The 288,358-nt window shown below is 37.9% G+C and overlaps 2 protein-coding genes and 1 long non-coding RNA gene across 15 annotated transcripts; 2 read left to right on the plus strand and 1 right to left on the minus strand.

Moving 5' to 3' along the window:
* Positions 1–38,266: 38,266 nt before the first annotated feature.
* On the plus strand, positions 38,267–107,527 carry ZNF236 (zinc finger protein 236). Of its 8 annotated transcripts, XM_027451878.3 has the most exons (34): positions 38,325–38,420; positions 39,212–39,361; positions 48,845–48,987; positions 50,251–50,415; positions 54,908–55,086; positions 58,331–58,455; positions 60,362–60,534; positions 62,590–62,736; positions 64,615–64,686; positions 67,676–67,879; positions 69,125–69,353; positions 70,677–70,949; positions 72,920–73,123; positions 75,884–76,028; positions 77,820–78,080; positions 78,317–78,567; positions 79,273–79,374; positions 84,250–84,401; positions 85,587–85,693; positions 85,793–85,944; positions 86,061–86,273; positions 86,752–87,031; positions 87,491–87,594; positions 89,490–89,855; positions 91,070–91,215; positions 92,319–92,550; positions 93,063–93,242; positions 94,454–94,606; positions 95,473–95,663; positions 97,554–97,685; positions 98,982–99,179; positions 100,910–101,039; positions 105,265–105,441; positions 105,776–107,527. In XM_027451878.3, the coding sequence occupies exons 3-34, from the start codon at positions 48,961–48,963 to the stop codon at positions 105,901–105,903; spliced, it is 5,598 nt and encodes a 1,865-aa protein (XP_027307679.3). In that variant the 5' UTR covers positions 38,325–38,420; positions 39,212–39,361; positions 48,845–48,960; the 3' UTR covers positions 105,904–107,527. The 8 variants fall into 8 exon arrangements, 7 of the variants coding, with proteins under 7 accessions (XP_027307676.3, XP_071890939.1, XP_071890940.1 ...); XM_027451875.3 differs by lacking the exon at positions 39,212–39,361 and having other exon boundaries at positions 38,267–38,420; XM_072034838.1 differs by lacking the exon at positions 39,212–39,361 and having other exon boundaries at positions 38,267–38,420; positions 91,100–91,215.
* Positions 107,528–109,472: 1,945 nt separating this feature from the next.
* MBP (myelin basic protein) lies at positions 109,473–220,673 on the minus strand. 6 transcript variants are annotated; one of them, XM_027451879.3, is made up of 9 exons: positions 220,429–220,673; positions 195,587–195,661; positions 167,703–167,793; positions 128,799–129,229; positions 116,178–116,282; positions 115,673–115,708; positions 115,038–115,070; positions 113,929–114,054; positions 109,473–111,289 (listed from the first exon to the last, which is right to left on the minus strand). In XM_027451879.3, exons 2-9 carry the CDS (start codon positions 195,635–195,637, stop codon positions 111,233–111,235), a joined length of 930 nt encoding a protein of 309 aa, XP_027307680.1. In that variant the 5' UTR covers positions 195,638–195,661; positions 220,429–220,673; the 3' UTR covers positions 109,473–111,232. The 6 variants fall into 6 exon arrangements, with proteins under 6 accessions (XP_027307680.1, XP_027307681.1, XP_071890945.1 ...); XM_027451880.3 differs by lacking the exon at positions 220,429–220,673 and adding an exon at positions 219,911–220,263; XM_072034844.1 differs by lacking the exon at positions 220,429–220,673 and adding an exon at positions 220,038–220,251.
* Positions 183,644–187,932, plus strand: LOC140001895 (uncharacterized). Its single transcript, XR_011807623.1, has 3 exons — positions 183,644–184,041; positions 184,969–185,064; positions 187,289–187,932. It is a non-coding gene; the product is annotated as an uncharacterized lncRNA (long non-coding RNA).
* Positions 220,674–288,358: the final 67,685 nt, after the last annotated feature.

Raw genomic sequence — 288,358 nt, forward strand, 5'->3', positions numbered from 1 at the left:
TTTAATAAGGCTTGTACCTGCAATATTTAACAGATTGTCTTCACAACAGTCAGTCAGAGGCAGCATGGCAGCTACTGTATAAAATTTAAAGGCAGGCCTAATCTGCAGAGAACATAAATGGGTCAGAGTGCTGGAGATTTTTTGTGGGAGATTTTGGCTTGGGTGGGTGAGTTCATGATTTCTAAAAGAACATTAAATCAAACAAAAAGACTAGATAGTCAGAATATCAGATGATACTTATTTCTCTGAAAAGTATGCCACAGTCATTCAGATATATGCTGGCCATCTTAAATGTGGCTTTTCAGACAACTTTTTCTCAGGGATATTGTTAACGCATCAAAAAGGCCTGAAAGGAGAATATAAAATAAGCATTTTACATCAAGCAGCCATATTTTTTCTTGTGGTATGGAAGGTTTCAAGATAAATAACAAAAAGTGGGTGGAAAAGCAGAACCCTACAGTTTTATTAAGCATGAATGACATTAAGAGTTGGCGTAAACTACAGGGTGAGTCAGTGCTGCTAACTGCAACGCATTATGTCCATCCTGTAGTCACATGATAGAAAAGGAATGCTGCTCACAGCACACACAAAAATGACTTGTCTTGGCAGCGTTAGAAAACGCACAGCCCCAAGACATTACTGTGTAATAATTTCCCTAGCAAAGGAACAAAAAGTATGACTGAAGCCTTTCCTGACCTTAGAAGTTGAGTCAGTTGGTTAAAGTTGACCTACTTTGCACTTCCATTTTCAACTTTTTAAACTAATAGCTTTTTGCTCTGAGACATTGTTTTTTGATATTTTTTTTTTAATGATTACTTATTTTTGATCTGAGGAAGAACAGTAGATGAAGGATAAAGTTTTCAAGCACAGAGATAAGTGGAGAAAATTTTGTCTTTGTAGATTACATGCTTTCTAATATCATATTTGCAAGTAAATTTGTCCTAAAGCTGGCAGGCAACACATTTTCTTTATTACCTGTCATATACATGTATATCGGTGAATCATAATATCTATGAGTGAATCCTAAGTAAAGAAGAAAAGAGAATTACCATAATGGTTTGTGCCATTGTAGACTGCTTCACTCATGTGCCAACTAGGCATTATACAAAACTCAAAATACAATTTTTTATTATTTCAACTATAGATTTTATATCTCTTGCAAAGAGATAGGAATGTTATTCCTTACTCTTTACAGAAGATGAGAATTAGGGTACACTGTACAGTACAGAGTTACCCAAGGTTTTTTCTAATCAGCCAACACTGCTGCAGGAAGTCAGTGCAGCTACAACAATAGGGATTTCCACAGAGCTATAAAACTCCCTCTTGGATTAGAGACAGAACACAGAGTTGCATTCCTCATGCTTGTGGGTGGAACCTTTACAGTTATTCAAGGGAATTTCTACACAAGACTACCATTTGGCCTTTGGAAATATGAAGACTTATGCTTCGGGTGTGAGACTCTCTCACCATCTTCTTGCCTCCCACTCTGGGACTTTGTCTATCGTATACAGCCAGCCAGTGACCTTCTAACCAGCTGCATCTGGAGCTGAAGGACATTGTGGTGGTGTGTTGCATAGTGACCAAGGAGCAAGTTTCCTAGCAATTTTGGCGTAGCAAGAAAAACTTACAAAGGGCATGTCATTCAGTCATAGTTTTATGGCAGCAAATTTCTCTTATTAAGAAAGAAAACAGAAGAAGAAAAAGAGGAAGAAGAAGAAGAAGAAGAAGAAGAAGAAGAAGAAGAAGAAGAAGAAGAAGAAGAAGAAGAAGAGAAAAAATGAAAAAGAAAAAGAAAGAGAAAAAGAAAAAGAAAAAAAGAAAAAGAAAAAGAAAAAGAAAAAGAAAAAGAAAAAGAAAAAGAAAAAGGAAAAGGAAAAGAAAAATAAAAAAAAAGGAAAAGAAAAAGAAAAAGAAAGAAAAAGAAAAAGAAAAAGAAAAAGAAAAAGAACAAGAACAAGAAAAAGAACAAGAACAAGAAAAAGAAAAAAAGAAAAAGAAAAAGAAAAAGAAAAAGAAAAAGAAAAAGAAAAAGAAAAAGAAAAAGAAAAAGAAAAAGAAAAAGAAAAAGAAAAAGAAAAAGAAAAAGAAAAAGAAAAAGAAAAAGAAAAAAATAACATTTTTTTTTTCCTCCAGTAAACTTAGTAAACTGTGACTGAGTACTTTCCTTTCCAACCTTCCTCCCTGGTTTCTGGTCATCAGAGGACACAGGAAATTTAGACATATTTAAGAGTGTAATACATCCCACTGTACAGTGGTGACTTAATTTTCCCAAACACAGGGGCAGAGCCAGGTCTAAAATACAACTCCTACCTACCACTGTAAACGTTGGAAAAACACTGCTTGTCTTAGTGAAAGCATATTATTATATATTATGGATATGATGCTGGCATTTGAGCTTGAAAATCATGCAGACTGCCAAAATAGAGGAAGGGCTGTCATCTAGCACAGGCATAGAAACACTAAAAATGAGCAACAATAGTCTCCTTCTTATGGTAATCTGAGTTACCTTGAGCAACGCTGGAAGACACTATATAAATATTTCTGTTTGCAATATACTTCATACAGGTTAGCAGTCTGAGGAGGATTTGGAGCCTGGCCATCAGCTGAGAAACTCTTTGCCAGAAGTGGAGCAAAAGCAACATTAAGGCTCTTAACCAGCCAAGTGACGGTTTCTCGGCATTCTTACCATGCACCTCGCAATTGCTGGCAGGGAGACAACCATCTTACTGGGTGCTATTAACAGCTCAAGGTAGTGCAGTTACAAGCACCTAACTGTATGAGGAGTTTAATCAGTTACTAGCTTGCTCCAGATCTGCGCTTGTGCAAAGAGCAAATCCGTATCTATTCATAAGGAGCTGCAGGAGGCACAGACAAGGTAGGTCTATACTTCAGGCCCAGAAGACACATCTATTTTGCCATAACTATAGATTATACTACTACTTTGGATACTTATGCCAGCTACTGACACCTTCTGACTGCACCACATATTATATATCCTATTGTTTTCAGTGGGACTATTTAATAACACTAAATCCACATACAATTTTGCCAGCTGTAAATTCAGAAATCAAAGGCTGTAAGTCAGTTTACACCAGCTGAATAACTTTTCCAAAATCTTTGCTTTTCTCTGAAGTTATAAAACAATGAATGCTTTTGCTTAATTCATCTGGAGAGAGAGACATTTCCTTAAGAATCAACAGAAGGATCTTTAGAATAGCATAGAAAGTTATCCTTGGGGGTTGCTTTAGAGAAACTTTCTTTCTATCAGTTCACTTTGCAAGGATGGAGAAAATGGTAAAGAGGAGGTATCAGGGAAAGGTGGGGGTATAATGCTTCTCTCCCCAAAATATGATTTTTGGTTGGTTTCTATATTTAGGATGGATACCAAATAGAACTTCCACCAGATAACACCAATTCAGCATTCCCCATGCTAGAAGAGACTGATTATTTTTTTCTGTTTCTACTCTAAAAAGAATTAATATCCTTCAAAAAGTAGGCTTGTTTTATAACTAAATTAGTTTAGATTACATAGATTAAAATTGTGTATTCTTGCTTCTGACATTATCACTATTTCCAGTAGTTTAGAAGACCTAAATATTCTTGCAATTTTGCAGTGGTTTTAGATTTCTAAACAAGTAGTACTAACAGTGTTCCACCTGTGCAGGCTGAATATATTTTGTATTCCAAGTACACTCCACTGGCTCATGACTCCAGCGATGTTCACCAAATGAATAAGCCTTCATATGCTCCAGAGTCTTCTCTAATCTTATGTACACTGTATCTCATCAATGGAATGATAAAAATAGAAAATAACAGAATACAATTTTAGTGTCTACAAAATAACATAAATAACAATTTGATTACATGAAATAAACTGCTATCATTTCTCTTCTGGCTTCTTAGGCACAGTTCTGTATATTGCATGGACTGTTACTTTAGACATAATTTGCTTATACATCTGTATAGATATAGTCAAGTGTGGTAACATTCAGAATAAATTCTTTGAATCAGTGGGACAAATTCTGCTCCTGCTTAGTTTGATGTTAATTCAACATTTATTTCAGTATTGCAGAAGTCAGAGTTGGCCTGATGATTTTTTTGTCATTCCAATAATTAGTATAGACTAGTATATTAATCTAGATGCTAAATTAATTACTCTAGTAATTAAAATCTTTATAGAAACAATTTCACTCAAAGCCTGACATTAAGTAATATATCTTTTTTTTTTTTTTTTTTAAAGTAATCTGTAAGTTACAACATTTTTGAACTCAGCAATTTTTGAACCTGTTATTCAGACAAAAATTTTTTTTTTTTTTTTTTACAAGCAAACTAGCTTTGTAAGGAAATGAGTATTATGTGATTATGAGATTATGATGTATATCGTTTACTAATAACCTTTGATCCTCTTTTGCCAATTTCAACCAAATTCATCAGCATATAGGTAAGAGAAAAATCTCTGTGGATTGATATTCCACAGCTTCTCTGGGTGACCCACACCCGTGTTTGACCATCAAACCTGTGGAAATAATTTTTCTGGATATCTGATCAAAATTTTTCATGTCACAGTTCATGTCTGCAGTCTTTTGTCCTATCACTGTGCACCTCCCAGAAAACTTTGACACCATTTTTGCCATGCTCTCCCATTAGTTTGTCTAGGATCCAATGGGATCCTAACTCCATCTTCTCGTCTTATGATTGAACCAGCCTTTCCTTGTATGTATGTGCTCCAGCCCCCAAATTATCGTGGTGGCCCACCACTGGGATCCATTATTGGGAATGCTGCTAAAAATCTCGATCCTTTTTAAGCATTAAAAAATCTACAGTAGAAATGCAAGAGGTCCATTCCCAGCCATGGAAAAAGCTTAGAGTCCATGAAGATGCAGTTACAGAACTCTTCACAAATCAGGCTTTATTAATTTAATTCCTCCCAGAATTATTTTATTATTATTATTACTATTATTATTATTATTATTAATATTATTATTATTATTATTATTGTTGTTGTTGTTGTTGTTGTTGTTGTTGTTGTTGTTGTTATTATTATTTAAAGGGTTTTGAAGTTTAGCATCAGAATTCTCCTACTGGTCCTTGAGCAATAACAGCAGGACTTAATAATTTAAAATAAGATGTATTACAAAATATTGGGCAGAAGAGTATTCCCTAGTATCCTGGAAGTGCTAATACATAGTAACTTAATGAGGACAGAGAGGTGCCAGGTATCCATATGGTCCTTATCACTTTTCACAAAGCAGTGTGAAGGGAGGAGCAGGTCCCACCGATTCATTATGTATTCTCCTCATGCAGACAGGCAAGAGCAGGCAAATAGAAATTAAGGCTGGAGAGAGTTTTGCCAGAATGCCAGCCAGTGTATCTTTGTTTATTTTGCATAGAGGTATTTACGTTTTTTATTTATTTTTTCCTGAACTGCATGGGAGTTGGAAGGGGTTTTCCAGGAGGAGCACAACAATATGTTTCTTCTTGCCCTGTGCTGTACATAAGTTGTGTGGTCTTCCCAGGTAGCATGTCCAAGCCTATGCTGTAGTAACATTCTAACTCTGCATAGCTTGAGACCATATTTCCTATTCTTCTTTCAGCTTTGTGTTGAAGGTACAGGGCCTGGAAGCTGGGGAAGAGGCATTTACTAGTCTGTTTCCCAATCTGGAAAACCGAGACCAGCATACTTTCCACACAACTGAGATGTCCATTTTGTAACCCTAAGCACATGCTTGCTTGCTCTAACAATAAACAAGGTCTAGAAACTTCACAGATCATTCACACTTTGTTTAAACACTTTTTTTCTTTTTCTTTTTCTTTTTCTTTTTCTTTTTCTTTTTCTTTTTCTTTTTCTTTTTCTTTTTCTTTTTCTTTTTCTTTTTCTTTTTCTTTTTCTTTTTCTTTTTCTTTTTCTTTTTCTTTTTCTTTTTCTTTTTCTTTCTTTCTCTTTCTCTTTTTCTTTTTTCTAATTGAAATATATATATGCGTAAAATGAAATAAAAAGAAAAAATAGAAAAGAAACAGAAAGAGTCTTAATGTAATATTAGGAATACAAAATGAAGTGCAAAACTCAGTTCTACATTGTAAAACTCAAAAAAGCATTCTTTTACTCTGAGAAAATTAATTCAATCCCTTTAGCTCTATTCAGTTGTCTACAACTCTTTTACACGCCAAATGTAAATCTTAACATATTATTGTATAGTAATCTTAAAATAGATATTTGATGTGGATGATTTAATGTGGTTGGAAAAAAAAAGACTTCTAGGATGTTCTAACCAGTAAATGAGTGACCTTACATGTCCTATTTTACACTACCACTAATTTTTCTCATGCAAGATTCACATTTGCAACTATGCTGTATAGAAAGCGACAACTAATACTTTGTTTTAGGTTTTCAGCAACAAGTACTTTCTTTATCACCAAAGGACATTTCACAGAGTCACTTCAGAGAATGCAAATTAAATCACAGAGTAAATGTCTTTCATCTTACTTCATGTCAGAGGAAAAGTGCAGTCTTTCTAGCAAATATTCTATTTTGGCATCATTTGAAAAGAAAGCTTTAATTAATAGTACGTTCAGTTTTCTGATGTTGAGTACTATTCAGAAATGTAGGCATCTGCAGCCAGCTAGAGGCCATTAAACAAGCTTTTGCGCTCTGTTGACAGGGTTTTGCTGCAGTACAAAAAAGCTCCAACAAAAGTCTCTCCAGCAGCTACAGAAAAGTGAAGGAGTAAAAGAAGACTAGGAAAGCATATTAATACATCAGGTAATACGTACAATATAGAAAATGAAATTGTGAATCTGTGTATAGATATACTTAAAGGTTTATGTGAAGTGGGAACTGTGATTCATTTCTGGTTTGCTGACTGAACAACAAGTTTGCTCCAAAATAAATGTTACAGAGCTGCTAGATGGGCAATGAAAAGGCAGAAGACAAAAGTAAAAAATATGTGCTATCTTTTAAGTCAAATGAAATTGCTGATGTGCAATTGTGTTGTTCTGAAAACATAGTATCTGAAGAAAAATGCATATACATATACACTACAGTCACTTCAGTTTCTACTGTCATGCTGGACTAGAAGTATCAAAATGGGAATATTAAATATGCCATGAACCTGATCTGAGTCCCATAGTATCTAAATGTGAAGTGACCCATTTAATCCATCAGATGAGTGAGAGTATTCTCAGCATCTGCCGCAGGCACTTGTACAATTGCATAATCCTCAGGAACAGGAGCTAGAAGGGAAGGGGGAAATCTATATGCTATGCATTTGAGGATGCGATTTTTAGTTGTGTGTTTTTTTTTTTTTTTTTTTAATTATTATTATTTTATTTTTAAAGACAGTCCTGTAAATGTATTCCTATTTATTTAACCTTGGTACCCCAGGTGTTAAACTTGTGTTAAACCAGTGGTAAACTCCCATGCAGGTTTGACTGATCCTGGTGTTTATGCGTTTGCACCGTGCAGTGCTGGCATGCAGTTGCTAGGACTTTTTCGCGGAGACTCAGTAGCAGCCAGGGATGCATTCACAGGATAGCTGATTCCGTTGCTATGCCTGCCAACTAGTGGACAGATGAGCAGTGAGTCCCTTAATTAGCAGAATTCATGTTAAGAGTGCAATTTCTACATCTTTTTTTCTGCATATGATTCAGGTTGATACAGTATTGGCAGAAATTTGCTTTTCTTTATTATTTTCTACCTTGAAATTGCTCCCTGTTCCCATCTCCTTGCCTTCTGTTGAGCCTGATAGAAGCCGCAAGTGCTTATTTATTTAAGAAAACAGATCATTTATTTAAATGTTTGTGGGCAGATATTTGAATCTAACTTGGAATAGTTATATATATTTTAATGTTTTAATTTTAAAATTATATTGCATGAAATCCAAGCACTGTGCAAGATCTAAGATTAGAAGTATATCCAAGAGCTTCTGATCCTCATAGCAACTGTAAAAAAAAAATATTCTAAAGTGGATAATAGGTAATATTAGACAGGATGATAGTGTGTCTTGAGATGTGCTACAGTATTTCTCTTTGACATCCATTCTTTACAAAATAGTTTTTGGAAAGTGTTAAGGCAGGACCAGCTCTCTAGCAATAAAGGACAGAAAGGAGACTTAAATTAGTTTCCTTCTTCTCAGGTCTGATCACATCCTTTCACATAGATGAAGTAAAGGAAAAAAAAAAAAAAAAGTAAAGCTGAGTATTTGTTGCTATGATGATTAATGTAAGAGCAGGGAATTCTGAAGAAGACAACTTAAGTTTATCAAACGTACCACATGAGACAAGAAGCCATTGTCAATACCAGTCATTTCTAGAGCTAATGGTAATGAGAACCATTTGGAGATACTAATTGAACTGATTCAACCAATACACATAAGCCTGGTCTCGAAGAGCAGTTCAAAGACACTAAGCTTACTAACACTATGTGCTACTCTTTCAAGTGGAGCAAAGTGGCGCTCATCTGACTCCCCATGGTTCTGATAGTTCAAAGTAGTGGAAAAGAGCAGAAGGCTCTCTTGGCCTTTTTTTCTCTCCACAGATAAAGTCATTGCTGGCTTCTAGCATGTAGCACACACCTGCGGCATTCCAAAGAATGGTTAAAGAAAAAAATATCCTAGGAAGTACATGAGGTACAGAGCAAATCCACCATGGCCAACAGCGATGAAATTCTGATATATCGCCACACCTGTTTGGAATAGTTGAAGGATGTGAAAGAGGTGTTTAGGACAGTTTTATGAGCATGTTTGACTGTGTGAAAACTGAGGAAGTGGCCAGAGAAGTATGAATGAGGTGACTTATTTGGAATGTAGGATGAGAAGTGGTCAGATAGACAGGAACTGGCTACACTGGAGCTACCTGACAAACACCAGATGATGGCTTCTTGAGGACATTATTCCCTCTCATGGTAAATACCTACTGCCTAATTACCTAACACCTAAATTGAAAGATCAGTGTGTGGGATGATACAAATATGATCACAGACCATAATGCTTTGCTGGGCATATTTCATTACCTATTGTGTGAGTACCATACTATGTTAGAAGTCTCTAGTCTCTAGAAATACTCATTTCAGGTTCTCCATTAAAGTGATTTGGAAAATGACTGAACCTGAGCGATGTAAAAAAATCAATTATTGAGAGTTAGCAAACTATATAACTAGAGTTAGCTGTCTATGTAAGATGCTTTGTGATTAATTTTGTGATTGCCACAAAATTACTTGAGTTAGCACAGGACTATCCTTTTTTGTTTTTATCATACCTACTAATTTTCATTTTCCTTCCTATCTACAAAAGATTTCCACCTAAGCATATTGGACAATATCATTGCACTTCAGTTGCACAATAACTGGAGTTCATGAAGTAATATTTATTTTCCTGGATCCATTCTAGGCAGCATACTATTCAAATATGTGATGAATGCCCATGGCCAAGGAAAGTGTCAGAAATCTCTTCCTGTGATCATATATTAATTTTTTTTGGACAGCTAACCTCCTGAAGCCCTTAACTGAAGTCAATAAGAATTTTCCTTAAAAAAAAAATTAAAAAAAATCTAGCCCAAAGCATTTTTTTTTAAACACAGAAAGTTTCCAAAAATCCAGCAAGCAGCCCAGTCTTTATTCAGCAAACTGTTTAGTAACATCACAAGAGAACATAAAAGCCATGCAAAGAACAACTAAATGTATATATAAGAAAACTGACTTATCATAAAAGCAGTTATCTGCCACGTGAATTAAAGAAAGCTAAGCATGCTGTTCCAGATAACACAGACAACACAGTACTTTCTCATTAAATATTCTTTCAGTAGATCTGCTAGTGGGTGCAGGTGTAGACTGCTTCCTCCAGGAATTTCAAATATTTGCAAAAGCTTGAGAGATAAACAAGAAGAATTCAGGGAAGAGCATGACTGTGGGAACACATATAGCTGCAGGGATCCACTACTGATGTGCATTTAGAACAGCTCAAAATTGTTTCTGTAGCAGCAAAAACAAAACAAACAAAAACAAAAACTAAAAACAAACAAACAAACAAATAAAAAAACCCACACCACAAATCAAGAGTGCCTTTATATGTTTTCCTTAAACAAATGCGGAGTGCACTTGAATGGTCTTATCACCATGTGCAGAGGACCAACAGGCCTATGTCCGCACTGAGATGGAGATGCGCTCCCTAAACATGTTCCTTTTTCTTTCAGATTTTTGGAATTTCATTTTGATATAATGAGATTTATGCCAATGTAAATTACACATGCAAATCTTCCATATGTCAAGACACGAAGATTTACCACTTAAATTTTGTACTTGATATTTCTTTCTCCTGACTAAAGTAATTTTATCAACACAATACAGGCAGCAAGGCAACACTTCATAAGCCAGATGTTTATTGACCTGCGTGACCCTCCAAGTGTTTTCCTCCTGATTATTTGTGGTATGAACATAACAGATAACATCTGAAGTAATGTGGGAAAATAGGCCTATAAACCCAGTCACTTTTGATTTTTGTTTTGGATCATTTTGATTTCATTGGATTTTATTTCCTGAAGGTAAGAACCTTAGGTGAAAAAGAGACCAAAAAAATCCCGCAATTGATCTGGCTTTCAGATAGTTCCTGAGTTTCACTGTTGAGTGCTATAAGAGGGCATTCCAAGTAGGGTGAAATGAAAAAAGGTCAGTAATTTGATTCTACAAGCAAACTTACATAGCAAAATAGATGTTGTGTATTGTATAATTATGTTTTTATTGCACTATTAAGTGCAATGCATTGGCATAGCTATTAAAATATTAGGTGAAAATAATTATTCTGAACTAAAAATGCTGGTATGTTAATTGGTGTGAAGTATCTGATGTTAAAGGTATTACAGAATAGGTATGCAGAAGGTTAAAGATGTGTAAACACGCTGGATAACCTTTTGGAGAGTATCAAGCCAAACAGTAATTAGCTATGACCAGAAAATTATATTTTTCTTCCTGGATGGCATCTGAAACCTTGAAGCTCCCTTAAGTTGTGCAACCTCATCAGAAAGCACAACAAATGCAGAGAGGAAACACAGAAAAGATATGGATAGTCAGGCCTATTTAAAGAAAGATACTCATCCACAGCTGCTTTTTCTAAATAAGCAGCACACAACCCATAGCTAGGAGCTTCTCAGTTGTGAATAAAGTGGTTATTGTAGAAATAACTGCAGCAACCCCTCCTCTTCCTCTATCCCTAGATATTTTAATGACTCTTAACTGGAAACTATTGGCTGTACTGCTGATTTAGTGAAACGATTTGTGAGTGCCCTTCATTCTGTTCAGTGCAAAGTCACCTGGATGCCATTAACTACCACCACCAAGAATTTAGGGCAACCGAACTGGTTTTATCCTGAAATGTTCAAGTGATTGATTCAAATGTCTCAGCTGAGGTTGAAGTAATCACGAACAGAAAGGTGACAGAAAGACACAAAACATTTCTGATCATGGTAGGTATTTCTGAATTTGGCATGACATCAGGATCATCTTTCTCTCAAGACCAGAGAAAGAGGCTGTGGAAAATTTAATGTTATTTGAGTGATGGTTGGTTGCAGAACAGAGGTGTCGGATGAAATTACGTTCTGCTCTTTGTTGCTACTTTTATTTAAAGAAAAGAAACATCTATATGATATTTCAATGCACAATTTACATGAGTTAAATTACAGTTTTGTCACTTATTTCTGTTTCATATGAAAAAAAATCAACGGAAAATCTCTGAATTTTGCTACCACTTAGGAAAAGGAGAATGCTCTATCCAGCTCACAGAATCAGAATGAAACTGCCCTCAAACACTATTATTTTTTATAAATAGTGAACTGAGGATTAGATTTGTCTATTTAGTTTGCCCCATATCTCATGGGCATCTTGTAAATCTATGATGAACAAACTGTCCCAAATGCTATGTTCCCTGGGCCAGAGAAGATGCCAGTAATTAATTTTAAATTTTGTATGAAATATACCCCAAGATTAACAAAAGAAGTTTCCAAGATAGCATTTACTAAATGTAATACTTGACCTTTCTTTGGATGTCACATAGTATGGTTGAAATCCTGCTCTTCACTATAGACAGTACTAATAATTGTGGCTCCATTATTAGCTTAGATCCCTCATCCAGAATGTGAGATTGACTTCATTGCCATGTGGTTCAAATAGCAGGTGAGAGTCATTATTGTGAAAGTGGACATTTAAATACATTACTCAAAATGAAGCAGTGAAAACACTGATGGAGGAAGACATGCATTCAAGCATGTCTTGAATGAGGTGTGATGCTTAGGAGAACTACACAAGAGTCAGATGATCTTATCAGGGAAAGTTTGTCTAATTATATGAAGTGAGACTGAGTAAGATGAAGGAACCAAAGGCACTGTCACCCTAGCCTGTACATACCAAGAAGCTTTGGGCTTAAGGTATTAATCTATATGGCTTCAAGTTCCTTCAGACAAAGGAGGAAACTAAGTCTCAATGTCCCTATATGTGGGGTGCCCTGACCCACTAAGAATGTGGATAAAAGAGAATCATACCATCCTCTAGTAGCTTTGTGACTCAGGCTCCCTGGAGGAAAAAAATCCCCAATGAGTCTATTAGCCAAAGTCAGTCAGAGCTTCCTAACAATTGCACTGCTTTTTGTAAACTTATTTATTGCCTGAAAAAGCACATCTCTAGGTATTGTCTAATGATCAGTTTTCACATAGGAAAACTGCACTGTTGTGCCCTTTATCCTATTCTCTTCCATATGGGTCTGGATAGATCGGTCTTAAAATCATGTAAACTTAACTTCACTTTTAACAGTTGTTTCCTATTGCACCTTCAAATGCCTTAGAAATGCCACCAATATTTCAGTTTTTGAAGCCTAAATTGGATATAAGGAAACTGTATTAAAAAGGCAACCATATATCTTACTTAATTTCCACAGATCAGAGTTACTAATGTTTCTTAAATGAAGCATTAGAGAACTTTGCCTGAGGGATGTTATTTATAGACTTCTATAGCCAATAAAGCTATGATTGAGAAAGCTTTAAGTGTATAAAAAAAAGTGGTAGTTGGAAGTAGTCTTATTTTATTGTTAACATGTTTGAAATTAGATTATAGATAACATGCAGAGGAGTATAAACTAAAAGCACTTACATTGCCGCTGTGTATGTGTAACAAAGCATGACTTGGCTACAGCATATCCCAGTAATGCAACAGCATTACTGCAATGGCAACATGGGTGTAAGAGGTGTCTGAAAATGCCAGATGGACTCCAGAAAACTGGTCTTAAAAAAGGATTAAAGTATCATATGGGGGAGGAGAAGTGTCTATTGGATAATAGCAAACATTACATTGTTAGTGCTGCTTGGGTTTGGACAAAGCATTAACCAACTAAAATGTCATAACTTTACCTGCCAAATTCCAAATGTAAGATGTAGCATGTGGGTAAGAGATGCACAATAATTGTTTTCATTTAGAAAATGTAAAATACAATTCTTCAAGTAGGGAAAGCAATCTTTCCTAAAACTTCTTTCATGTTTCAGTTTGATGTTAATTGTTTTGAATAACAAAAGGGAAAGGAATCAAAATTCAGCCCATAACATTTATTGAAGTGTATGTAAGTAACAAAGATGCCATATAGGAAGGTTTTGACCAGGTGCTAACAAAGCTACAATGAAAGAAATTGAAAAGAAAGAACAGAAAGAAAAAACAACATATTTTGATATCCTTCAAAATTTCATTACAACATTATTGGATTAAGATGTCCATATGACACGTATATTACCTATTTGAATGAAAAAAAAAAAAAAAAAAAGAAACAAACAAACAAAAACTCAATCACACAAAAAAACTTATTTATGTTCTACTTGGTTATATGGTTTGGAGGACCGAATTTAATTGTAAGAAAAATGTAAAATATTATTGAGTGGTGATATGCAAAATATATAAACATGTAATTAGGTATTCATTTGCTAGAATGGTGGCTATAAATTTAATATTTGTGGATTTCCATCTCTGTGTGTGTTGTTACTACAAGCTTCCTGAAAAGAGGAAATAAAATTTTTCCGTCTCACAAATAATCTACCAAGACATTTGTCTTCATGTAATTTAGGAAGACTCCGCTCAGCTCTGATACAATTCCAGTCTCTTCAAGTCTCTTCAAAAGAGTTATGTCTGTCATATGAAGTCTGACTATGATATAGTCTTCTTGCATTTTCCTTTTTGTCCTATATTGCTTCCTCCATTACAGCAATGTGTATTGTTGCTTAATTTTATCCTCCAGATAGTTTTCCTCATCTGTTTAGGAAAAAAAAATAAAAATCTTTAACAAGAGTAGTAACAAAATCATGAGTTGTTTTTATTGTTTTTCTTTTATCAATGAGTCTTTATTTGAAGAGATGCAAAAAAAGCAATGTTTTAGGGGGCCTAGCTGCTTTAGCTCTAACTCTTTCTAGAGTATCTACAGTGTCCTTTAATGGGACGTTCCTAATGCAGATGAAAGAAAGTGGCTTGCCTCAGGCCACTTCTGATTTACCTTTATTTTACTCCATTTGATCAGTTTCAGATTTTGTGCATGTACATTTATGGCTTACTAGATTGCATTCAAAATTTATGGTCATTGTTTTAGTCCATTGCCTCTATTCAATCCATATTTACTCACTATCTTCATCATCAAGACTGTCTCATGCACTTGAGGTTCACAGGTTGCTTGAAGAAGACCCTTATGTGTTTCATTATACAACTTAAATATATTATTCAAACCCTTTCTCTCCTGGACAATATAAAAACTTCCCATGATTTCTGTAAGCAAGCACACCTAACCTGCCAACAGTGGAAATCTCATGCTCTCTCCCCACTGGTGTCTAAAAACAGTAGTGGTTTTGACTCCCTAAGCTCCTCTGCACATACAAAAAGAAAAAGACAGCTCCATTCCTTAGAACACAGGGCAGTCTGTAGAGTCCCACTCTTCTGGCTGCATCAAAAAAACGTTAGCAGAAAGCCCGTTGTGGTGGCTGACTGCCTGGTGGCGACAAGAGGTATACAATGCAAGTTCTTGTGAAATTTGCCTTGAGTACTTTCTCAATGCTTGGCTCTCAACTTGCTCAAAATACTTCATGTGGTTATGCTAGAATCATTACTCCTTAACTCAATAGTAAAATGAACAGATTTATAACATTTTTTTTTTCCTTTGCATTCACCAAATATGCTTTCTGTTTTAAATAATATTCTCTATTTTCTCACAATTTTGGAGGTAATATTTAGCCCTCCACAATTAGCAGGAAGTATATTTTGAAGGATATATTTAGATCTATATAGCAAGATTCTAAGACCTCTCTGGACAACCTCTTTCAGGGTTCAATCACCCTCACAGTTAAAAAAGGTTTTCATCTGTTATCTGTTCAAGTGTAATCTTCCATATTTCGTTTTGTCCTATTGCCTATTGTCCTTTCACTGGGCATCACTGAGAAGAGCATGGCTACATAGTTTTTACTTGCACACATCAGGTATTTATATACATTGATCTTCCTCCAGTTCTTCTCTTCTCCAGGCTGAACAATCTCAGTTCTCTCAGCCTCTCCTCCTATGTCAGATGCTCCATGTTATTATGTCCTTATGTCCATGTCTCTCTTGTACTGGGGAGCCCAGGACTGGACACAGCACTCCAGATTATGTCTTCTCACCAAGTAGAAGGGAAGCATCACCCCCCTCGACCTTCTCCTGTATTCCAGGATGTTGTTGGCCACCTTTGTTGCAAGAGCACATTGCTGTCTTGTGGTCAACTACTTGTCAACCAGTACCCTCAGTCCTCTTCTCTGCAGATCTGCTTTCCAGAAGCCTCCAGCTTAGCCTCCAACATACCAGTTATCTTTCCACAGAAGCAGGACGTTGCATTTCCCTTTGTGGAACTTCATGAGGTTCCTGTTGGCCCAGTTGTCCATCTTGTCAAGGTCCCTTTGGTGTATCAGCCACTCCTCTCAGTTTTCTGTCATCTGTCAACTTGCTCAACACGCACTATGTCTAGTCATGCAGGTCATCAGTGAAGGGGGTAAACAGTACTGAAGTATTTGAACCCTGAGGTACACCATTAAGATGGACTTTGTGCCACAGATCACAAACCTTTTAAGCACGGCAGTTCAGACAGTTTTCAATCCAACTTGCTATTCCATTTATCTAGCCCATACTTCATCAGCTTGTCTTTTGAGGAGATTATGAGAGACTGCCAAAAGCCTTCCTGCAATCAAGATAAACCATGTTTGCTGCTCCCCTCATTCACCAAGCTATCTCATCGTTGAAGGCTATCAGGTCAGGTAAGTAAGACTTGTGTAAAGTCTGTTGGGTAGTCCTTTTCCTATCCTACCAACTGTGGATCCTTCTATATAAATCATTTTATGTTTGCAGCATGTTTTCTCCTGCTGAGGTATCCTTTCATTTTTTTGCTTGGTTCACAGTTTATTTTTTATTCTCTCTTGGTTCTTTCCATTAATTATTTTGTAGAAACATGAACTATAGCGAAAGACAGAAGTTTACTATTCAGTATCATGAACTTCACCACTAAGTGATCAGTCATTCTTCCTGAATAAATGGAAGTCTAGCTGTGATTTTTGTTTTAAGCCAAATTTCATTTTCTAGAAACAAGCAACGTGATGTAAAGGAAGAAATAAAACCAAGATACTGACACTGGTTCCTGTGCCATAAAGTAATGTTAGAATTAATTTTTTACCAAGAGTTTCAGTTATGGCAATACTAATTTGACAATACAATAGGATTTGGGGGGAGAAAGTGTGTCAACTTTCTGTTTAACTGGGAACTTATATATGAGTGGTACTTTGATAAGATATAAAGTAATCATTTGTTTGGCACAATAGCGTCACTATGGTATCTTCTGTCTGAAAGTTTTTATTACAAATATTTATATTCAGCAGCATGAAATTTCATTTCAAAAGGTTTCAGAACCTGGACTTACTTTGATGATGACTAATTTTGTGTATCATGCTTTCAGGGAGCTGATAAAAATAAAAAAAAAAAAAAAAAAAAAAAGTGCTGGACAAAAATGAATGCACCTAAATAGAGATACATGCATGCTAGCATTGGCAGACACAACCTCTACAGAAATTATGCCCAGTCAGAGTACATATAGGTCAGTTTTGCTGCAATCTTAGTCATAAACTAAATCATTACAAACACACATAAATCTTCCCACAGTTAAAATCTCAAGAGGTCATCATTTTATATTTGGCTCTTCCAGTGGCCTCAAGAAATTAATATACAGTCTGTTCAGTGCAGACATGTAAAGTTTAGCAAAATATCAGTTTGAAGTCTTAAGGCTCTGACATACAAAGATGTTACCATGGGGCAATAAATTTCCATGTGTTTGCTCCTGTGAGGTAATCGTCCATATGCACATTTCTTCTCTTCTGCAAATGCAATATAATTATGGGTAGTTTTCCTCTCAATTAAGGAAGGATAGGCTAGTTCACTTTTACTCAAGGTAAACGCACACTGAGAAGTAGTTAACATGGTAATTAATATCTCCCAATAATTTGTTCATATGTCACCACCTATATATCCACTAGAGTTCAAATGCAAAGGTGCTATTAGGGTTACCTAATCTAGTGTCCTTCAGAGCACTAGCTCACAAGTTTCACTCACTAATTTCTAGAAAGATCTCAACAACCTTTTGATCTAGATTACATATCTAGAAATGCATCCCACCACAAAGCATGAACTGCCATAATCAGGCAGACCAAAAGTCCACCTAGCCCTATGACGGAAGGCTAAAATGGATGCTTAGAGACAGCATCAAAAACATATCAAGTATAGAGCAGTGTTTTCTAGGAACATCCACTTTACTTCCAAAAAGCTGCTGTTTTGTTATATCCTGTGTCAGTCTTCTTTTGGTCTACTGTATTTAAAATCACAATGGATCTATCCTTCTTAAATTTGTCCTGTCCTTTGTATTTTACTCCTCCATCCTCCTGGCCAAATATTCTATAATTGTAACAACTGATAAAGCAAACTCAGCAGCTGTAGAGCCGGCATGTTTACTGTGTAACACAGTAAGTTAGTTAGATAGCATCAATATAAGTGTGAAAAGAATGGGTGCCCTATCCTCATTCTGCTCCAACACTTGAAGGCTAACAGCTACTCCAACGTAAATATGAGAACAATAAACAACTGGTCACACATAAATTTCATTTCTTTTTTTTTTTTTTTTTTTAATGCAGAATTTTAGTACTCTGCTTGCTGATAATAGATGCTTTCTCTAGTTTATAGACATGCAAAATTAAAAGGGCATAGAAACTACCTTTTCAACAGACTAACTGGAAGGAGCAAGCAAGGGCCCCTTTGGGGGGTGGTAACTAAGTAACTAACTAAATGGGTTGCAATTCAAGAAGATGAGAGAGATGGAGAAGGTCTCAGGGGTGTTGGGAGACTGATTACCCATGTGTGTATGTGAGAAGAGCAGAAACCCAGGATAAGTAAAAGATGTCAAGGGCATACCTATGTAAGCAAGCCATGCGGGGTTATTTGGGAGAAAAATTTCTGGAGAGCTAGGCAGACTTTGATTTCTGAACAAAGAAGCTGTCTCATCATGCTTGTTTCTACTATTTCCTAGAAAGCAAGATATTGTTTGCATAATTTTAAATTCCTAGGATTGCCACTATTGGACTATTCCCCCTTTTTTCTTCCGAATGCAGAGAAGGCTCTAAACCACTCCTAACCACAGACAATGAATTTGCTCTTTACAAGCACAACTGAAAAATTTACTTTCTAAGCTTTTACAGAACTACCATCACAATAATATTTGCATATTTTACAGCACAATAAAAGAGAACTTTTGTCATGAGGTTCCAATGTGTGATGTGACACGAGATTTATATGGAGAAGTTAGACCCTGAAGGTTCACTGTTTGAGTTTTATTAAAAAGTGAGCCATGAGTCAGTGTTTCCAAGGCACTGTTAAAAAATCAATAACACAGCTACACACATAAAGTGAGAAAAGATCATGAAAATTTCACTACATATTAACAGTTTAAACTGTGATATAACTTCTTGTTTTAGTATGTTAATCCTATGCCTTTCTAAAAAGTATTGTGCTAACTATTTCCGTGAAGAGCTGGCTCCAGTCTGGATACCTTTGGGCAGTTCACCCCAAATGGTTTACTTTGTCTGAAACATGATGGATAATCTGATTAGTTTTTCTTCCTAACACAATTTGCTTTGTAAAGTGACAGCTACTCTGTGTCTGAGATAGACATGGAAAAGTACTCACTCTCTCTTACAGAGGGAACAAGGACACCTGTAAACCCTTATGGCCTGCCCCTAATCCTGGGCTCCCACACAGTGGTTCCCAGCATAATTTAGACAAGCTTCAAGTCCTGGTTAAGTTATGACTATCTCCTGAGGATGCTCTACAGATGGCTGAATTACCTGAAGTCTTCACCGTGCTGAGTGTTGCACCATTCTTCACAAAGCATCCTGAAAGGGTGGCCTGTGCAGGGGTAGCGATGATTACACTCACCTGAGACTGTGGTTGGATTTAGGATGCCCACATCATTTTGTCAGCTCTTTGAACAACCTCTGATATTGTATTGTGTGTAGATGACAAGGTTTTGGTAGTGGGTGGGCTGCAAGGTTGGCCTCTGTGAGAGGAGACTCATGCTGGACACAGTTGGTCAGTTCTACCACAGGACACAGCTTAGGCTATTAAGTGAGCAGGTGGCCCATGTGAACCAGTCAGAGGAGTTTGTGGTGCCTCTGTGAGAACGTATTTAAGAAACGGCAATAAATGCCAAAAGGGAGAAACACTAAGGCTAGAGAAGTAGGAGGGGCTCCATGGTGGAACTCTAGAAGGACTGTGGCCTATGGATCGCCCATGGGAAAGCAGGTACTCCCCAAGGGTCTGCAGCCCTACAGGCAACCCACACCAAAACAGATGAAACAAATAAGAGTGAAGGAGGAGTGGAAGAAAAGAGTGAGAAAGGAGGAATGGCAGAAAGAAACTGTTATGCCCTGACTCCAGCCCCCTTCATTGCCAACAGGACCAAGCATAACCAGCTGTGATAAAAAGGGGAGTGGAGACTGGCAAGCAGGGAGGAAAGGTGTCTGGAGGGAAGCTGAGCCTGGGAAAGGGAGAAGAAAGGTGTTTTCCCTGTCTTTAAATGCTTGCCTTCCTTGTTTCCTAATACCCAAATCAGTAACTAGATGCTTTAAATTAAGTTAAATTCCCCAAGCTGAGTCTGTTTTGCCCACAACAGTACTGGTGAATGATCATTTTTTTTCTTCAACCCACGAGTTTTCTCCACACTCCAAATGGTTTGTGTATGCGTGTGTAATCAAACACTTGGGTGGGACCTTGGCTGGCAGCAAGGACCAACCCACCACAGTCACTCACCCCAAATCTTGTCTTGGTATTCTATACTGGCAACTGCCCATTTCACAAGGCTTGGAAATACAGGTATTTTGTATCGCAGTTTCTACTATTGAAGCTCAGTTTTTTGAGCTGCAAGAAGACAATGTGCTAATTACTTCAGGACTAAAACTAAACAGAATTTATTGTTTTGCTCTTGTTGTTTAAAGATGAAAAACAACCAGTGTCAAGGAAGAAGGGTTATATTTATATAACAACAAAAAATGATATGGAAGTGCCAAAAAGATTTAATTTCAAGTGCCTTTAATGTTACAGTAAATACAGACTTCAACTACCTGAAAAGCACAGTATCTTTTTTAAAGATGTCTTTTTTTTTCCTTATTTTTTTTCTCCACCCTTTACTTACTTGCTTGAGATGCAGTTCCAAAATAATATTCCTCCAGTATTCAGAATCCTGATTTTAAATCACCAGCTTAAATTTAATTATGGCCAATCCATAGATGTCTGTTATTCTGCCAGCATTGTCCCTTAGCTAAACAGCTTTTTTCTCCCCCTCACGGTTACCCTTTCTTACACATTTATGTCTTAGTGGCTAGTAAGGTTGTTAAAACAACAGTACTAGGATAGAATCCTTCAGGGTCTGCATTCCTGATCAATATTAGTTATTATTTTCTTTAATGGCTACGGCACAAGCAGCATGAAAAGTGTTGATGTCACGTATTTGGAAAGCATCAACAATGCAAAGTAGGACTGGAATATCACTTAGACGTATGATTTTATGGAGCGGAAAAATTCTCATTTAATGAATTGTAAGAGCTTAAGATGCAGGATGCTTAAAGACTTTTGCCCTGAGTTGGGTGCTTGTGGTTGGAAATAAGTTTTTGCACATATTGATCGCACATGGACCAACAGGCAAAAGGAAACCAGAATGTATGAGGAAAGGTACTGCAGAGGAGCTGACTGTCTCTTCCATCCCACAACAGCACTCACAAGGATTTTGCTGGAATTGTGGCTGAGCAGTATTTGAGACTAATGCTTCAAATCTGAAGGGAGTACAGTGGAGGCTTAGGAGATCAGAGAGTGAAGAACACATTTTCTGAGACATTTATTTGTTTAACCTCAATCTGTGTCTTATTTTATAATTCCCCATGCAGTTACCATATTAAATACTTCAAATCCACTGAAAATAAAATGGAAGGATATTGAATGAAGACTTTCTTATTTAATTTGATTTTTCTTCTACCCACTACAGTGTCTTTATTTTCCTAATTTTCTTCTTCCTCTGTGCTTTTGCCAAGTGTGGAAATTAACATGAATCTCCATGTCAGTCTTCCCCTGCTGTGCAAGCAATTTCTAAATATCAGGTTGAACCGCATAAGCAAACCTATCATGTGCTGCATATAGCTGTAGCCAGGCTGCTCTCGTGATATGAAATAGTTCATGTACAGCTATGCTACTTTTTACCCATCACTGTAAATATGACAACAATTTAAAGCTCTTATTTTAAGACTCTTCTAAGTTGTGCCAGAAAAACAGTACCCTACAGTTGAGTCCATTTTCAGTGAAATTCCTCTTCTCATAAAACTTATTCAATGACTGTGACTGAGCACTCATAACCAAAAGTCTCCTCCAAATCCCAGCCTTTAGAATCTGTTAGATTTTGTTGCTTTCACACACCATGGACTTTTCTCTCAAAGGACAGGAAAAGACTTCCCTGTGTCCTTGTGGTGATGAAAGTTAACCACATCCTGTGCTGTATTAGGAAAAGTGTAGCAGCAAGTCAAATGAAGTGATTTTTCTCATTTATTTTTTACTTGTGAGACTACATCTGGTGTCCTGTCTTCAGTTTTGGGCTGCCCTGTAAAAGAAGGATATGAACATACCAGAGTGAGCCCAGTGGAAGCCCACCAGGATGACTATGAGGCTGGAGCACATCACGTATGAGGAGGTGATGAAGCCATGTTTGTTCAATCTGGATAAGGGAAGTCTAATAGGGGTTCTAACTGTTTTCTTCTGCTGTCTGTAGAGTGATTATAAGAAGATGGGGACAGTGAAAAAGTAGGATACAGTGGTCCTAAGTTGCAACAACAGAAATTTTGATCAAATCTTAGGAAAAAAATGCTTTCACTGAAAGAGTGATCAAATATTAAAGGAGGTTGCACATGCAAGATCTGGAATATCCATCTTTGAAGCTATTCAGAACTTAACTGGACAAGGCCTGAGCACATCTGATCTGCCTTCAAATTTGGCCCTGCTTTGAGTGGACTATGGACCACATGACCTATGGAAGTCCCTTCCAATCTAAATTAATCTGAGTTTCCAATTTTACCTTGCCACTGTAATCTGTTGGAAATCTATAAAAACATAAAGCCAACTGGGCTTCATTAAGAGATGAATGGCTAGCAGAAAAAGGCAAGTTGTTATTCCCATTTGGTTGGTGCTAGTGTGGCCATGCCTGGAATATGGTGTCCTCCTTCACCCACTCCATTCCCTGGCTGTTAAGAAACCAGAGTCCAGCAGAGGGATACAGAGATGGAAAGAAGCCAAGGCCATAGCCCCTCACATATGTGGGAAGAACTCTGTTTAGTTTGGTGAAGAAGAAAATATGGTGTGATCTAATAGTGGCCTAGAACTGTTTGAAGGAGAAATTCTTTGAAACTTCTTGAAGGGGAAATTAACTGTTTTTTTTTAGGTCATCCAACTCATTCAAGCATCTATTCTCTATGTCATCTCATTTATTAGGTGTCTATAAATTTCAAGTTGCCTGCACAGCCTCCTCTCTCCCTTCCTTTGCCCTGTATTTTCTTATTACTCTTTCACCAATCCTCCAGCTGCAGCACTAATCCTCAGATCTTTTCTTCTGTCTGGCAACACTTCATCAGTAGGTAATTTCCATCAGGTACCTATTCAAGATTAGAAAATATTCTACCGCTTCTGCATCGAGTGCTTTTCATGCCCGTTCCATTTTTAGTCAGTTTTTAATGCATTAAAGACACTGTATTTCTCTGTCCCCTGCCTGTTTTTAATAGATTGTGGAGGTTTTTTTTTGGATGTGTCATATTGAGTCAACAACAATCTATGCGGACATGAAAATATATAGTAACTTATGAGGACTATCAAGTTTGTGAAGGATGATTTTAACTGACCTTTTAAAGACACGTGGTGTTTAAATTAGTTCTCTGAGTAAAAGATCAATTTAGATCAAATTTCCCTACATTTAAAGAGAAAATTGTACTTCCTTCATCTCACCCTATAAAAACATTTTTTTAATGCTCTTTATTTCTTTGCTTTTATAGTCACTGTACTTTCCCAGCATTGGCTACTTCCATTGTTAAATCTCAGCAGTTAACTGTCCATCAGCTCTGATTAAAAGCAGAACGTTTAAGCTGCCTCAGCTGCACGCTGTCTGTTTTACTTAGCTCCCCTGGAGAAGACCGTAAACTACAAACTGCAGCAAACCACAGATCCCACAGACTTGAACCAAGCCAACTACCACCAAACACTGAACAAACACTGTGTCTGATTTAAAATTAGATGGGAAACTGAGAGAAGTTTTGGTATTAGTTGAGGTTCTCTAAACTGAGGAGATTTAATGTGATCAGGTACCTAGAACTGATATAGCTGGTTTGAGATGTGACACAAATTTCTCATGCTGCTAACTTGTTGCTGTGTCATGATTTTCTTGGGATTTGTTGATTTTTTTATTTTTATTTTTTTAAATCCCAGTTCCCACAGTCATAAGACTACCAGAAAATGCTGAACTTCACAGGATTTACACACCAAGGACGTTCACTGTGTTCATTTGCTGGTGGTGTACTGTAAACAAACCTATATACTTTGAATCACTCCCAGTCTTAAAGATCTGTTTATTGAACTACTTTGCTCATGAAAACTGGCAATCATAACATTTGATTTATGCATAATGGGTTTATCACAATAACATAAAATAAAATACATGGGGTTCATGCATCACATTTTTCCAACCCATATTTATGGACTTTCAGTTTTGGAATAGGTGGTTCCGTGATTCAGATCTACATAAAACATCTGAAAATAGAGTCTTCTAACCATCATTCCTAGTTTTATTTGCTATATAATTTTATGTCTCTGTGTCTCTTTTCACTGCCTTTATACTAATAGCCTTGCAATATTTTGGAATACCACTAGGATAGGGTGTCACAACACAGAGACTGTTATTCTTAGAAAAAGGAAAGATTCGAATGAGTCAGTGATGCTGAAGCAGAGTAAAGGAGTGGAAGGTAGAGTTTTAGAAGCATTTTTTCAGTTGATGATAGGATATAGCATAGCTGAAGAATAATGCTTTAAATTAGTGCTTTCATATCTAGCTTCACTATTATAAAAGCATTTTATTTGGATATTTAAATGCTTGCATTAATTCATATTTACCTGACCCCCTTTTGTTTGTTAGGAGTTGCAACACTACACAATGACACCACCTGATCTAATGCTCCATATCCGTCCCAACACCTGGATACCAAAAAGCCTGTTAAGAATATGCAGCAATAAAAGCTGCCGTTTTCTTCCTACTGTGACTTCATGTTGCCTTAGCACAATTTTGTGTGCTAATTTTCTGTAAGTTTTAGTCTTTGAAATATGCAGACATAATTCAATCACAAAAAGATAAGACAATATCCTGCAATGTAACTGACCACAGGCTCCTCAGAGTGATCCTCTTAGGGCTTTGCTCTTTTATCATCACAGTTTGAAAAAAAAAAAAATTATATAAAAATACAAAGTGTCTCCTGAAGGGCAATAAGGATGTGACAGAAACTTTTGTCTGACGTTTTGTGGACTCAAGGGATTTAAATTAGTTCTGTTAATAAAAAATAATTCAAAGATAAAGATATTTAAATGAAACTTGGAGAAAAGGGAAAAAACAGGTTTTAGCTGAATTTCTTTATGCTTTATTTATGCTGAGTTGATTTTCTTTTCAAAAAGAAAGTAATACTTGATGGTAAAAAACAAACAAAACAAACAAAAAAAACCAACAAAAAACAAACAAACAAACAAAAAAAACATTTTCATTGGCAGAGTAAAGACAAGATTTGCAATCAAAGGCCTATTAAAACCAGGAAAATAAGTGAACTTGAAGGCAAAAACTGATCAATTATTTTTTGTGTGTTAGATGCTTACAAATAGATTTTTAAATTTATGGGGGGTTATCTGTTCCTTTTTAGCTGATTTAACATAGGATGCAACAAATAAAGACACTGAGGTAATAGGAATTATGAGATTTAAAACTGTGAACATTATCAAATTAAAATATATAACTAAATCACCATCCATTTTTATCTGCGTGTATTAATGACAGCTACTGATAATATGCTATCCAGTGCCACAAATTAAGGGCTTCTAAAGATAGCTGGAAGGTGATACAGCTTTAATGCTAAGTATGGTAACAGACAACAATAGGTGCTGTAGAGGTAAGATTCTGAACAGAAGAGTGCTGCAGTTTAAGAATGGCACCAAGCACCCAGCATTTAGTCATCTGCTTCCAAGTTGGCCCTAAAGGTCACTAAATTCATTCTAAAACCTGTAGACATCTTCAAGATATTTTATGAGCCTGTATGACTCGTTAACATGATGGCTGCACTAGAAAATACTAGAAAATGCACAAGAAAAATAATACAAGACCACAAATCCAGGACTGAACCATAATATGTATCTTTAAGGAGCTAAAAGCTTCCCTAAAACAAGCATCTGAGACATATTAAATGGCTTCTCCTCAAAAGTAACCCGTATTTATCATTTTTGCACTGTTGAGACTAGTTAGTGGGATATGCCAGTCAACCTAGGGCTGTACCTCTGTTGGTGAATCCCAGCACATGTGAGAGCATTCCCAGACTCTGGAATTTGACTGCTGCTGGCCTGTACCAACTAGCAGTCTCCCAAGCAATTCCCAGGCACAGCTTGGGCGTTAGAGCATCCCACAACCCATTACTGATTTGCATCCAGCCGCCCTGCTCTGGAGGCTGAGCGTGTTTGTTTACTGCTCTGCTGGTGAGTCAGCCCATGCCAGTTGGCTCCTGGGCCTGGGAATGTCCTTGGGAACTGTTTAATTTGCTAGAAGAAACGTACACATATCCCTTCCCTGCTCATGCTCCAGGAGGGTAAACACTAAATCTATAAAGTTTCATTCATCTTGAATCACTCTTGATAGTCAAATCCATAAGTAAGGATGGGTCTTTTTCTATGTATATATTTTTTTAACAAGCTGCCTCCCCCTGTTACTTTAATCCCACTGCAACACAGGTGGCACAGCATTAAGCCAAAATCAGAAACAGTTTAAGGTGTAGCCTGCTTTGATTCTGTATCTTGATTAATCCCATGCAGAATGTCTGGAGTTATGTTTCAAGGCAACATACATCAATACACATTATTCTTAGTAATCAGAAATGACTGCCCGCCACCTCAAACACTGTCCTGGAAGTCATGAGACCAAAGTTTTAAATCTTCCAACACAATGCATGTGCAGAGATGAAGCTGCAATAAGGTGACCCAAAGCAGACCACCCAGCAGCTGAATGTGCAGGCAGCCCTAAAGGGATGTAGGTTTTTTGTGCATCTGCAGCCGAAGAGACAAAATGGAGAGGCTGGTGCCTCCCATCTCCAGGCTGAATGCTGTAGCCATTAGGCTGTCCTACAGAAGGTACAGTATTACCAAAGGTTACTTGTGCCCACCTCACATCCCTGAGGAAATCCAGCTTCTTACCTCACAGTCTTTCTATAGATATGTAAGTCCCAATCAGAATGAGTTTTCAGACAAACCTATGTGTTGCCAGTGCCTGTTGGATAATGTTAAGTGGCTCCACTTCACGTGATTTTGGTAGGATTATCCTAAATCTGTCTAGCCCCTGTATTCTGTGTTTTGGATTCTTGAGACCCTATCTCACAAAATTTAGCTGCTCCATGATGAAATTATGGACACCGAATTGCTATGATAGCTCTGGCTTTCAGATCTCTGCTGGATCTACATGGCTACGCTACTTGGGGCCAGAGGGGAGCACCCTGTGGACCGTACTGCCTGCACATTGACTCTGATTTTGATTCTTGCCTGGAAGGAGCAAGGTGCCTCTCCAAAGAGGAAACCTGAGGCAGACAGCAGGACTGGCTTGCACCTGTGCTCCTGCTCCTCCAGGCCATACAGACACAGCTCGAGCCATTTGGCTCTTTGAATTCAAACACAGATTTCAAAGACAGTAAAATTAATGCCGTAATTCCCCGTGCGCAACAGGGGTGTAGCAGAACTTTTCCACCTTACAGGGACTGGGAAGATGACACGTTCACATTTTGGAGGCACTCAGACAACACACCACGGGAGCCACACCAAACACGCAGCTAAAAAGTTGAAACACACTTGGTGGTGCAGATGGGGCAGAAAGACAGAGGCAGTTACGGATCATGGGCTCTCAGGACAGACATACATGCCCTAAATCCCGAAAGCTTTATGTACACCAGCTGAGCATGTAGCACAGGGCAAGGTGCTTGCAGCGCTGCAGCAGAGGAGCGGAGCGGAGCAGGAGCCAGAGAAACAGGCTGGGTGCCAGCTGAGTCCCCCAGCGCCAGGGGAATTCTCAGCTGGGAAAACCTGGCTGCCTTCCAGCCTTGTTCCTCCGCAGATATATATATATATCTGCATGTATGTATAGCAGAACATTTAAGGGAATAATTATCTTCCATATGTCTTCTAGTTTGACTAAGATTTTTATTTCATATCTGGGCTAGGACAGAATAAACCTGCAGCTGCCTGATCTGTGATTACCCTCAGCTTTCACATAAACCAGACTTTTAAGCCATCACACGGACAAAAACCTCTATGTCTGTCTTCTCAGAAAAAATGCAACCTAAATATTCCAACAGCTTAATGGCTGGAGTACCTGTACCTCAGAAGAAATACAGACAGGGGCTCCAAAATCTGCAATAACAGAAAATATCGTCTTGCACCTAGCATAGAAGCAGGTGGCTGAAGGTATCCACTTCTAAAAGCAGAAGAGGGAATAGCTAAGTGGATTTCAAGATAAAATTAAATGTTCATTTCTTCCTCTCTGGAAAACAAAACAAAACAAAGCCAACCCATTTTACTAGTTACCAGGTGTTTCTAATTTAATTCATTTCATTAACTTCTTATAACTTGTTCAGCCAGCTCTGCAGACAATTGATTTTTATTACTACATGCTTCGGTGACTTTCTACATTAGATTTTTCCATTTACTACACGGTTCTACAAATCTCTTCAAATTAATATTCTGTTTTGTTTCTGTCTTTTCAGAGTTTTGATTGTCTTTTCAATCAAGCTTATCACTTATTTAGCACATTCTTCTATAAGGTAAATATAATATACATTACATAACATCAAATATTTACATACAGTGTTGCTGCTTCCAGAGGGTTGATTTCAAAGTTCTCATTATTGTGCTGCTGCTAGTGAAAATTGCTGACAAGCAGAAAAATATCATGACTATGATACTGTAACTATTTGATAGATACCAGACATGTGAAACAACAGTATCTGGAAAGTATTTTCTAATAATACAGCAGCTTCTAACGTTCACATTAACTCAGGATATTATGTGAGGGCACTGAAAGTTGTTAATCACATTGTTTACACCCTTAATTATAGAGGCAGAGTTCGCACTGACACCTGCTGTTAAGACTGCCTAACTTTTCTCATTTTAAGACCATTTTCAGGCCCATTGCTAATTTAACTCTGGGGGCTGACCTTTTCTGAGTGTCATCTTGAGATTTAATTCAAAGAAAAAAAACAAAAAACAAAAAACAAAAACCAACGAGAATCAGTGTTTCAGATAAACTGTTTTTGTGATTTTCAAGAATGATGTAGGAGGATGACAGCTCGCTTACTTTTTATGGGCTCTCTTTCAATTACTTCATTAAAAAGAAAACCACTTATCTTCATCCCTTGAAACAAGAACTCCAGAGCTGGCAGAATTACACTTGTTGAAGTTCCTGAGAAAGGCATCCACAGCTGGCCAAGCTATGAGCACCAGAAAAATCAGGCAATACTCACTGACATAAGTGGAAGGGTATTACAATTTTGTAGCTATCATCTGTGAAGATTCCACTCTGACAAATTGTCAGGAATGAAAAAAGAAAGCTGTGGAAGGCAAACATGGACTAAGTGGGATGATGTGGACACGTGATAGCAGAAGGGGTGGATGAAACTGAAGAAGAAAAGACAAGCTTGGTAATGCATGCAATGCCAGTGAGCACTGAAAAAAAAAAAAACACAACACCACAAATATATACAAGAAAAAACAAACAAACAAACAAACAACAAAAACAGGAGATACTGGTGAGGCAGATAAGGTACAAAGGCCTTTTAAAAGCTGAAGTATATAAACCATGCCTCCAAAGCCTTGGAACTTCTAAAATAGTGAAGAGGTAAACTGCTGTAATTTTCCATCTCTTTCTGTTCATGTGTCCACAAAAATGATAACTCATTTTTGTGAAAATGATATTATAATGAATGATATGGTATGATAATGATAATGAAATTATATAATAATGAATGATGATTTTTTGTTTATCTGGTAATAAAATAATGATGAAATTCTGTGCAAGTGACCAAGAGCCCAAGAAGATAGATAACTCTCATGAAATATCAGCATGCAGTTTTTCTAACTTTTCCAGAGAAAAGTCAGCATCATGTTTCTGTGCAGCTGACCGCATAACAAGAAACTTCGTCCACATATATGCTATTACAAAATCATTTGTTCCTCTCACAAAAGTCATATTGCCTGATTCACGTTACATAGGGATACATTAAAGCTCTAAACTCTAAAACTACTTTTGTAATAGTTTGTTGTTTTAAATTACTGACATCCCTAAAAAACGTTATTGTGGAGTGCTCATCTGCTAAGATATATACATGATTTTTTTTTTTTTTTTAATTATAATGATTTTACGCTTCATTCTCTTCTCATCGCTTCTCAGACAATTTGCAATCAGGAAGCGTGGATTTTAACCCTGAGTTTGCCACTGTTTTTCTGTGTGGCTTTTGAAAATTCACTAAACCCATCTGCCTCTGCCGTCTGCAGTGTCTATAAAATAGATGTGAGCTTATCTGATTTACTAGCAACTTATAGAGCTTTCCACATATACATTGGCAACTACATTTTTGGTCCAGATCAGCAGCTGCTGGATGCAGCAAAGACTGCAATTAGCATCAGTAAAGGGCAATCCTCACTATCTGTCTTTGATGTAACACAGCTTGGCATTAGCGCTTTCCTGCTCCTGTACTGACAACTCACACAGCCCCAAAGTTTTATGGTCATCTGCCACCTAACTAACACTTCATTAAGTAGAACACCTGCAGTGATTTTAACCACATCCCAAGGTAATTTACCCACTAATGATCTGCACCAGAGCAGCAGTTATAATCTGATTGGAAGTGGCCTTGTTGCCTCAGTCCTACTGTTTTTTAAGAATAGATGAAGGATAGAAAATAGATGAATAATTGATTTATTTTCCTTATTTAAATAAGCAAGTGTATTTAAAAAAAAAAAAGTTTGCTATGATGCTGATTGATGTATTTTTGGGGTGGTATATTCTTCAAATACTGATACATATTATATTTTCAGGGAATAATTTATTCAAATAGCTGTCGTCCTAACGTTAATAAGAACTCTGTTACAGGTTTTGTTTAGTTTAAGGTGCCAGAAAAGGATCCAAAAGCTTAATGTGAAGTTGGACTCAGAAACAATAAAAAGATATGTGATTATAATGTGCATTTCAACAAAATAGTTAAAACAAAAGTGGGGGAAAGTGTATGACAGTAGAAATACTTCAGATGTAAACAAGAACATAAAAATAACAGCATTTGATTTATATATATATATAAAGTCCAGTGTTAGTTGCTTGGTTGTGGCCATAAGTCTAGCAATGCCTCTGGGTGCAGAACTGCTGGCAGCATTCACCTAGTCTTTGGATGCCCTCATGGAGCAATGGGTCCTGTTAAGAATCAGAATCATTAATGTTGGAAAAGACCTCCAAGATCACCTGGTCCAACCACCAATATTACCCACTAAACCACGTCCTTAAGCACCACATCCAAATACCATCCAGGTATTCTGCTGAGCATCTTAGTATCTCGTTTCCTTTTTTTTTTTTTTTTTTTTTTTTTTTTACCTTTTGACTCTTCCTTTGACTCTATTATTTGTAAATAATAATTTAGTTTTATAATAAATAATAATTTAGTTTTTTCCTGGATCATTTTTCTGTAGCTTGCCTCTTGCCATTGAAATCATCTCATTTGTCTAAATAGTTGAAACTTACCTAAGTCATGTCTCATATGGAAGTTATTCTATAAGTCTGGTATAGAATCGTTGTTGCTGCCCTTCCTGAACTTTATTTGAGATGGTAGGGAAGGACAAGACCAGAGTCATACAGCACATGACAGATATGGTGAAACCAGATTTACATGAAGGCAGAGTGACATTCTCTCTTTTGTTCTTCACTCTTCTCCAAATGACTCCTAACCTCTGATTTACTCTTTCAATCACTATTGAGCATCAAGTGATATTTCTGTGTGACTATCTATCATAACTCTCAACTCCCACTCCAGTCAGCTCAGAGCTCATGTAAGTGAAATTAGGATTTCTTCCCCTTATGTACATCACCGCACAATTATCTACACTGAATTACACCTGTCATTTTACTGCTCAGTCACTATGTTTTACTACCCTGAATAACTTAATATCATCAAGCTTGATTACCTCATTGCTAACATGCTTTTCAGTCATTTATGAGCATGTTTTAACAGTAAAGGTCCTAATATAGATCTTATGGAACCTCAACGGTCATTGCCTTCTGTTGTGAAAACTGACCATTTATTCCTGTCTCCCACCATTTAACCATACAAGAGTCTTCCCCTTCATGATGTGGCCCTAAGTTTTCTTACAAGCCTCCAGTAAGACCCTTCCCATATTTTTTTGAAAAACCAAGTAAGCTGTGTCAACCACACAGTTCTCAGCATAACTGTGATATGACTTCATTTCACAAAAGCCAACATGGCTTTTCTCAAAAAGCTATCAAGATACTTAGCAATTCTATTTTTATATTTCCTGCCAATCTGCACAGTTTAGATGCCACGCTTAAAAGCTTTGTAGCTCCCCAGGTCTTTTTTCAAAACTTTTTTTTTTTGATGAAATCAAACTCACTGTCTCACAAAGACAATGTTGTTTAGAAACTGGGCATTCTTGGTGACAAAATGGCTACAGGACTGCATTAGAACAGCCATGGCTTGGTCATTATTTTTAAAAACTACTGCATATTCCAGGAGCATCTTGATAGCAAGAGAAGAGCAGGGAAGTTCATGTTTTTGGAGGCTTTCTAGGATTTTACATTCTCCCAAAAACTTGTGAAAGGGGATTTTTAATAAAGTGAAGAACCAACAGACCAGTATGTCTCTGAATTACACAACATGGCTGAATTCTGTAATTATCAGATTAAAGTCCCAATAAATTAGAAATATGAATGAAGCTGCAGGATATTGAATGAAAATATGCAGCAATTCATGCAAACATTATGAAGAGAGATAGACAAGTGCAGAATGGACAGCAGCACTATAACAGAGCAGTCTCGGAGACAGATCAACATGTAACAGGAAAAACACAGAAACAGAAAAAAAAACACATGCCCAAGAACTAATCACCAACAATAAAAACATCAAAAAGCAACACAGTGCAGAGAAGACAAGCAAAATAAGAGACCATGTAAAATAGTTCGTGGTATATTATGAAGAAAAATAAGTTGATGCAGGGGCCTTCTATCTGGTATCATACATTTGTGGCAGAAGAAATTATCATGCCAAAACTTCTAGGTAAGGAAAAAGAAAAAAAAGGAGAGGAAAGAGAAGAGCAGAATGAAGGAGAGAAGAACAAAAGGCAACATAAAATAGAAAACATAAACCTCAGCCTATCATAAAATATCAAGACAAGGCTGCATACAAACAGGAAATTAAATGCCAAATATGTAGTAAGGCATCAATGAACTTAGTACATTATGAAGACTCTGGTATTGTTACTTGTTACATAGAAAGCAAAATTACAACCACAAAAAGATTTGAATTACACAAGACATAAATATAAACCCACAAAGATTATGAAATTAAAATAAATAAACAAATAGATCCACACACAAAGAAAACAAACAGACAAACAACAAAACAACAACAACAACAAAAACAGAGAGAAAACATAGAGTCTGGAATTTTGGGTGGTACAGACAATACAGAAACTAATGTCACCACAAGAAATCACAAAGCTAATTACACTAAATATCTGACAAATGATTTTAAACAGATTCAAAAGCAAAACAGATCAACCCCCCTGCTATCTAAAGCAGATAATACAGTCTGGCATTCTCACAGCAGAGCTGCTGAAAGATTAGGAGGTTGCATTTGAAGAACTGGAACATCTTCCAGGCACTTTACACCCACAAACAGAAAAAAAGCAGCTCAGTCAGTGGAGTACCTGCACCACAAGATATGTATTACATAAATAGTAGACAAATGGAAGCAACAAATGCAACAGAAACAGTACAGCTACTCACAGAGCCTCCAACTGATCAATGTCCTAGTAACAAATGAACATTTAGGAAAGATGCTCAAGTAAATTGTGAAATCCTCGTTCAGTTTCTAAGGTGGAATGAGCCTTAAAAACTCAGTGTAGGACCCAATATTGATAACACTTTTGTAGGGATTTATAGCTGTCAATTAGAACTCCAACATTGATAAGGAACCTAATTTTTAATGTTTAGACAAGCGGTTTGAGTTAGTGCCCAGCTGACAACACGTGAAAGTCACATAAACATGACATATCTAAGTTCAGCTGTGTATATTAAAAAGAAGCTGCTAGACTCAGTGTACTTACTGTATTAGTGGCCTCAGTCTCAAAATACATTAAAATTTCACATGAAATACACCTCTACTGTCTCAGTACTAGAGTATAACACATCTCAGTATTTTAAAGTATTTTCTCTTAGACTACTGAACTGCACATGCAACTTTAGGGCTGACAATGAGAATTTCGTGGATGTTATTCACGTGGCTAACAGTATTTCAATTTACTTTTTTTTTTTTTTTTTTTGTAATGAGTGTAAACATTAAATTTTACAGAGTATTAATTTGTTATCAAAATATTATTTTCCACTGGGATAGCGCTTTTAGAAGCAAGCTAGCAGGGCTGTAAACCCAAGTCCTTTATCCAAACAACAACAAACCAAGGCACCCTTTCTTTCATGAATGAACAAAGCATCTCAGCAAAGCTGAAAACATTAATGTTTCTTTGGAAATCAATATATTAACACTGGAAAACTGTTTCTTTAGTGAAACTCTTTACACAAAACGTATACTGCAGTTCTTGCAGTGTATAATTTCAACAATTATATACATGCCAAGTATACACCAGGTCTATTCTAGTTCATGTTATTATATTAATATGAGAGAAGGCTGCTGCTTTTATTGGCATTTCTACATTCCTGCAGGTTTTAGTTCAGGTTATGCCCTATAAGCCTAGAATTGCTCTTCCTGGTGCAGCTGTTTTTTATTTTGATTACAGGTATAAGTAAGTCCTAACTGCATTTGTTGCTTTGTGTCCACACTAGGCAAATGTGCTGGTATAGCTATCAAAACACTCCTCTATGGAGGTCTGGATGTGCTGGGTATGTACAATATCGTGATTGCCTTCATTTCTGTCACCTTCATCTGTGTACAGAAATACTTTGGTTTATTAGTGATTCTATCTCTGAAATCATGCTATTAATCTTGTAATATTTTTTTCTTATTTTTTTCCTCTTTTTTTTTTTTTTTTTATGTTTTCTTGTTCCCTGAAATCAAACCATGATTCAAAACCATACTCATTAGAAATACATTTCTAATTCACAATCATTGAGACATTCACGGGTAAGACATGAGAATTCAAAATGTTGAAAGCAAATAAAAGGAACTCCAAAGCTGGTTTTTTTTTTTTTTTTTAAATAAATACCCTGATTTTCAACAAATTGTGGAAGGATTTGCAATCCTGGAGTCCTGGAGTACTACATACCTACTACTAAAAGCACTGTGCTGCTCCAGCTTGGAAAATATGGACAGAGATTTGTTATGTAACTCAGTTCCTTAAAAGGAACAAAAATCTTCATTGAAAATATTCTAACATTTATTTATTTATTTATGGAACACATAAAAAGTGTACATTTAATTGAAAATTTCCTGGAGACAGTTATGGTCTCATCCCAAGTTAAAATTCATGCTGGAGTGAAAACTTATCAATGGTGAGTACTGTAGTTTAATACAGAGAGGAATTTTCTGTGATCTTAAAAAAAAATTGCTTGAAACATAATCTGACAAATAGGAGTAATGCATTCAAATGGACCAAACCCAAACTTGGGCAGCATGCAAATTTTAGTCCAAACAGTACAAGTGTGGCAAAGCTATAAGCAACTGGAGATAGTGTCTCACAACTGTAAGGATCTGACTACTGTAACAGTAAACAGCACCCTACTTTGTAAGTAGGATTACTGAGATGGCTTGCCAGATTTCATGAGTTTGCCTTAAAATTTAGTAGTACTTTTACTAGGAAAATCTAGAATTCAACTTGTTCTGTGGCCCTGTGTCAACCTCACTCTGTAGCTATATTCTTCATCTGTAGACAAAAAGCAAGCATGAGTTTTAATTTTGCATATTATAAGGGCTGACACTATAGCTGTTTCTCTTCCCATAAATCAATGATACCAGATAAAACTCACAATGGAAAGAGTTAAAGGCCAGCCATCTGACTAGCACTCTCCCTGTATTACATTACAGATTCCCCCTGGGGAACAGACCCATGTTTCCTTTGCATGGAAAGCTGAGCATGACTAATGGTCTGCTAGGCTCTCACCTGAGAAAGCACAGGGTTGTAATACCGTGGCACACCCAAAACCTGAAAAGTTCACTGCATAGCACCTCTGGAATAATGCAAGAGACACTGAAGAGAAACTGTAGTAGGTTATTTTATTATTCACAAACTGTATCAAATTTTAAATATGTTGAAATATCACAATTTCTGCAAATACAGACAACAGATTTACTCAAAGAGAAGAGCAACAGCTTTAGCTATGCATTAAGTGTCTTTCTTCCAGGAATTGCAAAGTTCAAGTGAAAAATATGTCTATCATATAGACAAAGAAGGGTAGTCACAGAGATTAAACAGCTTCAGTAATCTGAAAGTGGTTGTAAAGTTAAAGACAATGCTTATGGTATGGTATTGCTTTTTGCAATGGTATGATTTACCGTTGTATTTCCTTGTAAACTAGGAGTTCCTTTCATGTGCTATTCAACACTTATTCCATTCTCTTCATTCAAAAGTGGAGATCTGAAGCAAAATCTGATGTCTTTTCAACTTTTATACAGAGCTAGTTTTGTAGAGAATGAGAGTGATGCAGCAGTGTTAGAACACTAATACACACTGACAAAATATTACATAAATTTGGAACAGACACACAGACTTTTGCAGCACAGGATTAACATGATTGTATGTTCTACTGCTGAACACTGAAGGAAATGCTGGAACTGTAATACTGAAAAGCCAAAATAGGAACTAAAGCTGCTTTTTGTGTTAGACTTGGAAAAACTAAATACTCCTTATTTTCTTGTATACATCAGTTCAAAACTGAAACAGAACTCAAGATTCAAAGTTCTTAATCCTAACGTGGAGACCTCACCAGAAATACAGATAATCCTGTGGCAGAAACTGAACAGAATAAGGACTGGTAGTTAGAATAATGAGCCTGTGCAATGACTTAAGATACAGATGCAGTTGGGTCTCTTTGTTTCAGAGTCCTGTCCCTAGGGTCCAACTGAAATCTTGTGAGCAGATGTCACTTTATCCCACGGAATTGAAGGTTGTAGTTTGCTGCCGAAAAGACAAGCGTAACAACTTCCAGCACAGAACTAGCCTGTAGCCACCAGAGGCCACTGCTGTTCTTCGTCTTTTCTCTCCGTGGAGCTGTGCTCTTAGCAAGCAGCCAGCTCACAGGAGCCCCGGGCAAGGGTCACAGCAGTTTCACTCCTCCTTTCCCATATTTATGCACCAATGCTGCGTTTCTGTAGAGAAAATTAAACACGGTACATTTTTTAACTGGCAGATAGAAGAAGAAATTATCTAAATATGCTTGCCCGACCTTAGCCTTCAGGAAGAAATGAGACCTTGCATTCCAAAAACCTGATTCCATTCCTTTATGTGATTAAATTTGGTAGCTGAGGGCAAGGTTTTAGGTGTAATTTAATTAGATATATACATGAAAAGCATTTAACTCGGCACCCATGAAGAAAACAGCTCCTGACGTTTCCAAACAGAAGATGATAAATGAGTTAAGGTGTTATCAATATTAAGTGATGAGAAAGCCATTACATAGTGTTTAGCTGGTATAGTTTACAGGGATCCATGCCTAGCCTGCACTATAGTTTTGATCAGGGATCTGCAGCACGCATTTAATGCTATTTCTGAAGAAAGTGACATAATAGAAGTAGGTAATGAAGATAGGGCCATCAAATTTGAGCGATTAAGTAGCTCTGTGTAATACTAAACGCGTTTTAAGAGAGGCTACTGGAAGGCTATAGTTTGAAATGAAGTGCCCATATGGGGTCGGGGGAGGGAAAGAGAGATAGAGAGGCAAACAACGAGAATTGCGGATCTCAATAGATGAACAACTAAACATGGCTCAGGGGAAAAGTGACTTTTGGGTCGACTTTTGCGGAAAAGAGGAGTATTAAAATAAATAGGAATTTCAGCACTGCGCATGCGCTGCTTCCCCTCAGCCCCTCACTCCCCCCCCCAATACACACAGAGAGGGAGCACTCAGCGCGCATGCGCCGCGCTCCCCGCCCCGCCCCGCCCCGCCCTCCCTCCGCCAACGGCCGCGTCGCGCGCGTGCGTGCGTGTGTGCGTGCGCGCCGGGGGGGGAGGGGGCGGGAGGAGGAGGAGGAGGAGGGGGCAGCCATGCCGAGGGGGCGGCCTCCGGGGCCCGGCGGGGAGAGCGGCAAGGCCGGCAGCGAGGCAGGTAAACGGCGCGGCCGGGGCCTCGGAGGGGGAAGAGAAGGAAGGAAAGAAGGAAAGGGAAGCTCCGCGGGGTGCGAATATAGTCCCCGGATATGGGGGGAGGGAGCAGGGAGCAGGGCCCGGCTCTGAGCGGCGGCGCCGGGCACGGAGCGGGGAGGGACCGGGGGCTGAGGGGGGGGAAGGACCGGGGAAGGAAGGGCCCGGGGAAGGGCTGAGGGAAGGGAAGGGAAGGAGAGAGGGCCCGGCCGGCCGCCTCGTCTACCCATTCCCTCCCCCCCCCATCGCCCCCCGAGTTACCTCAGGGAACGAGGCGGCTGAAACTTCCAACGCTTTCCTTCCTATTTATTTATTTATTTACTTATTTATTTATTTTTATTATTATTGTCCCACCCAGGGTTTTAAAAATGCTGTTTTGTGGGTGGGTAGGGACAGAGCGCCTGCCCGCTCGCAGGGAGCTCCCGGTTCGTCCCGCACCGCCTCTTTTTTTTTTTTGTTCTTGTGCCTCGTTTTCTTCTTATTTATTTATTTTATTTATTTATTTATTCATTTTTTGTCGCTGTGAGGATCTGAAAAAATAACTCCCCGGGCGGGATTGCCTGTGGTGGGTTGGGGGCTTTTGACAGCGGTCTCCTGACGCTTTGGTGTAGTTCTTTTGTGTAGTTCGGCCCTGCTGGTGTTACTGGGGATCCATTAGCAGCACCCGAACGAGGCCCATAAGCTGCGAAAGTGGACGTAGGCACAAAACCCCCTTCAGTGATTTTCTGCACAACCATGTAGGCCTGTTTTTTTCAGATAAGAAGAGGAGAGATTTCATAAAACATAAATACCCTGGTTATTTCAGTCACAAAAAGCCGGCTAATTAATACTTGCAGCATACACTTTAAATGTCTGGCTTTCTGAGCACTCGCAGATGAGCTCTGGCTCTCGAAGAGGAATGTGTAGGTGAGCCTTCTGTCTGGAGTACTTTTTGTAGAATTAAAATGTGCTGGCAAACAAAAATAAAATGTTACACTGTTACATGACTGATGTTTTTTTTTTTTTTTGAAATGTTTTCTCCTGTATGGAACACCAAAAAGGCCACAGAGTCCTGTCAGAAGATACTATTTTTGTTTCTTGGAGCAGCTGATGTCAGTTTTTTAACGCCAAATATAAAAGACCCAAAGAGCTTTGGCTTCTACAAGTTTTGGAAGTTGAGATTTCTTTACGTTCATTTTGACTACATCATCTATGTAATTCTGTAGTAATTCTTGCAAGGTTATACACGTATGGTGTGCTTGTAAGCCCTGTACTGATGGCATGGGGCTATGAATGGGAAAAGACTGAGACAAGCTGTCCAAGAAGAAGAACCTGGTGGCTGTATCCATTCCGCTTGTAGTCAGACTTTGATCTTAGATACTTCCTATATAGAAATTGTACGGCTGAAAGAGATCATTGTGAGCTGGTATCTAATTCAATCATATCTTGTAGTTTTAATGTTTTTAAAAAAATCAAAATAAACTTTATAATTTATTAATGAAATTGCTTTATGGGGTAGTTTGTTGATAGCAGTTTAGAATTACAGGGCCTAGGGCTGCTGCAGGGATTCAGACTCTTTTGCAGCCTGCAGTTGTGAGGACTCTGCCCTGCACAGGCAAATGTTGTGGGTGCTGGAACCTCTGGCCCTAGAGATCTCAGAAGTCTGGAACAACAGCAAAATTATTGTGGTCAAGCATCGTGGTGTTTTTTTTTTGTTTTTTTTTTCTACATTACTTTGTGGCTGAATAAAAGTCACGAATGAAGAAGCTGTAGCGCAACAAGACAGCTTGGATCTAGTGAAGCTGTGCTCCCAGGATATTTGGCTCTTTGTCCCATTCAGGTACATGCAGACAGACCTAGGAAAAGGGTTGTGAATCCTATGGGCTTTGAGTTCAGGGGGAGGAATTCAGCTGGAAAATAGCTGTTTGCAAAAAGAGGTAGCATATCTTTTGCTTAGGAGACTGTACATGTCTAGGCTTTGTTCCCTGTCAGTCTGCTCCCCTCCACAAATTCTTATAGCCCTGGTATGCTCGTCTCTTTCACGGAGGAGTGTTGCTCTCAGTGGTTAGACAATCTGTGTATTTATGGCTCCTTTTGTAAGGAAATAAAGGTGAATCAGTAATGCTTTGTTGTGCGGCTTCCTCAGACTTCTTTGACTACCATGTGTCAAACACAAGGCATGTTCTTTGTCCCATGAAAACTAAAAATGTTAGGTACAAACCTGATCTCTAGGCAGAATTAGTCAAAATATTATCTTGACCTCAGTGGTCGCTATTCTAAAAAAAAATTTTTTTTTTTTGAATTGGTAATTGTTTCCCAAAAGTATTTTTGATTATTGTTCTTAGTTTTTATTTTTAACTTGATTAAACTTTTCAAATTGACCTCTCCTTTGAGGTGAGTGGACATAAAATATGAGTCTCGGGAAGCTTCATGAGCTAGTCTGCTGTGATTTGGGATTTTGCTACACCTTGATTCCTACTCTGGCTGCTTAGTAGTGGTTGTGTGGCAAATCCTAATACAGAGGTTGAAGATCCTAATACAGAGGCAGGGCGTTGGCTCTTGTCCTGAAAATTTCAGGATGAGGCCTTGACTCTATATGAAGCAAGAATAATACATTAGAAACAATGCTTCTCCACAGAAATATTTTTGAAGAAAGAAGAGGACAAGCAGCGCTTCACATGTAATGGGTGTTAGCACGCTAGTAACACCTTCACATAGGTTCTGGTGACAGCCGCTAACCTGAAAAGAAAGTTATGAAACAGTTACTTGTGTGTGCCTTCAGAGTTTCCAGTGTGGCTGCAGCGTAACTCCCCTTACAGGGTTTGGACTGTCAGATTTGTAGGTTGTGAATTTTCAGCAAGGTGCAATATTTTTCAGGATGTACTCAAACAACTTCTAAGCCTGAAGTGCATGTATGTCCTGTACTTAAATACAACAGGGATTTAAACTGGTTATTTTGTGCCTTCACATGGCATAAATGTTAACAAAATTCACAGATGAAGGGTGGTAAAGTTACAAAAAGTTACAAAGTTAAGGACTATAAGGAAAACAGTGTAGCTTTAAGCCTGCTATGCAGAGCTGGCTGTATTTTGTTTACTCCCTGTCAGTTCTCTAGCTTGAGGTAGGATGTGAATATATTGAGCTAGGGGAAAGGTGGTCTTCTGGCTTTACTTTCCAATGTTGTGTGACTGAAGTGAAATGCAACCTTAACATGCTGGTTAATATCAATCCAGAGAAGACTTACGTTGATTACTTTAGTAGTTGTGCATTAGGGTTTAGTAGTTGTGCGTTAGGGTTTTATATGTTGACCTCTGACAAGTACAAGTAAGACTAGGTGAGTGATGTTGTGCAGGCAGGAATGAGGGGTTTGTGGTATTGCCTCTGTGTTGCGGGCTAAATCGTTTAAGTATGATAGATGAAGGTAATTCCTTGTTAAAACATATAGGAGGGCCACCTGCTCAAATGTTTGCCGTAGAAAAAGGGAATCTTCAGGCGTTAATAGTGATAATTTTGTTCTGTCGTCATGGTGTTATACAGCAACAGCCAGATCTAAGTTTATGCACGAGGGCTACGTTGGGTTCCTGCTGGAAGAAGAGAGCTTTAGATTACATTGGTGTTCTTTAATTCCACAGTCGTTCCTCACTAGGCTTAAAATAAATCGGTGCCTTTTCCCCAGTAATCTAAGCAGTTAAATAACCAGTGTTTAAGTTCTGGCTGTGTGATAACTTCAGTCCTTGTTTTATCCTTCTCAAACCTTTCTGCCAATTCCAAGCCCTTGATATTTTGTTCCCTATTGCGGTCATACTCATACCTTCATACCTCATTCATTCCTAAGCATTGTTTCCAAATACTTTTAGGTTTTTATTTGAGACCTCTCAGGTCTCTTTCTTCTTGAGTTTTCTTCTGTAAGTGGATTGTGTTCCTTCTCAGTGATGGGGAGGATCACCTAGCAAATTATTTAATTCATTCTTAAATTTTTATTAATGATATTGTACCTAGACATAGGTGAGGGTCAAGGTCCAAATAATACAGAAGCGAACATCTGAAAAGCGGTAGCTTGGTGCTAAATGTGCAACTGTCAAAAAGTATAATTCCTGTTTCAGAATATTAAGCAATAAATGTAGCAATATTGTGCCTGAATGTCTTGTGAAGCTATTAGGTTTGGTTAAGGAAATGCCAGCTTTCAGTTATCTTTAGATTACGGTGATGAGGGTGGTGGGTTATTTCGTGGGTTCACCCTAGCCAACAAAAACTCACTCACCTAACTCACTTCACTGCAGAATAGAATTGGAAGAACAAAAGTGTGAGAAAAAAAATTATGGCTTGAGATACGGTTAGCTTAATAAATCAAGGAAAAAAAATAGGAGGAAGAAAAAAAGCTGTGCAAAGGCAATCATTCATTGTACCTCATGAACAGACTGATGCTCAGCTACCTTGGAGGGACCGCCCGGAGTTTTTTCTGTTGCTGAGTGTGAAGCCGGATGGCAAGGAATATCCCTTTGGTTAATTCCTGGCAAGGAACATCCCATCCCTTTGGTTAAATCCCAGCAGCTGTCCCCTCTCCTCTTGCCCACCCCAGCCTGCTCACTGTTAGGGCAGGGTGAGAAGCGAGCAGCCCTCACACTGTACAAGCAGCAGCCAGCACTAATGGAAGCACAGACATGTTATCAGCACTGGTTTGTCACCAGTCTAAAATAAAACCCGGCACCGTCCAGGCTGCTATGAAGAAAATTAACTCCAGCCCAGCCAGACCTGGTCCAATCTATTTTGCTTCTAAGCAGAGAGGATGGAGCCCGTCAGACTTCTCCGCTGCCTGCTGGGCGTCAGTGTGGCCGTGCAACTTCAGGATTCACCTGCGCTCCAGAAAGGAGCACGTCTGGACATCCATCTCACAGAGTGCTTCTGGAAGCTCAGTGTCTGTGCTGGTGCTACTTGAAATTCAAAATTGAGAATTGACCAAAAAATAATAAAAACTACATTTTTTTAAATATATATATTTATTGTATGTATTAGTATATATTAGCAAATTTTATCTCTATATTTTGGTCTGATATGTGGGCTGGGAGTTGAGCCTTCCCCTTGCTCCTCCCATGAGAAGTTATGAGGAGTGACTGTACTGTTTTTTTTTTTTTTGTTTTGTTTTTGTTTTTTTTTTTTATAAAAGTGCTGAGTTAGGTTTAAAGAAATCTGATTCTTTTATGGTTACAGAACTAAGTGTTTAATGATTCATACATCGTTATTCATCATCAAGATTTCTAGCGTAATACGAGGAGACAACAATTTTGCCATCCCCATTCTGTTCCCTTGTTCTACCACTTCTTAACATTCAAAATTAGCATACAGATTTCGATAGCCTTGGGTCCTTGCATCCCTAGGCTTGTCAGCTGCCGTGTAGATTCAGTGGCAGGTTTTCCTAGGTGAATTCGCTGAGTGTGAGAGTTATCTTGGATTGTCCTCTCGGTCTGATGCCAGCAGGCTGCTTGAGATCTACCGGGGCTGTGGCGTGCTTGCAGCTGAGTGCACCCATCTGCGCCTTGCACGGAGAATTGCTTACTGCCATGGGGCATGGGGCTGCTTACATTAGGAAGAAATATATGGGAGCTCTATCTCTCTCTTCCCCCTTCCACACTGAGATGTTACCAGGCATTTGGAGCAGAGAGCACCTGCTTGCTGCTGACTCAGCCTCCAAGGTAGATTTTTCAGAAGGCAGCAGCACAGAGATCCAGTGGAGTTGACCCAAAAAACTTAATGGCTGGTATGCTGTGAGGGATTGGGACACTGCAAACAAACTTGAAGGCTGTAAAAGTAAGAATCTTTAAAACAAAAGTGGTGTTATCTTTGATAGTTTTTAACCTTTGCACTACAAACAAACTGCAAGAATACAGACAAGATCTTTGTTAGTGCATAAGGAACTACCTTATGCTTCTTTAGTTTAATTGTATCAATATATGACTGTCTCTCAAGCTGTGATGTAATGAGGTTGGTTTAGGTTGCAACTGGACGAGCATTCAAATTGCAACAGAACAAAGCCAGTACCTTTTGCACTGTTTCCATGCAGTTAATATTAATAAATGGCAGTGGTTTATACTTTGCAGCTGCTCAGTAAGGATTATCATTTGTTGTGGTGTGCAGACATGAAAGAATCACTTGTCTTACAGGGCACTGGTTGGTCTGACGTTCACTTTTTGTTTATGTTTACATCAAGAAAGCTTCTCTCTTGAGTGCATATTTTCATGTGATTTTGTTGGAGGTATATGGTTAATAAGTTGATGTCTAATCTAAATAAAACATCAAACTTTTATTTTTGTTATTGATTTGAATAGCATTCTGTTATCTTTGTTAACAGGCAGTAGACTTGTGTTTCCATCTGGACTGGGTATATCTAAGAACAGACAGATTGCTTAATCTGTGTACCCAATATTTACATTTTTCTTAGAGTTTAGCTCTTCTCAGAGCTTAGGCGCCACATGGGGTATTTATGATAGAGTTGCTAATTGTGACCATTGTGAAGCTTTATCATGTGTGTCAGTATTTGTATTCTCTTTGGTAAGCAGGGAATGCCATGAGAGTTTTTAAAATGAGCAAATTGATCAGTGCATTTGAAAGGATAGAAACCATGTCCCATTGCTGACTTCTTTAATTGACTTCATCTCCATGTTTTTGGGTCTTCAAAATATTGGTCTTTAAGATGGGTTCAGTATTTTTCAGTCTTTGGCCTGTTTCATGGCCCAAGCTCATACATTTAAAAGCATTGCTCCTCTAAATTAAGGAATGGTAATAACACAACAGGGTTTTATTGCTGATTTCCCCAAAATATGGTAATGTAGGTTATTACTTTGACTTGCTGCGTGAATGAGGTATCGGTGTAAATAGTGTCCCCATCTGCTTATTAATTCTTTCAACAAAAAGTTCTGTCAAGCTGTTACTTCATTTTTATATCTGAATGAAGACGGGCCCAAGCTATACTTTGAGTCTTTGATGCCTGTCTGAAAAGTTACAATATATCTCACTTGCTTGTTGCTTTTTTTATTGACAATGCCTTTTCTGTTCTGCTGTCTTCCCCATTCTAAACACATGATGGTTTTGTCCTTGCTGTTATCTAGTTCCTTGATTTCTGCAGGGATATTATTTTGAATACTTCCCTTATTTCATTCTTAGAAGAATGAAATAAAAAAACCCCTTCCTGCATCTTTAATAAAAATGAGCTACGCAGCTCTCAGCAATACCCCAGGTTTGGCTGGCAATAGAGACTAGACTGTACTTTAGTGAGACTATAAGTGAAAAAAAATTATCGTAATTTTGTCTTTCCCTTAAGCTAGTTCAGACGCAGTCATAGGGAAGAATTGAATTTGTTGTAATTTTAATCTGCGTTAGATCTCAATCCTGCCCTTCGAGTAAAAGTGAAACAATTGCTCTTTCAAAGTTCTTTTGAGTCTTTTAATTGGACTGTTTTTCTGTTCATAACTAAGAGCAGTTTCCAGCTGATCTATAGTTGAGCCTTTCAAGATTTCTGGATCTAACCTAAATTGATTTGCTGTGCCTTATCTTTCTGGCTTTCAGATGCATTTCTGGAGTAAGAGTCATCTGCCAAGCAGCCTTCTTCAGGCTGGACCAGGCAGTCCAGAGCCCAATCCTTACTCCTCAGCCTTCTTTCTTTTGCTCTTTGGGATACCAGCTATGAAAGATGTGATCAAAAGAATGCAACATTTGGCTTTGCAAAGTGTTACAGAGGTTTGCTTTGGGAGAGGAATGCTTAAGACCTTACAGACATTATCACTGTATTTTGAAAATGGGAGATGTGTGCTTTCTTCCTGGAGTCTGAGGACAGGAGGGCAGAAAAGCTTTCAGGCAGCTTGGGCCTTGACCAGCATGAGCTGGTCTTGAGAAACTTCTGACGCTTCGCTATGGGGTGTGATGTGCTCAGCTGCTGAATTGCCACAGTTTAGGCTCTTTACCTATTCTGTGCTATGAAATATTTTAAGATTGTGTTTGTTACTCCTTTCAGTGGTGATCATTTCTTTCTTTTTAAACAAAAGCTGGAACACTTTCTTCCCATATATCAGTACATCAGACAGTATGACTTCGTACACTTTATCACTCAAATTCTGTTGCAAGATACTAATTTTTCACTAACATATAATTCCACTGAAGTCCTTTTTGGATTCCAGAAGAAAATGCATTGCCAGTAGTTTAATCAGTGTTGTGCTTTTGAAGATATAATACATATTTTAATAAAAGTGGAGTAACATTTAATAAATGTTACTGATGTGGAAAAATAACTAACAGGTAATCTTATTCAGAGAGTAGTGAGCACGTTGCTTTCTCTATGTTTCAAATTGTAGGCAAGTTAGCACCTTTGATTATTTTAGTACTAGTTCAGTTGCTTAAGCATTGTTTTTGTACGTTGTCTGGTCTCTTTGATCTCAGGAGTGAATGTTTAAAGATAATAATCTCCTTGGTTCTTGGAGAAAGTTTAAAGCCTTTTTAAAAGTCATGGATTGGATCACTTTCAGTTGTCAATTTAAAGTGAGAGGTCAAGCCTTCAGAAGGTTGAACAATCACTCCCTTTTTCAGGGAAGAGGAAAGCTCCTTGCATTAAGTTTCTGCATGGTTCTAGTATTGGAGTAAATTTTTGTTTTTCTTTTCTTTTTTTTTTTTTTAATCATGTCAGTATTTACAGAAACTCATTTTGTGCCCTTTGTTCTATTTGGGTGTATTTATCACAAAAACGCTCAAGTGACAGTGTCTTGTAATTAACGGTGTGCCTACCAGCTTTTGGCTGTGGCCATTTCAGAGGTGGGAAGGATACCTGCTATTAATAGTGTCTAAATATGCTGTGAATTTACTGCAGAGTTTTTTAAATGATGTAGGTTTAAATGGACATGTGTTTAACATTTATGATACTGAAATTGTCTCTATAACAGAATGATGCATAACTAAACTTCGCAGAGCAAAAGTTAATGGGGTGACTCGGGTAGCCCAGGAATGGGAAGTGTGAGTTTCCAGGATACTGTTTTCAGTTGTGATTTCTCGCCTGTGCTAAAACATTTTCTAGAGCTTCCTTAACTACAATCTTCTTAAGGTTGTGTTTGAGAATTATAGTAGGAAGAAAAGGTGGTCAGGGCGTAAGGTACCACTTTGTTTTGTTTTTTTTTCCCTTTCCCTTGTAACTGAGGCATTGAATGATAGAGGACTTTGAAGTAGGTATAGTACTGAGCAGATATACTCTGTTGCTGAATCTTTAATTTATTCAGAGGAAATATAAACAAGATACTGTAAGCTCCTAGTTTTGTTTCTGCTTTCTGTGGTTAATTCTTACAAACGCAGATGGAAGTGCTGGTGTTTGTAAAGGGCAACATAACTTATTGGATATCTAGATAATAAAATCAACTTCTTTTTGCTTCCTGTTGCATTCTGTTGTTGATGCACTTGGAGCTGTGGCAGTGTTTGAAGTAGAATTCTGTGGTTTTTTGTTTTTTTTTTTCCTATTTAGTTTCCTCACTCTGCAGCATGAGTCAACAGACTTTTTTTTGTTTCATTAATACAGCTTTGAAGGCTCTTACGTATTTTAACCCTTCCTGCCAGTTTCCTTCATTAAAGTTTTCCTTTATTAATTTCTTAGTCATACAGTATGGTCCCAAGTGTAAAATCTGTTTGTCTTGGAACCTATGATTTTTCAATTTCCCTTTTCTATTACATATTTAAGATAAAGGGAAAATAGTAACAAGACTGACTTCAGTAATCTGAGAGAATATTTAAGCTTTCAACTTGTATATCAAAAGTTATATGACTGTGGGCATTCAGAACAAGAAACCTATATAGGGTTAGACTGGGTCTATAAAAAATCATTTTCTCCATTGAATGTATGTGTACGCAGTTTGACTTGCAGTTTATTGCATCTCTCTCAGCTATTTGAAACATTGGTGTTGGTTTTACAACTGTAAAGATAAAGGTTTCACATTGCCAGAAGTAGGAGAAATAAAAGATTACTAAATCTGTGTTAAAGGACAGAAATCCTGAGTAGTTAGAGGTGCTGACTATGTTGTATTAAGTACCTGTTTTTTTTAAAAAAAAAACAAAAAACAAAAAACAAAAAACCACAAACAGCTACCAACAACAACAAAAAAACAAACAGTTAATATTATTAAAAGTAACCTTGGTCAGTATCTTATGTATTCCTTGCTGTCTTTGGCAGCATTTCATGTTGTTGCAAAATCGAAGGGTCTTTATGAAGCAGGGAAAGCAATAATTTGTAATCTTCCAGATCCAGCGCAGTTAGAATCTTATAGGGGTCAAAAACTTATGGGAACTAGAATAGTTTCTGGTTCAAAGAACTCTTGTTTTTACAATAAATTACAAGTGAACGAAGTACAGAATGTCATACAAAATATCTTGATGCTTGTTTTGTAGATGGTGTGCTGACCCCGACAATAGAAAACAGTAATTTTCCCTACCAAGTACCCAACTTCCACAAGTGTGAGATCTGTTTGCTGTCTTTTCCAAAAGAGACCCAGTTCCAGCGCCATATGAGGGATCATGAGCAAAATGACAAGGTATGAGTTTTAGTAGATTTGAATTTAGAAAACACCAGTGTATATTGATACTTCCATATTCTGACAAGTAAAGCTAATAAAAAAAATGATTTTTTGTAGTTACATACCTCATAATTACTACTTGTGAACTTTGGAATTTTATGAAGTTTTTCTTGGACATTTCCATACCTTTCCTTTGAGACAATACCTTACTTTGATACCATTTAGTTAAGTTATTGATTGAAGTTCAGTAATTTTTATTTTTAGCTGTTTGATTTGATTTATAGAATAATGTAAATAATAATATAATAAAAATAATGTAAAAAATAATGTATGGCTTTCTCTTAACTGAATTTGCAAACTGTTTCTAGATGTTAGCAATAAAAGGAGAATGATGATTGTATTGATTACCTAGACCCAGTTAGTCTTGAGTAACTGTCTTGAATAAAGTCAAGTTACCTAGTTTAGTAATCAAATCGAATCAAATTCAGGAAAGAGAAGAATGCAGATGTGTTTTAAGACTACTGACTTTTTTGAATGGATCTTCTGCCCCAGGTTTCATATGTACTTTGGAGCATTTTATTTATTTTGTTTCTTGCTTTGTTTCACAAAGCTTAAACTATTTCATGTGATTCAAAAAGTTACAATACTAAGGTAGCTGTAGTTGTAGACAGAATGGATAATGTTGAGGAAATGTTTAACTTTCATATGTTAATTCATCTGTCCAAAGGGCTATTTACACAAATTTCAGTGTTCTAAAGTTGATACATAAAAAATTGAAGTTAATATTGTTAAAACCATTTTATTCCATGCTTGTGTAAGAGTTTTTATATCTAAAAGTGAAGGTGTTCTTTAAAAATGAGAAATGGTGTGCAAATACCAACTGAAGAGCAGGTCAGTCCTAGCATAAGTCTTTGCTTTGCTGGTTGAATTATTGAGTTTGCAGAGAATTCAGTGTCTCAGTTAAAGCAGGGAAACACGTCTCTTGCTTATTCTTTTTCTTGAGAACTTCACTCTTCTCAGAGAGTCTGTATTTTGACTCCTTGCTCCTCTTCTTTCTTTCCCTAAACTCTCTTTAAATATAGTAGTAGCATTTCCAGTAGGGAGAACTGGAGGAAAATATTTAAAATGGATGTTATTAGGGAACATTATTATGTGTGGGGACTTGAATTACTACCTTTTTTTATTTTAATTTGTATAGTTACGCGTCATCTATATTGTGTATATATAAGGTTTTGGGAAGATTGAATTTTGTCTTTATTTTCATGTGTTTTAAACAAACAGCCTCATCGATGCGATCAGTGTCCGATGTCATTTAATGTTGAATTCAACTTGACACTTCATAAATGCACTCACAATGGTGAAGATCCTACGTGTCCTGTGTGCAACAAGAAATTCTCCAGAGTAGCAAGTCTGAAAGCTCATATAATGCTACATGAGAAGGAAGAGGTAATTCATTAAACCTCATGATTTAAGTTTTAAAAAGACAAATATGTTATGCTGGTTGTACTTAATCCCTCAGCAATATGTTTTAGATTGGAAGATTGAAAAAATGGTCTCATTTAGAAGAAGCACAAAATTTCAATTGGGGAAATTATTTTAATAACAGTAGCAGAAATTATTGTATCGGATATAAACATGTTGCAATCCTGTCTTCTTTAACAGAGAGAATCTGTGTGTGTACTATAATTGTCATACCTAGTCAATGATCGTTAGTTGATGAATGCGCTATAAATAATACTAACCCTACTAAATATTTGGCTCTTTTAGTTATTTACAAATACTTTTATTTTGAAACAACTGGTGTGATTTTATGTACGTTGATAAGCTCATATGTAACAGTCTGTGATAATTTTTTAATGGCTGATGTAATTTTAGATAATTCCTGCTCTTAGTGTACTTCTGTGTGTATCATAGAATCATTCTGGTTAGAAAAGACCTTTAAGATCATCTAGCCCCACCTTGAACCTGGCACTGCCAAGTCCATGCTTAAACCGGAGCTACTATGTAGCTCTGCACCTACGTGTTTTTTGAAGACCTTCTGGGATGATGACTCAACTACTTCCCTGGGCAGCCTTTTCCAATACTTCACAACCCTTTCAGTGAAGGAATTTTTCCTAATACCCAACCTAAACCTCCCGTGGTATAACTTGAGGCCATTTGCTCTTGTTTTACCACTTGGTGCTTGGGAGAAGAGACCAATTCCCACCTAGCTATAGCCTCATTTTAAGGTAATTAAAATAATAAATAATAGTAATATATAAAATAAATAACAGTAACTTCTTTACTGAAAGGGTTGTGAGGCATTGGAACAGGCTGCCCAGGGAGGTGGTGGAGTCACCATCCCTGGAAGTCTTCAAAAGACGTTTAGATGTAGAGCTTAGGGATATGGTTTAGTGGGGACTGTTAGTGTTAGGTTAGAGGTTGGACTCGATGATCTTGAGGTCTCTTCCAACCTAGAGATTCTGTGATTCTGTGATTCTAATTGTAGTGTGTGATAAGGTCTCCCCTGAGCCTCCTTTTCTCCAGGCTAAACAACCCCAGCTGCCTCAGCTGCTCTTCATAAGACGTGTTTTCTAGACCTTTCACCAGCTTCGTTGCCCTTCTCTGTACATGCTTCAGCACCTTGATGTCCTTCTTCTAGTGAGGGGCCCAAAACTGAACACAGTATTTGAGGTGCAGCTTCACCAGAGCCAAGTACGGAGGGATGATCTCTTCCATTGTGTTGATGGCCATGCTATCCCTGAAACAAGCCAGGATGTTCTTGGCCACCTGAGCACACTGCTGGCTCATATTCAGCTGGCTATTCACCAATATTCCCAGTTCCCTTTCTGCTGGGCAGCTTTCCAGCCACTCTTCTCTCAACCTGTAGCATTGCACAGGGTTGTTGCTCCCCAAGTGCAGGACACAGCACTTAGCCTTGTTGAGCTAGTATATTTTAATTACTGCTGAGACTTTCACAATCTATTTTTTGCATCGTGAAGCTGTTTATGCTATTACTATCTGTAGGAAATGGTTCTCTATTCAATATTGTTATCAGTTCCTATTTTGTCATGTACACAACAGAGTTAAAATGAGAAGACTTCAGTACAATTTTGTTAGGTGTTAATCTATCTGTAGTACTAAACAGTTTAATGGGAGTTTATTGAAGCAAATTTTTGGATTGCTAAAAGCATTAGAATAAGGAAATTGAGCATCAAGGAAGATGCCTAAGAGTGATTTTTAGTATTAATTTCTACACTTCAGCTACTCTGATCTTGATACTAGGCGCAGATGTTGGGGGAGTAGATTGTGCGATGCCTCACAATTAACAAAAAAATAAACCGCAGCTTAAAAATTAAACTTAGAAAAATATCAGCAACTTTCAATTGTGAATTAATATACTCTTGTAATTCATTATGATTCTGTGATAAAGCAGATGACCATTGCAATTAATTCAGAGAATTGCAGGAATGACTTTCCCAGTGATAACATTCAAGGCCTGATCATTGAAGAGCTGGAATTTGTACTTGAAACATAGGGTATTGAGCACGGTACTGGCTGTCATTCAGTAGTTCTTCAGGATGTGGAGTATAAGAAGTTAAATTAGCAGTGGAGTACATTCTACCTCTTGTTTGCTGTCACTTTCTTGCCCTTGCTGTTAGATGGGTTGAAAGTCTGAAAACAGCAGATATGTACTCACTTAAGGAAACATACATAGCGGTGGAGGAGGCTATTGTACACAGCTGAGGTTGGGGTAACTTCAGTCTTGTTTTGTGCTCCATCAGCCAGCTTTATCTACAGGTGAGTGCGGAAGTAATAAGAAATTGGTGTGATTAGCTTCTTAAACTGTCAAATTAGGTTTGTGAAAGCATATCTGTGTTGAAATGCAGATTTTCGTGATTGATTGCTCCTGTGAGATGTTCAAGATGTTCTCTGGGCTATTGAAATCTAGTTTGCAAAAGACTAGCTTTTATCCTATTCTTTAGTGACTTATGGATTCTCTTGTGATAAACTGGTGTAACAGGAAGCAAAACAAAAACACATACACACAAAAAAAAAAACCTCCATGTTTGAAATTCTTCACTTTCAGGTAGCTTTCTTCTTATTAAGTCATAAAGAAAATGCCTAGTGAAATATGTCCAGCTTTGTAGAATATTCTTGTGTTGTCTCATTCTTCTGAATAACGGTGGCACCTGGTGTTATTTTTTGATTTGGTGAGGAAAAACTTAATTGAAACTTAAAATGTTGATTTATTACTTTAAAACTGCAAATATGTCTTCTTTGGGACAAGACGTCTCTAGGAAAACCTTAATGTATTGAGAAAATTGAAACTAATGCTTGCTAAAAATGTACGTTGTTGGATGTGATAAGATAAAGATGGGTAATATAGGCTGAATCAGATGAATAGAGTTGGATAAAATTGTTGTTGAATTTTGGAAGTTTAAGTCTTATGTAGCAGTATATGAACTGCCTTCTTTCTGTGAGTGTCAGAAGGTGGGTTTAAGCACAGTGAAGTTAATATCGTGCAATTACTTGTTCTGTGTGTGGTGATAGTTTGTTTTTTTTTTTTTGTTTGTTTGCTTGAGTGGCAAAAAAATAAAATTGGTACTATCTATTCCAGGGAGAGGCTATTTGGTTTAATGCATTGCTGAGTTTTTTTTTCTTCTGCCTTACTTTGTCCTTGCTTTACTGTTGCTTTACTACTTCTGCCTAATTGTCCTTGCAAACTTTACTATACTGAACAGAAATACATAGACTTTTTGTACCAAATACTTTTTATTAGATGATTCTTTTGTTTGTGCAAATTGCTTAATAAGGTATGTGCTACTTAATAATATAGATAAACATATGTGTCTGAAAAATGCTGAGGAATGATTGATGAACTGTTTGGGGGGCCATCAGCTTGGTATAGTATGCTTTAGAAGTTTCTCTCTGTGTAATTTTTCTCCACTTGTACCAAAGGATCATCATAAAATGAATTTGTTATATAAACTTTCTTTTGAAGAATATTTTTATTCAGACTTGAAAGTAGGTCCTGGAAAATAAAGTAATATTTATTGGACCACACTGTAACTTCATTCCAGTAATCATGATCTCTAGGTTAAACTAAACAAGTCATCTTTGAAGTACTATTTAATTTCATTAAAGGACTTATCTTTGTCTGGCAATTAAACATTGGCAATATTACAGATTTTTTCAATTTTTTTTTTTTAGACTTGGGAAACAATTTTGTTGTCAGAGCATTTTAAAATAGCACTGCATATCCTTGTTCCTCTTCTAGTTTGCATTACAACAATACTTGACTTCGAATCTTCCTCCAAATTTTAGAGAAACTGCATTAAACATTGCAAGTATGATTTCCATTCTAAGTGGCTAACTAGAAAGTGGCATGGTTAAAATTAATGGATTGAAGTGATACCTGTCAAAAACATTGTGTCACTACTTATTTCTGTCTTGTCTGGGTAGATAGCTTGAGTTAAGTTAGTATTGAGTGTGGTTTAATGTTATTGTTAAATGGTACTCTGTATCATTTTAACTGGTTAAAGTGTAAAAAAACTGAATCTGCATTTAAGATATTTTTGGTTAGGAAGTGGTATTTTTTACAAACCTTTATGTAGAGCATAAATGTATTCTGTGTGTATCTTCAAATAGCCAACCAAGGAAATAGGCAGTGGAGATGACCATACCGCACTGCTTGTTGCTGCTGTCTTATGAACTATTTCAGTATTTACTTTGTGAAGTTTCTTAAAAGATAAATCTTACCATAAGTATGCAACGATTAGCGCTCGTGATTTATATTGTGAGGCTTAAACTTTTTTTTGCTTGTTTACTTTTATTGCTGCTTGCTTCCAGCTGCCAGTGTCCTCAGAAGTATACATGCATCTACTTGAGCAAGCTTGTGTATGCATACAGCTGTTTGTGAATCTTTTTAAAAATCAGTCTCTATTATCTCTTTCAGAATCTTATCTGTTCGGAGTGTGGAGATGAATTTACTTTACAGAGCCAGCTGTCCATACACATGGAAGAACATCGTCAGGAATTGGCAGGCAGTCGGGTCCACAGCTGCAAGTCTTGCAAAAAGGAATTTGAAACTTCCTCACAGCTAAAGGAACATATGAAAACTCACTATAAAATAAGGTGACAGTCATGGGTTTGTAACAAAATGGGCAGATGTTACTTTTATCTGGGGAAGGCAGGAATAGCATTTCCAGTCATTGAAGTACCATGATCTGTAGAAGGTCGCTTCCTTTCTTTTGTGTGCTGTTCTGAAATGGCACTTGTTTTTAAATCCTTGCTAAACTAGGCGATTCCTTTTTGAGGCCATTTTCTTGCTGGTTTTGTATTTTAGGAATCCATACTAAACACAGCTTCATCTGTCAGCTACTTGTAAACACAGGTTAACTTTTTTCTGACACAGTGCTTTTTGAAGTTCATTTTTATGATTTCAAAGCCTAATAGCAATACATTGAAACAAATGTATGTTAATTTTATATAGCAGTTAATGTAATTGCAAAAATCTTAATGCTTGTCTTTTGCAAAGAAGAAAGTTTTTCCTTGCAGTTTAATCATATTTTGCTAGCCCCCATCACAAACTGCCATGAGTTGTAAATCTGAAAAAGCACAAAATGAGGAGAAAAAAAGAGGCCTGATAAATGCTGTTCTTAATTTTGGTCAATATTTGTTCTGTAATTTCTTTCAGCTCTCTATTTTAACTTCACTTTAAAGAAGGTTAAGATAATTTTATGTTAGAGGAAAGCAGCACTTCCATTGGTTTAGTGTATACGTTAACAAAGCCTAAGGTTTTGACAAGAAACTTAACGGACAGGAAAAAATACATTTTTAAAAATGATAAATATGAGGTATTTCCAATTGTTTTTATTAGCATCTGTCTTAGGTTGGGCAATCTTACTATTTCTGTTCCAGAAAGTTTAAAAAGGAATTATAGTTTCCATTTGCAAACTGAAAATTGAGGCTTTGGAGTATAAAGTTAGATAAGCATATAATACTAGCCAAAAGGTGAGTTCTCGTTGTGGATGTCTCCTGTGTAAGTTAAGATGAATAAATAAAGAATAGATGAGTGAATATAATATAACTGTGATTTTTGAGCATTAGGCATGTTACATTTTGATGTAAATGAGATATAAGTATAGTTTTAATTTGCATTTGTTAAAAATGTTGAAGATAGGAAGTATTTTTTTAAGGAGAAAAAAATTGATACAACTAATCTTGGCAGGGAGGTTAGTGACAAAACAGGAAAAACAATTTTGTGGTATTTCTTCTGCAGATTGTTTCTTTTATGAGTAACTTCTCTCATTTTGCAGGAAAGTAGAGCTCAGTGATCATTTGTTAATTCACGTTTAGGAAAATAAAGTTTACTTTTGGATTCAGAGCTTCCTTATATGAAATTAACCTTATTTATCAATTTAGGTGTAGTGATGCATTGCATTTATATCCAAGAAACTATTGTTTGTAACAGTTACTTACTGTCTTTCTTTCTGCTCTTCCAATGCAACCCATGTATGTGAGCCAGGTTAATGAATTGCATGAGTGCTATTTCGTCACAAAGCTAACACAGCTCAGACCTTCTCTGTTTCAGTAGAAATGATTTTGAAGAGAAAAGCATGGAAATTCTGAATTTTGATATGACACAGTCCTGTCATATTGTTCAGGTGAATTATGAAAAGTTAGCATTTCATCTAACTTGACAGTATACAGTATAGTATTTAACGTTCAAGGACCTACATAGGTTGTTTACATAGGTAGTTAAAATTCTTATTTTTTTTATTCTTGCTTTTAATTATAAAATAAGCTTGCAATTTGTAGGACCTAAGGAAAAAAGACTTTTCTTTTTCTTTTTTTTTTTTTTTTTTTTTTTTGGAACGTAGCTGCTACTTTCCCAAAAGGTATCTGTTCTATGTCTGAAACATTTGAATAGAAACTGTTATGAAGTTATAATTTTAATCTTCTGCTAAAAAGAAAATGGTCAATGTAACTGTAAATGCTGAAATATTTCAGAAGATGACCTGATCTTGAAGGACTGATCCTGCAGTTGTTTCCAAATTAGTTATCATTTCTTTATTAAAATGTCACAGCCATGCTATGCAGATGTTATTACCCATCAGAGAGCATATTGGAACAGTCAGGCACATCTAACCTGAAATGGAAGGAAGAAGAGACTAAAAATCTGTGCTAGTATCTGTGCTGTTTTTCAGTCTTCAGCATGTTACTCTGGATAATTCAGTAACTTTAGCAGACACAATTGACATGTATTAGTAACAGTATCACCCAAACTCTGCTTTCTCTGGAAGAGTATAAGAAGTACAAAAACACACAAAATTTGTTTCAAGTAACTGGAAGAAAAAATGTGCTGTCCTTTAAATAGATGATGTAGACTCTGACTTTGTTTTGGAGTAGAAAGATGCATCATTTGAATAGAAATTTAAAGATTTCATCTTATGCACAGACTGTTACTTCCCTGCTATTTGTCATGTTGTTGTTACTAGTTTATACTTCAAGGTATATTTTTGTACATCTGATCCATGTTAGCTAATCCTTATTTCTCATTTTCTTTAGAAAAAGAGTAAGTATTAAAATCTGTAATTTCAGCTTGCCTTGAGCAGTATTGGCAAGCTGAATTACTATATAGGCATAAATAGGTACTAATGAAAACGTGAAGTGGTCTGGATATCATAGTGCACTACATTCCATTTTCTGCTTCTTTAACTGAGTTGTAATGCTCTGTAAGGTATCCCAGGTTTTTGTTTTTTCTTTTTTTCCTGGATAAAATTAGTTGTTGTTTTTCCACAATTATGCTGTTGGTTTTCAGCCATCATTCAAACTAGTTAGCTTGATTTGTAGAGAAATCATTTATAAAGCTTTTTCCCATATATTACTGTGGCTCTGTGGAGATTGATACGTATTTGGGATATTAAATTCTTAACCTGTTCTTGTTAGACATAAGAAACTGTGTTTGTGTTTATGAGATTCTTATATGTAGTTGAGAACAAAGATTTTGCTGTGTTCAACGAACAGAAATTGTGGTGTTGAAAGTACCCACCAAAAAAGTACTTTTGAAGTTTCTCTGTAGTTCTAGCAGAATTTACAATGAAATTGTCTCTGGAGAACCTACAAGATGTAGCTATTTTACTACAGAAATAACTATAAAATTTCTATAAAATTTCTATAAAATTCTAGGTGGATCTAAAAGTCTCCAACTGTTTCCATTGTTCTTTAACTTTTAAAGAACTTTTTTAAACTTATACAGCTGATAGTATATATGTTCATAAAATTAAAGGTGTATGTTAAAAATGATGTAAAATAAATTCCTTCAAAATAATGCTTAATATTAGGATTAAAAAGAACTGTTTTCTTTAACTGACAGGGTATCAAATACCAGATCTTATAACAGAAACATTGACAGAAGTGGATTTACCTATTCCTGTCCTCACTGTGGAAAGACCTTCCAAAAACCAAGCCAGTTAACTCGACATGTTAGAATACACACAGGTAAGACTACGAAAGCAACTATTTTACTAAATTCTATTACCCCTTGAAATGTTAAATAATTTTCTCCCCGTTGGGATGTGAAACATTATTATGATGTTACCTGATGGTTTAAAACACCCTTTATGTAATTGCTCTGATTAGGAAAATTTATATGCTTAAGATTTTTTAAAAACTTTTCATAACAATATACATTTGGAAACTTTTAAATACTTTGTAGGCCTCGTTTGTTACAGAATGACACTTAATTCTTACAGTTTCAGAGGGCCATAAAATTTGGATCTCTGGATCAGGGCTTGTCTGTTACTCTAAATAAGGTTTTGCATATTCTATAATGTATTTCTACTGGTTTTGTGATTTAACGTGAGAATAAATAGTAAATTAATGGCATTGCATTCGTTTTTATATTGATTTATTTAAAGTTAAACCCATATTTTCTCTGACTTACTGTAACGGCCACATTCAGGATGTTCAAAGTGAATTTAGTAGGAGATAAGACTGTACTTTTGGTGTTTAAAGGAGAGTAGGAGACTAATCAATTTTGCAGAATAAATAGCAGGTGGTTTGGGCTAAATTAGTTTAAAAAAATGGATATTTGTTTCATCCTTAAACAATAGAAATAACTGAAAAAACTGGTGTATGGAATTAATACAAAAGTTTAGGAGGAAGTGTACAGAGAACTGTAAGAATAGTTAAGTTTTAACCAGCTATACGTAATATAGGGTGAGATTGGATTTAAATAAAATACTGAAGCACACAAGTGATGTGCAATTCATATGTATCCATCCTATGAATAAATTGCTGCTTGTTTAGTTTTTAGCTAATTAAAGTAGTAAATTATCTAATTGCCCAGTGTTCTTTGTATTAGCATTGTGCTCAGACAATAGCGGTATCATGAGTCATTGTGTGTAGGAATGACAGTTTGCAAAGAGAAATAAAAATACCTTTAGAATTCCATTGTGTAACCTTTTCACAGGAACATTCAAGTTTTATAGATTTTAGTTATGATGCAGTGACACAAGAGGTCACCCTTGCACCTGCTTTAAAAGTTGCCTCAAAATAATATCCAAAAAAAGTCATTAAAAATAGTTTTCTTATTAAGGAGTCTAGTCTCTTTGATACATTATTTTAGCTATTTGGATCAGAATTAAGCAAAATTATAGTTGGTTGAGGACACGTGTGAAGTTTCGATAAGTTCAAGAACATCTGCAGTTCTCTTGAAGAATAAAAAGACATTTGTCTATTGGGGAAGCCAGAGACAAAAAATACTGTCTCAATCTACACATCATGGTATGTCGTTTCAAATAGTTAGGAAATAGTCATTTAAGATAAGAATTCTATTATTACTTTAAATCCACAGCCACTCTGTCTGGCTTACGATTGCTTGAAGCAATCTGTAATATATGGGAGAATTTAGGATATGTACATCTTTAATTTTGGAAAGAATATGTCTGTGGTGCATATACAGTACTATGCTACCATCATAGTTGCATTACTTCTTTCTTTTCACCTCTTTTTTTCCCTCCTCGGGTGCTTTTGCATAGTAACTTTTTAGATCCACAGGTTGAGTGAAGCTGTTCTGGTAATATATAGGTTATATACAGGTTTATATACTGGTAATATACAGGTTTCATTAAATTTACATACTGCAATAATCACCTAGGTCATAGCTCTGTGAAAGTTTCAAGTCTTTGTCTAGATGCTATGTTTAGCATTTGAAGTAAGCAGTCATTGTCAAAATACCTGATAATTTGTGTTTTTGTTCTCATTTTTTGTTCTCATCTGTGTGTGTATATCTATCTACATGCAATAATTTATTTTAGTGATAGCAGTTTCCCATATCTGAAAGGAAAATTCTAACATTTATCTAAAGCCTCTTAACCTACAGCTGCCTTTTTTCCCCCTTTAGGTGAAAGACCTTTTAAATGTAGTGAATGTGGAAAAGCCTTTAACCAGAAGGGGGCATTGCAGACCCATATGATCAAGCACACTGGTGAAAAACCTCATGCTTGTGCCTTTTGTCCTGCTGCCTTTTCTCAGAAGGGCAATCTTCAGTCACACATACAGAGAGTTCATTCAGAGGTAAATGCAATTATTCATAAAGTGGTTGGTGCTAATATAGTGCTTATTGGTGTTTAACCTTTCGTTCTCAGTATTTAAAATGTACTGTTTGCTATTTCTATGCGCACTGGTGCTTTCTTCAGCCAATATAGATTTTCTGCTGTAGTATAGATTCCAGTTGGTTGTTTTTTTTTTACCAGCAAATTCAGCTTGCTTAAAATAGCTTCATCTGAATAAATGGATGCTTAGGATAATTAGCAAGGCCTTCGTTTACCATTGTCTTTTCGGTGCATTGAAAGATTAAAACGTTGTGTTTCCTTTAATAGCTAAAAATGCTACTTACCTCAGTATTGAGAGAATGGGGTCTAAAATCAGGTGAAAGTAAGCCAAAACCAGCAAAGTAGAAAAGGAGAAATTTCAAGCCCAAACACCATCTCCGATATAAAGCACAGTTGATAATTGTCTTTGAAGAATGCATCTTGCAGCCTTTATCAGAAGCTTTGCAGTTACAGCCAGAAAAGAAAAATAATGAAATAAGACTTAAAAAAAAAAAAAAAAAATGGACCTCTTTATGGCATATTTTTAATGCTGATTTTTTTTTTGTGACAGACAATTTTAAAGATACCTAAGGTACTGATATACATGTAATATAGTCTGAGCAGCACTGGCTATGCAACTTTGTGCAGTAATTACTGCATTGATTCAGTGAGTTGTGGTTTGAAATACCCACAGAAAAAGATCTAGTTCTGATTTTGGAGGTATATTGTGGTGGTAAAGGTAGCTTTTTTTTCTTTTTGCTGCATGCAGGCTGCCCTCTCCACTCTTTATCTCCATTAGGAGAAAGAATTATGTTCTCGTTTTCAATTTTTGTTACAATGGCAGATTTTATTTTATTTTTTTTAAACTAAGGAACCTTCTAGTATGATAGTTCCTTATTTTTTGGATACAGTCCTTCACTGAATGTTTTGTATTACTCATGGTTATATTAAATCATGTTTACACTTCATATGGATTCATGTGACTCGTCTTCCTTATTATTCACAACTTTCTATACATGCAATATAAAATACATATGATATACCTATATCTATATAAAGAAAAACGCATCAGCATTAATTTTATAATTTGCTTTGGGGTTGCTAAGTTTTGGGGTATCAAGCCAAATATATTTTTCATGTTTTTTGTCCTGTCATAAATGCTACCTCCTGGTCACATCTCAAGCAGTGTTGCATGATCCTGAGCACTTATTTTAGTTATGACTTTGGATCTTTTTTTTCTTGTTGTCAATATTTCCTTCAAGATTGTGTGCAGAACTCTAATTCTGATGCAGTCAAAAAAATTGTTACAGGTGGTGATAAAACAGGATGATTCCTACTTGGTTTATCACCATTTGATCTTATCTGTATTTTATTAGTTGATAACTGGCAACAACACATTTCAGAAAGAGGTAAAGCTTAATGTCAGAAAATAGAATTCAATATTCTATTCAACTTTTAACTTCCCTGTCTTTCACCATTCTTTTTTCATGCAGTACTTAATAGCCTTTGGTCCAATCTCCCACCTTTGTTTTACTCAGACCTAAAAAAGGGATTTTATTTGTTTTTGAAAAATTTATCAAAGGCACTTTTGCAAAAGTAAACAAAAGAGAACCAAAATGTTAAAATAAACTATCTGCATTCTTTCCCTTCATTTTTTTTATCCAACTTCAGCATGTATTCAGTATGTTGTTACTTTTGCAGGCACATCTTACTTTATCAAGATGCATTTTGGTTTTGTTTCTGAGTGTGTAATGGTAGAAAATAGTAAGGAAAGAGAAATCTGAAGCCTGATTAGCCAGATGACGTTTGTCTCACTCTCTGGTGCTTTCCAGCGTTGAGAAGTGGAGATGAGTCATGCACATAGATTACAGTTGACTTGATAGCAGACTGATTCCATAACAAGGTATCAGTAACTTGGAGAAATAAATAATTTTAACTCTCATAATCCCATTGTACATTTGTTATGCAAATAAATAATGTAAAAGATAATTAGGCAGGTTTAGGGAAAATGTACTTAAACACTTTTGTTTTCCTGAAGGTCAAGAATGGCCCTACGTACAACTGTACAGAATGTAGCTGTGTCTTCAAAAGCTTGGGTAGTTTGAATACACATATCAGCAAGATGCACATGGGTGGTCAACAGAATTCTGCGAGCTCTTCAGCAGATGTATCTCACGTTACAGCGGTAAGCTTCACTCGGTATATTATGAAAATTCCCTTAAGATTTTAGTTGGGTCTATATTTTAATTCCAGTAATTATTCATGTAGCTTTGGTTCTGACCTATTGTAGGTTTTTTGTCCTTTTTTTTTTTTAGATTTGTCCTTTTGGAATTGATTTGCATATCGGCACAATGTAGATCGGCCAAGTAAATGCAAAAAAGGATTTACAGTTTGAGGGTTTAGATGAAAATATGATGTAGAATAACATCAACTAATTAAAACATAACTGTGGTAGTTACAAATTGCGTGGGGAAGTTTTCTTTCTATGTAATGAAACTAATTTGGAAGTTTTATTGGAACAATGAAACCTAAGTTACTCCAAGTACCTAAGAACATTAATTTCATAAATTAATTGTTGGTGTAATTCCTAATCTATGCAGAGGAGATTCTTCTTTTGGGTGTTTCTTATAACTTGCTTTCAGTGTTAACTTCTTACTTGACAAGATCGTAAAGGAAAAAGGTTTATTAGCAACGCTGAATGTGTTTTTTTTTCATTACTGAAATAAAAGAAAATGCAAAGATTCAAAAAGTGCTTTTGCTTTCATTTGACTATTTTGTTAAACCAATGCATATTTTTACTACATCATATTTTCTTCTTTGAAGAAAGCTTCTACCTTTTAGCCTTTCTTCTTCTATTTCTTACCATTTCCAACTATAATGCTCTGAAATTCAGTGTATGACAAGTAGTACCAGATTTTGAAGAGGAGGGTAAAAATTTAAAGTCTCAGCTTCATTATGCAGCTGTATCTTGTTGACTACAAGTGTCTAGTAGTGTTGTGTGGAGTACCCATTTTTCTTTAGATTCCATAAAGCTGTTTTTATATTGCAGATTGTTTCCAGGTTAATTCAGGGGAGGAAGAATTAATGTGTCCTATTTACTTGCAAGTACATATAATCTATACCTCCTTTTGTAGATCTTCACATTCACGAGTTTTATCTTAAAAGCAGAATGGAGTAGGTATTCCTTCATAGCCACCTAATGTTTGCTTTCCCTGGTCGGCTGTGTTTTTCTTGCTTTGTTTGGCTTGATTATTTTGCATTTGAATTGCACATTGATATTACAGAAGTGTATTGCCATTATTTTTGTCTCATGCATCCATCTCTGTTTGCATGAAGGCAATGGAAAATAATCTCTGTACAATGATATAAGCAAAACAGAAGAAAAGTAATTTTAAAAACAGATGCCAATAAGCTTAATAAGGAAGAACAAGGATGACTGACGTCTTAATTGTCTGTTAAAAGTATTATCATTTCTATATTTAATTTTTCATCTGAAATTGCAGATATGTAATGGTTGATTGCATATTTATTGCTGTAGAAAGATGGTATGTTCTTAGATTAGCACTACCATTCTTACATTAGAATTGACTTCCTTATCCTGATCACAACATGTGGATCTTCTTTAATAACAGGTTTCCTGTATAATACTTTTCCTGTTCTAAAGTTCTCTTTGTCATCCCTTGCTATGGATGTTGGGATGAGCAATGATTATGTCCTAAATACATGCATTCCTAAACTTGATGTCAGCTGTATTGCTGCACTACCAAAGAAAGCATTATTTGCTGATACACTGGTACATCTTGTAAACTTGCTTACTCTAGGGCTGTTATGTATTTGCAGCATCAGTGCTTTATAGCTCAGGTATGTTGGTTTCTAAAATTTATGTTTAATACATATAAACTATGGAGCAACACAGGTGATTCTGTGTACATTCGTATCTCTCCCATAGTCTTTTTTTCTCTCTCTAGTCTCAATACTGTGGGAAAATGAACTGTGGTACTTAAGATTTTTTTTTTTTACTTCTTGTACCAAAGCTTAAAATACTGCTTTTATTTCTTTGTAGGACTCTGTCACCCAGCCTTTAACAACGTCTCCTGCTAATCTTTTACAACCTGTTGATAATAAATGGAAGAATGTAAGTATAGAACATTTTTTTTTTTTTGGTCAAGAATAAAAAGGGGAGGAACTTTACAGAATTTGGTAAACTTTCTGTTGGAAAAAGATGCAGTTATCCACTGTGATAAGTACATCAGTTAATACATGAAGGCAGACTTATTGGTGATCGCAGGTGGGTATTATGGAGAGAAAAGACTTTGAATAGGGTACATTATTTTCAAAAGCTTTTCAACAAAGCAAGCTCCAAAGAGGAGCTGATGACCTTTTTGTCAAATTTTGAGCGCCTATTTTCTTAGACTGAATCTGAAGGTTGAAATTAGGCTCCTGTGTCAGCATGTCCCCTTGTGCAGTTCCTTCTACTTGATGCAGAGTGCTGGTTCCTGCCCGCTGGTAGGTGTTAGCTGAGAGCGATGGGTCTCCATTCCCACCTTCTTTGAAGAAGTGTCTGATAGTCTTCCCTAGCAAGTGAGAGAACAGTCTCCAATTCCATCCTTAGCCTCAGGGTCTTCAAAGTAACGTCTTCTCAAATGAAGATGCCTTCTCAAATGAAGCAGCCTTGGTAGCTGCTGGGTGCCCAGGCCATTTGTGTGCAACTTCGCAAAATCAGCTTTACTGTGTATGTGGGGAATCTAGGAAGTCAAGCAAAGGCAAGCCTGACTTTGTAGTCTAGCAAAGAAAAAACTTGAATTCTTTCCCCTTGCTAAGGTACCTTCTATTTTTAAACTAACAACTAAAGTTGTTAGTTATAAACTAACAACTAACAACTAACAACTGTTACAATATATATATTGTAACATGTATGGGAATTTTGAGGAAAAGGAGCATATGGCACTACCCCAAAACTAAAACTTCAGTACAAAGAAGAATCAGCAGCAATTTTGTTACACGCCTTCAAAGTCTCATTCTTTATTGTAAGATGTGCAACCTGGGCGCATCTGGGCAATTTGGCCCAGAAAAATGGGCCAAATTCAAAGGACAGGCATCTGCAAGTCTTTTATAACCTTTTCAATCCCTATTATTATGGATATTTGATATGTTAGCAAAAAGTGAAGTTTTCCTTGCCTGCAAAGATCAGTTTGGTCTTTTTATTTTGAGAAGATCACAGTTTTCAGATCACTATTCGTTATCTGTATTGAAAGATACAAAATCACCCATCAAAATTCTTGAACTATATGATGTGTTTTGTTATCAAAGAGATTCAAGGAGCTGCATCTATTTTGCTCATCAGATAAAATATTTAATGATGACTTGATCTTCTGTTTTGCAGAAAAGGAAAAAATCTATAATCTCTGCATTAAAAAGAGAAGGAAAAAAGACTTGTGGGTTGAAACTAGATACATTCACACTTTGAAATTATGTAGGGAGTTTTAGTGTGAATAATTTACTGTTGGAGCAACTCAATGAAGTTTGTTAGCAAGAGAAAGTTACCATAATAAATTACTTGATTTAAAAAAAGACTAATTTCTGTACAATTACTTCACTTGAGTGAGTAATTGACTCAGAAGTGCAGTCTGTGTTAGTTACACAGCCAGATCAGAAAGCCCGTCATCACAAGGTTCACTATTTGATTCCACACACTCCATATGTGTTCACTATTCACTATCCTACAAATGTGGAATTAGAGTAATGATATAATACTTCATTTTCTGTGCTATTTTTAAAATTAGATATTTAATTATTCTAAGAAACCTAGAAAGAGGTCACATACTGAAATGCTTATAGTTTTTTTGTTAAATTAGAATCTGAGAAGTTTTTCCATCTGTCCCACTGATGAGGTGAAAAAAGATGAACTAATGATAAAAATGACAAAATAGCAAGTGCCATTCTGTTGCTTGTATGCGAGAAAAATGAGAGAAGGGTTTGTTTTATATTGTCTCATGCAAAGATGTTAAGAATACTTCATGAAATTCTCAGAACTCAATTGGAAATTGGAATCAAGCTGATTTTTCTTCATACATTTCTTTGGAACTATTTTCAAATATGGTGACAGTGTCACTTTAACTGTCTTGTGCAATGTGTCAATATAAAGAAAATCTTGGGGAGCTTTCAGATTGAAAGAAATATTACATGCATGAAGGCTAAGATTGTTCTTTGTCAAAAATGATCTAAAGAATGTAGTGTTTTGTATATGCGTTTTTGCCTGGAAGTGATTACTTTTGGGGAAGGGAAATATTAAAAGCAAATATCCAGTGTGTTCCAAGAAACAGAATTACAGGGCCAGCCACTACGTATGAATACATATTTATTTTTTGCAGTAAAATGATTAAAAGCATTTGTTTCAATAATGGTATATTTCTGCAGTGTGTTTCAAGAAAGAAAAGTTCATAAACAAAAGAGAACTGAATGCCTTTGTGATTCTAAAAAGAAATATTGAGTTTTTTAATCTTTGTTTGTTACTAAGGTGTCATAAGGATGCAATTATCAAATCAGAACTGAAAAATTATTTTTAGTCTAAAGATTTTTTTGGGTATTTGAACACAGCTCTGTATATCTAAACTTACAGAGTATACGTAGTTTCTTTTAAAGCTCAGAGATTTAGAAGTTTGAAAGTTGGAGGCAAACAAGTTCGATTGTTCTGAAGGGTTTCAGTGTAATAACACTTTAATACAAAAATCTCAGCTAGTAGAAGTTTTCTTTTCTAAAGGACTTGTTTTTAGTTAAACTTGAATTATAAAAAGACAACCATATCAGTGTCATGTATCTGTTTTGTACTTTTCATGTGGCCTCTCAATGTGGAATTCAGTAACTGATCCCTGTGTTTTGTAAACTGGTTGAAGGTTCAGTAGTTGCTACAAACTTAATTCAAGCTTTAAGCTTACAGTTATGCATCTTGGGAAGAGCTCCAAAAAAAGGGAGTGAGAAGACTTTAAGTGGCAGTTCTGTGTGAAGTAGTCTGATAAAAGTCCTTGTAGTGGACAGTTAAGAGACATTTCAGATAAGGGAGGTTAAGAGAGAAGTTCATATATACATTTTATCTTCCTTTACAAATATACTGCTGTATATTTCAGGCCACACATTTCCGGTCTCCACTTCTTCAGCAGACAGAAAACCAGGTGTCTTCAGCTACTGCTAATCAGGGACAACAGGCTGTAACCGATGTCATCCAGCAGCTCCTTGAGTTATCAGAACCAGGTCCTGTAGAAAATAACCAGCCTCAACAACCTGGCCAGCAGCTCAGCATTGCTGTGGGGATCAATAGAGATATTTTGCAGGTAAGAGCTGTGTGTGATAACATCTTTACATTTCAATGGTTTTTCTAGCTGCTTTTATTTTAGTGAAATTTTGTTTCAGTATTTTCAATGACAGTATTCCTCCTCTATTTTGAAATGATTTATCAGTCAAGAGAGAATTGTAAAGATCTAATGAAAAGGAATGGAATGTACCAGGATTATGTATATATAAAAATAATATTATATTATATTACATAATGTGCCAGGCTTTATATAATATTATAAAAGGAAGGTTACAAAGATTGATTACATGGCCTAGAGAAAAGCTGTGAGTGTACACACCTATTCATGGGTATTTTACCCTTTGGCCTTTTTTTGTCTGTTGCCTAGAAGCAGCTTTTGAAACATCCTTAAGTTATGATTCTTAAACTGTGACCATATTTAAGAGGGATAATATTTTTATCTGATTAAAAAAATGAGAATGTCTCTGGGCCTTTATCCTGTTCAAATTAACACGGGGTATTTGAATTTTTTCTGATCTATGTGAATTCCTTTCTGTGTTTCGTTTTGTCTAATCCATTATTCTGTCCTTGGTCTTGGCAATAGGAAACGTTGTGTAGTATGGAAGAGTTCTGTGCAGGTACACCATGTTACCTGTGCTGAGTTCCCTAATGTCTGGAAGGTTGTGTGTAGTTGCAGCAAATTACAATACGAAATATATAGTCTTGATAGCTATTAATAAAAACAAGGTTTGAAGTATGAGCATGTAGTACCCTAAACATACAGTGCAAAAAAAAAAAAAGTTTTCTTTCTAGTGATCAAATATCTGCAGTTTTACTGTGGTCTTTGATCCAGAATCTTCTCATACATGATAGTATCCATGAAAGTGCTTCCATTTCGGTCCCTTCAGGTGTACATGAAATGGGTGCATTGCTTATGCCTCAGTCTGAGGGTTATCAATGATATGTTAACAGAGGCTTTTGAGCTTTTCCAAGGCCTTCTTTGATGTAGCATTCTTTCTTTTTCATGATATCTTCTATGGCCTCTCCTGAAGCTTGTGGGCTTCAAATTGACCATTTATGGGAAACTATTCTCTTATGTAGTGTAGGTGTAAGACATAATTGTGTATTTCTGGGAAATGTTAGATTCTATAGAGACAACTGGCACTTTTCTGAAAGGTAAGCCCTTTAATTATATTTATGTTACATCTTCTAAATGGCAGTCTGAGGAAAGTTGGTGCAGCTGGGAATGCTTCTTTCCTAGTCTAAAAGTTTTATTCTCTTCTAGCAAGCTTTAGAGAACAGTGGGTTGTCTTCAATTCCTGTCTCTGCGCATTCTACTGACTGCAGCCAAGCGAAGACTCCTGGGACCCAGGATCAGAGCCCAGATGTCCAGACTCTCTCAAATCATCAGACTGACTCTAATAATGCAGAACAAGATAAGGAGCAAGAGAGTACAGATAAACTGGATAAAAAAGAAAAAAAGGTTATTAAGAAAAAATCGCCATTTTTACCTGGTAATGTTGCCACTGTTTGCTACTTCTTGTGCTGTAGAGACTACAGTATTCTGGGGGGTGTTAATGACTTTGTAAAGGAATTTCCCAAAACCTTGCAGATCAGTTACAGGCTTAATTGACTTTTACATAAAATACAATATTTGTATAAGCTATGATCAATGTAACTTATAATTTTTGTACTAAAAACCTTACTGAGTAGCAATAACTGAAGTTATACGCTATTCTGGACATTATTCTATACACTATTCAATGTTCTGGATTCAGATCAGTGGAGTTTTTGGAAAAGGACAGAAAATAGAAGTCTTCCCTGTTTCTCCCATCATTCTTCTTTGAGGAAGATTGGGATTTCATGGTGTGTCCCAGAGCAGAGGGTTCTTGCAAGCTCTCCTTTTCCTCTTTTGGAAATGAGGCCTCACAGGGACACAAGTACGATGTTGTTTCCTCATACAGATCATTACTGATGTTGCATGTTTAAGTCCTGAAACTAGTGATTGAGCTGTAAATTTATGTTCACAACTGTACAGGCTCTACTGGGCTGATGTGAAATTCTGGAGTATCTGTGGAACAGCTCTGCCTTTATATTGTTGGTCCAAATGCAGCCCATATTATTTGTAAACACACGTGTCATTTTCCTTTCAGTTGTTCACTTATGTTGCAGCTGTACCTGTATCATTAATTGAACTAGAAACAGAGATAAATGAAGAACAGCGTACTTTGAGGCCAAAAGGGTCCTTAGATGAGAACAGTTAGGGATTCATAGCTTTCCTGAATATGGATAAGAGAGTGCCATATAAAGTATCCTCTCCAGTGAGGTACTTAAGTCTTTAGTACTTAACGTAATTTGTAGGTGTGGTTATGGTTGAGGAGTTTTATTTACTGTTAAACAACTGTTTGTGTTAGATGTGGTATTTATTACAAGTTAACTGGTATATTATACTGCATTATACCTACTATTATACTACATTATTACCTACTATACTGCATTATACCTACTATTTGAAGTGGCATTCAAGCTGCATTGTTTCTTGTTACTCTGTGAAATCAGACACTTGTTAGCTTCGTTTTGTCTCTCCTTTCTTCCTTTTCAGTAGCATAAAAATATTTGAATTTCAACAGGTTTTTGTTTGTCATTCCAGCCCGTCACTACTTTTGTGAACTAGAATGCATCTAATTGAGAAGTTAATTGTCTACAGTGTGTGTTGTAGTGGCATCTACAAAATGTGTTCTTTTTGATTACTTAGTATAATGGTGTTAGTATAGTGGAACTTAGAAAACAAAACTGTTAAAATACTTCAAACAAATTGTTTTTGTTTCTTATTTCAGGTTCTATACGTGAAGAAAATGGAATAAGGTGGCATGTTTGTCCATACTGCTCTAAAGAATTTAAAAAGCCAAGTGATCTAGTGCGCCACATTCGCATTCATACCCATGAGAAGCCGTTTAAGTGTCCCCAGTGCTTCCGCGCATTTGCCGTTAAGAGTACTCTCACAGCACACATAAAAACACATACTGGCATTAAAGCTTTCAAGTGCCAATTTTGTATGAAATGCTTTTCCACCTCAGGGAGTTTAAAAGTTCACATTCGTCTACATACAGGTAAGGTCTCAAAACTGCTGGTGTGTTTTTGATAATGTGAGTGAGGCTTCAAACACACATAATGTGAAGTGCTTAATTATAGAGGTGTCTATCATGCTGTTTATATCTACCATAGAATAAATCACTTTCAGTGTATTAAATGATGAACTTAAAATTTGTCATAGCTCTCTAGTGTTTCATGGCTTTGAAACTTTGGGCTTATAGAAAAGCTGTGGGCATTTAGTTTTCTGATAGTGATTCAGCTGTTTTTCCCATTTAATATCAATTTATGAACGTATTTGATTGTTTTCTAGAGAATCATACACTTACACTTTGAATTCTAATTTTACTTATTCACAGTTACCTTATATACTCTGTATCTTTTATTTTCCCTTCTTCATGCTCTTCAATAATTTCATTGTATCTCTCAGGATTATTTGTTTACTTCCGATTTTATCTTGTGCAGTAAGGTGTTGCATGGTGTTTTCACCAGCTTACCTGTTTTAAATATCTTGTGTTGCATACCCTAAAACCCTTCTCATTTGGTCTTTATTGTTTACATAATACATGATAGCTTCAAAACCTGTGGCTCAGCTTCTATCTTCTGCATAGATTAAAATGAATTTTCCACTCTTGATGGACTATATTGTCATTTTCCACTTTTTCATACTTTGTACTGGTAAATAAGCTTTCAGTCAGATACTCATAAACATGAAACTCTTTCACTTCTGTTTATATATTTTAATTCTGCAAGATACAGTTTCTTATTGACTTCTGTAAAAATGTTTGTAGCGAAGTTCTTTTCCTGTATTATTTATGGGCTATGTGCATTTGATGTTCAGTGTTCCATGGTCTAACACCTTTAGTCCATTGAAATGTCAGCATTGTATTCATCTGCAGAAATCTGACCTATTCAAAGTTGGCTTAAAAACTAGGTAATTCCATGTTCATGGAACTCCAGCATATAACTGCTATCAGAGATGGACATTTGCTTCTTTTGCTGCCTGTCAGGTTCGGGCTTGCAGGGTTAAGTTAAATCTAGCCCTCTGTGCCATCTCTGATGTAGACCTGGTGAAGAGGAGAAGCTACAGTAATGCTTCTTAGCAGCGTACAACTAGTTTTCACTACACTTTTGGGGCTGAGGGTTTTATGAAGCAGGCCACACCTTTATGTTAAGCAGCACAGTCAATTTTTGTCTCTGGAACTTAAGTAATAGGTTTTGAATTTGTGTGAACTTCCTGCCATATAGACAATTATGAATTCAAATGTTGAACTATATGTTAAGTAACTTCTACTGTGTTCAATATTCTGCCCACTAGTTTCATCTGGTGTTTCTTAGTTACTGTATTGTGAAGAGCAGCAGTTCATTCTTAATTCTTTCACATATTTTCCACTGGTTTTCCACCTAGTCATGTTTTCTAGCCCTGTAAGTATGAGATTTTCCTTTGAACAAAAGCTGAATGTTCATCAGCTTTGCCTGTCGTTGTGACAGTTACTAAGTTCTGTATGCGTTCCAAGTCTCCAGAACTAAATATTACTGTTCAAAATATTACTGGATTTTTCAGTGAAAAAGTCGTCCTTTAATAATTCTCACTGGCACACTTATTTGGCTGTCATCAAACACTGTTGACATTTCAGAGACAGAGTCAGAATTTCTTGAAACTGTTACAATGTTCATCTTTTTCATACTATTAGGTATCATTTGTCTGAATGTTCACTGGTTCTTTTTTTTCCTCATATTTCTCTGACCTGGTATCTGTAATTTTTTGATAGCTTCTGGCACCTTTTGAAAATTGCTGTCTTTTTCCTGTTATAACCAGTTAGTAATTTGGCAATTTTATATTTACTGTTGGTTGGATTTTATTGATCTTCTCGGAGAACACTTGGACAGAAAACAAAACAGAAAATGCAGAAAAGAACCTGTATACAAAAACAACGTTTCTGGGGAAGTAGAGATAAAATCAGAAACTATTTTTTTAAATCTTTTGCAGGTGTTAGGCCTTTCGCTTGTCCTCACTGTGACAAAAAATTTAGAACATCAGGCCACCGGAAAACTCATATAGCTTCACATTTTAAACACACGGAACTAAGAAAGCTGCGACATCAACGTAAGCCTGCAAAAGTTCGAGTAGGAAAAACAAGTGTCCCTGTACCAGACATCCCTTTGCAAGAGCCCATACTCATCACTGATTTAGGTAAAGAGTGAGTAAATCTGTGGTTGCCTGTAAATATGAAATTAGGATTTCACTGGAAAACAAAGGTGACAGTTTAATCAAGCAAACACAATTAGACCTTAGTCAGAAAGATGTACTTCTGAGATTAGTCATCAGATAAACTAATAAACTATGGAAAAGCACTTTATTTCATAGTTTGCTTGAAACTCTTTTGTGCTTTCTGAATTAATAAGAAGTCTTTTATTTATGGATGAGTTGTATAAGTCTTAGGAATAAGTGTATGCATTTTTTACCTTACATTATTTGGACTTTAGTTTAACTACTGTTAAACATTTGATATAGAAAAGATGGCATACAGTCTTAGATTTTTCTTGAGTTGATTATGTTTATTCTAATTACATACGTTAAATAAGCCAGTGTTGCATGATTTTAGTGCATTTGGTATAATTGTGACCTCAGCTAAATTAGTGATAATATTTCAATAAAGGCCAGATTCGTTTTTGAACATACTATAGATAATTCATATAGTTATTTTAATTCTGTTGTAAAACAATTATTACATCATGTAAAACCACTTTTTGGAACAAGGTAAGTTGTCTCACAGCTCAGTCAAGATATGTTGTCCATTAGAGGTCAATGTAGTGGGCAAGTTATTTGCTCTCCATTGTTGTTTAATTCAACAGTCTGCTAACCCCTGCCTTGTCTATTGTATAGTCAGCATTATATAGTAGAAAATTGGTAATATATTTATCCTAAAATCTTTAAAAATCCACTTGTTTTCATTGCTTCCAAGAATTATTGTATGCAAGAGTAATTGTTTATTTGGTGTCTGATATAAGACATATTTTCAAAGAGTGGCAGCAAAGCTTAATCTGACAGCTTCAGATAATCAGATTCTACAACCTCTCTTTCTTGAGTGAACCCAGGAACAGGTACAGTCATTTTAATTGATTTTAAAGAAAAAACACTACAATGAAATTGCAATCTCTGCAGTGAAATTGCAATAGGCAGGGAGATGGACGTAGTATTAACAAAATTAATATAGTAATATTAAAAAACAACAACAACAAAAACAAACAAACAAAAACAAACAAACAAACAAAAAACACTAGAAAAGCGCAGAGCAGGCTGAGGGGAGGCCTCATGGCGGCCTGCAGCTCCCTCACGAGGGGAGCGGAGGGGCAGGCGCTGAGCTCTGCTCTCTGGGGACAGCGACAGGACCCAAGGGAACGGCATGGAGCTGGGACAGGGGAGGGTCAGGCTGGGGGTTAGGGAAAGGGTCTGCACCCAGAGGGTGGGCGGGCACTGGGACGGGCTCCCCAGGGACGTGGTCATGGCACTGAGCCTGCTGGAGTTCAAGAAGTTGGACAACATGGTGTGACTTTTAGGTAGTCCTGTGTTGCCGAGAGTTGGACTCAGGGATCTCATGGGTCCCATCCAACTCAGGATATAGTATGATTCTCATTACTGTTGCAAAAGAATGTCAGAATAATTTTTCTGGGAGAAGATAATCTTCCTAGACTGAGTTAGTTGGGGAATGTAAAGGAAATTTTGGTTCACTTATACACATATAGAAATATATATATAACATACATATACGTACACTTATTCTAGTCACAGCCCGATAAACCCAATCTCTTTCCGATGTATCTGAAACCTCTCATCAAGAGGTTGCATCTTGCTGCAACCTCTCATCAAAAAGTAGAAAGTTTTTCTTTCTTTATCTTCTACGCTTTTCAAATACATTTGGAAGTCAGCAGAAAACCATTGGACTTTCCTTTCTGAATATGAAATACAGGGTTAGACTAAGCAGTTTGAAGAAGGAAAAGGAAAAATAGCACGAGGAGCTTTTTTGGTGATTTAGTATCATAAAGGTATCTTTTTCTGCTATATTGAAACTGTCATTCATCAGTCTTTCACACTAGTGTTGTGATGAGTACTTTTCCATTCAGATTTATCAATGACTGAGGGTGTTCACTTGAGATCTCTGCTACTGTTCCCATTCTGTTACACTGTTTGGAATGATGGCCTTAGGTTGATTGCTTCTGACAGATACTCTTCCATTAGCAGTTGGATGTTTAGTAGCAGAAACTCTTACGTGATTTTCCAGAACTACCCTTAACTGGCTTCAGGGTACAGTGTGTAAAGAGCCTTTATTTAAATAAGCCAACTCTGATTCTGTTTTCCCCCAATAAATATTTGGAGTTACCCAGAAAATTAGCAAGCATGCTGATTAGGCAGAGCAGATCAAATACAATATTTTAAAGTAGATTTTATATCATTTAAAGGTGCTATACATTATGCAAACTAATTTTCATACAAGATAAGTGTTAAATATGTCATGTTTTAACATATATGTACGTACACAAAATGTTATGTGGATAAGATGGAAGTAGGAAGAACAATACATCTGATTGGCAGTGAATTTGTAACAGTTGACTTTCTTTAAAATTGATTTTTATTTTGGATGTATGTAAGGCTTAATAAAATGAGGTTGACCTATGGATTAAAAAAATCAACTATGTATGTATGCATACATAGTATGCATGATACAGTGTGTATAATGTGAAGTAGATGAATATTTAATCTCAAGTAGGTGCTGAAAATGTGTTAATTTTCTTACATTCTTTCATACCAAAAGCTTAGTCGTAAGTTGTTGGGTTTTTTTTTTTTTTTTTTTTTTTTTTTTTTTTTTTTTTTTCCCAAATACTAGCTTTCCAGATTACTGCAACTTTGGAGTATCTTTATCAATCATTTTTTCCTTTGTGTTTTTATATGCAGGTCTTATCCAGCCAATCCCAAGGAATAGCCAGTTCTTCCAAAATTATTTTAACAACAATTTTGTGAATGATGCAGAAAGACCCTATAAGTGTTTTTATTGCTATCGAGCCTATAAAAAATCTTGTCATCTTAAACAACATATCAGGTAAAATAAATATGAAGGAGAAAGGAAATATACACAATAACAAATCTTATGGAAAAATATGAAGTGAACATATTGGTCACCGAAAAGGCTTCTTTTCAGTGTTTTAATTGTCTTTAAGTAGTGAACCAATGATAACTGGTTTTTCTGGTAATGTTGAAGGAGATTTTGGACTAATCTGTGCCTGTGCACAGTTCTAGCAGTATGCACGGTTGTGTTTACTGTGCAGTTCATTAGCAGTAGAATTCTTTTTTTTTTTTTTTTTTCAGAAATGGTATATAGAAAATTGCAAGCATTGCATGTAAGTTCTTTAATAATTTTGTAAATGCATACTCCAAATCATCTGCTTTGTATGTAGCTGCTGTTATTTGAGAAGGAAGTCAGCAAATTTAGGCTTACAATGTAATCAAGTAAACATTCTTGGGATCTCTTGGTTCCTTGAAGTTCTGTTCAAGTTCCAGAGTGTGGGTATTTGTTAAAACCCTAAAGCCATGGAGTTATAGAAAAAAATGAGGTGTGAGGGGCGCCAGTGGAGGTAACTAGTATAACCTTCTTTTTGGAAGAAGAGCTAGTTTCAAAGTTAAATCAGGTTGCTCCAAGACTTGACAATGTTTTGTGGGCCAAATAATTGAAAGAGAAGACATGGGGGGGGAAGGGGGTCATGATTACTATGACCTAAGTAAGGATTCCCTGCAAGCAGGTGGTGATCTGCTTACACCTGCAATGTGAGCTTTACATGGCTTTCATACTTTCTCTAATTCAAATTTAGATATGTAGATCTATCTATCATACTCTTCTTTACTGTGGCATCTGGTGTGGTGGTCATAAACTTCTAAGAGTACTATAATCATAAAGCATCCCTAACTTCATTCAGTTCCAGCTGGTTATTTTATTAAATCCTGGTTCTTTTATCTTCCATTTGCTAGCATTCACACTTCTTCTCCTAGCTCTCACTGCTCTGAAAATACAGTTGTAACCTTAAAAATTTTCATTTCACTCTGCTCCATTTCCTAACTTGTCATTCAGTCTGTATTACATCTTAGTGGAGTCCTAAAGGGAAACTCCTAACATCTCTGGAAGGAAGGATTTGTTGAGCAGGATTTAGCGTTAGTATAGGTGAGAGTGTTTCCCCACTTCTGAATACTGTTTTCACATAGCACTCTGAAGTATTAGTTATACTGTGCTTTGTTCAGGGAGTATTCGGGATGGACATAGTTCTGTTCTCAAAAGTTAACTTCTAGAAAATTGGCTGCAGATTTTAGTTACTTAAAATTTAGTTGTTAGTGAATCATAAAAGATGTATTAGAGACATAAAGAAGGCTCTTTTTTTTTTTTTTTTTTTTTTTGCTGAAATTCAGTCAAAGGTATCCAAGCTTTTCATTAAGAGATTGCCAGAATAACAGTTAATATGTGCAGGACAATATATTTTCCTCTGAATTTCTGGGGACATTGTTTTAGCTAGAATAAGCAAACTGCATGTGAATGATACTATCTTAGTCTGAAGAGCATATTCAGTTCAACCTGAATAGCTTAATTCAGGCAAAGTCTGACCAGAAAAGGTGGCTGGAATGCAGAACATGGTGAGAACTGTGAAGACAATATCACTTCTGGCCCTGCCAATGATGACATGCAGGACATGTATAATTTATTGAAGCTATAATATCTACATTTTGTTAACTTAGGCCTTTTCCATCCATCCAGTTGCTTTCATTTTCTTTATTTTACTCTTTTGAAAATTTGTTATCTTACTACCTTTTGGAATCAAACGTAAGTCTTCTCCTTTCTCTTAAAAAGGTCACATACGGGTGAAAAGCCATTTAAGTGCTCTCAGTGTGGAAGAGGTTTTGTGTCAGCGGGAGTTCTGAAAGCACATATTAGAACACACACTGGATTGAAAGCTTTTAAGTGTCTTATATGCAACGGGGCCTTCACTACTGGTGGTAGCCTCAGGCGACATATGGGAATCCATAATGACCTTCGACCATATATGTGTCCATATTGTCAAAAAACATTCAAAACATCACTAAACTGTAAAAAACACATGAAGACTCATAGGTATGTTTACAACTTCTATACAAATCCTTCAACGTATTTCGGTAGTCCTTTCTTAAAGATACTTCAAAAGGCAGCTTTGTTCGGTAATAAATGCTAATAATTGAATAAGGGTATTTGTTCCTGGGTAGCAAATACCTAGCTTGCTCTGTAGCTGTAGTAAATTTTGCTGTACAATAAAAATAATCTGACAGTGTCTGTCTAAAGCCACAAAAAGACCTTCTTACCTTTGTTTGCAGGTACGAACTTGCACAGCAACTTCAGCAGCATCAGCAGTCTGCTTCAATAGATGACTCTACAGTAGATCAGCAGAGCATTCATGTTTCTACACAGATGCAAGTGGAAATTGAAAGCGATGAGCTTCAGCAGTCAGAAGCTGTTGCAACAGATCAGCAGGCTATTTTAGAGTTAGACCAGCAGCCAGTAGTAGGCACGGAAGAAACAGCACTAGAACAACAATTAGCTGACCAGCCTTTAGAGCAAGATGAGGGTGAGTATTTGAAACATGATGAGGTTTATAATGAGGTCTGTTTCTTCCAAAAATCAAATGATTTTGGTTTCAAGACAGTGCAAGTAAAAAACGAGAAAAGTACATGGAGTCAAAAGCTCACCACTTAGCATATTATAAAATTTTATTCATTAGTTTTTAGGCATACTTTTAAAAATGTAAAACTATGTATCTTTACACGTTTATTTGTATCACAAACGAAACTGTAAAATATATTGAAAATAACGTGGCCAAAAACTTTTTCATCTCTATTTTTAATAAAAAGCACTGCTGTATAGTCTGCTTAGGAAGTAATACCTGTGATTTGAGGTTGGAAAATAACAAGAGGTTTGGTCAATTTATTCTGTTAGTGATGATAGATTACAGTATTTTACTTTTTTTTTTTTGCTTTTTTTTCCATAGTAAGTACAAGAGCCTACAATAAGCAAAGATTTAAATACCTATTCAGCTAATAATTTTTTGTTTATTTTTTAATATAGGAAAAAATCAAATGACTAAAATGTAAATTTTTAGGAATAACTGAATTATCCAATTAGCTTAGGGATATGGTTTAGTGGGGACTGTTAGTGTTAGGTCAGAGGTTGGACTCGATGATCTTGAGGTCTCTTCCAACCTAGAAATTCTGTGATTCTGTGATTAATTCCATCTTTTCTTGATGCATATATTTTTTCATCTCCACCATTTCAGATAGATTTGTGACATCCCAGCATACTTTACAAGAAAACATCGCTCAATTTGAGCAACAAGCTATAACACAGCAGTCATTTGATCAACAGGGCTTATCACAAGGTTAGTAATAAATAAAGCTTTTATAAAGGTTTTGAAGGTAATCTTTATAAATTCGGTTTTACAGCGTAGCTATCAAAAACATTTTAAAATTGAGCATCTACAATCAACGTAACTGCAAGGCAAATAATTTACAAAAGCATTTTCTTAAGTTACAATTTTGAAACTATATTTGATAGAATATGTAGAATACTTGAATGTAATTAGATTTTGCTTTTATGAGCTGATGATTAACCATTACAGTATGGGGCTTGCAGCCAGGCATTTTATATTCTTTCCTTACTCGTGTCGGTGAATGATGTGATAGTAGGCTGTGCACATAACTTGCCCATCTAACTACCTGCTGCTAATTTGAGATGATCAGAAACATGGTCTACGATTTGATTGAGTAGCTGTTGAGGTTTGTGATATATTATCATGTAAAAATCATTGTTTCATTTAATGACAGCGATTTTCTTTATATTTTATAAATCTGCATATGTAACAAATTAAAAGTTCATAAACACCTGGAAGCTTTTTTTTTTTTTAATTCTACCTTTAAAATACTCAAGTGTAAGAGATGCTTTTGTAGCCTGCAGAGAATGAAGAAGTTAGTTTTCCTTTGCTTTTCACTGGTGTCTTTCTTGAGTTGTTGCTTGATACGATGTTACTAGTTCTTGTTTGGTTGGGTTTGGGTGTACATTGATTTTTTTTGTTTGTTTTGGTTGGTCTCTTCCTCCTTGTTCCTGAGTCTAGCAGAGAACTTTAGTTGGTGATCAGCAATTGGTATTCCATCTGATTAAACTTCTATATTCTTAATTTCATTCCCTGATTAATTGTAGAGTGCTTTTTGTAAAAATGCTATCAACTGTTAAATTGCATGACAGTGTGAAGAAGTAGTGTAATTTCTTGCCAATTTTAATTTTCTAGGCTGTTCTGCTTTGTATGTCACTGGGAAAAGAAATTAGTCTCCACCTTTATTAAGTAAAACTGAACCAGGTCCTATAGTAACCCTGTAGATTACTTTCATTAGTTACCTCTTAAAGTTTTCCAAGTGAACAAAAAGAGACTGCAGAATAAAAACACAACCTTTTCGCCATCAGTGTTGTTTTCAGTGTGATAATGTTTTTTGTTTGGATTTTTATAGCTCGTTTGAACTTAAAAATCCAATATGAAGACCTTGTTTTGTTACTTTTTATTTAGACTTCAGTTTATAGTATGTTATTTTCTCTATTAAGTGAATGTTAAAAAACGAGAGCTTTTTTCAGGAGAGGGGAAAAAAGGACACTTCTAGATCCTACAAAACAATTCTTTGACCAGAAATCTAGGCTGATCATCAGTACATTATGAAACTGGTACAGGAGAATCAAAACATTTGTGGTTTTATTAAAGGCTCTTTTGTATAAGATGTCTCCTATTCTACTTGGAATCTCATCCACAGATTCCCTACTCTTTGAAGTTTCCTTGAAGATCCTGGAGCCCTACAAAATTTTTGAATTTCAGGTAGGTAAGCAGTTGCGCGGATGCATGCGTTAAATTGGTCGACCCTCTCCCTATGTCTGCATCTGTGCTTCATGCTCCTAATTTCTTTTTCCTATCAGCTAGGCAGAGCATTCAAGCTCAAGACATTGTGTCTTTTTTTTCCTTGATATTTGCAGGCTGTATTCTTAAAATATTTTGGGTCATTGTTTATTAACAGAACATCAAAGTTTTTAGAAAACCTTCAGTAATTTTTTTTTGAGAAAGGAAATCTTTGCATTTCATCCAAATGAGGCTGATTCTATGTCTGCACAGACCTGTTAGAACTTTTTTTTTCCTTTCAGGTTTGTTTGTAATACTTTTCAGTAGTATAAGTATTACTTACTAGTACAAACAGAAATTCTGGTTTGTTCAGATTTTCTTCTTGATATGTTCAGACTTGGTAAGAAGTGTGTATCTTTTGAGGGCACTTCTGCGTCATAATCTGGTATTCATTTTAGCTAGTTTTGAAGATCGTAAAAGCACTTCAATGTCCTTTGTAATTTTACGTATTAAGGCATCTTCATTTGAAGACTCCTTAGTGAGGTCAGAACAACTAAATGGATCCTTTATCAGAACGTGTCCTTAGGTTGTTGAACATCATCTGTCACCAAACGTGTTTTTGTATAGATTGTCACCCTTTCTTCCTGTAAAATATCCCTATAAGCATGGTTGAATGTTAATAATTCAATTAGTGGAGATGGGGAAAGTGTTTTTGAAATACTACAAGAATTCCAAATACTATTACTCTGTTGCCTATGTGAATATACCCTTGCCACCGGACTGCTGTTTTGCTTTCTTAAGAATTTGATTTGCAATCCTAAGACTTGAAATTCCTATTCTTTCAGTTACTATTTACACATTGATTGTAACGAATATGGTTCAGGTGGTTCCAAAAGTTGCCTAGGAAACAAACCTCCGGAACATTTGATTGCTAGTCATGGATCTCTGCAGTGATAAACATGTGCATGTAGATGCATTTGTAATTTAGAGTTTGAATGACCTGTCAGTTTGGAAAAGAAAGACATGAAGTTGTTATTACAAACTAAGATACTGTATTTTCTATGAGCTATTACATGGTAGGTTTCTTATTCTCATGTCAAGCCATGTGTCTTCAGTAGTAAACTGATTTCCAGCATATTCTATTTTGTTCAGTAATTTTTATCAATGTAGAAGAGAATAGGTTGGGTGATGTTATAAAGCCTAGAGAAAATGAACAATGCAAATGAATACTTGTACTGAACATAAAGCTGATCCAAGTTTAGAAAATTTTGTAGTTAAGAGACTCCCTTTTATAATGAAGACCTCTAAGTCATTTTCTGTTCTTTGCTTGGCAAAAGAAAGTTAAGCAGAAGTTTCTGGGAAATGATAGTGATGGAAAGCAAGAACTGAAATTCAAGGCTATGAATTTTGTCTGTTATTTAGACATAGCCTATCTCATTTACTTATTTTTGTGGGTAATGTTCTGTGAAAATATTATGGTAGTGGCAAATGTCTTTAATGTACTAAGAGTTGTCAGATCTTTCTAAAATATTGAGTGGAAATTGACCTTTGACCTAGGTGTTGAGCAACACAGTGATACATCACTTACATTCTTTTTATAGCTTATTGCTATATTTATTCTAGAACTACTTTCAGAAGTAGTATTTCTTTCTTCATTTTGTCCTAAAATACATCTAAATTCAGAACTTTTCTTCCTGAGCGCTCTGTTCCAGAATTCTTTCTGTGAAACTTTTCAGCATGTCTATAATTGCTTTTATTAAAACATTAAAATGAACCAGGTAATGATATAGTAGCTTCTTTTTTTGCTTTTTTCCCCTCTTGTTTCTCTAATAAATGTTTTTAACATTTGATAGTTATGTCCATTTTTGTATGTAGGGTGTGGAAGTGGCATCACTTTAGTTTCTTGGTTTCTTGAAGCTTATTTTTGTGCGTGTTCTCATCATATATAATGGGAATACCATTTTTCCATAACAGAGCTTTTAAAATATATTTCAAAACAGCAATTAGTATCCCTTTAAAGACCATAAAGCTTCGAGTGGCTGTTTTTCAGGCTACCTTTTTTTTGTCATTTAATTAAGAGTAATTCAGGTGCAAGGTTCAGCTTGTTGAATCCTTTTTTCTGGTAATCTTGGTAGTTCTAGGAGAAAATCTAAGACAAGTTGTGGCTTTAGGTTTTATGCTGAATTACTACCTGACTAATAATGTTCTCGAGTTGTTTACGTTTGTGACTTTTCATTCTATGATGTAAGTGGTAGCACATAACTAGGATTTTCTTTCTATATTGATAATACTATTCTTATGCTGTGAAAATATCTTTTGGGAAAATTTCTGCTTATACTTAACTCATCCCAGTGTTCGATAAATGTAATTCAAAACATTCTCTAAGCATTGCTTTTTTGGCCTCTGATGCTGTGATCATCTGATATGAGTTTTTGTTTCTACCCTGTTTTCATAATCTTCACCCTTTTTGTCCACTGAAGGCAAACTGCACAGAAATAGTAAAATTGCTGCCCTTATTAATTACTCATACTTGTGGTTTCATTTCTTCCAATGTAGCACTGATTTTATTTAATATTAGAAGTATTAGGGTTTGGAAGGGTTGATAAAAGGGCATCTCTAATAGCATAAAGAAAATTGGAATCTGAGCTGTATTTTCCTGGCTTTGAGTCAGTGATACTATCAGTTTGTTCATTCATTTAGAAAAGGAATTGGTTAAAATCTGATATTTTAGAAGAACAAAACTGAATAAAAATTTCATGTCTTCATACTGGAAACGTGAATTAAAAATGTGTTTATTTTTACTTTGCAGTTTGCCTTTGAGAGGCCATACTTTACTATGATCTAAAGAGTGGGAATATGTGGAGGAGATCCAAAGTAGGAGAAAATGGGGTTACTTTATCAGAAACTGGAGTTCTCCTATTGGGTCATCTCCTCCACTCACCCGCCATCCTCCCCACTGAGCTTTGCATCCTTGTGATCGGCTTCCAGTGTAGTTAAGGGAGCGTGGTACCAACATGGATAAAGGGAGATGGGTCAACCTGTTTGACACATGCATGCTTACATACAAGAAATTCAAAATTTCAATGGCTCTAAGGTAATTGTGGCACCTTGAAGAAACTTCAAACAGTGTTTTTCTGTGGAGGAGATTGTCCAATAGAATTCCAGCTAATGGTAAGTAACCCAATTATGCATATTATGTAGATCCCAGAAACATGTATTTTGCCACTCAGCAGTGAAGAGTATAAAATGAGCATTACCATATAGTAATACTACTTAATCTCTTTTGAAGGTAGTCTTTAAAAAAAAAACACAAAACAATGGTGTTATTGAGTCCCATTTAGTGTGTTTTCTGGTTTTGTGACTTTTACTTTCTGATAGGTTTTACAGTGAATGACAGCTACAATCAACAGACTCAGTTTCCAGCTGTACAGCAGCTGCAGGATTCAAGCACACTTGAATCTCAGGCTCTTTCAACGAGTTACCATCCACCAGCCCTTCTTCAAGTTCCAAATACAGATGCTATTAACGTAGTAAGTACTGGTAGATGGCAGAATCCATTTTTTTATGTTCAGTGATGATTTTCTTGAGTTCTTTAATAACTGATTTTGTAAACTGACAAATGGGGAAAGTTTCATGTTTTCTTTTCTAGATTGCATTTTTTCTTTGAGCAGCTAGGGAAAAAAAGGGAGGGGGTGGTATGTAAGTGACATGGCTATTTGTTTCATAAAAAGGTTTGTACGATTTGGTGCTCTAGGCATTTAAAAGATATAATACTATGAAGTAAAATTGCAAGCCTGAAGCTAAGGAACCTGTATGAGTCTTCTCATGTGACTTAATGTTATAAAATGATCTTGTATTATTGCACTATATTCTTTCCTAATTCTTAAAATCTTACAGATGTGATCAAGAAATAAAAAGAACATTATAAATATGTAGTTATCATTCATGGAGCTTGTATATTGCAGTGTAGAGTGTTCTTTCATAGCTCTCATCTGGTTAAATTCATTTAAGTTTAGTTACTTATAAAAAAAGAAAAAAACACCACAGTTTAAATAGTACTTTTTATTATGCTAACTGTATCTACTGTGATGACCATCTATAGTAATAGGGAGTGTCTTCACCATTCTGATACTGAGCTGCAGGAATTACAGCCCTTTAATACTATTCTGCAAAGGCAAATGCTAGTAAGGGAGCTAGGTTTTAGGGTGTGGAAATGTTGGAGTCAATTCAGCCTTTGGAGTTCTTCTTTAAACATTACAACATGCTATCGTTCTGGAGGATTTGTCTGTAGCTATTGCTTAGAGGAAAAACCTGTTCAGAAAGTAGTCAAGAACTATCAGCACCACTGTATTTTGCTACTTGGTTTGTGGCTCATGCTGTTTAAAATGGCTGCTTTAGTGCTAAATTTAACCCTTCAAACATCAGAAAATCTAGGAGACTTGAGACTTCTTTTCTAGATTGGTAGGGAGGTGTGAGTACACCTCATCTCTTTATTCTGGTTTAGTAGGTGCAAGCTTAGCTACTTTCCTTCTCACTTGGAAAGAGTGAGGTATTATTGTATTACACTCAATTTCTTGGCATTTGTGAAAGGGTAGATTTCTGGCATTGCTTTGATTATTTGTATTGACTGCAAATACTATATTTTTCCTTACCTACTTGTGTGGCTTTGTTTCAATATTGTGTTGCTGAAATTTACTTGAGGCTTTGATTTCTAGACTACTCGGTTGATACAAGATCAGTCATCACAAGAAGAACTTGAATTGCATTCCCAGCGGCCTCATTTTCTTGAGGACAGTGAAGATCAAAGCAGGCGTTCATATAGGTTTGTTATATTTAACTTTTAGGATGAGTCAAAGATTTTCCTGAATTTCTTATTGCTACTAACTACACACAACTAATGAAAATAATTTTCTTTTAATAGATGTGAATATTGCAACAAGGGTTTTAAGAAATCCAGCCACTTGAAACAACATGTACGATCACATACTGGTGAGAAGCCTTATAAATGCCAACTATGTGGCCGTGGCTTTGTTTCATCAGGAGTTCTTAAGTCACATGAAAAGACTCATACAGGTAACAGAGTACAACCAGCTCTGCATTTCCTTAACTCAGAAGGTTTACAGTACCCAAACTTGTATACATAAACTTAGAAGAACTGCATGCTACTTACTTGTTTCTGTTATTTTAAGGAGTTAAAGCATTCAGCTGTAGCATATGCAATACGTCCTTCACAACTAATGGCAGCCTTACAAGGCACATGGCAACTCACATGAGCATGAAGCCTTACAAGTGCCCATTCTGTGATGAAAGTTTTCGAACAACTGTTCACTGCAAAAAACATATGAAAAAACATCAGGCAGTCTCCTCAGCTGTAGCTGCAGCTACAGAAACAGGAGGGGGAGGTAATTTCATTTTTTACTCTTACCGTACCTACTACGTAACAAGTACAAATGTTTCAGTGGATTGCATGAATGCTGTAACAGTAATGCTATAAATTAGCCTTCAAGCATGGGTAATGTCCTGAGCCACTGAAAGTACTTTTTTGTCTAAATTGTTTAAAGACATCAGTTTGCCAGGAGCCCGTCCAGTGCAGTCAGAGTATTGTGTTCCATAGCTATTTTAATGTGCCATTAAAAGGGATTTTTTTTCTTGAATAACTCATACCTGTATTTAATTGTTGTAAAAATAAGAGTTACAAATCTATCTTGATTTAAAAGAAATATAAACATCTAATTAGTTCTCCAAAAGAGATTTAAGTCCAAGCTCAGGCCACAGACTTTAAGTCCACCTAGTGGCCATGTGTTTCTTGGCCACCCTTTATTTTCATAATTTCAGCTGACAGATTAGGCTAAACAGGTATGTTTATATATTTTTTGATAGTTACGTGTGTTGAAGATGACGAAGAAAACTCTGAGAGAACTTCAAGAAAGTCTCGTCCTGGAGTAATAACTTTCACGGAAGAAGAAACAGCAGAACTAGCAAAGATCAGGCCTCGAGAAAGTGCCACCGTCTCAGAAAAAGTTCTTGTTCAGTCTGCTGCAGAGAAAGACAGAATTAGTGAGATCAAAGATAAACAGGCAGAACTGGAAGCAGAGCCTAAATATGCTAACTGTTGCAGTTACTGCCCAAAAAGCTTTAAAAAGCCCAGTGACTTAGTCAGGTAAGAAATGGAAAACTTCTGTATCTTAGATCTCTAAGTTCTTCACCAGACACTTAGTCACAAAAAAGTTATATGAAACCGTTACTGCTAAGCTAAGGCTTGACTCTTATTTATGTACATTTGTCTTCTTTTTTTTTCCAGAATGGTTAAAAGATATGTACCAAAATGCTGGTTTAGTCAAATACAGAATATGCGAACTTTTTGTATTACTTGTTTCTTGCACTATTAAAACGATTGTTGGATTTTAGATTATTTTTCTTGCAATAGAACTTGAATTTTAAAACATAAAAATCAATTTGAAAAAAAAAACAAACATGCTTAAATCATCTTCTTTGGTAGTTCTGCTTAATGTTACATTAAGTATTTGCTAAAATCTAAAATGAGTAAGATATAAAATATTCCTAGAAACTGGTATAAAAGGTAGAGATTCATGTAATACATGTATTCTGGAATTATTAGGCATGTTCGTATCCATACTGGAGAGAAGCCGTATAAGTGTGAAGAATGTGGGAAGAGTTTCACTGTAAAATCCACTCTAGATTGTCATGTTAAAACACACACAGGTCAGTAAGATTTTGAATGTCTTTGTTGAGAATCTTGTAACTATCTTAACAGGTTCGTTTAGCTTGAAGATTTTGCAAGGAATGGTGTATTTCACTATGACATGGGGAACGGCAATGCTAGGTGACACTTTCTGTGCTTACAGCATCATCAAATGAGTCGTTATTTTGAATAAACCATATTATTACTATGTCCTATACTAGTAGGCTTATAAGGTAGAATCATGGAATCATTAAGGTTGGAAAAGACCTCCAAGATTATTGGGTTCAACCATCCATCTACCACCAATGTCACCCACTATACCATGTCCCTAAGCACCACGTCCAACCTTTCTTTGAACACCCCCAGGGATGGTGATGCCACCACCTCCTTGGGAAAACCATTCCATCCAATGCCTGACCACTCTTTCTGAGAAGAAATGTCTCCTAATCTCTAACCTAAACCTCCCCTAGTGCAACTTGAGGCCATTCCCTCTAGTCCTATCACTAGTTATCTGTGAGAAGAGGCTGGTGCCCAACTCCCCACAACTTCCTTTCAGGTAGTTGTAGTGAACCATAAGGTCTCCCCTGAGCTTTCTCTTCTCCAGGCTAAACACCCCAGTTCCCTCAGCCACTTCTCACAGGACTTGTGTTCCAGGCCCTGCACCAGCTTCGTAGCCCTTCTCTGGATATGTTCCAGGGCCTTGATGTCCTTCTTGTACTGAGTGGCCCAAAGCTGAACACAGTACTCGAGGTGCAGCGTCACCAGAGCAGAGTACAGTCATAGTTTTAGCTCATGGAAGAAGTATATATGTACCTGCAATTTTTTTTAACCATTAGCACTGGATATATTTTCTTGGTTTATTGTATTATGACTTTTATTTAATATTGCTCTTCTCTTTAGATGGACTTCTGAAATATATCCACATTTCTAGTCATTTCCTTCTGTTGTTAGGCCTTGTGTTTAAAACCAGTTTAAAGTCCTTTAATATGTAATAAGCTTTTTTCCCCTGAGTGTCTGGTATAGTGTCTTTAAAAAAAAAAGTTGTGCTATCTGCAAAAACTTACTGTTTGAGGTGATTTTAATTTTTTTTTAAACAAACACTACTGTTACGCTTCCTTTCAGATATGTTATTCTCTTGGATTTTATTGGCCTTTGTACTGCAGTTACTATACAGAGAGACTCTGTTGTAATACACAGAAGCAGCTCTTGTATGTTGTTGAAAGTTCTGAGATTTGGTTCTCTGGCTAAGTATTTACTTCTTGCATCTCATCCTGACGTAGTGTATACTGTTATAGTGGAATAACTGAAGTCACACAATATTGTACTTCTGCCTTCACTGCTTTTTAATTCCCTGTATGTATATCAGTTCTTGTTAATGTTTTACCTGAGTAGCTAGCAATATTGCATCATCTTGTAGATGCAGTAATCATCTCGCAGATGCCATAAAGTACACTTAATTTGACTTTATTTGGAAACAGTGCTAATTCAGCATTTGTCATTCCTGTATGACCTTTCATCCCAATTTGTAATTACTATTTTGTTGAACAAAAAAGGACGTCGATGTGTTAGGGTTCTGTAATCTAAATCAGTAAACTGAAGTAGGTTGAATTGTTATGTCAGGAAGTGAGAGATAATGATGAAGACGAGACATGAGGTGACCTATCAGGGTTCTGAATGATTTTTTTCACAGTGTATTAGAAATAAACTGAGTCTCAGAAATTAGGAAAAAATTAAGATTAATTAAAATCCTTTCTTCATTTGAAAAGCAGCCAAAACTATAAAGAGTGTGGCTAATTGTTTCAAATTTATTATGTTCAATTTAGTTTAGAATCCATGTTTTCTTAATTCATTGGTACAGGGCTATTGATTTTTAGAGTTTTTATCACTTACCTTTCTCTTTTTAAAATTTTTCTAGGTCAGAAGCTCTTCAGTTGTCATGTGTGCAGTAATTCTTTTTCTACAAAAGGAAGTCTGAAAGTCCACATGCGTCTGCATACAGGAGCAAAGCCGTTCAAATGTCCTCACTGTGATTTACGGTTTCGTACTTCTGGGCGCAGAAAAACCCACATACAGTGTCATTATAAACCAGAGACCAAGAAGGTTAGGAAGCCTGTTGCCCGTACTTCAACTGAGGGACTACAGCCAGTCAGTCTTCTTAATTCATCATCAACAGACCCCAATGTTTTCATCATGAATAACTCTGTTTTGACAAGTCAGTTTGATCAAAATTTACTTCAACAAGGACTTGTGGGCCAGGCTATTCTGCCTGCTTCCGTGTCAGGTAAAAATGGGTTACTTTTTGTTAGTGGTATTTAAATGAAATACTGAATTTGGCTTTCTGCTAGGGTTCAGAAACTTATACCAAACGCTACTTCAAAGCAGGTAGCATTTAACTTCCTTCACAGTGATGACATAAATAGCTATTTACATGTATTTTAGAATGAAGGGGAAAATGTATGCTGGTCATAGTTCACTTAGATCTCTTAATTTCTGCTGTGGTGTTGCACTGTAGAAAGGAAGAAAACAAAGATAAGTAGCAGGAGTACTTGTGTTCTTTTCGGTAATATTCTTGCCTTTTCTTAAAAAGAAGAGAAGCGAAACAGTTTTGCAGTGATGTCTTGGTCTTGTACTTAACTATAGTCATCAGCTACCCTAAGCTGTTGTCTGAAACCAACAAATAAAGTTCAGAATATACTGGTATTTTTTTTTCTTTGACAAGCTTGGTTTGTGGAAAAATTGGAGATTTAAAAGCTATCTGTTTGCTTGGAGTTCTTGAGTGAACAGAATAAGGAGTCGTAGGAAGAGGCAGGAAACTTTTAAAATCAAGATTACTGATTTGCATTTTGCCCAGAAGAGGTATTCCTTGGATGCTTTGTGAAGCAAATTTATTTATTGTATTAAGGGATTTTGGATAGGCAAAAATAAATGTTCTTGAGACATGAACCAAAGGAGGCTGGTTGATCATACTTAATAGTAAAGGTGTTTGGAAAAGGTATGTCAAACAAGGTGACTTCTTCACCTTTTCTGAGCATTCGTAGCAACAGTCTGTTCGACTTTTAATACTAGTTTTCTAAGTTGTTAAGATTTTGTTTTTCAAATGCTAACGTACCTTTATTTCCACCCACATATGTGTGTAGGTTTACCTTTGCTTCCTTCTTGAATAATGTTTCTGTTCTATGCATAAATGTGGCAATGACTCAGGTGGACATACCTTGTGTGTTGCTCGTATTTAGGGGTGGCATACTCTCCAATGAAATTTATACCAAATTTCTCCAGGTTCCAAAGCTACTTTGGTTTTGGAAGATGCCAACTTGTGTTTAAGTAATAGCTATCCCTAAATTATATGGAATTTATAATTAGCAACTGCAAGTTCTGTTTCCTTGCATATATACATGTGTATATGTGTAGCTTTTGTAGTGATTTTATTTATAAAAATAAGCTGGTGGTCAGTAATGATAAAGAAAAACATTATAATATGACTGTTTTCTTTGGTAGCTGGAGGTGACTTAACTGTGTCCTTGACAGATGGTAGCTTGGCCACTCTTGAAGGAATACAATTACAACTTGCTGCTAATCTAGTTGGACAAAATGTTCAAATATCTGGAATAGATGCCACCAGTATTAACAACATAACATTACAGGTAGGTTGCTTTTAGTCTCTTGTCTCTAATTTCGTAGAGTCAGTTTGAGGACTGAAGGAAGTTTAATGAATATACTTCTGGAAGAGTTCCCTTGAGCGAGGTGTTTGGCAGTTCTGTGCTATATCAATTGTACAGTGTTAAAAAGACTTCAACAATAGCTACATTGTGGGTTTTTTATGTTTTTTCTCCTCCAGTCTTTTTGTTTTTACCGCTCTGGGATTTTGTCAGATTGCTTTAAATGTTGCTTTTTCTTTTAATTGCATTTTGTCTTTTTCACTTTAAAAGCATTTTAGGCTAAATCTTCCCACCCAGCAGTCCCCACCCCTGAAAACAACTCAAATGATTACAGAAAATAGTTTTTTTCCTTACCATGATACCTGTATTACTTAGCATGTTTTTAAATACTTTGGTTTCAGAATTTAAATTCCCTTTGAGCTTGTAAAATGAACAATACAAATACTTCATATAAAAAAGTGAGATGGTTACATTTAAATCTTAAAATGATGTTAACAGTTTTAATGAACTAGTTTAGGTTTGATCAGTTTCACAGAATCATTCTGAGGTTGGAGAAGACCTATGCAGGTCAAAAGGGCCAACCCCAAGCTAAGGGAAAAGTCATTTGCAGAGTTGCATTGACTTGCTTGGAGCTTTTTCAGACTCATAGGAGCTGAAAAAGTAGGTAATTTCTGATATCAGTCTTATCTTCTGCTCCATGCCTTTTGGCGTTGAAAGTCCTGAAAAGAGTGTTAAGAGTAAATGCAACACTAAGTCAGTACAGAATGCCAGTATAATGGGTATCCAGAGTCCAGCATGCTTGTATGCAACTCTAATAATGATTTCCCGAACTTTTTGATGAAGGATGAATGTATAGCTGAAGCTAAATAGACTGTTTACATGTGGACTTTGGAGGCTTTCTATATATAAAGAGAGAGAGAGAGAGAGACATTTAAAAAACAAACAAACAAAAAGCACAATGAAAACTAAAATGTTCAATTATGAAGTTCATATATATACTCTATATGCACCTTCTTGAATTCTAGGTTTGCTATGAATATTCACGTAACCATTATTTGTTAACTTCAGATTGAGAACTTGCTTTTCAGATTGATCCAAGTATTCTACAGCAGAGTAATTTACTTGCTCAGCAGCTAACTGGAGATCCCAATATGGCTTCGCAGAATCCCACCCTCCAGACAACAGAAAACACAGTGCCTGCTAATGTGGTTATTCAGCCCATATCAGGCCTGTCTTTACAGCCTACAGTAACGTCTTCAGCTAATATGACAATAGGATCTCTATCTGAGCAAGAGTCTGTGCTGACAACCAACGCTAGTGGTAAGCAGTGTCATAAGTCTTATGCTTTGAATTTCTTAGTTTGTCATGCACTGAGATTTTTTAAATACCTTGTTTAAAAAGATAGCCATATACTTCTTGTAGCAGCATATTGAGAAAATTCTACAATTTTATCATTTTTAATACTTTTTTTCATAAGGTAAGCTATATAATGAAAATAGAAAAACACTTATAGTCTTTAGAAACGTATAAAAACTTTGAAAATCTTAACCTTTAGAGGAGTAAATTTGATAGTGGAAACGACTTCTTTAGAGTACATGTTCTAAAATTTTATGTTGGCTACATCTTTTATAGTGAGAATTTAGAAACATAAACATAAGATATAAATCTATATAAGATATATGTGTGTATATAATTTATATTAAGATATATATATAATAAAGGTTTATATTATGTATAAATATATTTAGAAAATGTAGTAATTGATTTAAAAATTGTATCATAAAGATAGGATCTTCATAGATTTTTTTTGATGTTGTTGTTCTATCTATTAGGTACACAGGACATCTCTCAAGTCATGACTTCACAGGGTATGGTATCATCTTCAAATGGACAACATGAGATAACATTGACCATAAATAATTCCAGTTTGAGCCAAGTTCTGGCTCATGCTACGGGTTCTACTACTACAAACTCATCAGGAAGTCCTCAAGAAATCACTCTTACAATATCTGGTTGGTATTTTTAATGATTTCTTAACGGTACCAGGTCTCCATTTCATAGGCTAGCTATACAGTATTTGAGGATATTTTCCACTGTCCACGGCATTCCTGTGGTGTGTTTTTATATACATCAGCTTTTAAAGATGCTCCCCAAATCTACCTTTAAAAACAATGTATGCTTGCTTTGAGGACGTGTTAAATTGATTCCTTATTTTCTTCATAGTCTTGATTCAACAGATACTTCTCAGGGAGAAAGCCTGTATTAGCAGTTCCTTTCTATGCCTCATGTGGTGTAGTATAACTCCTGGGTAATACTGGGATTGGAACAGGCAGCTCAGGGCAGGTCAACACCTGGAGGATTGAGTTTATATGATCTACATTTACTTAAAATACAACCATCTTCTAATACGTGCCCTGACCATTCTTTGAGTTGTACTATTCAGTCTTTATAATGTGTAGTTAATACGCTGTCTTTCTTTGAACACGTTTGGACCAACTTTCTTTACTGCCTCTAAGAGATCGATCCTATTATATAGCATAAATAGCTGTCTACTTCCCCCCAAGACACTGTGTTTTGTATCATTACTTTTCTTTAATAGAGTTCAGTATAATATTTAGTGCTTCTCTCTTTTCTTCAATTCTTTTTTTCTTTTCTGTAAAGCATTTTATGTTTTCAAAGTGTTATGGCAATAATGTCCACGTTAGTGTCATGGTTCCTCACCTCTGCTTTTTGCTTGTCAATGGATGTTCACACATCTAAGGAACATGGAGTTCAGCTGTGCAACAGCTGACAGAATCTGCCTTCAGTTTCTGTATTTTGGGTGCCTGTTGAAGGTTCCACAAAATTAACGCTGATTTTTTTCGAAAGAGAGCATGTTCAATGCAATTCATTATCTGCATGGTAGATATAAAAAATATCTTAGCCTTTAGTTTGCTAGGCTGTATAGGTTCATGAAGTTGGTGATTTGAATCTAGGAAAGATCAATTTGTCTAAATAAGCAAAAGTATTTCTCTGTTAGTATCTAGATGTATGGTCATGTGCGTACATAACCACATCTGTATTAAAAATGTTGAACCTCCACATAATGAATTTTGTCCTTTGGTTTTGTCTTCTACTTCTTTTATGATATGATCAGTTTTTTATTGTTGAAAGTGCATTAGTACAATAATGTTGAGATATTTCCAGTTATTAACAGATATTAACAGGGCTAATTTCTGTTTAGGACAAAATCTTATTCAACATAATTCTGGAAGCAGTGATATGAATAGTAGCTTAAGGCTGACAGCACCAACCATCAACAGCCAGAGTACAGGGGCTACATTAACTATAAGCAATGACCAGCTTCTTTCTCAGGGCACTTCGCTAAATGCTCCAGGTATGCATAAAATGATTTTCTAAGAAAAAATGTAATGCCATGTTAAAAAAAACAACAACAACTAAACGATAGACCAGATAACTGAATCTGAAATAGTATGATCTTGCACATTACAATTGAAGAACTACAAGCCTTGGGTGTGTTTTCTCACTAGCCTTACTTCGTTGTGCCAATTTAAATTACCCACTGCACAGAGTAAGAAAGAAATACAGATAAGTCCTACCCCCAGAATATTCTGTAAAATTTGGAGGTTAAGGCTAGTTACCTATTACCTATTCTTAGGTAATGAAAAACAGGCAGTTGGATTGTACCTTCTATCTCATCTTTTTTTTTTTGAGACTTAACTGAAAGCTGTGGCCTCTAGTCACGTGTTGGAGAATCTATTTTTATACAGGTGTCTTAGAACAGTTTGATTATAATGAACTAGCCTATGTAGCTGTTATAGTTTATCAGCCATGTTATGAAAATAGGGTGGGATTGCTGTGTTGTGGAGTTTGAAATTTTGGTTTTACTACCTTGAGTCCAAGTAGTCTTTGAGGATTCTGAAAGTGGTCAGACTACAGAAATGTGTAACCTGAAATTTCTTCAGGTGTTCTTTTGGCAATGAATATGCCTTATTACAAAGTTATGGCCTCACAGTGTGATATACATCAAGGTACATTAAGAACTAGATTTTTTCTAATTTTATCATTTGACTGACTATTTTTGACATGTGATTAGTTTAACTGATTTTGTTCTCTTGCTTTTGAGACATAAAGGCATAGTAAAGGAGAAATAGAAATGGTTAAGTTCAATTAAAATAATAAATCTGCAGTTAGAACTTACGTAACGTTTTTTTTTTTTTAACTATTCTACATATATTCCAGAGCTTAGTACAACAGGTGGAACAAACCTTCCTTCAACAACACCCATGTCTCAGCCTACAGTTTCTACACAGAACTTGGTAATGTCTTCATCAGGAGTTGGAGGAGATGGTAGTGTCACTTTAACTCTTGCTGACACTCAGGGAATGTTGTCAGGTGGTCTTGATGCAGTTACACTTAATATCACTTCACAGGTAAGAAACGTTTTTTCTGAAGTGACAGATAAACTAATATTACTGTCTTAAAGGGCAGGAATTTGGGATTTTGCTTACAAAATAATTTCGTATGAGATAGGTTTTTTTTGTGATAAACTGTATATACATGGCTACTGTAATTCTTTGGAGAGCAAAACCTGACCAAACCATTTAAAAATACGATAAACTTAATTTCTTCTAATTGTAGCTTTTTTTTTTTCATTTTAAATGAAAAGGGAGATTAGTAATGAATATTTCCTGTGGGTGCTCTGTGATTAGTTCTTGCTTAATCACGGAACTGGTAGATAGTACTTTCTCGAGGATTGGAATGAGTGCTACACTAAAAATGTTTAAGAAATGTTAGTAGCAAATCTGCAAATTCAGTACATACAGAATAAATAATGAAAAAACAATAAGCTTGCTTTAAAATATGTTTTTTCCTTCTGGTTAAATTTAGGCTGTACCTTTATTCTTTATTGTCATGTGAAAGTCATACACTGTTGTAATAATTTATGAATTATTCTGCTAGGCAAAGTAGCAAAGGCTATTTTTTCTCTCCTCAGTCTTCAAAAGATAGCTTCCAATTTTGATTACATAGTCCTGTGTGGAAGAGGATTAAAAAATAATTTAATCTGAGACAGAATAGTTGACCTGTGATAATAGGACACGTTATGAAGACCTTTATGTAGCCTTTTCTTTAGGTCCTAACTCCTGGAGACCTAAATAAGATAATTCTTTTACCTTGAGAAATCTAGCTTGAGAATGTTTTCACTTCAGTTGTATTGGGTCTGGCTGGAATGTTAACTTTCCCAGTTTATTTTGGTTATACAACATATTGTTTAGTAAACAATATAATTTAGTATTCCCAAACTTTTTATTGTTTAATCTGGTAAATTTTTATCTTCCTCCTTGTGGGTATATGAGTTGAAGAGTAATTGTGTTAGTTCTTTTCACGGCAAGTAATAGGAAAGTGATTAAATCTATCCCTCTTTAACAGAGATAGTGGTAAGAAATGATGCAAGAATTGTGCGATATGGCTATCATCTCCCAGATAGCTTTAGCATTAATTTTGTTTTTATTATAATGTAAGATTTTTGTGGTGTCATTGAAAGCTAAAGATGGGGAAAGATTGGGTAAAGGCTTCTTAAATGTTTCTAGTAACGCATTTGTCATTTTTGACATTAGAATAACAAAGCAACATGTAGCTTCATTTCAGACTTTGTAATCATTTAAACAATGTAAAGTTAAGTGTTGATGATTATCAATAAGCCACTGTTAAGTTAAATTAATAAGATGTTAAGCCAAATAATGGAAAACCATATTGGCTACTATGCAAACAGTGTATGTAGCGCGAATCACGATAAATGGACAGGTAGTACATTGTACATTTCCTGGGGAGATGGAAAAGTCTTTAATAGTAAGAAATAGAAGTAGTGCTGTGATGTTAGTAATTGTGACTCTCAATTGGTAATTTTGTATCTTGATTTCATGTATTTTGGAAGTAGATTTCTTTAACAGATTTTAAAAAGGGAAATATTGTGGGAGACCATGCAGAAAAGCAGAAGGTAGGGTTAAGGAAAGTATGATCTGGGAAGACACAGATAAGGGAAGGATGAAACATGCAGCACTTGATGCAAGACTTGGAAAAACTGAACTGAATCTCTGCTTTTACAGACTTCCAGTCGTTGTTACCCTTAAGTTGGTAGGTTTAAGATGAAAGGGGAAGAGGAGAGAAAACAGTAGCATTTGCTCAAATAGGATAGTGAAAAAGGTCTTTTTCTAGAGAGAAAAAAAATAGTTTTAGGTATAAAAATAACACACTTGACCGCAATTAACAGTTTCAATATAATTAATTTTACTTTCTTTCCCTTCTCCTCCCCTCTTTGACAGGGTCAGCAGTTCCCTGCTATACTCACAGATTCCAGTCTCGCTAGCCAAAGTGGGTCAGGCTCACAGCAAGTCATACTAGTGAGCCATACACCCCATTCAGCAGCTGCCAACTCTGAAGAAATAACATATCAGGTAGATGCAATATATTTCTTTGTCTCTTGTGGGTAAAGGATGTTATTAATAAAAAGTATTAGAATGATTCTTCTGTATACTGAAGCAGGAAGACTGATGTCATTCCCATTGGGAAGAAGTTCATTTTAACTGCCTAGTCATCTGGATTGTGCTTAAATTTTGAGTTAATAACACTCATATTGAAAAAAGCCAACAAAGACTCGGCTCTGCTGGAGCCAGCAGCCCACTGAGGTACATGCCCAGGAGTGTAGTGGGGTCACCGCAGCAGTGCTGGTTTAGTTGGCCCAGCCTCTGCCCCAGCACCTCTGAGGAGCTTTTGCAGTTGTATCAGCAGCAAAAGAAAAATGATTTAGTCTGCTACAGGGGGGTCAGAGGACACGTGAAAAAAACATGTGTAAATGTCCCATAGACAGAGTGTCTCTTTTGCTTTGTTTTTATTGCTAAGATTTGTTTTCTGCAATCCCAAATCATCTGCGAAGTGAGACAGTGACTGAGTAGCAGTATTGTGTAGCAGTGCTGTAGCAGTCAAAATAGAACAGTAATGTAAACTACTTTTCTGACTTTCTGGTGACTGTTGACTGACTTCCAACATTTTGGCCTTTTCCTGAGAGGTTCCAACCAGTTGGAAATGTGCATACATATATAATTAAATGTGTGTGCATATGTTATTTATCATTTTGTTCAGTATGTATCATATTGCATCATTACTAATTTTGTTACTATTCCTGCTTTCTACTATGGAAAACATTCTACTGTGCTCTCTTTCTCAACTTCAGTTTATCCTAAATAAGTAATTTAGAATAATATTTCCTTTATCTTTTGTTTATTTTCATTTATTTCCTTTTATAAGATTTAGTACTTAAGGTTCTTTATTATCCACAAAATTGAGCAAGTTTTTTGTTACCTTATTTGAAGAAAGTGAAATTTTTGCAAATGCCAGCATTGATTAAAAACACCCACATCCTCTCAAGTTTTAATTACGATTACAGTACTTCTGAAATTTTGTGTTGGTAGTTCAGAGCTACTTCATTGAAAAAAAAAAAGTCCTTGATAAATAAACTAACCAGAGAAAACACTATCCTCTGTAAAAATCAGACATGCTTTGTGTTTTTTTATTGGTTTTGTCTGAAATGTTTTTTGCTTCGATTTTTTTTTTTTTTGGTCAGAAAAGAATCATCTGATTCCTTGGTGTTCATAGCCGCTTGCAAGTACTTCAAAAATGGATCACGTTGAAAAATAAACAGCTGTTGTGGGTGCGCCTATGTAATTATTTGACTGTTTTACAAACTGTTTTAGGTGACAGAGGTTTCTCCTAATGTGACTAAAAGCAATCAAGCAGAAAAAGAAAGTCGTGTGCACCAGTGTTTTGAGTGTAGTCAAACCTTCTCTTCAGCCACCATGTTGATGCACCACAGTAAAGAAGTTCATGGCAAGGAACGAATACACGTTTGCCATGTCTGCAATAAAGCCTTTAAGCGGGCAACGCATCTCAAGGTATTTGGTAATAACAGTGGATCAGTCTGTTAACTCATTCTTTCGGTGTGGACTTCGTGTCATGCTAATGAAAACTACCTGTTACCCCTTTCCTTTCTGTTCATAGTCTGTGAGATATGATTCTGAGAAGGGAGAGTCTAAATGATACTGCTTGCACAGATAGATAACTTCCCTGGACCACAGAGAGTATTTTAATGCATATATTAACCTTAGGAAAAAAAAAGTGAATGACTGTCATGCAAATAGCGGTGGCAGAAAAAGATTTCATTTACTTTACTTGCATTATATATGTCAGCACTGCTTGTCCTGATTTCCAGAGAGGCTTTTGTAATCATACAAACATTTTACTTTGTATACTATCCTTTGATTTTTAGGTGCTCTCTTTTTGGAGCACAAGTGACATCTGCGGAGGAGGCATTGGTTTTAAGTTATCCTTATGTTGTTGCTGTTTAGTGATATTTTTTATGTTTTCGTTAGATTATGAACAACCTGATACTTCTGAATATTTTCAGAAATTTTAGTTGTATTTTAATTATGATTATAGAATGTTCCTGTTAAGAGTATGAGGCTGTAGTAAACAAGTGGTCTCTCCAGGCCAATATCCTATCTCTGAGAGATACTAAAATGCAGTGGATTGAAGAAGTGTATTAAGAACAGAACAAACATTTAACTTCCCCAGAATTTTTCCAGCTTCCCAGGAGTTATAACAGGAAATTTCCAGATCCAGAAGCCATGCCTTGATATTTAGTAGCTCTTCAGAGAGCTTTTCAGGAGATTTCCTCTCATTTTTGTATCATATTTCAAGGAGATATACTCTGGTTGTGAACTTCACCCCCTTGGAGAGTGTGTTACAAGATTTTTGGTCCTTGGGGAAACTCTCAGAATGCTGTCAAACTCAGCTACTTATGTTTGAGGAGTTTTCCAGCAAAAAGTTTTTGGAATACAATATAGATAATTGTTTTCCTTAAGTAATGATGAAAAACAAAACAAAACAAAAAGATACCAATCTCTTGTTTTCTTAGAAGTAAACCTTTTATACGCTTAACATTAGGGAGTTAATACCACTGAAGTTAGAAATGTTATTACTGCTTCTTATTAAAACGTGTCATACTTTCATTCTGCTCTCTTACCTGTAAAGACCTTAGTGTTTTTTAATTAATTCAACAGTTTGTTGTTAAGTGGTTCAATGCGCATGTTGATAGTGCAGCTCTGTGTGTTGTGACTGTCGTCGTCGTCTTCTTTCGCTCTTTGAGAATGGTACTTATTCAGGTGCTGAGTATAAATGTCTATGCATCAGGCAAATGAGGGGGAGATGGATGAGAGGGGGGAAAAATCAAATACTAACTTAGTACGTATAATTGCCCTAAATCCATGTTTGTAAGCAAACAAAATATTCAAAGAGCACTTTGAATGAATAACTTTGTCATTTTGCTTTGCATAACTAGTGAGGGTACTAATGTATTTAAAAAAAAAAAAAGGTTCATACAGTTCTTGACAGAGGTTTTCAGGAATGTAAAGCAACTGATGCCTCAGTCTTACAAAGAAATGATATACAAATGCAGTGTTTCTTCTAAAGGGAAAAAAAAAAACCTGCAGACTTCCATCGTCCTCCTCCTTGTCTGTTGCTGACTAAGATCCTCTGCTTTTGTCTTCAAAATGTGAATATATTTCTGTGTTAGATACTGAAGGGTTTTTAAATGGTTCTAAAACATGTTTTTTCTCTGTCTTAGGAACACATGCAAACCCATCAGGCTGGACCTTCACTGAGTTCCCAGAAACCTAGGGTGTTTAAGTGTGATACATGTGAAAAAGCTTTCGCTAAACCAAGTCAGCTGGAGAGACACAGTCGCATTCACACAGGTAACATTGGAAACTTTAAAAATGGGGAAGTTATCTGTATTGCTTCTAAGCTGGAGGGGAGTAACTGTAAGCTATAGCTTAAGACAACACCCAAAAAATGATTAGTCTTTTTGTTCAGTGAGTCAGCCAGAGTTTTCTCTTTCCCCGCTGTCATTGTCTGGCAGTTAGCTTTTGGCCGCTCTTCATGGATTTAAAGCAAAATTCCTAATCTCTTCAAGCTATTGTGTTAGCCTTGTCATTTTTCCTTGGTTGGTATCATTTGCCTGTCTTGTGAAGGATAATCTGAGAGTCACCTTTTGACTGGATCTTCACTTTGCACTCTCAGATTCAGTCTCAGATTCAGCACTTTTCAGTATTACATCTCTGCTGTATAGGCTTGCCTGTGTATCCAGCTGTCTTGTGCATGCTCTCATTACGTGCATCTCAAAATATTAGAACTTTATTTTCTTTGACTTTGATAAATACAGTCTTATTCAAACCCATTTGAAATGCTTTGGCTTTTTTGCAGAACTCTTTTCTGGATGTCATTGTACTGTGTTGAATTATTGTTTTTATGCCTTCATTCTCATCCGTTGTAGCAGCAACCACAAGCTATCTGTCTTCCCATTCAAGTGACGTTGAGCTGTTCTCAATCTCTGTCTCTGTTCTCTGTCTCCCCCTATGCCTTTCTCTCTCTTCTGTCCTCCCTCTTCCCGGCCCCTTATTGAGCTGTTTATTCCCATCTCTGGTCAGCATGTGATCTCTGTATTTCTCACCCTGTTTAAAATTTCCCTCCACATACCTGCATGCATTCTACCATACGTACCAAATGTTGAGAGGGGATGTTCCTCAACTGTTCATTCAGTTTTATCTTCAAAACATTTTTAAATCTTTTGCCAGTATATCATGAGGTTTACACATAAATGAATGCCTGGTACTTGCTTTACCATGGAAAAAAAAAGGATTAGAGAAAAAATGATTCAAGAACTCAAAATGTTTGTGGATGAGTTAGATCAGGCCTATATAATGTACACCTTTCTGTGCGTTGTTTAATTTGTTCTGGAAGAATGAATTTGCCTTGTTTCAGTGGACTAATTCAGCACATACTTTGTATACTGTCAAAGGTGAAAACAGGAACAGTAATTACAAACACCACCTCATTTACACATCAGTGTTTGATGAGCTTTGGGTTATTAGGATTTGCCAGGCAACCGAGAGCCAGAGGGGCTGCAGATTCTGGATCTGTCTTGTTTCACATTTTGTTCTCCTACTGTTGAGATCTCTCTTGCAGGAACGATAGGACAGTGGATAAAGAGGATTCATGAACTTAAGATTAATTTATGGTTTGAGTCTTTTCACTAAGGAAATCCTTAAATTTGGGAGTCCTGAAAACAGGTTTACAGATACTGCAGTAGGAGGCATGGATAGATAGGGGTAGTGGGCATTTGCAGCAGTTTGTCAGCTAGCAGCATTTATCACTGCTCAGTTGTAGCTAGTTGTGTTTATTCCCACAATACATAGGTGTGTGTTAGCCTGTTTTATAAAAGCTGTTACACCTGGTTGAAGGTGGCTTCTCATCTGGTTGTGAGAGGAGGCTCTGATTTGATCTGTTACAGCTGTTATGTTTTAGAGGTCTCTGGTGATCCTGTGAGTTCTGATTTAACAGACTGTCTGTGCATGCTTCTCTTTCCTCTGCCCCCTGCCCCAAGAGAATTTCAGCTGTGGATGAGTGGTGACTCTTCTTTGTGAGAGGAAAAACTGAAGAAAGGGAGCAGAGCTTCGTTGTTACAGTGGTAGAAAGGAACATTCTGGTTATACTGGAGAAGGGAGAGCCAAGATTTAAAATCAAAGGAGATTAACCATCTTTAGAATTCCACAATAATTTGCTTTCCATATAACTTAAATATAGCTTAAATAATATAGCTTATTATATATAGCTTAAATAATTCAGATTTTAGAAAAAGGGAGTGTTGTGTTCTAGGAGTCCCCCAAATAGCTTGAAATCAGAGAAGAAGCCAGTATCCCTCCTCCCTGCTTTGGCTCATGCTGTCCATTGTAATAGACACAGAGCCCTTCAGGAAGGCTGTGGAGAGACCACAGTCCCTTTATGCATCTGTTTCTCATAAATCTGCACAATCGTAGGAAAAAAAAAATCTTCCTATTTTGGAATCACTTGTGATATACTCAGTAAGTCATCAAATATTTTGAGATTTCTTGGACTTGAGTGTTCATAAGCTGGGAATGCCCACAAGCTGCAACAATCCTTGCAGAATTCATTTTTATATTATTGTTGTTTGAAGTTGTAGATTGCCTTGCAGTTGTAACATAACATTCTCTTCTGAAAGAATGACTACTCTTTTAAAAATCCCTTAAGAAAAATGAGTTAAAATGTGCTGCAAGTAAGTCTTTAGATAGGTGTTTTTACATACACAGCCTTTCCTATCAAAGTTTAGGAAAGCCAATCAGTTTAGACTTAAAGATGATTCTTGTCTGTGAGAAACTGATACCTTTCTTCATTAAACACTTTTAATGATTTATAATGGGCAATACCTACTGAATCTGTGTGGCCTAAAGAAAATCACATTGTCTCTATGAGTAAAATCATAGATTCATCTAGGTTGGAAAAGACCTTCAAGATTACCAGGTCCAACCATCAGTCATGCCCCTTAGTGCCATGTCCACATGTCTCTTATGCCTGCAGGGATGGGGACTGCACCATTTCCATAGGCAGCCTCTTCCATAAAGAAATTCTTCCTAATATCTGATCTAAACCTTCCCTGGTGCAACTTGAGAGTGTTCCCTCACATCCTTTAAGTATCTTGTACATTCAAGTCTTCTCAATGAAGGACAGTTTGTAGAAATGTTGTGGTAATTAGAGGAAAGCAGATGCTTGCACTTCTATCAGAAAAAGTCATGTGGTAATCCCTTACACAGCACCAAAAAGGTTGTTTGTTTTAGTAGAATATAGACCTTGGAGTCAAAAGTATCTGAAGAAACAGATTTTCTACTTCAAACTAGTGAAATTGTTGTTAATAAAAATGCAAAGAACACCTCTGTGCTGCAGTTTTCATTTCTATGTCAGTCCGGTTTCTGATCTATAGTTTTAAGCCACATACAAAACAAATACACAGGCTGCATGCTACACACCCAGAAAACCTGTCAGCATTTTTTCTGAAAAAGCAGATCTTTCAGTGGAGGAAGGTACTTGGGTTTTAAAGTAATTGATACATGTTGTTTCAATTATTGGGTATAAAAGTGGGTAGAGCTTTAGCCATAATTTTGCCACTACATTGAAGATTTGTAATGCTCTGAAATTTAATTTCTTGAGAGTTTTCCTTGAAGTGATCCTTTGCATGTGGTTATTTTCAGCAGTGTTGTTGGAAATGCCATGTAGTGATTACATTCTTGAATAGATTTATCAGAGCAGTCTTCCAAAAAAATCCTTCTGGACCACATGTGAAAGTCTCTGTCCACATGTGAAAGTCTCTGTAGTTGGCAGGTTAGCAGAAACAATATTTTGCAAGTCTGCCCATTTTTTCCCTCAAAATTCAAAACAGAAATACATAAAAAGCTTTGTTTTCAATATATAGGGATGTATTCTTACTCTTTTTTTCTTATTCTACTTGGTATTCTATTTGGTAGATCAATTAGTTTGTTGTATGTCGTTTCTCTTCAGCTTGCCCCCCACCGAAATCTGTCTTCCCTCTGCCTATCTTAAAGGGTATTGTTTGTGTCACTGTAACATACACTGGTGTAAGCATGAAGCCCTCCTGGGAGAGGGCCATCCTAATAGAAATATACTTGTTATATTCATATACTTCTATTAGGGTCCTTTTACTCCCCCCAAGAACCCTGAAATGACAGAATTATTCCGAGAGACCAAAATTTGCTCTCCTAGTTCTTGCTGTTGTGATCCTGCTATTTGCCTTGTTTCCTTCTCTCAGGATCCTGAATTCCACTATCTGATGATCGCTGCACCCAAAGATGTTCCTGACTTTCACATTCCCAACTAATTCTCCTTTGTTCGTGATTACGAAGCCCAGCTAAACACCTCCCCTTGCTAGCTTCTCAGTCATCTGTCTCAAGAAGTTACTGTTAATGCACTCTAGAAATTTCCTAGATTCCTAGATACTCAAGGGAAAAAAAACATTTGTCTATGTAATTTCTAGGTCACCTTAATGATACTGAATTCTGAAAAGCGTGCATGGTAAAATAAGAATTTAGTAAACACATCTTTCTCTTCTAGGGGAACGGCCATTTCAGTGTGCACTATGTGAAAAGGCTTTTAACCAGAAGAGCGCTCTTCAAGTTCATATGAAAAAGCACACAGGAGAGAGGCCTTACAAATGTGATTACTGTGCGATGGGATTTACGCAGAAAAGCAATATGAAACTCCATATGAAACGGGCTCATGGTTACACTGGTATGTAGCATAATGATAGCAATGGTGAGTGCAGAAAGCCCTGTGGTTCACTAGGAAAGGACAAAATGCTTGCCCTAAGTTACTGAGGGATTTAGGCAACAATAACACCAGTGCTGGTGAGTTAGTATTTGAACACAACCCAAACAGCAGGTTGAAACAGATGGGTTAGCACTTCTGGTTCCTGCTTTTTATGTGGAGCTCTACATTGCAGAAGTAGGAAGTTCAAAAACTCTAATAGGAAAACAATTATATTTTGTGATTTTTTAAGAAAGATATTTTAATTTTTCTTAACTACACATCCAATCATACTTATTTTATTTATTTTTTTTGGAAGGTCCTGTACAAGAACCTGCTAGCAATCAAGAACAAGAAGGGGAAGATATTAGTCGTGCTCTGAATTTAGAAGAAGTGGTACAAGAATCTTCAAATGAATGGCAAAGTATAGGCAGTGTTTTTCGATGACAACTTAAAATCTGAAAGCTAAAAATGTTTTTGGGACTTGAATTTCTCTATAAACAAGTTTTCAGAGAAGAAAAAGTTGGATTTTACAGTTGAGGCTTCAAGCATTGGAAATATTAACAATAGAATAATATATTATAGGTTTTTTAATTATTTACAAAAATTACCTAAAAGAATCATTGTCTTTTTTTAAGCTTGTTGAAGAATATTGGTAAAACATCACTTAATCTGTGCAAGTTGTCTGTGAATCAATGAACTCAGGTAATACTGTATACAGTTTCATCTTCTAATTCACAGCCAGTATATCTATTTGAAAAATAAACTGGAACTTCATACCAGAGTAGAATGATTCCCATTTTTAAAGGAGATGAAGAATAACTTAACTTCATGGGGAAGCTATGAAGCTGTTAGCTTCATTTTTTTTTCCTCTTGTTTAAAGAAATAATTGAGTTTGGAAACAATGTTACAAAGTAGATGCATGCAGTATAAATTAGATCTTTGTTTTTTACAAGGCACGGGAAAATGCTATATTTCTGTTTTAACCATTTTGAGAATTCGAAAAAAAAAAATAAATTGCCATAAATTTATGGCTTTTCTTGAGTTACGCTCTTCAGAGGGCACATGTTCATTTCCATTCCAACCACAGGGGCAGTTCAGTTTGTTGTTAGATTTTACATTAAAATGCCTGAGATTTTAAACTCAGCAATAATTATTTAAAGAAAATTCAAACTAGAAGAGGTTACAAAGAAATCCTCTTTTATGTTTGCTGTATTGGATTAGCAGGTACATATCCCAGTATCTGTGGAAAGCACAGCCTTACACTAAATTTGGGAATTAAACATGCAGTTCTCTGTTAGCGATAGTCAAAGTGAGTTGCACATTAGGTCACCTGTATTATACAAAATTCCCCAGTGCTGTAAATGGTTATTTTAAATCTGTAAATTCCTCATTGTTTTCTTTGTGAATTTGGGAACTTGTTACTTTCATATGCTGTTGTTGAAGTCATTGTTTCAGCAAAACTACCTAAGTAATACTTTGACAGGTGCCACTTCTTAAGTATATTCATAGCAAAGAAACACTGGAGTAAAAACATAGTCATCTTTTAGACATTCCAAAGACAGAAGCTTTTTTCTTATTTTTACCTTGTTCTTTTGAGTTTTATTTATATGTTACATATATATAGATATATATATATGTGTGCTTGTATATATATATATTTAAAGTTATATGAGCCTCTGTGTGGCTGATCAGTATATTTTGTAAATACTAATCCCATTTGCAGGAAGTTCATCTTTTCATTTTGCTGCAAGTACTTCTAGATCAGTGGTGGATTCATTGTACTATAATACAGAGCTGGATTTTAATTTACTTTCTGAAAGATAATTGCTCTCAAATCCAGAAAGCCCTTTTTTGTAAATATTGTCTATACTTTGTCTATGATACAAACTAGTTATTTCGGATTGCTGAATCAAGAAATCACTGTTGTTTTTGATAGGGCATCTCAAATCTTTTGTTAACTCTTTGGCATATGTATATAAGTAATATAGTTGGTGACATGAAAATAACACTTTTGTTATGTGGAATATTTAATTCAAAAACATGTTAAATAATATTACTTTTTTCCAAATTCTGCTTTGTGTGTTTTTTTCAGCATTTTACTCGGGTTTCTAGGAAACTGAAAACTGTTTAATAGAAGTGTGCCCCTCTCATATTTAAAGAAGTCTTCTAGCAGTGTCTTTCCTTCCAGACAGTGTTAGTGTTTCAGCTGTTTAAGGACATTTTACAGTTGTTGTCTGAAGGCATATTCACCCCTTCACACGGCCCCCTATTTACCTATATAATAAGATAGATTTTGAAGTTACACAGCCCAGAAAAAGTTCAAATGGGCTGTGTGATACATGCCATGTATAAAACACTTCTGCTCTTTCAGAGAATAGTGTATATGCACAGCAAGGTTTGCTGGACTTGATTTGTTGCATATGTGATAATGGTGTCCAGAGGTGGCCGAATATACTTCGACAGAAAATTATTTGCATGTGGTTATGTCCAGATGTAATTCCATCCTTCATACTGGCAGGAGGATTCTTAAACGTATGAAAGCATTGCCTACTCTGCCTCTGGTTGCTTTGCAGCAAGTCAGAAGTGGCAGTGGTTGGAAACAAGAGATGAGATTGGGCTAAAAACAGATCTCATGAGTAAAAGGATGCAGTTTTAAAATGATCACTTCTCAAAGTGTTTTCTCAACAAGAGGCAATGAGTGTGTATTGCAAGTCTTGGAAGTGACAAATCAATAGCATGAGTTATGTAGTCACCTGACACTTTTCCTGAATTTGGTTTGCTTCTCCTTTAGCTCTTGCAGTCCTGACAGTTACAGTAAATAGGCTTCCTAAAAACATTTCTGTACCACGGTATTTTGTGTGCTTGCCCCACCACCACCCCACCTCCTTGCCGGTGAACTTCAGGAATCCACTCTCGAATATCCTGATAGAGAGGTTTTCATAGCACACATTACTTGGTGAGATTGAACTGGAAGCTTTCAGAGCAATGTATCTGATGTTCAGTACAAATACAGGCGCTGGAACAAATATGTTAATAATGCTCTTGAAAATCCAAAGCAGATGCATTTTGTTCAGGAACTGGAAAGAACCCTGAACCCTTATTCAGGGACCTTGCTGAAGAGTCAGACTGTGTAGTGGGTAAGGCAAAACAGGGCTTAGGAATTCCTCTGTTCTTTCTGGTTTGTTGCAGTAGTAGGTTTCTGCTTGCCTCAGGCCTTTTCGCATGTGTCTGCTGAAGAATTGCTTTTGGTTTATGTTTTTATGTCCGTTCCCTCAGCACAAGAAATGACAAACTCCTAGTGTTGGTTGTCCATTATTATCAGAAAAATCTTTTTTTCATTAGTCGCATAGCCATATAAATTGCTGTTTTGTCAGCAAAGCTACTATTAAGTAATTACAAAGAAAGATTTCACTCTAAGTTTTAGTCTCACAAGAATTGTGTTGGTAAAATATTGTTCTAAATTACTGTGCCTTTTCTATATGAAGTAAACAAAAAAAAGACACTTCTAGACTCTGAAAAAAAAAGTTACTGAGGAGGAGGAGAGTGGTGACAGAAAGGAAGAAGCTTTAGCTAAGATCTGTAGTTGCACAGTGCAGTATTCCGAAAGATTTCTCTCACATTTTTTACCTTAAATATTCTTTACCATTTTTGAAGAATTCTTGAAAAATTAAATTGAGTTTTTGCATGCTCTGTTCAATAAAGGCGCTTTGTGTTGTACTTGTCTATGAAGGGCAGGATTTTATTGCCTATACATAGGCATTTTATGCCTTGCAATATCCCCCTGGCCTTTAGCTACCACTGCAGAGACGCTGATCTCCTATAAATCCTGTGTCATATTTGTCAGCTGTGTGGGCCACGTTAAGTCACCGGCAATGTCACTAGAAGCCTGTGAACAGGCAAGGGAGTCCTGCCCAAAATGTCATTTTCCAGTCTCTTAATTCTTAATAAACTTCAGGGAAAATAATACTGTTGTGTACACAACGGATGTTATAAAAGACAAGAATTGGTCCAAGTTTCATTACAAGTTGATTACTTTATTTCGATACTGAATATTTTTAAAAGCTTTGTTCCTATAAGAACAATATGTGTTCAAATTAAATCAACTATTACGTTGCGGAGTATACATCTGAACGAAGCTACAATAGAAAAATACACATAGCAAACAATGCAGGTAACAGAAGATGTAACGCGTGTGTACTCAATAGTTTTGGTGGTTTTGTTTTCTTTAATCTCTATGTATTTTCTATCCTCTCATTTTCCACTGCTTTATATTAATATATGCTGAATAGAAACCTAAAATAGATCTAGATGTGAAATGGAATTAACATACACGTTTATAGGTGACTTTTACTGGGCACTTACTATAGATGCAGTTTCAACCTGGGAAGCATTAACTGTAGTCTATAACACATTGGCTAAAACTAAAATAGAAAAGAAGAATTAATTAAGACACTTAGACGATAGCTTGAAGGAATGGTAAGTTTAAGTAATAAAACAGTGCAATTCAGAAGAGCCTTGTATTTCTCTATGTGGCTGGAAATACCATTGCCACACATTCATTTTAGTTACTTGTGAACAATTAATACCTAAATCTAACTCGGCTATAATTTATTTCTATCAGGCAACTACAGTACAACAGTTAAACGTTCACAGTAGTTTTACTATGAGTTGGCTTTGGTGCACTGCCCTGAACAGGCATCCAGGTGTTATTCAGGCAAAAGCTGAGCCAACCAAACCCAACACTGCTGCAATACCAAGACCTAGGTTTGAAATTCTATCATAAGATGTGCAGGACTATCTGAGATACCAGTACTGAAGGGCTCTCTTTCAGAAATTAGACTTATTTATGTATACGTTTATTTACTTACTTATTTTACTGCAAAGTTAATGCTGCTGCAGCAGAGTTCGCGTGGAGCAACAGTGACGTCCAGTGGTCGGTCACATGTGCAATCTTAGATGTTTCGTTGCTGGGAATATCCCTTGTTTCTTAACATTAGTCTAACTCAAATTTGAAATCCTCTTTCTCTCCCTCATCTGCTCTTAATTCTAATGGTTTGGATGCGACGAGCAATTTTTGGTATGGAAAGCATTTCCTTATTACAGCTGCTCTGCATCGTATTGATTCTACAACATCTGCCCCCTCCCACATTTCACATACCTTGAACTCCCAATGTTTGGTAAACCTTTCCATGACTGCCTAATCCTGTTATGAAAATAAATTATTCTGTGAGTGAGAGAAGGAAGATTAAAACAAAACAAAAACCAAACAAAAATCCCAAATTAAAAAAACGTATTTGGATAAACAGTCCTTACAACTTCTGCACAAGGTGGATTTTTTTTTTTCTTTACAGCAGTGTCTCAGAAATTCGTTAACAGCAGTGCTCAGTATTCAAGATGTTAGCTCTTTATTTGCAATTCTGATGTTCAATAAAATGAAACCAGAAGACTCGAGCTCAAATTAAGGGCACGGGAGAAATAATGAAGTCCAGCGTACAGTTAGGGCATCCTGAAGAAGAATGAGTAAAGTCAAGAGATCTTGTTACTTTACATAAAAATAGGGAAAACTTCTAGTAAAGCTACTCTGTGTGTTCCTTTCATTCAACTGTTGGTCAGGGATTGCCAATAGAAGTTTGTGTAACCTACTGCATGCAGAACCTAATTGGCATTAAGTAATGGATGGCATCTAACTAGGTAATTCTCGCAGTTGTTATTAATTTTAAGGCCGTTACATTATGAAGCAGAGTATGTGATCCTTGAGTGGCATCTTAGAGCCTCAGCGCCTCGCAACTGGTGAACCAGACCGCGATCCAGGTCGGGAGCCAGAGCCTCCCTGTGGAAGGAAGAGCAAAGTGAAATTAAAAGGTACTGGATATTTAGGGCTGTGCAAAAAGCAATCATTCCCTAATGCAATAAAATTATAAATATCTAGTGATAATTATAATGGCTTTGCAGTGACCTCTAGTATATTTTTAAATCTTATTTGAATTTTCACTTGAAAGAAATGATTGCTTTTCATATATTTTCACATAGGGTTAATTTCTTCTCATTAAATTTCTTATACAGGGCTAGGCAGTCTCTCATGAATCATTTGTAAATGAGTGTTCTTATTCAGACCTTGCTTATGAAAGCAATTTATTTATTTGGACATCTTAAAATGTTTCATTTTCATCCCCTCTTGTCACTCCAAGGAGAGGGAGACTACTGCCTCTTTATGGCTAGCCCCTAATCTGTATATATTAAAAACAAACAAACAAACAAACAAACAAACAAAACCACCACAAATCCAGACCTTGCATACAAGTTGAAATGTAATCAATTTATTGGTGTAAGTGCTTATGTAAGTTTTTAAATGTATGCAGTTTTATCAACATCCGTCTTCTAGGGAAGACTACGATACAAGTATAGGAAAAAAAATAAAAAGAGATGAAGGGCTGAAACCTGACCTATTCTTACAAATAAGAAAGCATCAAAATAGGAAAAAAGATTTGCCCAGGGAAGCTGTGGATGCCCCATCCCTGGAGGTGCTCAAGGCCAGGCTGAATGGGGCTTTGGGCAACCTGGTCTGGAGGGAGGTGTCCCTGCCCATGGCAGGGGAATGGAACTGGGTGGGCTTTGAGGTCCCTTCCAGCCCCCAAACCATTCTGTGATTCTGTGGTAATTCTCAGTCTTTGAGTACATTTGTGACAATTCATAAATTTTAAAGCCCTACAGCAGTTTTATGGCAAAGGTGATCGAAGCTAGAAGGTTTGGCATTTCTTTCTTTAAGTCGTTTATTTCAATATAAGATAAAGCTGACTGGGTATCTTTTCCCATCATACTGCAACAGAAGAATTTGTACTACCTCCTTGAAATTTTCCAGCTCTCACTTGAGGCTGCTTGTGTTTGAAAGGCAGCTTTACAGTGAGACATGCCTTAAGCCATGTAAGAGAGAAAAATGTATATTTTGCTACAGGTGAAGGTTTTGTCATGCATTCTGTTGGAGAGTTTGAGATGATCAGCTCTGCTAATGGTACCTCAGACCTTTTGTCTTCAAGTTAAGATTACTGTTGATCATGTTCATCATGTGAGAATAGTGTATAACGATTTGTTACCAGCGAGTGCTTTACTACCTCTCTGAGGCAAAACACAGTCATGGTTAAAGCAGTGTGTATGATGTGCTTGTCATGTGTCTTTTACCTAACACAGAATGTAAAAAAAATTCTGGGCTATGTTCTGCTGCGATGCAGGCTTGTATCCGGTAGAGACTTATGTAGTAAGAATATTTCTTTTGGAGATTTACAGAGGTAAAAATAAGACTGAACTGTTTGTGTTTGTTTGTTTGTTTGTTTGTTTTAAAGTAAGCAATTGGTTGGTATCTCTCTGTTTTGGGAACTGGGAATGTTAGCTACAAAAATACCTAAATGAGTTCACTGTGGCTTCCAACATCTAGAAATAATGAAATTTATTTCATGAAATTGTAATCTTAATAATCTATGTATTTTATTTTGTACTTCTTTTCCCTGTGTTTTTACAGTTACATATTACATACTGCTGGCATCTACATCTGCGATGGTAAGTTCCGAAGCTGAATTGGATGTTTTGTGACAATATTTCTTTTTGCATATGTTAAGCATCCGAATTAATAAGTTGATTTGAGGCCTCTAACTGTTGTTTTAATGATACATCTAGGATTAGGCTTTTCCCCATTTATCTTCCTTGCATATATATATATATATATATATGTATGTATGTATGTATGTATATGTCTATTTATTTATTTTTCTAACTTAAACTGCAATTCAATTGCTATTTCTATTGGTAGCTTGATCAGCACCTGTAAATCCTCATGCCTGACATTTTTCCTGCTCTGTTTTAATTTATTAGCACCAGAGGGTGCTGTGTGGTGTCTCAAAGTAATGAATTAGCCAGATTAAAGATGATCTTGATGAAGTGTTTATTTTTAATATGACAGTTTTCTAATTTGCATATGTGGTTTTATAAGTCCCTCTGCCAACATTGTAGGAGCTCTCACACCTGGGGTGGGAACAAGCAGGAACAGCCCAAGTTGTTCTGTACCAAGTATTTGTGAAACTATGCCCTAGACTTCATTCTACAGAGTATCAGTGGGCTTTTGTTTTCACTACTCTACATAAAGCCTGCTGCTGCTGAGAAATTGTCACTTTAATTACCTTCTGAGCTTCAGATCAGTTGTGAGTTCCTTAATAACAGATCCTGGTGCAGCTCTTTGTGTAGCTTTGTGGACTTACCTTCTTTCCTGGTGGTAACTGGGAGTGTGTTTCTACCTTTGTTTCCTATCCTATATTTACTAGGCCATGAGATAACCTTCTGTTTTACCCATGAATACCTAGCTCCTTCAGAAGCTTTAAGGAAATGTGGCAGTTTCAAATATGTCAGGTTCTGGAGAGGACTGGCTTCTCTTTTTCCTGGACTCAATTTTTCATACTTATAGTAAATTCAATTGTACTTTACCAGTTTAAAGATTTTGGAAAGAGTGCCCTGGCCCTCATGATAGGATCCCTTGTGTCCCTTGTGAGCAGATTTATGCTCATAGAATTTTCCGCTTCCTCCGTATCCTGGCTTGTGTCCTTCACCACCCTGCAACGAAAGATTTTTGTATGTATTGCAAATTAACATATAGAAATTGACATATATTCACATTGTAATCTTTCTTTGCCATCGCTGAAATGCAATACTTGAACGAGAACCATAAAGGTGTTGGAATAAAATAACCTTTTAAGTAGCAAGCCAGGATGAAGGAAAATATTAGGAGATTATCAGAATATGCTTAAATCTGAGGGAAGCACCAATCTGTAAAAGAAGAATTAATGATCAACAATGGATGCTCAGGATGTTAACCTGCATGGCAAAACTTAAAAAGTTTGCAGTTTTACAAGATCTGGGATGGCTAACGCATCAAGTAAACTGGTGGTCTACTGATGGTGAAAGAAATGGTTGACAGCATGAAGGCTTTAATGTGTTTCGTCTTAAAATGTACACGTTCCTCTCCTAACAAAACCAAACCTGTGGTAGAGAAGTAGAATTGAATTAGCTGTGATGACTGTAGGAAGAACTTGTCTAATAGCTGTTTAGTCAGGTCTCTCCTTACTGAAAAGGGATGTGAGGAAAGGTAAGACGAAATACTTGAATTAGTGACAGTGTTAGTTTTGCAGGGTTTGCTGTGTAAGAACAGCTGGAACTGTGGGGCAGCTTCCCGTCTTGTCCCAGCCCCACCCTTGTATTTTTGTCATTCCCATGTAAAGAGAAATGCAGCAGATGAGTTGTCCGGGAATCTTTAAAGGAGGAGAGCTTTGCCATGCAGTGGGTTTTGCTCCCGTTGTGCTAAAGCAAAAGAAGTTACCGCTGCAAGGCTGTGAAGTTGTTGGGTAAGAGCAAGCGGCGTGATTACCGTCTTAAAGTGCTGTGGGAGGAGGGAGGAAAGTGGGGCAGGAAAAGCAAAATAGCAAAATTGAGACAAAACAAAATTATCACGTTGCTGCAGCAGCTTGAGGCAGTGGAGCAAGATATGCTTTGGCCTGGTAAATAAAATGGCTTTTACTGCAAGCGCGTTCATCACCTACCCAGCTAAATCTGGTGAGGGATAATCCTCTTCCCTGTACATGTAAGAAACAGAAACAATGGCATGTTGATCACTGTGGAATATAACATCTGCATGTGTGATGCACAGATGGTGATGGAAATGCAGTAAAGATAACGAAATACTGGCTGGATAACAAAGCATCGGTTGAAATCAACAGTCTATGTACTGTCATTACATAAAAATGAAAAAGGCAAAATTCTCAATCAAAACTAGAGGAGCTTCCATCACAAGCCATGGTTTGTCAGGGCTGGCTACTTCAGGAGCCATTGGAGCTTAGTACATATAGGGACAGCTCCTGGGGGGGGAGGCTTGTCTGAAAGCATTACCCACTGTTGGGCATCTTGTATGTTACTCAGTGCAATCCCAACAGAATTGGGCTGCAAAGATCCCCGTGTGGGACTGCACTTGGCTCAGTGCCATGCAGGAAATCAGCCAGTACATGAGGAAGAGAACCATGGCTTTTCAATCTTAGTCCCTTGCTTGAGATATTCCCTTAGATAGCTCCTGATTTTAATTTAATATGGATAGAGAAAATGAATGAGGCCAACAGCTGAATTGGCATAAACGAGCCTACAAAAAATCTCGGGCATTGCACGAGGCCCTGCAAACACTCACCTTTGCTTGCATTGGAGGAGGGGTGCGGGGTGAGACCTAAAAACCAATACAAAACAGAATTATAAAACCACGGCAACAATAAATGTAGGTAACCATCAAGCCTTTTGCCTATTATCTGAGATACTAGACCATAGTGTTAATTCTTGTTTAATTTTGTTGTACACTTTATTGCCATAGCTGTTTTTAAACAAAAGGCATGCCTAAAGACACCCCATGCCAAACACACCAGCACAAACCTTGTGAATGGTGAAGTTGTATAATTGCAATCGCTGTTGTTGAAATTTGGCTGTGCTGACCGAGGGCTCACCCACTTTTTTGTAGCATTTCAGTGGTGTTTGCGTTTCCAGTTAAATTAGATTTGTATCAGATTGCACGGTTAGCTCTAAAGCACGAAACAACTCATGAGTTTCCACACAGAGGCAAACGATTGTGGGTTATTTGGTTACTGACGGATCACGAAGAAAGTCTCTCATTTTAGTGCATAACGAGAAGAGATGAGACTTACAATGTTCTTGAAGAAGTGGACTACGGGGTTGTCATCACCAGGCCGGCCGTGCTGAGATCTCTGGGGGATGGACCCTACGTGGCTGGCCCTGGCTGCGTGTATATCCTGCAAAGCAGAATAGGCAGAGCGCCAAGTCAGCAAGGAGGGAAGGACAGCTGGAAGTGTGAGAAGGGAAAACTCGTTTTCACCAGCAGAGAACAAAGGAGGAAAATGCCTCAGTAGTCTGCAGGGACTGCGATCTAAACTTGGCAGTGCTGCGAAGGAACAACTCTTTAATACAATGGCAAGTGCACTGTATGTACATGTGTGTATGCATATATATGTTATGCGTGTGTATGTATAGGTGTATGTATATGCATATCTATATATAGATATATGTATATGTACATATAGATATAGGTGTACATGTTTTTAACATTAGAGCCCAGTGTGGAACTAAATCTGTTATGGGACAGTTCTGGTAGCAGAAACTTTAAAATTTTCCTTCCTTCTAAGTGGCTCATAGAATGTAATTTTAGAAAAGGAAACCTGAGGAGAGGAGATGCTGGATCATTTGTGAGAGCAAATCCAGAAAAACAAACAAACAAAAAAAACCAACTCATTTTCTCAGTTTTCAGTGACTACATAGCACTGGTGAACTGCAAGAGCAACTGTTTTTACAATGAAGGAATTAAATGAGACTGACAATTCTTTCAATTTTCAGTGGTGCTCCTGTAGCAATACAGAAAAGTCCACTAAGAGAAGGCATAAGGACACAAATAACATTGCAAAGAGTGAATGCCTTGACAGGTGCTTAGAGCGTGGCGCATCTGCTGTGGTGAAAATAGCATTTAAATAAAAAAAAGTAAAAAGTTATTGTTATATAGATGCAGTATGACTAAGTTTTAAAAAACTGTTATGTATGACTGTCCCAAATGATGACGTGTCCGTCCATCAGTGTAAGTGTAGAGCCACAGTGCCTCACGTTGAGCACAAAAATTCTTAAGCGTATGCAGTAGGGAACAGAGAAGGTAGGAGAGAATTAAAATAACGTTAGTACAGCAATGGTTCTCTCAGTATAATGAATTCCATGCAAATACAGTGACATTATATGCACCAGGTGGATAATAACATATTTTTTTGGCTTCTAAATATGACATATAAATATGTAGTGAGACAACCACTCACATAAGCACTTAGTTGTCCAAACTGAATGGACATTTGACTATATAGTAATATGAGTAGTTATTTAAAATACACTTTATTTTCATCACATATAGGAAAAACATTGATCAATTTGCCAAGGAAAAAACTTAGTCTTATTGTTGGAGCAAGACTCCTGACTGGTGAACGGTTTGGTGAATTTTGAGAAGTAAGTTAGCATCTATAGAACAGAGTTTCAAAGGCTGGAAGAATGTTTTTGGGCTTTGATTGTCTAGTGACATCTGCAGCTTTCAGAGCAACCCTGCCCTGCCTGTGTAGCCAGTTCTCAGCAGTCATATTTTGAGACAGAGATTTATTTCCATGTGCTTAGATCCATGGATAAAAGGTCCCACAGAGCTACCTAATGTTACTGCTCAAAGCTACTGAATGGAAGATCTATCTTAAATGGGTGGAGGCAGATCTTGTGACTCTATGTGAATGAAATGTCTTTATCCTATGTTGGATCCTCTGAAATGAAAGTCAGAAGTGTCCATGAGCGGTGCCTTTTAAGTTGTGTGTTCCTTAAGAGAAATGAATGTCAGATTGTTTAGGAGATTCATTTCCTTAGGACAAAAACAAGCAGATGCAGAGAAGTTCAACGGGTATTTATCAGCATTTTTTACATGCTGATGATATCTAGAGATTTACTGTTTAAAAAGCAGGAATTCTGAACTTTATTGGGTCACTGGGATTTCCACGGTGCCAGGCAGGCAGTCCTGCTCGTGCTTCTGCAGCAGTTTCCATCCTGCAGCTAGTCCCAGCATTGCCAAAATACCCCAGGTTGCCATCATGAGGAAGAAAGGCATCAACATGTTTGCATGTTTAGAACCAAGATACTTCTGCTATGTTTTGCCTTTTAAATCTATATTTAAAGAAAGCATTGCTTTGCCTCTGAAACTGGTTGGGTGCATTGTCCTTATGATAAGTGTCCTGATTTGTGTTCTGGTGCACTTCTCCTTTGGCAGTGTCGCAGGTGACAATTCCTGTCCTAGCAGCATGTTGCTGTCTATCCATGAAACTCTGACAGTACACGAAGTGGAATAAAATTAAATTAGTTTTTGCATGGGAGTAGCCTGCAATTCTGCAATGGGCTGTGGATTGCCAGCAGGCGGTAGCAAGTGTTCTATGGATTGCTATCAGGAAGCAGCAAATCTGAAAACATTAAGGATGGTTCTGTATGAATTTAAGATGGTGTTTCCCCACATCACAAATAATGTGCTTTTTGTTCGTGTGATTAGCAGATTTCACCTGTGGGCAGAATCTTCAATATTCTATGTTTTTGGCATGTGATTATATGTTTTCCTTTGATTTATGAGCAGATGGACTTGCTTTTCCACCTATATGGTGTTCTTTTCAGGTTTTGGAGTCCTAATGGAGAGAAGGGAAAATCCTTTTTTTTTTTTACTTGCTCATATACATGATTTACAAAAACCATTTCCCTCAGAAAAGTAATAACTGATATCTGTAAGTGTTAGAAGTTAAATTTGGATGGATTCATGCAATACTTGGTTGAATGAAAGGGAAGACAAATCAGGTTTATTGTGCTAGGTTAGGCTACTGAGGTTTTGTTTTGTAGCTGGACTTTTTTTGAATGAGCTCACTGAGTCATTGATTGTTTCATTAATACATTCAGGAGACCACCATTCGTCTTTAAATGCGCTTTAAGAGTGACATCCCCTTGTGCTGTAGCTCCCTTGGAGAATTTGCCTGACTTTTGGTCTTCAGGGCACTGCCAATGAAGTCAAACTTGGCTTCCATAATCTATTTGTTATGAAACATACTTGTAAAGTATAGTCTTGAATTCAGACCTCTTGGGTTACTGTTTGTGAATTTTAAAACAGAGGTTCATCTGTGCCAGTGTAATTTCTGGGTCAGCCGAATGGTTTGTAGTGAACACCAAGCAGTCTTGCTTTCCAAAAAACATACGGGACAGAGGAGAACACATCTTTCCACTGCTCCCAGTTTGCTTTTGTTTGACAGCTGTGTCAACCTGGATTAAATATGACCCAAAAAAGCCATAGAGGAAAGATTCCTTAATCTGAATAATCTTAATTATTTTACAGTATTTACCAGTATTGGATACTTAGACTGTATCTGGGAGATCTGAGGACACGGGCACAGTCTGCAACGTCAGTGTGGAATTAACAGTTTAAGGATTAATAAGGTAAATACTGAACTCTTAGATGTATTTCTGAATACCCATGGTTATTCTGTCACCAAGGCATTCGTTCTTAAAATGTTTTCCAGCTCTTTCTGGTGGCGCACTGTGAAGAATCTATATATAATTCTGCTTGGGCTTCATTTTGGCTGTTGTGCAAGATTATTCCGTTTCTAATTGCAGTGAGGACACCTGGGATGTGCTCTTCAGTTTTGGTTAGTAGACCTAACCAATTCTCTTGGTATTTTCCATGGCACTTTATAATTGCTAAGGGGTGTTACTGCCTGTACTCTACAGAGATTAGAGAGAGGGGTCTTGGGATTTTTGATAAATGAAGCATGGGGGCCTTTGGTCTGAACATTTGTACACTGGGTTTGATAATCCTGTTTTGTGATATATTCATCCAACTTGATGGTTGGAGATTAAATTTGCTTTCCTTTAAAACAATTGCAGTTAAGTAATCTACATGTCCCACTTGATTTTGCCTTCAGATATGGTGGGTGTTAAATATGTGGTTAAGCAGAAGCAAGTATTTTTCAGTGATCCTATGAAATAAATCTCTGACTTTGCTTGGTATAAACATAGTATGTTAGATCTTGCAATTCATACTTACTAAGGGTGATTTTAAAATGCGTTACAAGCTCTAAGACCTCTTGTTCTCTGTAAGAGGATTGCATATAAGTAGGGATTGCATATACATGTAAAGATAAACTTAAAACTTGTAATTCCCAATCAGTTAATAACCTTTTTTTAGTGACAATAGCATTAAGATCTTTTGGTTTTGGAGTACTGAATTTATGTTCTTCAAATCTCTTTGAGTATCATTAATACATATTTTTTGTTGCCTCTTTTAGGAGGGGAGATGAAAATCTAAAGAACATCACATATGTAATGGCAAAATTGAGATGCATCCAAAACATGTAAAAATAGCTGATTTATAATGTAACCAAGCCTAGTAAGCATTTCTGACATTAATAGGAATGAAAAGCAATGGATGTTTTTCGTGGGTTCAGTGGATTTCATGATTTTCAATGGGTTGCCTTCAAAACAGTTATCTTCACCAAGAACACTGTGCATAATAAATAATAAATCATACAAAATCTACAAATTTCAAATTGATAGAGATATAGAAAGTACCTACAGGTTGCTGTATAAAACCAAACTGTTCCACAGCCTACAGGAAATAATGCTTAACCCCATGAAGAACTTTGCAACAGCACTGGCAGAATAAAATCGCCTTTAAGTGATAAATACAGCTCGTGCTAGTTTGTTTGAAGAGCAAGGTGAAAGAACAAGAGGCAATTTGTAAGCCACTCAGCTAATTCTGTGTGAGCACTTGAAAGGCACTCTGCATCCAAAGTCTCTCTGAGCACAAGGGAGTGGATATTCAGCTTTCAATTTCTGTAGTTAGAACTGTTTCCAAACAGTCTTCGGATGGGAGTGGAGAGACAGGTCCTTTCAATGAACGGTTCTACTTCTTTCTTTTAAAAAAGAGGAAATTTATTATATAGACTTTGAGTAGAGCAATCCCGGTCAAATTGACAAGTGCTTTTTTACAGGATTTGCTTCATCTCAGAATTCAGAGGTGTTTTGTGCATGGGCCTTTGTGCTCCTGAGCACAGCTGACATTGTTTCCTCCAGGCTCTTCACAGCTTACTGATGTGTTGCTGTAGGTGATGGGACTGTTCACTTCATCCCCCCATGCTGGGCCAAAGGTGACGGTATAAATGCTTATCTAACTCAACAAGCTTTTCTAATCACTTCAGAAAGGATGAGCCATGCGTCTTTGTAATGGTGCTGTTAGTTTTGAGCAGAAAGTGAGATGGAAACAAAAACGCTTGCTCAAAGGGACAGAGCAGGGCGGTAGGGAGAGAGGGACTGAGACTCCGGGAGGTGTTGGCTTCCAGTTGTGTGCTGAGATCAGTAATACACTCCTTGCCTTGAGACAGGTGGTAAAAAGAAAGAGGAGACACTGTAGTAGAAAGATGGGAACGAAAAGCACTGGAGGCAAGACCAGAGATGACTGACAAGAAACCCAAATGTGACAGCATGAAGAAGGAAGCAACGGAGAACACTCCATCGAGAGAGGTAAGGGATCATCCATAATCTCAAACCACATTTCTCCAAAACCTTCTCACTCCTTAGGGCCTTGATGACTGCAGTTCACAAATTAGAAGGTGACAGTGAGGAATTATTGGGGGGAAGAATGAAGAAATAGCATCTTGACAGTGTTTTAGGATGATGGCCTCTCCATGTTTATTTCATTCCGCTGTCGTGACACTTCATAAAGGGTTTTGTCATCAAAAAACAACACTATCCTTTACCTTTGTTTTTTTCCGAAGCATTTCTCACCTTGGATTAGTCATTATATTCAAATGTTTTTCACAGTAGAGGCTCTTTGATCTGCTTGGGCATCGTCTCTGGTGCATTTTCAGTGCTGTCCCCTGCTTGGGGACCCCTTTGAAAGGCCTGATCCCCAGTACTTTCATACCCCTGAGAAGCTCATGCAATAAATATGATGATGCTGTTTATTTGGAAAACAAAACTCTAAGTACCAGGTATATACTACCACTTCATAGCTACTGACCAGAAAAAAAAGCAAAGGAAGGAAAAAGGTTATGGCCCTGAAGGGGAAAGATGTTACAGCCCTGAGTCGAGGTAAAAATGGTGCTGTAGTAAAAAAAAAAAATATTTCTGAAAATACGTATTTCAGCTCTTAGGTAGCTAACACAAGCATAAGATCCACGCCCCCACCTTAAAAGAGTTCTCATATTTGAAGGGCTTGGCCAAATGTTTTTTTTTTTCTGCCTATAACAGGTACGAAAATGACAAACCCAAGTTGTGTGCAGGTTGTTACATGTATTATTGCTGATATCAGCATAATGAAAAGGGAGCATATAATAGTAAGGAGAGTCAACTATTATGAAGTAATTAGACCTGGCATAGTTAATAGCTTATTTCTTTGAAGAAAATACTATCAGTGGTAAAATTTCCAATGGTGTAGTCACTACAAGATGAGGAGGGAGGGAAAAAAAAAACAACACAAAAACACAACACTAAAATCCCAAAGCTTTTACAGCCTCCAAGGCATGTTAATTGTATGAAATGTCAGAAATGAAAAAGTAAATGCATTATGAATGAAAGGCAAAATGGTGCTAAGGATCATCCTGCGTCTCCAGCAGAAATTCAGAGTGCTTTGGGCATTTTTTTTAATTGCTTCACATAAGGTCCAATAAAAGCATCCAAAAATAGTAGTGAAAGATTTTGTGTAGCTCAGTGATGGAACCCAGTAGCTTTAAAGTGAAATGACTAACTGTACATGCCTAACCAGACACCATTTCAGGAACTACATAAAATGTTTTGCATCAGTACATAAAGCAAAAGCCAGCATTTGGTGCTAATGACGTGTGATGATGGTGGTACAAAACAAGGTCAGGAAAAAACAAACTTTTTTTTCCCAGTTTTCTATCAGGGAGAATTTATTATGCAATCTCAAAATAGCTAAAGTACAAAAAAAACCCACTCTAATCACTGTAGGATGAAAAGTGCTAAGGATAACAGCTCACGATTTGCAAGGAATCAAGCTTAACATATGATAGAAGAAAAACACTGTAATAGATTTAACTATAGAGAAATTTATTTGTAAATCTGGCTCAGCTATAGAGAAGTAAGCATGTATGTAACATTAATGTAACATGAGGTAGAGAAAAGCCTTATACTAAACTTTGAACATGTTCATTTGACCTGTGTCTGAGTTTCAGGTTTCCTCCCTGCCCTTCCCACTTGTTAAAACAACAAGCACAAGAAACCCAACAACTCTTGGGTGTATTATCATAGTAAAACCAAAGCCAGACCTTACCCTCAACCGTGCTGTGGTACCTTGCAGTTGAAAACCAGAGGAACTGCTGCAGAATTAACAATGCCAGTTCCTACAGTAGCTGCCATTGCCACCTCTCTGGTGGCCATGCTAAGGTGCAGGGGAAATGTAGCAGCAAGCCTGTATCGTCACCATGCGCTAAAATAAATTATCAGTGGTCTTTTGAGGGTGCCCTATTATCTCTTTCTCAAACAGATCATTTTAATGTCCAACTGGTGGAGAGAAGTCCCCAGAAGCAAGCTAGTAAACACTGAAATGGAAGGTACAGTTTGAAATTTAACAAAAAAGGAAAATCTTTTGCTGTAGAATGACCCCAACCAGTAATTTTAAAATGCTTCAGTTGACTTACTAGTATTTTAGCCTGAACAAATAATTAAATACTTCTCCAAATTTGAAGGAGAAAAATAATATACTAAAAGCAGTTATGTGCATAGGTTTTTCCTGTCCATCCAATCATGATTTTCCCTTCAAATTCTGCTACAGATCTGTGGACCCTGACTGCTTTGTTCCACTTGTGACTGAACTCTGCCTGTACCTGCAGTTAGTCCGGACACAAAACATCATTAATGCTATACCAAGAATTGGTGCTCACTCTCAGCGTCTCATCTAAACTAGTTTGACTTCCAAATTTCTCTTATAAAGTATATAGTTTCAAGCAGTAATTTCCTTAAAATGTTTCCTTAAAATGCAAGAGATTAGTGCATTAAATAATGTGTTAAATGTTAAGCATGTGTAACATATATGGACTATATATGTGTTAAGAGATGTTAAAATGAGTCATATATGATGTTGGTTCCTTAACCTTTTCTTGTCAAGTGATAAGTGGTACTTACCTGTTGATAACTTGCTTGTTTAGTGCAAGTTACTGTATTTGTTTTGCTTTAAACAAAGAATTCTTAAGTGCTCAGAGGCCAACCTTACAAATCAAATTAACTTTAACGAAACTGATGGTTTTGACACACTGCCTTATTTTATGTCATTCATCATCCATTACTACCTGCTATGAAAAAGAAAAGCCAGATTCAGTTCCCGTCACTGGAACGTGAGAACGGCAGATGTAGCAGCTTCAGTTATTTCAAGTGTGGCCACCTCCTTATAAAACGTAAGTTTCATTTGTCAAATATACTGTGTGTCTTTCCACAAAAGTGAAGTTTCTTTTAATTATCTCATTATCCCATCAAGTACTATGAAGTAGTTTGTTGTGACTTCTGTTAATGTATTAAAAGTATTTAAAAGAAATTAAATCATTAGTACGCCAGTTTTGTCATGTAAACAGTTTAATGAATACATAAACAAAGCACATATAAAGCAAGAGATTAAAACAAAATCATTACAATCACCATAAACTATATCAAAAACTTTTACAAGCATATTGCTTGCACAGCAGGTTTTACAAAACCAGTGTATCATGAGCAATACCACTCCCTGAAAACCAAGACCTGGAAATTAAAGATCACAGTATTTACTCAAAGCACATCATATACTAGTCCAACTAGCATTGCTTTAACTACTTGTCAACATCTTCATGGTGCTGTAGTATACATTAAAGCTTGCATGAAAAAAATGTGGATTGAGTTCAAGTGCAATAAGAAAAGAAGTATGGGTATTCGGATGATTACATAGGTCTGTGTTATTATTTGAAATCCTGGTTCCTAAATCTTTTGCCTTTGCAGCTTTACCAAAACTCTCTCTGTAGATCCCCATCACAGCCATTGCTTAACTCTGTTTGCAAATGAAGTTTCCAAAATGCTGATCCTACCCCCCGGTTCTGCTCAGATGGGTAAGTACTCCAGATACTTTGTGGCTGCAGGAAGGGAAATCTCTGTGGCTGCCTCCCATATTCCTTGCACCCAAACATGTAACTTGGGAAAGAAACACAGGTGCAAGGCTTCATACAGGCAACAGGACAACTTTACAAGATTACACAGAAAACTGAAGTTAATACAAGAGAAGAAAAGTGGATTTAATCTTTCACTGTCTGGCTTTGGCCTATTATTTACTCTCATTCACAATATTTTAGTCTGTTGCTTTTTGGTTTGTTCCAAATGCAGTGTTTAGTATGTTAATGAATATTGTTAAATCAGGACAGAAAAGTTCTTGTTTTGTAATTAAGACTTTAGTAGGAAAAAAATCATAAAGAAAAATTACAAAAGCATAACCAACTGATTTAGTTGCAGTTGTTCCCATAAAAGAAACAAGTCAGTATTCAGCACATACTGAAGCTGAATACAGGCTAATACCTAAGAGGCATAAGGGAGATTTGATCATTTTAACATAAACTTGCTCAAACACTTTACAGATGTAATGTATAAAGATTGGAAGGGATGTAATTTATAGTTATGCTGTTATGCTGCATGCTTCTTAAAGTGTTTGCACTGCAGTTTCTTTCTTTTGCCTTTTTAGCATCTTTAATACAATTAAAATTAAGCTGAGTGCAAAAATAACTTTGCTTGGAATATTCTACCTTAAAAATTGTGGAAGTACAAAATTCAAGCTGCTTTTGATTGAGTCTGCTATCAAAATCTTGATGTGGCAGGGGGTGGAAGGGACAATGGTAAATGAATTCACTGCCCCGTAGAGGAGAAAGTGTTTCTGTACATTCCAGTACTTCTATTTCTATTTACTCCCATGGGACTCCCACGGGCTCTTAATTTAACTTCAGAATTCCATGATAAGGGAGAACCTGCTCCATGGGAGAAAAGGAGGCCACAGAACAGTCCTTTCTTTGTTCCTACCCCACCTTTCCTTACACAATAGTGAATATTATTCATTTATGTACTTTTCAGCTATGGCTGGAAGATGAAAATGCCTCCACAAAGAATTTATAATGTGTTTTGCTTGAATGTCAGCCCTAAATTTGTACAAAGAGCAAGTGTTGTCTTTGCATTCCAGTGCTTGCTGGTGTGGGTAGTTCAGCTACATGCTCCTACTGGGACAGGGGTTGGCTGAAAAGGGACGATGGTGAGGAAGGCAGCTGCAGAAATGCTTTTAAAAAGCTTCAAAATTTGGTCAGCAATGAGTGCAAGCAAATACGCAGTGCAGCTCCAGGAATGCTTCTACGTCAAGCCTTTGAAATTCAACCTTGAAGGTGCTTTTCAGGGTATCCTATTTACCAAAGCCCTGTTTGCTTAGTGGAGTTTGGAAAACTGCCAGACTTCTTTCTTGTTCAGCTCTTCCACAACCACCTTTGGCATGTCTCACTACTCACACTACAATATTCGGCAAATTAGACCTACTTAGGTTTTAAGTACAGATAAGACTATTAGCCCCCTCGCCTTCCTCTGTGTACACACACATAAATAAATGAAAGCACAAGCCTTCCTTGACACAAGAAACCAAAAGGCATTGATTCAAAGGCTAAATAAATAATCATTCGTGGCACATTCTCAACATTTTCAGCACTGAAACTCTCCCACAAAGTAGCTTCCTAGGCTATGTTTTCATGCATCAATATTATCATTGCGGGAAACAGGGGTAGAGGTGCTTTGGCACCGGAAGGCAGTGCTAATGGGACTGACTTTTGCCAGAATAACAACACTTCTCTGTGCTTCTAGACAAAATTTGTAAGCCAGGACCCTCAACTTAAATGCAGTAGTTCTTCAAAAAAACAAAACAAATCACCCCTAATTCTGTACAGTTTTTACAGACGTTTAAGTGCCTCAGAATAAGCTCACTGAACAGCAACAGAGATAGAACAGGTGCTATCCTGTCCCCTTGCACATGATTGATTGTAGAGAGCTGAAGGGAATCATAGGATCACGTTCACCCCAAAGGACACAATACAGAAATCTGTACAACTTGCAGCCACTTTTCAGTCATCGCTACTAAAAAGTGGGTTGGTTGGTTTGTCTTATTGCTAGGCAAGAATGTACACACCTCTGTATAGTCTGTAGGCAGAATCTAAGTTTTTGGCATTGTTTCCTTGGTATAAAGAGCATTTTGTATATGATTTTTCAGTGAGTAATACAGTATACAAATACACCAGCAAGAGTTGAGCTAGCCAACCAGGTTGCAGAATACAGCAGCATTGGGAACAGTCTGTGACAGCTGTGAGATGAAGAAAAGTGGCTTTTCTTCCTTCTCGCAGCAACTGCTTGTTGCACGTTTTAGTTGCTGTATGAACATCCCTGTAGTTAGTTGCTAAATCCTTGTTGTAAGCATTATCATCACAAGCACTACTGTCCCCGGTTCGTTAAGGGGAGCAACACCATGACCAGAACACTGGTGACCAAGTGGGAGAAGCTTTGGTAGTTCTGGTCTTAAGGTCCCAGAGTATTTTCCATCCAGTGCTCTACACATTGCCACAGCTCTGTAGGGAAGTGATCACAAACCCGCTGTAAACCGCAGTATAAGGCCCCAGTGCAACACCACAAGAGGGCTGATTTGGGAAAGCTGCACGTACTGACCCATCCTAGCAAGCATCGCGGGTTAGAACTGTTGAACAGACAGCAAAGGTTGTCAAAGGTTACCAAAAAATTTGTGGCCAGCCAACAACTGTGAGCATTACGTTTTGCAATACTTACACTTTTAGCGACTACATCAAACAATAGATTTAGCTAAAATGAAGATTTTAGGAGTAGATCCATTCAAATGCTTATGTAGTGTGTAAACACACAAACACAAGACTATTTTCACCCTTTGCTATGTAAATGATATCTTAAATTTTGCCACTCAGTGAACTCATTATCTGCAAACTTATCAAAGGATGCAGATTAATCCTGGAGTAGGAAAGAATGCAGCATCCTTTAATCAATACCTTGTTTTTCTATTCAGAACAAAGAAATGGTTTTGTTACACAATTCCTAGTATGAAATGGTTAGAATACAAGTCTTTGCTTCTTACCAGAATAAAAAAGCAGCTGGACTATTTTGTAATGCTATCAACTGACCTTAAAACATGCCCTTGTGCAAGCAGGCTGAGAATCTGGCCACAGTTCTTTTTCCACCATTTATTTCCAAGTCTGTCCCACAATTAGTGCCAAACTATCTAGCCATTGTCTTGCATTTAGTGCTTTCATCCAGCTCCAGTTTGCAAATATTTGAAAACAACACACAAAAGCAGACTGACGTCTCTCTCTAAAAAGCACAGCATACAAACGCATAGAATGCACCACATAAAATGTTCATAAAAGTTCCTCTCGGTAATGTTTCTAGAGACACCTGGATTTCTAATACTCCTTGTTATGACCCAGAAATAGCTCCTCGTTTCTCAGATCTATGCTTTTTTTTTGTTGTTGTTTTCAGATCAAAGCCAAGCATTACATGACACAACTGCAAGTACTGTCTTGCTGGCTAAGTCAACTCTTGCATTATAGCAGTTACACCTTCTTTTTAGTCCCACCCTTCCTTTTTAATTGTACTTTATTTTGTTGTAGCTGTGCAGTTCTCTATTCCTCAGAGCTCACCTTGCCCGAGCCCCGCCGGGGAACGTGTCTTTCACCTCCAAAGAATCTGCCCAGCGAGTCAAGTAGACCCGAGTCTCTGTGCCTTGGAGATCCATGTCGAGCATGGTCTGTAGTGCTTGCAGAGGCCATTTTTGATCCGTGCCGGAACGAGGAGCGTTTTTGCGAAGCCATCAAATCCGAATTCTCTGAAGCTGCTGCACTGTCCTCTTGGATGGTCTGTAGCTCGTCTGACTCGGAGGGCCGATCTTTGAAGGTGTTGTCTTCTCTTCCTGGGGCATCTCGGGAAAAGAGGCGGATCAAGTGGGGGCGACCGCTCGTGTCAGCTGGGTTGGCCTCGGGCCAGGCATTCTTCGGGTCTGCTGCGCCTTTGGAGTCTGTCACCGCTGGGCTCTTCGTGGAGGTCCCATTGTTCTGGTTCACATCTGCCTCTCCTGCAAACAACAAGGATGAGATATGAATACAGGCCTGTGAAAAACAGCCCGGGAACAATGCTGCTTTCTCTCCCTGGCCTTGAGATGGCCATTTCATACAAAACCCGTAAGCTGTGCAGTTGCAGCGAAACTATGTTCCCTAGCAGCCTGTCAGAACATTAAGCTATCTTGCAACTGAAACGCTGATGATGTTCTCACACAAAATCTGAAGCAGTTCTATGTGTTTTTTTTTTTTCTTTTTTTCTTTTTCTTTTTTTAACTAGTATTTGTAAATAGATTAATACTTGTTGGAAGCACAACTGAAATTAACTTTATGTGGAAGTTTTACTGTTGATTGGGCTTTCAGGCACAATGTCTGGACAATTGGATTTCCAGTACTTCCCGTTGTAGACTGGAACTCTAAACTCTGCTCTTTGTCTCCAGAACAGGAAAAAATATAGTTAAAGCAACATGCCCAGCTGTGTCTTCCCAACTGCATATTCGTCCCCGTGCTGTCAGAGCATCTCTACGCTTCAGGTCTGTCCCCATTTTGAATTTCTCACTGTTACTTCATTAACAACCAAAAGCATAATGAGGCGTGAGGGTTTTCTTATTATTTAAATTGTCCTCACTTCAAAAAAGTGGAGAATACTTGGCTGTAATTTTCTGCTTTGTCTCCCATAACAGTTTTTCCTCCATGTGTGAGCCTGGCCTTCTATATATGATGTCCTTGCTCTGATGCTGATTGAAGGCCTGGAGCAAAATGATATAATATGCATTTATTACTTGTGAAAAGTGATGATAAGAATTACCAGAACCTGATGAGCATTTAGCCAAGAAAGGAGCCGAGGCGGACCTCCTTAATATAAGTGAATGAAGTGTTTGCTGCCTTCTCTATAGTTGTGTTCTGACACACGCAGTAAAATATCTGAAAAAAATCAGTTACAGCACACTCAATCCTTAACATCTGCTTCTACAAGTGACATAAAACTTAGTGCTTTTTCTTACATTCCACATTATTCTTACTGCATCCAACTGAGGAATATATCTTACCACCAAAGAATACCAAAAAAAAAAAAAAAAGTATTAGTAGGTTACTGCTTGGGAAGTAGCCTTTAAGCCTTCAGAGTAAATGCTTCTCACACGCTCACCCCATGTTAGAAAGACCATTTTTTGGAGTTAACAGAACTTGAAAATGCATAAGTTGCAGTCAGTCATGTATTACCTTTAGCTTTAGGATCTTCTAATTATCTCATTCCTGTTTGATTTGGTCTTTGTTTCCATAAGCAGGAGCGATTCTGGCAAATACCGTTATGTTTGTAGCCAAGACTCAAATACTTCGCTAATTCACCAGAGCAATCTTAGACTTGACACAGTCATTTCAAATTGCTTTTCCCACCCACAGGGCACTGAAGAAACCTCTTCTCAGGCTGAGATTAATTCTGAAATAAATTTATGGATAACCGCACAAGACAGTAATGCTGGTTTCCGCAAACAGGCACCTGCTACTCACCAGGCTACAATTTATTGTCATCAGTCTGCTGCAGTTTTACACAGCTTTTCATATAAAAATACATCATGCAATTCTGCTGTGCACCTTTGGAAACTACCTAGAAAATGTTGGGGAAAACTTTGAGAGGTTTTTCTTCGGTTAAAACATTTGAAAATGTTTCTCAGGAATACTATTATTTAACCAATGCTAATTGCAACTTCAGACCTCATCAGTGGAGAAAAGGAAATTATTTGCTGGCACCTTTGTGATTTTGGTTTTCCTGAAAAGATGATTTCAGATTTCTTAGGAACTATTAAAACCCTCGACTGTTTTTCTTAGTCAAATGAAAGAGAAAGTAACATCACGAAGATGTGACACTTTCAGAAACGGCAAAACATTTCAACTAGCAGCTATAACCCTAGATTCTATACCATAATACAAATCCATTCAAGGCCAGAAAAAGAAAAATGAACAAAAGAGCTATTGTATTTAATTAAATGCATTAACAAAACACTAGAGCATCTGCATACTAATATTTTTTACAACAGTTGTGCTTTGTGTCTCTGAATACGTGTATTGGTAAGCAACAAAGGGCATTTGTGCCATAAAAGTAGCTTCTCCCAATGCATATGCAGTGAGATGCGAAGTATAAATCTTTCTGTATGTTCTATTTCAGTAATGAAAGCATACATTTAAGTTTTCTTATGGAATTTTTGCACACTTCAGTGTTTTCTAATATTTAAAAATATACAACTGAGAGATACTGTTAATATTTGAGCTAAGTAAGCCAAGCCTTCACGTGCATTTAGAGAGTCAGACCCCTTTAATGATACCTTAAGGATAACCAGAACTAATGGCACACAGAGAAATATGCCTATTGGTTGATTCAGGAACAAATGTTTAGACTTCTTCCATTAAGGCCCATCATAAATGCAGTGCACACAGTACTGATACTTTCTTTGTTTCTTCCAGCAAGACGAAGCCCTGCTTTGACAAGGTTGTCTAAGACATAGAATAAACAAGAGCACCCTTCCTATAGCATGTCATTTGTACAAGAAAAAGCTGCCCAGGGAAGAAGAGGGCTTCAGGCATTTTTTATTTTTTTAATTCTCATAAAATGGGTTAATTTTAAGAGTACATATAGCAGAATGCATTGCCATAGGCATAACTGAAAGGCTACTAAAGTGTATGCTCTTGTATTTGCATTTAAGTGAATAAAGACATTGAAAGCTGTACAAGTGGGAGTGTGGGAAGCAGATTTCCATCCCAAAAGCAAGCAGGGATCTGTCGCTTCAGGCACAGCAGAAGACTACTCCTGCAGGCAATGTCACCTTCCCACAACCCCTCGAGCAGTGCAGCTCTAGAGCCTGCCACTGGCACAGCTTTCCCTGGCCATGTTGGTGACAGCGGCCAATCTGTTTGCTCCCTGTACATGCAGTGACTCCCAAAATGAAGGAACACGAATGGACCAACAAATCCAGTCTCTTAGTGAAATACAATTAACAGAAACTCCAGGAGTGCTTTCAAAGAAGCAATATTAAAACTAACTCCCATTGCCTGCCCATATGAGTCATGCCCCATCTCTATTTTCACAACCACCATGCCTTAATGCTCAGTTTGGCAGAAGCAGTTTATCCCATTTCTTGGGAATCAACACTCTTGTATAAGCCTCAAATTAGCTGGAACCTCTCAGCCCTGTGGCTTGAATAGCTACTATCAAAACTTGATTTATACGAAGTGAGATCTCCATCTCAGGCGGAGATTTTACAAACATCAGAAGTAGGTAATCAAAGTCACAACACTGAATACTTACTACATTTTACAATAACTATAGATCGCTGTTACTGATTACTAATTTCCTTCTTGTTTCCTTCTTTTTCTCCAGGTACGAAGATGAAAAAGATCTCACTTAACTTTAGGGACCTTTTGAATCAACTTTTCTTTCTGCGTAAGTCATGTATATTTATGAAGTGGTGCTCTTCAGCATAAAAAATACAAAGTGTATTTCTCCTCTCTCTTCTATGATGAGACAACTAGATAGTTAAACACAACACAAAACAGTTAATCCTAACTATATTTCAGTATGTTTACTGAAATGCTGATGATAAAATAGCAAAATGTGGAATTTTATACTGACTTACCTGTATTCAGTCACTTAAACAGTTGAAAGTTACACCTAAAAATTACTCGGCTTCATAATGACTAAGATTTCAAGATGTTTAGTAAACTGAAGCAGTAGTAAGGTATATGCGCAGTGTACAGGTAGTAGTTTGCCTTGCATTACTTGGAGAGGCTGAAAAAAGTCTCTTCTGGAATATATGGCTTTTAGTAACTCTAAGGGTAACATTGAGACATTTGAAAGAATGGAAAGGACAGAAAAAGCCAGTCCAGCATCACTACACAGGAACTGCAGCTGAGGATGTTTGGGTTCCAACTCTGCATTGAGATCATAGTGCTGTTCAACATTTGTCTTTTGTTTTTTAGGCAGTTCAGTTCTAATATTTAGACACAGTGATATGCTATGAAAGCTAGGGTCAAATAAAGGTCAGGCCAGTTCAACACTTGATTTCCTCAGAAACACAATTCAACTATCTGGTGCTCAGCAGCATCGAGTAGCAAAGGCAAGCATGGAAAAACTATTTAATCTGTGGACCAGTGCAGGTCATCTGCCAGAAATACCAAGGCCGGTTCTGGCTCCTCCGCCACTGGAGGTGGTGCAGAGGAGCACTGCACCACTTGGTGTGCGGTGGGTGCACCTGCTGATCAAACTAAAAGAAATGGAGAAAAGACAATGACAGAAGGGGTACAAACCAATAAACTGGTTCAGCAAACAAGGTTACAGATCTCTTGGTCATTTCCTAAGTGGCTGAAGAAAATAGAAGAGTTTTCTGATCAAAATTCTTGAGGAGGTTGCACTTGCTCCCTTGAGTACCACTGAAAGGTACAGTCCAGCTCTTGTTTTGTACTCTGACTGCAGTGCAACTCACAGCAGAATGGCACATCTACAGCAATTAGGCTTCAATAAGTATTTAGGCTGAGAGAAAAAAAGAATTATGTTTGCATTATTCAATCTGAACTGCAAAGTTTGATTTCTCATTATGTATGCTAAGATACAGGAGACAAAAATGGCTCTCAGCCTAACTTTACCGATTTGGTTAGAAGGCAATACGCCATCAGACATTTTACTTCACAGATCTATTTACCAGGTTTGTCTGATGCTTGTCAAATTGTTGGAAGTCAACTCTGACCAAATACTTCTGTCATGAATATGCTGTGCAGCATAATGGTGTGAAAGACAGTTGGTCATAGCTCTGAACACAACCCAAACCAATCTGCTAGTGCATTTAGCCTTTACACAACTCTTTTTCCTATTTCCCTAGCAAAACAAGTGCAGGGAAACTTGTGTCTCATAATACAAATCCACATGGGTTCAATGCTCCAGTTGTAGTGAGCCAAGAGACCACTTCCATTACAGCTCACTATACTCCCTCCCTCCTTGACAAAACTTACCACTTCTGGGAAAAAAATCCACCCTAAGTTTTCTATAGCTTCAATGTAACTTCGTAGCACAGGATGAGTATTTGCAGAGGAAACTTAGCTTTTGCAATGAGTCTGTCAAATTGTAGTCCTTTGGACTTTTCCCCCACAAAAATGGCAAACCACCTGCTAAGCATAACATGCAATCCTTTGACTCTTCACTCATTGCCCACCTCAGACATTACAGAGCATATAAGGTTTTTCCTAGACAAGAATAAAAGGGTTTCCATTTCATTGATTAGCCCAGTATACTTTTACCCTACTCTGATGAAGCAGTGAATAATGGGCATAAAGTGGCACAATTTTCCTCAGACAAAAATAACAAAACCAACCAGACAAAAAACAAAAACAACAACAAAAAAACAACACCAAGAAAACTTTAGTACTCAAAATAGAGTAAGAAGTGGAAAGAAAAACAAAAACAAACAAACAAACAAAACATATCTGGCCCAGCATAGGCTCTTAACTACCTATTTTACCTGCAGAGTCATATTTACACTTCTGTTGAACTCCATTCAAGACAAAGTTTAATTTAATTCTGTTGAACTAAGTAAAAGACCGAGTTTATTAACCCAACACATAGCATGGGTCTAAAGCTCATTGACTAAGCACGCAGAAAAGGATTTTACTGCTGTTGGTAAAGGCATGACACGTTTTCAGAGCTGACATTAGACTGCATTGCTGTGGCCAGATGGATGAAACTTTCACTTAAGATTTCACTTAGAAGAAGGCGAGGAGCCTGCTAGATGCTGCTTTCCATGCACCCCTGCTGACTGAGGGAATAGCAGTTCTCAGCCAACCTGTGCAGGCAGCATTATGCCAACCTAGGGCTACTGCCAGCCTAAAAATGGATAGAACACATATGATCTATTAATTGCTAGACCGTCGTTAGTATCTCTGTCTTGGCATAGCTGCTGACTGCTCAAACACCTCACTGCTCCAAGTGCACCCTGGCCCTCTCTCTCTGAAGAGTGGTTGATGCGGAAACAGAGCTTGCCCTTGCAGCAGAGCTCGCGTGACAAGGCAGAAAGGTTTTGATGGGGAGAAGGGCAGTGCCAGGTCACATCCAATTACAGAAATACCTGTCTTTGCAGGCTCAGCAGGAGAATGGGATGACAGCGTGCCGACACTATTTATGCTCAGATTTTGAAGGAAAGAAATACCACATTCAGTTAGGGGGAATAGGAGGGGTTCTCTCTACTTTCGGTGTACTTTGTAGTGGGGGAGAAATTCAGTTTGCATAAGAGAGTGCTATTCAGCAATTCTTTCAGATATTAATTACTGCAATATGAAAGATGTAAGTACAAATCCTTACTTAATTTCTGATACTAACTTAAAAATGTATTCCAGAGCTGCTGAAAGAAAATCCAGTGTTTGACAAACATTTGTGACATAATTCACAGCCAGGTATTTCACTGGGCAAGGTGCTCAGTAAAGTCTCCCTTGAAATGACTCACAACCTGCTTCCCCAGGGGACACTTGCTGGCTGCCAAAGGTGTCTGTAATACCAGTGCTGTTCTTCTTTTGACACTGAGAAAAATAAACCTTCCATCCACGCTGACCTGCCAGTTTCTTCTCAGTTTTTTCAGTGCTCAAGGGAGAGTAGGTCTGACTGTGATCCTGAGATGCACCATTTTCAGGGCTTCCCTCAGCTACGTGAAATGTAGTTCCCAGAGCTCATGAACCAAAGCTGGAAAAAAATCTATCTGTGAAGTAGTTTATCCCAAAGGTTACTGATAAGAGAAAAAGGGTTACATGCAGACATCTCTTTTGTGTCAGTTCTTTCAGAAATGTGAGACTGACTAAGAGGGGAAAAACAAAAGCCTTCAATATCCTGTAGGAACAGACTTGGGCTTGAATGCAGCTGAATCTCATTTTTGCTGCTTCTGGTCCTCTAATACTGATTTCCAGATCTGACATTTTGCTGCTTGTGGGACAAGAAAGGACTTTTGGATTTTAAGTACTGGGCCCTGTCACTGCGCTGTTTATGCAAGCAGCAGCAGCTTGTAGGGGTTCCACAGAATCTGCTTAAAATAAAAAACACTGTTCACTGTGCTGACAACTGTTTCGAGGTCACGCTTACATGGAGGCACACTATAAAATTATAGGCATCACAACTAGTAAATTATGTTATTTAACAGCAAATATCACACATCTTCTTCTAAATCTGCCTCTTTCAGTTCAAGGACCCAATGCTTAAAAACTAGATGATAAACATGAAATAGAATAGATCCCTATATTAAGCAGGTCCTGGTGCTGGGTGTTGGTGTGGTGTTCTGTTTGGTAGGGTAATTACACTGATCTTTTCAGCTTATGTGGTAAAACTCAAACACAATCAATGACCAGATGAAAACATGCAAGAATGTGACGTGTAGCTGGAACGGTGACACTCTAATGAAAATGCTGAAGTCTTACCTCTTGAATTAGCAAACAACACCTAATTTTTACAGACCTGGCTGTAATTTAATGATTTGAGTGGACTGGGTCTATGAAACAAAAATTAAAACACACTGTACATTCATTACAGTTGGGTTCAGCATTATTATTCCACTGAAGGCAACTAAGTTTTATGGTATCACTGTGGTATAACTACTAATACCGAGTCAAACAGATTTTGGATATGCCATCACCAGGATTCCCCCGCTGGAAAACTCACTTATTGTGAGGCTTTTCACCAAGGGGCATATAACTCCTAGCATCTGCATGTCAGAGATGTGAAAACACTTGCAGTCTGTGCAGCAATAGCTCAGTGCTGTAGTCAGTGCCCAAAGGCTGGATGTTAACAGGAAGCACATGTGGTTACTGTGGGCTGACATGCGTTAACGTCCTGTTACCCACTGTGAGGGGATGCTCTCTGGGAGCCAGCTTTTACACTTGATGGAAGAAAAACAATGTCATGTCATCCCCAAACTTGTTTACTCTGTGTTATTTGTCTGCAAGTAACTTCTTTTTAACTGAAGAAATTTAGCCCTTCTCACAGATGCTCAGTTAAAGCAGCAAGATGAGCTGTGACAGCAGCTGAAATAGCCTCGTTCATTATGGCCATGTCAAAGGAAAAAGATCACAGAAAGACAGCCCACAATGTTTTTCAAACCATAGGAACAGCAGCAGTAATCAAATAGCAACTATGCATCTTCTTCCATTACAGACAATGCTGAACATATCAGAAAACATAGGTACAGACCATTTTTTCTTAAACTTACTCTAAAAGTCACACACTACCACCAGATTCAACATGCAAGAAATTAGCAGGGGGCAGGGAGGATGTTACATGTTTCTTTGTAGCTGCACTGAGCTTCATTTCCTCCTCTTCCCCTGTTGTAGTTGTGTTTTATTTAAACTAGAGGATATATATATTTCTGCAGTGGGGTGATGCATCTTTGTACAGACTAACCAGTTACTCTCAACTTCTGAGGTCTTGCAGAAAGGCTCTCTATCCATCTGCTGCCCTTACATGTAGATGGTCAGTGCAGTTAGGTAAAGAAAAGTAATGACTTGGGAGTACATGGTACCAACTGTAACAAGAAGAAAACTGTTGTGGACTTTGTTATTTGCTTCCTGGGTACTCAAAGGTGATTTATGCTTATGAGCAGAGGAAAAATAAAAGTAAAGAAAAAAGAGGCGTTCAAAAAAGTTAAAAATATCCCTCATGGAAAAGTTATTTTTGATATCAAGGTTGCAGTTAAAACCAACCCACTCGATTGCACTAGCTACCTTGCACTCTGCGTGTTTCCATGCAGCTGGTCATTGGTTATCCCTGCCACTGCCACTGCCTTACAATGAAGAGACGAAGTGAAGCCCACACGGTGGCCTACCATTGCAGAGGAATGCAGCAGTGTAGGCCTGGCTTGCAGCCTCTCGCTCTTGTTTTCCAGAAATTCTGGCCTTGCCTCCATTTGCTGAGGGTTACAAAAGAGAATACAGAAAACAAAAAAGCCTGTGGTTGAAACCAGTGGGACTTGCTATGGCAGAAATTTGGAATCTATGAGAAGCATGTGGCAGTTCTCCATACAACCCGCAGAGGTTTGTTGTTGGAGGTTTCTTTTTTTTTTTTTTTTTTTTTTGTTATACAAAAAAAAAGTTATAAAAGAATTTTATCCACCCACCAGTTTCAAAGAAAAATGTTCCTTTGTTGTTACTAGAACATATAGGTTTGGTTTAATCTTAAGTATCTCACAAAGGATCCTCCCACAGTAAAATGAGCTGGGGCATCATTTGTAAAAAAAAAAAAAATTTAAAAAAATAAAAAAAAGTTAACAACAATGTTGTGTTGTTAAAGAGGAGCAATGAAATCACCTGTTTGATCCATCAGCATTTGTCATCCTTACAAATTGTACAACTGACCAGTAATAAACAAAGGATTGCTTGATGTTTTGTCTTCTCTGCTACAGTCACATTCAGCCTAACTAATTGTTAGGTTGCAAGACCTGTACACATCACCCCCACAAAAGTAATTGCACGACGAAAGTACTAGCACTTAAATCAGATTTTGCAACAACTCACGTTATCTTTTTTATTTTTCATAAGTCACATTTTTCTGAGAAACAACCTATGCCCTTCAGTGCAACTGAGTATACAGTAGTAAACTTAGATTTCTTCCATAATGTCATAGGGAATCAGGGCCTTAGAATCAGCATGACTGCAGGTGAAATGAGTGAGCTAAGGGCAGTGACCAAAGCAGCTGGTTCAAACCAGCTGTAGCATATAGGCTGTTAAAAATTATCACATAGCTAGCTCCTCCAAAACTGCACCTGGTGACATTACTGTTTTTTCTTGACCAGGAGTTAAGTGTACATGTCAGAGATTATACTTAGGAAGAATACATTGCAGAATAAAATACAGTTATAATAACCAAGTATGCTGACTTTAAGAAACACTGATTGTAACAGAAAAATTACTTACAGCATGAGACTACAAAACCTTCCTTGGATAAGCTGCTTTTCAGTCCTGCAGAGTAAAACTGTTGATGTGTGTAAAGTTTTCCTGGCAATAACTACCTAGACCTAACCCCAACAAAACACTTCACAGTAGTAGTAGTAGTTGTACTGCATATGAGTTATTCATATGTAAAAGAATACGAATGCTTGTCGCTCCCCCAAAACCCACAGTATTGACTTCATGGGTTTGTGATGCCACTTCAAACTTTGAATTCCAAGACAGATTTTTACAGAGCAGACCCAAATTAAAAACAAATTACAGTAATGTGACTGATCTATTTGGTTACTGTGAATTACCTGCAGGATGCTGTAGTCAACATGCTTGTATACCAAAAACATGCATGAACATTTCAGTGATATTTCTAGATTTCTCTCTTTTCACTATGAATGTATTTGAACTGAAGCTTTACTAGAAAGCCCACTTGAACTCAGAGAGTCACCATCATTACAAAATCTGCAGTGAGGGGAATTACTTTGGTAATTTTTAGAAGAAGAAATTTTAAAAGATCCACCAGAGTGTCATAAATGATATTCTGAAGTGTGTAATTTGTTAATATTTCTAAAAATATATGAAATGTTGGGGCACAAATGAGCCTATAGACCCTTTTACATTTTCTCTACAGGACATGAAAAAATACTGAACACTTTCTAAAGGCCAAAAAAGGGCTATAGAGATGTTCAAGGCTGTCTGAAATGCAGTTCTCTATGGGCAGAACAATTCCACAACTGTCAGACGCTGTCTTAGTCTGACATTATCTTCATTTTGGAATTAATTTTCACCTTACATATGTGCTGAAAGGACAGAGAAGCAAAAGCCAGCAGGAGTCTGCATGAAATTTGGTCGCAGAGCTTGTCATATCCCAGAAACTAATGGGTTACTCTATGGTTTATTTTCTTTAAACTTATCTTCTTCCCACTTAAAACACTATTGCAAAATGATAAGCTTATCATCAAAGATAACAAGCTCTTAACTGGCTCATCCCCAGCCCAGGGCAGAGCTCTGTGCATCCCCACTGCCCTCACACGCAGTGCAACTGCCCTTCCTTGCTGTCCCCCGCCTTGTCCTTTCTGAAAGGCCTGTGCCCAGCATGGTGGGTGAGCTATCCCACCTTGTCTCTGTGAGATCTCAGTGAGATCAAAGCCCTGCCCAAGATACGTGGGTGGCATCTCTCTACCCTGTGAGGACTCAGATCGAGAGCTGTACTTCCAGCTGTATCCAAGATGTAGGAGATGCAAGAGGATGAGAAGACCCAGGCCATGACCCAAATCTCCTGCTCTGCCCACAACGCTGACAGGGAAAGAAGCTCAGACCTCTGTGGAGAGGAGACCCTGCTGATTCCATAAGGTACAAGACATGAGGACCTCTGTACTCTTTGGGAAGTATAAAAACCAGGTCATGAGCTGCACTTCCACTTCAAGATGGTTGGACTTGATGACCCTGAAGGTCTTTTCCAGCCTAGATGGCAATGACAGACAACTCCTGTCTGATATGGGAATGAACAGTGTGTGGTTGTCATCTGCAACGCCAGCTCTGCCTTTGACACGGACAGTAAGAAAAGCTCCTTGTGCAGCTGGGATGCTGAAAGTAGTGCTGGTGACGGCAGCAGCTTCAGCACGCTGACTCTAAACCCTTAACCAGTAATCCTAAATTCACCTTTGGTGGCATTATCTGAAGGGCCTGCCCCTAGGAAGAGCCCCAGACCACTGGTGTAGGGTTTGGCCCAGCAAGTGTCCATGGTGTGTGTACCAGGCCAGTTACTGCCACAGTGACCTGGCTGATTTTGTTCCCCACAGCACCTGGTCTCACGCCTTGTATGGCACCAAGCGGACAGACCTCCTTCCCAAGGGGCATCCCCGTTTCTCTCGTGGAGGAGAACCACCAGCCTGAGTCACTGACTGCTGGAGAGGGCTTTGAAGGTGGTGAGGGAGATGGCAGAGCTGGCAGCAGGCTCAGCACAAACCCAGGAAACAAGTTCCTGCATCAGGCAGGAGCTGAGAGGCCTCTTCTCTGGACAGGCCACCTGTACATTTTTGTTCCACCTCAGGCCTCCCAGAAAGATCTTTATCACATTTTGGCAAACCAAAGGGTGCCTTCGCCTTCCAAACTCAAGGAAAATGTACTCATCTGTGCTTCCCTGACTTTCCTCATCTCCTAGCCTTTCTTTCACTAGTCTGTTAGCTGAGAAGCAACCATCCTTGGCAAGACAGACCCGGACGAGTCCCTTCAGATACCCTTTTCCTCAGCCGTACTCTTCTACAACCACAAGCTATCATCTCTTCAGTCCTCAGGCCTGGGCAAGAAAGAGCAATATCCCTAACTCTGGACAATCAATCTGTATAAAGCTCAGCACATCTCTAATCCCCCACATCCCTGTGCACAGCTACAGCACTGCTTTCCCTTATTTCTCTGGCCAGCTCTATCAGCTCTATCAGCAAGGAAACACTGCTCTCCTCCACAGCCTGCCGCTCTCCACTGCATTTCATGTATCTGTCTAATGATTTCAGGCAAGTGTGAGATGGAAACAGCAGTAGTTGGGGTGTTACCAAAGAGTAAACCATCATACTGTACATACACCCCCGGAGATCAAACTGATATATATATATATATATATTATTTTTTTTTTTAGTTGACAAGACTGTTTGGCATCTGCAGGACTCAAAACTGAAACAATGTCAAGCTGTCAAGCTAAAACAATAAAATCTCTGGTAACCCACTCACTTCTAAGCATTAAATACCAATTCTGAAGGGATAAAAATGAAACATTGAAATAAGTCCCCCATTACATATATTTAGTAAGCCATCTTCAGCTCTATAGATTTTGACTGCACCATTATTCTTGCAAATGCAATAAAGTAAAGTCATGTCAGGCCAAACTCTTTGAATAAATATTTAAAACATTTTATCACCAGCATTGCCAAATCTCAGCTACTGCTAAAATGGGAAAAAAATAATTCTGCCTAAAAGATCAGCAGCTAACTGCTAATTAAAAAAAAAATACAGTAAATTCTTTGCAAATGTGTCACTTCAGGGATGTTCAGCATTTCAGATTTTAGGACTTGGCTGCTTGACAACATTTCCTCCTTTAAGTTTATTCATGTGATGGGGATTCACTGTTGAAACGATCACCCTGAACTCTGAACATAAACCCAAAAGCCAGGTTACTCAGGACAAAATTCCCCACGCCAAAGTCACGTGCAGAGATCCCCACACCTGAACACATTTATGATGAGGATGCTCCCGGGGCACAGAATCCTGAGGCTGTTTGGGGCTGGTTTAAAATCCCTCTGCAGCCCCTGGCACAAGGAATACAGCGCCCAGGGACCTTGCATCCTGCTGCCTGCTGTGATGGGGGGAGAACAGGATTTTTGTCACCATGCCTTCCTTGCTTGTCAAAACAGCTTTGTTTGGAGGCTGCATAATGGAGTACGTCAGCGCAGACCTAGGAACAGAGCCATGTAATTGCTGTGGCAGAATGAGTAGAGGGAATGAAAATATTGCAAGACATGCAATAAACAGTGGGTAGCTTGTTAAAATATTAGAAAAAAAGGTTTCAAGGCCTTAATATTTTTATAATGTATGCAACTTTAAAAAAAGTTTTAGAGGTACTTTAGATACTTTAGATAAAGCAATGATAAACCATTTGGAGCCTTCTCAGAATTTTTAAATTACGATAAAAATTTAAGATATCCTCAGTAATAAAATTTGCTATCCAAAGAAATATTTTTCAGAAGGAAGCTCTAATATAGGCCTGAAGAGTTTATATGAGATTTGATTAAAATGTCTGCCTGTCTGGCAGAACAAAAGACACTAGAAGGGAATCTTATCTCCAGAATTTATCATAGGGTTTACAGCAAGCGATGTCTTCTTCATAATAGCCTCAAGTGCAGTCCTAAAACTAGGATAAAGAATACTTGAAACCAAGCAGAAATTTCCAACAAATGCAGCAATGAATACAAAGGACTAAAACAATCTGCACGGACTGAAAATGGCACAGGGTATTACAGCACGCAGATTATTCCACACACACAAAAAAAATAAAATAAAAAAATCTAAAATATTGGCAAAGAACTGAGGCAGATGTTTGAAGGAAAGATATCAGAAAGAAAGAGGTGAGTACTTCTTTTGATGACTAGAAGGTTAAAGAGAAAGACAAATTCAAACCTCTAGAGCTGAATAGAAATCACCTTGTCTGTCTATCCTGTAATCAACTGTCAGCACGGGGCAGGCAATAAAGAAACGCATGACAAGAGGTCACATGGAAAGACTGTGGACTTGACGGCAAACTGCAAAATCTACAGCATTTGGTGTCTGGATGCAAGTCTTCCTACCTTGAAGGAAAGGAGAACATTTGCACTTCCAAGCTGTCACAGCACCCTGCTGTTCTCCCGCAGCAAGAGCCCTCTCCCTTTTTGTCCCCCCACAGTTGCCAGCCCTGCCTCTCATATCCTCTTCCCCAAGCTCCTGTGCCAACACCGTTGTCCAAACCACTCAGCTGTGCAGCCCATCCTGCTCCACGATCAGCACCATACTGCTGGAGGCTTCAGAAAGCTTCTTCTGGAGCAAATTCTAAATTATCTCTGCACAGCCATTCAGCTCTGAAACCTCTCCTGGTTGCAAAGCCTACCTGCTCAGTACCAGTCAGAGGTGTCAAGTATGAGAGTCAAAAGATTAAAATGCTACCTCTCCTAGCCTGCGTCACTAAATGCTTAAAAAACATGCATATCTTAGATACACCCAGACAAAATGTCTAAATTCAAGGGGTTCCTGTTTTCAAAACACAAATACTGCACAGGCACTGAAAGAAGAAACAGCTCACTTCTCATCCTTTGCAGAGGGACTTGAATGGCTGCACTAACAGGCTGATCATACAGTGATGCCTTCTCCATGTCCCAGATAAAAATAGGTTTCTTCCCATTTCATTTTGCAACAAACCTTTCCATGAAAAGAAAACAGAACATTTCTATATTGGCTGATGGAAGGGACAAAAATTAAAGCACAGGTTTAAAAAGTAGGCCGGTACCATCTGCACAGCATGAAATCTCAGATTTCTAGAATGTGTATTTACAGGGGGGTTTCTAGTTTGAGAGCCAATGTGCTCTGCCTACACCTCAGTTCAAACCCATCTTGTTTGCCACTCACTCTAGGCCGGCTGAAAGCTGTACAGCTTTGCTGAGCCATGAAGTACAAGCAGCTCAATCTGAAGAGATCCTGACAATGAGCTGAAGCTTAGCCTGGTGCAAAAGCGGTTTCCCTCTGCCAGCAAAAAACAATTTAGTCAAGCTCCTGTCCCACCACATGCTTTAAGTGGACAAATGTGTGGGGCACAGACCTACTGCAGGCTCTTTCCACAGATTTAATTTCCAGCATACAGCATAGGCACTAACTCCTCAATATTCTTCTCCTATAAGATCAAAGGAAAAGCAGGAGATGAACTTAGCACAGAGGCAGTCAGCTTTCATTACTTTAAAACCCTTAAGTGCAGCTCGGCTATTCTCCTTTGTTAGAATTATTTGTAAATCTAGTATATGCCTCAATCTTATGCTGTAAAGTCTATTACTAAGAACAGTGTACTTTTATACTTTTTTTTTTTATATCCACATTCTGAGAACAGAAAAACTGAACTTCTCTAGCCCTTTTACTGTTCCCTAGTAATTTCTGCTTATTTCAAGGTCTGGATGCTAGACACTTTTTGAAGAAGCTGTGACAATTAAACCTTTCCAACCTCCAGCAAGTTCTAAAAGTTTCAAATTGTCAAGTTTGCACATTTTTTTTCATCTTTGAAAGTAACATTTAAAGTCCTAGTCCTATTCTTCCCCACCCCATTGCACATTATAGCAATGAATGCCCAGAGACCAGCCTTGGTTTATATATTATATTGTAATATATTATAATAAATTGAGGCATATTCAATATAAAGAAAAGCAGTAATAGCAGTAAAAAGCAATGATGGTAGTATCAATTACCATCCCCATCAATTCAGCAAGAAAAATCTGTCAAATAACAAAATTCATGATGGAATCACTAAACACATTCATAGAGAAACAGTTTGCTTAAATCAATGCACTGATAAGAGAAATAAATCAAACATCAGGAAAACAAAAAAAAAACCACTGAATCCTATAAGAAACTTTAGATTATTAGTTGACAAAAGCACAAGGTAAAGGGCCCCAGTAGCATATCTAGGCAGCCCCAAGACTCCATGGCATTGAGGGAATGTCAGCCTCAATTAAAAAAAAAAAAAAAAAAAAAAAGTGACCATAATTTACACAGCTCATCTCTTAACTAAAGACACGCATACCTAGTGTTTTGGTTGGATTTTAGCTAGTGTCCTCGGATGCAGTATACTCTTAGTCAGAGGAGATCTAGGAAATTATTAGGAAATCCCAAAGCTGTTAAAGTAAATCTAAACATAAAACAAAAGTTCATTTCTGCCTCTGAGCTAACCATATGTTGGAACAGTGCTTTGTAGTTCTTTTCTTAATATTTTAGTGTCTAACCTCAGCTATTTCATGTCCTTAGAAACTCCATCCCACTCTCCATTATTACAGACCACATTATATACACTTCTAAATATGTTAATAAACCTGTTCTCATCTAGACAGGAGGTCATATCAGACATTTTCTATAGGCTAACAAATCATTGATATTAGATTATAAATACTAAGGTTTAAAAAAAAAATAAACACTTTATTTTTTCCCCTGCTGAACACTTGTGAGCTGTACCATAGTCCTAAATGTGACTCAATGCTATACGACGAACAATGGTGACAAACTGTATAAAACAGCGGCAGTGATCGATGGTACTTTGCACAATATCTGCTTTTCATTAGCAGCATTCTAAGAGTGAAAAACTGCTTGCACAGTACCAAGCCTTGTACCAGTTCGTGGGAGTTACTGCTATTAAAAAAAAAAAAAAGAGAAGAAAAGAAAGAAAAAAGAATTCAAAAACTTTATACACGCTCAAATAGCAAAATAAAGTCACTTTTTATGTGATGAAGAGCACACTCAACAAGAAGAAATATTAGTTGTAAAGAGTAAAATTATAGCACGATAAAGGCATGCAATCTGAAATACTGTATGAACACATTTTTCCAAGTGTTAACTGGGGATGTTCCTCTCAATCCACCCAGGATGCACAAGAAAGAGGAAAACCATCACTTCCAGAATAGTTTACAGAGCCTGCGAGCGATGTGTTAGGTCATACCAGGATCAAACACACACGTTCCCCGTTCCCCTAAGTGCAGATGCAAGCCTGGGAAGCCAGGCAATACTTAGCCTCCCTTTTGCAGGCAGGGCCCCAGGGCAGCCCAAGTCCTGCCAAATCCCTCGACACCCTGCAGGTGCCTGGAGCAGCCTCAGTGCTGCCCCAACCTGGGATTCTCTGCCACGTGTGTGTGTGTGTGTGTGTGTGTGTGTGTGTGTGTATTGCTGAAATAAACAGACACAACAACCCTGCCTCAATTTGCTCAGCAGGAAGTTTTCATTTTTCTACCTTGTAGGAGCTGTGGAGACAGCTCACAAATAGTATAAAATGCTCCATAGGCAGGAAATAGCTGTGTTATCTCTGAAAATGAAAGGTCATCTGTTTTCCAGGTAAATGCTTCAGGGGCATTTCTGTATCCACAAGTTGTGGCTGTCTGGCAAAACAAGAAGTCTCCCCTATCAACCAACTCTACACTATCTCTGTGTGTCCTTTGGAAATACGTAAGTAAAGCAGTCTATTTATAAAGGTCTTGTAATTTGGTTCAGTTCTCAATTTAGGATGTAGTCAATTCTAGTGAATCACAGACTTTGGTTACCTGAAGAAACCTGAGTAACTGGTGGAGCCTTCCAAGTGGGGTCAAAGGCTCCAAGAGTGCCATGTGCTGGAAGAAGTAACTAGAAAATTGCCCGTGTATTTCTAGACTTGTGTTCCTGGCTTATTGGATGCACCTTGCCAGGGTGCTGAGTGCACCAGCAGGCTCTGCACCCTCTTTCCCCTGCACACCCAGAAGTTTATCTGCCAGTATTTGAGGTCAGCTCTGCCACAGGGTGACTGTCGCCTGGGCTCAGACTGCTGGAAAATTGCTCAGTTGTGAGGAAGAGCTGCAAGAAGCCTCCAGGGCTGGCTGGCCATGAGTCACAGTTTTGTGATACCCTCAGTGACACTACAGGGACAGCCGTGCCTCATGCTGTACCAAGCTGGGACCTGCCTCACCACTGCACGCTTGCTTGGTGGTCACAGATGGTGTCCAACCCTGACAGCAAAACCAAAACCAAATACAGTTATTGCGGAGTCCTCCTTTGTTACTTTTGGCTTTCAAACACTGCTGAAAGAAAACTAATCAGTGTCCAATCTGATAAGTGCAAGAATAGAGGATTCCATCTCATTTCCATCTGCAACTGTGGTTTACACAAAGTTGCCTCCAGCATGTGAGTTATCCTACCTACATAAATAAAATGAGACACTTAGAAGACGAGTTGAACCCCTAGGATATCCCTCCAGCAGCAAAGAAGCCCACTGGGGATAGTGTTACCTGAGAGATGAAAACAACAAGAAAGCTATCATGTGATGATTAACAAACCAAGAGATTCGTTTCTTACAAGACATAAGCAGTTCCTAACTAGGACAGAAACTTCCAATTGCAAAAGCCTAAAGCTCTGACTGCTTGCCTTTCAGAAAGTGTCATAAAGAGGCATTTAGTGAAACAAATTCCCTCCTCCCTACCCACACATCCTGACAATCCTTCTTGTGACATTAAGACAAGCCCATCAAGCAACAAAGAAATCAGGAGAGACCCAATGTTTGGAACAGAAGAACATCCCCCCCATTTCAGATTTCAGCATTTTTTATCCTGACAAGGAAAATATTTTCTTTGTGCCTGAAAGGAATAAAATTAAGGACCATATTTTCTTTACAGTTGGCTGACACAACTTGGTTGAAATCTGTAATTGTCAAATCATCCTGTGCATCTACTGATGGTATAAGTACTGTGGTGTACCACATATAGAAAATGAGAAGAAGATACAGGATAACCTGACTTGTAGCTGTAAAACACTGCTAGCTTGGCATTTAGTCTTTCTACTAGAAATCTGACTTAGAATTGGTACCAGCTTGACTAGATGATTGCAAGCTAAAGTCACGCTGGTTACGTCTTTTTTTTTCTCTTCACTGTCAGGCTTGCCACACTACATAAAAAAGGCTTCAAGCTTCCTGCATACAGTTGGAGTGAACTGGCAGAGCAGTCCGCCTCTCACTAATGCACTGTGGGTGAAGTTGTAGGGGGCAGGCTGAGTGCTAACAATCACCACCACCACCTCCAGCAGCCAGCAGAAAGATTGCTTAATCTTTAGCCACTGTTGTGCTCATACTGCAGTATAGATCTGCTCATTTTCCTGAAGATTATTTCCACTGGTCTCCAAGTCATTTCAAGCCATCTGTGTTCACACAAGTGGCAGGGCCTGAGACATCCACCCCAGTTCAGAGGCCCAGTTCAGAGGGTACTTTGACGCAACATAATTGCATGGATACAACCAGGTCTCCACTTTGTTGAGCCATTCTTTGAAGAAAATAATTGCACCTGTACAGCACTGTCAATACAGCCACAGATACAACTGGCACAGTGTGTGCAACACAACTACTGAATTTTGCACCTAGATGCCTTTTCTCTCTATTAATCTGCATGTGCACACACACAAATTTGAGGTAATTGGTAAATGCCAGCCTACCTGCTGCCTGAATAAAGGTAATTCCTTTAACAAACTCCAAGCAAATGCATAAACATCAGCACAAGGTAAGGGTGGATGTACCCCAATGCAGCAGCACCGTGGCCCTGATCAGTGCCCCAGGTTACCTTCTGCCAGTGAAGTTTCTCACAATGGGAAGAAAAAGCTTCTCCAACAGTAACAGAGCATGAGCATTAATAACTCGAGAATGCCAACAGCAGCAGGTTTAGCTAGCTAGCTCAAATATGCCTTGAATGGTAGCCAGAGAACAATTCAAAATGGAAAAAAAAAAAAAAAAGAAACAGAGTTAAAGTGTCAGTGATTGGAAAAAGGAAAAATTATTTGAAGAGACTGTCTTTTCATGTTTTATAACACCAGATGAAAAAGAGCAAGAGGCTCTGCTTTTGAAAAAATGAATACCATTGCACTTGAATGCTGACTGGAGAGATGCCAGTGATGCCAATGATACCAGAGAAAACAGCTACAGCAATGTCTTTTCCTCCTCTACAGAAAGCCTGTTTGCCTTACACAATTTGTAAAATCCTGAAAATATGACTGAGTGAAACTTTTCTACTATTGAAAAGGCGTAAATGTATCAGGGACTACTGGCTTCACACATTTTACAAGGAATTGATCAGTGTCGTGGCTGAGCTGATCCCTGCTTGGAAAGCACTATGGGAAACACATGGAAAACATTTCCCCACTTGGAAAACACTGAATTCCTTAAGTCCTTCCTGCATCCACTAAACACAAATTGTAAACTGATCAAGGCTACTGATTGCTGTAAATAAAATAGAATAAAATATACAAAATAAAATAAGAACAGCCTCATCCATACCCCCAGTGATCTGAGTGTAGAAAAACTGCCTATCCTGTTTATTTTTTTATCTAATGCATTCAGGTTATATAGCTGTGCCAACACTATGGAACAGGATGTGAGCTTTGAAGCCCTGTCATCAGCCTGAATGTTCAGGTTTCTGTGAGATGGAAACACAGACATAAGCAAGCAGAAGTGGGAAGGAAGGGACTGTGTGCACATGAGTACAAGGAGAAGCCAGCACACAGACCCAAGAAAGAGCTGGAAAGTGTCCCTGGGGTCCTGCATTTTAGAGGCATCCTTTGCATCTGGTTATTCCTCCACTTCAAAAGAAGAGAAAAACACTTCTTTGTTTTTAATAGTCTGCATATAAACCATTCAGCAAGAAAGAATTGTAAAGTACAGAAGTAAATCTTTAGATTCCAGGACCAGCTATGTGCTTGATCAGCCAACTTTCCTACCACACTTGGGATGTGAACACTCTGGTATTGTGTCTGTCAGAAGCAAGCAGCCGGAGAGGACTGAGCCAAACTGTTACAGTTTTCCACCCATGATTATGGTCACTGTGAGAGACACATGCCATGAATTTCAGATTGAGATCCAGCTGCAGGAGGAGGAGGAGAGATGCCCTATTTAGCCACCGTCACCTTTCACCCTCTGTACCTGTACGGTTCTTTCACTTCTTCTCTCCTCCTGCCTCACACAGGCATAAGAAAACTACATTTCCCTAAGCTGCTATGTCCCTTCTTGCAGCTTGCAATGAAATGCATTCACCTGCAGCAGTTAATGAGTGAGTGGTGTCCAAAATTAAAATTAAGAATTTTTCTAAACATCGTGCAGTTCCTGCCTTAAACCACCTCCTTATTGGAAAAGACTTTTGCATTTCAAGACAAACATTGGTAATTGTTAGCAAGCAAACTTTCAGCTTTGTCACTGGTATCCCGGGTCGGTTTGGCAGCAAATTCTAAATGAAATTAAAAGCAAACAAGCAAAATGTCTAATCACCCTGTGCTGAAAATGGGCTGTGTTTGAAATGGGGTGTTTGGCGGGGCTGGCAGTAAAGCAATGGCTGTTGTGTTCTGCTTTTGGGGCAGGTTATGCTTAACCAGCCCTTCCAAAGAAATTGCAGGGTGCTCAAAAAACGCGGTAGTAGCAGGAGTAGGTGAATAAATATATAGATGATGGGAAAGAAAAAATATCAGAACATAAGACAATGTATAAAGACTATCAAATCAAATACCAAATTGATACATCCCTGTTTCCAGCCTTGGGCACTCCAGCAATGCAAACTCCAACAAAAAGTACCTTTCCTTATTACAAACGGCTCAAAGCTACCCATCAGCCAGCCTTTCAGTACTAAAATTCCACTGCAAGGCTCTACTTTAATACAACCCAGACTTCAATTTTCATTTGAGACAAGATATAACAACACAGGAAATTTGCAGTAATCTCTTTTCTATGAAGAAATGTTTAACCTTTGTGCAGTGGAGCAAAGTTCTTGTTAGAAATCACCCACGTCATTAGGAGTGCAGACTACCAATGTCTCTATCAACCCAGAGCTTGATTTCAGCTCAAGGAAGCTGCAAGGCACACATCAGCCTGATTTGGCTGGGTTTAGTAGCACAGAGGGGTTCTGAAGCAAAGTAGGACATACCACAGGCTGCATACAGGTAATAGCTGGTACTGGATTTTTCTAGACTAGTAAAAGCACAACAACTGATAACAAATAAGATGCTTTAAAGCAACTAACAGAGCAAAACATTACTCAAACCAGCATGAACAATAAGGACAGTTTGCAGACGTAGTATAGTCCAAGATTTCAGATATGACCTGAGACTGCAATTCATACCCTTTCCCAAAAAAGTGAACATAAACCTGAACATAGATAAATAGTATAAAGTAAAAAGATGCTCCTTGGTCTGAAGATGACAAGCTGGCAGCAGCATCAATTTAATGAACAGGGAGAGAGGAATAAAAAATGAAATAAAATAAAATAAAATAAATACAATAACAGCAAAAAGCCAGTAAAACTAACAAACACAAGGAATATTAACTTGAGGCCCACACCAAAGGCCTGTGAACCATGGACAGGTGCAGAACTCTGTTCAGAGAGCTGAATTCTCTACACATTGGCCATTAAAGTGAAAAGCAATCTTTGACACGTTCAATGTTGTGCACTCACAAACCTCAACGTTATCTCATGAAAACGGCACTTTCAATTTCCTTAGCTGTTGGTTAATCCAGATGCTGCTTCAGCAGACGTATTCAGACAGATAAAAAGATGCTAACACATTAAGTTTCACCCAGTTTATAACTGTGATTTCTCACGTAGCATCTCCGAGGCTGTGCACTGTGTGTGAACACCCGTTAGGATGTCACTTGTCACTCTGCATCCAGTTCACCGCTCTTTCCTCCCCATCATCCAGAAGTGTCAAGAGCCAGAGGAAGGCATCAACCCCAGCCTAATATGCACGTAGTCGTATTCATGATTTGCAACACAAAGGTTCAGAACCAGCATGTTTGCTTAAGATTACAGCCTCTTATGAGATTTTAATAGGGTGTGGGCACTGCTCTAGCAAAATAAATAAATAAATAAACAAATAAATAAATTAATTAATTTTAAAAAGTTAATCACCCAATCTTAATTTTAAATCAATGTAATTTGCAATCTTCTATTCTTCCTGTTCTAGGATGAAAAAAGTAGTTAACGTGAACATCCAAAGGAACACAGAATATACATGTGTGTGCATTGTATTGCTGTCTAACTGAGCAACAGTTGAGTATCCTACACATACATGTTTATGCATATAAACATAATATTTGTTTCCAGATTCAAAACAAAATTACTGAACTGCTTTTTAGAAATTCTCAGGTTAGCTATTTCCTTTGCCCTTTAATATATACACATTCAAGCCCTGTAAATTGGCCAAGTGGTCTATTACATGCTTAGGAAACAGACGGCAAGCCTGTATTACTTTCTTTCATTTTCAGGTTTTCAGAGATGCCATGTATTGCTAAAACCATTTAATAAAAGTTCTGTAGATAATCATAAAACCAAGCTATCTAATCCCACATTATTAGTAGCAGCTACAGAGGCTCAGTCACAGTAGGTTAAGAAGATCTGTGAATTGCAATGTAAAAGTGATCTGTGGTTTGTGAAATGTACTTTAGGGTGCAAATACTTCAGTGATGTTTTATAGCAGAACTTTTTATCCCTGCTGGCACAATCTTAATGAAACAATTCTGATTCCTTAGCAATTGCAAATAAAAACACCCTGTCTACTAAGCAGATTAAACACACAAGGTCAGACTCCAATTTTAATTGAGATTTAAATTTCTTTTATTTGTTAAGCAGATGTGCAGGGATGATTATATTTTCAGTATTGGAAAGTGTGACCAACTTGTTACAGAACTTACCTACTGTTGTATTTATAATTTATTTTACCTTTGGGAAAGGGAGTGTGCTTGTCTGCATCCTCATTCTGTGCTTTTAGGCCCAAAATCTGTTTAAAGACTCACAGACCATGCAAACTTTTACCAGAAAAGAATATAATTTGTTAGAAGCAGCTTTTCACAGAAACATTCTTTTTCAAGGATGAAGTCTCCAGTTTTGACTAGAATTTGTTATTACAGCAAAATGGTCACAACAACCCCAAGCAATACTATTAACCCAAGTCATCTCAACAGTAATTCATCTGTCCAAGCCTGGAATATTACCTAGCACATGGCTTGCAGGATCTCACATTTGGCATATATCCTGTCAGTTTGTTACAAATAAAAAAAGGCCTTTAAAAAAATACGTACACCTAAATAACTTTAAATTGACCCTTAACCTAGGGACTTTTTAAAGAAAACAAACAAACAAAAAACATTCAGGGATGCAAGGAGAGATGGAACAAGTAATAACTGTGCTTTGTGTAGCACAGTTGTGTTAATTGTGGTAACACCCAGATTAATAACCAAGGAGAAATTTGGGTGTTTGTTCAGGAGAGTAGCTTACGGAAAGCAACTGAGATAGATTTGACTCCTGGCAGCAAAGAAAGACCATGGTGTAAAGAGGGGAAGAAAGTAATTAAGAAAAGGAATGAAGCAGCCAGATGGAAGGACACAAATGCAGCAAAAGGGGGTCTGACAGAGAGAAATGGGGCAGTAGGTGGGAATAACACATGGGGAGCAAAGCACAGGGAAAAGACTGGTGAGAGTGGACAACAGCAATAAAATACCATAGTCACATAGTGGAGATAAGTCGTAGTAAATAGGAAGAACAATACAGTGGAGAAATGACCTAGAGCATAAGAAAAGCACAGTTGGTAATTCACATTCTGTTTACACCAGGAGGATTTTAAACCTGATTAATGCAAAGCTGGCAGGCCAGAAAATGGACTGAAAAGAATAAGCAACAGGCAGGTGACATTTTTTGGAAAAAAAAAATAAATATCTGTCTTAATATACCAAAAATCTTAAACATATTTTTGCTGCAACCTATTCCACTAACATCAGGGATGCAACAACAGACTGAGTTGTATTCCCTGACTACCAAATTGCTTGAATTTGAGATCCTAACATGAAGGTAATATACAAACTCTGACTTTTCTCCTCTGAAAGAAATGATGGCAACCAGTGATCCCATTGTGCTTTGTTGCTGCATAATTGTTAAAGAAATGCTTTCCGACGCCCTGTGAGAGGGGGTACTATCTCGAAAGCTCAAAGGGATCGTTCATTTGATCGCTAAACATAGTGTTATTCTAACCACTCATGCACTCAGAGAATGCCTCTATTCTCATGTTCCCCTGGGAGTTGAGATCATCTGAGATATGCCGGCTATCAAACATAAAGGCGGAGGTAGAACTGCGGGCAGGATAGCTTAAGTGAAAGCTTTTCCGAGACCTGGAATTCATCTTCTGCATTGTTTGATGACAGCTGAATTTGCAGACCACCAGGCTAAGTCTGAAGGTGTGAGTGTACAAGAGAGCCTTTACGTGTGTATTTCAAGTTTAAGAGCTTGTGTGTCGAATAGTGAAGCAGATTTAAGAATGACAAAATTGATACAGATGTGATTTAAATCTCAGATACGTGCATCTCTCCCAAAAGCCATGGGCAGAAGCCCATACGTGCCTTTTATCCAAGGCTGTTAGTACAAACAGATAATATACAAGACAATATATAAACAAAAATCCCTACTCTAAAAGACATGTACCAGGCTAAAAAGCTCCCTACAGATAATGCAGTTAACAAAACACAAGGTTAATACACACTGTCTTATCCTACCATCTCCTACAAATATAACTTATTTCTGACCTTCTCAAGTTTGTTTTTACAATATTCCATTCTTCGAGTCACTAAGATGGTCTTGTGATGCATTTTTATGACTCCTGAATTGTTTTGTTAAAAACATTGTTATTCAACAGCAATCTCAAAAGTGCTCAGCCTCTTACCTGTATATTAATAAAATAATAAAAAGCAACAATCACCACCTCTGATCCATGTCACTTTAGCACAAATAGCATACAAGCAAGAGCTCAAATCAGTACTATTATGTACTAAAATCTACAGAAGACTGATACACTTCCCAATTTATAATGGAGACAAAGCAATTGCCTAAGCATCTCCACTGTGTGCATATTACCATCCTCAATTAACACACAAAACAGCCTAGATTCCACTGTGAATTAAATAGATACATATGCAGTGCATGAAATGAGCATAAACACAGCCTGACAAAATTCCCCATCAATCTAAATTCTCCCTTTCTTTTCCTTCCTCCTCCAGTAACATGGCTTACTAACTAATTTTGGTGTGCAAATATTAGCTTGAAAATAAATGTAGTTTGTAATCATAACATTTCAAGAAGATCTGAAGGACTCTTAAAAACCTCCACTTTGTGCAAATAATTTGCAATATTCAGAAAGAAGTGACCTCATTAAAACTTCAGTGTCCAGGAAATTTTGGGATATTTCCCTCACATTAAAATATAATTATTTTTATACATATTTTTTCTTCTGAAATTATAGATCAAACAAAATTACATGTTTCAGATCTCTTCTGCCCAAAATTCTAAGACCCTTCATATCAAAATCCTTTTTAATCATTAATTTAAAAAGCCAATTTAAAATAAGCAAAACCATCACATGGATCAAATGTTGCTGTACTTCCTCAAAAAAAAAAAAAAAAAAAAAAAAAAAGCCCATTAAATTAAAAGGGCTATATTTGTATTTAAATCAGAAACGCTGAATTATGAATCTGACCCTAAAAATATTTAAGTCTTTACGTAGCAGTTGTGCATCCCAGCTATGTCAATACAAGCAGACTAATATAGATGGTGGGGAAAATGCTTTAATTTTAAATAGTTCCCTGTGTCCAACCAGCTTATACTCAGCATGCGCACGAATGAAAACATAAGCCTTTTCTCACACTTCATTCCTGATAAAGAACACAATTATTATATGCTGAAAAACACAGGAAGCCCACTAGAAAAGTCAGATATTTGTATATGGCAATAGTGATTTATCACAGAGGCCAGGAGCCCTGATAACTAGCCAAAGCAGCATGCAGTTTTGAGCAACATGCTGATTTCAAGACATTGACTGGTTTTCTTGAGGGAACAGCTCTGCGTGCTTTCTTTTTCTTACTTTCTTTTTACTGGAATCTCAAAAATAACTTTCAAGAACATTCAGACTGAGAAATCACACAATAGGCACCTAAACTTTAAGTAGAACTAAAAAGGGCCCTTTTACAAGGGATATAAGAAAAATCTATTAGAAAAGGCCTCGTATTTTCACCATAGGAGACATTTGTAGCTAACACATATGTTAAACAAAAAAACCCCGTGGGTGGAAAAAATGTAACTCAAACTAGTAAGGCATTTTTCAACCCTTATAATTACTTACAATTGAAGGAAAAAATTGTGAGTCAATATAAAAAGATTGTTGATTAGATGAATAGGAAAGAGAAATTATTTAACAGTTTGCCTTCAGGGAAAACTGACTGGCAGAGCTATATTGGTACAGGGAGAACAGTGCAGCTGTAACTGTGTCCAGAGGAGGAATAGCATGGACGGAGGGTGCTAATGAAGCACTCATGTAATCAGAGTAATTGTGCTGCTGTGATTGTGCTACTGAGTTCTCCCAGGCAGAACAGGCTTTATTCTCTAACTGCAGTTCACCTGCAAAAACCACAGCACTTTGATTCTTGTACTACAGTTAGAGAGCAACAATCTCCTTGGTGCAAAAGTAGTTTGACTGGTGGAGCAAGTACATGTACTTACTCTGAGAAATGGGAATCAGCTGTCACAACCACCGAGTGCCTTTCTTATATTCTTCCCCTTATGACTATTGGTCTATGGGAAGAATGAGGTCCTAGTCCTCAGCTAGGTGCTTCTGCAGGATGAACAATAACTGAAATAATGCTATGATGACTCTGCACTTGGACTATGGTAGTTTAAAAATTGAGGAGAAAATCATGGACAATATTTCAAGGTCTATTCCTAATTTTGCTGAAATCTGGGGAAGTTCCTCTGTTTAGTTTCATTAATCATTGTCCCCTAGCAAGGAGGAGGACAGATTTTTCCACCAGGCAGTTTTCCAGTCACTCAAACGTAACACAGACATCAACTGAATATAACATAGAAATCAAAGGATGGCCTAAAAGAAAGTAAAAGGCAACAGAATAACATTACTAACATGGCAAAGTCCTGCTCATTCCATAACCTTAACTTAGGAAACTGAAAAAATTGAACATTTCAGACCCGATGAATAGGTGACACTGAAGAAAGCAAAACTACATCACATCTAGAACTACTCCAGCTCAAATAGGCTTTGCAAAAAATTCAGTCCACTTACAACAATAAACATCAGAAGTGCACTTCAAACTTAGCCCTTCAGCAGTTCACAAATAAAATTTTCTGCTCAATAGACTGCAGCTCCCCTAATCCACTTAGTCCCACAGCTACCCGTTCGACTTGGGGTTGCAACACATCCACAGACAAGAAAATGGAAATGTTCTTTCTGCCTGAAGCTGCCTCGGCAGCATGCAGGATGTCTGATGTGACAGATGATTTCCTCAAAGTCTGCTAGCAAGGTCGAGCAGTTCACCCCCTATGGACCTAAGATCAGCATCTGCCTTGTTAAAAAATCAGATATAATCACTGCATAGCTGTTGAAATCAGTAGAGTTACTGTACTGAAAAAAAAAAAAAAAAAAAAAAAGAGCTCGTGCTTAGATAAGGCAAGTAAGAGTCACCACATCCTGATTAAATAAGTGGGATTCCCTGAATATTTCAGGGCAGAAAACTTTCTCAAACTTTATATATCTGTCTTTGGAAGCGTCGGTATTTCTGTTTTGTCTCCACAGACTTCAGTGAAGCCAAGTCTATTTATCTTAATGTTATGTGGTGACTTAGTCAGGTGTCTAAAACCTATCATTCTTTTGCTTCAAGAGGCATATTCAATCACTTTTCCCCAAACAAAGATTAAAAAGAAAATCTTATTACAGGTCTTTTGGAACAGAAGTCAGAACTCTTGAGAATTTCTTTTATCTGTAGCCAATTTCTGCGGCAGTCACTTGAGACGAAAAGAGATTTAGAAGTATTTTTGCAACAGCAGCCATACACGTGTTTGTTTAAACAACTGAATTTAGTCTCCAAAACACCGATTTCTCCTGCAATCCCCCTTGTCAGCAGTACCACAGCCACTGTTAGTTTTCCGTGGTTAATATCTCACACAGCAGTAATTATAAGATGCTGCAGCAAGGAATAAACACAAGCAAAAACCAAGCCACCACAGATGACAGCTACTAAATATCACTCAGACTAATTTAAAGTTCCTGTTCAGATAGAGATACATTCCATCCAGCAGAAAAAAAATGGTTCCTTCTAATTAAGTAAGAATATTAAAAGGTCTAGAGAAAGCCAAGCTTTTTATTGGCTTTTCATAGGGGAGGCTCTAGAGAGCGAGCCTGCTCTCAGCAGCATAGAAAAGAAAGAGCAGCATTATCGTGGCTGTTCGCTGCTGCTCGCAAGGCTTGGAAGCAACCGCACTCTTGTCACTACCAGGATGTTTCTGTCCAAGTACCAGTGTGTGCACACCCGCAAATACTAGTCCTTTTCACTTCTATTTTCCCCATCAGAAATAGATACCTCAGATGTGAATTTCTGCTGTGGGGCTCCTTGTTAGCGCTTAAAGGGACACTTGTCGTGCCCACAGAACTGAACTAGTGTGCCAAGGTGTGTATTTTAGGGAGTTAAGCCAAACCACAGCCAGCTTGCTTGGACTATAGCTTCGAGTACGGACTGGGTTTGCTGCCTGGCAGGGTACTGGAGTCCTGGGGTTTCAGAGCTCTGTGGTACAGAGATGGGAGTGCTAAGCCCCACAGCATTTTCTTGTACTCATACACTCTGCACTCCTTCTTGCTTTCACCCCACCATCTGATTCATTTCCAGTCCTATGGACAAAGTTACAAGTGTCATACATTACACCGAAGCACCGTTTAGATTGACTCAGCATAGAAGTGAAAATACTTTGTCAGGGTCACTAGAGCACCAAAACGACTTGCAAGGGGTGTTTACAATTTACTGACATTCTCCACTGTCACAGTCCTTTCACAGAGAGTTTTCTGCTGCTCTGCTCTCCCTGTAATGCTTTCAGATCTATACCCATTACACATCTGCTGATACTTTCAGGGAGGAACAGCTGCTGACAGAGAGGAGGCAGCTACTACACCCTTCTCATCTTTCCATGCTCTTTGGGCAACAACTTGAGCATGAAAGAAAGTCCACAACTTTCCATACTCCAGACCACCACCCCCTTTCAACTGGAAGGTCAGGTTGATGGATTTCTGTTTTTTAAGCTCAACTCACTATCTCCATAGTTTAGTCAAAGTAAATAGAGCTAATTGCAATACTGCCAATGCTTGAAGCTTAAATCAAGGTGTGAGTGGAAAGAACCACTACGAGCTCCAAGCCAGAACTCAGTCCTATCTAATCCTGACAAGAAATCACAAGGAACTGAAATTTCACCCTATTGATAGCACACTGTATGGGAGGCACCAACTTAATACTGACCTACTGTGGTCATGAGGGCAAGAAATATTTGCCTTCATACCCCCCTTTTCCCACTGACTTCTGTCTTCTGCATCTAGCCAAGATAAAAACTGCGTCAGGATCCCTCCTGCAATGTGTGTTACGGGCCGTCCAAAGGAGCCCAGCCCTGCAGCCAGAGGTTATGTTGGGATACAGTCCCTGGCACACACCCTCAGCAAAGTGCCTACCTTCAACCAGGATAACTGGCAACTGAAAGCCTCGGGAGAATCCATTGTATTCACACAATTCTTGCCATATGACATTACTTTGGCTTAAAGTGGATATTATGGATTTGATCCAGGAATTACCCAATAAAATTCCTTAATTCTTACTGTTCAGGAAGTCAAAGTAGGTGGCTTTAATACTTTTTTTTAAGACACAAAAGGATTGCCAATCTCAGTTGACGTTTCTGGACATGTATTCTCATACAAAATTGTACAAAAAAAAAATCACTCTGGTTTTCTCCGAGGCATTACATCAAAAGTGAGTCACATCATAATTAAACTTTAATGACAACATCTGTTTCAGCTAAAAGGACAGAAAAGTGGTTGGCCCACAGAGGAGCATTCTGCTTTCTTCACTCAAACCAGAACTGAGCATTTATTCAGCCTCAAAAAAACAAACAACAACAACAACAAAAAACAACACTGGAAATGGGACAACAGCATTATGCCAGCTACCTACCTCAAAATAATGATCTTTCAGAAGCACTTTTAATTCATTTGCAGATAAAATCCTGCCTTAACCAAACTGGTTGGTACATAAGGACCAGTGATGGAGAACACTAAGCAGTCTGTTTTTTTCTGTGCAAACAGACCACTGCCCTGGGCTGCAGGCTGCTAACAGGACAAAGAAGGCAAAATACACTGGGAAAGGAGTAACTTGTTTTCATGGTTAGCTAATTAGCAAAAGGCCTCATAATCACCACAGAGCAGCATGTGACATTAGGCCACCCTTAGCCATCCTAACTTTTACATTCAGACACCATGTGTGCTGTGGATAATAATACTGACTCACTCTGAATAAACAAGGGGAAAAAATTTCAGCAGATCCTGTACACTGTATAGCAGGCATTAAATTCATGAGTAACTCAATTATTGAACTGTTATCGTGCTGACAAATTACAGGGAGAGCACCCTGCCAGGCCAGCACCACTGAAAGTACAGCAGTCACCACTGGCTCAGGTCCCTGATTTTGCTAATGAATCTAGTAACAAACCCAGTCCCCAGGAAAGAGAGAAAAACCCTACGCCTCTTTGATGCCTGTAGCTTTTGTGTGGTGCAGATGAGAAAAAAACAAAACAAACAAACAAACAAAAAAACCATACAGGATCAGACTTGTTAAAATGGTTGCACGCTAATTTTGTGGCAAACATCAGTGCCATGTTCAAAGTAATCTCACAGGTTTAGGTGTTACCATGGAGCACTACATTAATTTACTGGCATATTAACTAGTTAGATGCCCAAGAGCTAACATTACTGTTTAAAGCATCAAATGGCTGCCAAAAAAAAAAAAAAAAAAAAAAAGCTAAAAAAGCTTGAATGTTATTATAAAAAGAAAATCCATAAAAATGAGTAGTCACCTAATAAGCCATAACCAAACTACAAAATTCACATCAAAATGCAAATATCTGTACTTTATAAAAGCTTCAAACTTGAAAACAGCAACAACAAAAAAGATCAGCCAACTGCTGTTTCTGAAATCTTCTGTGTCTCTTTTCACCACAGCAGTTCTCTAGTGCATAAGAAACAGGTCAAGGTCTCCTACATACAATTTGCAGAAAGTGGAGAACAAAAAAGAACAAAATGTCAACCCTTTCCCTTAAAAAAAGCTTGGGGTGGACACAAAAATGCACCAAAAGGAAAAGTTTGAGCAGTATTCATCTCCTACTTCTGAGATTCAATCACTACACAAAAATGCAAAGCAATTTTTTGTTGAAATGCAAATCTATCCTTTCCAGCTCAGAAAATTATTCCAGTCTTTCTGGTGTCATTTTGATAAACCAGTGGTCACTGGAAGCAGCCAGGTCAAGTCTTGTAAGAAATTGTGAAAAGAAAAAAGACAATGAGGACAACATGGACAGCTGGAACAACAGAATAATTTCCTACCCTATAATGAAGAATTACAGAATTACAGAAAACTACTAAATCCCCCCATTTCCCTCTCATGCCAGAGGGAATAACCACATCATAGTTATAACATTTATTTTAGGACAACCTGCTGTCTCACTGGATTGATTTATTTTTTTTTCCATAGAGTTGATAGCATCATTTAGGTTGGAAAAGGCCTTTAAGGTCATCTTGTCCAATCTTTAACCTGGCACTGCCAAGTTCACCATTAAACCATGTCCATAAGCTCTACATTTACATTTTGGAAGACCTCCAGGGATGGTGACTCAACTACTTCCCTGGGCAGTCTGTTTCAGTACTTCACAACCCTTTCAGAGAAGGAATTCTTCCTAATACCCAACCTAAACCTCCCATAGCACAACTTCAGGCCATTTCCTCTTCTCATAACACAGGAAAACTTTGAAAGTTTAAATTTAAACTCATATTCATGTTATTTTTCATCTGAACTCCCCTATTCTTTGGTATAAAATTGATACAGACATTAGAGTTGGACAGGTAAGGCAAGGTGGGCTGGTGAATGACGTAAAGGTTGAGGAGGGAGAGGCCTGGCATTACCTCCTTGATGAGCCAGTACTTCTGCAAATACAGCTGGAGAAGCTAAGACACCAAAATTTGAGCATCACAACCAACCCCAAGCACTCTACTATGAGGACCAGCTACTAGCTAGTATGATACCATTTAAATCTATCCACAAATGTCCCTCTGTGGCTGGAAATCAGCTTGCCACTATTTTGCATTAAAGTCACAGCCTGTGTCCCACAATCAACCATGTTTACAACAAGAGAAGCTTCCTAGTAAGAAGGTCACTGAAAGACAGTAACACCCAGCTCTTAGCAAGTCCCTGACACTACCACATCACCTGGGAAAGGGATCGTGCAGCCAGGAGATACTAAAATCTTTCCAGCTCCTATTTCATTCTGCCCCTTCCCTTTTTAAATAGGGATTGAAAAGCAAAAAAGAACTCAAAAAGCAATAGTGACAATGCCTACGCCTGTCAAAACAAATGGCAAGCTCATGGAGACAGAACTCTCCCACCTGTGCAGGGTTAGACAAATATCCACAGGAGTTTAACGTGTAGAACAGAGCAGTGGGTGTCAGCAGAAACGATGAATCAGGGTTAGTCGGGGTTGCTGTGGGATTGTTCTGAATGCACATTATTGAGCTACATCCCTGAGCTCTGTACACAAAACCTACCTCAGGATCTACCAGCACTGAAGCTAAAGCTGGCAGAACGACAGACGGTGCTTCGCTCAGTGCCACCTGGCCATATGCAGAACCGAGCCTACCTCCTGCTCAAGTAAATGGTGAAAAAGAGCTCCACAGTTCTGATATTTTAAGAAAATAAATAAATAATTTTGCCTCTTTAAAAGCAAACAAACAAAAATGAAACAAACAAAAAACACCGAAGAAACCACCGAAGAAAACCACAGCACAACTCCATGCTGCAAGATCCAGTAAGGATGACTGAAAAACACTAAGCCATGGGGAACCACATTTTGGCCACTTCTCCAGGTACCATTTTAGACATGACCTCAGTAGAGATGAAACTTTCCTGTTTGAGGATATCACGACTTACTGTATCTTGAAAAGTTAGCAATGAAAAGCTGATGTGTGCTATCAAAGAGAACACGCCGTCAACATATCACAGTTCCCCCTGAAAGAATTTTTCCTTACATGTAATTTTATGCTTGCTCAGCCCAGTAGAAAAAACTTATCAGTACAAGCCTGCATTTGTCCTTCTCCAAGCTAATGCATTAAAGGATTGCACCCAAGGAAGGTCCAATCACCCTAGTCAGGATGGCAGGCAGTTTGGCCTCCACTTTTACTTCACAGATGTAGTGTTGCAATAGATCTAATAAACTTCTGAATTTTCCAGAGATATTTTACAGTTATCTTTGGAAGCAAAGCCAGCTGTCACCTCCTGATCCATTTCTTTAAACGCACAGTACTCTACCCAGCAATATTTTATCTCTCTCCTGTACTGAGTCATTCACGATCCTTTCCGAGTACATACTGGTTGCAACAGAGACCATGTTGACTACGTGCAAGTTCAGCAGAAGTTTGTAGCAGCAGGACAGCACAGTTCTAGATCACAGATGCATATTCAGTGTAGAACAGACAACAGAACTCTGTTGGGTGTTACAAGAAAATCCTTTCAAAGGCCAAACAAAACTAACTCTTGTTAATTCAGAATTAGATTGTTACACATACCATTATCATACAGACTAGATTCCCTTTCTCTTACCCTTATGCTCCATCTGTCTACTCTATCTTTTTGTATTAAAAGTTCATCGCTGTTAAGAATTAGATCTCCAAAACACGGTACAAACCTGACTCTTTTCCCATTTTTTTTGGTGTGTGAAGGATCTAGAATAATGGAGCTCCATTGCTGCTGAGGGCATTTCAGCCATACGGCAGTATAAAAATTTAGTAGTAAAGGACAACTGAAGACAAAACCCAAAACAAACAAAAACCCTCCAAAATGATAGTTCCCAAATACAACTAATGAAGAAGAAAACAGACATTCATGTTCACTCACCAGGGGCCCCTCCCCAGTAGCAAACCAATCTTTACTCAGATTTACAGAGAGCACTGTTGGGTCTAGCAGACTTGAAAGAGATATCCACACTTGGTTCTTTATCACCACAGCAGTTTCAATCAGTAATACTGTGTTTGCCTCCAAACCCATACCCAACTGGTAGGAACTGCAGAAACCACACTTTCTCTAGAAAGTATTTCCAAAAGAAACACTGATATATTCAAGCAGTACAGCTTCCTCAGATATCCTCAGTGTATAACAGCCTCTAACACTTGCATATTTTCCACACTGTCGACAATACAGAGGGTTCCCTTCCCCTGATAAATCACCTCGTCACCTGGCCCAATACTAACCTTGGAGAGGGGGGAGTTAAGAGATTTCTGCTTGCTTTGCTCGGGCAGTCCGGGGGCTGCTGGGGACTGGCAGTTGCTGCCACCGGGTGGCTCAGTGCAGAGGGACAGCCACAATGATTTCAGGGGTCCAGACTCCCGTGGGCGCCCGCCGAGCTCTCGTGCACAGAAATACAACACGAGTCAAGGCACGCGATCCCCCTTTGCAAAGGAAGCTTTGTGACTGTTTCAGGCTGGAATTGAATCCTTCGCTTCCTTGTGCTAACCTTTCTGTAGGGGGTGGCATTGTCCAGATAAAGCTAGGGAAAGTGTTCTTTGGCACAAAAGAAAACACAGAAGACAGTGATGTATGTGAAAAAGGAAGGTTGTGCTGCAGCCTCTCAAAGAGGCTGGAGGCTATTTAAAATTCCTCTGAAGAGGGTTTCTAGTCAAAGCTGAAGCTATAAATTAAGCAACTCTTGGTGCATACTTGACACTCATTATAATTAGCATCATGAGAGAGAAAGAAGGAAGAAATGAAGAATGGCTTGAAATAGATCAAGACGGAGAATAAGTGAGCAGGGCCTGTAATCTAACCATGTAAATTACGGGACAACGAATTCCTCACCTACGGAAAGCTTTCTGAAGCTTTTCGTTTATCGTCTATACGTTGGATCTGAATCTCTTAACAAATTGCCCAGAAAGGGCAGGGAAAGGCAGTTACGTACAGCAGTGCCATTCTCAGAGACATAAAACTTGTACCTGCAAAAAACGTCCTCCCTGACTCTCAGGGAGTCTCACTCTAAAGTGACTGCCTTTGCACCCTCAGCCTTTGATTTCTTTACTGCACAAGGGTCAACAAGATTACAGACTCTATTTGCACCATACTTGCCAGTTCTTTCCAGCCAGTTTTCACTTAATTTTAGAAAGCAAACCAGCCAGACTTCATTTGTAAAGTGGTAAAAGAGTTGATACAAGATGCTGACCATTTTTAGAGCTGGAAAGAAATTTTCCTTCTTGTATTGCCAAGTTAGCAAAGGTTGATCACTGGCTTATCTTAGATAAGCTGTTCAGTTTACAGATTTAGAACATGGAAATATTTCACAATTTGTTAGTAAATCATTAGCTTTAAAGAACAGGTAGGACACAGCTTATTCACCTTCTAAAATTAGCAAACGAATTTGTAGCGAGGTTATTACTCTGTACTGCGCAGTGATCACTGAACAAAAATTTTAAATATACCAATAGTGAACTTCATGTTTTTAATTCCCTAACTCTTTCCCCCCACCCCCCTTTTTTAAAAAAAAGAAAAACAAAAACAACAAAAAAAAAAACACTTCACAATCCCCATATGTGATAAGTGCCACAGGTTTGACCAACTAACTGCTGGTTTAGTTCACTACTATCTGGGGCTAATGATCAGAATAAAGATGTCTCAGAGCCTCTGAGGCACTGCTTAAAAGCCTGAGATTTCACTAGTAGAAAGAAGTAGACTGAAGTCTCCCTGCTTTGCTCTCTCCATCTGTCTCAAAGGAGGAGCACTAGAGAGATCTGAACTGAGAAAGGGTGCAGTTTCAGACACACATTATGCAGTGCTGTGGGGTGCTGTAACCAGTCGCACTGGATCTGCTGCAAATAACTGGTGGAGCAGATGTAGAGGAAGTGAGGTAAGAGCCTCGCCACTAAGTTAATAAAGCTGAAACCTAGTTCTTATGTCCACTTAAGTCCACTTGTGGATTCTTCAGCCACTGGCATTGCATGATCAGTATTGGAAGAATTCATGCCAGGAATTCAGTCTCATGTGCTAATCACACTACGTTAGCTCACAGAGGAAAGATGATTTTAGCCCAAACCAGTTTAAATGGACATGCATTGTTTCCACATATAGTAAGAAAAATTTAGTTATTCACGCTCCACTCCTTCTGTACCTAGAAAGAACAAAAATAATTCCTTAGTGTACTCATAAATAGCTGAATCATCCAAAATTTTAAGCTAGTCAGCCTTAATAAAATCCAAATCACTTTTGCAGATGTAGAGTTTCCATTCCAAAATGTAATGGAGCTCAATATTACATTCACTGACAAATCTTCATCGTCTCCTGCGTTAACTTTTGTCTACTGCTTTTTTTTGTTTGTTTGTTTTTTGTTTTTGTGGAGTCCCACTACCATAAAACCTGTATAAAGCTGGAAAAACAAAGGTTTCCTGCTATTTCTCCCAGTCTTATTTCAGCAGAAGAGGCCAAAAATAGTATTGTTATTTGATATGAAAACTATCAGCAAAACCTGTGAAAAAAAAAATCACAGCAAGAGGAACTCATCTAAAATCTAGGCCTCCAAGCATCCTCATGTGTCATCAATCAGTTAGTCTATCCTTCTGCCACAAAATGAACTCTCTTATATCAGTTTACACAGTTACTTGTCTAACCTGTTTGTAAAGGCCAACTATGATGAATCTCCACACTTTCTAGATGACGCACGCCACTGTTTCAGTATTTGTTTTAGGATTCCCCTAGCCAACATTTGAGTCTTTCTGCAATTTAAAGCAATTGCTGCTTGTTCTAGCCATCAGGGACAGAGAAAAGTTCATTTTCACTCTCACCGCATACATCTTTAACTTTGTTGAAGACTTGCATTCACTCTTTCTCCTCTATAGTAACCAACTACAAATTTTTCTTCAGACATATATTTCACACCTTTGATCACTCTTTGTTTGTTTCTTCACCCTTTCCTCCACCTTTCCACATCTCTCTGGAACTGTACTGCCCATACTCAGGTAGATCAAAAGGATGTTGAAGGAGTTATTTCTTCTGTTTTTAGGAGAGAGGGAAAAAAAAAAACAACCACCACCTACAAGACTTACCAAAGCAACACCAATAAAAAACACACAAAAACAAAATAGATCAAGTAACATTTCCCAATTGTCTGAATAACTCACCAAATACTTCATTGTCCTCTGAAGACTGCTGTGTTAGTCTTGCTGCTTTTGGACTCTCTTTAGCTGCCTCTTCCACCTTGGTTTCAGCATTCTGTAACAAAAACATTTCTTCAGATTAGGTATTCTAAAGTCATCAACCAGAAACTTTCTTCAAACATCTTAATTATGCAAAAATTATATTCTTAAGTGAAAACAGAAGCATTAACAGTGAGGGATTTGGTATCTTTTGAATTTCATATACATGTTTTGCAAAACACTCAGAAAACACAGATTTTCTTGATTTGTTCTGCTTTGAGTTTTTTTCCTTTATCTTTTTTTTTTTTTTTCCTACTTTCCAGTCATTTGCTCTTAAGTCTAAATAATTGCATTTTCTCTGCTGTTTCATTATGAAACATTTTCACCACTGTCTTCCTTGCACCTCTACTTATTTAAAGTTAAGCAAAACTCTCCCAAAAGATAAACATGGCTACATGTCCTATAACATACTCCTCCTTCTGGTTGACACTTTCTTTTTCCCTTATAATATAGCTAAATAAAAGTCTGTACAATTTTTAGAGAGGTTCTTTTTCCAAATATGATGAGATTTTCCTGCAAATTCTAAGGTAACCACAGAACTAATGGTGACGCTGTTAGTAAAATTACTGATGTGTCTGACTGTAACAGCAGATCACACGCAATTGTCTCCTCCTCTCTAATGCTGTATTTTTTTCCACAATGAAAGAGATTTAAAATTATTTCAGATTTTTTCTGATTTTTTTTTTTATAATTTCTGACTTACATTTTGGAAGTGCTGCTATACAGTCCATGAGAAATATTAGTTCTGCCTTTGGAATTGCAGCACACTTCCAAGCTGTAAGCAGTCTCTTGCTTACCCTTGTTAATAACTGCACAGCAGATAAAATAAAACAATTTGACTAAGTCTTAGGAAGCCTAATGGTGTCACAGCAGCAGCAGACAAGAGTTAAGAAAAGCAGAAACAAGAAGAAAGGGGAGAAACTGTGCTTCAGAGGAAATGATCTGCAGAAGAGAAAGGATTCTACACTTTCTTGAGGTACCAAACTGAACATCCCAAGCAGAAAATCCATCAGCTATGAATCTCAACGCTGAGGAGACAGTCAGTTTTAGTAGATGCAAACCTCAGTTTGTGTTAACTAGAACTAGTGTCCTTCAGGAAGATGGTCACAAACCAGCAGTGAGTACACTGAGAGACAATTGGCTTTAGACAAGCAACTTTGTGATCAGCACAAATGCTTGAGCCCTGTCCCCGTGGCTATCCTGTGTTAGCTGCAGTGTGCAGGTGCTGTCCAAGAGGCACATGCCAAGGCCCATGGTGCCTGTACTGGCTTACAGAACCAGTAGAGGCCACTGGCTCAGTAACCCATGTATTAAAGTTGGGCTCTCCATCCTATTTTCCTTGCACCATAGCAAACAGCAACTCAGTTACATCATTTTTGTAAGAGATGGAGACCAGTTCTGAAAAAAGCAGAAGAGGACTTCTGCTACAATAGTGAGCCAAAAAGCAAAAAGCTCCCAGCCACCACTGTGCCACCATGGAAAAGACAAAATTCATGCAGTTAGATGAGCAAACAGAGTTCAGGGCTCTCCAAGATGAAGGGGACAACTGAAACTGTCATCAGAGCTATTGCTCCAGGTTGTGCAAAGATAGTGTCTGTCAGCTCATTTTTTGGGTGTATTCCATCATACCTAGCATACTGTAAAGCCAAAGGAGGGAGGTTGCTATTCTCTGTGCTCTTGTTCCTTTTAGGAAACGGCTGAGTCTGCAACTTGCTGCAAGACATCAGGAGCAGCAGCAACAAAACAGCTGGTACTCATAGACAGTACCTAGGAGTGAGTTGTCACACCGTGTTCTTTCTAGGGAGACATTCACATCCATTACTCTAAAAACATGTTTTTGGCATTCTCAGGAAAGCTAGAAAGACAGAGCCCTGAGATATTTTGGGTTGAGTTAAATCACCAGGGAAGACTACATAGCAGCTGTGTTGCCTGCTCCCTGGATGAGCTACATTGTTGGCGTTGACAGATGTCCGCTCCAAGATATCAACAGGAAAGCTGCCTGAGAATTTAAGTCTGAGACATGACAGTACATGGCTGGATGTAAATCTCTTTGGCATGGCTCCTTATCCAAAAAAAGCTAACTTTAAAAAGATTTCTTTTGCTTTATTATTTGCACTAAAAACTTACATGATACGTTGTTACTGGCATAGCTAATATTTTACTACCAAACCTGATACAAGAAAAGCACTGCAAAGGAGCAACTGATGACCCAGAAGCTCTAAAAACAATTTCTATACTAAAACAGATTTTAAAAGGCAAGATATAGGCAGTTGTTCAATTCTATTTTCTAGTGTCCCAAAAGTACTCAAATATCTCAGTCCTTCCAGCCAATAAACAGAAAGTGAAAACATATCCCTTTACACTTCCTGAGCTGTACCAGGATGGATTCATTACCTACAGTGATAAAGTGCTTGTGGCAGGTCGTAAAATAAAGGCCCTTTGTACCTATCATAGTAAATGTAATGTTATCTAGATCTGACTTGCAGGTTCAGCACTCACTGCAATTTTAGGAGTAACTGGCAAAATAAATTTATTTTATAGGATTAGTTCCCCCAAACTATAGATTACATCAGATTTAGGTCTATATAGTTAAATGAAGTTCACAGAAACTCCCCCTCTCTATCCAAAGCACTCCCACAAAAATTTGCTTCAAAACAGATTTCAAGTAGGGTTTCCTGAGATGAGAAAGGCACTCTGTGTGTGCTTAGATGCTTTCAAAGCCTCCAACCTGCACTTTGGGGAAGTGAGGAAGACACTCCCATCTCTGCTGGTGCTCTGACATCAGAAGAGAAACTGCAAAGGTCATTACCAAAGCACAGTGGAGCTGCATTTTTCTTGGGAATCAGGCCAACCTTGGTCCAAAATGCCATAAAAACAAACAAACAAATAAACAAACAAAAAACCTAGCACCTAGTATATCTTAACAGCAAGTCACAGCAAGCTGCCACAGTCTAGAAATACTTGTGCCATTTTACAAAGCAGTTGCAAAATAAGATGTGTGTATACACTGTAACTGCATATATGCAGATGTGTATATATAACAGCTGCTCTTTCCTCAGCTTCAATAATACTGAAACCTGTGTTATAATCTGCTACAAGACACTTTTGGCCCAGTTTCCCATTGTGGCAGATCACCAGTTCCTCCAGACTCTGTTTACCTGCCTTCCATCACGTTTGATGCATCCCATCACGTCTCAAGAGAGCACTCCAGTCTCTATACTAAAAAACATTTCACAATCTTTTATATGTAAATATACAAATGACTGCCAGCTATCAAAATATTTGCCACAACTAATACTGATATGAAAATCATGTTCTGGCTGTGTACACACATATTAGTGCAAGAAGCAAGGCTGGTTTGTATTTTGCTGCTATCGGTGACTATTTAGAGGATCTTTAACAAATAGGAAATATTAAGAAATGCTGAGTTACAATGCTAAGTGTTCTGCAGACTCTACAGTGGCAGGCCACTGTGAAGCATGTTGCATTTACCAAACCAGCTCATTTTCTCAAGAAAATTTAAGTCTCGGAAGTGAGAATTGTGCTGTTGAGTACTCAAGCCAACTTTTTAAGCTCCCTTGCCATTTTGCACACTAGTTAGAAACAGCTCATTTCTTTTCCTTTCACCATAAAACTATTACTTGAAGACTTTGTTTTGCAAAGGAAAAACATAGACAAATCAAAACTTCTCATCAGAAATCAAACAAGCCTTCAAGCGGAATTAGTGTTTTATCCAAGAGAATTAAAGAAATCTGTGAAATCCTATCCAAAGTATAGTTTTGTGTTGTCTGTGCTGACATCCACCCCTGCCTTGTACAAGAAATTCTGTTCTCTTATTATGTGCTCAGTCTGCTTAGCTCCAACCCAAAGACAAAAAGGAAAATATACTTGTTTCCTTTATTTTTCAGTACCATACTGACATCAGAAGCTCTAATTGCAGCAAAACACCACAGACTGTGAATATCCATCTCTCCATTTCTGTGTGTCCTTCCTTCATTACTGCCCACAGCAGTTACCTTCCCTGCATGCAACTCCCCAAGATGCAGCAGAACTCAGGGCATGATAAAATGTTTGATTCCTCCTCTACACTAGATTTACAGAATTATTTAAGATAAACAACAGGCAGAAGACAGACAGACGTTTCTAGCAGACAAAAACAGATTTGACTGGCAGTAAGCTCCATTTTGGAAGAATAGAAAAAGCATAAGTTGCTGCAGACAATAATAATCTTAATAATGCAAATTGTATCCATAGCAGTAAATCATACAACTCCAGACACAGCTAAAGAACTCAGCAAACCATCACTGATATTTCACTTCTGCAGTGATATTCACCTAATTTCTTTTACACAAGGCCGCCTTTCATTTAATAATCACATAATGGATGTATGATCTTCAGGTGACTGTACACCTTCAGGACATTATATACTTTGCCTCTTCTCAACAGAGATAACTGACCTTCCACAGAGTTTCTGAAGAAGAAAAAAAGGTAAATCTTTAAATGGTAGATATGCGCTGCTTCAAAATGTGACGGTAAGATGATAGAGGGGCACATATCAGTATGTCTGAAATGCATGAATATTTTTCTAAGTAACAAATACAGCTAAAATGGGCAAGAATTACCTCAGTCACTCCTAACAGGGGTAATTTTCTTTGCCACTATCGCCTCATGTTCTGCATCCCCAGACTAAGCACTAACAATAGTGCTATCAGGCAAGTCTCATTAGAACAAGTCAGAAACATTTCTTATTGCCTCCTTCTCAAAGACCTGCATCAGTCTCAAAATTTTTAGCTCCTGTACATTGGGAGGAATATTACAGGTGCTGCTTAGCACAACCAAACAGACCCTGCAGACAACCTTGTGGACAGCAGGAACTTGAGACACACTGCCTGGCCCGAGATCTCCTCTACCTGGATTAACGAATGTATTCAAGCATTTTCCTGAAGTCAGCCATTAATTCTTCTTAACTGTGGAGATCCTTTACCACACCTGTCATTAACATGGAAACTGACATACATATTAGGAAGCATCCCGTTTGTTACGCAGATCCTGAATGGTGAATCTTAACAGTGCCATAGTAATTAATTCCTACCCCCTTGAGTGAGGCTACTCCCATCACGCACAACACAGTTATACCAGACTGAAGCTGGGTTCATGCTAGCTCCACAGATTCAAATTCTCTAACTTCTTCTTCATTCTCCACCAGACATGAAAGTGTTTCATAATTTTCCCAATAATTTTCAAATAAATAAAGTACTCCCTCAAACCACAACTTAATCAGCCATTATCTCCATTTTTCTGGTAGACTTGATACTCCCCATACAATTTTCATTTCTACAGGTTCTTTATATCCCACTTTGGAAATGCAATACTTAAAATATCCTTTATTCAACAACTTCTATATGGAGTAGTTATTCTTACATTCCTCTGTGTTTGTCAAAATCTTATTCAAGATATGAAGTGACGGAATGAAAAAGTGACAGAAAGAGGTGAGGGGAAGAGAGAGGGAGGAAGAGTCCTCCAAGGAGAGTTTTTTGGCACTCCAAAATCTCAGCTTCAGCAGTACTTGGGCTGCTCTTGTCACCAAATGGAGAATTTAGAAAGAAGTTTCAAACTAAAGGATCCAATTACTAACCCTCAAGGCAGGCCTGAAAAAGGACTGAGATGCCTCAAACTCATTGTCCAAGTCTTTGAAGAAATGCATTAAGTCTATTTAAAAACCCTAAGATACTAAGGGTTGCAATAAGTAGTACCGAATTCCATCTAAAAAATATTGCTACGTTCCCCATTGTCAGTTCCACGCTATTTTGCTGTTTGCTTCCATTTATGAAGGACATTTTAAAACTGCTTTTGTTCAGGGACAAGTTTTTACCAATTGGGTTATGGCCTTTACTAGTCGATAAGGTATTCCCTGGTGCTAGGATGGAGGTTCAAGCATGCGATAAGGAGAAAATATAAATAAGTGATTACATTACTGTGCCCGCTCAACTTGCACAAGTTAATTGCATCTGGGGTAAAGGTGCTAAAATGACAGAATTCATTTGGGAACCAAACCAAACCAAAAATAAACCTGTATAAAGATTAAGGTTTTCACAAGAATTGGGTGAACTGAAAAAAAAAAAAAAAAAAAAAAAACCCACACTCAAAACAAGCCCATGTATCCTGTGAGGAGAAACCTATGTGAACGACCTCTTACTACTCTGCAGGTTCCTGAGATGTAGGTAGTATCAGCAATACTCCCAAAGCAGCACAGAAATCAAAGAAACAAGTTAAGACAAAGAAGAAGAACATGCTCCAGGTCAATATTTTCAATTTGAAGCAAGAATCCTGTCACGTGTCTTTTACTCTGTGCAACACTAGGGCTGAAACCATACACAGGAAGCCTGACTGTGACTCACGCCCACTGCAGACAAGCACAGACAGAGAAGTGAATTGCTATTTCCTCCACCGATCCCACCCCAATCATCCCAGCAGGGTGACAACCCCCCAGCTGTACAAAAGACACAGCGGCACGCGCAATACCAAAGCGTCAAGATCAATACAAGGACCTAAAAGTGCACTTGGAAATACACTGGGTTTCAATAACCTCCAGAGCACTTGACCTGAAGGCAACGTTATTAAAGCGTGGGCGCTCCCCACTCTGATCCCGGATGCTTTTCCTGAAGCAGAAAACACGCGAACGGGTGCAGCTCCTGCCCTAATGGACCAAAGAGGAGCCATAACAGCACTTGATGAGCCACGGCAGAAACAACAGGCACTTCAACTTCAAGCAAATAGCTAATCTCTGTCACCAAAGATGCTCAAGATTTCCAGAGTAGTCTGAAGAGCAATAGCCATCAATACCCATGCTTTCCCAGTCCACTCTTATCTGATCTGGACTGACTGTTTGCCAATTCACTCTCCTTTCACATTCATTTTAGTCCCATGTTGAGGAAGTACAAATATTTCACTCTTTTTTTTTTTCCCCCCTACAAAGGCATGGTTTAAGTCTGAAATGCAATGTTGATGCTGTAGTCTGCAATCTCTTTTCAAAATACATGGAACAAGGGCAGCATTGAACCCTACTAGATGGGTAATTTTCCAGTGTCACCACCACGTGAGGTCCTTCTGAAGGGCAATAATAAAGAAAAGTACACAAAAGCAATCCTGTTTCCTTCTGCTAGTGAAACCGCTCATACATGTTAGCATTTTGATAAGATCTAAAATGAATGAATAGGGCTATCTGATATACCAGAAGAAAACGAGTCACTTAAGCATTTGAATACACCCCAGCTAAAGGCGCAACAGAGATGCAAAAACTAGCAACCAGTGACAGAAAAAGGAACAACAGAGAAAAATAACCACATCCATGATCATTAAAAAAAAAAAAAAAAAAAAAAAAAGTTCACCAGAGGATTAAGAGGAACAAGAGGATCTTGTTTTTCAGGCAAAGTTTGCCTTACAACCTTCTACACTGAACTTCTGGTATCATGGGTTTGAGTTTGGCAGTTGGTAATGACTAAAAAGCAAAATACATGCCCAGACTCTTTGAGCTCCTCAGCCTTGAGTCCTCCACTGGGGTCTATGTACAGGACTGGTTGTGGCAGTAGGGCTGCTGATTTGCCCCTCTGAGCCACAGGAAGCAAGACACGAGGTGAAGCAGGTAGCAGTGAAGCATGATGCAGGGGTACCGCACCGCTACGAACCCACCTCAAAGCAGCACTGTAGGGATTTTACTTGTGTGCTCCTCTGCAATGAACAGCAAAGAGGCTGAAAATGTGTAGCTCAATCAAAAATTTTTTTGCTTTCTTCCATTACCTACAAGGAAAATATTTTACATGGACCTGAAGTACCAAAGCAGGTTTTAGGCAGGCTATGAGCTAAAGCATAACAGTGTCAAGCTAGGCACACAGAGAAGAAAACCAGTTCCTGACAACAGCTGAGCTCTGCTCAGTTTTCCAGCAGCAAACCAGACTTCAAGCAGGCTAGAATTTCACTTCAGGATTTTTATTCTTAATTCCATCGCAGACAAGTAGCAGTCCTTCAGCGTACAAACTGAAGATGACAACATACACTTAGAAGTTATTTCTATATGCAATTGAAGATGGGCTTTATTGAATAACATGACTATCTTTTTAATGCTTGCTCTGTGTTAAGGTACTAAATAAAAAACAAATACACACACACACACAAAAAACAACAAACAAACAAAAACAAACAAACAAAACACTAAAAAGGGTAGAAAGGGTAGACACGTTTAAACAACTTTTTCAGTGTGCTACCTGCAGTGATACATTAGACTAATCCAACCCCCTTCTGAGTTCAATATCATGAGCAGAAAAAAATGCCTGGAAACAATTTTCACCAAACACTAATAATGGACTTCCAACTTCTTGAATTTAATTTAATTTTCATTTCCCAAGTCCTAGCTCTTGAGGAAAGAAGACTCACAAACTGCTACTTAAAAGCACTTTAGATTCAAAATTACATTCCTTCAATTCCCTGAAAACTACCAAGACATCTTCAGCATTTAAAAAGTAGGCTTTACTCTTGCTTGCCAAGAATTAAAAGAATTGGTCATAACACCAATCAGTTAATATTATAATCTAATTTTTCAAATATAGTGATTTTGGGGGAAGACCATTTTCACTGCTTTAGATCACTTGGCACACTCTCTAGTATTTTCAAATTTATTTCTACGTCAAAGCTAAGAGAAATTTTATATCCAAGTTGCCTGATATTACAGTATATTTACCTAAAAAAAAAACTAGCAGGGACTCCTCACACTAGAACAGGTTCTTAAGTCTTATTACAAGATGTTGAGTTATTTTTAATAATTATTTTTACTTTTTATCACGAGGGAGAGGACATTGAGAAAAATAGTTTTGTCTTTTCAACTGGCAAGGTATTTTAACCTAGAAAAAAAGAGGTTTCAGCTGCTTGTTGGGGTGCAGCCCCCTCACTGCCCAACCACATGTCCTCCGTCAGGCCAGGAGAGAAGCTGTCACGAACAAGCCACCAATCACAAGGCCTTCAAATGTTCCTGCCTATCCAGACAAAACACAAAAGGTTGAGCTAAATAGCTGAATGGCACAAGCTATTTGATGTAAATAGCTCGATATTAAATTCAAGATGATAAAAGAATCTGAGTATTGTTACACAGTGATCCTGGAATGAGCTCAGGTCCTGAGAGTAGTGCAAATAAATGAACAAATAGCACTTAAAAGACAGTATTTTCAAATGTCTAGATTTATGGGGTTATATTCACCAAACAATCGAAATACAATTTTCCAAATGTAAATAGTGTTTTGGTTCAGCTTTTCTTAGATAAGAGTTGTGAAATACAGCTGGCACAGCAGCCAGGCTTTGTAGTTGAAGGAAGCTGATAGAGGCACAAAATAGCCTGCGTAATGGTAACAAATACTGCTGTGATGCCTTTCAACTCCCACTTTAGGAAACTAATACAAACAGGCACACACTCTATTCACTTCGAGAGTATATGGCTTTGTAAAAGACCTCCAGAACTGGACCTTAAATCACCAGCACTGAATAGTGATCGGGCAAGGCCAAGCAACACGAGCAGGGAAATAGTTTTGTGCAGGCGGTCTGGTTTCTCTGTTCTCTTCTCCTTCCTCATTAAAGTGGAAAGCTACAACTCGGTTAAAAAAAATCAAACAAAAAAGCACGATAAAAACAAAAAGATGGAGAAAGAACAAAAGAGTGTTTCATCAATAATGATTCCTGTAAAACATCCTTTATTCTTTTGTGGCATAGGCTTCCCCTTCCTTCAAAGAAATCCAGTAAATACAGATTCAATCATATTCTTCTAGCACTAAAACTTTTTAAAATACATCACGTTAAGAGAGAGTCTTTGTTCATCAATTCTTAGAAACAACAATCGTCATGCAAGACAATTAGCAGGAAGCAAAAGAAAGTTTAAATTAAATACTAAATTTTGGTACCAACTACCTTTTCAGAAAGTCACACCGCCGTTTGAAGGATCTGGTCACCTGCAGTCCCACTACGGGCCCAAATCTGGCAGACCTTCTCAGAAGGCCACTGCAAGCCTCTCAAGTGTTAGCCAACTGTTAATCCATAGTTGTCAATGATATTTAAATATTATTCCTTACCAGAACACAGAAAAAAATGCCTAGATTGTTCACGCTTAGGAAAAAAATGTGTGAATCTGTGAAAATCATCCTACAGCCAAAGAACTAGGTATACTGAAGTGTACACACTCCTACTTTTCTGAATGTGACATTAAGAAAACAATTTCAGAAAGCTGATTACAATCAATTTACGGTTTTGCCTAGGGCATGTGAAAAGCAGCAAAATAACGATCCCTTCCCCACTTTCCCTAGGTACTTTTTTAACCACAAAATGCATGCTCTAAAGAAAGGTTTAACTGATTTCAGAAATATTCTAGCTGTCAGTCATTTTCCAGAAGCTGTCTAAACAGAACGTGAAAGACTGTCATAAAAATTACAATAAATAGCAAAACGATACACCTAATTAGCACTAAAACACTACAACACAACCCGGGAGAATCTCAGAAAAATTAACCCAAAGCAATCCATGCCAGAAAGAAGGAAGAGCTACACAAGATGACCCCAACACGAGGAGAAATGTTCAATTTTGCTGGAACAGAAGGGTAGACCCTTACTGAAATGATCGTTTTCCTTTTCCAGTGTTCATATGCACAAGATCACGGCCCAGTGTTATTATTTTCTGAGAGGAAAGCTAGGGATCTGGCTCTTCAGCCATCCCACAGGTGCTCTCAAAGCCTTCAGCAAGCAGCCGGATAGGGCCCCCCCAGATCTCTCTTTTGGCAAGCACTCGGAGGAGGTGGGAAGCCTGACATTACTCAGAAGTTGGTGTTTTCTTCTGTGATGGCTTCTTCAGAAACTAGTAATTTCATGATGTAGCCAGCAGTGAGAGTTGTAACTCTTGGGACTCTACACAAGAGGCTCTACTGAACTCACCATTAAATCCTGTGTTTTTTTTTGTTTTGTTTTTTGTGTTTTTTTTGTGTGTTTTTTTTTTTTTTTTTTTTTTTTTCCACGAAGATGAATGCCTTCACAGCACTATTTGTCAACCACCACTGTATAAATGGCATTATGCCAATGTTTCATATAAAAACAGATACCTCTTCCCCTGATTTTGTTTACAATTCTGTGATTTTAGGTTCTAAATGCAAAACGAGTGAACAATGCTTTCCTCCATGCTTTAAACCAACACAGAGGCACTCTCACAAGAAATACTGTGCAGTTACAATCACACCAATATGACTGGAAGACAAATGGGTCATTGTAACATGTGTACAAAGCTAACAAGCTGAAACACTAAACTGCGTGTCCAGTAACTGAACTTTCACATCTCAGAATTGAATAACAAGGTCCTAGAGGCAAAACTTACTTTGGAAAAAAAACAAAACAGAAACGTTTGTATAGCAAAGGTGCCCAGAGAGATGACATTTTAATTGTTTATTTTCAGGCAACTGTTCAATCAGCGTGTAAACGTTTAAGCTGGCATTCAGATTGCACTGACCCTGGTCTAGCAACAGCAAGAAAAAGAAAACATAAAACATAAGAGCAAAGGTTAATGAATGGCACAGGCCAATTTCATTCCTTGCTACACAGTTGGTATATAGGGGTCCCTCAAGGCATGAAGCAAGCTACAAGACATTAGGATGCAATTTCATTCAGCAGCAAGAGTACAGGAATGCCTATGCAGTTGTGAGTTAAATACGCTTTAATGACTTCATATTTTAAACCTGATCTGAGCACCTGATCTCATTGGGGCTTCCAGACATCGTACAGGGTATCAGTAAGAGCTTGAACTCTCTGAGTTCTGGCTACCAGGCCACCAAGCAATTGGTTGTATCGGTTCCACCATCACCTTCAGATATTGGAGCCCTCCTCTGCAGCCCACCTACACCCTAATGTAGCCCAGACTATCACATGCTGATGTGAATTACTCACATATGCAATCTTATTTGTGTTTATCCAAACTTCAGTGAAGTTATGGGGCTAGTTTCTACTGTGACTTTGTGATTTGTTATGCAATGAGTACAGGTAAAATGTTGCATTTTTTCCTATAGATCAAGAATTCAATGCATTGCTAGCTCTCAGAAACAGTCACCTTGAGTCAACTTATTTCTACGTACCACAATGAGCCAATGGTAAGACAAACCTTGAGAGCCTGAGGAAATGACTCACCCAAATTTCTCACTTAGTGCTTCTTCAGACCCAGGTGACACCTGATTCATCAGCAAATACACACTATTACTCACGTGGAAATCGGGGAGGTTTGCCTGCATATATGATTGCTTCCATTTAAGCACACCAAAAACACCCTAAGATCAAAATGCATTTTTCAAAAAAGTGTCTTCAGATGTCCAATATGGTAAGATACATGCTCCATAATATAAATGTTTCATAAGGCTGTTTTCATACCTTATGAAAAGTATGAACAGATAAGCATCACTAAATAAGCAATACTCCATCTGTACTATGCACAACCCTATTCTTCATTAGCACATTTGTTTTAATTTTGGTTTGGGTTTATTTTTTAAATCCCTTTTTTTTTTTTTATTTTAAATAAACAGCTCAAAGGGGCAGCGTTTCCTTACTTTTTAATTTATTTTAAGTTGTAACTTCATTTTCCAAATGTAAAGTGAAACAAGACACCAAACGTGGGAAAGACTAGGCAACAGCAATTTCCAATTGACTGTAAAAATAAAAGTCCACCTTCCGTACTACCAGTGAAGTAATCCCAGAAGTGATGACAATAAAAGGCTCTCATTCACGTATACAGGAGAAATGGTAATACCAGTAATGTGGCCACACCTATGAGCAGCCACTTTTTCACTTAGTGAACCAAAAAGCAAACAGAAACTGGTGTTTAAAAAGATGATTCAGTTTACCAGAGGCTGATTCATTAATGAGGTTCCAATAAAAACTCTTTGTACCTTCAGGAGAACAAAAGTATCATGGTGGGGGGAGATGGGAACAAAGACATACCTATGCCATGCTGAAATTCAAGAGCTATATGTTAAAAATGAGAGTTTCCTATTTTGCTTGTCATGCTTTACCTAAGTATTACTTTTTCAGCATCTCTACTCAACCTTCGGGCAGGAGAACTTGTTCTTCTCCCCCTCAACTTCCACTTTTTTTTTGTTTGTTTGTTTGTTTTTAATTTAGTGCCTAATTTTCAAATCTTTTATGAAGTTGTAACCAGTGCCCATCATTCTAGCAGGAAGATTTCAAGCAAACAAGGATCATCGCCCAACTAGAATGTGTGCTTTATGCCTCTTCTCTCCCTTATATGCATTTGTCTTGAAAGAAGAGGACTATACATGAGTGAGCAACTCATCTCCACCATTTTGTTTTGTTTTACCATGTATCCCAAAGTATGGTACTTTATTGGGGTATAAGAGACTGTTAAAGATAGGGTACATTCTGTTCTCAATAGGAACACCTGCATGAGAAGTGAAAAGGCAGTACCACATGGGTAAAGTGAGAACCATACTTAATAAAATGAATTTAAAATGCTTAGCTATTTTTATATTTTTGTTAAAAGTAGATGACCAAACAGCTTTAAGGGTAGCTGTTTCCGTGGGTGAAGAAGGTGGGTGGGAACAGACTGCTTGGATATGCCACATGTACCCAGTGTCTGACCAACCTGAGAGTCTCCTGTGGTGAAATGACTGCTTTTGTGAAGGAGGGGAAAACCATTGGTGGTGTGTGCCCTGCTTTTAGCACAGGCTTTGACACCAACTCCCACAGTCTGCTGCTCTCCTCAGCCAACAGGGGAAGAAAAGGTTTGGGTAGGTGGAATACAAAAGGCAGACAATTGGTTGCACCACCAGACCCAGACGTCTGCAGTCAAGGGCACCAAGTCCAACTGGCAGTCAGACAGCAGCTGCATCCCTCAGGGATCAGCACTGTAGCCAGTATCACACAGTGACTTTAGTAAAGACTGTTGAGCTGCTCACTACATGGAAAGGCAGAGCTGCTGTCCAGAAGGACCTTGACAGGCTACAGAAACGGACTGGCAAGAACCTCATGAAGTTTAGTAAAGGCATATGCAAAGCCCTGCATCTGAAGTGGGACAACCCCATTCACCAGTAGAGGCCAACTGGCCAGAAAATAGCTGTGCAGAAAAGGTTTTGTTTATTTTTTGCATCCACTTCTGTTAAATGAGTGTAAATGATTGTATTACAAATGTTTGGAAGTGAAGGATAGCTCCTGAAGCATGCAACAAAGAAAGGGACTATTAACATCAAGATTTAACCCCAGTTCTCCTAAACTTGATCATTTGAGAGAAAAGCTCCCTGTAAATCCCTATGTAGTGAAAAGAAAGGGGGTTAGAAGAACAAATGTGTACTTAAGAGTTATGCTGAGATTTTTTTTTTTCCTTTGTTCTGCTTTGCTCCTTCTATAGACTTTAAAGACATTTTGCTTGGAGCCAATATTGTCGCTAGAAACAACAGCCTCCCAAGGGAAAAGCTGTGGCTAATACATCAGTTTAAAACCACTTGAACAGTCACAACTGGTCACAAGAGTTGCAGAAAAACAGCAGCCTGACTGAGCAATAATAAACTCAGGACTAATTTCTCCCCAGAGGGAAAAGCTTCTAGCCTCAGAAAAAAAAGATGGGTGGACAGTACAAGAGACTACAAAAAAGCTGAGATACTATGCTGTCTCAAAGACAGGCAAAAATGCAGGCAGTACTTAAGAATTATACCCTGTCAAAAAATGTCAAGAGAATTATAATGCTGGGAACAAAAATCAATGTACCCAGCTTTTAAAGCAATGATGATGTGAGGGTACTTGTTTGTTTGTGGGCTTTTCATTTATTTGTTTTGGTAAATAATCCATAGCAAGAAGAAAAAAAAATCAATTGCCATGACTGAACAGATAAAGTATATTCTGCAAGGTTCAAAAGTTACTGTACTATTCACATGAGAGCAGCAAATGTTGGCCCAGGTAAATAACCTGTCTATCACACCCCAACTGTGATGTAATATTTGGCAATTAACAAATAACATCCTTGGATTCAGCTGAAACAAATTACAAAAATCTATGAAAGCTAATGGCTATGACTTACATATACTTTTGCTGCTTTCATAAAAGGATTGTGGTAGTAGCTACTTGTCTATACTTTTGCACACCTCCTGTGTACATTTACCTACAGTATAATTAACACACGAACCTCCCTGAAATGAAATTCTATGCAGTCTACAATCAGCAAATCGTACAGCCTAATAAGCTCATATTACTTTCCCACTGCAAAATTCACGTTTACATACACAAGGACAAAAAGTGGCTTTATAATGGAGAAATAAGTTTAAAACTGTAAGAATTAATGACAATTCAACAGCTCATTTTCATCAGTATTTGAAGATCTTCGGCTCAAGCCACTGCTGTAAGGTTGGTTTGGTTTAAAGGAAAGATTGCTCACTTCAGTAGAATCTCCTTCAGTAGATGTACTCCATCTCAGCCTAGACAGATGACCTTTTCGAGGTAACCTTCCTTAGTAAAAACAAATCCTCTGATAATGTCTGTGCAAAATTAGAGGTAAACACAGTTACTAGAGGCGACGCAGCTCAGGGCAACCTTCTCCTTGTATTACCAGCACCCAGCCTACGGCTGAGTCACATTGGACTTTTAGTTTGTTTTCTGCTCACCCCTCCTACCCTTGGAGAAAGATGCAAATGCAAAACATAGATATAGGTATAATCTATATATACAGGTAAAGATATATATTATGCATAATATATATATATATGCATATATCATAATATATATAATATCGGGGTCCATATTTATCATGTGTCAAGCAGAGGAAGAGGTAGAAGGGGAAAAATAGGGTTTCACCTCTTGTTCAGAAGACCCATCTGCAGAGAGACTCCAGCTCTTCAGACAAAACTGCTGTCGCTTTTTTTTTTTTTTTCCCAAAGATTTTGCTTGCACATAGCCCACAGCAAATCACATTACATTAATGTGCAAAATCTATGTTAATGCACTACTTGGCTGGCAGTTTTAAGTGCACAGACGTCATGAAGTTAAAAGACTGCATTTCCCTCAGCAACTGTTACTTAGTAACCCTCAGCACATAAATAGAATTTTACATGGCTGCATATGTGTTGTGAAGGCTGGAATTTATGCCTCAATTCTACCGGTGAGCCAGAACCCAGGGAGCCATGCAGGGCACTGTACATCAAACAGCTACATTCAACTGCCTCTCGAGGCAGGGAATTTAACCGTGCATGACCAGAGAGGTATTTCCATTGCCATTCTTTTTCTGGTGTTGCATCCTAAAAAAGGGACAGAGACAACTTCTTTGAAGTTTACCTCAGACAGATTTTTCTGGTATTGCTCATCTGCTGTTCAGTGCAAGCTTCAGACACAAGCAAAACAGTGAACACACAAAGCTCTTCACCTTCATCCCTAGAGGTAGTATAATCTACTGGCTATGTAATCACCAGGTATAATTGGTGAGGGCAAACCCACAGTCAAAACACTGAAGGAAAAAAAAAAAAAAGTAAATATAGGGCTGAAGAAAACAAGTGGAGCATGATCGATGAAAAAAAAAAAAAAAAAAAAAAAAAAAAAAAAAAGAATACATCATCTCTAAGTATAAAAGTCTAAATACCTGTATTGTATTAACTTGTATATTTGATCCTTCCACATATATATATATACACTACTTGTGAACTCAATAAGTCAATGACAGTGTACTCAAACTGTCTGAGTAAATATCAATGTGTGACTTCAGAATCTTTTGGGACCAAAAGACAGCCTTTCCAGTGACGAAGAGAACAGGCAGCCCTTTGAAAATGCCTGGGAATCTTTTTTATTCAATTCCCTACTGTTGCAAAATGATCTATCAACAGTACTCCACTTCATCTAATGCTTTCCTCTGACACCCAACGGTTTTATCTCCCACAATGATTTAGTCTAACAAAAGTGAAATGTCTTGACATAAAAACAACTGATGGAGTTACACATAGCATTTCACAAACAAGCACATAAAGAGGTTACACAAATTATATCTGCAGTTATTACATTAAGTATAAGCATATGGATAAGCAAACGTATTTCATTTGAATCTCTTTTAGGAAGTTTACAACCCATTACAAAACGTCTAGCATATCTTCCCATTTTGTACTATGAATAAAAGTCTTAGTTTTTTTTTTTTTTAACAGATTCCCCCAAAAGGATTCTAGAAAGCTGAGCCAATCCAAACAGCACCCCTCCTCCCCACACCCCAAGCTCCCCCTTCAACTCTTCTGCCTTAACAGGTAACTCAACAGGTATAAGTTCTCATTGCAAAATCCCAGAAAGTCAATGCTTCAAAATATGGGCTGCTACTTATTTTTTTTTCTCTGCTGCAACCATACCTTGACGCTAAGTCTTGTAACAAGCAAGATGTCTTAGCTCAGATCAAGAAGTCTTGAGTCCTGTTAGGCATCAATCATTTTTGCTTTCAAGACAAACAAACCCAAAAAAACAGAAAACACCACCACTAAAAAACAACCAACCAAGTAAACAAAAATAGGAACCACATTAAGGTTTGAAATTAACCCCACTGAAGACTGACCAAGGGAACTCCAGCTGCCCAAAGCTGTCCCTGGAGTCCTCATTTTCTTAAAGCCCCAAAACCCACCTTGGCAGCACACCAGCCTAATTGAGCTCTGCGCAGGAGACTTGGCCAAGACTTAGTCGGGAACGGGGACAATTAGCTGGCCATCTGGCTCTCTGCATGGAGGAAAGCAGCTCTGCACCTGCTCCACCAGCCCACTGCTTGTAGCATAATTGGTTAAAGCAAGATGATCAGAGCAAAACCAGAACAACTTGCCTCCTGCTGAGACCCGTGGCCCTTGAGGTGGGATTGAGGCCAAGCCCTGCTCCTGGTGGAGCCATCTCCCTCACGGGCTCCACATTCAGAGGGTCTCTGATCCCTTATACGCAGCAGCAGAAACTATTGAGAATTACATTTTCTTGAAATATTGGATGTAAGAGGAAAACAAAAATCAACACTGAAAGTAATTTATCAGGTAAATGAACCTGCAAGAAACTGAAAGCTAGATGTTGCAAGCCCACATTCTCCGCACCTACAAATCACCATAACTTAATTTGTCACATCTGAACATAATGGATTACTGTGGTTCGGATCAATCTCAACTAAAATATATTAACATAAGTTTTCTATGAACACAGATTTGCTTCTGAAAGAAACTGTAGGTTTGCACCGTATCACAGAAGAAAGCCTCTTCCTACCAGCAAATATCCCACAGCATATTGCAAGTTATTTCTTTCAGCAGAAAAACAAAACAAAACAAAAAGAAAAACAACTAAGTTTTAGTCTTCGTTACGTACAGCTTTTGACCTAGAATCACATCTCATGTGATCAAGCTCCAGAAATAACATCAATCCTCCTAAACATACTGAGTTTTCTGTGTAGCAGGGGACCCGAGATAGAACAACTGTTACTTTATGCAGCGGGTCTCACCTATTGTGAGCTCTGAAGCCTTCCACAGAACACCAGGAGATTTTTATATATTCTATTACTACATACTTAACACGTTAAATATATTATTAAATATTTAACAGATGGCATTGGCAAGTATTGAACTGTCTTTAATATATATTTTATGAGATATAAGCATTCCTCATTTGTTACAGTCACTAACGTGAGATGCTGATTCAGAGTCCCACATTTACCAACCTGCATCTGCCAAGTCTCATAAAAACAATTGGGATTTCAGACACTGGATTAAAAAAAAAAAAAAAAAAAAAAAAAAAAAAGGAAGTAATTATTCAAAGCTTTCTCACTGTGCACCATAAGGCAAATTTCTATAGTAGAAAGCTCTGGCTCAACATTAAAAAGAGATTCAGCTTGTAGTTCATGGGGAAGATCAGAATGGACAGCAAGCTGCCCTGGGGAGGAAGGCTGCTGGCCTCACTTCTTAAAACTCACATAGTGAACACATGTGCAGCCAGTCAGGGGTATATATATTGAATACACATTTGAATATACACTCACATTTTTACAGGTAGTTCAATATATGCTTGATCTTTTTTTATATATGTGTATATGTGTGTGTACATTTATATACATGTATATACACATGCACATAAGCAATTAAAGAGGGATTTAAAGTTTTTGCAAGTTTCTCCCTCACAATTGAATCCATGCTTCCCCCAAAAGAATTCAATAGCCATTCTTCTGTTTTCTGTAGAAGACAAATTTTTAACAGGTACAAATGTAACATGTATATATATATATATATGTATATATATAATGATAGTTGGGTATAAAAAAAAAAACACAACAGAAGAACTTTGATTTTCAACTCTTTCAAACAATGGCAATGTCACTACTGGATTGCTTGAGAAGCAAGGTACGGTGATAGGAATAGTTGCTGAACGTCTTCTGTCAACACAAAGAGAGAGATCTGGCTAGAAGAGAACTATTTTTCAAGTAGATGTGTGTTATAACTGCAAATTTTATCTCTTCTACAGTGTTCCCACCTCCATGATAAGACTGCCTGGCAGCTGGCTGTCTCGTCACTGTTTCCAAGCATGCAACTGCGCTGTTAATCATTAAATGCTGTTTCTAAGCCTCCAAACATCAAAACATGGCACTGAGTTTAGACTGCATTAGAGATAGAAATACTAGCAGAATATAGCGTGACAAAAAAACCTGCGTGCAAGGAGTAGGGGGACCAAGAAGGTAAAGGGAGGAAAGAAGGGGGGACTGTGAAAGACTAGGAAAACGTGCTAGACATTTAGTAAGTCAGTTATGACCACAAAACCATAAATCACTCAGATTTCAACGTAACAGTCTCAACCAGTGCCTTTTAACCAAGACGTTTCCAGCATATTGGGATTTCCATGAGTCATGTGAAAACCTCAGTGCTACCAGACAGTGAATCTAGTCCTGAAGCTCTTACACAGAATGGGAATAACTGAGGGCCCCAAAATGGTGACTTTTTTGTTGTTTTGATCAGTAGTGACTTGTTTAAGGATTGATCTCATTGATGATAGCCTTGCTACAATTTCTGGTACCATCAATTTCTGGCTACAATTTCTGGCATCTGCATCTTTTGAGCTGTATGGAGGTCATGAGCAAGCTGAGTTCCTCCATACCTCCCTAAATTCAGTGCTTTTACGACTGCCATATTTCAGTTAAAGCTAAGTCCAGGTACACCAACCTGAACGTCATCCTGTGGCACTGTAGGGGGAAAAAAATAATAAAAAAATACCACCCACAGTTTCCGTCGTCTCTTCCTGATTATAAGAGATGTGCAGAAGTCCCCCTAATTGTCCAATGTAAATGGTATTTAACTTGTGGCTCTCAGCTCTATGCAAATTCTTATATTGTAATGGCCACATCCACGGGATGCTGCACTGAAAGATCAGATTGTTTTTCAAATGAGCCTTATCTCAGCAATCAAGAACAAAGTCATATTACTCTGCTTAAAAGTTTTTCAATTTCCTTTTGCAAAAGACTTTTTTCCTCCAGCAAATTTTTTCCTCTAGCAAATGCTCTGCAAGTATTTCTGTCATGAAAGCTGAGGGCATGAGAAAGATAACTAAAAAGGAAAAATATCCCATGACATCTTAGCTCAAGGTGGAAAAATACTTTTTGAACTGCAGCCGCAGACAAATTACATTTACTTGGTGTACAAAAAAACTGCAATTACGTTAGAAAGAGCTGTTTATCATTCATCTTCAGCTTCTGAAGTAAAAAGAGAAGTTATTGTTAAAGTGACACTTTGTAAGGAAGTCCCTCATCTTTTTTCTTCTGATATCCATTTCATTTTTGATGAATTTACAAATTAAAGTAAGATTCCCCTCACCTTAGCTATGTGCAATTCCTCTTTTCTTGTGGCAGGATGCTTAGCATCAGACTATATCAACGCTCAGGTTTTGGCTTTGTACTGTTGCATGGTGTAAAACCATGTCTACCAACAAGTTTCACTGACCCAGTTTCACTGTCAATTACTTTATCAGAAATATAAGTATGAGATGGAGAAGTCATATAAACCATTGCTCTGGCATGCAATACCCCCAGATCGTGCCCAGAAGCATCTGAGGCAACAGAACTAGCATTAGGGGAAGAAGATGAGGACACTGCTGAACTATTGAACACACTTTTACCAGAGCTTAATACTTTGACAAGTGTCATGAGAAAGATTTGCCAGTCATTGTCCTGGATATTGGAGATTCTGCTGGGGTTTGGCCCCATAGGCAAAGCTCAGCAAGTTCTCCTCTAATAGGGCGAAAGCACTTCACCCATGCTGATTTTACAGATTTAACTGTCTTCTAAGGCAATATATTACATATTGCACAAGATTATATATATATATATATATATATATAATTATCAAATATAACTAATGGAAATTCTAGGTTGTTTTTTGACCTATCTCATCCAGTTTCAGAGCAGCTGATAAAGCGTATTGCCACATGATAGCATGTTGATCTACAAACCGTCATAATAGTAGAAGCACAAAGAGGTTCTTTGAGAAAGAAGGAAGATATCGCTCCCTCCAGGATCTCTGTATCGCTTATTGCTTCCTCCAGACTAAAAATGACATCTTCACCTTCATTTTTCTGATGTGAAGTCACTAGAGCATTGAACACAGTGTTCTCGGGCTTCAGTATGGGCTGACCCTAAGAGAAGCCTGTTCAGCAAGCAGCCCAGTTCACAGGGAGTTCAAAAAGAACGGGCAGTGCATTATACCCTTTTCCTTCCAATTCCTTGTTAATTTTAGTGGTTCTATCATTAAACTCAACTGACAGGACATTTGTCTAGCTCTGTATCAGAGCTAACAAGCAGCAGATGAGAAAGAAACTATAGGAAACTACCACAGCAACATGGCATCTGATGCACAAGACCTCAAAAATTACAGCGCGCACTTCCCTCTTCTGCTAGTCAGTTCTGCAGGCTGAGGGTGGGAGAAGAAAGCCTAAGACCCTTCCTCCTCCCCAGCCAAAACCACAGTGACTGCACCTCTTCCTTTTACACCCATGCAGACTCAACCAGCTCAAGACCTAAACCAAGAAACGTTGGTACTTAGCACTCATGCACAACAGAAAAACATTCTTGTGATATATTTCATTTAACATTTATTTATGTATTTACTTGCTTTTTCATTAAAATGAAGGTCTAATGAAAAATGTCCAGTATTACACAATTCAGGTAAAAGCCTTAAATACTCAGGTGCCACGGTACTGACCATAACTTGCTGCTTACCCTTCTCAGTCTTGCCTCCCACGTGTAACTCTTCTGCCAGTTGCTCTGTTCATAAGCATTGCTACCTTCAGTAGCATTCAAATACATAGGAAAAAGGGGAATTAAGAATCATAAAAGTATGACTTCTACACCACTGACGGTTTTTCTTCCACACATACTTATGATAAGCTTCAGATATTTTAGACTTAAAAAAAAATACTGTAACATTAATAGACCTTATTCAACCCATTGCCTGAAAAGTTTAATGAACAGCCAAGTATTTAAACACATGACTTAAATTTGGACACATAAATCAGTCCTTCCATAGCAGAGCTACTTGCCTACTTAAACATTGAACAGGCTTCAGTACAATGCTGAATGATGGTCTAAAGGTTAATTTTTGATGAAAGATGTCATAGTTACCACATACTTGGCATTCTCAGGGGCTTCAAACAGCACTGTCCTTTCTGTATCGCTATGATATCATCTCACTGTCTGAAGCACATTAGTGCCTGAAGGCTCCACTCAAAGTCTCAAAGTCCTCCTATTAATACAGAATGACACTGCATCTGTCCCAGCAAGCAATCTAGTTAGACAGTAGGAAGGTTAAGAAATGTAACAGGAGAATACAGCCAGCACAAAGGGATTTGCTCAAGGCCAAATCTAGGTCAATGGCAGAATTTGAAGAAAACAGATGCCTATCAAATTGAACTGGTTTTGCTTAGCTTTACAGAACTGCCCTTTGCTCCCTGGAATGGGATTGCCTCTTTTGAAAACTTTCTTCCCTTGTACCAGACACCAGCCTGACCAGACGTAGCAGTTCGAGAGATTTTCTATGTGTAACCTGTAAAACTGGCTGGTGAAAGTGTTCACCGCTTTTCTCACAGAGAACTTTGATTTGGTCAACATTTTAAAGTTTTTCTCTTTGTTTTCCCTCTACCTTCAGAAAGCTATTGAGATGGAGTAATGAGCTTGAGAGGGAATATTTTAATCAATATATCAAATATTTTAATCAATATATCAAATATATTTGATATATTGGGTACATCATTTGAGTCCCTGGATTCTTTGTTTTATGGTAGAGGTTTTACGCTCAGAAAAACAAACAAACAAAAATATTAAAGGAAAATAAAAATAACACTATATAACTTTGCTAGGGGAAAAAGTGAAAGGGCTTCACTCTTTTTACACATGGTAACAAGAATAGTGTATTTAAACATATTAAACTACAATACCATGTGTCATTAAAAAAAAGCATATCCCAGACCTCATAACCTATATAACCTGCATATCAAGTATCTCTTAAACTTGACGTATTGAGTAATAAAGCTTTATCTTAAAAAAATAAGACTTCAATGCAATTAATATAACTAATCAAATTACTCCACCTGTTGTGTTCCCTCCCCCCTCCCCCCTTTCTTGGTACTTTATCATGCATACTAAGAGGAAGCACCTGGTGTAAAAGAAAAGAACAACAAACATGCACATGGTTTAGAAACAAGCAGTCTCAACAGTCTGAGGTAGGGCATCAAAGGAGATCAGTGTGAAACTCTTCTGCTTGCAGATTGCTCAGTGTCTAGGAGGTAAATTAAACAAGTACTACACTGAGACAGCCAGCTTCAGAATTTCACACCTCTCTCATCAGGGAGAGCCAGAAAACTTTCTGTCAATGTTATCAGGAGTAAGGCTGCACAGGGTGTGAGATCTCTGAACATCAACCATATAAGGAGAAGAAAAAACAAAATTCTCTTCAGAATCAGTGTAGAAACCATCTGATTTGTTGATTGACGCATGCTTACCAGAGCAATTTTGCTTGAACTAACTTTTGAGTTCACTTTAAACACAGAGAACAAGTTTGTTTCTTACAATTATCAAATGAACCACTGCAAAACACATTACAGAATCCACTTAAGATGATAATCAAAGGTAAGATTTTTCATAAATGTACTATACACCAAGACTTGGTCATTATTAACAGATGCCTTTGTAGTTCAAGCAAAACATTAAACTGTAGATTGAGTGCTTTATCATCACTACATCTGTTTTGAATTTCTGACTGTGAAAATCAATATACTGTGGCAAATTTACAGTTCTCAAAGTTCCTCAGAGCTGGATATCAGAGGTAGCAATTGATTTTGGTTCCTTGGTGTTTACTGACAGCATACCCGAAATACAGCAAGGACATGAAATAGGCAAATGATCCAACACGTTTCCTTCTTATACTTCTTGAGCAATCTCTTTACATGGCAGGGCAGTGGGTTTTTATCTTTCATACAAGTCACAAGCTTGCTTTCCAGCACCCCACCATATGATGTGACCTGAGGTACAGAAAATCAGGCTCTGTGGTCTTGCTGAATTTGGTAGTTCTAGAATAGCTGAGGCAGTGACCGAAAGACTTCTTCCCAACACCACGGGCCTGAACAATCAACACAGAAGGTAAGAGCCAGTTTTGACAGCTATCAAGAAGGTTCAGAGATTTAGGGATGCATATATATGCTGAACAGAATTCTCCAAGGGAGACAGCCAGAACAGACAGTGGCAAGGAACTGTTCTAATGAAACACTTGAACACACCTTCTGACATTAGAAAAAAAAAGCCCATGGCTCTTTGCAGCTGTGCCGAATTAAGATAGATCAACTACAACTCAGAAAAAAGATCAACAAAACTTTGTTCACCCACTCTTTTAATTCTACATTCAATTCTCAGAGAAGGTAACAAAATTTGTGACATGAAGAACAGGACATTATTTTCTTTTCTGTTTTTCCCAGATACATTTAAATAAGTTTAAACCCAAGTATTACCACCAAGAACTAAGTTAAACAAAATCAATAGTTGTACATTTACTGCAGGACTCAGTAGACTCAGTAGCCTAAAACCATCCAAAGTAAAAGAGAAATAGGAGAAATTGCTGTGTTCTTTAAATAGTAGAGAAAGGTGAGGGCTTTGTAAGTATTTTTCTCATTACCTAAGTCAAATAGACCACTTTTCAAAGCATTCAATTAATTTCAAATTTCTCCTCATTATTCATGAAAGCATCGTTATAGCCTGGCATTTTTATAAATCAAGAAGATAACATTTTGAAAGAAGCATCACAGCATGGGAAGCCATCTTGCCTTTCACAAATCTGCAAATTTGAAAGCATCTTGGTCTCGTAATAGGAATTTGATGAAATAATTGGTTTCTGGCTATTTCTAATTTGCCGTCAAATATCCAAATTTACTGAAAGCAAAACAAAGCATGATGTCAACTCAAAAAAAAAAAAAAAAAGAAGAACAAATTAAAAATACACACAGTAATTGCTGTACTACAGGGCATTTTCTGTACAACCAAGAATTACAGTTTGTTTACAGTATCTTCACTAACATTTCACTATTCATGATGTAGCTACCTGGAGAACTGGACTGTCTGTTCAGGAGCCAGTATGGTGTCTGTGCAGAAAATCTGACTGGTATGTGTTCAAAACAAGCTGCCTAAGATGATCATCTTCTTTGGTACTATATTTTGGGGAATTGAAACATTACAAACAGCCTGAAGTTACAAGTAATGAATTTTAGAATGAGCTGATAGCCTTCTGCATTGTAGTTCTACTGCTACGAGCAAGGAGAGGTCATTCAGCATTTTCACAGCAGTCTCTGCAAGCCTGCAGCACCACAATACTGGTGGGAAAACAGTTCTAATTTACAGCTATATTGAACAAAGACAAAAGAGCAACTTCAGCTTGAAAACTAAAAACAAGTATGGTACATATGGTTACAGCTGTCCTATTGCCTACAAGAACTGAATCAAGATTGACTGGTTACATGGAATACACGGGAGCACCTTAACCATATCTTTCCTGATTTTAGATCTGTGGCCTTATCATTTCTTGTGACACTACTGCTGTCTTTCTTGAGTAAAGGGAGATCTTGATCAGCATTGGCTGTTTTAAAGTTTGGGGTTTTGCTTTATTTTTGCACTCCGAAAGGATGAGAGAGGGACAGAAGATATTGCTACAGAAGTAGGTTCCCCCTTCGAAATATTTTACATCAATGAATGTTATTTTCATTGCAGAATTCAACATTCATGGAATGATAAGGAAAAATGAATTTAAAAGAGCTCAACTGTCTTTTTCCTTCTAGACCTGTTTTACATACTCAGTGCAAGACTCATGGACACCTGACTCTTGCTCATTCCTGAAGGACTTGTGCCCATGGCATAGACTGCTAGATCCTGAAGAATCTTCTCCTTTCTAAGGCCCCATGTGCCAGACAATTCACTGACTCAGATGTGTAAGACACATGATCCCAAAGTGGGAGAGAAGTTATGAAGAGTTCTTCTAACCAGATTTTGTGCCCAAAGAAAAACCTAAGCACAGGACACATGGTGCACAACAGTCTAAGCTTTGTGTACCTGCCATATCACACCTGCAGGATCTCCCACACTTGGTCAGAAAGAGTCAAAATATTTGACTAAATACATCTGTTAGGTACACATGACTTTGCTGGATCTGCACAAGGCAATTTTCTAGAAATGTAACCAAAAATCTTAAAGTGCCAAACACGGCTTGGGACTCACGCTATTGTTTTCACTGAAACCAAAACCGTTTTGTAAAACACTGCATAGAAAACAAAAGCATGTTTCCAGTTCTCTCTTCCTGCTGTTTTCTGTTCCCTCCAACATCCTCATGTACTTCCCTAAAGAAGAAGTCAACGAACTAGTAACTATATGAATTCTAGTCTGCATAAACCTTTTAGGGATAGCTGCTTATCTGTGCCACTGCAATGCAAAATACCTGCATTCCTCCAGCCAGAGCACAGAACTATCTGTTTACATCATCTGTCTGATGCAAAGGGCAATAAGTTTATACACTGTGGGATTGGACTGTAAACTGTTCTTTTTGGGTGGGGATGGGTAGAGGAAAGTTAGCAAAAGCTAGTAAGAAGAAACAACTTTTTTATATATGCTTTATTTTAAGATACGTGTGAATACACTTTCTGTACAATGCAGACACACAAATAAACAAGATATTATCACAAGGCAAACAGAATATCACATAATACGTGAAATACAAAGTGTCAACAGAGGCCTAGAAAGTATATACTAACTTTTAGTTAATATTTTGATGGTTCTCCTCTTTCTACCAAGGAGATTTTTGAAGTTGTATCTACTGAGACTGACAATTGTTGCCTTTGGAATCCTCTTATTTTACTTGTTTCCATACAGTTCCTTTCTTAATGATAAAGCCAACGACTGCCAAAATGGAAAGCTGTCAATAAGTAAAACATTAGTCAGCTCATTGGCTCTTTAAAAATGTCTGCAATTTCCTGCTTCTAAGGCTCATTTCATTCATTTCAAACATGACTGAGAAGCATTTTGTCAGCTATGCATCTGACACATGAAAACTTCATCCAACACAGCAAAATCCTCGTCTGGCTACATCTCATAGGACCCTCTTAAAAAAATGATTTCATTTTAAAATAACAACTACAAAAATAGCAATGGTGAAAGTGATCTGGTAAATATGTTAAGGTAGTAAATATAAATTATTATATAACACAGATTTCTGAAATGATCTTGCCTCTTCAATTTTCTGCTCTTACCTTTGTTGACTTGTCAGCACTATGTTCTCGTTTCCCTACATGGTTCCCCATGATCTACCACCAGAACTTCAAATTCTGAAAAGACAAAAACAAAACAGAAATTTTGAAACCAATACATTTATATTGAAATACAAATTAATTCTTCCTTGGACAGTACAGCGAAACAGCTCTCATACAATAAACATTTTTACAGTCCACAGTAAATTTTCCTTCTTAAAAAAGGAAGAGAAGGGAAAATAAAACATTTGATTTGTACATAAGCCAAGACTAGGTCAGTATTTAGGCAGAAGCCCTATTTTTTGATATCATATTTACAATCCCAACTGTACAATATGTAGCAGCTGATTTGTAGCTGCAGATTTTTATAAGGGATCAAGTAAGTTCTTTAGAATTCACATTTGCCATTACATAAACAGCAATTACTGAAAAAAGCCAAGCACCACACCAAACTGCTAACAATTTGCTGTGGAGGTGAGAATGGATATGTTCTTTAAAGCACAGGCTTTCATGGCAAGCACATAGGAATGGAATGCCAACCTTTTCTTTGTATTTTCTGGCTTACTGTGGTGTATCTCAGCTTTAGCAGAGCTTATGTAGGTTAAACCACAACACTCAAATTTCAGCTTTTAGCTTGCATTTGTGGTTACACTGCATATTTCGTCTCTTAGAAGCCTGTGTCTGTATAGTATCTTACACAGACACGGTTTGTCTTTGAGTTTTAGTACCTAAAGACGGTGCAAGGTAACATTTAAAGCCCTGAAACTTAAAACTACTTCCAAAAGAAGTTTCAAAGAGACTTTCTCTTCTCAGAATTATGAACTGGACTTTTGCTCATAATGTTGAATTTCTGACGAACAGCAATATTTGCTACTCTGCAACAAATATAATGCTACATACTATAAAACCTTGGCATCAGAAATATTTGCGCAATGCTCAAACAGTATCAGAAGGCTGTTACTTCATTAACAATATCTTCTGCAAAAGCTTGGCAGAGGAGCACAACAGACCTTTGCTATGACAGAAAACACGTGAAGTAAAACAACAGCCTATTACCTAGTTATACTCAAAAATAAAGACACGGTTATAAGCTCAGATACATGGACTGACCTGCATACCAAGGGATACGTATCTCCAACAGATAGAGACTTTGATTACTTCTGACTTTCCATCACAAATGTGCATTTTATTGAAAGCCACTCTGTCCTGCATTGCTACTGCAATTTCGGACGGACTGACAGATTTCTCCCCAGACACACATAATACATTTCAAATTAGCAAGGGTCTCCAGTGCTTATTCAATTATCCACCAAATTCCAGCCACTCAACACTCAAAATGACACATGTCACTATGTGATCAAATCACTCCCCATTAAATCTACTTCTGAGGTCTCACAGAGGAAAAATTAAAAACCATCCAAACTCATTAAGTGTACTCGATATAGAGTTTATTGCCAAATAATAGATTTTTTTAAGATGTATGTGTTGCATAAAAGATTGAAATACAGCTTTTGAAACTGTGAAATCAGCAAAACCAGTTTAAATTATTGTGACATTATGAAAATTTACAATTAAAAATCCCCCAAAAATGCACTTACAACCTTGATTTCAGAGCTGAACTACCTCAGAGCAGCCTTTCCCCTTTTCCCTGTGAAAGGCAGCTCATCTCTCATCGCCTACTTTGCGACCTAAGGAAAATACCAAGTGGAATACAAAACCAGAGGAAACATCTATCCTATCCAGGAACATACCGGCATGATGTTCCAAGTCATTTATAGAAACAGTAATAATGATAATAATATCAAACGCTCTGCAATGCACATACCTTTAAGTAAACAGGCAATGGAGCTGATGTAATACTTGCGGACTAGAACTTTGCTTGCTGCCCTGCCTCACCTTTCTCTCGCTTGTTTCTGTGGATTAAATCTCTAGGAATAACTGTCACATGCCCACGAAACACCCAGCACAGTGGGGCCCCACTCCTGCACTGCCATAGTGGAGAAAGATACTAGCTATAGACAAACCATATTCTGCACCATGGTGTGAAACTAAGCCAGATAAATATTTTAAATCCTTTGCCGGTGAGTGGAAAGAAAATCAGCAACAAGTTCCACACTGCCACAAGCTAGCTGTAGCAAATGATAAGGCCAGTTTTCTTCCCAAGTGTCTGCACAAAGTAAGCACAATGAAAAACCAGCAAACCAGTAAGATACAAATTCCTGTGTAGAGATAAAGATACTTCCCAGACAAAGGCACAAAAATATCTTAAGAGTAACAGAAATGGAGAAATCTGTAAGCGGTCCTTTGGGAAATAAAGGCTTTCAAAAATTTTGATGCCAATTGGAAGTGGAAGCCTATAATGCAAACTGTTCTGTATGTATTTGATGGGAAAGTAGCAACATGAAATTAGAGAGGACAACATGCAGATCTGCAATGATCAGAGCACAACACCAGCATACGCAAGCCTGGAAGCATTAAAATCACTTCCAGCAGCAAAGAGAAAGACCCGATTTTTCACTTTACATGTGAGCAGAAGTCTGCCGTACTTGATTAAAAACTGAGACCATGGGTCATTTTCACTTCGGGATGAAAGTACAGGCTGTTGTTAAGACTACCTATTTTGTGATTGCTGCTGTTCTGAGAAAGCCACCGTTTGTATGTGTGCTGATTTTTATGCTATGAGTTGAGTCACTGACTTCAATGGGATTACTCAGTGTACAATCTTTGTAGGAACTTGCAGCCAACTATTCAAGAAATCTGAGATGGAAGAGGATTTTCTTTTTTAGTCATTTTCGTAACGTTCAGGTTGCCAGACGAAGCAGCTCCGCATACAGCAAAGCAGCAGCTCCTAGCAGTTATCAACAAATGTCAGTCAACCCAGCTACATCCTTGTTTGCAGATGAGTCCATACGTGCCTTAGCACTGATAAACAGCCACAAGAACAGTCATAAAGCTCCAAAACAATGAGAAAATACAACTGCTGTAGAAATGCAGCAACCTCCATTGAATCAGATGTGAATCAGATCTAACAATAAGCTTCCAAAATAGGCCTGAGCATGAGATCAAGCTTATGACCACAACAGCACATGTCCTCAACTTTCCTAGTGAAATCCAGCAAGTTTTGTAATTCCTGCGAGATGAATGATTCTGCATATGACCTTAAGTCACAAAATGAGAGGGGACACGGGGAAGACCTGCAACAACCAGACCACAGCACCAGCTGCCCAGGCAGGCACTGCAAGCTCTACAAGCAGAGCTGCCCAACAGCCTCCACACCTCTCCCCCTGCCAGGAGCCAGCTGAAGCAGCTTTGCTGCCAAAACCCTGGCATAACCCAGTCACTGCCTGCTGCCGAAATCATTCCAGCTACCCAGGCTGCTTCAAGTGATTCCCCAAAACAGCACAGGGATCTTGCCTGGGGAAATAAAATAAACTGCCTTCTCCCACCACGTCACCTTCCTCGGGGAGTCAGTCTAACAGGTGGCCTGCAGGAAGCCTAGGCCAAGCCTTCTTCTCTGCTTTCTTCAGGATAGAAAGCTGTATTCCAGCTAGAAACAGTGGAAACACCACTTCAGGACAGAAACCTCTCTTTGCTATCTAAGTGTAAAATTAAAAGATGAACAAATACAGAAAGAGATGGGAAAACTCAGTCCCGCATATCACATATTCACAAAATAAATAAATAAATAAATAAATATATATAAATGCATGTATGTTTGATTAAAATTGATTCAATTGATTACAGATGGGTTTTGTAAACATATATCATCAGATATTTTTCTTTTTTAAACCCAATTCTAGCCTTCCTGTTGAAATTAAATAGATATTTGTACTTTGGACAAGGTTCTGAAAAGGTTATCTCCCCATACACACACACTGTCCTACATAGAGGTTTAAATCTCACTTCAGAATTTCCCCTGAAAGGCAGAAACATGTTCCTCTAAACTTTTTGAATATACCAAGAAACAGATTGGTATCTTTTTTTTGCAGGTTACGCTGGTTTAACTGCAAAGTACCTTTTTCTTACTCACTGAAAGGAACCTGAGAAAAGTCCACTACTTGTAATTGTCAGACTCTAAAGGGTGTACATCTCCTGTAATATCTCGCTGAACATCAGCTTTCTGTAATCTAAATAAAAACAATAAATTTCAGCCCACGAGCTTGTTTACAGTGACAGCTAACGAATCATAACAATTCAGGAAATACAAGAGGCTAGAATCCAATGCACCTGGTGCACTTTTATTGAACATTAATAGTTATTTAGCTTTAAAACATACAAACTATCTAATGGAAGTCACAGGATGCTGCAAATGGATTGTTAAATGTTATCCTTGAAGAGCAATTTAGTTATGTAAAATAAGGGTTCGATCTTACCTCTTCCCACGCACTTCAGTGTGACTCAACAGAACTACACCTAATAATACAGGTATGCGAGCGCTTACATATTTACAAGTATCAGCTCATAATTAGTACCTTGTCTAGGAACATGTATTCACCACACACTGATGCTGGTGAATAATGGTGCAGAGCTACAGTGCTAGATACATTTACCGAGTGCTCACAGTCTTACTCACGTATGGGAAGAGTCAGCATGGAACATAAAAATATTTCAGGAATTTACTTAAAACTTTCTGCTAGATTAATTGATATTCTCGTCTGAATAAAACTGGATTTTACTACTACATCCAGATCTTATTAGACAAAAGAAAGCAGCATAGTTACTGTTAAGAAATGTCCAAGTTCTGTCAAATTTTGGTAGCCCTCTGATGCAAACTCTTGATGACAAACTTCCCCAGCAGTGACACACAAATCTTTTTTTTCACCAGTGTCAAGTCCAGGTTATGTAGCTTCCTGGGAAGCAAGCTGACCTATTGCCCAGCTGCTAGCTAGAAATGTTGAGAGTGCTTTCTAGGCTCTCAGGGTGATGTGCATCTTTAGAAAGAAGCCCTTCACTTCAGCATCTTTTTAAAAATAGACAGACCCTGGGCACACCTAAACTGTTTCCATAGAATTCCCTCATCATGGTCATCTGGGACTCCCATGTACCAAGAAAGAAAACCTCTTGCAGCCTCAGGTGAGCGACCTGTAGCTAACTGCATCAGTAGCCACAGTCAGAATCAGATGCAAGCAACCACACAAAAGTAACTCACCTCGTGGGCAAATTGCTTCCTAGGAATCCAGCCCTCTTAATTCAAGCATTAAGTTTTGTGAAATAAATGTTTTATATCTCTTACAAGTTTCGTCATTATTTCACATAAATTTAACTTTTCATTCCCCATGGAAGTGTGTAATCCTTGCTGGATCAAACCTTACTTCACTTTTGAGTTCCACAGTGCTATTTCTCTGAGGAACATGTCCTGAAAGAAAACCAAATGATTCTCTCTATATATGTCCATAGTCAATGGCAAAAAACAAAATTACAGTGGCAAACAGTAATATTCAGATCAGAAAAGTCATTGGCAGTAAGTAGCAATACATTCATTTTAGATTATGCTTGCACAGTACCTTGCATATTAGAAATCTGGCCTATGTAGGCATTACAACAATTTACATGTTTATAGACAGCTGTATGCTCTTTAGTGAGGACCCTAGACCTAGAATAGTGTCCCTCTAAGAGATGGTTCAAATTCTAAACACCTGAGAAAACACTCCCTCGTGCTAGTGCAGTGTCTCAGTAGTTTAGGTACACCTCATCCACCAAAGGTATCAAAACTATTTCAGTATCAGTACATTACATGTAAACAGTATGACACTGGAGAAAGGCTACAAGGCTATGATACTGCAGTAGAATATATTTTGTGAAAAGAACACCAAATTATTTCCCAAAGCTGTCACGGAGTAAGCACAGCAGAAAGGATTTAAATATTTATTTATTTATTTATTTGTCCTGGTTCTTTTTCTTGATCTTTTCTGACTGCTTTGCTTACACTTTTCCCTCTCTCTTCAACAAGAAGGATATTGCATTGTTTCTGGTTTTTTTTTTTTTTTTTTTTTTTAAACACATTTAAATTTCAGGAATTTCACCTGAGGACAGTCCAAACTTGATTACAGACAGCAGCCTGCAAGAGCAATCATAATGAAATTTCTAAACCATATATATTTATTGCCTGTAGCTTATGCTTCTCTTGTTTTTCCCTTCTTTCTTCCTTCAGCCCACTCCACCCTCTTTTTCTGAAACACTGTCAGCCTCATGTTCCCCATTAGGAATGAGAAAATAGACAATTTTAGAACAAATTTTTCAACGGGGCTTTTCTGCCTCCCTTCGTGAACAGAAAAATGCTCACCTGGCATCACCTAGCACACACCATTATCTGTACTCCCTTGTACAAACACAAATCCTGAACGTTTGTGATCAGACGGCATTAGCCACATGCTCACTGTTTGTCTTCACAACACCATGATGGAAGGAGCGTCCTAGTATCGCATCCCTTGAGCCTGATCCAAAAAGGGATTGTTGCCTTATTATTAAATGAGGACTGATTTGTCTATTTGAATTTCATTCACTAATATCAACACGTTCATTTAATTTGCTACGTGCTGTCTTTATATCTTCACTTTTCACCCTTTCAGGTACCCTACTGAAGAAAAACAAAACAAAATAACAACAAAACATCTATTTTTTTTCCCTCCATACTGAATTGGGGTCCAAAGAAGGACTCATGAAGACCTAGAAGCACGCACCGATTTTTCCCAGCCCTCTGAAAAAGCTCAGGGGCATACTCATGGGTGTTTGTTCCTCAGCATTTCCCTGCTCCAGGGACAACATATTTTGCCACTGCAATAAAATAAATCCCAAGGGAAAAAAAAAAAAAAAAAAAAGAGAGAGAGAGAGAAAGATATAGAAAGAATAGCTAAGTACAGAGATGCACCGCAACCTCATTCTGCATACAGTGAACACATGGTATAAGCTCTTAAGACCAGCACTTTCCACTATCATTGCTCCTAAAGTGCTGTATATCTCCTTTAGGAGCAAGCCTGCAGCAGTGGACTTCACCTCTTGACCTGAATGAGTCAGCAACTGAACGACGTACTTGCCCTAAATGCTAAAATACTCAGAGAGAAACCAGAACACAAGGAAACATAACATAAATGTAACATTAAGCAGGAAAATGAAAAAAATTAAGAATGAAATTTGATTTCAAATGGTAGAGAATTTCAGGCCAAAATAAGGATCTTATCAGTAGAACAGCAGAAAAAGACAAGGAGCAATCAAGAAACCATGCAGGCAAGTATCATTATGACTTACGTGCAGACTTTCGGGTTTTGAGATTACGGTACTCTGAAATCACAGAAGACCTAACATTTGTTTTCACATAAAAATGAAGAGACACCACGAAAATCAAAACAAGATACATTTGAAGACTCACATTTTTTGTGTGTCTATTTAGAGAGACAAGTCCTCTCCAAACAGTGAGCTGTATGTTTTCCCTCTAGAAGTGAGTTTTCCAGCGAACACAGCCACTTTGATGCTCAGCGTCTCCCTAACACACCATAGTGACTGATGACAAAATGCACACCTGCAGCTCCAAACACACGTGAATCAAAGGCACTGCACGCTGGCTCTTATCTTCTCATATTCGACTGACTGACAGATGGGACAAGAAGATGATTCATCCTCTCCAGACACCGTTAACATTGCTGGGAGAAAACAATGAACCACTACACCCTTCTCATTTAAATAAGCTTAAAAAAAAAAAAAAAAAGACACTGCCCCACCTTTCCCTCCGCCTGTTCTGCCTTCACACATGATCTACCTATCCATACTGTAAACATATCAGCCGAGAGTCGGGTTTCCTCTAAGTGTTCCTCTCTTACTTTTGGCATAAATATAGATATTACGAAAGGCTCTGACTTTTCACCGCACTCCCAGCTGACTCCCTCTTGGCTCAATCTGCTGCTGTAAAGCCATGTCCCTCCCTTCCCATAAGCTCACTGCCAAGAAGGCACAAAACCCAATTTGTCTTTTGTGACGTGAAAAAAGCACCCTGAACAATATATATGCTTATATTCCTCACTCATTACATGCTATGTTACTCCTTTGCCTTCTCTTTCCTAGCCTGATTGCCTGAGCATTCATGCATAAAGTTACGCTTTGAAAGTAATTTTTATTTTTTTAAATAACTTGATGGAAACTTAGTCCCCAAGCTTTTGATTTGAGTGTGCTTAAGATACGTAACAAGACTCATGGGTCTTGTGACAACCTCCTAACAGGTTGCTATTACCCACAGTCTGTTAGGGCATGCAAAACAAGACTCTCCAGCTTGAAACCCTTTGCTGTGCAAGTTGTTCATAGGCACTGAAGCTTCATGAGGTGTCACAAGATGCTCTACTTCTACATCAAGAAACTAATTCCAAGAACAAAGTGACTGTAGAGAAGCAGTATTTGTGTGCTCCTCAATGTGTATCTGGCAGCAATACTATGACACTGGTTTGGGATTTTTTTTTTTTTTTTTTTTGTCAGTGATAGAGTGGGTTGCTTTCCCTTCCAAACAGAGAAAACAAAAATACTTCTTCCTAAGGATAACTGTATATCTGAGAAATAAACAAAGTTACCTGTTTCTCAAAGGGAATTTCAGTCTGGCTACTTTGGGCTTTCCTCGGTGAGGTCAGAAGCTGGGCATGTTGCAGTCACTAAGCCATGAGGTGTTGCACTTGGAATTTTACATAATTAATGAGTAACAGCAGCAACCCTGACTCTGCAATCTGTGTGAGAAACCACTTAAGTCTTTACATCATCCTGATACTATTACTGTAGCTGTGTGCTTTGTCATATATACTTTAAAGTACTTTTGTGCTGTGTGCTTCATCAAATGTAAAGTACTTTTGTGCCTCACATTCAAGAATTGCCTCATTTTTTTTCCTAAATCTTCAATTTCATGTACTAAATGTAGCCTCTATAAAGGTTGGGAGAGCTGTGAGCAAAGACAGCATAGGAATAATTATTACTGAATTCCTACTGACGAGAATAACAGGCCCAGAAAAATAAAATTCTATTTGAACACAATGATGTATGAAACGTACACAAGACAATTATTTCCCCTTCTTTCATTAAAATTAGATTGTTTATTTCATGTTAAAAGGAAGACAAAGGAATGTGTCAGGCCAAACACTGTTTTCTTCAGGATTGCTTTCTATTGCAGTTCTGCATTTATGTCAAATCATGTTTTATTCACTGTACAAAAAAACAAAACGACAGCTAAATCTTGCAACAAGTCAATGGAATAAGAAAATCTGTGTTTTAATAAAGAGCTTAGCAGCATATTCATTTTCAAAGATGTTTACCAAAATACACCTCAAATTCACTCCATGATTAAAAGCTAAGTAATCTTAAGAGGTATTATTCACAGCACCCATCACACTATCATCTTAATCTTGAACAAGCTTCCTTTGTGAGGTATAAGGACAACGTTTTCTATTTTTATTGTTAACTGAGTGTTATTAAAACAAGAAGAAAACGTTTCAATGATCATCATTTAATCTGCGACACGGTCTGCAGCCCTCCACCAAAAAGGGTCTCTCGTTATGCCAGGCAGCATGTGAAGGTAGATGAAGAACATTGCTTCCCTAAATCTCCTGCAACCTCAGCACACAAAGCACACGCTCAGGAGGTAAACCCTTCTCTCATATGATAGATACAGCACAAAGACAGAGATAAATTACACCAGCCATGATAACGTGCCTAAGCAGCTTCACCTCATTTTACACCAGAACCCTGTTGAAATACAACAACGAGGTGTTTCTCTGCTCTCTGAGGTGTTATTTCAGCAGACTTTCTCAGGCACACATCACGCTAACCATCAGGCCTGGGCTTATCACGAGGCAGAGCAGAAACCACAGTAACCCCTCTCTGCCTGCCTTTATTTAAACAGCCAGAGCAGGAGGTCATCAGTACCATTAGATAACCAGCTTGTGATTCGCATACTCACACAGGATGTGGGAAACCAGGGAGCATTTCAGAAGGTACTGAGGGGAAAGATCAGTCTACGGGTTGATCACAGGATAACTGTGAGTCACCAACATGATCTGGCAGGGGAGAAAAAGAAGAAAAAAAAAAAAGACAAACAGACGTATGTTGTATGACGAGGGGGTATTTCCAGTCATGACAGGGAAGGACTGATGTCATCACACAACACACACGTATAACCTCATCTGAATGCAAGGTACAGCTCTTGTCAGCCATGTCTAGCAGCTTAATTTTTTTTTACTAGAATAGATGCTGGGATAATGAAAGCAATAGGAGCCTATCATCCAGGGACAAGACTAAAAACCCATGAGATGTCACACCTAAAAGAAAAGCAAGGTTAAAAGACAGTGTTGGAAGAGGAGAAAATATATCCTGCCTGTGTATAAATCTGAACTGCAAGTCAGAGTGGTTCTGAACACTGGAAGAAAAGGGTCTGGAAGGACCAGGAGAGAGAAAACTACAACCACTTTCAAGATAAGACACAAGAGAGTGACCACTATATTTCAGAGACAGCACGAATGGCAGGGCTCTGGCCACAGGCAAGAACAGCCCAGGGTGGCCCAGGGGATTACCTTCACCTGTGGATGCCCATTTCAGCCAGCACACCTGCTTTGGCTGAATTCCTTACTTTCCCAGCTCAGACGGTAACTCCATCTAACCAGTTCTCATCAAACTCACTCACAGGAAACAACAGCTTGTAATGCTAAAAGGGAAGTTGATAATGCAAGTTGTTTTCTTTGTATGATACCTGAATAAAAAATCTGTCATTTAACATATGAATTATCAATGAGTGAAAACAATTGGTTTCTTATTTAACGTAGCCTCTTGCTTAAAAGAGCTCTTACTGGAATTGTAAGTGGACAGTTTGCAAGCAATGATATAGTACCGACAGCTTTTAACTGTCAGTATGTACACCATAAAGCAATAACTACTTTTTTCCATGATTCTAGATGTCCAAACTTGCCTTTACTATGCTAATGTTACAGTTTTAATCACTATCTTCTTTTAGTACATCCAATAAGTTTAATGCATTACCATTTATAAGTATCTATTAGTAAATCCATTCTCACTGTGGTATTTGACGGTCATTTTGCAGATGATCAGTGTCCAAATATATATGTACATATATAAATAAAGCTACACTAAGAAAAAAAAAAAAAAGTGTTTTCCCCATTTCTTATCTTGCAGCACAAAATACTCACTCAAAAAAAAAAAAAAAAAAAAAAGAAAACCAAACCACCAAACCAACCAAAACATTGCCCCACCCCCAAACCACAAGCTTCGTACTATCTGGTAAGGATGTTTAAAAACATAAGCTAAAAGCATAGCAGGCTTTGTCTGTTTTTAAAGTTAAGCAAAGTGGAAAGCGATTAGCACCAGGACTGATTTTTGTTTGTTTGTTTGTTTTTAAACAAAGCTGCATGCAAACATTTCATCAGTTTGGATACATCAGAGTTTACTTAAGCTCACCCCTATGTTCATTTAATAATGCACAGATATATCCCAATTTTGCCAGCTATGTTACATGAATTGCCTGTCCTGAAGCACTCTAAATGACATTATGCATTAGCTGTCTGCTTGAACAGAGGAGGGCTGCAGATTTTACCACGCAGGCTCTTTCCAACAACAAGTAGGAAGAGCTAATAACAGCAGGTAATAAGGGAATCAGCGAGATGAGGGGTAGGTAGAACATCAGTACCACACACTCCCAACACGGTAGATATTGCTCAATCACTGTTTTGTTCATTTAAAGTCACAGCACTCCCACCATGCTGCTTGCTTGCTCCTTTGCTTACCTTTTGCACGCCCACAGCCAAGCCAGGAGGCACCACTTTGCACCACCAGGACAGTTTCTCCGACCTGCATCTAACCTTACATTATAGGCATGGTATTGCAAGGGTCTTCTTTATGAGCTGAAGTAAGTGCATGTATTTTTCAGTTTTATCTAATGATAGCTTAATTTTCAGGAACTCAAGTGACACCAGGCTATAAAATTTGGTATTCTGGGTAAAGTCAGACCATTAGATGATAAGCTATTACTGTAAAAATACAGTAAGCTTCTTAAGTGTTGCAATTTCAGTTACCATAAAGATAAAAATCTTTTCAATAACTTCAAAATACTGGGTTCCCAACCACGTAAAACTAAGAATAATTTCAAACACTTCTGAATTGCAGCAACCTTTAAATACTGAGAATACTTGAACTGTAAATGACAGGCACCTTATTCAACTGACACTGCAGGAGAAGGTTTTGCACACAGGGAATGCAATTAGAAACTGGAATTGAGTCAACATGCCCAAAGTTAACGCCTCTCTCAATCAATAAAAAAATGATTCAATACCACAGAAAGACATATTACAGGATAAGCTTTCTATCTATTTAAAACCAACGTGAAAACAAACACAGCCTCAAAGTCTTCTTGCATTCATACAGTACTTTCAGAGAGATGTGAAGACGGACTTGCCTTAAAGTCATCTGGCTGCACTCATTTGGGTGGTCTTCGCTTTTGCAAGCAAACCCAGTGAAGGCAACTGCATTACTGCACATCAGGAACACACTGCAAAACCAGCTTTCAGGCTTACGTGTGCCAGTGTTATTGCTGTAATGCCTGGGTGATTATGAAATTATTTAATTGCTCTCTTGCCAAAGCTCTGGTTAGTTCTCTCAGGTTAAAGTACAAAATTGGCCAATTGTGAAATGCCTTTAATCATCTGGCTGTCTTCAGATGTACCATCATACCAATGCTTTATCAGCATGTTAATCTTTTATCCATAGAGGCTAATTTACAAACTGGACAAGAAAATGTGATTTTTCACTTCACAAATAATTACAGCCTGAAAAACAGATTCCTAAAACATAAGAACCATTGATAGACATTAGAGTTAAAAGTAAGAACTCATGTATCTAAGATGTATCCTGGAGGTACTATATACTTTTTAGCATGATTTTTCCCTGCATTCATTCTCCAGTTTAGAAATCTTCAATATATAATAAAATAAATGATTACACTAAGGTTTTGGGATACATGCAATATACCTCTCTTAAAATACTGAAAATTATTTGCATTCTACTATGATTTTTTTTTTTACTAATGTATTAAAGTCTTACCGAAATTAAGCACTATTGAAAAGATTAAAGAGGTCATTTCACATGCCATTCAAAACATATTACAAAAGCTGTATTTCTTATGAAGTCACTGCCAACAGGATTGTTACTAGAACATTTCTAACTGCAAACCATAACTCTTCTTACATTCAGTTCAAGATAGAGGTCCTGAAGAAAAGTTTCATTGAACGTATTTATAACCTTACCCCAAGAAGTTATTCAGATATTAAATAGTAATGCAATGGCTACAAATGAATATCTGAAACATAAACCCATACAGCATAAAGCTAAGGACTGCTGTCATCATATGAGGAAATCATTTTGGTACACAATGGACTACGCGAAGTAATCACTGTTCACCAAGAACAGGTAAAGGCCTGAGCCTGAAACGTCTGAATCAAAAGGGCATGTGGTGCCAACATGAAGCTCTGCCAAATACTAAATTCCCCAATAAACTGTCATGAACTCAGTGCTCAGCACCATACAGTCAGGCTAAAACTGTCTGCTTCTTACTAGAGTTGAATCAAGTGAGTCTCAGTTTTACTGTAGGTCTTGCAACATGTGAGGTTGGCTGGTGTTTTCCAAAGATCACCTGGCAAGTTATGAGTAATAAGGGAATATCAAATGGTGAGTAAAAGAAAAAAGTCCCACATGACTGGTGAAGTTTTAAACATCTATTAGAATGCAAATAAAGACTTTCACAAATCCTCTCCCTGACACATATACATGCATTTCTTCCTATTATCAACCTAATGGCAAGATTATGGAACTAAACCAACAAAGAAGAGAATCCAAGCCAAAGACCACTGACTGCAAGCAGTCCAAACCAATATAACAGTTAAACTTACTGTCACTTCTGCTGCCACGTTCCTTTCTTGCAAATTACTCACGCACGAGGAGTAGGAATCACTGTAGCAGCAACATCCTGTTCCCAACAAGCACGTTTCCCCAGGCCACATGAAGTCCCGGTACACCCATCATCACATTCCCAAGACGCAGGTGCCCCATCCCGTGTCTCAGTCAGCTGCAGCTGGACAACCACGTTGTTCTGTGCTCTTGGAGTTTTCCTAGCCCCAGCCCAACAAAGCCCTAAGGAGCTTGGCCTGACCCCTTACCTGACCCTGCTTCGGACGGGAGGATGGTCCAACACTTCTTCAGGTCTCTTCTAACTGAACAAGCCTGCAAATCTGTGCTGGACTTTTGTGAACATGTGACACGGAGCATGCACATTTAGGCACAATGCAGCGAAGATGACAAGAATTTGCTGTACAAATGAGCTATGTGCAAGCAGTAAATCGAAATCCTTCACTGTCCTAAGTTTTATGCCATTATACAGATCACAGAAACTGCATGTAAGCATGTATTTCAGTCATCAGAACATGTCCTGTTCCTCCCTGAGCCAGGAAAACTGAACAACCTTAGCCACAATTAGCACAAAATTCACAGAGCAGCACTGCAGTTACAGGAGAAAAAAATAAATAAATAAATAAATATTATACTACTAATAATTATAAAGAAAATACTACAGGTAAAATACACACCTCATGGCAGATACAACTGTTCCTTATGGTAGGGTGTAAACTGCAGATAAGAACTCTGAATATGCTGATAGCACGTTACAAGACAGCTGCAGAAAGGAAGGAGCACACTGCTGTCATTGCTACACGCCATTTGTGGTAGGCATGTTTCAGTCTTCTCGCTACAGCTTAGCTGTTGGAAAAATATTACTCACAAAGGGATGAAGTTTATAAACAGTTTACAATAAGAGGCCAATTAGAAGTAATGAAAAGTATTCTTCAGCCTTTTGCATGCTTTCCAGGGGTGCACAGAATTATGACTTGTAGCTACAAGTTTCAGCCTTTATTTAGAACCAATTTTCTTCACGTTGCATTTTCACTTTTTACCGCAGGAGGAGAAAAGAACATTTTGCAACCCGCTGTACAAGTCAGCCAAAATTTAAGATGAACTTCTCAATATCCTGCATTCAGCCGAAGAGCACCTCCTAAAATTCCCTTAACAACAACAACTTTCCCATGTGACCCCATTAGAGGTTCTTTTCCATTGGACAAGAATGTTTTTCTGCAAAACATAACCCAAGCCAAATGATTGCTTGCCCTCCAGGCAAACTGTGCTGATTCAGACCGTGCTGATGAAAGCTATGCTGGAAGAGAGCTAAACATAAGATTCTGCAACAAGCCAGGACAAAGTAGTAGTGCATATAAAAGATTACAAAAGCCAAGCCAGGGAGTTTATATTTTTACAGACTACACACTCTGGCTACCAAGAAACCCCTTGACACAATTAGCTTTCACCATCTGGGGAAAAAGTCCAAGAGTAAAAGGTCCAATGAGAGCCAAAGTAAATGATAATTATAAGTGTTTTCCTCCAAGTCTGTCCCAATTACTTGAGCACATATTCTAAGCCAAAAAACAAGCATGAATAAAACATCACTTCTGTTTTCTTTCTGCTTTTAGAAAAATATAAGGGCAGTTAACACTAAGAGTGACTTTGGAAATATGAAGATGCTCTGCACATCTTCAATATTGCCATTTTTTTCTGATACATGAAGCACTCTATGCAACTATAATAATAAAGAGACTATTTCCACTTTAGTTCATCATCATCTCTTGGTCTGCCTTTCAGGCACAGGTTTGCTTTGCCTGAGGGGGTTTTGTCCCATCCTGTTCCACACCCCACCCCATTTCACTTCAGCAACTTAGAGATGAAAATGCCTGGAATCAAATTGCTCAGCACTTTAGAGTGATCGCTCAACTAAAGATCCAAACTCAAATTGGACTGCTGTATAACCTGGTGGCAGATTTTAGTATTTTAGATTCTGTTTTCTGCTCCTATTTTAGTACTCTAGAATGGTGAGAGCTGTCAAAACAACATGAATGCAAAACAATGACTAAGGGTCAGAAAGTTTCAGATTATAATGCTATCGTTTTTAATGGACACAGCTTTGAGGGACAAGTCAGTCTCCAAAGTTCCTTCTCTGTATTTCACTAGTATTTTATCCTGTACCACAGATCTATCAAAAAACTCATCCAGTTGTTTTCCTTGTTCTGACTTCAGTCTTTGCTGCTGTAGCTTTCACTGTAACTGCTCCTTTCTGTACAGAGTTGTGAAGCTGTCCTTCACATGCAAAAACCAGCACATGCACACAAATCCATAATTCCATCCGTACCTTCGTAATTATATATTTGACCCTCAAAGAGGGGACAGTATTATATATTGTCCTCAAAGGACAAATATATAATTTCACTTTAATCACTGCAGGCTCTGCATATGCTAGCTTTTCAGGTGATATTCCAGAACTACTTTTCCCCCTGAGAATGAACAAAATTTGACAAAAGGGTTAAACTAAGGACTAACTGGTTTATTTATTTTTTTTAAGCTCCTAAGGAAAGAAGGATGTTGATATCTGGGAAATAACAATGATGGAGAAGGATAAGTGAAAAGCATTACAATACATTACACAGCATCACAAAGCAATGTTTTGCTATTAACTGTGAGATGATGTGGACCTTGATCCCAGGAGCTGATGAGTCTCTTTTCAGATGAGCTGAGAGTCCAGGTTACTCAAAGAATTTGTCACAAACTCCAGAACACTTCCTGGGAGTTGGTACCATGGGAAGGCAGCAGAAATTCTGAGTATATTAGTCAGAAGAAACTGGCTGTAAGCTTGCCTGTGACACTCGGGTTTACACACAGATTTAAGGACAATAGTGGCTGTCACAGGGATTTACAGAATTGCAGCATAAAAAAAATAAATAATATATAGACTGCGCCTTCACCATGATGCTAACCCAGGTTGTGTGCAGACTGCAGAATGAGTGAGATTTGGTCAGATGTAGCAGACAAGACGAAAGTCAAACTGAAGGGTTGGCAAGGAAGAAAACTTGAGGATATATCAAAGATCACCTCTACCATTGAACATATTCAATCAGCATTAATTTATGCTTCAGTGGTGTGTCTGGAATACCAGATGCTAATGTTGGCCAAGATAATATTTAATAATCTGCATCTGGCTAGATAAGAGTGAACTGCTGTTACATATGCCAGCCTTCCCACAAGAGCTGTGGAGATAGCACTTTCAACTTACTTTGCTTTAAAACATCCTTGGAAGAGAAGCTGTTCCACATTACTTCAGTGGAGTCTTATCTAGCAGAGAATACATTGCGTGTAAATAGTAAGTAGAAGGTACAGAACAACAGTCCTTTGGGCTCTGAAGTTATCATTACATCGAAAACTGATTTTTCTCTGACACTTTTACAGCAAAGAGCCACATATCCCCAGATAAACCTACCTCGGAGCTGGCTTCTTACCACCACAGCACACCTTGGCAATTCCACACCCAGAAAGATGGCAGATCCCTGGGCCCAACAGAAGCAGCAGCTACACAGTGGCCTCTGAAAGACCTTTGGATACGCAAACAGAGTGATGCTTTCTATCTGGAAAAGGCCACACTGTCATGGTTCAATTTGTAACTGGGAAAAAAAAAAATCATCAGGGCACTGACAGCTATGTAATAGGTATATCTCAGGGGTTTCTGAATCTTTGGAGTACAGATATATTCTCATTAAGATGACAGGCTAATCTTGCATTATACAAATCCTTAATCAAATATACTCTATTGCAAATAACAATTACTTTTCCTGGTCTTGCCTGTATTCACAAGACCACAATCAAGAAAACCAACTGAAAAATATAGCCAAGTGCTGAGAACATATTATTGTCCTTGATAGCAATGTTGCCCCTCCTTTACTCTTGAAAAATCTCCTTCAGAAAGTCAAGGATTAAAAGCAAACTAAGACCGAGTAAAAAGGTTGTACACAATGCGTAAGCAGAAAAGGAAATAAAAGAACAGCTTTATGGGTGACTATTAGTAATGATCTCTCACACTGCCAAGCCTCTTTCTTCAAGTTGCTGAATTCCAAAGATGGCTATAACTCGTCCAACTACATTGTTTCACCTGAATTTTGATTTCTAAATAAGCAGGCAAAGAACAAACCTTTTCACACATGATCCAAAGCTCACATGAACCAAAATTCTTAAGCAGAAGCCAAATACACCAGGTACCAATAAAAAAAATATAATACATCTCAATTAATTTTAGGAATATCTGTTGGTATATATTTGCTTTGATTTTGTTTTCCCTTCTGTTTTCACTTTAAAATAATAGTAGTTAGATGCTAGGTTCCCTCAGTTCTTAGTTTCGCCAATCTGTAATGGAAAGGCTTGAAGTTAAAATTTCCCAGATGTTAAAGCTTTCCTGAAGTGTTTAAGAAATTAAACACTTAAGAATTAAAATGATAAACTGAGAAATTTTATGTTTATTGGAACAAAATTTAATAAATAAATAAAATCTGACTTTCTTTCCAATGTGCAAAACAAACCTAGTACAGCTGGTATGATCTGAAATGGCTGAAATAAAATGGAAAAAGACATTTTTGTACTTCAGTCACCGTGTGTTTCCGAGAGGAGAGGGAGAAGTAGAGTCTCTGATTTGATCAATCATTTCAGATTTATTACTTTGCTTGTTTTTCCCCTTTGAAAGATTTCTCTAAAGCTCCAGGAAAAAAAAAAAAAAAAAAAAAAAAAAAAAAAATCAATGGCGAAGTAAAGATTTAGAAAACTAACTTCACTACTGAGTTATTTCAAAATCATTTCAGAATGAAAGAAAAAAAAATGGCTGGAAATTTCCATGTTATTTCTCGTTATTTTTTCCTCTCACTTGCCCTTTGTGTGGGCTTTCCTGGGATATGTCCAAGACTTACAGCTATTCCAAGCAGCAGAGCTGGGATTTCAGTAACTGCCAGGAGACTCAAAGGAATGATCCCATTTTATATTAACCAAGAACTTCTCTGAGTACTTTTAAATGAGCATTTTAAGCTTTTTTTTTTTTTTTCCCCTCTCCATTTTCTTCTGAATGAGAGAAACACAGAATGTTTTAATCCAAATATTACTCTTGGGAATTGTTTAAGTACCAGAAATTCTTTAGCCAGAAAAAGTTGTTCTCAATTGATAATGAGTCTCTTAGAGAATACAGTTGCAGGTTGTATATCGATTTCTACAGAAAAGTTAAACTTAGCACGATCAACCCTTCACAGAAGGCTCAGTCCCTGCAAACCTCTCAATAAAGAAGATGAGATGTAGCAAATGCAGATGGGGGTTACTGGTATCCCCTGGACATCAAGAAAAAAAAAAAAAACAAACTCTAAAAACAGCTGGAAAAAGTCAGAAAAACATGAGTACAATTTGTTCTTTGGAAAAGTTAATGCAATTGCTATGTATCAGCTGTGTAACTGACCTCAAAATTGTTTACTACTATATCCAAAAACCCATCTGACACAAGGATTCAACACGGATTATGTTTGGTATTTGAGTGGTGATTAGATGGTAGGAGAGAGCAACTTCTTTATGTACGACTAATACATGAAAATAACCAGAGAAACAGAAAAATCCCTACTGATTTGAATGAGATAACTAAGTAAAGGAAATCCAAAATAGTGTATGTGGCAGACCCTTTATTTAGCGTCACCGAGTACAGAAGCTCAGGTACTGTCATTGCCTGATTGGGGAAGAGCTGCTCGTAAAGTTTCATGCAACTCTCTTCAACCACTGCTAATTCTCACAGTGCTTAGCATAACTAAGAACATTTTGTCTAAATTTTTTGGTTTGTAAAATCCCTAGGGAACTAGATTTCAATTTTGTCATTTTAATTTACAACCTGATCTGGATCACTATACAGGGCTCCTTCAGCTCAAAAGCAGCATTCGCTCATTGTCTCATCGGGGTGGGAGCGATCTTCCTGCAGAGCGATTAGCACAATCAGACCCAGAACTAGGACTGAAGGCTAGAGGAATACAGTAAGAATGTAATCACCACTGAAGTCAGCCGCTGCCTTTGGCATCAGTAGCAACTGGATCACTCTCTCAGAGACTAACTTGTTTATTTTACACTTGCTATCTAATTAGGCTCAAATTAAGCAGTTTTGCAGAAGGCTGGGTGCCCCTGAAAATGGGTATTAATGCAAGTAATAAGCAAATAAAGTACAGGATTCCAGTGTTATCTGCCTGAAACTCCAGTTGTATAAATTATTTGAGCAGTGGAGCCCTAAAGCTCTTTTTCTTTCTTTTCCCTTTTCTGATTCTTCTTCCATTGCTTGGTACTTTTATCTTATACCTAAAAATCTAGGCCTCTTCAGAAATGGCAGTGTCCTGCTGATTTTTTTTTTTCTTTTTCTTGGAAGCACCTAAGAGTTCTGGATACCTAATGGCTTTTACACTTTCCATCTTCAACAGAGTGTTTTAAAGAAACCAGACACACTCCTGTTTTATAGAGCAGTATCAACTGGCTGTACTCAAAGCTGCATCTAAACATTCCTCACCTACCACTGCTCATCACTGGTGTCCTTTACTAAGTGAGAGCCTCACCACAACAAACATGCTTCACAGCTCCAATGTGACAGCTTGCCTGAGAGAAAAATTGCCCAGGTAATTAAACACCACAGGACTGGGCACCTCAGCAGTGATCCAGAAGACTGTGCTACCCTTTAATCTGTTCATGCAAGATCGGACTGCAAACTTTCCAGACTCCTCCCCCATTAAACACTGGCTAGGCTTTCAGCACTTAGGGCAAGGAATAATAGATTTCATCCACAATGGCCCTCACTGCAATTTGTTGAATGTCAAAAAATCATTATGTTTTCATCTAGGTTAAACCCATTTAGTTCCAGCAAGTAAAAATTTGAATCAAATTGTTTACATTCCTATATATGAGCACTCATCTATTTCCATATCACTTCCTTCTGGCAGTTAAGAAGTTAACAGAAAATGGATAGCAAATCATAGAATCACAGAATGGTTTGGGCTGGAAGGGACCTTAAAGCCCATCCAGTTCCAACCCCCTGCCATGGGCAGGGACACCTCCCACCAGACCAGGTTGCCCAAAGCCCCATCTAGCCTGGCCTTGAGCACCTCCAGGGATGGGGCATCCACAGCTTCTCTGGGCAACCTTTGCCAGTGCTTCACCACCCTCAGATTAAAGAATTTCCTCCTTAAATCTAACCTAAACCTACCCTCTTTTAGTTTAAAGCCATTATGCCTTGTCCTATCCCTACACTCCCTGACAGAGAGTCCCTCCCCAGCTGTCCTGTAGTCTCCCTTTAGGCACTGGAAGGCCTAAAGGGTAAGATCTCCCTGGAGCTTTCTCTTCTCCAGGCTGAACAACCCCAACTCCCCCAGCTTGTCTTCATAGGTTAGGTGCTCCAGCCCCGTGATCACCCTCAAGGCCCTCCTCTGGACTCGTTCTAGTACTTCCACATCCTTCTTGTGCTGAGGACCCCAGAACTGAACACAGTACTCCAGATAGGGTCTCACGAGATTGGAGTAGAGGAAGAGAATCACCTCCCTCAACCAAAATCTAATAATTTGAACACTTAGAACTTTTGCTATTTATGCTGCAAGTATGAGATGTGGGTTTCAGTTTAATCTGTATTCTCTCAACAGTTTATAATGAAAGTGTTTCGTTAGTCATAACAATCATGTAGCAGAGTAATTAGAGCCTAAACTATAATGATATGTTCTATTTGATGGAATAAATAACTGAAGTGGCTATTTCAGCCATATGAATAATTTATATAGAGTACTGAATAAAAACATCACAAAAAGAATAAACAGGAAATTTGTGCATATGCAGCAATACTGAGACTCAAGCACCAATTTTCCAAATTCTGTGTTTCTCCCAGCAACACTGAAAGAGATCATTGGCATTCCCCTGGGACAAGTTGCCTGATCCTACCATTACCATTCCACATTTCACTTTTAATCCAACATATCACAAACATGCATCTTCTCAAACTCTACGAGCTGGATAGAACTGGAAGCCTGTCCCACTTCTACTACTGATTCATGAGGTGCCCAGCATCAAGCCTTGGTTGGTACCATGCCTTGAAAGCAGACATAGTGCTTCTCAGCACATGCAGGATATCTTGTCTGTAAAGAGGATGCAAGGCCTCAAGTGATTAGAAGTACAAGCATTGCATGGGAATTAAGTTTATGAGAAATAAAGCCCAATGCAAAAACAATTTTGTCTTGAAAACTGTTTCATATTTTTAGCTGTTTAATGCTGTGTGTTCGTGAAAATGTTAAAAGGAACATACTGAAATCTCTATCATCAAGCAAACGGACTGCGGTGGGCCAGACCTTATCACTGTGACAAAGATCAGTCACGTCATTAACATTCACTACTCTATTCCCACTTATCATTGCAGATCTGGGGCTTTGAGAGGTTGTATACTTTTTTATTTTTAATTGTACAGCATGGTGTAAATATGGCATGAATACTCAATTTCTGTTATTAATTGTCTAGTTAACATAAATCCAGTGAAGAGAATGAAACTTTACATTTTATTCACTGCTTTCTCCCAGCTCGGTGAAAATGAATTTGAATCCATTTCATTAGGAAGTATTAGAAGAGCATAATTTTTTTTTTTTTTGGTGTGTGTGTGTGTGTGTGCATGTGTGTTATAAATACCAAGCTTTATCTAAGATGGATTACTTCAGAGCCTAATGCATAAACCTTACTTGGTACGTTAATATTCATTAATGCAACTTCTATTCTATGCACTGGCTTTTAAAAGCTAGAAATTGACTTTCATCTGTCTCATTAGCAATTGATAACATCTATAAAGGTGTCCATCTGGTTACCTACTTCCTCAGGTACCTTTCTACTCTCTTACTGGAATCTTACATGAGTTCAAAAGCTACTGTAGAAAATCAAAGAAAAAAACACCCTGTCAGTCAAACACAAAAGCAAGACTTCAACACGAGGGAATCCTTCATCCACAGGTGCCCGGTCAGGGCCCTGAAGGGGAGCATCATGGCAAAGCCCAACCAAGCACAGCCTTCTTGTTGTAGGCACCTGCCTACAGAAGCTCTGCTACACCCTGGCATGGTATTTTTAATGTTCTCATGGGTGCTCTTCAGAACAATTTTAAACGCATACAGGCAGAGCCGATGTAGAATAGGAAAATTATGTATAATCCATGATGCTTGAGTGCTTTGACAGGCTCATAGCAGTCATCATTAACTGCTCTAAGACCATCCAAGTCTGTTTCCTGCTCAGCTGCCAACAGTAATCAACAAATCATTAAGGTAAAACAAGACCGTTCTCCTGCTCTGTTATTATTTACCTTGAATGACAGGGAGCACTTCGTCATCCTTCCAGCCAGGGATTTCAAGCCTTCATACACAATCACTCACAGGTCACTGTTTAACTTCTACATATCTGTGAACTAGTAATGCTCTATAGACATGAATTATACGTAGAAACTCAGCATTTTAGAAAGAAGCACTGGATACAATAAAAATTACGAAGCGCAACATACACTGTGTCAGCCCTAATCACCTGAGATTTTGTTGTGGTCCTACTGGAAAGAGGGAAAGCTTTGGTTCCTTGGCAATAGTCTCTTGCATTTTCAAATCTTCTTATTTTATTATACCTTTTACTTTCACAGTTTCCTGGTACTTTTATAAAAACCAACCACTTTCCAAATGTAGCACCTGATATACCGAGGGATAAATTTGATGCTCACAGGAAACACTGTCGTGAGCGACCTATTTAAAACCACAAAGATACATGGTTACATTCTTTCCAGGAAAAACCGTGCAGCGATTTTCCAAAAGTCCCCACGAAATAATAATAGAAACAATAATAAAAACGTACCCTAAAACCACAGTCTTTGCTGACCCCACAGCTCGGCGACACCATAGACTCAGAGTTATTTTAAACACTGTCAAAATCCACGCGCACAAAAAAAGATCGCACGGTCCGAGCACACCCGGAGACACGCACTAAAGGCACGGCAGCTGCAGATAAGCGATTAAAATATGAAAATAAAGCAGAAGGGCGAGAGATCTGCCGGCGAGGGAGAGGCCGGGCGCAGGCCCAGCCCCGGGGGCGCTGAAAGGAGCCGGGAGGGAAGCGGCACCGTGCAGACACCGCGGCCCCGGTCCCTGTCCCCGGTCCCCGTCCCCTCAAACTCCACGGGCAGCCCTGGCCGGGACCGGGGGTGCCGGGGCCAGACCCGCCCTGGGGGCGGCGGCGGGGCCAGCGCCTGCCCCGCTCCTGAGCCGCCCTGGGGCGCCCGGCCGCGCAGCGAGGCTGGCGTGAAAAGCAGAAGTTCGCCGGGTTTTGCTCTAAAAACTCCGCGCGCGGCCACGATGTGAAAGCGGAACCCCCCACGGTACCGACCTGAGGGCCTCCAGCCGCCGCCGGCCCCGTCCCCCAGCTCCCCGAGCCAGGATTAGTGTATGTGCAGCGGGTGTCGGGGCGGTCGTGCCCCGCCGATCGCTACCGGGCTGCTCCCGGCCGCGCGTACCTGTCCCGCCGGCGGAATGGCGAGGAGGAGGAGGAGGAGGAGGAGGTGGAGGAAGGAGCCCGGAGGCCACCTGCCGCCGCCTGCCTGTGGCCGAGCCACCTGTGCTCCGCTCCAGGTGTCCCGCAGCGCCGCCCGCTCCTCCTCCGAGCCCCGCTGGGCAGGAGGAGCAGGAGGAGGAGGAGGAGGGACGCGGGGCACACGGCAGCGAGGAAGAGGAGCGCGCCCAAACGCTGCCTCCCCCCCGCGGGGAACCACCACCACCTCCTCCTCCTCCTCCTTCCCCGCAGCGCAGCACCGCGGCGGAGTCCCGTCCCCCCTCCCCGCTCCCCTCCCCGCCAGGAAGGAAAATAAAAAAGATAAATAAAAGCAAAAGCGTAAAACGGCAACGCACCGGCGTCTCCTCCCGGTGCTCCGGGGACTGCGTGCAGCATCCGCCGAGGTGCGGGGGGCAGCCTGCTCCCGGGCAGCCGCAGGGGCGAGTGGGGCGACCTCCGAGCCGAGCCGAGCCGCGCCGCGCCCCGGGGGCGTGCGGCTCCCGCCCGCTTCTCTTCCTCCTCGTCCCGCCCGGTCTCGCCTGCGGGTGGCCGGCGAGGCTCCCCCTTCGCAAAGCCGCCCCCGGTGCCCGTGCCCGAGGTGCCGGCCGCCCGCCGCCCCCCCCCTCCGCGCACGGCGGCCCCGAACCAGGAAGAAGCGGCGGCTGGGGCAGCGCCGTGCCCGCACCCCGCCCGGGGGGCCGGCCGGGAGGCTCTGCCCGCTCCGCCCGGGGCAACGACACCCGTGGGGCGAAGGAGCCCCTCGGATGGAGTCCCCGGGTCGATTCGGGGAGAAGGGGGCGAGATTTGGGGGTGCGGGCCATCAGGTGGTTTTTCAGGGGGTGCCCGCCGCGGGGGTGGGAGGGGAAGGGGACAGGGAGGCAAACGGCGGTGGCCCCCTCAGGTCTGACAGACCCTAGCCAGCAGCTCGCCAGCAACACGCGGCCTAACGGTGTTATAATAAAAGTGGAAATAACAAAACAAAACAAAAAGCCACAAACAGCCACCACCACCGCCAAAAACCCAAACTAAAACCCAAAAGAACACAGCTGTTTTAGTCCCAAAATCGTGTGCCAGCAAGTGTGAGTAACCCCTGGTCAGTCTGAGGCCGTTGGCGTAAGTCACTGGCTCACCAGTCCTCACGGTTGTAAGGCAGGCCTGGCAGTGCCAGGTGTGCTTCTGCTGTCCCATGGCATGGTGTTACATTAGCCTCAGGCGCACAAACTTAGGCCACATTTATGGGGAGAAGCTCAGAAGCATGAATGGTCAGGGTGATATTTCAGGGGAAGAGAACAGCCCTTTACATTTCATCCGAGTTTGGGGAGAGCCAATCACACATACAGATGTTTGGGGCAAATAATAGTTTCCATCCTGTTCAAATGTGATTTTAATTATTATCATTACTTATGCAAAAATAGGAAGTAAATTTATAGATTTTTTTGAAGAAGTTGCTTTATTTAGAAGGTTCATTGGCAATTTCTGTACTTATCTGTTGCACCTGTCAAGTGCCTCATATTTAAACCTCAACAGATGGAGAGTTATTATGTCAACTACCCACTGACTCCACAATATGTAAATCTTTTGGGGGTTGCTATTCATCTTTGAAGATGGAGGAGGTTTAAGAAAATATTTTGAGCTGCTTTATAAACTGTATGATCTTACAGATAAGCAGTTATTTAGATAAACATTTCCATTGTATGAAAGGAGCATCCCACAAGCAATTCCTCTTAGTGAGAAGTTTCCAATGTGAGCCTTTATTATAAATATGAAGACTACCATAGAGAGTCTGAAGATAAAACACTGAAGTGCGAGATAGAAAAGATCACAGATGGAAAGAAGGATTGCAGAGGAAAAGAATAGATGGAATATCACCAGTACAAGCACTTCAAAGTCTTGGAAATTTCTATTTAGAGTACAGACAGTACTGCTTTGAGTCACTCTCTTTCTCCACATTCCTTCACTTGTGAAAAATACCGCTTTGTGTCATGGAAATTTGAGGAGCACATGAAAGGAGTTTCATAGTTAAACTGCACATATTTTCACTTCTAAATGGCAACCTTGTTAAAAAGCATGACACAAAGAAACTGATATTTATCAACTTTAAAAATGCAACACTAAAGGTGGTTAGGTGGTAACCTCTGCCTTTGTTTCATAAAATCTGAATGTAAACTTAGATGCAAAATCTTATCTGACAGCACTCACAGGCAACAAATTAATAAATCATAGTAGAGAGACTACATACAATTAAGCACATTTACCCTATTGAGGCCTAAAGGTGTAGAAAGGTGTGACAATTTCCAATTGTAGAATGTGGTAGATTGTCATACAGTATGTTGAAAAATAAAATTTTTGGAAAAATACTGCCCTTTTACACCTGTTACAGGGTGTACATGTATCAACTCTCTCTTAATGTGCTAATCACCTCCCTACTTCTCAGTCTGTAGTTTCCTTCCTTTATTTCTCCAGCATTTTGTGGGATGTCAGTATGATCATTTACTTAAAAAAATTAAACTTCTGCACAAGTATTTGAGTCATTGGACAACATTTGTAGCTAGAAATTTAGACATGCTGATTTGTCCCTTACTGTTCTGCTACTCTTCATGAAGAAAACATGTATGTTCAGCAGTAATGCTTATGCATCCAGATCTACAAAGCCAGTACCACTTTTTCTTTCATTTGCTTCCCGTTGCATGGAGAAAATAATTTTTAATTTTATTTTAGCATTCCCCACATGCTATTATTTCATCCTTTTTCCACAGGCCGCTGTAAAGACCTCTACCTGAAAAAATGAAAACATGAATGTAGGGACATAGGGAAATTAATCTGGATATTATTATTATTTTTTTTTAATTTATTTAGTAAAATTCAGTAGAAATTATTCCAGTAAAAAATTGTCAAGTTTTCTTCATGTAAATTAGAGAGAGGCAATGGAAAGAAAGCAGAATTTTTGCTATGAATTTTTGTACTAGAATTGGTCATTTATTATTATTAATTAACTGTTATTACAAGTGACCTGGTTGGCTAATAGATTAGACTTACTAAGGAAACTATCATTTCCATATGAAACCTTATAGATATGAAAGCCTCATAATAGGTAACCAGAGCAGTGTCATATAATCTCAAATAATGATTTAATTAAAATTCGCAGGATGCTGTTGAATTAAGATGAAAGAACAGCTATTCACTTTCAAGAACTGAAAACAGCAAACGGCAAAATGTCGTAATGAGGAACCATCACCGAGATGGTGGTAATTGCCAGTGCAAGATTAACAATATTAAGCACTACGTGTGGAGGAAACATAATCTAGACCCAATTATGTTCTCATTTAAAATTTTTCATAAATGGACCTTCAGTGAACTCTGATGATAACACTTTCACTTAAGTCTTACAGTCAAGTATTTGTTATATAGACTGATGAAGTTGCTGTATTTGATAAAACCTATTATTATGTACGAATCCATAAAAATAACAACACAAGGCTTAAAATGCTTTTATAAGCAGAACCAGAATGACTTCATACTTTTCTTTTTTTTTTCTTTTTTTTTTTTTTCTTTTTTTTTTTCAGTAAGTGCTTGTTTGAGTGATCTCGGACACAACACTGTTATATGCAGATGCTGCTCACTGTCACAGACTGAGAGCTATGCTTTAGCATCATTCAGTTCTAATTCTGAATCCCAGAATTAGATTTGATTGCTGAGAATTTCTATATGGTTGTGGTGGCTAAACATTAGGACTGCTCTGACAAATATGCAGAAAAATGGTTCAAGATATATCCTTCTTCAGAAGATACCTATGAAAGGGACAGTGGAAAAGCAACTGTTTCTGAAGACTTTGAGTCTAAATAAAAACACATTTTATTTCCTAAATGAACCTTGAAATCAAAGAGATGTTCTGCCGCCACAAATGGAAAGACCCTCTTCAGAAATCTTGTCAGAACTCAGTTTCTTACTGACCATGGAGATAAAGGCATATGAACTTACAGTAAGTATGCATTGAAAAGAAAATCTTTCTCCTTGTAAATTATGATTCCCCACTGGATGAAGATAACAGTGAATGGATGACAATATAATAGCCATTGACAGTCCTTGCAAATAATGTATTATAGCATTTTCTGAATGAGAAAGAAAAGTGATATTTTACAGAAATATTGTCATTTACAGATGTGATACTACATTGCAGAATAGAAATAACCTAATAAGGATCTAACAAGAGATTTTGCTCTGAAATGTTTCCTACATAATTGATCTTCAAATTATAAAGATGAGCATTATTTTTATGACAGCACCAATATCATGTTTGCTGAAGAAGATCAAAAAGCTGTGTATTGGGTAGCTTTAGAAGCACAGGTCTGTGGAGATGAATATAGCAGACCTTCAGAACAATTTTCTCCATTTTGTATTTTTTTGTCTTCAACTAATTGTTGCCTCTGACAACTCCATTTTCTGTAAAACTAATCATCTGACAGGATATTTCAAACAGATTTCATATGCTGCTACAGTCCTAGTCAAACAAATTTTATTATTATTTTTTTAATGATAAAAGCATCTTTTCCTCTTCTGTTTATTCTAATACAAACATTTCAGCTGATGGAAAAGCCAGTCAAAAATATTTGATGTTTATGTACTGTTAAGCACGTTACCACGTTTCTGTTTTTCACTAGCACTTAATCAGTAGAGAAAACATGCCTAATATGTGCAGTTGATTTGCAAATGAATGAATAGAAAGCAATCCTGGGTGTAAATTCCTCTTCACTTATACAAATTAAAGTGTCTGTGTTCTGACAAATTACTTGTAGATGCACACATAAACATACACATCCATATTATATATGTGTATTGACTTTTTTATTTTTTTATTTTTTTTTCTTATCTTAAGCCATGGTAGATTTTGATAAGGTTACTGTGGGCATGCAGAAAACTAACTTTCAGATGGACAGAAAGGGACATACCAAGGACTCTACCTACTTTCTATCTCTGTTCTTCTCATTATGATATATGTTCTTATTATGATATATGGTCTTATATCATTATGACATATGTTCTTCTCATTCGTCTCATCTTCTGTCTTTCCACTGCTTACACTTTGGCTTCTGCATTGCATGTTCTTCAGGACTGGGACTTCTCTATGGGATGACCCACAGAACACTTCCTCTATTTCAGCATAAATATTTTTAACCTGGCAGCCCTTACTGGGCTCAGTGTCAGAGGAATTTCTGCCTGACTCTGTTCGTTTGCAAGATCCATTCTCTCGGATCCAGCTGCCATCTGCTGAAGTCCTTGGTTGTTTCTAATGCAAGCCTATGTAAGCCATTTGGAGAAATCATCCTCATTTCTGAAAACTAAAACTGCCTGTCTTACTGAATTTGGAAATGTTATACACAGAGCTGTCTAATTGGAAGCTGTTTTACTTCTCCTCATAAAAAACAGAAAGGAAGAATGCTTTTGCTCAGTTCTAAAAAAGAACATTTGCAACTCCCCAGGTGAAAGTTTCTCATAAGGGTAACGGGGAAAAACAGGTGTAGAATATAAAAACAGATTTAGTGTAATTACCATTAAGAAGGATTGCCTGGTGCCCACAATAAAATTACTTTTTCAAAAATTTTATTTATTTATTTATTTTACAAAATCTTAAGGTTCTGGTATTTGAAATCTGCAAATTAGTTTTTGTAAGGGAAATAGGAGATATATTAAAATATGTGATATAATGACAATACTCTTTTCCTGGAAACAGTATAATTCTTGAAATGAAAATCTGCAGTAGCTAAGATGTGTGTTGCACATAATTTTATATCATCTAGCTCCTGAATTCACTGCATTTTGAAACTAAAACACGGAATACAGAGGAATATGATATGTCTTTCCAGGAGAATTTAATGTGTGCTCAGATCAGTCTCATGCTAAGTAAAACATATTCTGTAAATCTGAAACATGATAGCCTTCATTACACTTTCTCCTACTGCTAAAGAGAGAAAAAGCTGTAGTTTCTGTGTGGGCAGACGTCTACAAAGCATGGCTTTATTGCTATTCAGGGTGCTTCCAATGAGAGGAAGTCAACCAGTCTCACAAATAAAACGCACTCCAGAGTGCCTGAATACAGCTGCTGCAATATCAGCATAGAAAGAAAACAGAAAAAAAAAAAAATCTAGTAGTTGAACCAATGCCTTTCACTCTTCACTGTTTCCCCTGCTAGTACAAAAAAAAAACCAATGACAACCTGCAGCTGGGCTTCAGTTTCACAAGACGGCAAATCATTTAATTTTTCTGGTTTGCTATTGCATCGTCTAGAGGGATTTCAAACAAGAAGCAGTTTTCAGTATAAATCTATGCTAAGTGAACATTTATAGGGCACATACCTGTTTACACTGCCTTCTCTTTTTCCCCACTGGGAACTATGTGTCGCTTTCAGACATGGCAGTGTACTAACCACTCTCTAATCTTTTCTTTCAGTCTGACCAGATTAAACAGCTAGTGCAATGTAAATAAGGAATTCTATCACTGTGCTTACGATACACGTTAATGAAGTGCACATGACTTTGTTCTGCTACTGACTTCAGCTAGAGTTGGCAGCATGTAGCATTGCCTCCCCCAAAGTCTACATGTTCAAAGTGAAGGTGAACAACAAAAGGAAGTCACTTGTGCCTGTAAAGTTGGTTTTTTAAAAAATGAGGATGTAATACCCTTGCAAGGAGTTGCATCACCACCGTGAAACACTGAAGCAGGTCCAGAAAGCATTGATGTGAGTAGGATTTTAAAAGATGAGCCTGACAGTATCACAGTTTGTGCTGGGCAATGTCTCTTCCTGGTGATTATTACACCTGACCAGCAGGTCTGTACTGACTTATGCTATGCAGTAAGAAAATAGACAAGTAGGAGGAGAGAGGTTTTCTGTAGTAATTCATTTTTTCACAGTGTGAATTCTACTTCATTGTTTAGCACTAAAGTTTACCCCAAATTCAGAGATGGAGAATTCAGGATAAGTATTAATAAAAGACTACTATTTAGACTGGCTATGAACAAGACTGTGAAAATAAGAAAAAAGAAGTCTGAACACACAATATTCAGTAATCACTGAAAATACAGTTCTGGTCTCATCTTTGTGAACAAAAATAAATGGAATAGCATTTCCCTCAATTCCTTGCTTAATATTTCTACTATTTTTTTCCACACATCTGTCTTCAGGACACCTGCTTCATAGTCACAATGCCACAAGACTCAACTTTGAAAATTCACTGTCTCCAACCATTCAAGGTTGGACTAGCCTGCAAATTTCAAAGGGGCTTGAGCAGCCCCTGCTATCCTACCTCAACAGCCAATGCTGAAATTTTCACCTCAGATCAACTCTGGATTTGACTAAGCTAAGCTTTCCCTTTCTTGAACAAAATAAATGTGAGGTACAATAGGACAATGTTACTGGATGTTCATTTTAACCTGCATGGCGGATCTAATTTCCAAATGCTAACAACCCATCTGGATTTTTAGACATAAATTGCAAAACATGTGTTTGCTTGTTTGTTTTTATATAAAGAAAGCAACTTTCTGCACAATACTAGTATAAGAAATAGCTCAAAATGTTTTGGAGGTGGGAGCTACTACCATTCTTATACATCCACAAATTCATATAACTATCATTGGCACAAATAAATAAATGAGGATTTTTGAAAGTAGGTGCCTAAAATGACCTGTTAAATCCATGTTGAAAACCCAAATACATGACCTAATTTTCAATAACAGTGAACTTCAGCAACAACCAGTGATACTAGTGAGCATTATTGAATACTTAGAGACTGAAGAAAGATTTGGACTGAGATGCATTTTGACAGGGACATACTTTACAGTTATCTGTGTAAATTCCTTTCTTGTTTGATATGATCTGGATATAAAGGATGGGAAAAAAAAATGTGGAAGAAATCAATTCAGAAAGGATGAAAGTAATTTGACAGGTCAAGATACAAATGAAATACAGGACAAATAATGGCAGAAATAAGGTAATTTCATTTGCAGCAAATGAGTTAACAGGTGGGGAACAGTTAACTAAAAGCACGGTGGAGTGCCTGAATGTGCTTCTACAGCCTTGGACATGTTCTGTCTGCAGCAGTGCACAGGTGCAATTGAAGATCTCTCTTGATGTTGCTTCTTGATGCACCCTCAAACTCAGCCACCTGCACTGCAGATGGAATGGATGCCATAAAAGCCACACGTGATCTTTCGGGTATCCCAGAATATCCTGATGAGGATCAGGAGGCATGATGATGCTTACTGTTCAGTTAAGGAATGCAGCCATGGTGCAACTACTGATAATACTTACTTATGGAGGCAACATTAAGTGGCCCAAATGGCTGGCAAAGCCCCTCTCTTCTTCATGAGATCAAATATTACATATTGAGAAGGAATCCTTTGTTAAATTTCTTATGCAAGTCTAGAATAGTGGTTTAGTAACTGTAGCTGAGAGAGCTGTTTCTCACACTAAGCATTTTCTTTCTGCCATTTTTTCCTGAGCAGAACTGATTATTGAAGGTTTGTTTTCTTAAATGTGGGAATCAAAATTAGGTGAAGACTAAACTTTGGAAGAAAAATATTGTGTACAAATATACTCTCTCTGCTTTAGTTCTACTTGTACTTGAAATGAGGATGTTGGTTTGTGTCTGGAAATGAAACTTTGAACACAAGGACTGCCACTAAGTAGAGATCTGACAACAGTGTTGACGAGGCAGAACTAACTACTTAAATATTGCACAAGTGACTCTGTGCTATCTTTGGTGAATAGAATGGAACATGCAGTGTTCAACATTTTAGAAGAATTCATATTTTCCAAAATGAAAAAATTGCCATGTTTTCTCCATTGTTGTACAGCTTACACAGCTGTAGAAAGACTGAAATCTGATGCATCACCAAGACAGATGATGTAAACTGGAAACTTGATGTTTCAAAGGAAAAAAGTACTTAAAATGGAAAACAGAAACAAGTGCTAGTTACTTGTCTGTGCAAAGCTGAATTTCCAAGAAGAAACAAAACAAATGGGAGCCAAACAGATCAAGATGTATTTGTGAACACTTTATTAACTTAATAGCAGCACCTCCAGCAGGGAACAGGCAAATCAATGAGTCAGTGAGCTTAGAATTACAATGAATATATTAATACCTGGTGAAATATTTTTATAATTCAATAAAAAAAGTCAAAACTTAAAGTTTAAACCCCAAGTGTTCAGTAAACTCTTTATAAAACAATAAAAGTTGTGTAGGCTAATATTTATAGCTAAAGGTTGTAATTAAACAGTGATAGATATAAATTATTGGAAAAATGAATCACAGCTGAACAGCTGCCAATGGCTAACACCATCCCTGTAAAAATACCAGTGTGAGAATATTTTAGTAGATTAGTCTTATCTATGGTTCTGCTTTAGGCCAAGGAAATCTTTTTCTGAAAACTGCCTTGTTTGATTCTTCTTTATTAAGCTAATGCTACATAAGTTAACAATATTACTTTGTGTAATATTTCCTTCACATGATATAAACATTGCTTAATCTTTCATTAAATGTCAGTTTTGATAAAAGAGTGACTTTAGGCCATGGCTATGTTTCTCTTCCACGATTTTCTATCAAGATAATTGAAAACCTGAAAAAATGTAAAAGTCCTCAGAAGTCAACAAAATAAGTTTTTCAAGGTATATTTATATACAATATTCATATTAATAAATACGAAAAATAGGAAGCAGCTAAAATAACCTTAAAATAGTCATTTTAAGGTAAACAAGCAAAAATAAATTCTATTCAATACATTTGGAAATAAACATGATTTACTGTACTGTTTTGATCATTGTCTAAAGCTAAGTTTTGTCAAAATATTATTGCAAATTAGCGTGTACTGGAGCCACCAGCCTGTCCAGAATAGCAGGAGACAGTTGTTTTTTTTGTTGCTGTTGTTAGTAATGTAGCTGGTGCATAATTTTTGCATCAAATGTCAGCTTCTCACAGCATGAGAAAATGATGTATTCTGGAAGGACATATAATAGAATGAAGAATACTAAAGTGTTCTACTGTACAAAGACTATTAAAGGAAAATGTGATTTTACTGACAGCAGTAACCCATTAATCCAAGTTAAATCAGGTACATATTTGATACAAGACCCTTACACTGAATGCCTCTTTACATTAAAAATTTTAGTTTTACAGTTGACATGCACCTCACCACCATTACCAAAGTCTCATGCAATTAAAATTATCTGAGAGTTTAAATTTACCAAACTTAAGGTAGAAATATAGTATAAAGCAGGAAATTCTGAAGCCTGAAGCAGGAAATTCTGAAGTCATACATTTATTGAGCGTATAATGCACTAAAACAGACACAAATCCTTAGAGGGAAAGTTAGAGTTGACATTTTGAGATTATCCTGAACCCTCGATTCTCCCTGTAAACATCTGCAGAGCTATCTCATTATCCTGCTTCAAGTTGCTTTAATACCATCAATTGCAATAATGCATATATATGAAAAACAAACAAAAAACCAAAAACCAGACCACAAAACACTCACTTCTGCCCCAAATAAACACATCAGCCCACAACACGATCGTGGTTAAGCTCTTGGTGTACTGAGACAAGCTGACTGACAGTATTTGTGACCCATAGTATTCATCTCTTTATACTCCTTCCCATCTGCCTGTGTCCATCTGCTGTCTTGTCTAGTATTGAAAGTCTTTGTAGTAGTAACCATCTTTTACTTTCATGTTGGAAAAAGCATTTAGCACAAAAAGGCCTTGGGTGTTCATCTTGATGTTAAGAAATTTTATTACAGCTACTACACTTTTAAAGAGTTTTTTTTTTTTTTTTTTTTTTCCCCCTTTCTCTTTTGACTACATCAATTTCTCTTGCTGTGGGATTGTAGTTCATGAAGACCTTTGAAGAATTCTGTTCTACCTACGTGTTTAATGAAAATGTCTACCTCCTGCTGGCTTGGCACAAACTATGGGCTCCGACACAATTTAATTTGCAGCCAGATGGGAAAAAATATCTGTTTTAACAATAAGCAGACATATTTAGTTCATGGCATTTAGTTGGTTAGTTTTTTTTTTTTCTCCAGTATAAAGGGAGAGAAATTATTTAAATAATTGTTTTTGAATTTTATGCATGACTTTAAAAATTATTGATAAATCTAAACAGTAATTGTTGTCTGCAATTAGTTTCTGCAATTATTTTGTTGAAATTAAACTGCAAAAATTAGAGTGTGCCTTTCAGGATCGGGCTTCTTTTCCTACTCCTGAAGCTGAACAACAAACAAGCTGAGCAGCATCTCTCCAGCCTCACTGGAGATCTTATGTTTTGTTCTGCTTGTGCTGAATGCAGTGCATGGTACCAAAGGCATTCCACTTTTTTTCACTGCAAAGCTTCTTTTTGGGTGAGGGAAAAAAAAATTGCTTTCAATAGGTGTTCCTTGCAAAGAACAGCTTGCTGAATGTCATCTTGGGCTCAGATTCACTGAAGATGTCTATTCAGAGCAGTGTGCAACTGTGGTCCTAAACTCGAAATCTGGACCTATGTAATCAGCCCCTTTCTTTTAAGCTAATGAACAGATTTCCATTGATTTTAACAGGAACTTAATCAGACCTTAAGCTCTTCAGGGAGGGGAATTGATTTTTCTGTCATGTGTGGCATCCAGCCTGCTGTCAGAGATTTAATTCAGGATGATAACAGTAGTTACAAAAGAGCTGGAAACCATTTCATTAAGTAGACAAAAGAGAATTCTAATGATAACTTCTGTCATAAGGCTGCCGTTTAAGTGAAATATTAGGTTAGGATAAAACAGATCAAGCATCAACTAATACCTATGGATACTTTACATGTCTATCACTCAGCACTGTCTATTAATGAAGTCTGTTTCTCCAAAAATAGAATAATACTTGCCAATTTCACAAAGTACTACATTTGAAAGAAAAATTTTTCGTTATCAATTTTTTCCTCTCTCTCTCCCCCTCCCCCTCTGTATCCATGTCTTAAATTTTAGATCACAAAGAAAACAAGTATTTCTACTTTACCCAGTAGTATAGAAAATTAGTGACACAGTGCACCATTATTTCTTGCCTGTACTTGAACAAACCCCCCTTTAGGATTAGAACTTGCAACTTCTTAATGTGGTAGGGAGTACTTTTTCCACAAACATTGCTATTAAAAACAATAACATTAGTTGCAAATTGTTGACTGTACAAGGTGTGAGGATGGATGAATTTGTCTTTGTATAAGGATCTGTTTTATCAAGAGTCTTTCACAAGTGCATGAACTGCTCAAGAGAGGTGGTGAACTAATAGGTCTATAAAAGGGGCACTGACTGTCTGCATGATTAGAAAACTATCTAATATAGCACTGCCACCTGCCTTTTTTCCACAGAAACTGTTACAGTTGTTCCATTTAATGGCTATCTGTGAGTTAAGTCCTCAGCTTTTATGGTCCAATTCAATGTCTAGCTTCTGCCGAGTCTGAAAATTAGCTTTTCATCTATAATGGCAGGCTTCAGATTGAACTACTCTGAAAGGAGATAAAAATAGCATACGTTACACTTTTCTGGGGAAAATTATAAAAGATTTTCTTTTCATTTGATATATTCTGGGATCTTGTTACTTAAGAAAAAGTATAATTTACCTTTTTCTCTTTTAAAATTAGTCTAATTCAGGAAAAACTCCAGCTACTTTCCTTCATTTTTTCCTACCTTTAAAAGAAAAGAAAAAGGTTGTCATTGGGAATGCAGCTGATTTGGGAAAGGAAGGAAAAAGAAGTAATGCTTTGCTTTAAAAATAACTATTTCTAGAATTATTTCAAGCCTTCAGAAGAATAATGTTTGTTTTTTTTGTTTTGTTCTGATTTCTTTTTTCAAAGTATTTTTTTAGTTTTTCCACTGCAGAAACTGAGAACATTTTCTAAGGCAGGGTACTTCTGATGATTCATCTACAAGGAAAGCAATCACTCAAATACCAGGCATACAGATGCTTTATTGCTAGCACTACCTCAATAAACTTCTGCTCCAAAAAAAAAAAAAGACATTTAGAAAGGTAGCAATACCTGTATAATCACGATGTCCCACACAGAATTCATGCAAAACTATTAGCACCTGACATGCCCATTAGCTCTTTTGATGCCTAAGATCAGTTTTGCCTAAGATCAGTTTTATTGATTATGAAACTGTTTAGCCTCCTCCAGATCCATGAAATTGTCAAATTTATCTCTTTACAGAATAAGATGAAAAGTTAGCAGTAGAATTGTGTAAATATTGCCAATGCTTTCTGAATGCAATCAAGTTGTTTTTTTTTTTTTTTTTTTTTTTTTTTTTAAATCCCTATTCCTCCTCATTTTTATGAGTTCCCTATAGTAAAAAAGAAGTCACTGATTGAGACTTCCTGTCATAGTTGTTCAGGTCAAGTACCTCAAGTGGTTAAGAAGGCTAAAACAAAACGGTCATACAGTTGCTCATTTTTGAGGTAGCACATATAGTAGGTGAGAGACTTCTGTGATTCTTGTCAGTTCCCTGGCACAGAGGCAGTTCACCAACTTAGCCATTCATCAAACCTCTCTCTTCATTAGTGGGAAGGCTCATGTATATACATCAGATTCCCCAGAAGTAACTAGAGAAAATTAAATTTTCATTCAGCCACTAACACCATCAGGAGCTTAATTCTTCTAGGTATTATATTTCAGGTAGATGATTTATGCTGCACCCCCAAAAAACAATGATTGTCTAGAAGACAGCATTATCAAAGTCTGTGGTATTGATTATTCTTTCAGCTCTGTTTCACAAATAACATTTTCCTACTTTATGCAGTTTTTCAATGATACCAGTTTCACTTCAGACAAAACCTGTTATTTCCACATCTGAAATACAGGGCTGAATTACATCTGTCCGATGTGGTTTTGATGGTACTCATTCTGTCTAGTGTTCAAAATGCAACATTTTACAAAGGCTTGGATTTTTCAGTATTTTTATTTAACTTGATCAATAGTCACTGTATTATTATCATTTTTATATGCACAACTTAGTCACCTTTCTTAATACAGTCATATTCCTGTTTGTTTGCCTCTTTTGTTTTAAATGACATATCTTTGTTATCCTTAGACCATTATTGTGTATAATTGTATGCTTTGGAGTAGGAGGTTGGAGGGCAGCTACCAAAATTCATTGTCTCTCCAGGCAGGACTCCACCGATAATGAAATGAAGACAAGCATCTAAGTATAAGTACCTTGATTATGGTTTTAGCGTACAGATTGATATTGAATATACCACAGTGAAAGCTACATTCCACACCAGAACATGGCAAACAGTCCTTAAAGAGAGGAGGCAAGAATTTTACTCACTGAAGGAAAGTATTGTCTACTAGCTAGACATATATAGGCAGCAACCCCTTGGCTAACAAAGCAATATATACATAATGAAAGAGGGGAAAACAATTCCGTTTTTCATGAAGAACAATGGCCTGATTGTCCGGATTAAGATGAGTTTTAGAGTAAAAGAATAGATCTGTCTGGATGTCCTTGAAGGGTTGAAGGAGAGAAGAACTAACACTCCATCAAAGGGTGGGAAGGGGAGTAGGCTGAGATGTGAGCATACCTGAAGGTGAAGATATTTCACTGGTGGAAGACTGGAAGATTACTGAAGCTGTACTCAGCAAGGCTTCAGGTGGAGGCTGCTGAGCAGAAGCAACCTGAGACATGAGACAAAAACCCAAGCCCCAAATAATACCTTCTCAAAGCAAGCATAGTTGCGTGTGAATAAGGGAGAAAGACTTTTCCTGCATAACCTTATTTTAAGTACAGTAGACAAGGTTTTATTTCATTTCTGCATGTATAAGGATTTATAAGGATGTGTAACTGTGCTGCTCATGGATGTTGTAAATAGAGAAGAGGAGACTAAGGGAAGACTGCATGGTGGCCTACTGCTTCCTCACAAGGAAAGTGGAGGGGGAAGCACTGATCTCTGCTCTGTGGTTAGCAGTGATAAGACCCAAGGGAACAGCACACAGATGTGACAGAGGAGGGTCAGGCTGAATACTGTGAAAATGTTCTTCACCAAGAGGGTGGCTGAGTACTGGAACAGACTCCCCAGGGAAGCAGTCACGGCACTGAGCCTTCCAGAGTTCAAGAAGGCTGGCTTTCAGACATGCAGATTATATGGAAGACCAGCACCATGGACATCAAGAGATGGTTAAATTTGAAGCTTGCAGGGAAAATATCAAAGTATCATTACTGGTTTGCACTGCATTAAATGCTGAATGAATGCTTTAAAAAAATAAAATAAAACCACATAATGCACAAGCTGGTCCATAACTTTAGAATGAAAACTATATAGGAGATAAGGCATAAACATTCAATGAACCAGTCAGTCTACAACATCATCATCCAATGCAGCAGACCACTTCCAAAATCTTTATAACTTGTTGCCTCCCCCTGGGATCTTCTTTTTGAGCTGTGAAACAATATCCCAAAGGCAGGAGATTTTCTAAAGGACACAGAGTATTGTGTTTCATTCAAAAGTAAAATGGGAAAATTCCTGCATTTAGCTGTCATTTAGACTTCATATTTATTTGTATCACAAGAGTCCATGCTCTGAAATTGCACTTCTGTCCCTTTACTTTGGCTTTAACTTTCTGTATTTTTCTTGAAATGTAGGCTTTAGTGTAGGACTCTGCTGCCCAGAAAGAAAAAGAAAAGGCTTTTTCCTTAATGGTTCTATATTCTGCAATCATTTATAAAAACAAAGTTTTTATAAATCATTAAGTTCATGTTTTGTCTCCAAGCATATATTAGTTATTATATTTTTAAATTATTGTTATGACAACATTGCAAGAGCCTGCCAAGATTATATTTGCCTGTCATAATGGCTGAGTCAAAAGACACAGTAATGGTCATTATGCTGGGGAATAAGTGGCCTGGGTGAACAAGACAAATTAAGAGACAACTGCATACAAGATGAAATGACTTGCTTAGACCCACAAACTTTACCCGTGACTGGCTGAAGAAAATGCACATCTTACTGAAACTAAACTGTCAGATCTAAGAGTATATCAAATTTTGAAGAAGTTTGGGCATGTGTTTGAAATCCACACTTAATCTCACCCAAATACTACAAACCAAAGTCCTATGCAAAAGCTATTCAGGGGAAAAATTAAAATAATGTAACAACCCATGCTCATCTGTTTTATTAAATTGCTTCTCCTTTTCTCACTAGATCCCTTGAACTTGGTGATTTCTGTCCCCTGATCTTGAAAATCTGTAACATTCTGGGCAGGAATGAATTTACAGACAGAATCATCTGTGAATCAGAAGATGACTCCCTATAAGCAAATTGTCCCTGAGGCACTTGGTCACTGGTGAAGAGAAAGCATCATGCATTACAGAACTGGTAAGTGTTGGCTGAGGCCTCAAATCAGGAGGAAGACACCATGGCACACTGTGGCTAAAGTGTAATAAGAAATTTGCGCAAATATGTGTGGGCAGGAAACGTGAGTCACTCTTCATAAATATAGAAAAATTAAACAAGACATTTGCTAGATTTCCCATATGTCATCTGAAGTGATGTAGTTTGAGCTTCCAGTTCTGAGGTAGAAAACACTACACAGTGTTTAGCATACAGTGCACATGGCCAAGTACTGTGTATGAACTAAGACAATGAAATCAAATCAAGATTAAAAAGTTTCTGAACTTAATTTTGAGATCTATGCAATGGGGATGGTACATTTCACAAAAAAAAAAAAAACAGTCAAAAATGAGCATCTTTGTTTTAGTATGTATCTTATACATTTATGAAGTACAAGTCGTAAAGCTGACATCAGTAATAGAATAGCTTGGTTCCAGTTTATGAATCTGAAGATACAATATTTTGCATTCCTGCATACCTCCTAGTTGAAAACAGTTATTGAAAAATGTTACAGAATTTCTTTCTTAAACTTCCAATGCCATTTATAGAAGAGTAAGAGGGAAAGGGGAGAAGGTAAAAAATAAATGACAAACTCTATTATAGGCTTTGATTAGTTTTAAATAAAATACATTTATTTCTACCCCACATAAATTGTATATTGTCATCTAGCACTCAATACCTTGTTCTAGCCTTCAGAAAAAATGTATTGTAGGCAAACAATAATTAGGTGGATATGCATAATCCTATTTCCCCCTTCCCCCTCTCCTGTGTTCAACATGCCTCTATTACTGCATCCAGTGGTATACAACTATGGCAGGCTGACAAAGCTTCCGTACAAGATTTGGGAACAAATGGGCACTCTGAGACTTCCACTCTAGGAAGCTTTCCCAATATATCATTTTGAAGCATGTGGTAAAAACACTAAGAATCAGAATCTGCTCTTGTGACTTATGAGTTCCTCTTAGTTGTGTGATAATAAGTTCAGCTTTCTCCACTCTCAGGAGAGTGGCTAAGAGTGAAATATTGGAAATCCAAAAAGTTGCCTTATTTATCTAACTAAAATCAGTATAAAACATGAACATTATGAAGAGTGGAAGAGAAGAACACTCACCCTCTCTCAATCATCTACATTTTTCTGTAGTTGCCTGTAACATACAAGCAAGCACCATGAATCTTGAAGACGATTACACTGTGACAACAAGAATGCCCCTTACTGGCCAAGCCTATTCTTTTTCTGGAAACTCACTTATGATTCATTGTATTGCTTTCATCTTGGCAGGCTCTTCTGCAACATGGAAAGACATAATACCAGAGTCTGTGGATATCTGGGAGAGACTACCGCCATGTGTGCCCCAGTACGGCACCGAACTAGAGGACGAAGGGTGGGGTGAAGATGACTCTGGCAGGAGCGGGGAAGAAGTGCTAGGTTTTACTAACACGTGCAAATGGGAGGAGGAGAATGAGAAAGAGAACAGCTGTGGGGGCGACCAGGGAGGAGGTAAAAGCGCGAGAGAGGGGCAGAGAGCCAATCGAAATGGCCATCCAAAAAAATGCTCTTGTGGGGCAAACGCCTCGCCGAGAAGGCAGCAGGGCGAGCCACGGGGGAGAGAACAGCCCGCCCGCAAGGCTGGTGGGCAGGGCTGGAACTCGACGGGAGGGTACTGGAACTCGGAGGTGACCAGTCAGTCGAGCTCTGACTGCGGATCAGATACTGATTAAATTCGGAGGAGGAGGAGGAAATGGGGACAGATAGAGTCAAAAGCAAAAATATCCCCATCCGAAATAAAGCAGAACCGCGAGGGGGAGAAATTTCTCTCACGGATTGGAGGAAAATTGAGATTGCATGCGCCGACTGGGTTCCATCGTCCACGGCAGCGTTCCCAGTCTGGGTGATGGATGGGGGACAGAGGGTCCACTCACCAATAAACCCTAAGGATGTACAAGCGATTGTTAAAGCCATCACGGATAAAGGGCTTAATTCTGCAATGGTCTCCACCCTCATAGATGGTGTTTTCGGGGGAGACGATATGCTCCCGTTTGATATAAAACAAACTTGTAAACTGATCTTTGATGGGGTGAGGATGATCGTTTTTAAACAAGAATAGGAGGACAACTGTACAAGACAACTGGCCAGAGTAGCTGGGGCAGATCATCCACTATATGGCTCTAGCCTGCAGCGGCTAATGGGTACGGACCCAACAATGATCACCCCCCAGGCGCAAGCCCAGGGCCTGCGGGCCTATGAAGTTATGGCAACTACTCGTGTGGCCAGAGAAGCTATTCGTACAGCCTCTAGAGTTATTGCCAAACCATCGCCATGGTCAACAATAAAACAAAGTGAAAGTGAGAGCTTTACACAATTTGTAGATCGTCTCCAGGCAGCGGTCGACTCTTCGTCACTGCCCGTGGAGGCAAAAGGCCCAGTCATAGCAGAATGCCTATGCCAGCCGTGTAATTCAGCAACCAAAGAAATCTTGCCATCACTGCCAGCAGGGTCTAGCATCGCGGACATGATTAAACATGTCGTGAAAGAAGAGCACCTAACCCCGATCCAGGTAGCTGTTCACACCGCAATAGCTAATGTGATGGCATGTTTTAAATGTGGCCAGGCATGCCGCATCACGGCAAATTGCCCTCAGTTGGGGGGTCCGCCAACAGCGCTCCCCCCATGCCAAAACCGACCCAGAGGACCATGTTGGGCCTGTGGAAAGAAAGGGCACTTCGCCAAGGAATACAGATATAAAACCCAGGGAAACAGGAGGGGGAGAGGGCAATTGGGTCGCGCACAGCCCTCTCCCACTTGGGACATGAGGCGGTCCAACTATGCCAACCCCGGATGGGGTGTGGTGCCCCCAAACCCACTGCACCCTCAAGAGGCGACCACTTTTATGGCTCAACTGACGGTCCAGCCAAACCTGTCCTTATCTTAGGGACAGCAAGGACCACCCTCTGGGGGCGAGACCCCAGGGTGGCCCTGGCAATAAAGTGTGATAACCTGCCAGTGGTGTGGGGGATCTGTTCCCTTTATACCTTAAATGACATCACCATTAGTGTCTCCTTTCTGATTAACGTCTGCTCCAGTATCACAGTTATCCCTGAGATAAGCTGGCCTCCAAGTTGGAAATTGGAAGATGCCCCCATGGTGGGTGGAGCTGGGAGATTAACCCAAGCTCGGAAGAGCGCTCAGTTGGTTGCAATCATGCTCCACACTGAAAAGGGACCAGAGAAAACCATTACTCTCTTCCCATATGTCATGTCAGGAGTCCCTCCCCTGTTGGGAAGGGACGCTTTAGCCCTATTAAAAGCCAGGGTGGCAAATTTACCGTAAGGGCCACTGCCGCATACCCACTTCCACCGATTAGACTGAAGTGGAAATCGTCTGACCGAATGTGGGTTGAGCAGTGGTCCCTGTCGAAGCCTCAAATGGGTGTTCTTCTCGAACTAGTTAACCGTGAACTACAATGAGGTCATATAGAGCCTTCTACTAGCCCATGGAACACTCCAGTTTTTGTAATACCCAAGCAAACCAGTGAAGGATTTCGCCTCCTCCATGACCTGCATGAAGTAAACAAGATAATTCAACCAATGGGTCCTGTCCAAACGTTGTTGCCTATGAACTCTATGATACTGGAAGGGCAACCTTGTGCCGTCCTTGATATTAAGGACTGTTTTTTCTCGATACCTCTACATGAAGAAGACAAGGAGTGGTTTGCTTTCTCTGTTGTGTTTCCAAACAGCCAATGCCCAAATTTATGCTTCCAGTGGAAAGTGCTGCCTCAAGGAATGATCAACTCGCCTACTATCTGCCCGATCACGGTGGATTGGGCGCTGGCGCCAGTTCAGTGCAGTGACCCGACCGCGACTATCATCCAATACATGGACGATATCCTGATTGCTGCGCCATCAGGAAGTAATATACGGCATCCTGTATAATAGTACAGGACAAGCCATAGTCAAACGAGCAAATCAAACTCTGAAATTTAAGTTGGAGGTATTAGCAAAAACAGAAGGTTTTACCACCACTGTTCCCTCAGGAGACCAAGCACGCTTGCTAGTGACCGCTTTGTTAGCGCTAAATCAATTCCCCAGGGGAGAGAGGGTGAATAGACCTGTCCAAAAACATTGGGCCACTCGAGCGCTAGAAGGCCCATCAGTTACAGTTAGAAATGAGCTGGGAGGATGGGAACAAGGGTGGAAATTAGTTCTGACAGGGCAAGGGTATGCTGCAGTCAAAAAAGATGGCAGGGTCAAATGGTGTCCGCTTAAGTCCATCAAACCAGACCTTCAGAATAAAACTAATGAAAACTGTGAGTTTCTGTTCACAGGAACGAATCATCAGACACCCCCGTAATCCGTATACCCCAGTGACAAAAGAAGCCAATAAGTTGGCAAGTGTCCTGTCTAAGCCTGAGAGTTCCATACTGGCAGAATCCAGACAACAGCAAAGCAGCCTCCATGGGTGGGGGGCTGCAATGCCTTTGTGTGATCTTATCTTTGGACCTTGTATACTAAATAAGCTTGTGTCGTTTGTTAAAAGTCGGTTAGAGAAAGTTTACATTATGTTGGTAGAACACCAACGAATACTTTAAGAGTGTATTTACTCAGGGTTACCAGTTACCTCCTAGTTTTCTCCTGGTTATTGTGCCTTATGTATTTTATTTAAGTTATGATGTCTACCTCTTAAGATTGTTATCAGAATTGTTTTTTAGATTGTTATATTTTAGCTAATTTGTTTGTGCATAGGGAGGGGGGAAATGTGGGTGGTTAGGGTCTGGCGGCCAGAAGATGTCAGGAAAGAAGTTTAAATTACTAATTTGTTTTAATGTCATGGCCCAATGTTATGAGGCCTGGTGTCAATCTTGCCTGTCCTCCATGGCCTAGGACCCCATTTCAGCTCTGTGGCCATTATTCCCTGCCCTGCCTGGCCATGGGCCCCACAAAGCCAGGCCCTCTTGCTGGCAGATATGTCCTCAGCTCATCTCCATCCCCAGGGAGGTGCCTGTGTCTGGGTCTGCTGTGGTGGCCCAGCTCCAGCAGTGTGATTGGCCCTTGCTGCTAGGCCTGGCTCTGATGGACCCCCGTTGGGAACCCCCCATGCCTCTGGTCCCTGCAGCACCCTGAAAACCAGAAGGAAGGAAATACTGAGGAAGTGTCAGGAGAACTTCAGCTGCTCAGAAGGATGGCAATGTATTTTCTGAGACTCTAGACTCAAATTCAATACAGAAAATAGGTGAGTTTGAAACTCCCATCTGAAATGTATCCACAACAATTTAGACCCCTAAGTTTATTCCTGTCCACTTCCTAGACCTTGCTTGCTTGTGATACGCTGAAATGTTGAAGTGGAAAGGAGAAAACAGTAACTGTAATGGACAGCAGGTAAACAAAGGATCCCAAGTGAAGCACAATAGCACTAGATGTTCTGCCCTTCCTGCTTCTAACAGGAAACACAAAATCTCTTCTGAGTTCATAGAATTAAATGATGCTAAGGCGAATATCATCCAGGCACATCAGCTGTTCTTTCCTTAGATAAAATAACATTACTCAGCAGAGGACATTTAATTCTTCCTCTAATGTTTTTTCAGTTAGCCAAGCATACTCCTGGTTCTCATTAATTATATGCTTCCCAAAATACTTGCTGGTAGTCTCAGTCACTCAGAGATGAGCAATATGAGAGCAGAATATTAATAACTGTGTCATAAGCAGCTCTTGCCAAAGTACATTTAAATTAATGGATATAAGAATTTTTCATTTCTAATGAGAATCATTAAATATTAGATTGAATTTTAGCAACATCTGGAAAGTGGCAACAAACTGTCAATAATTTCAGAATTTAAGTAGCAGTCTGAGCAGCAGTTATGCTCAGAGTTGAAGAAAAAATGCATAGGGAAAAAAAAGTCTTAAAAATAGTTAAGTATTTTACCTGTAGTTTTAAATTGTTTGTAAAAGTGATAAAGGATTCTTGTCTTGGGATTACCAATTAAAATACAATTAAGGAGAACTAAATAAATTCCAGAGAAAATGAACCAAGTGAACCATATGAAAAGATACTTTTGCTTGAAAAAGCTTATAATCTAAAGAGATGAAATAAAGGCAAGAAACGAAATATGCAAGCAACAGGAAAGAAGTGAAAGGCAGTTGTATTTACCATATTCTGTAGACTCCAATTATTGATTGTACAACCAAAAAGTTAAATCTCATGAATGAAAATAGTGTTTAACAACACTGAAAACAGAAAGCTTGGGAAAGAGGAAGCAAAGTCAGAGGTACTCTAAAAAAAAATAAATAGCTGAATGAAAAAATGGCTGAACACAGCAAAGCTTCTAGCTAGCTTCTAATACTGCATCTTGTTCCTTTAGCTGGCAGCTGAAATTTGAACCCTTGAAGTGACGAGATATACAATAAATATAAGAAAAATAAACACCTAGGCATGTGTTGTATCAGACACCAGAACTTTTAATTTATATTTTTTACCCACCTCCAAATATTTCAGTGAAAGATGCCAACACTTCCACAACACAGTGCAAATCTTTACAGATAAGTGGGGTAGCCCTTATTCATGAAAGTCTTGTTACAACCTTGATAATTATCTGACATTGCAGTTTAGCTACATCAGACTCTAAATACAGTAGTTTTTGACAGCCATGTAACTCCTTATGTCCTTGCTGCCTGTATAATCTCTTAATGAATCCCAAACCCTGAACTAATTTTCAATACACACAACATCTTTCTGTGAGAAAGTGTGACCTTTCAAGAAGTATGTCTTCATGAATATGACTTTCTAATGTTTTAAAAATTAGTAATAAAAAAAAAAAAGAAACCCAAGCCAAACAAACAAAAAACCACCACCACAGCAAAAACATTTTGTTGGATTTTTTGGACAATAACAAAAAAGCAATAAAGCAATGGAACCAAGAGCTGCAAAATTTCCTCACCTGTTTACTCACCAAGATTTAGAGTGCCACAGAGTAAAGATAATGAGCCTTTCCTAAACAAAGGCAGTCACCATAAATAGAATACTTCAGTTTTTCAGTATTTTGGCTACCCTACTACAAGAACATGGAAAATAATTCTTCCTGGCTCTCACCTTCATTTTTACACTGATGTGACTATCATTTTGTTAGTGATATACAGAGATAAACAGATATGTTATCTTTTCTGAGGATAAATATAAGCTATTAATGTCAAACCTAACAGAAATTAGATCTATTCTAACATGTGAGTATGAAGACTCTTCTAATGGAATGAATTCTGACTACATCTAGAAAAATAGTTGTATAAGATATTACAGCTATAATACAGCCTTAAGTCAGATCCAGAGATTCTGGTTGTCATTTTCTAATACATTAATTAATACATTGATCTTTCATTCTGAACCTCTAACAAGACCCAGCTTCCTCCACCCACACAGAGGGAGTACATTTAATATGACTTAATGGCTAACAGAAGTTTCAGTCAGTATATTCATTATCCATAATGTCACTCATTTCCCCAGAGCAGGAAATGAAGAGAACAGTAGTAAAAAGGAGAAACCTCTGGGCAGAAGAATCCAGAGACACAGTCTTTTACCTAGCAGCTGATTTGGGCATGATTTATGAAGGCTGATCAGATAAAATATGTCACAGCTAATGCCCTAAAAGACAATACCGTTTTGCTACAATAATCTTCAGCAACTGTTTTGTGTCAGGGCTGCACCTTAGGGAGACAGTAGGCACTCTCCCAGGCAGCTGTGTTCCATCAGTGGATGTAATCTAAAAGGGTTCAGGTAATTCCTATGAAAGGCTGGGGAAGCTCAATATGAGCAAAAAGGAAGAGAAAGCTGTGGAAACCTCACAAGTTCCCGTGGTCTGTCAAGGAAGCAAATTTGTTTCAAGAGTCTTCTGTTTCAAGATTAAAACTGATGTGCAATACTATTTTACTAAATCAGTAGTGCAGTTTTAAATGTATGCAAAGCCAGAGGATGTAAAAAGGATTAGTTCTCAGTGCTGTTATGCACTTCTGTAGTGATAGTCATCTCTGCTCTCCTACCACTCTGTGTACCACCCTAAATAAACACCTCCATGTCATCTAGTGCTAGAGTGCTTTTCCTGGACCTTGTCTTCCATCCTACACCCACTGAACCCTTTCTCTGAAGGTTTAAACAGTGTTGTGATATACATGGTGCATAGTGGCCAGAGAAATGTCAGTTCTGTGACACACTAAAACACACTTACTAGCCTGAAAGGTGCACCTGAACTTACTGCTGATGATAGCATGGACATTTCTTCGTAGAAGAAAGAGAACTAGCAGCCTCGATAGTGATCACTAAACTCTGTTCTTCCTAAATTTTCCAGTCTTACACTGATGCTCATGTACTGCCCTTGGCATATAGTTTCAGGGTCAGGAAAAACTGACATCTCTGTGGCGACTGTTACACAGACAGCATGGATTCAAGTATTAAATGCATAAAAACACAGAAATCTACTGCACATTGCTAATATGTTACACTTACAGGGCAGTTTAAGTACATGTTAGATGATGAACTGGGACAGATCTGAGACAGAGGACTGCCCACTGGAAGTTGGAGCAGCAAGTTTCTCCAAAAGTTTCTCCACAGCTGAGAAGCAGGCCTCTAGGGAAGAGGAGAGACATTATTAGTACTGTCAAAGTTGTTCAGCCAACTCATCTGCTGCAGGTAGATCTGGGGGCTGGTCAAGTAAGTAAAACCACAGGGTGGCACAGAGTTTGCTCCCACTCTGTCATTTTCCTTGCAAAGAAGGACGGTAACCCCTGATAGCTGAGACACTCATTTGTATAGGTGGGGAGGAAGATAAATTCTCTTTAACTTGATGGACCTCTTCATGAGGTTTCTCCACAGCCAAGATGCAGGTCTGTAGGGAAGAGGAGAAACTTTCTTCCTGATGCCAGGGTTCTTTAACCAACTCTTCCAGTGTGGGTTCCTCATGGTCTTTCCAGGTCTTTCTCTGCGCCTCAGTCCGCCCACGCCTCACTCAGTCCGCCATCCCTGGAGGTCTTTAAAAGATGTTTAGGTGTGGAGCTTAGGGATACAGCTTAGTGGAGGACTTGTTAGTGGTATGTCAGAGGTTGGACTACGTGATCTTGGAGGTCTCTTCCAACCTAGGTGATTCTGTGTTGCCGTCTCCAAGCACCTGTTAGTTCAGCATAACTGAATTTTATGTTCCTTGCACTAGCTGTTCCTTCACCTCTTCAGAGACAAGGACATGCATCTCTTTCACGCTCCTTCATTAGTAAACAAACCAGGATAGATTAAAGCCCCTTTCTTCACATCAGTAAGATACCTGCCTTTGGTTTCAGTGAAAATTCAGGCCCTAGCACCTGAAGTTTCTTCTGGACGGTGTTTCTTCTGTATAGGGTAATTTCATTTCCCTGCTGAAGACTTACAAGGGCATAGTAACAAAAGCAAAGGCATAAAACAGTCCAGGAGGCATAGGCTGCTTTTGAGCCTGCAGCAGACTATAGGTATGATATTATCATTTCACACAAACACAGTCTACATAACGTGAACGATTTCAGCAAGCTTGCACTCTGCCAAAAGCCAGAAAATGGGACCTTCATTTTACAACCAGATGGAAAAGAAAAACAACAACGGCAGAAATTAAGAGAAGGAACTTTTCCTTCACCTAAATTTTATTATTTTGCAACTCCTTCAGGTTCAGAAGACATTCTTCTCACTGAAGTACAGCTAAGCACCACAAAGCATCAAAACAAAAAACAAAAAGAGACAAAGAGATGTATTCATGAGTTAGTTTTACATGCCAGAATTATTTGCTTGTCTGGTCTCACATTCAGATCTATCTGGGGGGGATCATGTGGAGCCCAGCAACTGAACGAACGGGGGCCCAGGCCGCTTCCCAACATGAAAGAGCTCTAGAACTCAGGAACACGTACCTTTTAGCTCCTGAACCTGATGCACTTCTAAGCTTTTTCCCAGTGAATACGCAGCGTGAGACTTTTACTCTACTGAGAAGGCACCAGCAATGCTGCAACATCAGAATCTCTAAAACTATTCTTCAGAGACAGCAGATAATATGAATAAAAAGCCGCCTACTTGGTGAACACAGAGTTCATTGCACCATGACACTTGAAAAGAACCCTAGATAACTGAAGCATCAAACTCCCCTGTGGAAGCAATCCCTCTCATGCCTCCTCATGCTTCCTATATAGCAGAGGTCAAATGATCCCCAGCTGGCAGATTTCACTTAACAAGGGTGGAGCCAAGAGACCTTGTGGAATAGCCTCATCTACCTGACTTCAGTGTTTTCAGGTCAATTGCTCCTTATTGCTAAGAGAAATAACCTGACAAGGTGCTTAGTGGTTACAGTTGACCTAATGAATTAACTACAAGAGGTGCACAAGGGTCCTATTTCTGTTAGTCATTCTGAGAGGAAAATTTGTACAGAGCCCATTTAAATAAGATAAATAAACATATATAATTAAATAAATTAATTAATTTAAGTAAAAATAAAAAATGACCTTAAAGGCAAAATTGCTCTCATAGATTTTCATCTGTCTAGTCATGACAGGTAAAGAATAAAGCAATCAGAATGACATTTCTTGAGATTAATGTTATTTAAGTTTGCTTTTCTGAGATCTCTTTTCTATGCAGGACTTTTCAAAATCTAGCTCCATGACCTCTGACGGCAGTATTTACTTGTGCTGCATATAAGCTATCACGTAGAAGTACCAGGATCCAGACCCTAACTCCCTGTTCTGGTCAAGGAAGGGGATGAAAGTTTTGGCTTAATTTGGTTACATGACTACATTGCTATTGTTGTGATTTCCTCCAGCCAGCAGCTAAGCACTATGCAGCCGTTCGCTCACCCTCCCCCCTCCCTCTCTGGGATGGGGGAGAGAAATAAGAAAATGAAGCCTGTGGGGCGAGACAGAGACAGTTTATTAAGACAGGAAAAAAAAAGTAATAATAATGATAATAGTACTGCTACTACTAATGTGTGTGGAATAAGTGATGCACAATGCAATTGCTTACCACCTGCTGACCAATGCCCAGCCTATCCCCGAGCAGACAGCCCTCCCATCCTGGTGAGCCACCCCTGTATATTGTTTAGCATGACGTCATATGGTATGGAATAACCCTTTGGGCAGTTTGGGTCACCTGTCCTGGGTCTGTCCCCTCCCAGCTCCTACTGCAACCCCAGCCTGCCCTCTGGCAGGACAGAGCGAAAAGCTGAAAAGTCCTTGGCTTAGTGTAAGCACTGCTCTGCAACAACTAAAACATTGGTGTGGTATCAACACTGAGCCAGCAGTGTGCTCAGGTGGCCAAGAAGGCCAACAGCATCCTGGCTTGCATAAGAAACTGTGTGGCCAGCAGGACTAGGGAAATAATTGTCCCCCTGTACTCGGCTCTGGTGAGGCCGCACCTCAAGTACTGTGTTCAGTTTTGGGCTCCTTGCTACAAGAAGGACATGGAGGTGCTTGCACGAGTCCAGAGAAGGGCAACAAAGCTGGTGAGGGGTCTGGAGAACAAGTCTTATGAAGAGCGGCTGAGGGAGATGGGATTGTTCAGCCTGGAGAAGAGGAGGCTCAGGGGCTACCTTATTGCATTCTACAGGTACCTTAAAGGAGGCTGTAGTGAGGTGGGGGTTGGTTTGTTTTCCCACGTGCCTGGTGACAGAACGAGGGGGAATGGGCTAAAGTTGCACCAGGGGAGTTTTAGGTTGGATATTAGGAAGAACTTCTTTACAGAAAGGGCTGTTAGGCATTGGAATGGGCTGCCCAGGGAAGTGGCTGTGTCACCATCCCTGGAGGTCTTTAAAAGACGTTTAGATGTAGAGCTTAGTGATTATGGTTTAGCAGAGGACCACTAGTTAGTGTTAGGTCAGAGGTTGGGCTCAGTGATCTTGGAGGTCTCTTCCAACCTAGATGATTCTGTGATTCGGTGTTGCAGTCTCCAAGCTCAGAGCCAACCACCTATTAGTCTGGCGCAAATTAGTTTGTGTTCCTTGTCCTGTGCGTGGTGTGCTGCAATAGATGTTTACAGACTCTTCAGAAGGGACAGGCAGGGTAGGCGAGGTGGGGGGGGGGGTGGCGATGTACGTGAAGCAGGGGCTGGACTGTGTGAACTTCAAGTTGGCGATGGAAAAGTTGGGAGCCTCCGGGTAAGGATTAAGGGACGAACAAATAAAGAGGATGTTGTTGTGGGAGTCTATTACAGACCACCCGGCCAAGATGACAACACTGATAAATTATTCTTTGCGGAACTAAAAGATGCCTTGAGATCAAATCCCCTTGTCCTTATGGGGGACTTCAACTTGCCAGATGTCAACTGTGATTACCATACAGCTGACCCAAGCAAGTCCAGGAGGTTCCAAAATTTCCTGCAACTTCTTGGTGCAGGTGCTAAGGAAGCCAACTAGGAAAGATGCCCTCCTACATCTGTTGGAGAACAGAGAGGGTCTTGTGGGGAATCTGGCCAATTGGCGGCCGTCTCGGTCATAGTGACCATGAAGTAGTTGAGTTTAAAATTTTTGGTGAGAGAAGGAAAACTGCCACCAAAACTTCAGCAAGGTCCCCTGAAAAACTGCTTTTGAAAGCATTAGCGTCCATCAGTGCTGGTCAATCTTTAAGCACTGCCTCCTAAAATCACAAGATCAGGCAATTCTAAAATATCAGAAGGCAGGCAGGCGGGGCGGAAGACCGGCCTGGCTGACCAGGGATCTTCTACTGGAGCTTAGGCGAAAAAAGAAAATGTATGGCTGCTGGAAGGAGGGTCAGGCTATGTGGAAGGAATACAGGGACACTGGTCATGTTTGTAGGTAGAAAATTCGTGTGGCGAAAGCCCAACTAGAGTTGAAGCTGGCCATGTCTGTGGGAGACAATAAAAAGGGTTTTTTAGATATGTGAACAGAAAAAGGAGGACCAAGGAAAACATAGGTCCACTACTTAATGGGGAAGGTCTCCTCACAGACAAGGACATAAGCAAAGCAGAGACATTTAATGCCTTCTTTGCCTCCATCTTCAATGCTGATGATGGGCTTTGGGACCCAGGGTGCCCTGAGCTGGAGGACCAAGACGGTGGGAATGACAAACTCCTAACCGACCCTGAACGTGTGCGGGATTTGCTGCTCCGCCTGGATCCATACAAGTCCATGGCTCTGGATGGGATTCATCCCAGGGTGCTTAAAGAGCTGGATGATGTCATCGTGGGACCTCTCTCAATTGTTTTTCAATGGTCTTGGGAATCTGGAGAGGTCCCAGTAGACTGGAAGCTGGCAAATGCTGTACCAATGCTCAAGAAGGGCAAGAAAAAAGGCCCCGGCAATTACACGTCTGTCAATCTCACATCAGTGCCTGATAAAATTATGGAGAAGATAATCCTTGAAGTGATTGAAGTGCACCTAGGAACAATGAAGTCATTGGTCCCAGCCAACGTGGGTTCATGAGGGGTAGGTCCTGTTTAACATATTTGATTTCCTTTTATGGTAAGATCACCAATCTAGTTGATCAAGGGAAACCAGATGATGTTATCTTCTTGGATTTCAGTAAAGCTTTAGACAGTTTCCCATAGGATCCTATGGGACAAAATATCCAGCATAGAGCTAAACAAAAATATCATACAATGGGTGAGCAATTGGCTGACCGGCAGGGCTCAAAGGGTTGTGGTAAATGCAGCCACATCAGGCTGGTGAATGGTCAGCAGGGGGGGCCCCCAAGGCTCCATTTTAGGGCCAGTCCTCTTCAATGTTTTTGTAAACGATTTGGGTGTAGGACTAGAAGGTATTTTGAGCAAATTTGCTGACGACACCAAACTTGGAGGAGTTGTGGACTCTGTTGAGGGTGGAAAGGCCTTGCAGAGAGATCTGGATAATCACCAACTACATGAAGTTTAACAAGAGCAAGTGCCGGGTCCTGTACCTGGGACGGGGCAACCCTGGCTTTACGTACAGGCTGGACGACGAGACACTGGAGAGCAGCCCTGCAGAGAGGGACCTGGGGGTCGTGGTTGACAGCAAGTTGAATGTGAGCCAGCAGTGGAGGCAGCCAGGAGGGCCAACTGTATCCTGTTGTGCATCAGTCACAGCATCGCTTGTCGGTCAAGGGAAGTGATTTTCCTGCTCTATTCTGCACTGGAGCTGCCTCACCTCGAGTGCTGTGTGCAGTTCTGGGCACCACAGTACAAGAAGGACATTAAACTGTTGGAGAGTGTCCAGAGGAGGGTGACGAAGATGGTGAAGGGCCTAGAGGGGAAGACGTATGAGGAGCAGCTGAGGTCACTGGGCCAGTTCAGCCTTGAAAAGAGGAGGTTGAGGGGAGACCTCATTGCAGTCTACAGTTTCTACAGGTCTAAGTTTCTTCTGGATGGTGTTTCTTCTGAATAGGATAATTTTGTTTTCCTTTGGAAGACTTACAAGAATGTAGTAACAAAAGCAAAGGCATAAAACAGTACCTGAGGCATAGGCTACTGTTGAGCCTGCAGCAGACTATAGGTACGATATTATCATTTCAGACAAATATGATCTACCTAATGTGAAATGTTCTGGCATGCTTACAAACTGTCAAAGGCAAGAAAACATGACCTTTGATTTAAGACTGTGCAGAAAAGAAAACAAAACAACAACAACAACAACTAAGAGAAGGAACTTTTCCTTCACTTAAATTTTATTATTTTGCAACTCCTTCAGGTGTCCACAAGGAATTATGACAACCCCCTACACCCCCCTCCCCCCCCCCCAAAAAAAAAAGACATTGTGGCATAGAGGTATAATTTCAGTTCACACTAGAATACATTCTTCTCACTCAAGTACAGTTAAGCCCCACAAAAGGCCAAAAAATCTTCCAAAATTAATGTACTTACAAGTTAGTTTTACATGTTGGCATTATTTACTTGTCTGGTCTTACATTCAGGGCTTGATCTATTGGGGCGGGGGGGGGGGGGAGGTTTGAACACGTAATGTCATGCAAGGTTGCTTGGTCGTATGACCGACAACATTACTATAAAATTTTGAACTGTTTGTAGAGAAGCAAAATAAAGAAGAGTACACTATCCCCAAGGGAAATGTAGAAACTGTTGCTTCTCAGGTTTAAAGTTTTCCCTTAAAAGGTGTAAGCATCTGTTAAGGTGTAAGAGAAGATGTAATCAGCTGTTTGAGTACAATTCTTACGTATACGTGAACATTTTCCGCTCCAATTTCCAACTTGGAGGACAACATTTTTCATCATACTCTCAGATCAGGATTCTGATTCTAACAATGGTTTCTAGTGTAAATTTCCAGAGAAGAGAGAAGCAAACCAATTCCGACTGCTCTGAATGAGATGGAGATAGCAAACAAAGGTAAATGAAGAAAATAAACCTGTAGGAGTGTTTTCAGATAATTGTCATAGTCCAAAAGCTTTAAATTGGTTGAATCCTTGAAAGTTAATTAATAGAAACTCTGGTTGCATCACTGAATGTGAAGTAGTAAGAGAGACTTGCACCACTGCAGAGCCTCAGTCACATTTTAAAATCGGCACTGCTTTTAACTTCACAAGAATGAAAGAGAAAAGCATATCTTTTTACCTTGTTTCTGGCTTAGGTCAATGAATGTCACTGAAAGGAATTTTTCCTTTTGGTTTTTATTTCTAGATGGCACAATGCCAGTACAAGTCAAATGCCTTGGAAATAGTTTTGTATGCCTTTGTGGGTGTGGGTGAGTTATGCTAACACAAGCTATATGCAGTGCAGCTGTAGGTAGATGTTCCCCTGTTATGTTTACAGTGGACAGTCAGAAGAGAGTTTTTGTAGCAAGAAAAAATCTATTTTAGAAGGTTCCTTAAAATTAAAATCCTTTTTTTTTCCTTTTTTTTTTTTTTTTTTTTTTTTTTTTTCTTTCAAATAATCATATCTTTCTTGGCTGCAAGACATTCACAAATATATGGAACAAACATCCACCTTGAATCCAGCCAGCTACAGGTCAATTCTATCCGTCTCTAAGAGTTTTCAGAAAACTTGACAGATGTAGGAATAAAAGGGATTTTGTATTAATGAGAACACTACCCCTAGCTTTACTTGGTTATTTTTTTGTTGCTTGTTAAAAGCAGTAATGTCTTTTTTTTTTTTTTAAGACTAATTTCAATAGCACCCTCTTCATATGCTTCTCTCTGTGGGTAATGCAGGGTTTGGGAAGACATCAGTCATAATGTTTTGAATCCTCTACTCAGTTAAATTAAAATGTACATCAGGATAGGGGCTTTCACAGTCCAGTCCTACTGAGGACAGTAACTCCTTCAGTAGCTCTAATTTGACATGTTCCATTGCAAACTGTGCAACAGCTATAACTATTGAGAATGCACTTGGATGTACCTTAGCCTCAGGAGATTCCAGTATTGTAGCAAAAGAAGCAGTCTAGTTCCTTGTTCTTCCTACCAAAATACGGGGTTGTTAGTACATTCTAGTCCATACATCTATCTTGTTCTTTAAGAATATCTGTATCCCTGGCCATTTTTCCTTCTGTCTAGGCATGCAAAAGTTCCCTTGCCACTAACAAGAACAGCCCTGAAGTCACAGAACAGCAAAGCCATAGCTTACGCTCTTCCTGTAAATTCCCACTTCAGCTCCTCTTCTTCCTTGCCTGTTTTCTTCTTTATCAGAGAAGAATATGCTCCCTAAAGATTAAATTGGCCTAGATGATCTGAAGCTGATATGACAATTTAGTTCCATATTTGTGCCGTTTGATGAAAGAATTATATCTTGTCCATCCGGGATAGATCTGAGACAGATCTGGGACAGGAGAAGCAGAAAAGACTGAGGCTAAAGGAATGTTTGCAGGAAGAAGAAAAAGGGAAAAAATGTAGAAATGATATAACACTGCAAAGTCATTAAATTCTCCTGTAACATATCTGAATCTTCCTCTGATTCTTTCTGTAGAAGTATTACTAGAAGACATGAAAGAAGTCATTATTTTGTGAGTGCTGAGTAAGGATATGTGATCTCTTGATTGTTGTTTACCATATTACAAAACTTCAGTCTTCCTTTAATACTTAATACCTACAGAATCAACTACCGAAAGATAGGAGAGCTATTAAGTCAGGGTTTCTAAAGTTAAGAAATGCAAGGATAAGGACTGCCACTGTCTAACTGCATAACTGAATGATATTCTCCAGCAGGACACCTGCCTTGTTCAGCACACAAGCTGGATGGTGTTCTATAGATAAACAGCTATTCATCATTTTGTCTGTTTTACTTACTGTTAATCAACATGCAGGTGATGCCTTATTATGCCATATTTATCATACAAATATGATATATATACTGTAAAAAGTATACTGTAAAAATGCTGTTCTAAAGGAAGAATTCTTTATCCTCTCATGAATTTTTATGCTGCTTGTAATGCAGCTCTAGGGTGTTTCACAGCCTTCACCTCACATGATACAAAGATATAGTAGTCTCTTTTTTCACAAGATGAAGCATACAGCCATAAATTGAAGACAGAAATTTCTTTTAATTTAGATACCCAGTCTGAAATGTCTGCAATTTACTTTCAAAGTACTTAATAAATGCTCTAGTGTCACATTTTAAAAGTAGAAAATACAGGTCTCCTTGATTTAGCTTGTATTTATAGAATAGAGAATAGAAGAATTTGATTTAGCCAATAGGAGTTTCACTTAGAGAAACTACGCTTCCATGAACAAATACAGTGTGGTTATATAAACTCTCTCTCTACATAACTAGCACACTGTATGCCCACAAGAAAAGCAGACAAGATTGCAAGAATGACAGTGACAGCTACAAGAGCTTCTCGTGGCCAATGGTAATAATTCCCTACAGAAACTCTGAGGTTGCTACTGCTTCTTCTGTCACCCTGCCCCAAACTATAGTGTGACACTGTGTGCAGTGTGGTATTCTCCAGAGAAGATATGATTGGAAATTACCATCCTAGAGCTTTTCTCGCCTTTTTCATAAACATTATGAAGAAACCTCCATATTCTCCTTGTTTCAGTCTCAGATAGCACAACTGGTCTAGCTCAAGTCTCTGATAAAAAAAAAATAATAACCTGAAACAAAAACAGGGAATGCAAAGTTGCGGCCTGAAGGTCACATATTTCTGAAAGTGAGAAAGAACTATAACAAAGCTTGTAGATAGATCTAAAAGGACAAGTTACAGTACTTTTCCATTTCCATTTTGGTACTGTAATGAGGTTATTAGTTTGCATATGTGCCACCACAGCAGAAAAGAGGATGTATTTAGAATTGCCTCTCTCATTCTCCTAAAGGAAACTTTCTAAGCTTGGGGTTACGAACATACAACACTTTTTCATACTTGGGTTTACTGAGTTAAGATTTAAGCAACTCTGCTATGCAAGATTTACCTTTAAGCAAAAAGTTCTTCTGCAAGATAGTCCCTTAAAAGTTTGATTCTGTCCTCATGGCAATTTATTTTGGGGATTTGACATTTACATAGATCTGAGATTGTGTCAGAAGAAGCTGTCAACCAGATAAGGAATAAGGTAACCAGAGAGATTCCAGAATCAGCTGCATGGATGTCATCCAACCAGGGGTTTTAATAGAGAAGTTGTGAAGAATTCCATTAGTATACATAGGGTGGCCATTGCTGTGCAGCACCATGGGTTGTGTCAGGGCTGCCTCTTATCCTATAACCAGTATTAAACTTAGATTAAAATTTTTAGCCCTGATGTAGAACAAAACTGTAATCCCCACTGTAAGTACATTGCCTGTATGTTGATGGGTTCTCAGATTTTCTAAATAAGAATTGCAGTTTGCATTAATGTGTGATTATAGAAGAAAAAAAAAAAAAAAAAAAAAAAAGACTCTTATTCCATAAGGCTGTTTATACTGCTGAAATGGGAGACCAGATTACTATAACTGCAGTCATGCACATCAGGGATAGCGGCTACAAACTGGCTTTATGACAGTTACAGTTAGAACTATATTAATGATGCAATCAGCCTATAGCACAAAATTTGCAACATTATCAGGACCTTAAATATGACACGATATAAAACCAGACAAAAACAATTCACTTTATCATACAACTGAAGCAGCAAAGGCCTTTTTACTCACAGGCTGAATTTTTATTTTTGTCAAAAATCATTGAACAGTTATCTACCATGTACAGGTCAAATCATGTTACTGCAGAATAGCACATTCACATTTTGTAACAAGCACTGTACTTTCTCTTGTTTATCATCTGCACCTGACAGCCTGTGGATTTAGAAGAAAGAACCGTCTACCCTTAAATTACATGTGAATATATGGAATAGGATTTTGTAGATTGAATCTAATCAAGCATCCAGGCCTGGTATATTTTATAATTCATCTCATAAATCAACATTTTCTTCCACCAATCTTTTTATGCTACTAACTTCGAAGATAAATTTCATTTAAATTGACAGAACTGATGCATATTTAGACTTCTTCTTCACTGTTGTTTTTTATATTTTTCTTGTGTTTTCAAGCTTTAGCTGTTACATCTGACTGGAAGAACATATCCTCACTGATAAATGGATTTAAAGAGATAATAAAAGAAATCAGCAGATAGTTTTGCTTCCTGTATTTTTTATTCATTGAGTGTAGAAAGAGGTCATTCACTTGTAAGATGAAAGGCACAAAGTTCAGTGTTCCGAAATTCTCTTTGCTCTTGGCTGACGAAAAGGCTCCTTTCCTTTGCAAACTTTGCAAATCTGTGGGCAACATCAGTTTTGCTCATAAGGGAATATTTCATGTAACACTTTTAGGGTGGACTAAAAGTATCAGAATGAGCATTTCTTTATGCTACACAGGATGGTTGCAGTTGTGCTACCAGACTTCAGAGCATTTGAACTACTTCCAGTAAAACTGGCTTTCAGTATGTGAATCTACTCAGAAGTTTTATCCAACTTCAGTTTTCCTTTGATTTGCTGACCTTGTTCCACATGCATAATTTTAAAGGTTTGTTGATGAATTTTGAAGTTTCAGTCCAATTAATTTCTGATCTTGGACAGAGTTCACGTCTGAAGTGAAAACTCTTCAGAAGGGATAGGCTAGGAAGGAGTGGTGGTGGGCTAGCCCTGTATTTTAGGGAATGTTTTGACTATCTAGAGCTTAATAATGGCAACAAAATGGTTGAGTGTTTATGGGTAAGAATCAGAGGGAAAGCCAACAAGATGTCATTGTACGAGTCTGTTAGAGACTGCACAACCAAGATGAAAAGGCAGATGAAATTTTCTGTAAGCATCTGGGAGAAGTCTCACAATCCCTAGCTCTTGTTCTTGTGAGGGACTTCAGTTTACCAGATGTCTGCTGGAAATACAACACAACAGAAGGGAAACAGTCTAGGAGGATTCTGGGGTGTGTGGAAGGTAATTTCCTGACACAGCTGGTGAGTGAGCCAACTAAAGAAGGTGCACTGCTGGACCTCTTGATTCTGAACAGAAAAAGGACTTGTGGGTTATGTGAAGATTGGAGGCTGTCTTGGGCATAGTGCTCATGAATTAATAGAGTTTTTAATTCTTGGAAAAGTATGAAGGCAGGATAGCAAAACTGCCAGCTTAGACTTCCAGAGAGACTTTGGTCTGTTTAGGAGACTGGTTGGTGAAGTCCCTTGGGAGGCAGTCCTGAAGGGCAAAAGAGTCCAGAAAGGCTGGATACTTTTCAAGAAGGAAATCCTAAAAGCTCAGAAGCAGGCTGTCCCCATGTACTGAAATACAAGCTGGCGGGGAAAAAGACCATCCTATCTGAACAGAGAGCTTTGGGTAGAGCTTAGGAAGAAAAAGAGAGCTAATGACCTTTAGAAGAAGGATCAGGCCACTTAGGAGGACTACCAAGATGTCATGTGCAGGGAGAAAATTAGAAGGGCCAAAGCCCAACTTGAGCTCAGTCTGGTTACTGCAATTGAGGACAATAAAAATGTTTTTATAAATACACAAATAAGAAAAGGAGGACTAAGGAGAATCTCCATCCTTTATTGGATGTGGGGGGAAACATAGTGACAAGAGATGAGGAAAAGGCTGTGGTACTTATTGTCTTATTTGACTCAGTTTTTATTAGTATGACTGGTTGTTCTCTGGGTACCCAGCCCTCGCAGCTGGTAGGTAGGAATGGGGAGCAGAATGAAGCCCTCATAATCCAAGGGGAAAAGAGTAGTGACCTGCTACACCACTTACATGCCTCTAAGTAGACCCTCACAAATATATGGGGCCAGATGGGATGCACCTGAGGGTACTAAGGGCAGAAGTGCTCACCATACCACTTTCTATCATTTATCAGCAGTCCTGGCTATCAGAGGAGGTCCCAGTCAACTGGCAGCTAGCAAATGTGATGCCCATATGCATGGAAAGCTGGAGGGAGGACCCAGGGAACTACAGGCCCATCAGTCTGACTTTAGTGCTAGGGAAGGATATGGAGCAGATCATCCTGAGAGCCATCATGCAAAGCACACAGGACAACCAGGCAATCAGGCCCAGTCAGCATGGGATTATGAAAAGCTGGTCCTGCTTGACTAACCTGATCTCCTTCTATGACAAGGTAACACACTTAGTCAATGAGGGAAAGGCTGTGGATGTTGTCTATACAGACTTTAGTAAAGCTTTTGACACCATTTCCCACAGCATTATTCTGGAGTAACCGTCTGCTCATGGCTTGGACAGGCGAACATTTTTCTGAGTAAAAAACTGGCTAGAAGACTTGGCCCAAAGAGCTGTGGTGAATGGAGTTAAATCCAGTTGTAGGCTGGTCACAAGTGGTATACCCAGCACGCAGCACTGGGGACAGTTTCCTTTAATGTATTTATCAATGATCTGGGCAAGGGGATCGAGTGCACCTTTAGTAAGTTTGCAGATAACACCAAGTTAGGTGCAAGTGTTGATCTGCTCGAGGGTAGGAGGTCTCTGCAGAGGGATCTGGATAGGCTGAACTGATAGGCCGAGGCCACCTGTATGAAATTCAGCAAGGCCAAGTGCAAGGTCCTGCACTTGGGGAACAACCCTATGCAACGCTACAGGCTGGGGGAAGAGCAGCTGGAAAGCTGCCCGGTGGAAAGGGCCCTGGGGGTATTGGTGGATTGCCAGCTGAATGAGAGCCAGCAGTGTACTCAGTTGGCCAAGAAGGCCAACTGTATCCTGGCTTGCATAAGAAACAGTGTGGCCAGCAGGACTAGAGAAGTGATTGTCCCCCTGTACTCGGCTCTGGTGAGGCCGCATCTCAAGTACTGTGTTCAGTTTTGGGCCCCTTGCTACAAGAAGGACATGGAGGTGCTCGAGTGAGTCCAGAGAAGGGCAACAAAGCTAAAGAACAAGTCTTATGAGGAGCAACTGAGGGAGCTAGGGTTACTTAGCCTAGAGGAAAGGAGGCTCAAGGGAGACCTTATCGCTCTCTACAACTACATCAAAGGAGGTCGTAGCAGGGTGGGGGCAGGTCTCTTCTCCCACCCGCAAGCAATAGGATAAGAGGAAATTGCCTCAGTTTGCACCAGAGAAGGTTTAGGTTGGATACTAGGAAAACAACCTTCACTGAATGTGTTGTGAGGCATTGGAACAGGCTGCCCAGGGAAGCAGTTGAGTCACCATCCCTGGAGGTATACAGAAGACATGTAGATGTGCTGCTTACCATGGTTTAGTGATAGACTTGGCAGTGCTAGGTTAACATTTTGACTTGATGATCCTGGAGGTCTTTTCCAACTTAAGTGACTCTATATTTCTAAATGCACATCTGTCTCCCTATACATTGACGTAAAGACTAAGTTTCAAGGCTAAGCCTAAAAGGACTATTATTATCACCTTTTTTTTTTTTTTTACCTCCTGTGTAAGATTCAGCCCATAGCATTAGTTCTACCACTAAAACCAGTTAAAACACCTCTATACATGTTTCCAGAAGCTAGACTTCTATGAATAAAGACTGAATATAATGACAGTTTTCTTTAGTTTCAGCTAAACCAACCTTTAATTGATAAAATCATAATGGTTAAACAAGCTTAATTAAGCTAAAAATATTAAGGTAAAAATAAGCTAAAAATTCTTATTTAAATTTCCAGAAATAATATAATTTGTAAGAAGTCACACATAACAACCATCATTGCATGGAATGGTCTTCCATAAACATAAAAGACAATCAGACTGTGCACTTAAAGCTGCTTTCTAATTACTAAAATATTGGAAGCCCAAATATTCTAAAAAGTTGGAATGAAAGCTTGCCTATGCAGCACCTGAAGTCATGCAACAAATCTAAAAACTGCAAAGATTTAAAACAGCTAAAGTATGGATATATTTTCATTGCATTCTGTCTTTTAAATCATCTACAGAGAGAACAATAACTCTGTAGAAGGTGCTGTAAAGTGATGTGATTAGTTGATGATTTAAGGAAAAAAACATGCTAGTATCTGAAGGGTCACAGTAGAAGACTGAGACTTAAAAAAAATTAAGGATTGTGAATGACTTCATATTAATCTTCATCACAACAATGCTACAAATCCTAGCTTACCACTGCTGTTGTTACTGGACTGCTTCTCCAGCAGAGTTCTGTTTGGTGAGAATAAACCTTTATGCTTATGGTAAGTGCTGCATTTTGAGGCATCAGTTTATAGCTGTCCAGAAAGTAATAAGATTAGGGGGAGCTGAAGTTCTGCAGATGTTTCTAGTGATGTTATGCAGATCCAAGGACTGTACTGTGTAATATTTACATTTAAAAAAAACAGACCACAGGCCTCAAGATATGCTTATTCTCTGTATACAGAACATCACTCAAAAGACATTTAGCACAATAGTTAAGCTTTAGAAACAAATGTAAGACTAATTCGTATCTCTACTTGATAAAGAAAAGTTTAAATCTTAACCCATCAACAACTTAGATTTAATCTTCTCTGGTAGCAGTGCTAGTGCTTTTTAGCTGATCTTACAAGATTTTGCAGTGGACTTGTGCATATGTGTGAAAGTAATGAAGGTTTAAGAGTAAAAACACTGCAGAGAATAAGATTATTATGGGTCACTAATTACCAAGATAATACAAGATTAAAATATTTAGTTGTTATTTTTGTTTGTCGTATATATGTGCATTTGTGTTGTTTTGGAACACAGGAAGGAAGAAAAAAAAATGGTAATTGGAATAGAGCCCACTGCCCGCAGCAAGGAGCTGCTTCCATCTCACAAGAAAATAAAACCATGGACAATGGAAGGAGCATTTTCTTGGAACAAGGAACACAGCTCCACAGGAACCCATGGATTTGCCATAAGGGTTGTCAGCCATGAAATGCTGGTGTTAGTGAAAAAGCAGGCTGAAGGGCTCTAGAGGCTGCAATTGGCATGCTGTTTCCTGTGCTGGGTGTTTTGTCCTGCAACAAGCAGTTGCTCCATTGGACCCTAGAGTTAGAACTTGATGTAATAATGTCAGGGCATGAAGTCATATTGCAAATCGGAGGTTTTCCCATTGGTTGGGCCTTCTGCAGTTTTTAATTGTGGATCTGGGACAGCTTTCCCATTGCATGTCTGTAGATGTTCGGAAAAGGCACAACTCCACACCATTTACCTCTGGTGTTTCTTCAAAACTGAAATACAGTTAAAACACATGCATGGGATATGGTTTAGTGGGGACTGTTAGTGTTAGGTTAGAGGTTGGACTCGATGATCTTGAGGTCTCTTCCAACCTAGAAATTCTGTGAAATAAACACATCTGTTGTTTTAGGCTTTTTCCTCTGTGAACCTTCTTCTCAAGACTACTGTGAGCTTCTGATTTAAGAGTTTAGCAACGGTCTTTCAGGGTCACCCAAAAGATGGGTTCCATATTATAAAAAGAAGATCATGCATTGGATTTGCAGTAGTGATACCTTTTTCCACCAAATATGGTGTCCACTGCAAGGACTATATAAGTAGAGGTCTCAAACAGTAATCTCCTCATTTATCCTGAGAAATCATCCTAATCTGTTAAGCCAGTATTTTTACACCTTCATTTTAAGAGGATAAGGTGAGTCAGGTAACAAAATACTACCTGAAGGCTGTGGCTGTATTGTGGTTTTCTCTAAGTAATTGAGAAAGAGAAATTGTTCCTTCTATTTCCTAACCTTACTAATGTGGGTTATGTGGGTACTTGCATCTCTAACAGCAAAATCCACTCAGCTAGGTCTTAATATGTGCAGTGAGGGTGTAAGAGATGTACAGCCATGCAAACAAGAGAATTTTCTGAAGCTTTTTCATTATTACCCTCTGGATACTCTGACCTAGCAGGAAGTAGCAAGAGAATTAAACTGAACAGACTGCCAAAATACCTGCTAATTAATTTTGTTTAACTTCCTCCAGTACCAGTCTATGAGCAGGATACAGTTTAAAATAATTAAGTATACGAGATCTTTAAAACTTCATTAACTGTTTCATTTACTACCTGCTCTGTGTTAGTTGAATGCTTTTTGAACCCCTTGGATTTGTTCATACTTTGTTAGGGCCCGTGTTAGCAAAGAGGTGTTTTCTGGCTTCCTTTCTGTAGACAGGAAGAATCTCACATTAATGTTCAGTTCCTAGCTCATTTTAAGAGAAGGGATGTTGAGCTTTACAGAGCAGCAGCACAAAACAATATTGCATAGTAGAAATGTAAACCAAGATATCAAGAAAGTTTCCATCAATCCAGGGATATTAGGCTGATCCACATTTTATTTTTTTCTTTATTTATTTTGCATAGGAGCTGAAATAAATTAATTCCATGTGCCAGAAAAGCTCCTTAATTCCATGCACCAAAAGTACTTGTAGAATGGGCCAAGGTCAGCTCTTCTGGCAAGAAAATGTGAAATTTTTGCACATTTGATTTTGGTCTCTCCTGTTCTGTGCTTGCACTGGTTCCATGCAGGAAGCCAGTAGAGTTCAGAGAGCTTTGTAGTGGCCAACGATTTTCCTCTCTTCTCCTGAACAAATATAAATATAGCACTATTCTGAGGAGATGACCAGATTTATTTTTAATTTGGATAAGCTGTATGCATTTCCCTGTTCTCAGAAGCAACTGAACCATCTGGGCTGAGATTTCCCTCCTCCAAAACTCTGTGCTTGAGACAGATACTTGAATGGAGCAGTTTAGCTTAAATAATTGCTGTTTAGCAAAAGCATATACTATTTAAAAAACATCCTCTTATAATGTCTGATAATTTTTGTAAAATGTGATAATACTAGGTCAGCACTCAAGCACATTTTGAGTAGATGAGGTTGTCTCTCTTTGTATGCCCTAATGGCTAAGAGGCAGACAGCTGAGGGAGAGAATAGAACAAGAAGTACTAAATGCCCTTGCATAGAAAACCAACTGGAGATCAGATAAAACCTGGTCTCTGGATATGTTTTTTCATCTTCAGAAAAGATAGATAACGGTGGACAGCCTATAGTCACTGCATGTTGAGGTGTTTTGCTCTGACACAAGGTTAGCATATGACTCAAAAATAATTGTGGGTCCACCAGTTTTGATATAAACTTCACAGTGAATGTTCTTGGCTGTATTACTCTCCTATGATCTCTTTAAATAATAAAGGAATGTTATTAGTTGGACACTTTTGCAGATTAGGGAACCTAAAAGAAATTTTTCTGCTGACTGGTACTAATATTGTCCTGCCTATATTCATGGGCTACCAGATCTCTCAGACAGTAGAAACAATGCAGTTGTGTTGCACATGAGATTTATTCTAGGACTGTAGACTCTATTGCAGCAGTAGGAGCAATAATAGGAAGTTAATTTTGCATCAGTTGTTTTATTTTCCATTACTCAGAGAAGACTTACTAAGAGGCACTCTCCTTACATCAATAACCTTGTGAATGAGGAATGAAGAATTTGCCCTTTCACACTAGGGACAGGCAAAAAGTTCTCAGATAAAAGAGCTCTGCATAAAAAAAATACTGTTGTACTATGTGGGCAATACCAGGCCTGTTGGATATGGGTGCAGAATACTCTGGAATATTCGGTGCATGAGCCTTCAACTTAGCCAGAGTAGTTTCATTAAATAAAATTCTGTCTTTCTGGGGAGTAGAATAGGTATATGAAACAGGTGCTGCAAGTAAATTGTCTTGCATGCATTCTAGGAAGATCACTTGAAATTTGTTTGTTTGGAAGAGGAGAGGAGAGGAGAGGAGAGGAGAGGAGAGGAGAGGAGAGGAGAGGAGAGGAGAGGAGAGGAGAGGAGAGGAGAGGAGAGGAGAGGAGAGGAGAGGAGAGGAGAGGAGAGGAGAGGAGAGGAGAGGAGAGGAGAGGAGAGGAGAGGAGAGGAGAGGAGAGGAGAGGAGAGGAGAGGAGAGGAGAGGAGAGGAGAGGAGAGGAGAGGAGAGGAGAGGAGAGGAGAGGAGAGGAGAGGAGAGGAGAGGGAGTTGGAAGGGACCTACAAAGATCTTTGAGGCCAACTGCCTGACTGCTTCAAGTCTAACCAAGTTAAGTTAAAGCACATGACTGAGGGCATTATCCAACTGCCTCTTGAACACTGAAAGGTATAGGGCACCAACTACCTCACTAGAAAGCCCATTCTGGCCTGTTTGATCACCTTCATGGTAAAGACGTTTTTCATTATATCTGTTCTGAACCTCTCCTGGCACAGCTTTGTTCTGTTCCTATGCATCCTCTCCTTTGATACCAGGGAGAAGAGACCAGCGCCTCCCTCTCCGCTTCTCCTCAGGAAGTTGTAGAGAGGGAATAATTTCTGTTTGTCTTTATCTCTGGTAAGTGGGCATGAGCATTCTGCAAATGTAATCCTACAACCATATGTCATGTCTTCAATACTCAGTGTTTCCCCGTCTGTTTGATATTTCCCCAACATCTGACACAGACCTGGGGCTTGATCCACTTTCCTTCTATGACATTATGGAGCTAGATAAAAGCCTTACAAGCCTTACTCTCCTCTGGTGTAGGTTTTTTAAACAATGAAAAAATAATCTCCCTTATAGCTTGAATTATTTTTGTAAGACATCACATACTTGATAACTTGAATACAATTCTGTGGGCTATCTTCATGATACTTTTAATAGAGCTTCTCTTCCAAAGAAATACTTTGTGTTTTATCCTCTATTACAGGCACTACAGTCACATTAAACAGAGAACATGTTGTTCTCTGTGATGATGTAGTCTGAAAATAGATTTTAGCCTTTGTGCTTACAGAACATGTGAATTCACTTGATTTCTTTCAAACAAAACTCAGTATGCTGGAAAAATCTTGGCGTCTTCACTTGGAAATGGGTTAAGCTCTGATAGAAACCTCTACTCAACTTTGCACCATGTTGCCAACACGATAAACAAATAGAAATATTCTGTAGAAAAAAAGATGCATAAGAGAAATAAACAGTTTGGCTTTATAAAGGATAGCTTTTACTGTGCACTTGGCTAGAAAGAGGGGTGAGAGCCTTACTGCCAGCAGACTTCCAGGGCCCTGCTGTGCTCCTTATCTACTGTACTAAGCCACCCACTTAACCTGGTCACTGACCTGACAGCAGCAGGCAGTGCTCTGTTGAAGATAATGCACAGCATTCTCTGTAGAAGGTCATACATGGCAGGTGAGTTGGTCGGCAAAGAAGATTTGGTTGAAACTACCATTTCGGTTAGGCCTAGGTCTTTTTCCATGAAAAGTGATGCCAATTTGGGCAAAACTTCCCCAAAACAACAACCAAGAAATTACAAATGGAGATGCATTTGTTTTGGAAAACTTGAGAAACGATATCAAAACAAATTTAATTCCATTTCATTCTTACATTAGCTCATGACATGCTAGAAGTGCACAATATGGTACAATTTTTATGGAGATGTTGGGAGCAGCAATATGTACTGCAGTATGGTATGAAATGTTTTAATAAAAGCAGCACTTTATAAGTGCAGTGCTTATTTTTTATATTTATTTCTTTTTAAAGTTAAATTATCTAATTTAAAATACATCATATTTTGTTGCAATAAAAATATTTTTGGTTTTGTTTCTATTTACAAAGGAATTGAAAATGTAAAAAAAATCATGAAGTAAAAGATCTGCTTTGACCAATTTTAATGCCAATAATCCTTAAAAAAAAAAAAAAAAAAAAAAAAGCAACACTCCACATTCATGAATAAGAATATATTCTTATATATGTATTCTTATATATAGTAATATATAAGAATATAAGAATGCCTATATAAGAATGCCTATTAAACTCCACAATATTCTATTGAAAATATCCTTATCTGAAAGTAAAGGAAGGTAAGAAAAATGACATTTTATTTTATCCAGCAAAAATGAGCAATCCTTGTGATCTAACCTGACAAATTAGAAGAAATTTAATGCAAATGGCTCAGGAATTTTGATATCCCTAGCCAATAAAGTGTTGCAGCATGTTACTGACTCATGATTCTGCAGTCATTGCACCGACTGATGCTTGCTTTAACTGTAAGAGTACGTTTCCAACATTAAGTATTCTTCTTAAAGAAAATATTTTGTTCTTAAAGAAAAGATGCAGTCCATGTTTGTGCGTGAACTCAAAAGGCATTTGTAAGCTGTTAGTCTGTGTGAAAACAATTGTTTCTGTTAGAACATTTTTTTAAAAGATATCAGTGAGAATAGTGGTTTTGATTTTTTTTTCCCTAGTTTTTATAACATTTATTTTTAATGTCCCCTAACAAATATTCATACACTTCCTTATTTCTGAAGCTAAAAGCTTATTTTACTGTACTTCCTACTGGGACTTTATAGAAAATACTTTTTACAGGCACTTTGAATGGGTGCATAGTCTTCTAACATACTTCAGACTTTGAAAAAAACTTCTGGCTGTTTCCAAAATGTTATCTAGAATGAACAAAGGAAAAACAAGACAAAGATTTAAAGCTTTGCGGTGACAAATCAAATTATTGCAGGCATTCCAAGTTACAAATGAGGTTAAAGTAAGAGTTGTAAGCCATATGAGATTATTCCATTTTGAATAAGAACTGTGCCCTTCCTCATAAAGCCATTTCCTCTACTAAAATTATTTTCTTTCCTTGCGCATTTGTAGAAGACAATATCATCACTGCATGCATTGCATCTCGAGCACTTTTCAGCTCACATATTGCTGCAATTATCCTTGAATGTTAATCACATACAGTAAAGTTTTCTCAACTATTTTTTTAATGCAAAAACTGCAAATGTCAAGGGCAAGAGGTAGTCAATGCTTCCAGAAAAACAGCTGCTATGTGCACTGTTAAATATTGCACACTGGGACATTTTTTTTCTTGATGATGTGACCTGCAGTAGGTGGAACATACCAACAGAAATAATGAAAAATATATCAGGGATATGATTTAGGATTACTTTGCAGCTTTGGATTCATGATGATAAGTAACTGGAGAAGGAGAAAGGATTAAATATAAGGTAAATCGGCATTAAGTAGCAACTATTGCAAAATCCTGGCTAGGTGCCCACAGGTAAGTTTCAGTGCAAGAGTGAGTGGCCTTAAGCAAGGCTTCTGGTGTTCCTCCTGCCACTGAAAAAAGTGGCTTATTAATTAACTTATTAACTTATTAACTATTAATTAACTTATTAACTTTGCCCTAACTTGAGGGCAGTAGGGACTGGAAGTAGAATGCTGGTTGTGATATACATATGCAGAGGCAGCCATCAGCAAACCATGAAGGCAAGGGCCACATCAAAGGTTCTGTCATCCTATGGAAGGTTGTATAAAAGGTTGTGCAAGCTGTGTTTTTTACCATCAGCATATCTAAGAAGCACTGTACAGAATAATCCACCCAAAACACTCTCACTGGTAAATTGCATGGTCTCAAAACAGGCAATGGCATTATACATTACATTTATATGTAATATAAATGTAATGTAAATATATATTTATATTTATACATATACATTTTATTTTAATTTTATAGAAATATAAACAGAACTGTTGTCTATTAGTCTTCACTAAATTATGATCTGTAGAATGACTTTCTACAGTTTTTACTTCAAATCTTCAAAGATTTTGTCCCAAACATTTTTATAGGGACTTTATGCAATGACTTGCTATGTACTACATGGGATTTCCTGCAACATAACTCCTCCATAAACTTCCAACTTTTCTATATAATTACCTTCTCATCTTCATTTATATTTTAACAACCCCTGTAATATGCTTTTTAGTAAAAGAAAGTAAATAATGCAGATTCCTTCTGTCTTTGAAGGTGATATAGCAAAATGTTCACAGATAAAATACAACAGGAATACTTTTCCAGAAAGAAACAGCTGTCCTGACTCCCGTGATACATACATATACTTGAAGAATGTTTGAAGAATCTCACATTGATAAAAAGTGAGCCAGTTTTCAAAGAGACACAGAAAAAAAAAAATGACAGGAGGAAGTACAGTGTGACACTTGCATTACGTGGTCTTTTGGAGACATGGGCTACCTTAGACAGTGTGTTCAGACATACAAGTCATCTATCAGTCAGGCCCATAACTGTTCCCATAGCCTGCTGACCTGTAGTGAGGCACTTGAGCCAGCTTTGACTTCAAGAGAAACTAAAGTCATAAGACACTAGGCATTTTCAGATGAAAACTAGAGTTGACTTTAGTCAACATCAAAAGCGATCAAGCTGCAGAAAAATACATCTGTAACTGTTTAACATGTCATAAAAACAAGATACATCTGAAATTAATGGCTGAAGGGTACACTGAAATGAAAGTGATTTGGAGACATTTTCTGACATGCTAAATGTTCATAAAATTTGAAATTTTAGGTTCTTCAATGCTGACAGTTTACTCTTGTCCTTAAATATGGGGGAAAAACATGCTTAGTATACATAATTGCATGCCTCCTCTTTTGTTTCAAAGGCTTGGAGAATAGATGGTTCAAAAGTACAGCTATTGTATGAGTTTCTAAACTTAACATCTGCAGTTTTTTGAAACTAAGCTCTTTTGGAGTTAATTAAAATAAACAATAATTAATTATTTTCCTGAATTTCTAGAAAGCAAACTACCCCAAAGCCATGAAAGTCATTGTTTCTTCCATTTTGGACATTTAATTCTCATCCTTTAAAGCAGAACATCACTGCCATTCCTGATAAGACTTTTCTCTCTCTCTCCTCCTCACTAGGAATGCCTCTGCTGGTCCTGCAGCAGCTTTTAGAAGCTGGTCAGAAGGAAAATCATTAATAGCTACACCTCTATCTGTGGAAGCTAGGTTACATCTACCTATGAAGACATATAATTTTTGTTTTCCCTTTTGACATAGTCTTCCTTTACACTTCAAGGATGACAAGCATTTCCACTATCAGTTAACAAAACGTCTAATATCCAGTTGTGTCCAAACGCAGTTATGCTAACTTTACAGATTGACTTTCTCTTTCTGTGTCCCCAAACCCAGAAAGACCATATGTTGGACTGTCAAATACAGAAGAATATCTTTCTTCTGCTCCTATGTACAATAATAAAGGTTCACTGGGAGTTGTTAGGTTATTAGGCCAGATACTTTTTTAAATTAAATTGAGTCAGTATTTTTTATCAAACACAATTTTCAGTCAGAATAGCGGATGAGAGTTGCTCTAGAAGCCTTTGTAAACTGAAACATATGAAAGTCTTTTCTAGCACTGTGGAGATTCAAAGGAAATGGATAATTAATAAAGAATAAATTCACTAGTGATGTTTTTTTTTTTTTTTCATGTGACTATAAGGATAATGATCTTACCTCCTATGAATAACTTGTATAAAACACCTTCAAAAGTATTGCTTTTTTTTTTTTTTTCTTTTTGATGTGTTCAAGGGTATTCAACTAGGTAAAGTAAATTAAAAAATTATATCATGCCTTTGTCATGTCTCTTTAGCAGTTGAGTAAAATGTGATGAAAAATCTATGGTAACAAGGTATGTTAGCTTTTTATTTATTTTTTTATTATTATTATTTTTTTAACTCTCATCCTCCTACACAAAAGAAACACAAAATACACAAAGAAATTTAATAAAATGAATCATTGTATCATGACTTGTAAATCATAGGCAACGTGGCCATTTCTGGCTCTTGTCTCACCCAGATCAGAAATCACCTATATTATATTAATGTGCAAATCTTAAATAGCAATAGATTAACAGGTGGTTACAGAGGTTGTCTTTCCATAGATCAGTCACAGCAAGTCTTTTCCATTGGGAGTGGAAGTTAAGGGGAACTTAAGAAATAGAGTGAACCCTATAAGCTCTCTCTCTCTGCCTTTCCTTTCCTTTAACCTGACTCCTACTCCCTGCTGCATAAAGAAACTTTCTTAAACAAGCCCAATAAATCTGTTTTACCTACACCTCCCAGTTCCACCCCACACCCTCCCTCCCTCAAGTCACCAGAGAAATCAAATTAAAAGATTGTGAAACTCAGGGAAAATAATTCCAGCAAATCAAGCTACTTCTAGTTGTAATTTATTGCCAATAACTGCCTATTCTACAAAATAAGCAGCTCTGCATAAGCACCACTCACTTCAAGGGCCACAGGAATACAAAATTCCAATGCATGTAGATGTTTATAGGTGAAATTAATATTTTTCCAACAGTTATGTCTTTTTCTTAAGTGCCCACTTCAAAGTTTATAAAAGAAAGTCAAGTGTTTCTTCAGAAAGCATCCTTTCCAGTGGCCTGGTCCTCAAATCCCTCACTACCACAGAAGTGTATCAAGAGCTGTCACACAAACTAGGTATGGTGGGAAGACAGCCACAAGTCTCTCAGTTACAGTAGATTCATAGCAACATAGATCTGTAACATTTTCAACTCATTTTAGAATTACCTTTGGAATAAACAGAGATTTTAGGATTAGTTTCCAGAACCTAAAATCTTATGTTGGACTGTATTTTTTTTAATTATTATTATTTATTATTATTATTATTTTGTAATGCAGCCTGTGAGTGCAAAATCCACGAGGCCTCTCATACCAGGAAATTCCAAAAAAAAAAAAATAAAAAAAAAAGCCAACCTTCATCTCAGTTTAGTTGTTATTTAAGTTTAAATAACAATGACAAAACTTTCAGCAGAACAAGAAAGTTGCCTTGAGCACATGCTGTTTGGGGAGAAGGCTGAGAACTGCTCATGCTTCTGCATCTTCTCTGAGGAATTGGCTCTCTAGTTTATGAAGTTGACATAAAACACTAGGTATGTTAGCACGAATATTGTACTTGAATTTCAAATGAGAAATTCCTCATTTTCAGTCTGAGGGGAACATATTGATTTTAAGATAAATCTTGTCTGAGGAGAAAAGGCAGCCCACTAAGGAGCACAAGGGATCAGCATAAGCATATTAATAACGCAATTACTATAACTGAACAAACAAGACAGGGTGAACAAAATAATTATAAAGATGAGAAGAAGCTGAAATTGGTATTTCACAGTCATGACTGTTACAGATGCTTTTCATGCTCATTAAAAATACTTTCAAGTAGAAATTGCAATGGCAATTTAGTTATAAACAAAGTCCCCCAAAAAACTCTGCACAACCCAAGAGAATTATGTGGTGAGGAAGAATGTTGTCAAAACACCAACTTTGATCCAACTTTATTCTCAGTGAGGTAGGTGAAAGATCACTGGACCTTTGATGCTAGAAGGCAGCCCCATTAACAAGAAGAATGAAGGCCAGTGACTTCTGTAAATTGCCATTGAAACCTCTCAGTTCAAGTGTAGCAATCACATGTCAGGCCATGGGGCTTCAACTGGTCAGCTGCTACCACAGAAAACACTGGTATTTGACATACACTTGATGATGTTTACACATACAAAAGTATTGTGCTGAAATAAAATAGAAAATGCATCATAATACTTCACAAATTATTTTCATACTACTTTCAACAATTGTAAAAAAAGGAAATGTGCCCACTTCTTCAGCAGCTTTTGACTCTGCAAGGTGAAGGTTGGGAAGACTGAAGTGGTCTTTTAATTTTACTTCCTGCTTGAGGAAATCTCAAAACTTCTACTGTTTAAAGAATGAGTAGTTGTAATTGATTGTGAGTCTTGATTTTCTCTACTTTATTTTTTTCTTCAGCATTGCTTTTACCTGAAAAAAATATTATTATACATCATACACGAGAGATACACATTGCATAGCTAAGCTATACAATGAGAATAAAAATGACTAAAACTGATAAAAAAGAAATACTGTACAGTAATCCAAGTTTAAAAAAGCACTTGAAGTTATGTCTGCCTTACAATTGAAAGCTTGTACTTCTGACAATAAACTGAAGACTATCCATGGTTTCTCTTGCCAAGGAAATACCACCATGTAATATTGACATTGATTTCTCCTTGAGTCTATATGCTATCACAGAGTTAATGGATATGTCTGCAAAATTATTTCCTTCCAGATAAACACATTTTTATAGGTATTAAATCACAAAACTGTCACTCTTTAAGGCAGTAAAATTCTCAGATTATTTTTCTTCTATAAGCTAGTTCCAAGAAAGCTCCAAGAGCTCCATAGACTTCCTCACTGTTTTCCTACTTCTCTTGATGAGAAAAAAAATAATAATAAAAAAAGGAAAAAGAAAGAAAAAGATTCTGCAAACAGAGGATGGTACTGTAAGTTTCAATATGATTTTGAGTGGCTTTGGGTGTCTGATGATCTGCACAATTTACAGTTAGTCAGATGCACATCTGAAAGTAAAAAAAAAAAAATTAAAATTAAAAAACTGTGAAGACCATTTAGTTGAAGTGGTATGGGATTAACAGGCAAATGAATTTCATGAATGGCAATTCACACAAATGTTCATCTGGCTTTAAGAGGGGATACATGCAAGCAGCCACTTAAATTACCTGTATGTCACCATTCCAAAATAGCGCTTTATCATATTTTTATACATTATACATATATTCAAAAAATCTTACAGAATACTTCATAAGGTTGGATAAAGTACACAGGAAATCTACTGATTTAGCAAAAATGAGTGATTGTCTTAGCCAAGTAAGAGAGAGGTTTATGTACTAATTCTTCTGATCTTTTCCCCTTGGAAAAGAAAAAAAATATATTAGATTTTTGGGGTTTATCAGAATAGTTCAGAGTTAAAAACAAAATTGAGACTATAAAGGTTGGTCTCAAATTTCAACATCTCTCAAATACAATATTTTCAAAACTTTGGAACAAGATTCATTTTCACTTTTGTGGGTAATCAAATAATCACCAGCAGTACAGTCAGCCTCTGAGTTTGAATGCACAGAAAAGCAGAAAATGTCTTGAACCAAAGGAAGTCTCCCTTGTCAGACCTCCCTCCCTTTTAATTTAAATAACTTCCTTCCAGATACATTTTCAGAAACGAATGTTTTATTTGCTTATTTCTGACAAAAATCCTTCTGCAAGCAGCAGTTTTTCAGTGCTCTAAGTAAAGATAATTTCCTGTGCACATTCACATCAGCAGTCTAGAGACGGTTTTACCAGTTCAGCTCTACCACATAATCCAGTGCCTTTACTGAATATATGAAGACCACTGCTAACATGTTGACATCTATGAAAACAAAACAAAACAAAATAAAACACACACAACAGTTAACATGGAGTTCAAGAACCTTGTTTACTTTGTTTAAATCAAAAATAATTGACTAACAATGTTTATAATATATTTTGGAACAAAAACATATGTTTCACATAATATCACTAATTACAGAAAGTAAAATTACACTACTTCTGATTATCATATATATTTGAATAAATAGCAATGTCTTGGCTTTGAACAGTGAAGTGTTGACTCTTCAGTGAGTTCTTTCCTATTCTCTCAAAGAATTGAACAGCTGTAGCCTGAAAGTAAGTCAATAAAGTTTACTTTGTAGCCAAGGGAGACAGTAGGTGTTGAGGAATTGGTTTAAATCATTTAGAGGGGTCAGCCAGTTTGTATGGAAACATTTTGTTGCTTAAAAGATTATCAGCATAGTTCAGTATTGGTAGCAGAACCATGCCGGGGCTGAGTACAGAGCTATCTCTACCTACCAGAAAGATTCCCAGGTCCTGCACAATTATGCATCATCCAGAACAAACTTTCTGCTAACCATTCCTGAGCTGTCTTTTTGGAAATAAATTTACCTCTGAGAAGGACAACCCATGGCTCTTCTGGGGGATATGGACCAATGTAGCCAAACTGAATGAAGAGACCAGGAGTATAAGAATTTGTATATATGTATTTGAAACCTAAGGGTCTGTTGGTGAATTTAATAATGTATTTATTAGGAAATATGCAATTACTTGAACACTATTTTTTGGAGAGAGTGAAAATGAAAGTGTTGAATATAAAACAGAAGTTGTTTATCAGTAAAAATTTAAAATTAGTTTGGATAACATAGAAACAAAAGGATATGTCTAAAACTAAATAAAATACAATTAAAAAGTAAAATAAAATAAAATAAAATAAAATAAAATAAAATAAAATAAAATAAAATAAAATAAAATAAAATAAAATAAAATAAAATAAAATAAAATAAAAGGGGTGGGGAAGAGAAAGAAAAAGACAAGAAAAGCTAAATATGAATTTCCTTGGAGGAAGTTTCACCTACATTTTTGTGCTCCAATGACTTTACTGGACAGTTTGAAAAATATCTTCAATGTATTTCGGTATAGCTCTGCTAGGACTGACTCAAAAACTGATACAATGATTATTTTAATATAAATATTGACAGGATATAACGTATAATTTCTTACAGTTCTTACAATTATACAAACTAATCATTATTTTACTTTGTTATTTGGTAGTTATCCTGTAGAAATAAATTCTTCTGGTAAACTATCAAAAAGAGTCATATCAGAGATGCCTATGTTAATTTTTAGACATCACATTACATGAGGCAAGCATACAGAGTAGGAAAGCAGGCTGGAATGTGTTTATGTAATGCACTGTCATTAGCACTTGTATGTCATCCTTACCGTAGTTGATGTGTTTGCAAGAAATTGTGGCTGATTTTTGATGTAGGTGAGAGCAACTGGGTTGAATAATGTTTTTAATCTATTGGAACTTTTTTTTTTTTTTAACTTTATGTTTTTATTTTTCATATGGTGCATACGGTCATTTGTTGTAATCTAGTTTTCTGTGGTAGTCATTAGAGAGAAGTGACCTCTGGAGGCCATTTCTAGACTATCTAAACTCATCTTTTGTTTACACATGAAGCTTAGATTCCCTAGTGCAGGCACATAAATTAGGTCATTTCCCAGCATTAAAAAAAGTTGCTTCCTCATTAAAATTTCAATAGTGTATATTGATCTCATAAGTAAGTGCAGATACTGGTCAGAATTTGCTTTTAATCTTTTTCTGCCAGGGTGAGCAAGTCAGCAAGAGCTTTTAAAAAGCTTTACCTGGTCACCATATTTTTAATGATTGATTTACATAAAATGAATAGAACAAGCGACAGAACATAGCCTTGTACAGTTGAATATATTTTATCACAATATCCCCATTCATATAAATTACTGAGAAGCTCTTTTAAATATGTATCTTGAAAATGTTTACTTTTATACCTATTAGATTGACTACTATGAGTAATGATGTGATGTATAAAGAATGGGATTCTTTACTGCTGATTATGCTTTTCTTGAGATACAAAGGAAACCCATCATTGCTCAATATTTTCAAATTAAATTCCCTGAGAATGAAAATGAACACCATATCATAAATTTGACTAATAATATGAAATAGGGGTTTGCAAATACCAGACTGGATGCCTCAACTGATCATATTTTGGTTCAACAAGTCTTGAATTCTTAAAACTAAAGCCATAAAAATGCAGGGTTGTTTTACTAATTAATAGGAAAATTACATCGGTGATGTCTAGCTTTGTGAGTATCAGCCTAGTAATGTGGATTCTTACTTAAATTTATACTCAGAGACTGAATTTTGGTGTGAGTCTTGGCAAAGCAGCTAGACTTCTGTGGTTGTTGATTCCTTAGATTTATGTTAGAAAGGTTTATATACATAAATTTAGTTTTATACTGTCTAGAATCTTAAACTTATTAACACTTTTCTGTCTATGTGCTTAATGAAATCTGAAACATTTCTGTTTCCTGGGCTGCAACATAAGCACACACATGTACACATGCACAGACAGAAATCTTCATCCCCCAAATGCTTATAAAGAAATTAACTACATAAAACCTGAAGTTTTAAAGTTTAGGTAGAAAATCAAAGAACAGATTTGACACATTATATTTAGATTCTTTAAGTGTTCTTTAAAGTTTTTTATCTTCTTAAAAATTTGTGTTTGTTTGTTTTTAATCAGCAGTCATAAAGAAGCATAGCCTAAGGATAAAGGAAATAAATAAAACTAGGTGTTTTTAGAGATATACTTCAGGAATAATGAATAAATTGCTGCTGCTCCATGATACAAAATAGGAGCATACGTTATCTTTACGCAGTGATTGTCTGCAATGCACTTGAGCTAGGAGGTATTTTCTAGACTTGAATTCCTTTAGATAACTGACAAATAAATTAATTTAAATAACTTTCAGTTCTGCTCATTGTTTCTCTGCATCTTTACGGAAATTGTATAATGCATACGAAGAAAAGAGGAAAGATATTTAGCATTTTTCTTAAAAAAAAGACCCACTGCTACAGCTAATTACTAATTTTTAGAGAATAACAAGGCTTATTGTACATCATTATGAGTTTGAAGTAAATAGCATCTGGGTTCATTGCTATATCTATATTTTATGTGATTAATAAAGTTCAGTATGAATGGCCCTGACTTTTAATAACTTGTTAAGTGATTCTAGCAATGCAAGTAGCTAAACATCATTATTTCCCACTGAGACTTATTTCTTTAACACAGAATCTTAAGTGACTTTCAGCAGGGATGATTAATAGGCTTACACAGACAAGCACTGCTCAAATCCATTTTTCTTATGAATATGCTTATAAACACCGCTTCCAATCCCTAAGATTAGGCTTATGAAACTGTTTTTGTTATGAAAGACTAAAATGAGAGAAGATAGCTATCTGATTGTTATTATTTTTACATGTCAAATAATAGTGTCATCAACTGAATAAGAATAAAAGTTACGAACTATTTGTGCAAATGCTTCTTTATTTTTCAGACTTCATTCTACTAGTTCACATTACTGTTGGCAAAAGAGATACAGGGCAGATCCACTACCGAGTGTCATACTCATTAATCTGAGCAGACCTGTTCAGGAGGGATATGCAGACTAATGAAATGTCAGCCATAAGGAACTGTTGTTTAAGTGAATGTCTTAATACCCGTTCTCAGCAAACGCAGAAACAAAAACTGCTGCAAGTATTATACCTAGTATAATTTTAGGTACTGGAAGGCCGCCAGAAGGTCTCCCCAGAACCTTCCCTTCTCCAGGCTGAACTACCCAACTCCCTCAGCCTGTCTTCATAGCAGAGGTGCTCCAGCCCTTTGATGACTCTCATAACCTTCCTCTGGACTTGTTCTAATACCTCCATGTCCTTCTTGTGCTGGGGGCCCCAGAGCAGAGTGCAGAGCCACAGGTGTGGTCTCACAAGAGCAGAGCAGAGGGGGAGAATCACCTCCCTCAACCTGCTGGCCATGCTGCTATTGATGCAGCCCAGGATACGGTTGGCTTTCTGGGTTGCATGTGGACATTGCTAGCTCATGTGGAACTTCTCATCAACCAGGTCCTTCTCATCAGGGTTGCTCTCCATTCTCCATCCAACCTATGTGTATGCTTGACATTGCCCCAGCCCAGATGCAGAATCTTGCACTGGGCCTTGTTGAACTTCATGAGGTTCACACAGGCCCATGCCACATTGCAAGCCTGTCCACAGGTCCCTTTGGACGACATCCCTTCCCTCCAACATGTTGACTGCATCACACAGTTTGGTGTTGTTCAAAAACTTGCAGAGGGTGACCACAAGGACTCGTTGCTTGCTCAAGGTTTTTTGACCAAAAGGGCACTTTGCTGGCTCACAGTTAACTTGCTGTCCACCAGGATTCATAAGTCCTTCTCTGGAGCTGCTTTCCATCAGGTCAATGCCTGCTCTTGCACCTGTTAAGCTCAGCTACCAAGCCTTTAGCATTGCAGCTTGCAGCCTGATTTCATCTGCTACTGTTACAGATCTTACTCTTGTCTGTTCATACATCCCTTCATTGCACAGAATGAATAATACCAGCAAAGTGTTTAATGTCATTATAGGTCAATATTTTTAAGCAGATTCCCTTTTCTTTTTACAGTTTTTGCTGCTTTTTCCTCAAATTTCATGTTGCCTTTGAAATCCTAGTAAGTGACATTTCCTTTCCAACAGTAACATAATCCCTCATAAATAATCAGTGAAAACTTTATCCCAGAGAAGCAATGTAGCAATGTTACAAAATCACAGAATGGCTGAGGTTGGAAGGAACTCTGGAGTTTACCTGGTTCAAGCGGGGCCACCCAAATGGCTCAGGACCATTTGAAGATCTCCAAGGAGGAGATTCCACAACTTCTCTATACAACCTGTGCCAGTGCCCTGTCACTCACACAGTAGAAAAGTGCTTTAGATACCCTCTAGTGTTTAGAAGTGCTTTAGATCCCCTCTAGTGTTTAGATCCTCTCTAAACCTTCTCTTCTCCAAGCTGAACAGGCCCAGCTCCCTCAGCCTCTCCTCATGGGAGAGATGCTCCAGTCCCTTCATCATTTTAGTAGCCCTCCACTGGACTGAGCCCTGTGTCTCTCTTGTAGCAGGGAGCCCAGAACTGGACACAGCCCTCCAGGTGAGGCCTCACCAATGCTAAATGGAGGGGAAGGTTTATCTCTCTTTGCCTGACGGAGATACTTTTCCTAATGCAGCCAGGAATACTGTCAGTCTTCTTAGTGGCAAGGACACATTTTTATTATTATTTTCTTATAATTTACACAAGTAAAAGAAATCCATACAGAGACAGATACAGGAACATTAACCTAAAATTTACCAGCCCTATAAAAATCAATCCTGTCTAGTATTATTTAGGTTTTATTTTCAGAAAATATGGAAACCACAATTAACCAAAAGGCATTGTTTTGGCATATGATTCTCTTTCCAAGCAACTTGATGGAAGTATTCCCTTTGATTTCAATACTGCAGAATCAAATGACTTTTCACTTTTGATATAATGAGGGCTTATAGGCAATATCTCCCACGTAGGTCTTACAGAAAAGTTCAGGGCAACTGATAAATTGAAGATGGCTCTGTGTTCTGTTTGCTTTCCTTAACACTGACTTTTGGTGTGCTATTTCTTTCTTTACTGGTAATGGTCGTTGTGTTAAAATTTAACTGAAAATTATTCTGACAGTTGATGTCCATGTTGGAGAATTTTAATGAATGCTATAAGGATGCCTAATTAAAGGCACTAGACTAAATCTTTATATTGACCCTGAAGTTTCCCTACATTGAAAGACTTTAAGAAAATGGGTGCATAGTTGTAATCAGCGAGTTGTTCCCTGATCTCTCCCACTTCTAGTCACAATTCCACTTTTTCTTTTTTTCTTTTTCTTTTTCTTTTTCTTTTTCTTTTTCTTTTTCTTTTTCTTTTTCTTTTTCTTTTTCTTTTTCTTTTTCTTTTTCTTTTTCTTTTTCTTTTTCTTTTCTTTCTTTTTCTTTTTCTCTTTTTCCCTTTTTCTTTTCCTTTCACTTTCTCTGTCTCTTTTTCTTTTTTTTTTCCTATCCCTGACAGGTTGTAATGTCAAATGCACTGCAGACAACTAATGCTCACTTCCGTAAGAACTGACTTCAGCCCAATCTTCATCTGTGAAGAGGACTATAATGCTTTTGCTCTTCCAATCATGAAAGGCAACAAGTGTTCTTTTATAAATCTTCCCAAGTGTGCAAGAACTCCATTTCTGTGGTTTGACTATTGTTAGTGGTGAAAGTATCCTGATTGAAAGGAAACCATTTTTTTTTCCCCATTTCTTTTTTTTTTTTTTTTTGGTGTTTATGTGTGTGTGTGTGTAGAAGTATCATGCTATATACAGTAAATGAAATGGGAAAAAAAAAAAAAAAAAGGTTTTAATGAAATATCTTCCGAGATTTTGGTGGAAATAACACCTAAGCACACAATTAGATATTCTGTTGATTCTACTGAGATCAGTAAGATATCCTGTAGTACTGCTATCTATAGAAGTTATATAGCTAGCTACATCTACTGGCTTTTTCCACATGACTGAATAGTAATTGAATATTTGCATTTCCTGCATCAAGTATTTGCATATATGAAGTAATTAGATATTGCTTGATCACAGGCGCTATTTCCTTTTTAGGACAAATGAAAACCCAGAAAAGTTTTTAGAATTGCTGAAAAAATGGAATTGCTTAGAAAGAATCAAACAGCTGCATGTTTGAACGAGTCTGCAATTTGAAGTTGGAGCTCAGGGTTTCTATTCTTGATATTAATCATCTCCCTTTCACTTTGTGGGAACAGATGAGGAAACAACTCTTTTTACTTGCTTATTTCCAGAGGAATGATAACTCACAAGCATGACCAAGTGAACTGACACAGTTCACTTTACTTGATGCCATCAAGTCTAGAAGAAAAAAAATGTTGTGACTGTTTTCTGTTAGGTATTCATATGTTTCTGGCCAGCAATATGTATGAGCATCCAAAGAACTCCTTGGGAATTTACTAATGGCAAAGGAGGAAAACACAAATTCTGATTTACTTCCTCAGTATTGCATAAAAAGCTGCCATGGGAAGAATTCAGTCTATATCTTTCATACGAAGTCTTCCAGCATTAAGCAATTTCCCAGGGGTAACTGGTTTCTTTTTCTGACTTACAAATACAATTCATCAAAGCTGAAAAACCCATCATGACCTGTTTAAGAAGTCAAATAATTTGTTACCCTACAATGTTTGTGACAAATGAAAAGAAATTTCTTTGCAACAGTGCAGGAACTCTAACCATAGAGAAACCTTAATTCCCTTCTGTTCTCATAGATCTTGTCACATTGTGAAACAACTTGTGAATCAGAGAGTCTGCACCATAACGCAAGGAACATCAGGTTTCACAAACGGAAGCTCTATTTCTTTTCTGAGGTTCTGAAGGCTTGTTGTTTCAGCACATTAGTCTTCATTCAGAACCTAAAGTCACAGAGAAATTGCCAAAAAGAAACCATCACATATGTAGATGAATATTGTACCTTTGCTATATTTTTAGAGTATAAGGCATAATCATTCAGTCTGATGTTGAGAACTGAGGATATGGTTTTACATGAAAAACAGTTTTTGTGTCTGAGAGGAAACGAGTACAATTTTTCTTACAAACTGTGCTCGTATTTCTCTTACCATGCAATCATTATGAGTTTTATGAAGTTCAACTTTTGTGTGGTAGTCAAAATGCCAGCACATCTACTCATAAATCATTGATTGCTCTTGTGGGGTATTTTCAGTGGGTTAGCTACAACTACAATGAAATAGTACTTAAATTAATATTATATTAAGTTAAGGATTATATTAAGTTACTTAAAAAAGATTATATTTAAAATTTTAAAGCAATTATCCCCAATACCAGTTTTATACAGTGAGCTAACATGCAGTTAAAAGATTATGTAATATCACATTGATAGCAGTCTTACATGATTGAAACAATAAAAAAAAAATGTGTAAGGCTTTCAGTAATGACATTATTCTATTAATGTATTTTCAGCTGTTCATAAAACACAAAATGACATCAAATAATACTTTGTTTTGTTTTAGCCAATAATCTTGTATTCATAGGTTCACAGAATAATTTGGGTTCAAAGGGACCTTGAAGATCACCTGATTCCAACCTCCCTGCCTTGGGCAGGGACACTTTATATTAGACCAGGTTGCTCAAACCCCCTTCCATCCTGGCCTTGAACACTTCCAGGGATGGGACATCCACAACTTCAGTTCCTCTTCACCCTCATCATGAACTTGGACATCAAGCCATTGACTACAACTCTGAGTGTGAGCCAATTCCTTACCCACCACGATGGACATCCATCAAATCCATGTCTCTCTAAAACAGAGACAAGGATGTTGTAAGGAACAGTTAAATACTTTGCACAAGTCCAGAAGACAGATTTATTCGTATATTCCAGCATATATTTTACTTTTTCATAACAATATTGTGTTGTTTACTCATAGCCTGGCTTAAAATCCACTGTGACCCCTAGATCATTTTTGTGCAGCATCATTTTCTCACCTGTTGTCACTGTATTAGTGTACATACCATTCCACCACAAGGAAGTGATAATGGTGCTCAGTTATTTTCACATTCTTTTATATTCTAAGCTTGATCTTGAATGTAATGACAATAAACCTGTCTGCAAATTTACCAAGTGTACTCTTCATTCTGCAATCCAGATTACTCCTGAAATTACTGAAAAGGACATGAATAAACTTTTTTTTTCTTTTTCTTTTTTTTTTTTTCTTTTTTTTCTGTCATTCCATTTATACATGGGTTGTTTTTTACATTGAACTATTGCCAAACCATTTCTAGAAAGCAGATTTCACCTATATATGTTGTAATTTCATTTATGTGGCTGTGCTACCTTAGTTTCCTTAGTTACCATTCTGATATCAGCAACCAAAAGAAGAAAATATATTTTTGAGTTTTCAGATCAATAGCCTTTACTTTGCTCTCTACGTTGAATTAAGGATAGCCCTAATGAGAAGTTAGGGCAAGTTATCAGTTTTTGAAAGGAAGCACTTTAGTTGCTGTGGATATATAAAGAATTACCAACTACTATATATATATAAAATAAAGTTATGGTGATGGTTTAAAGAAATGAGGATGTATCATTCAACACACTCTTGCAGAATTTCAGTCAGGAAGCTGGTTAGACACAGAGATTTAATTATGGAAATCAGTGAAAACATCAGCTTGTGCAAAAGCTTCTTGCACAGGGAAAAAAAAAAATAATAATTTTCGTTTAAAAAAGAAAGAAACAAATTTTCTTCGTCATTTTTTTATGTTGTTTTCTCTGTACCGACTCAACAGGCTCCCTCTGGTGGATACCAAAGAAAAACATCACTTAGAGCCACATCGTATACTAAATGACAAATTACAGACCGTAATTTCATTAGAATTTCTTGCCTTAATAATAATTAAGGTACGATAAAATTATTAAAGTATGAGTCTGTTTGTATCCAACTGTTCTTTCATCTAGATTACAATACTTTTAATGAACTAAAAACATTTGAAAAATCCATTAGCTTTTCATTTTGTTTTTCTCAAATCATTTTGGGGTTTGGAAAATGTGAACTGGAAGATATAATTAACCAGTAGGTTGATACATAATATCAGTGTTAATGATCCAAATAGAACATCTAAAGATATAGTTTCAGTTAAGCAATTGTTTATATCTGGCTGTATTCAGGCAAAATTTTTCCTTATTCCAGTTGTGCCCTACTGTCTCTCAGCTGACAAACTCATGTACCTGGAGTGTGGATGTCGATTTTCACTGAATACCAGGGATGTTTCAAACTAGCATGGGAGAATTTTTGGATGGAATCTTGGAAGATCAGGTACTCCTGTGAAGTGGCCAGTTTTAATATTGCTATTTATTTTTTAAAGATTTTAAAATGGATGTCCATGGATGATATCATGAAAAGTCACTTCTAAAGGCACAAGAACAAGGAGGTGTATGTTTTTAAATTGAAATGTCAGCATTATTTAATTTTATATAATTCTTTTTACTAAATCAGAATGATTTGAAATATGGGAAAGCACATGAAATTTTCCAGAAGGCAGCCACAGATGACAGGTCACATGCTTAACAAGTCTATTTTATGCATCACCTTTGAAGATGAACAGAAATAAGACTAAATTATTTGGCACTGAGGTCAAGCTGCTGACACTGCTGAAGAAAACTACATGAAATATATTACATAGACTTCTAACTGAAATCCTTCTGATTTAGAGATCTAATAAATATAAAAACAAACTATATATATTGGTGCTAAATCAAAGGAAACAATCATGAGTTTGTTTGGTGTCAGTTGATTTAAGTAGGTCTATATGAAGTTGTCTGTATTGTTAAAAATTTGATTAGTGATCATTAAGCAGTAGTGAGAAACCTCAATTTACTAATTTATTTTGAATACTCTAATATAACAAAAATTTCAAGCATTGACATTTTCCTTCAGAACTTTTGCACAGAAATTAATATTACAAGAGCCTAACACAGATACATTTTTCTATAGCACTGCAAAGAACTTATATAATTGTGAACATCTCTCTTAGAGGAGAACACAATATAAAATAATAGAAAAAATGCAGTAATCTTGCAAAGACAGATCCCTAAAATATTTTGGTTTCGTTAGTATCAATTTGGATAAGCTCTGCTGAGGATTTAAACAACACTATTCTGGATTCTCTGTATCTCAGAAAATATGTGTTTATTATTATTATTATTATTATTATTATTATTGTTATTATTGTTATTATTGTTATTATTATATTTCATTGGAAAAATCAGAGTTAATTCTATCTCCTGAAATCAACTGCAAATGATAGAAGCAACCTCCTAAAATGCACATTAGTGAAATATTTAGATAACTGCAACTAATACAATTACAGTTTCAACTACTATGTGATTTTTTATAAGAATAGCAAAAGAGCATATTTCATGAATAAAATCAGCCTTTTTTATTGAAACTGTTTAATGAACATCATGTTCTCATAGAGACAAAAAGAGCATACGGATGCTCTCTGTATGCAAACGTTTCTTATTTTTCAGTTGAAAGTATTCAATATAAATGTACTAAAACAATATAAAGAATAAGACTGAAATCACTGGAAACTGTTTATACCGATTAGTTTCTGTATCCAAACTTTTCTCTTTTTTTTTTTTTTTCAGTGTTTTAATTATTCTTTTAGAAATATTATGTTTACCACACCAAAACTAAATATCTTGCAATTTAACAATGATTATTTTGTTAAAGTTGTAATTGAATATGTAAATAAAGTTTTGTTGCTGTTGTTTTTCTTTTGTTTGTTTTAAGAAATGAGTTATAAACATCATAAATCAGATAAATAATTGGTACAAACCGACAGGGCTTCAGCTGAGCCAAATTATATCACTGACAGATTTCAAACACAGAACTTAAGAGTCAAATCTTACTAAACAAATAGAACCAGATTCACAAAGTTAGACAAATTCTATAATCTATGGGTCTGATGCTGTGACTGACTTAAACATTCCTGGGCACTGCTTGCTGCATGGGACAGGATTGGAAGCTCAGCAAAATAGCACTCAAGGATGGAACACAAGTGTACAAATAGAAGGTTCGGGGTGTTATCAGCAGTCTTCTCATCCTAAGCCAAAACACAGCATTCCACCAGCTACTAGGAAGAAAATTAATTCTGTGCTAACTGAAACCAGGACACTCACTTTATAGATTAATCACATCATTTATATGTTTTGTCAATTTGAATAATTATTTGGTAATTATTTGATATCAAAGTAAATAATTTTTTTCAGGACTATCTGAAGCAAGGAGGACTTAAAAAGATTTTCAGATTTTCACCATGCAAGAAGGGGCATTAGACTTGTTTTACAGACATTTTTATTTTGCATCAAGAAAAGACTACAAATATTCCCAAATAATTTTCTGGCTCTGATTTCTCTGATGCACACCCTCATTCATTGCTGATTTCGAAACTACCTTGGTTGTATGCCGATTTTCACAGGTGGTTAATTCCCTTGATGAAGCATCTCAAAAAACAATGTCAGGAGATGTTTTTATGACCAAAAGCAACCACAGCTTCTCTTGCTGAGGGATGCTGACAAACATGACTGGGCTGTACACACAAGTGAAAGTGGGGTACCTACAGAAAGTACCCAATATGCTCCACACTTGCATCTACTTTAAAAGCTTCGTATGATCCTCTGAATTGGCTAAAGGACAGTTTATATGATACTCTGAATTGGCTAAAAATTATCCTCTTACACCAAGGTGCCTTGCTGCTGTGAAAGCATTGCAATTTTCCATCCAGAAGGATGAGCATAGTCTGTCTTTGCATTTTGGATCAACCTCCTTCCTTCGAGAATCTCTGCTAGATGCATCTGAACTGCCTCCAGCAAAGGCTTTGAGTCTTCAAATACTAAAAAGTGTCTGCAAAAGGAAAGAGACTGAATTGTTTCTCATATTCATATACCATGCTTAAAAGGTAATTTAAGGAGCATACTTAAATTTCAGCACTAGAAATGTAAGTGAAATTATAACAAACAGCTTTCTTATTGTAAATTATGTCTGAGTACTAAAAACATCTACACAGGTGGTGGAGTTTCCCTCACTGGAGTTTTCTAAAAGTAAATAGATAGGTATTTATGAAGAAAAGTTGTACATATATATATATATATATATATATATTATTTTTTTTTTTCTGATTTCTGCTTGCCTTCTAATTCTGCAGGAACTCCTCCAGTATAACTCTCTTTCACAGTACTCTACTTGTACTCAGTGAGCCTTGTGAGATGAGAGAGGGGACGACAATCTCAGCATGATATAGAGCAAACTTCAAATAAACTATAAGTAATAACATCCCCAATGAGCTCTTAGAACAATGAAAAACAGCTTCAGTCTAATAATTTGGGCACTGAATGAAGCCCTATCCCAGAACAAATTAAAATATTGTGCAGCTGTGCCTAAATCAATAAGCACCAACTCAGGTAGTTACCAGAATCAATAAAGAAGAAAAGTCTGGCTCCAACAAAATCAACTGTAAGCTGCCTTCACTCGCTGCAATAAAAACTCTCACTAATTACCTGAAAATAAAAACAGTTTCTCTTCTATCAGAAAAACAATGAAAGCTGGAAAAAGGATTTGGCAAAATTCGCTGACAGCAGCACTGACACCTGGCTTCTGTAAGAACTTTAGTTAAGATCTATGGCAACTATGAACTGTTTTTTCTACATTTAATTTTTCATGATGATCTCTATGTTTTGATGTCCTTTCCTTGAATTCTGACATGGCCAAAGTCATAACAGTAGTAAGGTGATGGGCAGCAAACATAACACACACACACACACACAAAAAACAAAACAAAACAAAACAAAACAAAACAAAACAAAACAAAAAAACTTCTAGTCATTCCTAGCACTTTGTAACTGAAATTAATTTTGTCAGGCTATAAGACAGGAAACATGTTTTATATGCATTCAGGATCTGTTGGTAAACGTAATCATAATTTTAATGGAGACCAATGAGTCTGCCTTTGGGCTCTCTCTTCCTGCCTCACAGGACAGATGACAGTCTGACACATAGAATGAACAGAAATAGTGAAGATTCTCAGCAGAAAACAAAACAAAACAAAACAAAAAAAAAACTGTTTTTCTCCACTGCACCTGCACAAGACTCTTGCATAATTGTAGAAGTATAGTTGTAGTGTTTTTCTGGAAACCATAAAGCTCTGCTTACACAGGCATCCATATAACAAGCTTTCAATATCCCAGGGGCAATCAAAATCACATAATGTACACACTTTTTGTGACACGGTACCTGGTGAAAAAAGGCAATTCCCTCCTATTTTTTTTCTGGAAGAGTTGTGTTTGGAGCTATCTCCAGGCTCCTCAGCAATGCAGGCAAATTGGATTTTCCTTCCCTTGATGAAGAGTCTGGGGTCAAGGCAAGGCCAGGCTGTGGCTGTCACACAAGACCTTTCTGAGGGGCTGCTGAGAGCCTGAGAAAACCAAGGATGCTGCTGCTGCTGGCTGGATGGGATGGATGAATGGGAGGTAAGGGGTGCTGCTGGGAAGGGCTCCTCTCCCACTTCATGGAGACAGTCTAAAAAAACCCTTGTCCATATTTGCCATAGATCTTAACTAAAGTTCTCACAGAAGCAAGGTGTCAGTGCTGCAGTCAGTGATTTTTTTTTTTTATGTTTCTTTTTTTTTTTTTCTTGTTGTCTCCCATCTACTCCCCACTGGCTGCTGTGCCCTAAACGCATCCATTTTCTCTCTGCCCAAAAACCAGCCATGGTGTCCAAGGTCTCTGGGAAATGACTTTTTTTATTGATGTAGACCTGTTCACAGCTTTTGGCAACTGCTTGCTTTGCCTATGCCTAGAGCTGACCCTGAACAAAGCAGCCTACAGAATGCTGGTTGTGCTACCAGCAACACCCAGCTGTTGCAGAGGCTAGTTGAGAGCTGATATTTAATAATAGGAATAGAGAATCAGAAGAAAACAATTCAGCACAAACTCCGTGATGGAATGGCAATGTCTCAGATGAGATGGGGCAGATGTTTATTTCTCTCTAAATGTCAGCAAGGAGCAATAAACTTCATTTTATTAGTGACACATCTCCACTATGGAAATTTGAATGAATTGATATCTGTGACCTCAGGTTTACATTATTCCCAAGAATATAGATAGAAGGCAAGTTAATGACTATAAATACTCTACTTATTCAATCTAATAACTTTATAGCAGGTGAATCAAAGGCAATTTTTAAATCATGAACTTTGGTTTAGCTTTTGAATGATATTTAAAGTTCACAACTGTCTTTAAAATGTGAATTTCTACTTGAGGAACTTTAGCAAACAGAAATAATGGAGTACAGTTGGGGTGTCTTCTGCCTGAGCATGTTTCATAAATTTAAAAAAAAAAAAGTCAGTCTTGAAAATCGTCCTACTTTCAGCTTTGTGTTTTATAATCGAAATGTGGAATAAAATAGAATGGAGTGGAATGGGATGGAATGGAATGGAATAGGATAGAATAATTCAATTGGAAGGGACCTACAAAGACCATCGAGGCCAACTGCCTGACCGCTTCAGGGCTAACCAAAAGTTGAAGCATATGACTGAGGGCATTACCCAAACACTCCTTGAACACTGCCGGGCACGGGGCACCCACCAGCTCGTTAGGAAGGCCGTTGCAGTGCCTGAGCAACCTCAGGGCACAGATACAGCTCCCAACGCCCAGCCTGACCCTCCCCTCACACAGCTCTGTGCCCTTCCCCTGCATCCTGCTCTCAGATCCCAGGGCAGAGACCAGCGCCTCCTCTGCGCTTCCCCTCCTCAAGAGGTCACAGAGCATGGTGAGGCCACCCCTCAGCCTCCTCTTCTCCAGGACAACACAGGTGTCCCCAGCCTCTCCTCACAGGACAGGCCTTCCAGCCCCATTACCAGCTTTG

This window comes from Anas platyrhynchos, chromosome 2, assembly GCF_047663525.1.
Source record: "Anas platyrhynchos isolate ZD024472 breed Pekin duck chromosome 2, IASCAAS_PekinDuck_T2T, whole genome shotgun sequence".
Classification (NCBI taxonomy): Eukaryota; Metazoa; Chordata; class Aves; order Anseriformes; family Anatidae; genus Anas; species Anas platyrhynchos.

Bases quoted from the DNA above. Each gene is read 5' to 3' on its own strand.
- ZNF236 (XM_027451875.3), top strand. From the start codon at position 38,360: ATGCCGAGGGGGCGGCCTCCGGGGCCCGGCGGGGAGAGCGGCAAGGCC. The intron at 38,421-48,844 runs GTAAACGGCGCG...CTTGTTTTGTAG, and splicing joins CAAGGCCGGCAGCGAGGCAG to ATGGTGTGCTGACCCCGACA. The intron at 73,124-75,883 runs GTAAAGAGTGAG...TTTTATATGCAG, and splicing joins CATACTCATCACTGATTTAG to GTCTTATCCAGCCAATCCCA.
- MBP (XM_027451879.3), bottom strand. From the start codon at position 195,637: ATGGGGAACCATGTAGGGAAACGAGAACATAGTGCTGACAAGTCAACA. The intron at 167,794-195,586 runs GTAAGAGCAGAA...TTTTTGTTACAG, and splicing joins GTGCTGACAAGTCAACAAAG to AATGCTGAAACCAAGGTGGA. The intron at 111,290-113,928 runs GTAAAGTACAAT...TTCCTTCCACAG, and splicing joins TTTCCAAAATCTTTAAACTG to GGAGGCTCTGGCTCCCGACC.